This window comes from Chlamydotis macqueenii, chromosome 13, assembly GCF_036417535.1.
Source record: "Chlamydotis macqueenii isolate bChlMac1 chromosome 13, bChlMac1.mat, whole genome shotgun sequence".
NCBI lineage: Eukaryota > Metazoa > Chordata > Aves > Otidiformes > Otididae > Chlamydotis > Chlamydotis macqueenii.
Genome location: NC_141568.1, coordinates 2,667,868 through 2,947,331, shown reverse-complemented (window position 1 = coordinate 2,947,331; position 279,464 = coordinate 2,667,868). Strand labels below are relative to the sequence as shown.

Below are 279,464 nucleotides of genomic sequence, written 5' to 3'. Positions count from 1 at the left end.
GGAGAGAGCACGCCATGAAGGAGGAACGCAATGGAGGGACGCAAGGCTTCAGCAGCAGCCACCCTCGACTCCTAATTATTTGTTTTCTCCGTGTTACAGCAAGACCCCAGACGTGGACACAACCCCTGTCGTGGTGGGCGTTGCATCCCTTGTGTGTGGACCCCACGCCCACCCTGCAATTTTCTAATTAAGTGTCCTAACAGAGGGATTTCCACTCATTTTAAGGCAACACAAACCCGCTCTGCCCCCGCCATAGATTCCTTGCTCAGCTGAAGCCGGTGAATGGATCTTGCTGTGCAAGTTAACACCTCCTAACAATCCACTCCTCACCATTTAACATAAAATCAGTGTTTTTTTCAAAAGCACAGATACTTGAGCCCTTGAAGAAAAATGATAATTTTCCCCCTCCTGTTCTCATTCTGTTCCCTGCCAGTTGCTAGAGGGATGGTCAAAGTGTTTATTCAGGCTTAGCGCCTAAGATGCTGCTAGCAGGATGGAGTTAGGATCATATAAATTCCTCAGCCAGATAAATGTCCTGTGTAATCCCGTTTCTGTCCCTGACAGTAGCCAGTACCAGATGCTTCCCAGGATGTGACAAGAAAGCTTCGCCGCGTCTGCAGAGGGAATTACCTACCCACAAAGAAACCCCACTCCTGCTGCCTACCACTTAGCAGCTGGTTTGGTGGAATTAAAGAGGAAAAAAAAAAGTCCAGGAGGCAAAGGTTTTATTAATTTTATTAATTATTTTATCAATTCTGCCTTTCGGGGGTCAATTGGAGAGCAGCCTGCAGGCTGTAAGTCACCTGTGGCTGCAGATGAGGAGGTGCGTGGGTGTCACCGCGGTGACTCCCGAATCCAGAGGCTCTGCGGTCTTTCCACACGTGGGATTCACATTGCTTTCCCACGTGCTTAATGCGTCGCAGGAGTGGGAGGCAGGACCTTGGAAGTGCCCCGCTAACATGAGTTTGCAATGAACATTACTCATTTCTTGGTACGAAACTTAATTGGGGGATTTCAGGACCTGACGCAGAAAGACCAACAAGGAAAATTACTGTATCCAGCATTTTACATGGCTGCTTAGGATTGCAGAGCCTCACGCTTATTAATGCTCTGGCACTGATTAGACCAAGGTTTGATTAAACGATGTCGGGAAAACAAGGCATCCTAGATTAGAAGCAGAAGCAAGCCAACGCACTGCAAAGGAGCGCAGAACACAAACCACGAGCCCCGTCCAGCAAAAGGAGCCCAACATGTTTGTGCTTGCGATGCTCAGCGTCACCACTCAAGGGACGAGCCGTTTAGTTGTCCTTGAATTCAAAGAACTGCCGTAAAATGTATTTAATGCGAGCGTGCCAGGGTGAGCTCATTTTGGGATGGAGAAAATCCGGGTGCATTCCCTGGAGCAAAGAGCTCTTCTCCTTTCGCTGCCGGTTTCCCTCTGTAAAGCACCCTGACAACATCCCCAGCCAACACCAGTCACCGAGCCCCTTCCTCTAAGGAAAAGGAGCTTATTTCATAGCTGCTTGCGTGCATGGAGACACACACATTTCCTCTGTGTTCAGCTGGATCCTCACCAAGCTACATTCATGTCAAACCTATCAGCACCACCATTGACCCTCCAGTTGTGCTCCTTGGCACCATACAACTCTCGTCCATCTCCCGCCCTCTTCATTTTTGGCAGCACAAAGCTCCCTGTCATCTCCAGCTCTCTTCCTTCCACCAGCAAAGAGCACAGACCACTGTGCAGCAAGACCAAAGGGGATGGCAGTCCCACCATGCGCGGCTGTCTACCTCCGCTTTCTAGGGGCTGGGGAAACAGAAATATTTTGTGTGCTCCCACCAGCTTGCTGGAGCCTCAATCTCTCTTGTGCTCATCAAGATGATGTTAGGTGAGAAGCGCTTCCTACCCTAGAAAATCAGTCTATGTCCTCCTGTTTCTGGTCACAAACTCTGCTTTGCTTTTTTTTTTGAGCATCCAAAAGCCTATCTGGGAAGCAGCAGGAAAACATCCTCCCCATCGGCTCTTCATGGGAAGTCTTGGCAGGGCAGCAAAGTTGCCCAGTGGCATCCTGCAGGCTGGGACCTGGTGACCACCGAGGGCTGGGAAGGGCTGGAAGTCAGCTCCCGCCTTGAACACTACTGAGGGACCCTCCCACATCTTCTCCCGGGACTCATCCCATTCTCAGGTCCGTCGCTCACAGTAAAATGTTGCTTTTCCTGGAGCATCTTCCCTTTTCACATGCCATGGGAAAGTAGGAAGACCATCAGCTCAGAGCAGAGCCCTGGCTCCGAACGCCAAGGAGAGGCAAAGCCACCCCCAGCACTGGGAACAGTCAAAGGTGTCTGCAGGCATCATCATAACTCAAATAATGAAAAAAAAACAACATAACTGGGCTGGCTCTCTTTATGTCAAAAATTGAGGTTGTTGAAAAGCTGCTCCCTCCTCTCCTTCCATCCACTGGGAAGACCTCGAGGTGAGACCAGAGAGAGGGTCACCAGGGAGCTCATGTGAATGCCAGACGAGTGAAAACGGTGAAGGTATCACACTTTGTATTTCTCCTTTCACAACTTGTGGCCTGGCTTTGCAAATTAAACAGGAATTACTTAAATGATTGGGTAATCAACAGTAATTTTCTTCAGGTGTGAGCAGAGGTGTTCGTGGTGTTTAGTTTGCCATAACTCATACCTTCCTTTAGGCTTTTTTTTAAACATAGATTCAAATACCTTTGCCTTTACAGCAGTCACTGTTGCTCTGTTGTTTTTATTTTTCCTACAGTGTTTCCTCATCTTCTTATACAAATGCATTTACAAGCTCAAAAGGAGGAAAAGAGCAACTTTCTGAACACTTTTGCCTCCTCAGAGCACCACCCCTTTTCCCCTCTAGCTTCAGGGGCAGGTGATGCTATTTCTGCGATGCGCACATTTTGACTCACTCCTATCTCTCGTTCAGTAAATGTTCTCAAGAGAAGAAGTCATGCTCGTTATTTCTTTCTTTTTTTTTTTTTTTTCCCTGTCCAAAGATTCTCTGAGCCTGGTTGCTTTCCTAATGACCCCATTTTCAGACTTTCTGAGTTTGAAGAACCTCTTCATCTGGTGGTTTACTGGAAAAGCTGTTCACATCTATAAACAAACCTTACTCTTCCTGATTTTATCTTTCTCCATTTTATTGTTTCCGGTTGTTATTCATTTTGGCCGATACTTCCACGGGGACTTTCCAAAGAAGAGAATCCAAAGCGATATAAAAATGCATCTGAATAACATCAAGGAACAAAAGTGGGGACGGTTATAAATATGAAGCATGACTACCTTTTACTGGAAGAAGTGAAACACGCAGGAAGAAGTTCAGGCTGGATGTAATCAGCCTGGGAGAGCTCACCCGAAGGATGTTCAGCTACTGTGCCTGGGTGTTTTGACGTCAGAGCGAGAAAAGGGAGAAAAGCATCAAACCCAAAAATGCTTAAATGTCTCCTATAAAGAACTCCGAAGCCTGAAAGTTTACTTGCTTCTCCTGGCCGTGTCATTTGACCTAAGATGAGAGATATTCCTCCATCCACAGACATGGCCTCATCCAACCCTCGGCATGGCACTTTCTTCTCTTCCATGCTCCGTTATTACCATCACTTTAAAGCCCAGTTCAGCGGCACGCTGGGAGCCCAATCAACCCCAGTGCAGTCCTGTATGGGGGAAAGGAAACGCATTCAATCAGTTTGGAAACCTGTAAGAATCCCTCTGATTATGAATCCCTTGGCCAAACCCTGTGGATTCAGTTACAACTTCTCCATTTTTTGCTTCCCCATTCCCCCTTCCTGATTCCCCATTTAAGGAAAATTCATCTGATTTCTGTGGTCTGCAACCACCATCTTCTCTGCCTTTTAAAAACCCTTTCAAACGGAAGAGCTCATGTCATTCACTTATCAGATGGGACGGCACAGCAGGAATGAACCTCGCACCAACGAGAAGTGCTGTAATTTGATGAACGACCCAAAGCACCCAACACGATTCCTTGCTTTTTCTCTCTGCAATAGCTCCTGGCCGATCTCCGTCCAGCATGTAATGCCGCTAACCGGCAGCCCTTGTCCTGGAGCCCTTCCAGTCCCATCAGACCCAACCTGGGAAACATCTGAAGAGGCAGCAGCCATCGCGCAGCGGCGTGTGAGCAAACCTCATTGCCGTCTACTCTTCCGATGGAGCCGGGTTGCAGACTTGTTTTCCTTTCCTTTGATTTCTCCGCCGGAAAAGAGCTCACATCCACCAGGAGTGAAGTGCCATAAATCTGCCCAAAGCAAGAGCAATCAAGGCCAGTAAATAATTGCATGTCTATAAACTTGCAGGGGAGGAAAGGAGTATCCAGGGTTATAACATACACTCCAGCAAGGTTTCGGTGGTGTTAAGCGCAGTCCTCGTCTCACTCCCCAGGACAGCAGCGGATCAGCCCCTCACATCTCAACCATGTTTTGACATTTCTGCTCCTCATCTGGCCAGTTTGGCATCTTACGCTTCACCCCCGGCGCCGCTGACCCTGTACATCTACCCAAGGGCTTAAAAGTCATGGCTTGAAAATCTGGGTGGGTTTCACTGTGTTTAAAAATTGCTCATATTTATAGCAGAAGTTTATGGGCAAACAGGATGGTTCAGCTGTCCGTGTAAATTCTTACACACCTGATATATTTAGCCTTCACGGAGACACAGTTAAACTCCAGGATTATCAATAATCCAGTTACACTAAACAGTACAAGTTACAAAGGTGAGAAGGGGAAAACAGATCTGGAAGGGGGGCATCGGGTTAGGTATTGGGTTACACGAGGGCACTCCAGAACCTGTCCGGATGTCAGCGGCGATAAAATAAATCTCAATTTACGGCTTGTCCGCGGTTCATTAGGTCCCTGCTTGAAGGCTGTAGGTACCTTCACCCAGGCAGTCCCAGTTCCTGAGCAACACGAGAAGTGAAATATGGATAATTCAGTGAGCCGGTGGCACACAGGGAAACTGGGATGTTTCCCAGGTGGCCCTCCCCGTGCTTGAGCGCAGAGGTCTGCACCCCATCTGATGGATGCAAAACCCCACGTTCACCTGGGCAAGCCAGCTCTTCTGCAACTCATTACACGGCTGAGATCATGAGTGGTGCAGAGCTATTTTCCAAGCCTTCAGGTAAATAAAGCCTTCAAAAGCACCGAAAACCAGCCGCTCTTCCTTCCTCACGTCCCAGGGCTTTCTTTAATAAATCCCATACCAGGGAAGTGGAAAGCGGCGTTGTTTTCTGCTTTCGGAGCACTTCAGCTACACTCTTTTCACTGTTTTTTTCCCCAAAGACTACAAGGGCCAGAAGCCAGGTCTTCTCCTGGCTCTTCCGCAGAGAGGAAGGGATCCCTCGTGGGAGGGACATTAAAGATGTGACCCCTCCAAAGGGATGGCCACGTCAGGAGGACAGGACCGAGACAGGAAAGGGCAGTGGTCCTTTTGCTTGCAGGAAGCCACCGGTTCTGTTTTGGAGGGGGATTTCTGCAGAGCTCCCTGAGCCCTAACGTCACCCCTTCCCATGGCAGCAGTGCCAGTTCAAGACCCCCTCTGCCCTTGGTCTTGGCTCTCCCTCTGCGCGCGCCCGGTCCGTGGCAGACCCATTTGCTCGAGGGAAGGCGTTAGGATTTCTGTAAACAGGGATTAAATATACTTCTCGGTGACAAATGGGTTTTACTGCCCGTGCCAGGCGTCGGCTGCCAAGTGCCAAACTGGCAACCTCCCCCCCGGCAATGCACATGTATAAGGCATCTGCGCTCATGGAATTGCTGTACTTTTATGGTCATGGATACAGGAGGCTTTAAACACTCTGGATTTCTGTGCATTAAGACGTGTTGGCTCAGACATCCCTCGTCGGTGCTCCAGAGAGGGACGCGGTGGGGCTGGCACAAAGCAGAGGCTCCGCGACGTGCCTGTCCTTGGCTACGCCATCCATCATCAAGGAGCTCTGCTCTGCCCGCTGATGGCTCTTCTCACATGTCTGTGCTCGTTTGTCCAAAAATATAAATAAATACGGCCTCTAGTTTCAGGCTCGCATCCTTAGGTGATCATGGCAACGACGATGATGCCCTGGGCTTGTGTAGAAAATGGTAGGAAATGGGCTCTTACAGGACAAAGGAAGAAGTTCCTAGGAGGAAACTGTAAAAGTATGGAAAAACTCGCATGGCTTTGAACACAACCACCTTCCACCGCCGCCGTAAAACCAGACATTGAATCAAAAAAACCAAAAACCAAACTACTGCCAAAAACATTGCTCAGGACTACTGGAAAACAGGGCTGCGTTTGTTTTCTGTTCTCCAGAAATACGTATTTTTATGCAAGGAAAAGCTCTATTTTTTTTGAGCAAAATTTCAGCAAATAGAGCACTGTCTTGCACCACAAAGGGTCTGGATGGGATTTTGACAACCCTTAAAATACACAGACTACCAGAAAACCACCTTTGCGTGTCTTGTACTCGCTTCCCTAAGGAATATCGTGACTCCGTAGGTGTCTGTGCCTGCTTTCTTTGGAGGGAATGGCAAAACTTGCATTGACAGGACTAAAAGCAAAATTGAGCCCATTAACTGTAAGCGCTCACAGGAAAACCCATATGCACTTCTCTCTGCGCTTTCCTGGCCAAAATTCTTTCAGCACGCACCTGCTTTCTGTTTGTTTTGGTGAAAACATGGAAAAGTTCTAACTTTACTGAAAAACAGTTCTGATGTCTCTAAAAAAAAAAAAAAAAGTAAAGCATCGGTTGCTGATTTATTTCTCTCCTTTGGGTTTAGTGGAGTCCCTATAAAATCCTCCAGTTGAGCCAGCTCCATTTATTGCCAGTGTTGTGCTCGACTGAATGAAGGTTCTGCATGTTTTGTTTGTTATTCTGAGTCATATCACAAACATTTTAGCAAAAGTTCCAAAGACTTAGAGGGAACGTAGAGGAGCCAAAATCGCCAGATGGAGAAAAGCACATCTTAAGGGGATGACATTTGGCATGAGAAGCAGAAGAGAATTAGAGTTTGGTTTGATCTGCCCCGTATTATATCACCGCTTATACTTTGCAGGAAATTGTTGAGGTTGAACCAAAATAAAGATCGAGTTTTAGAGCATTTTCTCTTTACACATTCTTTCAGGACCCCACATCTTTCAGTATGCAACCTATTAATTACAAATACATACACACACTCACATCCAATTTTATTATTTGGGCTTCATCCGACCCTTCAGAGGGAACCAGATGAAAGTAATAATCAGTTAATTCAGCTACAAAGCAAAAAAAAAAAATCAAAGCTAGATAAACATATCGTGTTCTCATGGAAAACAACAACAAAAAGGGCTGAACTGGCATGCGAATTAACAGAGCTCTTCCGCACCTCTGTCAAGACGGGGTGCCGTCATCCGTTGACGAGGAACAACGTTGAGTGGGGACCATGCCATCTCTGCTGTCCCTTGGGGCACGCGGGAGGCAGAGCATCCCGGCTGGGCGCTGGCAAGGAACCAACGCGGGGATGCCCAAGGCGGTTTGGGTTGGTTTTTGCCTAACGGGAGCTGCCAGCCCTCAAAATTGGGTTGTCGATGTTGCACAAGGCTCCCGTGTCTTTTCCCAGAAGCACGCGAGCAGGAAGGGCAGAGATCTGTTTGCCGATAGTGGCTGGTGGTTTCCAAGATGCCTCTTTGGAGATGAAGACATCACACCTCGAGTGCCATGGAGCTTGCTGCTCATCCCTGCCCTGACCCAAACTGGGAGGAGAAACAGGCAAAGGGAAGAGGATGGGACTTGCTGGAAGAAGACTCCTGATTTCAGGGTTTTTTCTCTTCTCACAGCAAGCAGAGACAGAGATGCTTTCCTAAGGGCAACTCACAGTACTTACTCCAGACTATGGAGGGTTTCTGTCTGGTTTAGACAGGAAAATCAAATTATTGGTGTAAAATTATTCACTTAGCCCTAAAAATTTCAGCTTTTCTTTGCTACAGAGGGCTATGAATCACACTGTTGGTTATTTCATCATACCAAATATGATTATTAGTACAACCAGGCATGTAACACTGGTAAAGCCCTAGTGCCGGGGGAGAGATCGTGCTTCCCACTCAGTTCTGGGGCCACAAAGGTATCATGTCCCCTAAAAAAAATAAATGATTGCACTGGACTGGACTGCCTATCATCTAAAAAAAAAGTAATAACTGCAAGGGAACCGCTAAGAGCTGGGTAAATCCGGAGTTTTTTTAAAGATGAGGAATTACAGCAGCTGCAGATCTGGGCCAACATGCTTTGAAATGACATGCTTAAGTGCCTGCAGAGAGTTGCTGTTAAGCTGAAAACTGTTCTCACCATAAACTCCAGTAAATGCAGCAGAGCCTGCAAGGGAAGAGATGAGGACAGCACGTATCCCGTTACATTTTTAACAGCCCGGCTTCAATTTTGAACTCAAGATGAATCCCACAAAGAAAAGCCAGGGGAAATTAGCCTTGCCGAATCAAGAGAAATGTAAAAATGAAAAAAAAAAGTATCCACCTCCAGTGGAATCCCGAGTTAAGCAACAGCCTAATGCTCTGTGAAGTTATTTCGCCTTCAGTCATGTACGTTTGGCCCTCACGGCGCAGTTTCACTGTAGGCTCGGATCGGTGTGTGCTAACCTCCAAGGTTTGCAACCAGTGGAAGTGCAGTTGAGTTGCACACAACTGGGCATGGAAGCAGGGCTGGATTGCAGCTCATCTCATAAACTTTTGCTTTCGGTGGCTTTACTGTTCTGCAAGCAACAACCTTTTTAAGGACGAGCCTTGACGCTGTGCAGGAGCACATCTGCAGATGGATGTGGCTGACTCTCTCCGTTAGATGGGAGCCTGGTAGTAAAAATGAGACGTTGCGCATTGACACCAGACCCAACAGCTCTTCAGCCGGGGCCATGTCGCTTGGGGAAGGTTGATGTTTTTATGCGTTGCAAAAATCCCAGCACAAATCAGGATGCAAGCACACTACATGTTGTATGAATGTCTGGCAAGAGTCTTCCCTGCCAAGGTTTATGGCGCAAGACCCCAGCTGCAGAAATGTATGCATGTGCTAAATCAATGGATCTGTGCATAGTTGGAGGTACAAATAGAAGTTTTGGGGATATTTTGATCCTTGTGCTTGGGTAGAAGCACCTTCCTGGCTGAGATATCTTAAACCAAGAATGTGAAGTTTAAAAAAAATGCAATGACTTCGTACTTCACCCACTCTAGGCAAGTCCGTCAGGCCAGCAAGCCATGTTTGCTTTTGAAACCCCAGCTCTGCAGAAATTCCACACAAGGCAACCAACAGCATTTGCAAATCTGGCCCTTGGCTTACGGAGAGGGACTATAACCATTCCCATGGACCAGAACAGCCCTGGGCCTCGAAGGCTGCAATGGGTCATGAAGGGGTTCAAGGGGAGGAGCAGAAGGCATTTCTTTTGGTCAAGAAACCAGCAAGTCGATTGTTTCTGCCCCTCTTTGAGATTAACTTAAGATGAGATACACAAATAACAACAAAAAATATGTTTTCAGTCTGGACTGTCAAGTATGGAAGGATACTTGTGGTAACGGAGAAATTTGCCACCCACTGCTGTTGCTTTGGTGTACTATTTCTGCGGTTGCTCTTTATTCAGAATTGGTCACTGAAAAAAAAACTAACACAAAAACAAATTCCAAACTATAAAGTGGGATTTCCAGATAATGCATCATTTCTTAAGGGAGGAAAAAAAAAAAAAAAGACTTTTCTGGATCACTCTTTTTTTTTTTCCTGCTTCGTTGGCTTTTCATATTTTCCAGCACTTTTGCAGGATTCTCTATCATTTGCAGCTATTACCGGGAAGCCTCCGATCCTCTTAGCTGTCCTCACACACGTCCACATAGCAGGATCGGGTCATCGTTTAGTAGCGCTGCAGGCCTAAAGCAAAACAAAAACAAAAGCAAAGATTGTTGCTAGCGATACAGAAACCTCAATGGCTTGTCTCAAGATTTGGTTCAGCAACCAAAAATTTGGACTCTGGCTTGCGCAAACTAGCCAAAAGCCTCCTGAATTTGTGAAATTCAGCTGGAGTTTCTGGAACCCTTGGAAGGAAACAGGGATGGGGAGATTTTGCTTTTTTTTTCTGGAGTTTTCCGTGGTCCCAGGAGTAGACAAGGCTCTGATGGCAGAGCAGCAGGAAGGGATGGAGGAGCTGTATGGCCACAGTTTTGGGAGATAACGCAAGACCATGCATCGCAGGAGCTATAGGGGAGTTAAGGCTCTCTTTCCCCTGACCTGTCCCCCCTAATTTTACCCCTTCATTTAGTCCTAAAACAGAGCAGTGAATGCCAAGTTTGCTGTAGAGTTTGGGGGCTGAGATGTTATTTGATTTATGCTTCTGGTGCAGGATCCCCAAATATTCCAAAGTCATGGCGCCACCCTCCAAAGCCAGCGCGATGTCATGCGCCTCCAAACCCCATCCAAAAGCTCACACTGGGCTTTCCTCTCAGTCCTGTCTCAGCCTAAAATACCCCAAAAAATCCATGTAAGCGGCAGGAACCAAACCCTTTGAGGAGAGAGCTGTGAGTTACAAGGTCTACTTCTTTCCACCCATGCCACTGCAGATTCCTTGTGCCCCGCCACGCTTGAACATTTTGAAGACCCATTTGTTGCCCCTTTTCTCCCCCCAAAAGGAAGACACGAAACCCATGGCCTCATCCTCAGAGCACTCAAAATGGGCAATGCACTGGCTCAGAGGTCGAATTATTTCTTGGTGAGAACCGGGAGGCTTGTAAGAGAGCGTTCACATATGCTGCCAGCAGAATTTCCTTCCAGAGGGTTGCATGAGGTTTCTGACCACTGTATCTGTGTGACGTATCGTGTTACTAATTCCCCTAATTGCATGTCTGGGCTAAAAACAGACTGAATTTTCCTAAGAAGTTACATTCTTAATAACGTTACTTAAAACACTGTGGTAAATTCAAGTAAATTTTTGACTGATGCACGTACATTATAAATCAGGATATACATACAGATAATGTTTACCTTGAGGTTGTTTATCTGACTCTGCCGCTCATTTGTTCTGTGTTTTGCCAAAATGCAGTGATACAAGATAGAGAGGCTGGAAGAGATTCAAGCCTTCCTTCTTCAGGCTCCTACTGCGTGGAGAGTTTCCAGGAGCGCAATGCCCCAAAAATAACCACATACGACGCGCTTTTCCCTGAAAACCTCTAGTAGCCAAACAGACAGCTAGATGCAGCTTCTCCATCTTTTCAAGACCCCAAATATTGTGCCACCGTGAGGCAGATTTGCTCCCGACCGCGTGCACATTTGAGGAAGGTCCAGCAGCAAAGAGCCTCAGGGTAATCTGGGATGCAGGAGGGCTCCAACTGATGCACCAATCTGCATGGTGTGTCAGGGATATATGGCCCTGCCTAGATATATTTTGGTAATTTAGGGATTTTTTTTTTTTTTTTAGGTTAAAAATATGTTGTTGCACTAGAAACAGTTCCCTGGAGATCTCTAGTAAGATGCTGAGCACAGGAGGTGAGCACCAGGCCCAGGGGCTGTGAGACATCCCCAACCCGCCGTCGCGCCGGCTCCTGTCCCCTCCCACGGGGACCAGCAGGACGAGGTGGGGCTGAGTCATTTGAGGGGAGGACACAGCCTTGGCAGTGGAGAGCAAGATGCGCGGAGGCACTTGACATCGAAGTGAAGCAATCTGGAAGGTGGAGTCTTTGTGGGGGGTGGGTGTTGATTTTCCAGAATAGGTTTTTTTCAGCCGTGAATATCAATCCTGCGATTTCCACACAGCTCAGGAAATGACACACATGTGCATTGTTGTCACCTCCAGAAGGAGTGGGGAGGCTGCTTTGGCCATGGCCCAGCAGCAGTGATCACGCACTTTTGGGAAGAGCATTATCTCACAACTAAAAGGCCTCTTGCAGAGGGAAGAAACTCGCTTTTCTCTTTTTAATGCCACCATCTTCACTAGAGCACTGGGAAAACAGTGGTACACACTCTTCATGGAGAAACTCTCCTTTGGAAGCACAGAAAGGTGAGAGAAAATACTGCTCAAGAGGCAGCCAACCCAGGGGTGGTATTTTGGCGGAGGTGCCCTCTGCGTTTCAGAGAATCACCCCATTTTCTCTTTCCCCATCAGCACCACTTTGGGACGTCCTGAGGCACAGGTAGCAACATCCAAGGTGAATTCTGTGATGAATGCCATCCTCTTCTTCCAGTGATGGGTGAGTCAAAGAACGACCAGTCACCGGTAAATGTGACAAGTCCCCAAATGTTCACACGTCCTCCCAAGCACAAGGATTAGCCCTGCCTCCAGTGCCGGATATTCATTATTCACAGGGGACCGGTTGCAGTTTCCACCAGTTGCAGAGTTTATTTTGCTGGTGTGAGTCTCTGGCAGAAGTGCCAAGCTCTGTACAACGTCTGACACCAACTCTCCCACCAGCTCCCATCCAGAGACCCCCAGTGCCAAGGTAGTGTCAGCTGGGGTGGCATGGACAGGGTCAGTGGGTTTGCTTCCTTTCTCAGATCTCCATCCATCCTCTGCTGAACTCTACTAGTGGAGCCAACCTTCATTGCAAGCACTAGTGAAATACATTTTTATCCAAGTTTTTTTTTTTTTTTTTTTTCTCTTGAACAGCTTAGGAAGCAGCAGAGGAGGGAAGGAAAATCCTCAAGTTTTACATATTTGAAGTACATCAGGTGTGATGTCCCTGGAGTGGTCCCTGCTGCGCTGGAGTGATGAGCTTATTGCGACACATGGGAAGAAAGATGCTTGCATCACTCATGTAGCACAAGAGTTTTCCTTTCCTGGGTGCTGAACACTTTAAATCTGAAAAGAGTGCACTTTTACAACTTTTCAAGAGGTGAAGCTAAGAAACCTTGCATTTCCAGACACCAGTCCCAGACTCAATAGTGACACTTTCTACCATTTTCCTTCTCCTTCCATTTATCTCATCCTGTTAAGATTAGCCAGACCAACATTAGCTAAAATGTTTTCAAGAGCACAGTTTTGCCATCAAGATCATGTCAGGGCGAGGGAGTTATTAAGAATAAGTCTCAGACCAAAGGCAGTGATGCTCAGCAGGGAGAGGAGCCCTTTCCCGCCCCACAACCGGAGCAGCCGTGTGTGCACGTGTTCGCACCTCACTGTGACTTTGCCGTGAATAATGGATTTCCTGTTTGTTGGGACCGACGAGCTGGAGAAAATAATGACAATTTAAAAAAAAATATTGGATGGCTGGCGAGAAATCAAGCATACTGTGTTTTTTAAGGATAGCAAGCTTGAGTGGTAAATAAAATTGGAGCCCTGACTGGTTTTTTTTTGTCAGAGCCAAGTGAGTTCAGCTCTTGATAGTGTCCAGGGAACCTTTCTTGTTTAAGAGATAAACAAGAGGGAGACTTTGATGAGACTTTCCCTCGCGCAGGTAAGAAGGGAAAGGCTGGATGTAGGCAACCCCTTCCCACTCCCACTCACAGCAATTCAGCTTTGTGCTGAAGGCAGTATTTTGCGGGCTAGATCGGTGCATATTTGGAAGTTGACAGTTCATTTATAGGCCTCAGATGGTCAAAACCAAGGAATTTCTCCTGGCCTTGGTTTGCATTTTGTGGGCAGTCTCGCTGTTGGAGAGAGCTTCCCTCCACCGCAAGCCTGGTCCCACTTAACCAAGCTCCAGCAGGCAGCCTCGTAAAGTTGTGAAAAGCTCTTATCCCGTGTGCCCTTAATTAATCACACACATCTTTCATGAATTATGCACCCCTTTTTCCCCAGCTTTGCCTCTCCTCGCCCGCTCCGGGCTACAGCAGGCCCTTGGCTCGTTTTCCTGCAACAACACAGGGTGAAGTGGCCACTGTGGTCCCAGCAAAAAGGGGTGGTAGAGTAGGTGCTAAAATTTACCTGTGCATGCCCCCCGCCTTCCTCCACCACCGCTGGAAGCAGCTGGGTTGTGGCATCTCCCAAAGCAGCTCCTAAAGCAGGGAGGTGATGTTGATACCGGTTGGGTGACTGTGGGAGGTATTCTGCAGGCTGGAGACACTTCCTCAAGATGCATGGTGTCTTCCCCAGTAGCCTGCCTCTAGTTCTAAAGTAAGAGATGCTAAACCCTAATAGAAAGCCTCCTGGTCACTCTTTTTGGGTTGTTTCCCTTCCTGCTCTTCTGGCTCCTTCTCTGCTTCATTTTCTCGTAAATTCATCCCATTCTTCCAGCTCCCATGGTGGGAACTGAGCTCCCCCAAGCCTCCGGCCAGGTCTGAATTCTTCCCTCTGCCATTTGAAGGTGTCTTGCCCTTCTTCCCTGCCCCACTTCAGCAGATATTTTTCTTCCTGCTGAACCACCATTTGTAATATTTGAGATCTTCCTTCGTTGATCTTCCTTTGAGATCTTCCTGAAGAGCACATCATGTTAGTTTGCCAGCCCTGCTCATCTTGAGACCCTCAGCCATCCTAGAAATGCAGCGAAGAGTTCATTTCTAACTCTAGTTTTAATCGGTGTTGCACAATATTCAATAAAAGGGTGATTTTTCCTGGAAGTGATAGCACTGGAGTAGCAACAGCACTCTCCAGGATACAAGTTTTGCAGTGTGAGGTCAGATATTTTATCAAACTGAATCTGGTAGACGCTGAACAAAACCCAAATGGGGTCCTTTCAAACTCCTTTTTTTTTCCAGTCAAGGCAGAGAAAAAGAGCCGTTTGTTAGAAAAACAGTGTCAGGGAAGTTACATATGACATTTGCCAACGTTACATCATCAAAGCTAAATCTCTGACAGATCTGTAAACAATAACTTTTCATAGAAATGTCTACAGAGCCTAGAGTATGTGCCTTTCAGCATGGTGTTTCTACATTCACAGCAAGGAGAGAATGCATGTAACAGGATGAGATCTCCTCACACCGATGCTGGTTTTAATCCACCATGACTTTTCATAGAAAACCCTACATTTTACATCATAAAATCGAGGTTTTCCTTTAAAATCAGAATAAAATATTCCAGGCCAGGGCAGGTTTCCATGGCATGTTGAGAGCATGCATACTCTTTGTTTCCAAATCTTGGGCAGCAAGGCAGGATTTGGCTGTGAAAGGCAATCTCCCTTCCAAAATAGTGTCCTGGGAGTAACACTCGACATGTCAGGGAGCACTCAGGAGATGTTGGGTGGAATAGTCACACCTTTCCCCAAATCTCCAGTGGGTCTCAGGGGCAGAGGGTGCAACAGGGAGCTGCAGAGCAAACCTGGGGCATGCAGAAGTTCGTTAAAGCCGCCCATCACCTCTCCTAGGACTCTCCCACGGCTCTGCCAACCCTTAGTCACTACAGGACCCAAACCACGTCCCTGCTTAGCACACGTCGGTCCTGCCGGCAATGGCAGGACGTGGCTTGCTCTGCTATCCAAGGAGCAGGTACATCGTAATTCAAATAAATAACATCTGAAGATATTACAAAAGTCTTCCAGCAAGCTGAGCGCAAGCAACTTACCTTTATTTTCTGTTTCTGCTTTCCTACCAGTCTGCTTTTCCTACTCATCTTCAGTGTTCTTGGATCATTTAAATATTAGGTAAGAAAAATACTTCCAGTCCAAACTCTTACGTCAGAGCAAATATCTGCATGCATTGCATGTGAACCTGTGCTGTAATTAAATGGATGTTGCTGAAAACACCACTCTGTGTCATCTTCCAAATTTTTTGCTGCTATTTTTCCCTCTCTGCAGGATGCAGGTGAGATTTTTTTTTTTTTTTAAATCCAAAGGAGAGTGATTTTAAGCTCCCACCGACTTGCAGAGGCATCCAAAGGATGTCATGTCTTGCAGGGTTGGGCCCAGCATCCCCAGGATGATTTTCCGTGGGCTGGAGAGACCGTATGAGAAACCCTGCTGCTCTGCTGTCGAAGTGACAGGCCCTACACAACAGCAGATTTTCACTTCATCTATATTTATAGCGAGATGGAAACAAAATGTGCTTTAAAGTAAACAATAGTATTTCCAGAGTCCGGCTGATTTTCTTGCTTTGGTAAGCTCCCAAGACAAGCTTTTCACACTGCAGGCAATGATGGAAAGGTAAAGCAGCGAGAGTGAAATCCCAGCCTGACTGAAGCCAGTGGGAACGTTGCCACTGATTTTGACAGGGCCAAGTTTTACCCAAAAACCTCTATAAATCGAGGCAAGGATCATTTGGGAACCGCAAAAACAAGCCAAGCTGGTTGCTGAGATCTCCGCTCTTCCCTTTCCCTTCTGAGCCGGTGGCATCATCACTGGGGAGCCTGGGGATGAAAAACACACCAGCATCTATTAAAAACTGCAAAAACTTAAAATACTGGATTATAGAAGGAAACTTGATGTCAAGAGGAACCACATACTTGCACAGTTTGTAGTCTGGTGTTTGCTATTTGCACAACTTAAGAAGAGACAATTTGCCCTGGTGAGCACGAGCTGAAGGACATATTTACCGAGAACGAATTAAATCAACAAAGCCTGACTTCGCTGTAGGGGGTGGTTGGGTTTTTTCCCCTTGTCATATGAGGAAGGTGATGAAGCATTTGTGACCACAAACTGTGTCATCAGGATTATTTGGTTAGCGTGCGTTGTGGTTGCGGCAACGCAGAGAGCATCCCAAGGGCAAGCGAGAGGCCAGCGCCTGCGCCGTGGGACCAGCTCGCAGAATGGGCAGGGCCTGGAGAAGAGGTGAACGGAGAAGAAAGGACAAAAGAGAGATGTTAGGATGGAAATAGTCCCTCTGTCCACCAGCAGAACCACAGCAGGCTGAATGGGATGGGTGGTTGCGATGGAAGCTCTTTCCCCAGCTAAGAGAAAAACACGTCTGCTTTTACCAGGTTTGATTAATAGTATTGACAACACCATTGACTCCCATTGCAACTTCCATCAGAGGCTCTCAAGAGGCTTCACAAACCTTTATCCACCAGTGCTACTCAATCACATGGAAGGGTCCCAGAGGACATCTGTCCCACCTTTTAGAGAAGCAGGAACTGCTGTGAGCAGTTCAAGGCTATGAACAACAACCTAAGCAAGGTTTAGTTCCTGCAGGCTTTCATTTAAATCCTATGAACTGTCAGGATTTACCAAAACCACTTCAAAATTCGGTTGTCACCCTAGGATAAACGTGCAGTTGATGTGGCTGTGCCAGTAAGTAAGGTCACGGAGCATCCCCATGGCAAACAGGACTCATCTGCCCATGCTAAGCATGGTGTGGTGTATGACTTGGACACCTCAGCATACCGTTCTGGAAGAGCTTTTGGTGGCTTCTTGGCATCCAAAAAATTTGAAGGAAGAGATCCTTGCTAGGAAATCCTCAGTAGCAGGAGTGACCAGGACACCTATTTCATTTTGAATCTCGTGTGACCCTCATTCCTCAACCTGATCAGGAGGCAGAAATTTCCATGGGAAAAACCCTGTCTATATAGACATCAAGGAAACCAAGAAAAAAAAAAGTAATAATAAAGGAAACAAGCAAAGAAGCAAAGCTAAATCCACCCACTACATGGGTGCTGGCTGCTGGTGACCCGCAGCACCTGCAGAAGGAAGAGCGCTGGGGCTGACAGCCCAAACCAGGGACGGGCTCTGCCCTGTTCCTTCGTGATATCACTCATCCCTCTGACGTCTCAATGCATCCCGTGCCCTGGAATTTCCAGTGTGGCTTCAGATGGGACGTAGGCTGGGGTACGGGGACCCCAAATGTCATCTCCCCCGCACTGCCCCGCTGATGGCTTTCGGGGAAACGTGACTAAGGCCGCGCGCTTGTGACATGCGTGTTGGACGAGCGTGAGGACGAGCAGACGGGCGGTATCCTGCAGTTTTGTTGCTTGAGGTCATAACATGAGAAATCAGCCCAGCCGCTGGCCGGTTCTTGGTTTCGCACGCAGGGGAAGAGCCATCCCGACCGATCCGGGCCTCCCAGCCCTTCATCCCCACCGCACCCCAAACCCTGTGGCCCTCCCTCCCCGGCAGGGCCCTTGCTCGAGTGAGCGATCGGCCCGCGCTCACTTTTTGCCTTCCACTTTGGCCAGCCAAGCTTCAGGGCATGCTAAATTCAGATAGGCATTTATTATCTTAAAAAATGTGGGAAATAGGAAGGGTTGTGATTTCCCAAATTACTTTTCTTCCCGCTAACAGAAGCTGGCAGCAAATATATTTAAAATGTAAATATTTAAATACTTACTTGGAAGCACAATTACCTATTTTTTTGTTGTTGACTTGATTCATTCAGACGCTATAAATACCCACTCAGGAAGCAAATGTCTACGCTGGGTTTTGGGGAGCAATTTTTAAATCCTCGTCGGCCGGTCGGCTTAATAATTACAACAATTAGGTGTATGAAGACTGTGAAATGTAAGGGTTTTCCCCTGCGTATTTTAAACCAGATAACGCACATGGATACAAATATTTTGTGCAAAAATATTGCTGTGTCCAAAAAGGACAATACTTGTTTATAACACAGAGTTTAGCGCCACGAGGTTCATTTAGCCTTCAGCTTTCCCCCTGGCTTATTCAGACAGTGAAATAATTCCCCCGAATGCCTGGGAAATGAACATTTCTATTTATTTTGATGAGCAGAAAGCAAGGAAAAAAGTTCCTGCCTGCTATCGAGGCGGAGAAATTGCTGTCACTTCTTTTCCCCACGCTGGCCATAAAATGTACAGAAATGTAAAGCAATAAAAATTTTATTAGGGCTTGTTTTTATAATGTTTACCAACCTCATGCCTCTATGACGCTTTCCAGAAGATAGCATTTTAATAGGGCTTCTTTCAGTCGACCAAGATAACCGTAAGGGAAAATCCCAGTTTTAGTTTTTTTCTGAGGAAAAACGAGGAGCCTGGTGTTGCCATCTTTTTGCTTTGCGATGGGTTTTTTCCAACGATCCGCTCTCCAAATTTTGTCTTCTGTCCCTTTTGCTTCATTGTAGGCCTTTGGCCATGTGAATGTAAAATACAATGTAGAAGTAAAATATAATGTAGTTGTAAAATATAACGTAGATGTAAAACATAACCTTTGCACCTTATCGACAAAAAAGCTTCAGGGGGGAAATAAATGCCTGAAAAGTGTTTCTAAGAAAATAGCTAAATTGTTGATAATGTTGTTAGTTTTGCTCTTAATTTAAACAGAGCACAAAGCAAGAAGAGCTTGATTTTGAGAGTTCCTTTGAGCAGCAATTTTTTTTAAAAAATCACATTATTGGAAATGACCTCCTGTATTTTTCTAAACGCCACAAATTCATCTTTGGCTGCTTCGCCGTTAGGCTGCGGGAGCAGAGAATCTCTCCTTTTCATAAAAAGAACTGTTTATTAGTCTAAGGTTCATCCCCTGATTTATCGATTCGGATTTCCAAAGCCCGATGGGCTGGGTGCACAGCAACCCAGTGTGCCTGTCGTATGTTCCCAGCTGACGTGTTTACAATATTTTTGATTTACACCTTCCAGGTGTTCTTTTGGAAAATATCACTGCCTTTGGTTTACACATTTTTACAATATATTTGTGGTCATCAGCAAGCTTCCACATTTGTTACAGGGGATGTGCCAAGAAGAAGGGTTTTTTTTTTTCTTTAACTTGCTGTTGAGATACGGATTCGGGGCTTTTAGAAAAAAAAACAGATAATTGATGGACTGAATTAGTAAAATTCCCAAAGTACATATTTTAGATTAAATGAGGTTTTTTGCTCGGAGAACCGGCTGTCAGACTTGTGCTTCTGGTACGTCTCTCTCAATTGCGATGTAAAGGGGCCAAACTTCACCCAAAAATGAGGGATAAGCATCTCCTGCAGCTCTGCCTCCTCACCTTTTTTTGAAGAACACAAATTACCGTCACGCAGAAAATTCATGCTACATGTGCCGACTGAAAGTAATTTATGTATGTGACTGCATTTTGCAGTGCAAGGCTTTTCGTGTAACCACATCAAAATTAACCCGATAGAATGGATTCTGTGGCTGCCAAAATGGTGTAAATAAAGCAATTTTCTTTTTGAATTTATTTTTTTAATGCTGTGTATGTTTAGCATAGATTTTTGGAGGTGGATTACGGCTGCCTTTTAATTTCAGGTCAGAAGCCAGGCTTTGTTTCTAGAAGGCTTAGAAAGAAAAACTGTCATTAATTAGATGGTACAAAGTAACTTCAAAAGTTGTGGGTTTTTATTCAGAAGGAAAAATATTTTCTGGAGCTCAGTTTGCATTTGCTTATAAATTCTTTTCCAGCACAGCCAGTAAATGCTACACGTTTTCTCACTGCTTGTCTTTTACCTACATCAAGTAAGCCATTATTAAAAGTGAATACACACAGTTCAGTAATACTCTCAAAAAAGATAGGTTTTAATAGAAAATTAGTGTGATCCTTCAGCGTTTTTCCAGATAAATCTGTATCAGAGATTTACCTGCAACAGAAGGTAACTTACTCAGATACTACATCTGTTATTTTAATCATTTTTGTTAATGAAGCACTTCGCCCAATTAATTTTATTCTCATGCACTTAGAACATCGTGAGCTGGATTTGCGCTCCGGGTGACGCGCAAAAATCCAGTGCGCATTTGAGGTGAGAAACGGGAATAACAGGCACATCAGAAATGCGAACAGCGTGTGAAAGGCTGTCGGGAAAAAAAAACGCGTTGCGGCTGCTGCCGTGCCAAATCCAGGCTAGAAATCGCGGGCAATGCCGGCTCCACGTTGCTCAGTGTCTCTGATATCTTCTGCAGTGCCCCTCAGGGTATTCCTGCTCTAGAGAATATTGGTGGGATATTATTGGTCTTTTCTGCATGGGCTACAGTGAAGGAAATCAAAACGGCAATTATTTGCATGAAGTGTGTAGCGCTGACAGCGGAAAGGAAAGCAAAAATGCAGATTAATTCCTCTTTATCTACTTATTATCAGTCACTCGCAAGTGAAAAGTTGCTGTTTTCAATGTGCACGTTGCATCTCAGAGACGAGCACCGTCTGCAAACACCCCCCAAGCTGCAGCTCTTCAAACTGTTCTGCAAGCCACCCTCCTCGAAGAGTTCATCTCAAGAAGCGTCGCGGCTTGGGGTTCGCTCTACGGCAAACGCCGCATTGCTCCTTCCCAGGCAGCTTTGCTTGGCGGTAGCAAGCAAATCCAGAAAGCGAGCGATTGCGTGATAGGGGTTATTTTGCTGATTTAAAAAAAAAAAAAAAAGTTAAGCAAATACCTAATTCAGCTCAAAAGGCAGTAATGTAAAGAGAAAAGATTTGACAGTTGTCAATGCCTGTTAAATGGGCAGGCAGATTAGCAGCCTTGCTTTTTAACATATAAACATCTGAAACCCGTTTCCTGTTTAAAAAAAAAAAAAAGACTCTAGGTGGATGACCTCAGGCAGAATTTTTTTTTTTATTAACAAATGCGAATTGTACATCATCGTGGAAAAAAAAAAATGGGCCACTCTTGGTGGTCTTGATACATTCTGTGTATGGGAGAGTGAGCGAGAGAAAGGGAAGGAAAAAAATTGAGAAAATAAACTTTACCTTCTCACTTTCAGGGTGGGCAATGCCATTCCAGCGTCGGGGTCCTCGGCTCTGGGAAGTGTTAATGCTGTCACCGCAGCCCCGGTCCCACCGTCGGCGCTTCGACAGGGCTCCGAGGAAAAACATTCCCTGAATTCCTCCTCCTTCCTCCTATCTTTTCGCTTCGGATTCATGCGCTGCAGGTTCATGTCGCTACTGTCAAATTGCACGGGACATGGCTAATCTAAACCAGCGCCGACCCGTAGTCCGACCCAGCAGCAAGGAAAAACATTGACAAATTTGCTGCTTAAAATGCTTTCTACTCTTTCCAGTGTGTGTTGGCTGTTTTGTTTTGTTTTGTTTCATTTTTTTTTTCCTAACGCTATAAATACACAGCACCAGCTGCAACATGTTGCAGAAACAGGCTTTATAGATCTAGCCATATTCTGACATAACACATTTTACTGGCTTTGGGTTCAAATTTAATATTGGAAGTTAGGGTTCTGATTTTTCTGGCTTTACTGGTGACGATGGCTGGCTGCCGTGAGCTGTGCGTTGCTCTCCCCCGGTGAGGATGCTCTAAAAGCTCATAAAAGGCACCGTATAAAGCTAACACATGCTCAAGCATCCATTTAGTTATTAGATAATGAAAAAAAAAAAAGACAGCTGTCTTTGTAAAGCAGTGCCTATTTCATATTTATACACCAGTTTAATGCAAGGTCCTAGGCAAAGCACATAATCATTAAATTTGCCCTTTTCCCCCCCATCTCTGGAAGCGGGTTTATAAGATTTCGTTGAGCTGGGACATTTTCAGGTTTCCTACTGTAATTCCGTCACAAGGTTTGAGGGCTTTGCGTTGACGAAAAAACGCAGACCTTGACCTCAGAAAGAGGGAACGCAGGCTATTTATGATCTGGATAGTTAACGCTGGCAAAATTCGAGGATTTTTTGCTAGCTAAGCCTGTATCCACCAGAATTCCTGAAACTGCAGGTCTGAAAAGCGCACTGATATTAGTCCATAATTTAATATATCATTAAAATGTATATTTATAAATGTATAAAAGGTCCACGCTACAGACTGTGCGAGCCAACTCGTACCCACCCTGGGAGTCACAGGGCTGTGGATCTGACCCAGAATTTATAACAACAACGCATTTATAATTTAATGTTATTATAAATAATTTGCTCTTCGTTATAAATAAATTGCCCTTCTTCACCCAAAAAGCCGTTTCTAGGACACAACTTGGAGCGGGGCATTACGGGCATGCCCTGACACCCATTCCCCACAAATGCCAGCAGTTATTTTTTCTAATGAGCGATTACTCTAACATTAAGTAAATCAATTAATCTTCCGTGCGCTCTCGCAAATGAATCCCCGTATTATCTGTGTACGCCGTCAGTCGGGATAGTTTAGAAAATACCAGGTCCTATCTTATCTTGTCAGTTCATACGCTGATGGGGGGGGAAAATAATGGCTGAAAGAGCCACAGGCTACGATAATTAGTAAAATCGAGTGACTTGCTGTTTGTTTGCTTTGCAAAATGAACTTTTACCCCTCCACCGCCACTCCTCCCCCCCAATTTTCATCATCTTATCATACGGCGTTTGACATGACAGGTTAATGAGGAAACCCCCAAACTGGGCTTCTGCAGCTAATTGTGGCACCGGTGGCTTTTGGCTGGAACGGCTGGATGGTCCGGTTTCTCCCCCCGTGAAATCGGAGCTCTCGGGGGGATGCAAAGCCTGCGATTGCAAATGTATAGAAACACGTATAGACAATAAGTTTCTCTCATCCCTATCCTTTCAAATTCTAAGGGAATGAGGTCTGTAGATTTTGCAAGATCTTGTCGTGCACGGTATGCAACAGTTTTAACTTACTATTTTCCCATGCATTTGATAATTATTTTTTAATACGATCTGCTCTTACAGAGACTTAAGCACCCCCTGAGTCTGCTCCGCGGCGCGCTCCTTTGGAAACCACAATTTTCAGATGGCCGTGAATTGAATCATTTGGACGACAGAAGACAAACGGTTGCCGTCGGCGCGAGTGGAAAAAGAACCACATGGCGTGTTCCCACTATTAATAATCCACCATCGGCATGAAGATCTGTCCGTGCCGCATCGCACGCTGCTACCTCCCAGCTTCTCCCATCGCGCGGGCTCTCTGCTATTTATTGACTTTTCCAGGGAGGGTGTTTTGGGGGAGTTTATTGTTTTTGGAGACGAGTAGGGATAATGCAAAATTTGGGGCTTTTTGAGCAGGAAAGCCCTTTTGCTGGTCACATTCTGAAGTGAAACGCCGGGGACGGGTGAGCCACGGCCATGCTGCACCCGCCACACATCCTGCCCCGACCCCCCTCTGCAGGGCATCCCCCTCCTCGCAGCCCCATGGCAACTGATTTCTCCCCATCTGATTTATTTCTTCTCTTCTTCCTCCCTGCTTCCCTTGCCAGCATCTCTGTGTGCTGAGATTGCTTTTCCATCTCATGCCAGGAGGAGAATCAGTGTCTCTCTGTCCCACAGGGAAAAGCTGGAGCCCTCAATGATTTGGGGACATGGAGGTGAATGAAGAAAAATCCTTTTCTGCAGCTGCCTTTTCTCCATGAAAACCTCAATACCATTAAATGGCCACTCTTTGGTGACACCCCATTTCAAAAGCTACTGCCTAGTTTTTTTTTCCTCCAGAAATCGTTGCTTTTACACTGTGTGAGGCTACTCAACGGTGTTCACCGAAATCCCATGACCAATGCGTACGGTCCGACTCTCAGCAGCAAACCACTCAGCCCCCTTATGCATCAAATTTCATTTCCAGTCACCGGATTTATTGACATTATAATGGCCAGCCCACACAAACTGCAGCCATACAGCCAATTAACGGGACAGACAACAACAGACATTTGAGAAGTTGCTAAACTCGAGCTTGAAACTGATCTAGCTTTCTCCCTGTAAAAGGATCTTGTTCTGTCATCGCGTATTAAACTGGAAAGCTTCACATTGGAGAGCAGTACAAAATCATATCCTGATAACGAAGGCCTCATAATATTTCAACAGATCATATCTTTTGCGGCTTAATTTCATAACTGCAATGTGAACGCGAGGGTGATTTGCCAAGACAAAAGTTTCTGCACACGCTGTTGTAAATTTCTTGGTGCGTCGTATTCAAGAGAGCTTTCTGCCAGTAACCATGAGTCTCTGATCCAGCGCTGCACGAGAAGACCCCTCTCAATGAGGGCACAGAAGGAGACCTCCATCCTCTTTTCAACCACCACCCTGAGACAGCGTGTGTCTAAAAGCAATATTATGGTCATGTCCCAAACAAGATACACAAGTGTGTACGTATATCTGGAGGTCAACCACTCTATCACTAGTGTGAAGTCCACCCCAGCAAGCCCATGATCTGTTTTTTTCATAAACATAACAGCAAAACTACCCCAACCATGGTGTTTTTCCCCAAATTGTAATGCAGGCACTCAAACTGACCGCAAAGTTTTGGGAAAATTGTGTTGATTTTACTGAATTGTTCTTGCCATCAAAAGACTTTTGAAGGTCATCACCTTTCTTTTTGACATTAAATGAAGCATTGCAAATAATGCAATGTATTTCTTTATTTTCAGAAGTTCAAAGGTCCATTAAGGCCTTCCATGCCATACAAAAGGCTTAATTCACCGGAAACCATTTTTCTCTCCCGATTGTTTAGAGCGGCAAGTGAACCAAACAATCTGTTATTCACACAGGTCTACCCAGAAACGTGTTTCCCGTGCCCAAGCGGTCTATGCTTTGACTTAACAAAAATAACTTTTCACTGAGCTGCTTTAAAACATTAAAATTGTCCATAAACAAGAGTTTTGTGAGGTGATCTAGGTTGCATTTGTACGAACTTGTGGTAGGTGGGAACTAAATTGAGGTGATGGGGTGGAGAAGGAAATACAATGAATCTTTCGTGTCCAAAATTCAAGCCCATATTTTGTAGCTTAAGCTCGTATTTCCAAGACGATGCTATCAAAAGACACAGCAAAATAACAGAGTCAGTGTGGGCTGCCCATTTTCTGGTGCAGTTGTCCATTTTTAAGTGAAAACTCTACTTTCCCACCATTGCTTTGGGAAATAACATCTTTCGGCACTTTTGAAGAGACCTGCCTGAGCATAGCTCACTATTTCTACATCCAGGCTGTCCAAGTTGCCCTGTGTAATACCAATGTTATTTCCTTTATATTATAAATAGGATTTGGGCTGAATATGAATAAACTCATACCCATTGGTATGCTTTGTAACTCTAATCAGCGTTTTCCTGAAAAAAAAAAATAAAAAAAAGGAATGTTTATCTGAAAAATAAAGAGGTGCTAATTTTATCTTGTGAAAGTGGATATCTCCTTACGTCCCTCCAACTTCTAGGAAGATAACCAGAATGTATTATATCGTCTAAATCCAGCATCCTATGAGATCAAACAGAATAATGTATACATATGCCAAAGCTGATTGAAGTATTGCTGGTGCTCACTTCCGCTTCGCTAAGTATGTGTTTCATTGATATACGTAATTTGCCACCGCCATGAAAGAAAGTCCTCTGTTTGTGCCAGTTGATTTCTATGATATCTGGAGGCTTTTAAAATAGGGATCCAAAATAGATGTGCCCTTGTCACCCCTGTGTTTAAGCTCTCTCCAACAGGAAATGGCACGGGTTCAAATTTTTTTTTATACTGGAAGCCACATGTAGCTAGATAAGAATCATGTCTTGTCTATGACTAAGCATTGACATTTAAATGTTTAAAATATAGTCAAAATGATCCATGGCCAACCCACCTGAGACTATTTTTCTTTGTCTAACGTCCCACTTTCTAGCCCCTTGAAAGGGAAGGTGGAGCTCTCGGGGTTGTGACATGACAATGTTATGGTAAGGAAATGGAAGTTTGCTTTATTGTTGGTCTTCAAAGACAAGAGGAGGTTTTGCTACTGGGCACCCCATCGTCTCCACCAGGAGAGGGTTTTATCCCTACCTTCTCCATCCCCACCAACAAATTTAAAAGGCGGCATGGAGGAAAGACTTTCGCTTTTGCCAAATCACGGATGTCGGATTCAACACGCTTGGAAAAAAAAAAAAATTTAAAAAAATGAGTGGTATTTCCTTCGAACTGCTCTTTCTCCTAGAGGAAGGGGGCAGCTGGAGGGGTGAGGAGGGCTGGGATGTTTATGAAGTGTGCAAGGACTTTTGAAGGAAGCTCCCTGAAGGAGGACAGATGGTTGGGGAACTGGCAACGTGACACTGAGCCTTTCACTTTGAGGTCGCCCGGTTCAAACGCAGCCTAGGTCAAGGATGGCACTGAGCCATCTCCGGCAAACGGCTATTTTGGTGCTGCATGAAAAAATGGCTGGTGAGTCTCAGCTCCTCGCCGGACAGAGTATAGAGCTGGCTTTTTTCCTTCCTGGTTCATTAGTGGAGACGTATGGGAGAACATGCAGGGGTGTGCAGAGGAGATTTGTTTGGTGGCACGGACGGTGGCATTGTCCAAGCACACAGCACTACTTCTCCAAGCCGAGACAAGGGATCACCATGGCATGCAAGTGTTTCTGTGGCCAAGAGGCAGTGTCCCCCAGAAAGCAGGCTGTGGGTCCACCTGCCACCATCATCTCCCAGACTACATAAAGGGAAAATCTCCTTTCACATGGGTCTAATTTTTCACAATGTTCCTTTTTACACTAAGCAGACCCACAGACCAGCATCTTCTGTCTTTTCCTAGGAAACAAGGAGCAAATCATGTTTGGTCACTCAGACACAATCTCACTGAAATTGTGACCTCATAGAAATATTCTTTGCATGTTGGGAGATTACTCTGTGGTTTTGCCTCACTTTACCCTTATTTTTTTTAATTTCACTCTAAAATATCCAAGGTTTTGAGGAGTTTGGATTTTTATTTGCAAAATTATTTTCCTTATGACTCTTGGATTTTGGATTCTAGTAGGACAAGAAAATATTTATTAGCAATATTATTATAGGAAAGAGAAAATCAGGAGAGGAGAGAAAGAAGGAAAGGAAAGCGAAATAGGATTCCTTGGGAAAAAAAAGAGGAGGAAAAGGAGAATAAAGAGGAAAAAAATCCTGCACAGGTTTGTAAGCCACTGAACATTTTCTAGGAATATTCCCAGATCTTTAAAACAAAATAGTTTATTTTGGGACACCTCTTTTCTGCATAGATGCTGCTCACATGCATCAGTTAGGACCCTGCACCAGTTCAGGTTCAGAAAAGTTCATTGTACAGGTTAGGGTCAGGGTTATTGGAAGATCTGACATATTAAATCTCTTAAGACTTAAATATTGTTTTATGAATCCTGCAGCACAGTGGCATCCCACAGCAGCTCATCCCAAATTAAATGGTCACAGGGCAGCCACAGCCAGAGGTAATTACACACGGCTTGGTGACTTGTGAGGGAAGGGATGCCACTGGGCTTACCCAGCTAAGGAACTGGGGTTTGGCTGTTTAACATAGAAAATTACCAAGCTAACCACAATTTTATAGCATAGCTGACAACTGGATGGTATCTGATGGGAACTGGTCTTCTCTCAGACTTCGCTGGTGCCTAAGATGTTCAGGAATGTCTACATCCTTTAGGATAACTGGGCTGGTAAATACAGAAATCGGGCTGCCAGGAATTTGTACCTTTCCAAGTCTTGTCCAGGCTGAAGTCATTGACAAAATTATCTGGTAGGAGAAGGAGCGATCATCCAACAAAACACAGGCAGAGAGATAAAGTTGATTCTGAAATAACGGGCAAGAAACGCAAAGCATGACTTCTCACAGTTCTGGACTCTGTCCTTTCCACATGCGGCAGCAGGCTCAACACCAAAACCACTGAAGTTGAGGAAAGATCCCTGTAAGGTTCAGCCAGCTTTAAAGCGAGTCATGAAGCCTGAATATGTCTCATTGTGAGAACAAGCTCCGGGTGATGGACACAGGACAATCTTAGTGCTTAATATATGTATTTTTATTACGGTCACCCCTTTGTTGGGGAGAAGTACATGTAAAGAGAAGGTAATAAAAGAGAGAGATCTCTTGTCTGGCCTTGCAGGGTAATTTTTCCGTGCAAAGGGGTCATCCCACCAGCAGAAGGAGCTCCAGATAAAATCCTGGCGCTGCTCATTTGGTACTGATGAAAGACGTAATCCTCATGACAATATGAAGGGGAATGGTGAAACAGCCAAGTTCAGGAGGAGAGAAAGGTAGGATGAAGCTCCAGGAAAAAGCAGGACCAATGAGAGAGTGATGCATGTATGGCTGGAAGAGCACAGACAATCCAGTTGGCACGTTCTTGTCCTCAGGAACCACAGCCTTCTGGACTGCATTTTCCTTCTCCAAAGTAGAGGTTGAACTTGCTGGTAGGATTTCAGCAGGCTGCTGTCAGGTGTTATCCTGCACTCCAGCGAGGACAAAGACCCAAGCTCCTGGTTTCCATTGGCTTTGGGGATGCATTGCAAAGTGGCAGGAAGGCAGCATTTGTCTCTTTTCAGCAGGAGAAAGAGTTCTTTGGAACATCTCTTCTGGCTTTAACATTTTATATTAAACAATAGAGGAAAGATTAAAATAAAAAAAAAAAAAGTAAAAGAAGGATAAAGCTCAGGGTAAATGTTCCAGTTAGTAAGTTCACAATTATTATTACAGAGAAGTTCTCAGGTTTACAGAGATAAAACAAAGCCACAAGACTGCAAGCCAAAGCCCAAAATGCCTCCAGAAGGTCTTTGCAATTAGCCAATATTTATACTTGAACAAAACGAAGTAGTAGGATATGGGAAATACAAAATATTGCCAAACAAAGAAACAAGAATGCCTGCAGCACTGAATTCCATAAATAAAATACACTCCTTAGTTTAAAACTGATAAAGATGCTCTTCTGCCACAAGCGGTTTTACAGGCTGCATTTTCCTGCAGAAAGTTATCCACACAAAGAATTAGCTTTCTTATCCCTTGTTTACATGTCCTGATGATAGTGGGAAGGCTTTGATAAGAGATTGTTACTCCTGACTTACAGAGACGCTGCAAAAATCTGCCTCTAGAAGTAAAAGAAGTCCATGAGTTGCACCGTACTTGTTCTCCACATTCATGCTAATCTGCTACTGCAACGTTCACGCCTTCTTCAGCTACAAAACACCCTGAAATGTCTCTAAAGAGATTTTTTTGTTGTTGTTAGAACTATTTAATGTGATACTAAAATAAATTCAAAAGGCAGGAGGGATATTCTTCATTACGTTACCGATTTATAATACCAGAATGCTTTTCTCCCTTATCAAATCAATGCGCAGGGAAAATGAAAAATAAGATACACATGAAAAGAAGCAGCAACTTTTTGTAGTGTTTCACTGATTTAAATACTTTTATCTAAAAAAAAAGTCATATATGTAAATATTATATATAGGCACATATCAGGAAAAGCGAAAGTATCTGCTGGCTCTCTTCTTGTGCAGGAAAAAGAAGCAATTGGAAGAAGCAAGTCTTGCTGCTATTACCCTCTCTGCAACACTTCTGAGGTTAAAGGAATAAAAATCCATCAATTTGTACAGCCTGACCTTGCAGTGTTGGTTTTTAGCTGAATTCAGATGTGCAGGATTAACCCAGCGAAGTTTACATGACATTGATTTAAAAGCTGCGTTACAGGACCTTCCAGCAACTTACATTAATTGGAATCTTTAATCGGGCCTTGGGATGAAGAAAAAAGTTGCTTATCGGACGTGCGACATATGATAAACAGATGTCTCTGTGCATCAGATAAATACAGATGCAGCATGCATTGCGAATCACTGCAAGCCCACAGCTTGAGCAGCACCAAGGATGGGCCAGTGAGTAATTCCTGAGCCATGTTTTTTTTGCTACGATGAAGACAGGATGGAGACGTCTACGTTGGATATGTGATTTCTCGCCTCCCAGCACATGCTCAGGAGTCACCCAACAGCACCAGTTTGAGCAATAGGCTCTGGGTACCAACCCCATTGCCGTTCAGCAGCAGACTTGAGAAATGTCCACGTGCATGGTTGGATGCCTCAAAATAAGAGAGCAGCTGGGGTTGATCAGCAGAGATCTGGGAGGGTTTTACTGGAGAGAGGCACACACCAGGCAGGGAGTAGAGTCCTGTAGCCCAGCCGTTACGGCACTAGAGCAGGAGGGAGGTGTCCCTGCCTCAGGCATGGTGTTCGTCGATGCATTTTGCATTGATGGGTGGTCCAGCAAAACACTTTGGGACCTCAGAGCAGAAACTTCATCCCAACTCTGGATTTTTAATTTATTTAGGTTTGGGTTTTTTTTAATATTGGCTGCTCTCACCTGCTATCTCATCTCCTTTTTGGTTTGCAGCTGAGTTTTAAACACCATTTTTAAACCTGGTTTTTGCCTACGTATTTTTTCTCTCCTCTGTATCTTCTTCTAACGCAACTCCTCCTTTTTCTCACACCTTTCACACACCAGCCAGACCATCTCCTTTACCAGCGTACCTGAGGCCAAACAAGGACCAAGAGACACTGTCCTTGCTCTTGGATCTCATGCCCATGCCCTCGGTCATTTGGAAAGTCCCATCCGAGCTCCCGTGACCCCGGTTGGAGCACACCCAGCACAAACCAGTATCTCCAGGGAAGTTAGCTGTCAAGTCCTAGCAGATCTCCGATGCAAAACACAATTTTTCAACTGCTTATCGCCTTGTTCTTCTGGGGCAGCTCTCGGCAGGGACAGGAAAAGGGCAAACAGCCGCTAGGAAAGCCAGCGCTTGCCAAATTGCCGATCATTTCCACCGCGCAGCGGTGCCAGGATTTCACGCAGAAAAGCTAGCCATGGTTTTCAGAGGTGAGTTTGAAGACCCATTTCCTGAGTTATTAGGATTGAAATTCCCCAAAGAATAATAAGCATATTAAATCAGCCTGGGGTAAGAAACGTGTATATGGAAGGATGTAACCCAAGGGGGTAAAATTTCAACCAACTTCTGAATAACAAGATGAAAGGTCTTAGAGCAGGAGTTGTTATCAACTTAATAACAGCATCGCTGTCTCATTCACCTAGATTATGCTCAACACAACCGGTTTTAGTTTTAAGTCTCTGCGGATTTCTCTGTGGAAATCTCCATTGTCTGTCCACGAACCTCTCTCAGATTCACCCTGAGCAGTGCTCCAGGATCTGTATCGCAAGGGTTCACATGTGGGAGCCAACTTGCAGCTCTGAATTTGGCCCATTTCTTTGGAGGATATGCTGGGAGTAGCCTGTGATGTTGTTTGCTCTCTGGAGGCAGCCCAAATGAGAGCAGAACAAAGCTTTGATGCAAATGAAAACCTACCAGTGAATACAGCTAAATAAAGAAAAAAAAATGATTATTTGTTATGGAAACCAGTGGAGGAAATCTTGAATTAGTCAGTGCATCTTGACCTCTCTCTGCCCTCCTGAAAATGTGCGTCGTCTTAAAGCGTTTGGACTTTCAACTGCCAAAAAGGGGAAACTGTGATGTTTCCAGCCACCTGGTACAGACCCCAAACTTTATTTAGCAGGAAAAAAAAAAAAATTCCTGTTGTACAATATGTATTTTTTTAAAAATGAGTCAAAAGCATGATTACTGCAAAGCTAGATAATTTTCAGTGGCTAAGTCCAATCACCACACAGACAGGAAAAGCTTGAGTTGATATTGTGAATGAACCATGTGGTAATTGTTTCCGTACATCCTCATTAAGATGAAAAGCTACACAAATAAACAACAACAAATGCTGCTATGCGCCAATCAGAGCGTTATTCTGAAAAAAAAAAAAAAACCAAAGGGAAAAATCTGGCTCCAAATGCCTCTTCCCATGCTTCCTACCAGAAGGAGTATCTAATTGAATCAGAGTTATGCAAGGTGGCACTGTGTGTTTTGCCTTGCTCCCTGGATCACATTCAGGTAGTGACCGTCTGGCAGGACTCGACTCGGTATGAGTAAGCGGAAGGTGAGGAAGGACATGGAGAGAACCAGAAGTGACGGGGAAACACAACAATTAACACCAGAGAAACTGCCCTTCAGGGACTCAACGGTCATAATATGGAGAAACCTTCCCCGGAGAGGTGGATTAAGATGTTACCACCCACCGTGTTTTACCGACACGGTGACAGAACTCATCAGAAAGGTCTTTCTGAACATTTACAAGGGACAGAACAGGAGTGACCTCCACCTGACAGCAGGATGAGCACTGGGATACCTTACCGCAGCATCACAAGAGCTCCGAGACACGCTCCCCAATGCAACCTTGTCCCCGGGATGAGGATTGCTCTAATTCGGAGCCGGAGACGATCCCCAGCTGACATTTGCAGTACCCAGCCTGCTCCGCTGGCTGAGGGCTCCACAAAAGAGTTGTGTATTCCCCATAATTGTCCTCCTTATCAGTGTTGGTGAGTGCGCAGTAGTCTAAATCACACAGTCATGACACTACACATGGCTGAGCAGGAAGAGCCCACTTGGCTCGGGTTAGATTAGTCTAATCCCACCTCCCTTGTTCTGTCATAATACCCCTCCATCCCTTCACTCCCTATAAAATTATCCAGCTGTTGATTAAAATTAGTGAACCCTTGGCTTTAGAAGTAGGGTTGGCAGCTTATTCTGTGTGTTTCTTAGATATCTCTGGATGAATTCCCCATTTACTTGGCGGCCCGATCCTGTGAACTGCTAAGCGCTCACGGCCGGGCGGTATCAACGCTTCACTCTCTGAGGGCGCGTCTAAATCAGGGGTGAATGGGTTCCTCCTGTTTGGCCCCATCAACCTGCTCTCAGTGTTCAACATCTTCCCTCCGCGGGTGTCGAGCTGTCTTTAGAAAGAGAAAAACGAACGCTCGGCCGTCAGCTGGTTGCTCTCAATAGCCCCGCTCCTTTGAAAAGGTGACTAAAATAAGCTTCTGGCTTGTTGCCCCCCCGGCTCTGACAGGCTGTGGGATGCTGGAGCGAGCCACCGCGCTCGGCACGCTGCAGCGATTCAGCTCCTCGGAGCTGCAGAGCTCTCCTGTGCTGTCCTGATAAACGATCCCAAGCAGGCTGCAGAAGACCAGGATTTTGAGCAAGCTGCTGTAAAATGCTAAGTATTTCCATGGCTCAGCCTAGATTTATACTGCAGAGTCTTTGCTGCAGCAGTGGTATCTTGTAAAAAAAAAAAAAATTAGAAAAAAATAGGAGGGGAATAGCCTGTACAGAAAGAAAAGAGATAAAATCATGGGTGCAGTTGGAGGAATGTTTTGGAGATCAGCATTCATTTTTTTTTCGTTTTTCTTTCTGCAGATTCTATCTGGAGGGCTAGGAGAAATGCTGGGAATCCTCAGCTGGAGCACTCTGCTGCGTGGCTTTAGCACTGCTGGATCTCTGCACACCCAGGAGCCCAGGGAGGGTTGGCAGGAGCATCTGCCTGTTCCTGGCAGGACTGGGAGACTCGGACACCACCACCAGCTGCAGAGCTGAACCCCAAAGTAGACGCAACCATGCATTTACCAGCCATTTGCGCCTCAAATCCAGTGTGCAGTGGGCATATCGCCAATCTCCGCTGCTCCGTCCAGTTTTGAATGTGATCACTTGGGTCTGACAAAAGCAAAGCAAGCAAGCACTGCCCAACAGTTACCCTAAAGCAATGCATCTCAATTAAAAACCACCACACACTGTTAGGACCATCTTCCCTTCTCACTTCACCCAACCCAAGTAAAGAGTAATTGTCCCAAGAAAGTGTTCTTCGATTTTAACACAACTTTCGCATTCGTACTTCTTCCCATTAAAAGGAACCTTCCAGCTCTGGTTTGTCGGCAGCGATATTTGAAGCACAGTTTTGCCCATCAGGCACAGCTCATCTACAGAGTGAGTGCAAGGAGGACCAAGAAGCATTTCACAGGTCAGACTGGTGGTCAGTTTTCCTGTCATTTCACCATAAAGTATTTATTAAAATTTTAGTAAGGGTGCACAAATTCTGCCATGGTATTTGCAGAAATAAAATTAGTCTTCAAGATAAGTTTTTGATTATTTCTTTGGATGTCTTGGTCAGTGTAACATGTTAAAAGCATGGCCCAGAGAGGATTTTCATATGTGCATCAGTCTACTGGAGCACCATGGAAAAAGTGAGGGCAGGAGTAGTTTGCGAGGTGTTTCCTTGGAGGTGTTCTTCCCCAACTCTCTACTTTCTTCTTTTACCTTTGGGTGCCCGAGTTATGCAGAACAAAGGATGGGTCACTGATGGAGCTGGATTCAACTCACCTGGAGGTACTTGGTGTACTCCTTAGATTGTCTAAGCCTCTATTTCCCCAAGGGTACCTCTGACCTCGTGGGGTTATTGCCAGGACAAATCCATGGCAGAATAGCAACTGCTCAGTGTGGTGGAGAGGTGCAGGATACCAGAGATACTCATTTGCCAACAGAAAATAGGCATCATGCTTTGACTGTGCAGGACAGCACGTGTGAGGAAGATGGGAATGGGTTGGAAAAAGAAGGGAAGTTGCGTAAATTAGATGTCACCAAGAAGAAACAAAAAAAAAAAAAAAGAGACATGAGATGGTCAAACAGTCTTATGAGTGAACGCGAGGATGTGAGATCTCCCAGGATATCAACAGTGAAGGCATGAGCTGGGGAGAGTCCAGAGAAAAGGCCTAGTAGTGCAGATGAACAGGGAAGGGCACAGGTTGGAGAAATCACGCCAGGAGAACTGGAGCCTTTCAGACACGCTTGGGTGAAGAAGCCTGAAAAAGAGATTTCATCTGGATCCTGCTGGCCACATCCCCATCACACATGACTGCAGCAGCTCCCTCCTCGCGGAGGGGAGCACACAACGTCAAAGCGTTTCGCCTTTTGTCAGGATTCCAGTATCCTGCTCATTGGCTGCTTTTTATTTTAGTCCTCAAGCAATCTGGGTTTGGTATGTCATTAACTTATCAGCTAAGCCTCTATTTATCTGAATTCACCAAGATCTGAAGTTGCGATGTTTATTCCCACCACTCTGTGGGCGGAGGGAGATCTGCTGTGAAGATTTTCCAGCAATTTCCTTTTTGTTCCTTTTTAACAAAAGCATTCAATGCAGCTGCACAACTGTCATCTGGTCTCTGGGTAGGAGAGGAGGGACAGCTGATAGCCCGAATCCCAGGATAAATCACATTCAAGCATTAAACCAATCTGATGGGCACTGAAATAATCATCATTTCCAAAGGTCTCAAGGAATTTGGTGCCGACGCACGTTAGCCCCAAGTATGAGGTATGCATAGAAAATTAAACAAGCTTCTATCTCACACCCTTTCAAACCTGCTGGGAGCCCTGGAAAGTGGACATCATCTCAAATAATTGCTCTGATGCTATGCAGCATTTGAAGAAAAAGTCTTCCAAAAACAGAAAAGCACCACAAATGTGTGGTTTCCAACATTTAGGGTGGGTTTCTCAAAAGATGGAGGTGGAAAGACGAGTGTCAAATAGTTGTGCTACTCAACATGGACATGAGCAATAAAGATGGGGAGGGAATGAGAAGCGATGCCTTGGGGTAGGGCTGATTGACATGAAATGATGGGGATGAAAAGGAAACTCTATAGCCCATGGAAGAGGTTCTTTTCCTTTTGGTTTCCCACCCAACCCAGCACGAACAGTCCTCTCAGCCTTCCTGGATTTGATGAAATCAACTGAAATTTCTGCTTGCCTCCAGGAAACTCTGCAATATTCCTGGCAAACAACAGCAAGCCATGCTGGGCAAGAGGAACGCAGTGAGGATTTGAGGAGCACATGCACGTTACTGCCTCCAGACCCTATAGCCACTTTAGGTCCAACACAAAACCCACAGAATAAAAGCAGAATGTGCAAAAAAAAAAAAAAAACATTAAAAACTAAGGCTCATTTTAACGTAGATACTCATCTCTCTGCTCGGCTCCTTCTACTTTACAGCAGAAGCATGTTTGCAAACACAACCCGCTGAAGGAAGGGAGACTACGAATGGCATTTGCAGAGGGAAGGATCAGAGCTTTGCAGCGCGCTTCCGAGCTCAGGCTGGATTCGAAACGCCATCGCTGGCTCTCCACTTGCGATCTTCATGAGCAGGAATGCGCGAAGGAGCTGCAAGATTTCACTTCATGAACGCAAGGGTGTGCAATGCCCATGGCTTTTCATCGCTTCTGGAGTTTCTTTGTTCCTCCACTTTGGATGTGAAATGCTGAATGTAGCAACCATATTGCCACAAGCCACCGTGTTTGCCACAAACATAGGCTATTTTGAGACTTTTTTTGACCAAGATAATGTGGATGTTCAGCCTGGATTTGACAACCATGTGCAAGAGCACAAGTCTCGAGTAGATTTAGACAGAGGGGGACAATCTAAACAGCTTGTATTTTATTACCCTGATATGTTTAACTTTTTTCCACCCTTTTTTAAAGATGGGAACTGTAAGATTTGCCCTTTGCAGCTGTATGAACTGTATGTTAAGAGTAACAGAGCAGCCTAAAATCCCTTTGTATTCTGGGGACATTTTTCCAAGGCATTTTGTCTTCGTAACAATACCCAGAGCTCCCTAAATTTTGGGAAGGTCATTTGTTTCCTAGCAGATAGATTCCCTTATCCAGAGCTTACTAGAGCCCAAACAACAATTTATAAACTCTAAGCTCCTTTCTCCTTCAAGATGAAGTGCTTTAGTGTTGAAGCCAAACTAAATCTTTAAATGGTATAAGAGGCATTTGGATTTTTTTTTTCCTACCCAGCTGACAGTAGGTTTACAGTTTATAATCTGGCCTTTGTAAAGGCATTTGTCAGCCTGTATATTTCATTTTAAAACGCGACCACCCATGAGGACGAACAGACAGGAAGCGTTTGTTCACTTGCACCAACAGCCCATTTGAAGGTTGGCTGCAAATTAACAGAATTTAGTCACAAAGGCAAACTTTTTTTTTTTTTTGCATTATCTTGCTAGCATCTCATTTTAAAAAGCAGCCTTTGTTTATGGGAAGCTAGTCCTCCGCTCTAAATTTGGAAATTCTACGTATTCTCCTAATCCTCACGTCCGAGCAGGGATGCTCGCTATGCATCCTTGGCCTCACAAAAGACAGATCTGCTTTTATCTTCTCTCACAGGGTCCCCAGTTTAACTGCCCCACCAAAGGAAGAAGAGTCTTAGCACTCAAGGGGCAGAGGGGAAACGTTCAACATAACTTAACAATTTAGCAGGACGAGCCCAATCGGAAAAGCGCTGCATCATCTTGCCCGCCGTATTTTTTTCTGACGGGTTTCCATGTTCAGCGGAGATTTGGAAGGAGTGGTTGCGCTAAATGTTGGCCATTTTTGCAATTTGATGGAAACCTGTCTGGTTCAAAAGAGAAAGCCAAGAAATAGGGCCACAAGTGAAAAATGAGTGGTCTCCACCTCTGAAGTTGATGTGTGCGTGTGTGCGTCTCCATGCCCTGGGCTGAGGGGAGAAAGCAAGGCCAGATGATAGGGGCTTTTCCAGACAGTAACAGATAGAATATTGCATTCTTTCTCCCAGTATCACAAGTAACACTCAATTTTTATCTCTATTGCTCAAAGGTTTAGAGGGAGGAAATAGCACAGTTCCAGCAAGTGATAAAGCTTTCGGCTTTTTTTTTCCCCTCCATTGCAAAATATAACAATAAATAATGGTTCCCTAAAACACCCATGGCCTGGGATTTAGCACTGTGCCCCAACCACTTGGGCAGACCCCTTTAGTACATCGGAAGCAGAGATTTTATGAGTATTCTCAGCTTCAAGGTCCTAAAAAATATTGCAAAATATTCTTTTCTCCCTACTCTGCCCTTCCTACTGTCTCCATCATTTCTTTGCCACCCCAGAAAGTATTTTCAACCCCTTTGTGTTCCTTGGCTGCTGCTGCTCACTACGATGCTCGAGAAATCTGCTTACAGCAGAAACCGTGATGCAGTCAAGCAAGGGAAATGGGTTTCAGCATATTCTCTAATTTCTCCATCTAAGGCGTAATAAATTGGTAACCCACCTCCACGGGGCACTAGCCAGCCCTGGTATGGTGAGTTGCATGAGAACTTGCAGGGGAACAACATTATGCACACAAAAAAAAACCTGTGTAGGTCACTGCCTGAAAGCCCATTGAGCCACTCATGTGCTATGAGCATCTAGGGATTTGTAAAGGAACCATAAAACATGAGATTCGAGCCCTGGGATACGCTCAGTTTTGTTAAATGCAAAAGGTATCAGGGCGTTGAGAAGGAGTGTCAAGCAAGGACTAAGAATATAATAAAAAAAAAAAGAAGGTTCTGGGTCTAGCTCTTCTTTTTTTGGGCTCTTTCAGTGAGCGGAGGACACCACTTGTCTCCTAGACCCAAATCCCTGGGCTTTCCCATACATGAAGGACCATCAGCCATGTATTTATGGATTTTGTAAGAAAATTGCAAGAGTTAGTGATACTGCTAGCACATCTTTGTGAAAAGAGGATTTTGAGGGAACATGAAGGTTTGTAGGAGGAGGCTTGAAGAGAAGACTGGGAAAAATAATGGGACAATGTTAAAAAGGCAAAAGGAGAATGAATGCACCATGGGAGGGAAAAAAAAGTATCAGCCGGGGTATTTTAAGTTCTCTCTTCATGTCACAAGAGCAAATGTGACCATTGTTTTGCCACAGGACTGCAGGTTTGTGGTGTTGTGCTGCTAACAACCCCCCGCACATGCCAAGGGTGATGTGTCTGTCCATCCTCCCGCTGAAAGCCTGGCTTTATTCTGCACGGATCTGGCAGCCCAGCTCATTTTTTTGATGCATCCAGGCCTGGGTTTCTTGGCAGTACTCAGAGGGCAGGACTGCATAGCGTGCCCGCAGCGCTAATGGTGTTTCTGGCCGTACCTGCTCCCCATCCTCCCTCCAAACTTGGGCTGTGAGCATCTGCGGTCGCCAGGTTGACTCTCTCGCCGTGGGTAAGTCTTTCCAGGCATCCCAGCGAACAAATACACTGTCCAAAACAGGCATCAGATTTTTCGTGGTGCCTAATAGCTTAAGCCATGCTTTTAGCGGTGGGGCTGCTCAGTGTAACATCAGCTGACGGAGGATTGCCATATTCCCTTCTCGTTTGCACACGTTGTGCTGACCGGCACTGTGCAGCAAAGGCAAAAATCACCCCTTTTGCGTTTTCAAAGTAGGCGTCAAGGTCTGCAGAGAGTTTACCTGGGCTTTTGCACGGGAGGTAGGATTCGACCTTGCTACCGGCGATGCTCTCTCGCCCTGCAGTGCCCAGCCCAAACGCCGAAGCCAGAGGAAACATCTCTCCTAGATAGTACACATGCGTCTGAAAGTGAAATAAACTCTTGCTGAAGCACTGAGCCTAGCTCCAGGTCCAGGGAAGGACTCAGCTTGAGAAATATAGGTGGGATGTCCTGGACAACAGTCATCCCCACACCTACAAATATTTCCCCACAAAAAAAACAGAAAGGGCATAATTACACACAAATTTCCCTTCACAAGTTTCCAGACTCTTTGCATCCTCACTTTTTATTTTGTTTGTACACTCCACAATAACGCTGTGAATTTCCACAGCACCAGGACACAGCTGAATTTTGAGCTTAGTAAGATGAAAAGGTTAAAGATTAAAGTAAGCTGGGCACAGTTACGGAGGAGCTAAGCTGTTCCCTACCTTCCCAAGATCACAAAGGAAGTCCACAGCTAAAATAAAGCCGATGCCTTGCTCTGGCAGCTCACATTCTTATCCTTCAGCTGAAGGATAACCTTTCCCATGAGACATTTCGCTTCCACCGTGGACCTGCTACTCTCCTCGGGTGCCTGGCAAGCTTTGCCAGCCTGTCCTCCCCTCTTTGCTCACTCATTAGACCCACCAGCACTGTGTCCCACCACCCTCCTGGCCATCCTTGGGCTGCAGTTCTGCAGATGTGGAAGCCTGGATAGATGGAGAAATTATGTTTTCTTCTTCTTGTGTAATGAAAGCCCTGCAGAGAGGGTGTGATTTTGAGGCAGACAAGGCAGGAGAAAGGGGCTCTGTTAGATCAAACCAGTGGTCTATATGTGGCTGCAGCTGATGAGATCCCATGGATAACTCATCCCTGAGCCGGGAGGATGGGGCTCGGCGGTGGGTAAGGGACAGACAATGCCCCACTTGTCCTTTCGCAGAGCGGCTTTTCTCTCTGCATGCATCTCAACCTAAATTTCCAGCTTGGCGGAAAGAGCTTTTGTAAATAAAGAGGAGGATCACAGGACCAGCACGACACCCGCAAATGTTTAAATGGCTTGTTCCCTGTCCATGCCCCTCCTGGTCTTTGCACCCATTTGTCTTGCCTCTTCTAAGACAGGGACCGGCTTTAATTCTCCATTTTGGGGTTCCTGCGCTCTCCTATAATGGCATAAGCCTATAATAAATACTTCGAGTAGCCACAGATGGTGGGTTTGGGCTCTGCTAATGCACAAGAGGAGCCACCCCAGCTCCACGGGGAGCTGTGCGAAGTCACAGGGCACGTTGAATATAAACGCCAAGCTGTCCAAAGTAGAGCTGGGGATGTCATTCCTCTTTCCCATCCCACACACCTACCCCGCTCACCGCAACATTGCTCCCCGCGACGCCTCCTCCAGCATCTCCATCTGCTGCTGAGACCCGTGCTGAACCCCGAGGCAAGGGTCTGGGCCGCAGCCTCTGCTCCAGTCCTGGGAGCTTTTACAAAGCGTTAATCGTTCCTGCTAAACACAGGCAACACCTAGCACGCAATCTAGACAGCTTGTTCTGCACATCTGCCCCAGGTCTCCTCTGAGGGAAGAGCAGTGGAGATGTTCCAAAACCAGAAATAACACTTTTTTTGTGTGTGTAGTCAGACAGTTATTTAAACCAGGATTAACCTATGGCAAATGTTGAGGTTTCCCTTTTCTCCCAGAACAATGTCATTCTAGAAACAGAAAGCACTAATTCCTCCAGAGCCGCAGCATCTCTTATCGCTGTGTGCTGGACCCATGTGTTCAGTTACACATCTATTATCTTCTTTTCCCATATGGCTCCTTTAATATCTTTTCTGCATTTCTTATTAGCACATAGATTCCATTATCAATAATGTACACAAACGTTGGAGGTAGCTCAATATTTAAGTATTTCTTCCTTTTCTGAAGACTTACACAAAGACAATACATTGAATTCACTGAATTTGAATGTAAAGCCTCATTTTGCATTATTATGGAAGTATGGCAGCACAAGGCAAGGGGTAATTGTATTTTTCAGTGCCTGAAGCTGGTACAAAAAGTTCTGTTAGAGTCATGCTATTAATTGCGAGCACGTACTCAGGCTCAGCAGTGAGGATTTAAGGCCATGACCTGCTAAGCCTGGTAACACGTTGGGAAACCTGAGGAATATCTCTGCCTGCAAGAGATGCACTCACTGCTTTAGTCTGGTTTGGAACATATTTTAAGGTGATTCTGGAGATGTGAATTCAAACCCAGCAATACCAGGCCAGTCCATCACCTCTGGTTTCCACCGTTTGCTGCCTCTTGCAGGAATCTGAGTTTCCCTCAGCCTTGCTGGCAACGCGAGCGGCTCTGCTGAGCTGTCTGGACCTCGCCGCGACTCTTTGGGCTGTGTTGAGGTTTTCTAGGAAACCTGGAACAGCCCCACTGACCCACATCTTCGGCGCAGACAATAAAAATGGTTTTGTAACAACATCTAAACTGCTCTACAGTGGTTTAGTAAACAGTAAATTTATTTTGGGTTTTCGTCCCAGTCATAAGACTGCTTCATTTTCCTCAATAAAGACTATTACGTTATTAGTTTTAGCCTTATGAATTCTATTCCCAACACTCAACCTTTATTTATTATTTGTAAGGAGCATCTGTCATCCTGCCTTATAACTGTAAATATTCTACTTACCCAGAGCACAGCACATCCTCTTTGTTTAAAATCTAAGCTGTGATGTTTTACATAAATTTGTTTCCTTTCCAAGTTGAAAAGTCTGAAAGATAAACCCACGAGTATCCGAACGTTGTGAACCTTCGCCTGAGCCCAGCCTGCACCCCGGCCCACCCGAAGGCTCTGCTTCCAGCTTGGCCGGCTTCGGTGTCGACACCCGGAGACAAATAATAATCAGCGAAGAAAAAAAAATCGCCTTGAAAGCAGGCGGTAACTGAGCCTAACTGCAGCCCGGGAATGAAGAAAGGAGGGATTCCTGGAGCATGTTCCTGGGAAAAATTATTTCATTGATGTTCATGATGGTTCAGAAGGCAACAAAGAATTTTATTGTAGGGCTGTAATGCAAGGGTTAATATAGCATGGGTAAAATGATAGGAATACATCACCCATGGGCATATAAAATAGTTAATTCAAATAATTTGAAGGAGCAGCCTGGTAAAACGAAGGCAATGGAGCAGCTTTAAGTGGTACCTGCACCATTTCTGAGTGAAAACATTTTTAAAAAGACTCATTGGGCAGTTTTCCTACAGGCATGGCTTTGCAGTGTGAGAACCACCTGCTCCCTCCGTCGGCAAAGCCCCATCTGCAGGCACCGCAGCACATGGACCTCGTGCCAGTATTCCAGCTTTTGAAGATTAATTTGTTTTTATTTGCTTCATTTCCAGTAGAATGAAACGCAGGATTCTGCTGGCGGGCCCGGAGGGATCTGATTTATTTTTCATTAGTTCAAAATTAGCCCAGCGATGAGACGTCTTTTCAAAAGGAGAAGTTTGAAAGCGGCAACTTTCAGAGCAAAGTCAGAATGAAGCACTTTGTGGTTTGTTTGGTTTCTTAATGGTTTCTGTCCCCTCACTGCAGTCCTTCTGGCTGCTCAACACAAATTCATGATTAATATTAATCCAGTTGAAAGTGTGGGTGAACCATTAATTTATGTAAAATAGGAGATCAGAAAATGGTGAAAAAAACATTATTTTTACATGTCTGGGTTCTGACAGGGTTTCTGGCGAGGATGGACAACATGGGGATGTGAACATCTTCCCTCGAGCCCTACGCCAGCCCTGGAGCAATGGCCCAGCTCCCAAACCCACGGGAAAGGAGCCTGTTGCCCCAGTGAATATTTATGCTCCCAGTCGTCCCAATGCCAGTCCCCGCTGGGGTTGCTTTGAGCTGCCACGTCCTCACTTGCTCTGCAAAGAGCTTTGGTACCCCTGAGCCTTAACAGCCCATCCAGCACCGTCCGCAACCCCCAACCGGCAAAGGGGTTAACGTCGCTGCCCGACCCGGCAGGAAAGGCTTTGTCATGAGCAGATCCGTGGCAAAAGTGAGTCACTGGTGCTTGGAGGTCACGCCGGTGCAGTGGCCTGGCTGGTGTCCAAAGCCAGGGGAAGAGCAAGCGGGGCTGCGACGCCCCACGCAAGGTACCACCAAAATCCCACGGGGAGGAGGTGGCCCCAGCCAGGTCCCCTAAGGCACCACCAACCATGTGTTTTGTTTGGAGCCCAAAAATGGGTCTTTTTTTGTGTGTTTTCCCTACTTTTGCTTTCCTTTCAACGCGGAGGAGAGCGCTGCTCGGTCCGCACAGATGGAAAGGAGAAGGGGCGAGAGGGATGCTTCACCAGTGATATCACCAGCACTGAGTAAATTCTCTGACCAAAAGTTAAGACCAACAGAACAATTTGTGCTGCATCCTTTAAATGCCAGATCTCCATTTGCTAGCAGCATTACAGGAACAATCAGGGCACTTAATAGCCAGCTGCTAAGTCATCAGGTATAAATATTTACAGAGACCTATTGCAACATGGACATTCCTCCAGATGCAAGAGGATCCCAGTCATTTCACGGCATTTTCACCTTATACAAAAGATTCCCGTTTTAGACACGCTCTGCCTCATCAGCCATAAAATGACAGAAATAGCATTTTATGGAAAACACACAGACACGCACCCACTCCTTAGTAGCTCTTGCCTCTCCTCTCCTCTTATAGCAATTGTCAAATATCTCATATTTGTGTACCTGAGGGAGATATTGCAAAGCAAACGCAGAGCTGGCCATTCGATACGTAGGGAGGCAGCATCCCGTGGAGGGGAGGTAATTGCCGAGAGCAATGCCAAGGGATTAAATGAGGAGTAATGGGGTGGAATTAAGCAAAGGAAAATCCCTCTCTTACGGCAAAGCCCATCCAAGCTTGTCCCAGCCCCTCGAGAGAAGGGATTGAAACCTTATCACTGAAGATATTTAATACTCTACAAATCACAGCGTTGGCAGAAGGGGCAGAGGAGCTAATGAGTAATTTTTGCGCTTACCGATAGACCCAAGGACGTACAGCCCAAACACAGTGGAGACCTTCAGCAAGTGAAAAACAGACCTCCAGCACGTTTGGTCCACATGCTTCCTTTCCTCGCTGCTGTTATTGAAACCCTACCTCCATTTCTGTTCACCTTCATCTCCTTCTTCCTTATCCCACCAAGAGTGCAAATGCAAATAATCATACAATAACAGATCGTGGCTGAGAGCCCAGGAATTGCAGCGGGACAGTCTGGGTTTTCAAGGGCAATGCCTCTGTGTGTAACATACAACTGATGATAAAGTAACTTCACGGAGGAGCTTTTTCTTGGTAGGGAAACATGGTCTTGGGAACATGATGATGCTTCAACCTGGTGAGATTGACCATGGCAAACAAAGGCTCTGCAGCTTTCCCAGTGGTGTTATTTTTCTCCCTAGACACCTATTTTCACCCAATTTGTAGGACCTTGGGTTATCTCCGGGGCTTCTCTGTGTTTATCAGCCAGAAGAGGCTGCCAGGTTCAGAGGTGAAAGGCGTACACCCCGTGTCCCCAGGGAGCCAGGCTGGAGATGAGACAACTCAGGAGGCAACAAGCCACTGCTAAGCCACCTTCCTAGGACCTAACACGGAGCAAATCTCAGTTTAAAACCAGCCAGTTTTCAAATTTCTTAGGGCCACCCTGCTCTTCTTCCCCGCACACCAACTGCATTCCTCGGGCATCAGCTGTGGATGCTCCGGTTTGCGTTGGCAAGCCCGGCCGGCCGTTTCTGCTGGAGCGCTGATGTTTTCTCCTCTTATACGTTCAGAAGCTCCCCCTCGACTCCGGTGTGAAATGATTACAACACAGTTCAGGCTAAAGCCAAGATCCTGGATATATGACACGTTTTCAATGAAAATGGTATCGGCTGGTTTGCAAAAAAAAAAATAATAAAAGGTGCCGATTTTGTGCTGGAAAGGGAACAGAAGTTAGCTTGCAATGTGCCTGACTGCCTCCTTTTACTGATTCCAGACACCAGGCCAGGCAGGATCTGGCTATTTTCACTATCGTGTTATCACTCCGCAATATGTCAGCAAATTCTTGTACAAACATGATTTTTTTTAAAAGCCACGTTTTATCACTTCTTTTACATAATCATGAATGATAGTGAATCTAATCTGAATTGGGCTTAAAGGAGGCACAAGAACAATGAAGTGCCGTTAGCAGCGCAGGGGAGCACGTCACATCCTTTTATTTTTGAAGCCATGCATCACTTTATAACCAATTCTCCTTGATGCTGAAGCAACTGATAAGCTTGAGGGGAAAACACGCATCTCTTCAGGCACCCAAAATTTGCAATAGATCATCTCTGGCAATGCAGGGAATTCAACAAGCAGCATTATAATTTTTGCACAGGCATAAGCAGCCCATGGGAGCCTGCTCTGCTGCCTCCTCTGAGCAGAAATTATTGAGGTTCAATGCAAAGCACAGCACATCATGGATGGAAGTAACGTGGAAAACACAGGGCTGACCTGTGAAGCGGCTCCTGAGGCTCTCTGGAGGTCTCAGAGCTGATGCAGCCATCACCAGCAAAGCCCCTGCGCTGTAGCGTCCTGGTACGACGCTGCGACCGCTGTTTGCGGTTTTCTTTTTTATTGGTTTACTTTCTTAGGTCAAATAGGACAGCGGCGTAAAAATGGCAGGTTTGCTTTATTTCGGAGGGAGCTGGCGTTTGATAGATGGCAAAAGGCGAAAAGCTGTTGTGTGCATCACCCCAGCAGTTTACATTTTCTCTTGAAAACTAGATGTTAAAGAAAATGAAAGCTATTCTAGGCTTTATTCAACAAATATAGTGCAACAGCCCCGCTCTGTTGAACCCAAGGGCAGTCTCACTGATGACTCCAATGGACTTGAACCTTGCAAATTGCTCCCTAATTGCTATTTTTGAGCCCAGCCTTTGACAGCCAAGAAAGGTGACCTTTTTTTTTCCCTAAAATACCATCCACCTGTAACCACAGCTTCCCCAGTTAAGAGACATGACGCCTTCCCAGGACTGAAGCCTGGAGAAGCCCTTGGCAATCTGCTTTCTGCCGCATCCACCGTGTTGACATGGATGTGAATAAACCCCATGCAATCGCCTGGTGACCTTAGCAGGCGATTTCCTTCACCAGGGATTCATATTTTCCGACAATTTTCTGACAATTCATATTTTTCTGACAAGGAAAAGCAGGATTTTGGCAAACAAACGCCACTCCAGGCTGTCAAGCAAAATTAACCCCTCTCCTAATTTTTTTTCAGGCTCTCCCCCAGCCCTCCGAGCGGAGCAAGGCTCTTTGGAGGGGGAATGGGTTTTGAGGGGTAACCGAGACTTTCAAGTGGCTGATCTGACTTAATCTTTCAGAAACGTGTCCAAATTGCAGGAGCGAGGAAAACCCCCGTCCGTCCCTGCCCTCTCCCCGAATGGAGCCGTTAGCCGGGGAAATTCTTCAGAGCAACGCCTGCATACCAGAGGTAATAACCTCCAATAGCTTAAGTCAAAAAGCCAAGTAAAACTCAGTAGGTAATGCATTTGGGATTAAGTTTAAATAGGCTCCCGTCACTAATAATGCATCTGCCGGCGATGGGGAGATTTGGTGGGACTAACGCCGGCGTTGAGGGATGGAGGTCTTGCCCAGCTCGCCAAACAAATCCAGGAGGGGAGGCAGCATCAGGGGTGCGAGGGGAGCACCCCAATCCCAACCCGCTGCCCCCTTCTTGACTGGCTTCGCAGGAGGGCAGAAAGGGGGCGGGGGGGAAAGAAAGAAGCTGGACTCGGTCCATTTTTAACTCGCTGGATGTGTCTGGGATGTAGACAGATGCTGTTTAGACAGGCTGGTTTGGTGGGTGGCCGGGCGAGGAGACCATGGCTGTACAGTTTATAGAAGGCTCCCGGCATAAATGAACTGTTGAAGACCATTGGAAGCCTCAGTGAAATCACAACACGCAGAAACACGGGGGAGGGAGGGATAAAAAAAAAGGCTCTTTTTGAAAAGGCGGAGAGAGAAAGGGATGTTTTGATGGAGTTTGTGAAAATTACAATGAGGTGGGCTTCACTAAAGCCTGTATTCATTAGCCCCCTGAATCCCCCCAAATAAAGTAAACACTCCTATGTGGCGCTGAAAAAAAAAAAAAAAAAAAAAAGGCAGATTTAAATAGTTTCCCTGCATCAAGGATAAGAAACAGACGTGGCTTTTCCCTGCTCCTGTCTGGTCTTGCTAGGTGGAAAGCTAATATTTGAGTTCATGCTTCAGTGGGGAACATTTGTATATTAAAAAAAAAAAAAGCCATCCGCGCTGGTGTGCCCGTTCACCAACCTGTGTGGGACAAAAAAAAAAAAGGAGCTGATTTTGTGTTTCCTGGGTTTATTTAGAGATAAGCCTAAGGTGACCTTTCACTCCCACACACACACCATTTGCCGAAAAATTGAATCGTCTGATCCTCAAGTCCTGTGTCCACGGAACTCTGTCTTTTAGTAGGACAAATTGTGCCAGAATCTTTAAATTTTGTGGCTGACGGGTTCCGAGATGGAAATGAGAGTCACTGAGACTGAACTCCAGGCTGTACTCCCCACTTATGTAACAGCAATCGGCATAAGCCACTCGTTAAACCGCACAGACCACAAATCAAGTCATCGTTTTGCTCCTACGTGTCACTTCTCCATTTCAAGACGAAGGCCAAGGACTGGAAAAACGGCCCAGGATTTCCCAGCTCCTCTCCCCTTTCCCTCCCTTGCTCTTAAAAAAAAAGAGATATCCCAAAACCTTGAAATTCGGGAAAGATCAGATAATTTTCCACAGATGCAAAGCATCCATGTGATTATTTTTCCCTTCCCCACCGCAGGTCGGAGCTGGCCGTCAAACTGCTCGACATCCCATGGGAAAGGAGCCTCCTGGTTGTATTCCTGAGCCAAGCAGCGAAGGGCGCCGGGTGCGGGGCTCTGTGGATCATCTGCTCTCCTTGAGCAGCAGCGTCTGGAACCTCAGCTGAGCCTAACCCCTCAACCTCAGCCTGGCGTTACAGTCATAAAAGAGCTTTGCTTCTTCCCTGCATCCACCCTTTGCAGATGCCAAGAGCACAGACCAGCTAATAAATTCCTTTAGGAAGCCCTTTGATAGCCTGAAGATTTTTTTTCTTCAATTCCACTTTTTTCTTCACTTCTCCTACCTCCTCTGGTTGCTCATGACCAAATGTCCCCGGCTCGATGTGAGCGTCTGGGTGGGTGGCCAGGCTGCACCAGGGGTAACACTCAGCTTAGGGAAGAGAAAGAAATTCCTGGACCAGAGTGGAGGAGGGAAGGGTGAGGGGAAGGAAGCACGTGGAGATCAAGCCAAGAGCCCAGCAGCAGCTTTGGTGCCCGGACTCGATCTCGGTGGGCTGGGAGCTGAGGGCTTCTGGAGCTCTTTGTTTATGACTTTGTGGTGGGACAAAAACCCAAAAGATTAAACAAATTTGATGTACGATATGTTAAACAAAATACATAAATCACCCATTTTGGGGGATTTCTCTGGCTTTGGGACTTTTCCATCAGTGTGATAGGCGTAATGTTCAGAGACCGACACTCCCAGCATGGAGAGGAGAATTTGGCGGAGGCACAAAGAACTGCCCATAGATCTGGATCCTGAGTGAGCTCTGGTGTAAACCCAGAAGTTCATCTCTCCAAAATGGGCTGCCATGGCACTTCCTAGCATGCACAGCCTCTTGGTGGTGGCTCCTAGACAAAAAGACAACAAAAAAGAAAAAAAATCCGTAAAAAAAATCTCAATGTGATGAGAATCTGCAGCTAAACCACTGTTCATCCTGGAAGTGAAATGTTTCCAGGCCAGAAAAAGGAGCTAAAATTGATCTTAAAATAATTTGCTGTTCTGAACCAATTCATGACAAATTTATCTCTAGAGTTTGGAGGATTTCTCTCCCTTTATTACCATTTCAAGTGTTACGATGAAAAATATCGGCATAAAAAATAAACCTTGCTACTTTATGTTTAAACCCATATGCTTCTCCATATCCTGGACTTTCTGGACCTTCGAAAGAATCCATTTGCTTCCCAAAGTCACAAAATAAAACTGTCCAGCTATTAAAAAATGTGCAGCCTCATACTAATTAGTGACTGATAAAGCAATGGAAACCGTATTTCTCCCAGCTTCTGCCAAACAAAATTAAGATTAGAACATTTAACAATAAAAACTTCTTTTTATAGTTAAAAAATAGGAAGAAATCAGAGCATATTTCATCTGGTAAAGGTCATCTTACTTAAATGACGTGTGCCACTGAGTATCAGAAACTGGAATATTAAATGATATTAATGTTGAAGAGGTATCTTCATGGCCATACATTACACACAGAAGCAACAGCTCAAACATGATCTCATTTAATTGTTCCTATGTTTGAAATACCTCCAGCTCCCACCTTCCACGCCCCCCCCCCCAAAAAAACCCCTACTTCATCATCCCAGGACCAATCCTGCTCCCGTTCCTGCGAAGGGGAAAATGCCCGGCTGCTCTGATCTCCGTTGCCTCGTTTAAATTGCTCGCAAGAAAAAACGAGGCATATCATCAACGATTTTTCTTCTGTCTTGCCCGTGCTGCTGGTATGATAAGGAGAGTACTCTCCTTGCGGGCGACTCCACGTTTAATTAGCTCCAGATGCAGCCTAATTAGTCAGTCTGCAGGGCGAGCATTGTTCTGTTGTCACTTGAGCCTTCCCTCACGGCGAAGTAGAAGGGATGAGATTGAACATGAAAACCAGATGCCGTGTGTGCGCCTTGCTCTGGGCCGTCCGTCGGAGGGATCCCCCTAATCTGGGGGGGCGAAGGATAATAAATGTTGTGTTTAAGAGACACGGGCACGGACGGAGCTCCGCATGGTTCAAGTAAGACAGTAGCATGTGCCGAGCGAAGGGGTCATAGCTTAAAACAACTGATTCCCACTAATTCTTCTTCAGAGGAAGGACTGCGGAAGGACCTGTGCCGGGCTTTCAGTACAAATTGCTTTGACGTCTCGCACAATTTTGCACGGCGGGCTTTCGGACTCTACCTTTCTTCACTGGATTAAGCCCCTAATGCCTCTGCAATACCACGGTCTCTAGTCCAAACTATAATTTTAAAGCAGCGGTCTTCTGTCCCTTTTTTCTAATTCGAAAGGCAGAAGGTTTGCTCGCTGGATCGGCGTTTCACGTCTGGAGTTAAGGATACGGGGAAATCGGCAGCGTGCGTAAAAATCAGATAGGCAAAGGGGCTTACCATAATGCCATCTGACACACACGTAAGCTTTACATGATTTGTACAAATCAGCAGTATGAAACTCTACCAGCAGCTTTGTTTCTGCTCTCAAAGCAAAAGGACACAAGAGGGAGGGAATTTATGTCAGTGCGGTTGTAAGATTTGTGTTGTCTTTGTGTTTGGAGCATCGGCTGAGCAAAGCTGGAAAGAGTTACTCGAATCACTGCCGGGTCAACTTGCTGGTCTCTACCTGGTTTGATTTCTAATATATCAGATTAAAATTAAGAATAAAACTGTCTTGCTGGGCAACGAGTGTTTCAGCACCAACCTTGACTTAGTGTGGCCTTCTTCCAGTCCGAACGCTGCTGAAATGTGATGTCAGTGCCACAAGAAAAAGCTATTTCTGTGTATTCTGGGAACACTCGCGGTACATAATCACAGGAAGAAATGACAGCTCCCACTCATGAAACTTGGTGGCTTTGTTCTGCCTGGGCTCTTCAGGAGGTTCTCAGGGACAAGGACCCTTATTTATCAGCTTTGGGGAATCATTTTGCACCCTCTTGAATTGAAATCATTCAATCATTGGCCATATCCTTGAGTCTGGAGACATCTTCCCTGCTTCAAATCCGTCCACTCACAGCACAGGATGAGAAATGGAGAAAGGAAGGCTGGTTCTCCCCCAGCTGAGACCTGCATCCATACAATATGAGGTTTTCGCCATTTTAATACATTTCTGAATTTATTCTCATCAGATTCTGCAATGAATTTACCAGAGGAAACAACAAGAGTGCAAAATCACTTTGGTGAAGTCTGGAAAAAATAAGCCATCGAACCTCTATAGTACACCAGGTTAAGGAAGAGACATCTGGCTTTTATTATGTTTTATAAGGTTGATAGCAAATAAGGGTATTAGAGTTAATTTACTTATTTAGAGAGAAACGACTCAATCACAGAAGCCATGATTGTGTCTGCATGCTAAGAGAGCTCCAAAATTCTCTCAAACCTCCTCTGGGAGTGAAACAGCGCCAATGGCAAAGCAGCGTTTGTTTTCCACAGAGGTATTCCCAAAGGATGCAAAGATTAGAGTAAAAACACCAAGAGTAAGTCCTTCCCAGACAGCCTGGCTGCGTAGGAAGACATACCAAAGTATTATTTAGTGGCGTAGGTGTAACTGGAGGCTGAGAACAAGACTCGGTTGTGGTAGTGCCATGATTTATGGAAACAGAGATGTCCCGCCAAAGAGGTTGAGATGTTAACAGGTGAGAGAGAGGAAAAAGGGAAAAAAGAGAACTGATTTGAAGGAATTATAGACCCAGAGAGGTTGCCTGGAAGGGGCCCTGGGGCTCTCTATTCCAAAGCCAAACTATCATCTGCATGAGGTCACATCTACCTCTGAGGACAGGGTTTTCTTGATCTCTCAGGGATTTGTTCCAGGGCTGCATCATCCTTCAGGTGAAGAATTTGTTTCTGAAGTCCATCCTGAACAATAGTTGCTGTCCTTTGTGATGCTACTATTTCCAAGCAGAGCTTGGGTCCATCATCCTCATAACTCCTCTTCAAGCTGCTGTAGGCTAGCAGCAAGCCTACTCACCTCCTTTTCATGTATCTGAAGAAGTTCAGCATCCCACCTTCTCCTTGCAAATCATGCAAGACCCAGGTGCCTGGTCATGTTGGGAGACCTGTGCTGGGTCCTTTTCAGGTTATCAACATCCCTTTCAAAATGTGCAGGGGCCAATGCTGGACAAAACTTCAAGATGTTACAAAAGTCTGTGGTGGCTTCCTATGCCACTTGGCCTCCAGCTCCTCCCAGAAAGGAAAAGCAAGAATAAAAGAAAACCACACCGAGCATGCAAAGCAACTCCCAAGGCAGAGCACGGACAAAGTGAGTTCCCAGGGACCATGACATTACCTCTTGCCCAACACTGAAGGTCCTCACCAACCTGGCACTGACAAACCGTGATCATCAAAGGCTTGATGAACCAGCCATAATTGCTATCCATTCAGGAATGGTCCTTCTGGAGAACTTTGAAGCCTTAAGAGGAGTTAGATTTACATTATATCAGAGTATTAGAGGGGGTTTTTAGTTTTATTTTATTTTATTTTTTCTTTCGGGTCAGTAAAAAATGGGTGGTGGAAACGTGTAGTTCTCCCTCCTAAACCCCCAGACACAAAAGCTTCTAACAGGTGACTGCAGAGGCTGAGATGTCCTGCAAAGGGGATGCTGTCATAGAATAGGAGGGTTTAGAAGAAGGCACAAGCTTGTGAGAAACACCTAGAGTAAGGCGAGGGAAGGGGAAAAAGATGGTTTGAATATTCTGTCTAAACTGTTCGTTTCTTTCAGAGCTTGCCTACACAATTTAGAAAACAACTCAGAGGTGATGCACTGCTTTATCTGAAGGAGGACGATGGCTCCAAACCTTTCAGCGCCAGTCTGACGTTTGTGGGTTTTCCTTGCCCTAGTTAAATACCTGCTTGTTTTTGTTAACCCTCTCTGGTTCCACCACTTCTGGACTCCGCCACTCTCCTGGGCAGCGGTGGAGGATTTCCTCAGCCACCCCCCCATCTCAGCCATCCTGGGCCTCCTCCAGCAGCGAGGAGCATCAGCGGTTCCGCGAAGCCTTTGGAAACATGATGAGCACCCTCCAGCCATGGCAAAGAACAGAGACGGGATTTTTACACAGACACCGAGTACATCCAAGGGCACTGGCGTAAACAGAGATGATTTCAGAGGGGATAGCCAACCTTCTGCTTTGGGCTGAGGCCAAGATCCAGCGAACCCCCTCCACTTTCTCCTGCACTCTCCATCTTTACTGGGTCTCTCCTGGCACAGCTCTGCTCCCGCTCCAGGTTTTTGTGCATCGTTTTGGTCTTTTGGAGGTCTGACACCTCCAGGTAGGTTCCCGGGGCACACGCCTCCATCCACCGCAGCCGATAGCCCGGGAGGAGGCTGATCTCTGCTGCCGGCACATGAATCACTCCCCACGAGCGCGTCGAGCTGCACGGTTTGGTGAGAATTGTGAGGTGGGAACGATAGCATTTCCCTTACATAACTCATTGCTATTTGTTCAGGGCCAGCTGCACAATTCTCAAATAGAAAGGCGTCGTCTTCTCCAGGGAGGCTTTTCAGCCTAAAACGGGCTAACCCGCGGGCTGCAAAAGCGCAGCAATATTTTCTTTCAGTTTTATTAGTTAGCAAATCACTGTCACTGTCAACTGAAAAAAAATAAAAACAATGAGAAAACCCCAAAATCTTTAGGGATATCCACGTGGGAAGCAAAGCACGTGCCCGGAGGCCACGCTCAGTAGCCCCTGGGCTCTTGGCAGGGCCAGGTTTACCCCGGGTATGCTGGAGCGCATGTTCGGGCATCCTCATTGGGAAACGTCCCCTGCGGAGGGAGCACCTTGAGACACCATCAGCATGGACGCGCGTTTCTCTCCGTCTTAGTTATCCTAGAAAAAACAGGGCTTGTTCTACCCGCGGGAGGGTTTTTAGGGCATGACAAAGGAAGATGTGAGCTGCGATGGAAACCCAGTTCCCTTGGGAGTCATTGCATCCCTAATGGCACCTGATAGCTCCAAGGAAGCTTTCAAGTGCCCTTTCAGCACACCTCCTCTCCACCACGCATCCATCCCAGGGCACTGTCATCAGCTCTCTCTGCCGTTGGTTTAAACACAGCAAGGATTTCCCCCCGACCCCCTTTTAAGCAAGCAACAAATATTTTTTTATCTCATTTTTTGAGCAACACACCTGAGATTTCCACAACATTACTTGTAAATATAATTTCTAGGGATTTTTTTTTTTTTCCCCTTTTAGTTTTCTGTGGGTTTTACTTTTGATGGAAAAAAAAAAATGCTGCTGCCACCAGCTGGAGCTTTTTGGAAATAGCATCAAAAAGTTTTCTCGCATCCCACAGGGCACATTTACAGCCGCTCGTACTTTTATTCCTGCTCATTGCGGTTAGCTGAAAATAAATTTAAACCTAGCTTGCTTCTTGGAGACATGGAACAAAATTGTATGAGAGCTGATGAATTTTCCTTGAGCCGGATCCTTCAGGATCAGTAACTTAGCCAGAAGACAAACCCATAAAAACCATTCTCAGCCATTATTTCACCAGTTAGAACAAGAGCTATGAGCAAGGGGAGGTTTAGAAAGACAAAAGTGGTCTGACGAATTTGCTCCTATCCATAATATTTTTAAAAAGTTGTCAAATCTAGAGAAATAGGTTAAATAAAAGCAGGGTTGTCTCTTCCATGATTAACGTATTGATTGAAAGGGACGAGCTGTGAATTGGAGATCAATCAGTGATACATCGCTGGGCTGGGTAGGGGCTGAAATTGCTTTTCATGGAGCTGAGCAAGATGTTTCTGTGCTTTTAAAGCCTTGTTTCTAGCCGCAGCCAGATCCAGAGAAAAAAAAATATCAAATTTTCCCCTATGGCAGTGAATCTCACTCAGGTTCTCTGCAGTGGATTTACAACACCGATACCCGAGGAGCAGTGCTGGAAGAGGCGGGTCAGCCCCTCTCAAACCCAACCCAAGCTCCAGAAGAGGTGATTTACGCTCGGAGCGGCGGAGCTTTCCGATGAACGCCCTTGGCTAGTTTGCAGCAATGCCACTCCGAGATAATTTTTGATTTAATCCATGCCACATGAGGCAGCGGCGGTGCTGACCCTTGGCTTTTAACCCCGAGACCTTCGCTGTTCTGGCTAAAGGAACTACTGTCTGTCCTCCGATAACCCCCCTGACATCACTCAGCCGGGTTTGATATCTCCTGCTGGGTTTTATTGATAAAGACGTGGAATCAGCAGGTCACGTTAGCAAATGGAAAAGAGCACCCACTCAATACATCGCGTCTAAATCCCGGGCCAAATTTTCACCACCTTCTTGGCCTGGAAATCATTCGGTTCGGGGAGACCCACAAATCCCAGCCGTGCTCACCGCAGCGGATTTAGAGGTTGTTCCCTGGGGGAACACTACTCCTCTTCCTCCCGTACTATCGTATTACCTGAGGCTTTTAACACAGCACAAGCCTGTTTCCGAAAGTATTCCCACACCACAACCCCCTTTCCCAAACCACAACGTGCATATATCTTACTCAACTCAGCCCCAGTGCTGGCGTAGACTGGATTTTGCTGGACTGGGATTTAAGAAAACACCCTAATTTTTCAAACATGGTTCTTTTTCTACCAGCTCGAAGCAAATTTGACTTTTCCAAGCCAGAAGCATCACTGCCTTGTGCGTCGGGAGAGTTTGCTGTGCTGGATTCCCCCGTTATCCAAAGCTTCTTGAAATAATTCCTTCTTGTAAGTATTGCTAAAGAACACTACAGCCCCGGGAGTCTGATGTTTGCCCTGTCAAACCTTCATCTGTTTGAGATCCAGCTCGGTTACTAAACTGCAGCGTCGCAAGGAGCCTTGCCCAGCTTAGCAGGAGAGGGGAAAGAAGCATTGAAAGCACAATAGACATGTCGATATGTCAAGTAAGAAGGAGGAAAAAAAAAAAGAAATAAAGATGAAATGATGGTCAGAAAGACCAAGAATACCTCAACAAAGAAAAATACTGCCTGGAAGAGGAGGCACACAAACCAACGGGTGCGCACGCCCCGGTAAGTGCGTGGTGGAGAGGAATTCGGGTCTCACCTACCCTCACCTCGGTGGGATTTATGGCTCCCAACACAAAACCCCAGCGATGATGGATTCGGTGCGCTGCTGGGAAAGCAGGAACGCTCCCGCGGTAACTGGCAACGGCCGGAGCCTGCGAAGCGCCGGGAGTGTGTGGGGGCTGGATGCGTTTGCTGATAAAGGGCCGGGTTTTATCTCAAATAGAATTTTAGACTAATCTGGGCTTTTAAATAGAAACGTGTTTGGGAGAAGTCTGGCTAAGCATGCAGGTGGCTGCGGGGAGGGAGGTGTTCGGCGGAGGGATGCTCGGCATTTTTCGGGCAGGAGCTGGCGAAGGGGGGCTCGTTGTGTTGCCGTAGCCCGGTGGCAGGGTGGTCCTAGCAGGTCACTGGAAGGGCAGGCGTGGGGATCTGGCCAGCTCTGCCATACCTGCCCCGCAGATAACGCCAAACAGGAGACATCTGTGCTCAGAGCTTCCCCGCGCCGAGCAGGGATGCGAGCTCAGGAGAGGATTGGCAGGAGGGAGATAAGCTCCTGACACCCTTTTAGAAGAGAGCACATGCAAAGCTTTCAAAAAATCGAGTTTGCCCAAGCCCACAAAGAACCATCCTTCTGCAAGAGCTATGATGGTTTGAAGTCCGCTGTCTCCCCATCCCTCCCCGCCCCTCTCATTCCAGCTCAGCAACATCTGAAGGAGGAACAGAGAGGAATGAAAGCGATAAAAAATTGCTATAAAATGTTGAATATCTATAAATCAAGTCCACAGCTTCAGCACCACCATTTGCCTTTCCCTCGCAAGGATGACACTTAACAGTCGTGTAAGAAAATAACTTGCGAACTCAGCCATCCTGCTTGCAATCAATAAGATCGGCAATTAATTCTGGAAATGAACAGGCACAGCTACACTCGAAGCAGGCAGGCGAGAGGCTTTCCAGCATTCAACAACAAAATCAACCTCAACTCAGTCCCAGGAGGCAATGTGCTTATTTATCCCCCTCCCTCCACTGCAGGTATAAATAAAACCATCAGTAAAAATAGGTCAGATCTCTGGATCCTCAGTGGCAAGATGATAAGGAGATCTGGCACTGACAACAGGACCTGAGCTGTGGAAGCTTTCCAATATCCAAGAAGAGCCAGCCAGGCGGCTTACGTCTTCACGTATCGCCTGGCCGTTGTGGGAACTATTGTGCTGAGGTCTATAAACATCCCGGGCTTTATCTGGGGCTGCGGAGGGGAAGGCAGAGGAAGGGACGGAGGGAACCAGGCACAGCGGTCGCCCTTGGCAGGATGCTCGGTGCCCGGAGTCGGGGAGAGTGCTGGTTCCCTTTGGGCACAGGCTGCTCCTGCTCTCGCTGCTTTCCATGACTTTGCACAAGGTCCAAAGTCAAGACTTCGCCTTTTGACATAGATGCACTTCCCAGCTGGAGCTCTATGCAAGCAAAAAAATTGTCTAGGACCAAGCACATCCCTTGCTTCAGTGCTGTTCCTCCAGGAAGAAAGGCAAGGAGCTGCCTTTCTTCCAGCCCATCATCCCTATGTCTTCCCCTCCCTGGGATGGTTTCCCCCAAGGTCCTGTTCCAGCAGCTCTCAAGACTATTCCCAGTTAGCATCTTACATTGACAGGGAAGCCAGGATGCTGCAGTCACCTTTCATTTTCTCATCCCCCCACGGGGGACCTTCAGGCTTTGATTGCAGCTCTTCACTCCATCTTTTCCATCCGCAGTTATCCCAGATCCAGCTCAGTGGAGTCCAGGGTCTGGATCTGGGCTCTCGGATGCAACATCAAGATACACAAGTGCCGCGAGCTAACAACAGGAACTTGGGTGCAGCCGCTGTGCCCAGCACTCACCAAGTATTTATATATACATATTTAAAAAAAAAAAAGGCTTTTGTAAAGGTAAGCACAGAACAAAATTGTGAGGGAAACATTTGGTGAAACGTGGTGTCCAAGTTTTGCTGCTACACTGGAGGATGCCAAGGAAAATCAAAACAGTAGTGTGCGAGTGACAACGGCAGGGGTGGAAGGATAAGGCTGCAGTTCCCCATGCCACAGGAAGGCTTTGGTTTAGCTTGAGCTGGGATCTTTTGGAGATGAACCCATAACCCCGCTTCTGTGAAGGCCTCTGAAGCTCAAGCATCTCCCTTTGGCATTGATCCATGTCCCGTTGTGTGGTGGGTGACGTAGGAGACTTGACCCAAAGTCTCCCTCTACAGACCACTTCGCATCCCTGCCCACCATCGCGGAGTTTCATTTTTTTTTGTTGGTGGGTGGGATTTTTGTTTTGGTTTTGGATCTCTGACAACATGAAGCTTGCATGTTAGCTTGCCTGTACAAGTCCTTACTTGGGACACATCCGTCTTTTTCCTAGTTAAAACAGAGCTGGTTGTCGAGAGGAAGTCATTTATCTCTCACGAAAGAGTCACCCTCCCACCCCCGCCAACCACTCTGTCGCAGTGCAAGCGAATCCGTTAGCTTCCCTGGAAAACGCATCATCTGATGTTGGGACTAAACTTTAGACTACCAAACTCCTCGAGAGGACATGAAGGAGCCATCTCTGTCACCCTGCTCAGTGGTCAGGTCAAAGTCTGACCTCTCTTTCCATTAAATCTTCAGTGTCTATGTTTAAGGGAAAATGTTGCGTATTGGCAGCAACTCTATGATTGGCAACCAGAGTCAGCACCCTGATTCCCAACCTCCCAGTTGGGCTCCTGGCTCTTTTTGAAGCCCATCTCAGGAGCCACTGGCTCTCCTCCTTGCTCCTCTCTTCCCCTTACTAGTGAAACAGGGAGGAAACACCTCTTGGAGGTAAATGGCTGAAAGAACCCAGAAATAAACTCTCCAACCAGGAGGGAGCCCGTGCTAGGAAACAGCCACTCATGGCTGCAGGTGGACAACCCTGCATCATGCAGGAGCAGTGCTGAGGGCTGGGGTCTATAGAAAACACCCCAAATTCACATTTAAGTTCATTTTCCCCATGCTTAAGACAATTTTCTAATATTAACACTTCTCCCACGGTCAGACTGGAGTCATACGGTCCCTACTCCAGACTTGCAAGCCTGGGGGGAGCATGGGAAATGACAACTTTTCCCACCTCCATGCCCAAGCAGGAGCCAGGATGATGTTTGCTCAAATGGGCCCGGCCACATTTACAAACACCTCTAACATCTTCCATTCAAACAGCTGAGATGGGATCTCTCTGGGTCCTGTGGGTCCTGGGACTCTTCCCAGTCTTGGCTGGGAAGAGCAATGGTGGCAACAATGCCTTCTAGGAGGGTTCTTCCATCCCACAGCCTCTTCATTTCTGGATCACAGCCTTCCTCAGTTGCATAAAACAAATGGAAGGAGCTACCAACTGGTGCCCCTTCAAGTGGGAACTCTCAAGTGCAGATGAGAGAAACTATTTCCCAGGGTATTTAATCCACCAGACAACAACATTTTGGAATTTGCGTTTAGGAACTTTTCATCACAACAATTTGTTAGAGATGTCCCTGCTCCTTGCAAGGGGGTTGGACTACACGACCTTTAAAGGTCCCTTCCCACCCAAACTAGTCTATCATTCTACAAATTTTGTTCTTCATACCAGTGGAAGAAGAGAATATTGACTCCATTAACTCTCATTGAAGGATAATTTTTTGAGAGTTTTTCTAAAATTTAACAGCCAAAGACAGTTAAAATGGTTAATAATCCAAAAACCTAACAAAACCAACAAAATAGGTGTTTTGCTCACCAAACTATTCCCTTTTTTTTTTTTCCACTTTTTTTTTAGCTCAAGCAGCAAACCCCAAAAGGAATTATTCATACAGCTCTAAATTAAAGGAGGGGAAAGAGAAACTTTTCCCCTCCATCTGGTTAGGAAGTGAATGGCCTTTGCATTATAGGCATAGAAAAAAAATAAAAAATAGAAGAAAAATAAAGAAGTTAAATGAAAAATAAAGAAGATAAATATACGTCTAGCTAGTGTACCATGAAGCAATATAACGAGTTCCTAAATCCCGGGTGAAAAATTAAGCATCTTTCAAAGTTCAGTCTTGGACTTTCTGGGATAGAGCTGTGAAAGCAAATACAGCTGAACTCCAGTGAGGTGGAGAACATCGCTGCTTTGAGACAGAGGTCGTAATGGATTCAGATTTAAAGACAACAACTTTATTTTTCTATGGCCTTGAGGGGATTAAGATAGGAGAGGAGTCCTGCCTCGCCACTGCAGATATAAATCCAGGAGGGTCACTCCGTAACCATCCATCAAGTGAGAGGAAGGGAGGAGGCAGAGTCATTTTCAGTAGTAAATTTTGGGAAGAACAAGCACTAATGGCCTAAAATTAAGAAAGAAAAACATTGGGCTAAATAGTAGGAAACGCTTTATAATGGTGAGGTCAGGCAGACAATGGAGAAACCTGCCAGGGGAGGTCAGGGGCTCTCCAATAACGGAGATGCTCGCGGATGGACCGAGGAGCCACGAAACGGGGGCTCTGCTGACATGCTCATGCTCCGAGCCCCTTGGATGGGGCTACCTCCATGGGGATGTGTGTGATCCCCAAGGTGACAGAGCTTTTGAGGGGAACACAAGGTTTCTCGGAAGGCTTTTTACTCTCTCCCACCCAGGAGCAAGGTGCAGAGGAGGGCAAGGGGGCTCGGCCGCAGCCCACTCCCCCTGAAGCAGGAGAGATCTGCCCCAGCTGTTCCCCTTCCCGAAGGAAAACAGAGGCTGTGCTCAAAGAGGTGGGATCATCTGCACAGGGAAGGAAGAAAGAAGCCTTTCAGCAGAGCCCTCCCACCAGGAAATCGGGAGAACGATGCGGCAGGCGGAGAAGGAGCCCGGGCGCCCAGGGGTCCGCGCGGATGCCAGCGCAAGCTGCTTTCTTAAGGCTGTCAGGTTGATTTCCTCCCAGCTCCCCGCACGGACACCTGCGGTCTTTTAAGCGACACGTCATTATATTTTTGCAACTTATAGTGTCCATCATCACCCCCGGGCAATCACCGTGGAGCCATGATAAATGATACACAGGCAGTTTATTATACACACTAAATCCTCTTCTCTTGGTGGTCCAAGGGTTTCCCTAATACATTTTATTCCTCTTCTGCTTGGAGTTGGATCTCAGATCCGTTTGATACCTTACGGAAAATGCTGAATAGGTGCTACAAAACATGGCACCAAGCGTGATTATTTCCCATCATCTCCCATCCGGTGAGAATCCAGTCAGCACTCTTAATTTTTCTGCCTTTCTAGAAAACACAGCCGTGTTAGAAATATTAACTAGCAGAAGCGGGGAATGCCGCTCTGACAGCCCAAAGCTCTCAGTAGAAAGCTGCTGGAGATCTGACAGCATCTGGAGGGGAAGGAAGGAGAGGCTGCGATAGCCAGTGGAGGTCATAGGTGGCATTTAGGGAAAGCCCAGACAATTCGCTCCCGTTGGAATATGACCATTCAGGAGCCAATCCCATTTAAAAAAAAAAAATGAAATAGAGATAATTAACATCCCTAAGAAATTAAATTCCCAGCTATAGGTCTGGCCTGAAAGACAGCACAGGAACACCCATCCGCGTCCTTACATCTGCCCTCTCCTCTGAGAGCCTTTCCTGCTTTGACGTGTTGTCCAAAACACCTCCTGGAGCGGCCTGTTGAGGGCAAGGGAGCGTTTCTAATGTATAAGGTGTAATTAAGTGCTGGTAACACATAGCAGAGGGCAAAACTCAGAGAAACACAGGCTCCCTCCTCCAAGAATGCCCTCCAGCACCACTGGAGCAGGTTTCCATCAGCCCGCTGGAGACAGCACCCCACAGATACGTCCCTCCTCGCCAGGAAGGATTTTTCCGCAGCACTGCTGTCATTGAGGCATTTGGAGAGGCTGTTCCCAATTTTCCCCTCTCCAGTACCAGGTCCTTGCTGCCGGGGTGGTCCAGGACAAAGCCGGTGAGGAGACGCCTGGCCGTAGTTTCTTGGCTGGTGAAGGCAGGGGTGCTATGGAGGATGCTGAAGGAGGAGGACCAAGGAATGCAGAATTATTGCAGAAGGTCGTGGGAGGGGAATCTGAAGAGGATCAGATGAGATGTCAGGGAGGATTTTCGCAGCTGCTTTTGGACAATCCAAGGGTACAGAGGGGTGTCAGGGCACCAGCACCTTCAGCTCAGGTGTAGCTGGATGGCATTGCAGAGGGCAGGGTGTGAAAAAACAAGCAGGGAGTGCATTACGCAGGAGGTTGAGGAGAAAGGAAGAACTTCAGAGGAACGGCACAGTTTGCTGGGTTAAAGAGTGGCTCTTTCCTCTCCCAGAGCTTTGTTTCTGTCCGGCTCCTGGGGGAGGAGAGTTGGCCTACAGCTGCAGCAGTAACTTTGAGTAACTTCTCAGGAAACAGCTTATTTAGATAGCACTGCCTATTCTTCAGAGGAGAGGATAGAAGAACATATTGCTTGTTACTAATGAATGGCTTTTCCACGACTAATGATGTTTACAGGGATGGATGCTCCAAGGTCCCCACAGTATCTCCACTAATAGGATGGATTTTGGCGCCAAGAAAGCATGGCTTTTTCACACACCCCTCCCGATAGGAGAGAGTTAAATATCTTCTCTGGCTCTAATGGAAAATTAAGCAGGCATGACGCATCTGTTTAGAAGACGCTTTTCTTATCTTCAGGATCGAAAAGAATTCCAGAGCTCGAAGACCAGAAACCGAGTGCAGTTCATTCACTGCCAATGCATGCACACTGGAGAAGTTCAGGTTGAACACAAGCTAAGGGTTGGAGTCTTTACTCACTGCAATAAATAGATTATTTCCACTGGCTCCAAAACAGCTTTGGACCTTGGTTTCTCTACTCGAGTTTACAGTAAATAAAAGCATCAAACAGAACTCATTAAAGCTGTTTCAATTTCCAAGCTCCAGTCCTTTCAAAAGTTAACCCCTATGAAATTCAATCTACGCAAACGCTCTTTGGCTGGATGGGAGAAGGATTCAAGCCATCAGATGTTCATCGTAACCTCCTGGGTCAAGGATCTCCCACTAATGGGGTCTGTGAATTTGCCACCCAGTCTGGAAAAGGCGTAAGCAAAGCATTCCCAGAGACAATAAAGATTTTAAGGGGGAAAAAAAAGAAAAAAAACACAAAATTTTAAGAATTTTGCCAAATTGTGATGTCCAGATCCTGCTCAGCTTTTGCACAAGAGCGACATAAGGAACTGATGCTCAGCCCTGCACCCAGGTCCCCCTTGCAGCCTCGATCCACAAAGCCAAGCTGTTAGGAGCCAGTTTCACACGAGCAGTGTGTTTTCAGGTGTAAACTGAGTTCAAGCCACAAACCCTGATCTCTGAAGGACCTGAGGGCTCTGGGCTAGGCTTCCTCTCCCGGGTGCATGGCTGCAAAGCTGAATTTAACTAGCCAAATCTCAGCCATCCCTGCAAACATCCCTCCAGCAGAGTCCAGCCCCCGCTGCCGCTTTCACAGTCCGGCTCAGGAAGCATCTTTCTGCTCAGTATTTTTATGCACAGCAATACTCAACCAAGTCTATTTTTACAAAGCACAGTCACTCCGAAAGAAAGCAAACACAACTTAACAGCTACTACCTTGAAGCAGCCGACGCCGTGGTCCAAGGCAGGATCTGTCCACCGCTCAAAATTGTTGGCTCTGGGAAATCTTGATCACAGCTGGGTTTTTGCCGTTGAGCATCTGGTTGAGCAAGTTTTTACAACGTCATTTCTGATCAAGGTAGTTTTCAGTAATGACTTTCAACATATTACAGGTCAAGGTTAAGAGGGAAGGGGAAATTGCGGAGGGGAGGTGCTCCGGCTGCTCTTTGAGGTGGCAAGGGCTGCAAGAGAGAGGACTTGTTCAGAAATTAAAGGAGTTATTGTAAATTCAGGGGAACTGTTATGAGGAAAGGAAAAAGTAGCATTTGTGACACCGTTAGCAAATTACAACAATGTGCAGGTGCCGGGAAATGAGCTGAACGCCGGCTCTAAAACCATCCATGGCGAATTGATTTTCAAATCATCAGCTCTTTGGCCCAGTCGGTTACGGCGAAGGCGGGTTGTCTTGCAGAAACACACTGTGCTTTTGGAAAGCACTTTAACCAAGTCTGGAAAATATCTTGCAAACCAGGACCTGTCTCCCGGCAGAGTGAAAATTTAGACAAATTTTTTTGCAGGTTGAGAGCCGTCCCACTGCGTCAGAGAGTAACTCAAAACACACTCGCAGTTTGACTCTGCGGCATCGTCGTCTCCAGGTTGAGGAGACCCACTTGAAAAAGCTGAGCTTGCAGCTATTCATGATCGTGGGGGGACCAAGAGGGATGGTACAGGCTTTGCAAACCCAAAAGCTGCCTTGTCTCACCCATAACGACATGGAACAAATGGATCAGCCTTCCGAGCTAAATCTTCCAGCAAAACTAGCGTGAGGATGCGTTTAGCTGCATTTCTTGCCCTGTCATCCTGCAATGTTTCATGACCTCCAAAATGCTGAAGACCAGCTTACAAAACCCAACAGACAGCATCTCTCTGATCCATTCTCCCATTAGAAAACATAATTAGAAATTGCCTTTCAGACAGGCAGAGACAGGATCCCACGATTTCCCAGCCTTGCGTCTGTCGGGCCGGAAAGAGAGATTTTTAAAATCTGAAGAGTGAAAAGCACCCTCTGCTTCTAGGAGTTGTTTTACTGGGTTTCTTGTTCAAGAACACCTTGAACTTCATTTCTGAAGACGCCAAGGATGCCCAGCTCCAGTTAATTTTATGCCGAGTTGCGATTACTCATCGCTTTGGAGAAAGACGACACCCTGGGGAGGCATCCTTGGGAGTCTTGCCATCATCTTCGCTGTAACCAGGACTTTTGTCCTAAAACACAGCTCTTCAAAACCAGGAAATTTTAGCACTCAATACCAGCAGTGTTGCAGGGCAAAAAACCATTATAACATAAACCTCTGCTCAACCAGCTCGTCTTTCTCAGAGGTGTGGGATGGAATTACTAGATGAATTTGGAGCGGTAAAGTAAATCCAGCAATGGCATGTGTTGGCTGGTGGGTGTCCTCAAGGAGATTACTTTCCTTGCTCTGTGTTTGTGATTCCTTTTTTCCCATGTCTAGTCTTCCAGGTGTTTTGGGATACGCTCAATCCTAGGCAGTGAAAAGGATTTAATTAAAGTTTTATATTTGCTTACTTCTGTGTGTCTGAGTTCAACTGGAATCCCTAAAAAGCCTCAGAAACTGAGAAAAATCCAAAGGCAGAAATGCTGGGAGCTGAAGCATCCAAACCCCGGACTTAATGGTGACGCTTATCTTTAATCAACAACGAATTGATTAATCCCCTTTGCTTTTAGCGTGGAGAAGTCGTTCAAGTCAAACAGCAGCCACAGATGTTCCACCATCAGCTTCTCTCTAGACAGCAGTGAAAATCCTCCGCTGGCCACCGCACAGGTTGTGCCACGATTTTCCTCCCTCTTAATTTAATCACTTGGCTGGTGGGTTACTGGCATTGAGAGGGAATTACCAGTTAAACGTAAAGGGAGGGTGATTGAAACAGAAGGGTTATCTGGGGAATAAAGGAATGAGATTTAGCTGGCAGGGGAGAGCAGAACAACAGATACAGCCCACAGAGGCAAACCAGTAAGCTGTCAGAGTGGGTAATGTAATTTTATATAGGTATATCGTATTTAGAGATTATATTAGATATATTGATCCAGATACATAATATTATAGCTATATAATCTATATATAGATGGTAATCTATCTAATATATAATCTATGTATCTCTATATAAAGATATATAATCTATAATAATTTATAATATTTAAATATATTATATATTTATATTAACATAAAATTTAATATATATATTTAAATTCAAGCATTAGAGTGGAAGAGATTTCCCTCATTTCCAGACAGATCGCAGTGGGTTACAGGAGAGAAATTCCCAGTTCAGCACCCAGTACCTCCATTTCCAGCACGCTGGGTCGGCATCCAGTACGTGTGGCTCACACCTCACTGCACGCAGAGATGCTGAACGCCTGGTGTCACCTCGTTCCCGAACGGACTCTGAAAATCTTTTGGGCCCCAGTAACCAAGAAACCTTCCTTAACGGTCTGGTATTCGTGAACGGCCTTGCAGTTGTAATCTTTGGGTTTCTGGGATCACCTTACAACCACAACTGGATTTCAGAAGCACGCTGCAACAGCCTGACTCCCAGTATTATAGCGAGATGTTTTCTTAGCTGTATTTTCTGTTTAGTCTGAGTTCCACATAGTTTAGGGCTTGGAAAAAAAATGCAAAAATAAAATTAAAAAAACCCTCAGGTAGTTCAAATAACCTTTGTGGCAGTATCCTCTGAGCTGGGTCTGCCTCTCTCACAGTCCTGCCAAATTTGGAGGATTTCTCTAGTTTCTGCTAGCCAGCCAGCACGACAGATCGCTGTGCTCAGTGTGTGGCAGTGCCCTGAAACCCTCCCCTCCACTGTGTCCCCAGAGCCACCAGTATCCACCAGTAGCTCCCAGGAGCTCTTAGCCAGAGCATCTCTGCCCAAATCACCCCCAAGGCATCCTCAAGTGCCTCGGAGGATGCTCTGTCTGTACCAGAAGTGTACCAGCCAATGGCCAGAGCACTGACCAGGCCCTGAACGGCATCCCTTGGATGCCAGATGACCCATGGGCAACATCCCCCTCCTGCTCCGTGACCTGGCTTCCCCGGGTGTAAAAGGCAAAGCTGACATTTCCCCTTCTGTAAAGTCCTTGAAGTTCCGCTGCAGAAAAACACTGCCCGGCCGCTTCAACGCTGCATCGCAAACCGGGGGCACGGCTGCCCATCACCTCAGTGTCCCCATCACTTCGGTGTCCCCGTCGTCTCGGTCCCTCCCATGTTCTCATCCGTGCCCACGGATGCTGCCACCAGCCCAAAGCAAGACAGCATCAAGTGTTTCTTCATCACCAGCTGAAAAGTGTTACGGGCACTGGTGCACGCTGCAGAGTAAATGGGAGACACAGCACAAACGTCTTGCACAGGAGGACACTTCAGATACCGGCTGGTTTGAATTTCATGTCTGCTTGTGAACATCAATCTTTAATGCCTTCTGCTGCCTGCAGCGGCTCTGATTTTTAAAAGCAAAAGCAAGCCCAAAATTAAAACTCCTCTCCAACAGCCTGCAGGCACGCAGCGGATTTCCAGTCAACAGGCTGGAAATAGCATGCACAGAGCACAAAATGACCGTTTCTGTCACCGAGGCAGAAATCCCACAGCCAGACCCCCGTGGAAAGCCCTGACCCAGGCCAATCAATCCCTACCACAATCAGCCAAGGAAGACATTAACTCTTCAGGCTGCCAGGGAATTGCCGGAAGCCGGGAATGCCGGCACCAGCTAGGAAGACTAATTGACAACGACAGCAAAATTTCATTATATCCTTCCAAATTCTCCCTGTCAGCCCTGATGTGATTTAGGGATCTCCGGAGCACCGAGGACGAGCTCCCTCTGCTGAGGCTGTGGCCGATGGGATGCGGAGGGCAGGGTGGTCCTCAGCAAAGGGGACGCAGCTTCTTCCCCACCAACATCTCCGACTCCATCCTTACATGGGCGTCTCTCACATGGCAAGGCTGAGCTGGAACAGAAAAAATGGGTCGTAGGATTAATTTGTACGTACTGAGGCTATTGGACAGGTCAGAGGCTATCCTCACTTGGTTTTGGGGAAAAAAAAAGTCAAACTCTTTCGCATTTGGGTCCATCTTCCCCGAGATCATACCTCTGTAGCACGCAGAGGCAGATGTGGTTTTGGTAACTGGAGGGAATACAGACCCAGCTGCTGGAAAGCTTGCAATTCCAACCGCTCCGATGGAAAAAAATCCCTTGCAGACTCCCAGAAAGTCCACGAGCAGCCACAGATGGTTTGTACTCCTGGTGCCTGTGAGCCTCACAGGACCCTCCTGGGCTCCTGAAAGACCACATAAATGCTTTCTGCATCCACCCAACCATGTGCCACAGGCTCTGGGATCCCAGCAGGGAATGATGAGGAGACGCCATCAGCATCCCCAACACGCATCCCCATGCCTCCAAGCAGCATCCTGCAGGCCTGGGGATAAAGCTTTAAACAACCTCTGGGAGGTGGTTTGGAGGCTACTTTCTAACCAGGGCCCTGATTTCATGGCTCTCCACTTCCAGCAGCCACCTGGACCAAGTGGACCAAGCCTGTTGACAGAGATGGGATATTCACAGCATGAGCTGCATCTCCAGCTGCTTACACAGCCAGAGCACTTCACTGCTCCTCTGCGTCATCTCCCTCCTTGCTTGCCCATCCTCCCCAATGCCCCCTATTTTTCTCTCCCACAACCCTGAAAATGCCTTTTTTGTTTTTTAAGAGCCGCCTCATTGTTCCTGGCAGGATGGGCAGAGCGGCAGGCCGCACAATGCAAGTGCCCTTTTCTCAGGATGTACGTTGGTCATCCCAGGGCAGGAAAATGCTTACGGTGGGGCTTCCTCAGCACACTGCCTTCGGCTCCTCTCTTTCCCTCCCCCTTCCCAGCAGATTCTCACGCTGACCCTGGTTGTCTGATTACCAACCACCCTTGGTAGAAACTCACTGTAGGCAACCGAAACATTGTGCATCATGCATGGCTTCATGCGAGATCCCATGAACGTTCAAAACCCACCGAGCTCCCCAGGTCAATGCACCTCTCACCCAAGACCTGCATCCCACCCAGCACTGGAAGAGTAACCCCATCACATCAAGAGCGTCCATCTCATCCGATGACAGCAGCCTCCATCCTCGCCGACGTAGATGCGTGTAAACATCGGTGCAGTAAACGAGTGCAGGAGTCCTTTCATCGCTTGCCAGCCTTTGTCCTTGGGTACACATGAAACTCCTGGGCATCCTGAGCTTGGGGTCAGAATTGGTTTCCATTTGCTCAGCAGCCCCTGGAACAAAGGGCTCTCTGGGTGTGCAACCCCACGCCCACACTGAGCTCTGCAAATGACATTAAGAGGACATACATAATTAGTTATTAGTACCGCGTGGTTCAGAACAGCCTGTGGCGCCGCTGAGGGCAGCATCAGCCTCATGTCATGGACATCCTCCCTGGGGGCTTGTACAACGCAAGGCACTCACCCTCATCCTCCTCCCGGACATCACTGTTCCTCAGAAACCCAGATCTGAAGTGGCTTTTTGCATCTGTCAGGCTTGAGTTCACATCCTAAAATGGCTCATGGGAAATCAGGTACCTGCAGTAATGATCCCAAAGCCGACACTTCATGGTGGGCTTCTGCTGTCACAACCCCATGTCAATCCCAGACACTGAGTTTCTAGTAAGCAGAAACTTGCACCCTGAGCCGCTCGGGGTAAAATACAGGCCGTGTTTTCTTGGGTCAGTCGATTTTGATTCAGAGTTAAAGACCTGTTCAAGAGCTAGTCAATGCAAGTCATGTCAGCCTCTCCAAAGGCCAAAAGCATCTTGATGGCCAGGACGCAGCTCACTTGCAGTGGTGAGTAGTGCTGGTGTCTAGTAATGGGAATTGCAAGATCTCATGGAGCCTGGCTGCAAGCATTGAAATCTAATCTGTCATAGAGAGACCACAAAAAGGCAGCGACTGTCTCACCACAGACTTTATTCACGCCTTCACTGCTCTTCTCCACAGTCATCCAGGATGCATTCCCTGGGGAGGATTCACTTCCGCCTCAGGACTCATCCTTCTTTCCCCCAGCCACCAATCTCTTGTTCATGCCTGCCTTCATCTCAGCATCACCACTGCTGCTGATGGCCATGTGGATGTCCTGTGGGAATCCCATGAGATGAGCGAGGCTTGATCCTCATTTGGGGTAGGGAACGATTGACACCACACAGTTCCCAGAGGTTCTCACTCACTTTATACAATCAAGTAACTTCTGTGGGTCTTTGCAGCTGCTCATCATCCAAGACTTTCCTTCACTTTATATTGAGTTACAGACCAGAAACACCTACAAGGATGATGTCTCAGCAGAACACCACTGGAAAAGAATCAGTTAAAAATACCAAAGTGAACTGAATCATTTTTCCTCTGAAGCCTGAATGAGCCTTGGAGAGGAAAGTGCTTCTCAGCGGCCTGACATCTGAATGTGTTGTTAAGGAAGAGGTGTGTATCGCATACGCAATAATTCATTTGGCATTGAAAGCTCCAAGTGGCGTTTTGAATGACAATCTGCTCGCGGAATCCATAAATACCTGACATGATTTATCAGGCTTTGGTTAACATGGGAAACAAACCAAGAAAGGGATTTTGTAATTGTGGCCTTGCATTACGCATTTAATATATGTTCTGTCTAATTTGTAAGCCTGAGGAAGAGGAGGTGTTTGGGGAAGGGTGAGTGTTCATCCCAGCCGTGAAAAGTGAGATAACTTTTTGAGTGCATTTAGCAACTCAACTTGCCGTCTGCGGTTACTTTTATTTGATTGAGTGGGTGCAACTGCCTGGTGGAGTTCCCAGATTTTTGGGAGGAAGAGATGTTGGAGAGATTGGAGAAGGGAACAGGGAAAGCGATTCATTATCTCAAGCGTGTTCAAAGCCTAAAGTAACCCAGAAAAGTCCCATTTCACTGGGCAGCACAAGAGGCCAACACGCTCACAAGAAGGTGGACCTAACAGAGGGTGGAAGCTATTGGCTCAGTACTGTCCAAGATGCTCCTCAAGTTTCCTGCATAAAATTGCTTTGAAAGTAGAAAATATCCACTCAGAGGAAATAATTAACGACAAGAGTTGGTTGAAACCAATTAGCCAGATCCCCAAACCAGGGGATATCTTCCAGTGATGTCCATGGACCAGTTTGGACAGGCTGGAGAGACTTTGTCCCACCCAGAAGAGTGGGAGCTCATCAAATAACTCCTACTTTTCACCATGCCCTTGAACCTCAGCCTTTTACACCCCAGCTAAGCACAAACTTGCTTGCAAAGCTACCAAAAAAAAAAAAAAAGTAGTTTGTCCATTTAACCATTCAAAATCACTCCACTGCTTGATGATTTTGTGCACGTGGAGCAGAATGGTTGCAAGAGGACGTAGCAAAGAGGCTTGCTTGGAGGCTTCCCTGGGTTGCTCTGTCACTGATAAGAGATCAGACACATGGACGTCCTTTGTGATGTCTCAGATGTGCTGTAGCGGCTGGACCTTGACTAAGTCAAGGAAGACAACAGCTTTGCAGGGAGCACGTCCAAGGTTTTGTTTCTCAAAGCAAAACAAGAATATTTTCTGGAATCATCAAAGACTTCTGCAAGGAGAAATAAAAGTTTCCAACTTGTGTTTGGTCCGAGCCAAACCTGTGTCCTCGTCCAGTGGAGCTGGTGAGGGTCAAGGGTTAGAACGGAAACGCGCTTGGCTCTGGAGGAAAGAGAGCCTCAGGCAGAGGAGAAATCAAATGGCTACCCTCAGAAATAATTAAAAAAAAATCCAAAAGGAAGTTTCAGATCCCTCCTCATGACTCATGTCTGCAGCATTATTCACCAGAAATGATTCAAGACGACTCTTCTGGCCCGCGTCGCTCTTCCCCACCTCTGGAATTCCCGCGCATCCTGCCCGACGGAGCAGCGGCGGTGGCACAGACCCCCAGCACCCACCTTGCTTCTACCTCTACAGCATCAACCCCTCCAGAACGTTAATGACACAGCCAAAAAAAAAAAACCTCTCTACCAGCTCTATAAGGAGAAAAACAGGGTACCCTTGTTTTTAGTATCTATTCAGCTGCTTAAAAGAGCAGGAAATTTGGGCCATTTGCTTTAACCATTGTATCTTCTGTTATTCACCAATTTTGGAAAACAGCCTCTAAAATTGTTTCCGGCTCCCCTTTCCCATGTAAATCACTCCAAGGTTTGGTGTTTTTTTGTTTTAAACAAGAAAAAAAAAAAAGGCTAAACATTCTGTTGTTCACAGCAATATTTTTTCACTTCATTCTAATTTAGCAACTCCGTTGAGCTCTCCTTTCCCTACAAGCCTGCAAACAGAGGAAGCAGTTCCTGCCTGCGGCTGCACGCAAACAGCAAATGCCACAGCTGAATGTTTTTTTCCTGTCCCCTTTTAATGCTCCGTCAGCTCCCTCGGTCAGTCCAGGGAATAACTCCCCTCCTGGAGAGTTTTCCAAGTGCTGACTCTGCTCCGGACCCTTCAGAGGGCATCTGGGTGATGGACAAGAGTGACATTGCACCTTGGAAATCGCAAGTATTGCAATGTGAAAGTTCAAGTTTGGGGAGAAAATCTGGATTTTTAATTTATTTCTTTTTTTCAAGACTCAAAGAACTTCTCTAGGTTTTGGGGGGAGATGTGCAAAGCCAACCAAAATTGGGATATGACCATAACTACTCCTGACTCCTGATACACCCATGGGACCCCATCTCAGATGCTGGCTGAGGGGAAGAGCCAGGGTTGGCACAGATCAGCTTTAACAGAGCATCCCTTTGTATTCACGCCAGGGTCCTGCCCAGCCAAGCTCACACCAGGGTCTGCTCACAGCAGATATTTCTGTAGATATTACGCTTGCCATTTCCCTTGAAGCCCCAACTTCAAGACTCATCCACAAAAATATGTTGTTGGGTTTTTTAAGCTCCATCTAACTGCACACCTATTGAGTCTCCTCCATTTCCCTTGCTCAAGGTATGAGAAGACACCACAAGCATCCATGATGATCATGGACCTGCTCTAACCTTTCCCAGAAGGAGCAGAAGGAAGCTGGAATATCTCAGCTGGATGCTGCCAGGTTGTGCAGAACCAGGTCAGCCGGTTTTCAGAGAGTTCACACACACACAGAGGAAAAAAAAAAAAGAAAAAAAAGAACTATTCGTGTTGCAGCTTTTGCTTCTGGAAATCCCCAGCTTGGTCCTGAGTGAGTCAGCCACAACGGTGACCTTGGAAGTATGATGGGAATGTCGTCAGACGTAAAAGGAGCACGGAGCAGCCCAGCTGCAGCCCAGAGCCGCGTGATGAGCCAGGAGCTGATGAGCACAAAGGTCCGACCACGCCATCGGTGGCTTCAGGATGAGAGGACTGCTGTTTTCCAGCAGAAAGCTGCAGGCAAGGAAAATAATTCCTCAGTGATCGCAATCTCCATGAAAGCAGCCCATGAGACCCAGCATCCATAGAGATGGATGAGAAGCAGGTTGACTGAAGGTTTTGGGAGACTATTCCCATTTTAAACAGAATATTTCAAAGTTTTGAGGAAACTAACCCAACACCTCATGCTTTGAAGCAAATAGAGTAAGAAAATCCAGTCAATAATTTTTTTGGCCAGAACAAGTTTCTCAGAAAAACGTCCTGGCAAAGCAGAGCTCGTTTTTGGAACAACTCCACTCACAGCAGCAGGTGCGTAAGCAGGTTAGTGAATTTATATCGGAGTGGCTGCCAAAGGGAGAAGATACATAGGAAAGGAAGATGGACCTTCATCGCTATTAGGAGAGAAAGGTCGGAGCCTGCAAACACGCAGCATAAGCTGGCTATGCACAAAGCCCAGCGGTTTAATTATGGGCTGCCTAGGTCCACGTCCCATCCAGGTCTGCAGGCCTTCACCGCATACTGACCTGTTAATGGCAGGTTACTCTTCCTTCCTTTTAGTCTGAAAAATCCCCAGCTTTCTCGGAAGCAGGAGTAAGAACGGGGGGCCAGGAGCAAGGAAAAATCAGGAGGAAATGGCAATGGCTTTTTTTTTCCTTAAAAGAAACAGCGACGTTGGAATAGAATCGCTGAATGGTTTGGGCTGGAAGGGACCGTTAAAGCCCACCCAGTCCAACCCCCCTGCCAGGAGCAGGGACATCTCCAACCAGATCAGGTTGCTCAGAGCTCCGTCCAACCTGGCCTGGAATGTTTCCAGGGATGGGGCATCCACCACCTCTCTGGGCAACCTGTTCCCACGTTCCACCACCCTCAATAAGGCATCAAACACCTCCAGGGCTTGGCGTCAAGGGGAGAGGCTGGTCTCTAGCCGAGCATGCAGCCGAGCACTGTGCTGCAAGAGAATATTCGTAACAGCGCATTCACCCCAGTTTGTCAACACATATTTTTTTATTCCACTCCAGATTTCCCAGGAAAGCAGAGGCTGGGCTGCATACTTCAGATAGATAAGGGCAAAAGAGGTCCTTATAATCTCACGCTGACCTCAGCAATGGTGTCTCACTTATACCTTCTCCTTAAAGGATCTACGCGTGTTGCAACTGGGCGCCTGGCCTGCCCCATACCTCCTCCGCTCCAACTCTGTCTTCCTGAAGAGCAGAAGCAGGAGATAAGTGCTTAATGAATTAGCAGAGCACATAGTTTCCCTGCAAGAAGCATCTCTCTGGGGTCCTGCCAGATGCCGAGCCTCTCCCCCGCACAGACCGCCCTTGGAGCCAGCCCTGAGTTATCGGGGGATTTCAGAGACTTCCCACCGCGGCACCAGCCCTGCGGATGAGGAACATCTCCACCTCCCAAATGAAAGCGCAGCGTCTCACCCCTATCTGCAAGGAGAAAGGATGATGGTTTGGGGGGGAAAAAGCCCTGCTGTAGCCCTGGACCACGCAGAAAAAGGGCCCCACATTGAGTTTAGGGCTCTAACGAGAGGCCGGGTTCGTTAACGCTCTGAGCAGAGGAAGGCACTGACCTGTATTTCTTAGGTCACAGCGACAGCAGAGGAAGTCTGGCAGGGCCGTGATGTGGGATGGAGATTGCTCTCCAGGGTGACTCCAAAAGGCAATAAAAAAGACAATAAGGAGAAAGATAATAAAATCTTCCAGCTTTTTATTTTCTCCCTGCAACGTCAGGCTTTTCAGGAAGGCCTAATGTTTGCCTACAGATTTACTGTCCCCCAGGCGCAGGGTGCAAAGGGACGGCTGACGTTACTCAGCGGCTCCCGCGAAGGGCTGTGTCGCTGTGACCGACCCGCTCGCTGGCAGCGGGGACCAGCCAAGTCAGCTTTACCATGGAGCTGGTGAAAAACAGGCCACTCGACAGAAACAGGGTTAGAAGTGTCCTTTCCCTGAAGAGCCCTAACCCAAAATCAGCTCACACAGGACCTTAAATCAGAATTATTCCTGCTGGAGGTTGCTTTTTCTCCCTGCAACACCAGCTTTTTCTGTTGGGAATAGGAAAAAAAAAATATGTCACAACCTCAGTGTGTCACCAAGCATCCTCAGGATGATAAAAGCTGACACTGGCTTCTCCAGGGGCCAAGAGCATCTCCAGTTGTTCTCCTTGGCTTCAACCCTGTCAAAGCCTCCAGCCCCTGATGCACCCACCACCCAGACCTGAGCACATATAGAGGGTAAAAAGCCTAAATCCCAAGCCAGCACACATGAGGCAGGCTGATACGCCTTGCTTGATGACCACGACTCCTTGGAGGTTGTGGCTGGTCCCATCAGGATCCCATTAGCTGGGAGCCAGGATAGCAGGACCTGAATTTCGGGTCTGCTCCACAAGCTAAATCCACTTTCTGAGCAGTTTTGCATTTGCAAAGTAAACCTGAAGATAAGGAGGGACAACAACAAATCCCTCCCTAGGAAGTATCCTTAAATGCACCATGTCACCCCGGCCCCTGGCGCGGAGGTGACAGCCCCATCAAGGCACCGCGATAACAATAACTCCAGCGGTTCCTCTATCAGCACGTTGAATTAATATTGTTTGAACCGGCCTCGTCTGCTGCATCTCCTGGCAGAGCCCGTGACGGTCGGCATAATTTATTGTCTCTGCTGCACGTTCATTTGTATTCCCAAGCAGCCTTGGGGAGCAATTTCTCAACGCGTGGACAGCTGCCGGGAGAGAGGAGCAGAGCTGGGAGCCTGAGATCGGGCAGGGGACACAGGGATCTCTCTGGGAAGCCTGGGCAGAGCGGCTGCAGGGGGACCCATGGATATGGAGAAGCCACAGGAAGGAGCTCCAGAAGCATCATGAGACAAGGCACGACTGAGCGGGCAGATTTTCAGTGGTGGCATCCACTCAATTGCTTGAAGCTCTGCTTCTCTGCCACAGCCACCTGGCTTTTCTGGGGCAGCAGGGTCCAGCAAGTAGAAGAACCCTGAATCAGGGCAGAAGCCGGATGGATGAGACTGTATAGACCAACACTGTCTCCAACAACACAGAGAATGGGACAATCACTAATTGGACACCAATGCTGCATCAGAGCAACGAATTTCTCTCAGCTTTCCAAGCCCAGGCTGTCCAAACCTTGGTGCTGCACACCCCCAGGGATGTTCCTGGAGGAAGAACCAAGCTTGCGGGTCCAACTCCTTGATCACGATGATGCTCAGAACCCAGGAATGTGGAGGGATGGGCTGAGGTACGGGTTATGGAAAGAGCAAAAACATTTTCTGAGAGGAGTTTCTGAGTTTTGTTTTCACCCTGAGGCAGTCTGAACAGGCAGCACTTCACTTTCTTCTCTTTTTTTCCCCCTTGGAACACGAATGCCTAAATATATATATATGGAACCATTGGAATATTTTGTTCCAGGGCGATTGAAATATTATGCTAATATTAGAGGTACCGTGTGATATAGAATTACATGAACATCGGTATGAAATGAGAAGGCTCAAACGGGTCTCTCTTTCATATTCTCCTCTCGACATTTTTCAGCAAATCGAAGGCATTTCCTGCAAAGGATTCGGTTGCGGCAAAGCTATTTCCAATGGAAAGCAACTCTGCCTGGCCAGCTCCTGTGACAGGGAACGTGGAATTAGGGAGATAAGGGCCGATATCGTGACTGCCGGTGAAAACATGGACCATCCAAGCTGCCATTGCTGACTGCTCTGGAGGAAACTCCTCAAATAGCTAAAAAGCAAACATTTTTCCTCACTCAAGACAAAGAGAATAATTCCTGATTTTATTCTGTTCTGCTGTTTTGTTAGGGTTTTTTTTGGTTGGGTTCCTCTGTTGGTGCTCTCCAACCAGAAAGACAAAAATCCTTCGCCACCTTTCTTGCAAAGCATGGACACACAAGACACCTTGACCACGTTGGGTGGATGACCCTCAGTGAGATGCCTGCACCGTCCCAGAAGTGGCTTCACTAACACACTCCAGAAACGCTGCCAGCACTGCTTTATAGCAGTGATTATTACGAAATCAGTAAGAAATATCCAAGAAAAAATTAAAATCCATCCCTTTTAGCTATATGGTTCTGTCCAGAGTTGAAAAACACATTAATCTTGCAGAACATGGCCAGCAGACAGGAGCCAAAAGGTTGACACTGGGGTGTGGTGAAGGGGAGACATATTTACATGCTATTGCTCAGCAGGTCACAGAAACAGGATGCTGATAACATCCTGCAAACTTCCTCCCTCCACCGGCATGGAAAAAAAATAAAATAAAATAAAATGATGGCCCCGAGGAACAGAATGACCAGCCAACCATTCACAAATTCGCGTTCTGGGAACCTCGCATTTCAGAGCAGACTGGCAGACGCGTCGCTTTTCTCCGGTTTTATAAAGACGACGACTTGAAAGCAAGGAAAACAGGGCAGCGGCGAGCTCCACGGCCGGCGGGACAACAGGATGATGGCTCAGTGAGCGCGACGCTGGCACGGTCGCTCCTTTTATTGTTCCAGATGTATTTTAAATCGAGCGGCGCTAGAAGAGAGGCTTTTAATAGCCGGGTTTACACGCTTTCCTCGTTCTCCAGACAACAGAGTTCAAAGCGGTTCAGAGCGGCGTTACAGTCTCAACGACACCGATATAAATCCAGATGACGTCAACGCAACAGGGTCCACAGGAGAGGCACCGTGGATGTCCACAAAAGGCAGGGAGAGGAGCACATTCTCACCACCTCCATTATCTTTAAAATCCAGAAAATTAATTCAATTTAGACTTTGACAAGAGATGCATGGGATTTCTGCAAGGCGGTCAGACTCGGGGTGGAGGGTGGCAAGAGGAAAAATGTTTGTCAAGAGTACCAGGGTTTTTTTTTTTCTCCTTTTCCAAATGAAAACACAAAGATACGCTTAGAAAGATAAACAAAACCTGCCTGACGAATAAAAATCTTAATTGATCTTGGTTTGAGCAAAATCATTTCCTCCGACAAAGTCACTGAATTAGAATCCACTCCAATCACGGCACTTGCTTGCTTTCCAAACCAAGGGAGGATGTAAGAAGGATCTCTGGGAGATGCCAGGAGCATTTGCAGACCCCAGGGAAGGGGCTTTTGCCTCCAAGCACGATGGATTTCCCCCAAAGTGCATACAGCCTGTTTCCAACCGTTTCTTCAGTGTATTTACCTCTCCCCCAAAAAAAATCCTAAATATCTGTTACAAGAAATCTCCAGTTGCAAGAGCTCCTTTTCAAATAAGTAATCTGTCTCTGGGCGGGTAGAAAAGCCAGAGCCAGGACTCTACGTGTTTTGGTTATGCTCCCACTAATTTTGATCATCAAGGGTTGCTCTTCACCCTCAGGCGGAGCTCTGTTGAGCCGCTCTGGTTACACCCATGCCCCGGGCTCTGCTTGATGATACGATTACCGGGGTGGTGACGCTAAGCTGGTGGGACCCCTGCCACACATAAGATACACGGGGGGCTGCCCCCTGAGGTGAATCCTAGGAAAAAAAACCCAGGACGTTGCTCCCACCAGCTGGGACCCAAGGCACAGCGCCGTGTGAGCCCGCAGCCCTTTGGTCTCGGCTCCGACATCTTTGCTGAGTCGCAGCAAACCTCCGCTCCCCGAGGCGAAATAAAAGCTCGTGTGCAACTGTGCATTCTTGGAGTCTCGTTCTCAATTCTGCTCTGTTTTGCCAAATTCTGGAGAAGTGAAAAGTGACCACACCTCTTCGTTATGCACACAGACACCCATACACGTGCGTGGATTCGCTTTCAACAGCAAAGCTGCATTTTGGAGCAGATCCAGGATGCCGCCCCCCAGCCCCTACATTTTTGGGGGGGTGCCTGAAGCACTGCAGCATCTCACAAAGCCACCTCTCTCATTTTGACTTTCTCCTTCCCAAAAAGCAAGACCTGCCCCGGAGCAAGTCTACCTTCTCCTTGGCCACTGCAGAGAATTTTTTTTTCTGTGCAGGAAGCATGGCCGTTTATCTTGGCAGGCTCTCCATCGCCAGCCTGGCACACAAGCTCTGCAAAATGCTGCCTCGTTTGAGTCACCCACGCACACAGGCAGCGGGGCCGTTTCACCCGTGGAGGGTTTCCAGCTCCACCGACGCGCCCGCACTTATCACCGCCCGGCTCCTGGATGCTTCTGGTGGAGCAGCTGCAAAAAAAAAAACCAAAAAACCAAGTCAAGGTTTGCAAGCAAGGGGATTTGCCACCAAGTGGAGAAAAATTGAGGGGTGGTACTGGGCTTTTTCTTGCCTTTGTGGCATCTTTTGTGCCCCCACACATCAGTTTTGGGTTTTCACCAGCAGCTCGGCAGCGACAACTCCACAGCAAGAAGAAAACCCTCCCGCCAGCACGTCTCCCTCCTCCCACCCATCAGTCAGCACTGAGAACGTCTCCCCTTGAACTCATCACAGAAAATTAAGGACTAAACGAGGTCCCAGGACCAGCAGAGCGGATACCATGTTCTGGGTGGTCTCCTGACCATCATGTTTCTCTTTATTCGGCTAAAACCGGGATCACACCACGCCCAGCGAGTGCCGGCAAGGTTTCCATCCAAAGCCCCGAGCGACGCCATGATTTGCCCCGTTTCATTTTCAGGTTGTTGTTCCTGGAGCAAGAACAGGGAAGCAGCGCCGCAGGGCAGCCAGATGTGCTCACCCAGACCCAGCCAAGAGCCCTGGGATGAGCACGTGGCGACCAAAGCGTCTTCCCAAGCCCACGGCTCCTTCCTTCCATCCCAAGCTCACAGCGCGAATCTGCTCAACGAGGAATCGGTGCAAGCTGAATGCAAAGGGAAGCGAAAGCTTTCGCCACATCTAAACCAGGTTTTGCTGCATTTCTGGTCATCAGCTTCCAGCCACAGGTATTTTGGGAGGACTTGTTGCAGGTATCTGCTTTTTAAGGGCCAGGTCCTCCCGCGTGTTGGCTGCAGTGAGCCAGGAGCATCCAGCAGCAGGAGGGAGGAGGAGGATGGAGGGTGTTTCTTATTGTGGGAACAGGATTTAACAAAAACAAATGGCTTTGGCAGCTTGAACGTTCCTCACTTGCTGCTTTTGTGCCAAAGGAGGTGACATAAACAGGAATTTTATCTGCCTTCTTTACCCCCCCACACACCTGCCCAGAATAAATGCAGCCAGGGAAGAAAAAAAAAAAATCTCACTGCTGAGAAATGAGCTCAGATCAAAAAACGAGGTTTCCTTCTGATTTGACCAAGCGGGGAAAAAAATCCAGGAGAACAGGCGGGTCTCAGGCGTGGAAACTGGGATCTGCCTCCTGCCAGTTTTGCAGGGTCTACGCTGAGCAGTGAGTCGCAAGGTGAGCACCAGGGAGCTCAGCAGTGCCGTGCGGTCCCAGCACCCCGCAGAGGGGCAGATCCTGGGGACCCTGCCCCGAAATCCCCTATGGCTGTAGGGACAAAGCGCCCCCAGCCATGCCGAGGGGTTATGGCAGCACCGGGAGCTCCCAGCCCTGAGCTGGCCTCCTGCCTTGGTGCTTTAACCACGGAGAAGATGCTCCTGAGGTTCTCTGGCTGCATGCAGCTCCGGACAGGAGCAGAGCTTGGGAATTTCTGGTGCACTGGGAAAATAACTTCTAAGAAAGGGTTTTTTCAGATACTCATGGATACGGCTGTTCCAAAAGTAAAAATAAGGCACACCTATCCCTTGGGCACGTCTTTTTCAAGCGCGGATGGGGAGAAGGGGGAGCTGGAGCCTCAAAGGGGAGAAGTGCCAAAGAAACTGATCTGTGGACACAAAAATGAGAATTAAAGGAGAATGAAATAAAAGAGGAAGGTGGAATAAAAGGAGAAGGGGCTTCTTCATCACCATGCTTCTTCCTTCCCCACCAGCTCTGTATTGTCTTTCCCTGGATCCAAACTCCAGAGGCAGAACCAGGAGATGCTCGTAAGCGCTGGTGGGGTTGGCAGGAGCGGGGCAAGAGCCAAAGAGCAGAGACCCGGGGCCAGGACGCAGGGACGGGAAACCCCGCTTCACCCAGGCATTCCCAGCACATCAATGCAGCAAGAAGTACAGCTCTACGGGCTGGTTTCTGCTCTGGACGAAGCAGGGTGAGAGGTGAAAGCCCTAACGGAGTTCACTGGTCCTGCCCATCCGATGTGTCCATCCCCGGTGCCTCGCGCTGAGAAAGTCCCAGGGAAGAGCCGCTTCCGTCCACCTCTGCCTTTCCTCAGCTGGCTGGCAGCAGAGCAATGCCGCTGAGTTTGGGCAGGATTAAAACAAAACAAAAAAAGACAAAAACAACAACTTCTCGCACAGCAACACAGTGGCTCTGGCCCCCTCATGCACCGAAGGCGTTAGGTCTCCGCAGCTGAACTTCAAGCCCCAGGAATGCGATTGTCACCGAAAGGGGAAACGGCTGGGGACACTGTCCCGGTTGCTATCCGGCCACCCCAATTAACGCCTTTGAGCGGCGGCCAGCCGCTCGCTGAAGAGTGAACTTTCCTCTGAACTCCATTCCTCGCGCCAGAGGGAGCTTGTCAGCCCCTGCCTCGCATCCCTGCGCCCTTTATCTCCCCCCTGGAGCTTTCCTGTTTACATTTCCCATTAGATTACTGTAATTAATGCAATAGCAGCAGATAGCGTTTGGGAAGGCAGCCGGCTACCACTCGGCGGAGGAGGGCTCGGCTTTGCCCAGCCCCGTACCTGGAGATGCTCCCCGAGCTGCACTGGCGCATCTCCGATCGCAGAAAATTGCCCTGGCACCCCCCCCGTAAAGCTTCTCACAGACGCATCTGCAAATTTATTTCCAGCGGGAAGAGCACAAGCAACCCAAAATGCAACCAAGCAACCCAAAATGCAACCAAGCCCCTATCTACAGCACCCGGAGGGGTCTGGGTGTCCTCAGGGGAAGAGGTGCAAACGGCCCCTGTGCTGGGGGTGCATTTTTGGGTGCCTACCCCGAAAACCAGCTCCAGGGCTGAAGCTAGCCTTGGCACTGAGGGAGGACGCACTACAAAGCATCGCAGACAGAGGCTCCCTGCCTCCAGCCGCATTAATCCTTCAGGAGATGCGGTTAACACCCGGTGTGCAGAATTACACCGCAGATATTCGCACTTCTCTGCGGCGTAACGCCGGCTTTTCTCAGGAAATGGCCAATTTCTCTCTATTTATCCCCTACCCTAATTTTACCCTGTGTACAAAAACATGGGCACCGGGCACAGCTGCTGAGGTCTGTCTGGTCCAAGGGCAGAGCAGGGAGGACAGGAGTGCTGATGCTCAAATACATCCTCTACACGACATTTTCTTCCACTCCTGTTTCCCCAGCTGCCTCAATTCTAAACAAAACAAGTCACAGGGAATCTCCGCTCTTGCTCTAGGAGTGGGTCAGGCTCAATTATTTTCTTGGAGAGAAGAAGAAGAAAGAGAAACCTGCCCCAATTTCCCCGCACCCCTCATTTCCCCCTCCCCGTTACCCCGTACCGCTGCTGCAGGTCATGATAACGGCCGATGTCGTTCCTCTCTGATGCCGACCAGCAATTGTCTGGGGGAAACCGGAGTCATAAACCCCATCCCTCGCCCTTAATTGAAGGCGAGCCCTGTGCAGATCGCTATCGGAATCAAAGTCCCCCCAGCTGATGTATGGCCCGGGCTGGGTGTCAGGGACCCTTTGGTGGAAACAGCCCCCTCGCTGTTATATGGCGCTGTCGGCTTTCCAGACCTCTCCAGTCCCGGGGGATTTAGTAGGGGGGTCGGAGGGAACTGGGAGCTGCAGCACATCTATGCTCCCCCTCATCCACATGTAGGTAGCAGGCTAATAGGTGCTATATAAAAGCCCAAGAGCAGGGAGGGGGGAGATATGTATCTTCAAGGAGGGAGGAAACTTAGCAGGAAGGTGAAGTAAAGCAAGAAGAGGAAAAAAGAAAAAAAAAAAGGAAAAAAAAAAGAAAAAAGCGGGCTTTGAAATCAAAGCCCCATCCCAGCAGGACGGGGAGAGGTGGGCTGGGAGGGGAAACCCGCCCCTGGGATGGGAACGTGGTTGTTATTAATAAATAATCAAGGCAGGCTGGCTCTCGTGCCCCGGCAGAGACAGAAGAGCCAGCGCTGGTGGCTTCCAGGTCGGTCTGCTGGAGGAAAATCAACTCGGCCCCCGTGCCGGTGGGCTCCTCTGCTTTACTGGTAGCCCCAAGAGCATCACTGTCCAGCCTTAAACAACACAGGGCAGGGGCCAAACAGAAACAGGCTCAAATCTGGAAGGAGGGGGAGAGCATCTCACACTTCAAAATCCAGAAAAGAACAAAGCTGCCTTCTGGTCTTGGCCCACAACATTGATTTTCCCAGAAACCAGCCAAATTACACACTTATACCCTGCAGCGTTACCGCTTGGCACGTGCTTCTCTCCAGACTCCTTTTTTCTAGCACATTCAGCTCATTTATTTTTTTTCCTTCCACGCAATAAATCCTGCTCATTCCCTAAGTGTGATCAAAACAGACGCCGCTGCCGTTCCCCGCATGTCTCGCTCGGGGACCCTCTGCAGCTGCCAGCCGCTGCCAGGCTCATCCCGATGGAAAACAACCTTTCCCTTTTGGAATCCCATCGGCTGCCAAGGCAGAAGGGTTTGGAAATACCCCCCCATCGCTTGCATACGTTCCCCCAGCTGGAAGATTTGCGGTTTGCATGTCAGCGGCACCGACCCCGCTGCAGCTCCAGACGGAGCCCCCATCACCGGCGTGATCTGCGGCACGCTGGCTGCCCGAGGGTCGCCGGTTGTGTGGGAAGGGAATTAACCTGTTTGCGAGTATGAGCGAGGGAATTGCCCATCCCGGGGTTTTTTTCCCCCTTCTTTCTCCCTCTGGCACTGCGAGCAACACGCCTCCCCGAGAGCTCTGCAGCAGTGTTAACTCCTCCAGCTGGAAAAACCATGAACCATAATCCTTGCTGCCGGGGAAATTAATATTTCCCCCTTCACCCACCCGCACAGCAGGGTCAAGAGCCTGTGGGTCAGCCCAGACAAGCTGAGGATGCTCGTAGCTCGCTGCCCTCCCTGCCTCCGGCCCCACGGCTCCCAGCACTCTTGCGTCCCACGGCAAGAGATGCTGCCTGCTTCCCATCCAGGACGGTATCCAAATCCAACGGCTATGGCTGCGCCAGGAGCAGAGGCTCTGCTGGAAGAAAGGCCGGGAGCGCGACACGCTCCCGCGCTGCCCCGTCGCTCCGGGGAAGATGCTGCAGCGTGCAGAAGGTGGTGTAGCTCCATTTTGCCCGCGCTGGTTGCTAAGGGCAGCCCGGAGGAGGGAAGCTGCAGGCAAGCCCTTGAGGACACGGTGAACCGATACGGCTCCTTTGATGAGATCCTACAGAAAAATTTAGCAGCACAACAAATCCTGCCCCGGGGGCTCTAGGATTAGATGAAAAACACGGCGGTTGCTTGACGCAAAGCACCAGTTCGGTGTAAATCCAGGCTGCTGCCTCACAGCCGCCCGTTTATCTGTGTACCTGCAGATCTTGGGGTAGATCAGGAATTGTCCGCACCACCCCACCCTTCTGTCTCGGGCATCGCCGCGGCTCCCCGGGCAGCACCACGCAGCGCGAGGCTGCCGCACGCTCGGCTCGGGGGCTCTGGTTGATCCGGCACCTGCGACACGCACAGCTCAAGGCTTACGCGATGTCCAAGAGACGCACCCGAGACCACGCAGCACCCTTGATGTGTGCAGCACAGCACCTGAGACAGGTAGTGCAGCATCCTTAATGTGTGCAGTGCCGCATCTAAGACACAGATGCACAGCACCCAAGATGCATGCAGCACCATGAGATGTGCACAGCACCCTTGATGCACTCAGCACAGTACCTGAGACATGCACAGCACGCTCGACACACATAGCGCAGCGCCCTTAATGCATGCAGCACAGCACCCGAGACAGAGATGCACAGCACCCAAGACCTGCACAGCACCCTCCACGCATGCAGCACACTCGACAAGTGTAGCGGAGCACCCTTAACATGTGCAGCACGGCATCTGAGACACACACAACAACTTCTATGCATGCAGCGCAGCACCCGAGAAGCGTGCAGCACCCTCAATGCATGCAGCACCGCATGAGATACAGGTGTACAGCACCCGAGATGCACGCAACACCCTCAATGCATGCAGCACATCATGAGACACAGATGTACAGCGCCCAAGATGTACACAGCACCCTCAGCGTGTGCGGCGCAGAGCTTGAGACATGCACAGCACCCTCAATGTGTGCAGCACAGCATCTGAGATGCGCCCAGCACCCAAGATGCGTGCAGCATCCTTGACACATGCAGCGAAGCACCCTCAAGGCATGCAGCACAGCACCTGAGACACAGATGCACAGCACCCAAGATGCACGCAGCACCCTCAACGTGTGTAGTTCAGCACCATAACACCCACAGCACCCAAGATGCACGCACAGCACCCACGATGCGCGCAGCCCAGCGCCCGGGAGGAAGGCTGGGGCCCAGGCATGCGGGTCACTCTCGCTCTCACTAGAGGGAAGCAGTCTCCAAGAGAAGCCAGACTAGGATCTCTGCAGCCAGAGCTTTCCAGGCAGCCTGGAGAGGGGAATGAAGCAGCCCTGGGGGTCTGCACCACCATCCCCCAGCATCTCCCTTGGAGGTCCCTCACGTCAGCCCCCATCCCAATCTCCCCGGCGCTCACCGCAACAGGGTGAGGCTTCGCCGTGAGCCGCGTAGAGTCTAAAGGAGAGCTGGGCTTCGTCCGGCACTGTTTTGGTGCTCAGCTGCCCTTGCTTCCCCAAATCTCCCCGCCAGGTTGACCTCCCATCCCCAAAGGACAGCACCGGTCACCCAGGGACTGGGCGGTAAAACTGCAAGTCCCTCTGCTAATAGCAAGGCAGGGCAGGAGGAACAGCATCGATAAACGCATCTTCCCGCTGCACCAGGACCTTCTGTAGGAAAAGAGAACCGGAGCAGCGGGGAAACGTGCAACCGGCTGCTTACAGAGGGCAGCACGGGCAGAAAAGCGGAGAATTCAGGTTTTCACCTTCATTCCTTCTCCAAATCGATTGGATTTGGGATGGGTTTTAGCCGGGACACCAGTGTTTTAAAAGCTTCATCTATTTATGAAGAGTATTATTCGAAACTTCTGCATAGATTTGCAGATTTTATGTAAAGAGGCAAGCATATACAAAATACAGTACAGTTCTATCTAGAAACTAAATAAAATGCCACCATTCTTGTGTTTTTAAAATCATTCCTTCGATTTTGAAATGACAGTATAATGTCTATATTAAGTTATTTAGAAAAAAATACCTGCTGGGCAGGGCAACTTGTTATACAGTCATTTAAAGATTATACGACACGCCAGCCAGAGGGACAGAGTAGAAAGAGTTACAAAGACCGGATCCAAAAGCCCTTTTTAAAACATTCATTTTTGCATCTAAATATCGCGGTTTTCTGAAGCTTTGTAAAATAATCCGGAACAAAACCCGATACTTCAAGAATCAATATGGGTGGGTGGTTCCACTTCCCCTCTGGCCTTAGGGAAAGAGCGAGCCCAGTGAAGGAATAAGTTAAATATTTAAGGAAGCTTGATAAAAGGTTAGATTTTGAAACCCCAGAGTGCTTTCTCTAGGCTGATTTAGGGGAAAAAGCTGAGTTTCTGCTTTCTTGTTAGCGCCCAGGGTGACATTTTTGCTGCCCAGCTGCCAGGGCAGTGTCTGGGCAAAATCCTTCCTGGCTCCGCTACCCAGTATGGGCTGCTAATTCGGGTGGCCCTTTTGCGATGTCCATTGCCTTCGAAGAGCTCCTGACGCTCTCCACATGCTCGGGCGGCCACATAGCACTCAAAAACCAAGATGCTAAAATACGCTGGGTGCTCTCCCAAAATGAGCGCAGAAATAGCCGAATTAGCACAGCCCTGAGAGAGGTGTTGAGGAGGTGACCTTATTTCGTGATGGGTATTTATCTCAAGAGACAGGAGATGGCCCAAAGCTTCACGCCAGGCACAATCATCTGCAAACTTGGTGGTTGCCACAAGGTACAGCTTGGTGCGTGTTTAGCATCCTAAACATCGTGCTGCTAATTGGCAACAATAAGTGGGAAAACATTATTTAATCTCGACAAGGAACTCCCGTGGAAACTGTGTTTTCTGGCTCCCAAGGCGTTCTAATACAATATTCACCTCAATCACTGTGTGTAAGCATCCATCTGTTACCGGTACTGCTTCATATCAACGGCTCAGAAAAATCAAAGGGGGATTCAAATTCAAACTCTCCCAGCTGTGGAGGGATTTATCTCTCTGAACGAGGGTCCGGTTTAATTCGGGGTCCGAAAGAAAGAGATTTGTTCCAGGAGGAACTCAAGCAGGTCACTCAAATCAGAGCTTGCTCCCTGCCTGTGTACAGCCCCTTGCCTTCCCACCTAAAGACTACCCATCTCTAGGTACAGACCTAGAAGATGGTTTTCGGAGCAAAACTCAGCAAAAGAGGAAAGCTGGCTTCTTCAGAGGCAGTTTTCCTGGCACTGCAGTTGAGTTTGGGCTGCAACAGAGCCCTTCTGCAGCACATTCCCACTCTGAGCCACCCTGGGGAATTGATCCAGCCAAAAAAAACAGCCCTTGGTCTTTTCAGAAAAGGTTATTTTTGGCAGAATCAGCTCCTTGAACCAGTTGGCGTCCCGGCCGCTGGAGCACCAGAGTCCACAGGAGCCGTGTCTCCAGGGAGAAAGGATGGCCCAGGATTTCTGATGCGAACCCGCAGCTGCGCTCACTTCCTCCCCCTGCAGCTTTCCCGTGTGACCTCCGGGCTTTTCGGGAAGTTAGCTTCAGTCTCACGCAGCTATCTCCCTGCCGTGGCCAGAGACGAGCTCCCCAGCTCCAACTCTGTCCCAAACCCCACCTTGGAGAGCCCAGGCAGCTTTTGGGACTCTCCAACCTCAGCCCCTTCTTCTCCGCTTCTCGTATCTCAAGTCTTGCCCCATCAGGCTGAGGATGCCCACGCCGCATCAGCGGCCATCGTGCACGTTTCTAATCTAGTGAGCTTGCATGGAGCTCCAAGCAGAGCAGCAGGGATTGCTTCCCAGGCTCAGATGGCTCCTGGAGCAACCACAGGAGCTGGCATTAAGCATGTCCGGGTCCTAGCAGTCAATTGGGAGTGGGATGTTATCCCTGTGAATAGGCAAATATAGCAATGGGGCCTTACTCTCTCACATACAACGTGCAGGGCTGCCTTGCTGGTCACGGGCATCAGAGACAATGATCTGAGGTGCCTGGTCCACCCTGCTTTCAGCCAGCACAAAAATGATTTGGCAGCTTTTGTTGGAAAATATGTTCCAAGATACACACCCAACCTGAGTTTGGTACCTTCAAAACCTTCTCCCTCCACTTTTCTGCTTCTTTTCACCCAGCTTTGGCCACAACTCACTTTTTCTGCTCCCTCTGGAGCCACCAAAGAGCATTCGCTTCCCTGGGACCACCAAACCCACAAGAGATGCTCGTAGGAAGGTGTCTGACCCCACCAAGGAGAACCTGGGGTAGATCTTCCCCACAGCGTGGCCAGCACTGCCGAGCACCCACAAGCTCTTACCTTCCACGCCGATGCTCCGGCCCCGGCTAGGAGATAACCAAAAGGCCAATTTCACCCCCCACTCAACCCAACCCGAGGGAGATGCAGAGTCAGGGTCTGTCAAACCCCACGAGCCGCGCTTGGCTCCTGGCTCAGCAGCACGCCTTGCAGAAAGAGGAAATGGCTTGGAGGCTGCTGCTTTTTCTTTTTTCTTCCCTCCAGATGAGCCAAGTGTAAATTAAATGCTGACATGAAGGAGCAACAGGGAAGAAGTTTTGCATTGAGAGAAAGCTTAGCAGTGGCCGAGCAGTTCCCACTCGTGCTGTCCTGCACGAGGGGATCAGCTCTGCTGCAGGGGACAGGGCTTTGTGCACGAAATAATTCTGCAGGGGTGCCTTCGGGTGCCAAAGCAGCTCCAGAGCTGCTCTGCAATCAGCGCTGGAACAACCAGAGCTGGGATTTTTATCTTTGCGAAAGGACGGGGTGATTCCTGCAAGCAGGTGGCTGAGAAGATATTTTAGCCTAAGCCCCGTGCCTTGGGAGCACAAGTAGAAAAATAATTTTTTCTAAACCAAGGGGATTGCTCAGAGCCCCCCCACAGAACTGGTACCGCACAACTGGCACCAGGGTTTGGCCTGGGAGCTTAGAGCAGAACTCGGAGTTTCGGCTCTGGACACCCAGAGCACCCAGCTCCTCCCAGATTCCCGCTGAGACATGAACAGCCCTGCTCATCTTCCAAAGTTTGCATCGGTGAAGAAAGGTGTCACTGGGAAACAGTTCTCACAACCCGCGCGATGGAGCAGGCAACGCAACACCCAGCTCCAGCGTTATTTGTCAGTGAACATAGCATTTCTCCACTGGCATAGCAGCCTCACAGGATTTTTCTAAGCAGAAAAACCCCAGGGAAGGGAGCAAAGCACAGGAGAGAGGACACCCACGCCCCCCACGCTGGGGAGGAACCGACGCCGCCTCTCCAGCTGCAAAGGCAGAGCGGGAGCAGCCGATGCCCTTCAGCATCCCTGCCAGCCCTCCCCTCAGCGCACCAGAGGGGTTTCTGAAGAAATGGTTATTTCTCTCCCTGCAGCTTTAGGATGAGGCAATTTAAGCTCAGTAGCAAGCCTTGGATGAAAATCTGCTAGCAGCCATTAGCTCTGATACAGCTCTCTCTGGGCTCAGACAGCTACAGCTCCCCAGAGCACTTCCAAGGGATGCAGTGCACATCTAAAATGAAATCCGGGGAATATGCTGGCCTACCAGCTCTAGCTATAAGGAAAAAAAAAAAAAAGAAAAACAAAAAACAACTAAATGGCTCAGCAAGCCTACCTTCAGCAAACACACCCAACCCAAGCATACAGGTTGGGCAGCCTACCAAGTACATGACCTCCAACCACTGAAACACCAGAAAAAGAAAAAAAAAAATAGTAACACTACAACAGAAGCACTTCCTTTCCTCCTGCTCCTAATGAGCCTCATTAGCCATAATGGGGTGCACCCTGCTGAATTTAAAGGGACTGTGGTCAAAGGGGGGTGTTGGGGTGGTGTTGGTATAAAGGTGAGGCTTGTTTGCTGTGCAAGTTATGGGAAGAAGGTTGGGAAAGTTTGTTTTGGGGGTAGAGCTGGCTCTGCTGTAGGCAACAGGACTAATTCTCTTTATTGATTATGCTTTCTATAGGTAATGTTAATGTAAAAATATGAAATATGCCTGGGAAGATCACTAGGAGAGCTTGAGCAGAGGAATGTGACTGCTGTGGGGGTCTGGCTGTACAAAAAGTAAGTAAAAACAGAAAATGAGCCCTGGCTTGGGAAGGATTAGCTGGAAAGCCATGTAAGCCTAGGTCTGCAATGGCTGGGCTGGCTCCAACCACGTTCTCTGTGCTGGAAACTTGCAGCTGCCACAGGTTTAGAAATCACCTCCAGGTTTACTCTTTGCTATGAGCTGAGCAATAAGTTCAGGGTAAATTTTTTTTTTTTTTTTAAAAAAAAAGGCTGTGGGGGTGTGAGCATCTTCCTCCCAGGTCCCTGCTGTGAAGGGTTTGAGGATGGGGTCTGCCAGCCTGGGTTGGGATACGACTGAGGTGTTATCACAACGGTGTTTTCTCTGTTGTGCCAGAGCTGCAGGGTTTCCTTGAGTGCCAGGCTCAGCGAATCCAGCAGCTCAGCAGCAGCAGTGACTTGCACTGAAAAACAAATATATATATATATATATATATAAATTAAAAGCTGTTTTCTATCTCCCACACGCAGCCAAACCACCCCAGCTGGGAACAAGGAGCGCTCCGAGCGCGGGACGGCGCCGCAGGCTTCGCCATCCCTGATGAAGAGAAAAGCAACGTCTTCAGCTGCTGAAAGGTCTGCGCTCGCAGCAGCGATGTTTTATTTTTAGGGAGTTTGCGAGGCGGAAAGGCAGCACAGCCACTGGGTGGCAATCGCCATCCGGCTGCAGCACCGAGCCAGCGCCCTTGGGACCCGCTGAGCATCCCTTCCCCTCACCCCCCCATGCAAATGCAGCAACATCTGGTAGCAAGGGCTTACAAAGATAGCCCTCAGCTACACAAATACAGGAACAGGGTGTCAACCAAGCTGTCAATGTAGGTAAAGCATTTTAAAAAAAAAAAATTATTATTATTTTTTTCAATGCTCATTTGCCTGTTGTAGTCCACCCTGTTGCATCTTGCTGGGCTTTATGGTGCAGGGGCAGTGTCCCGATCCTGCTGAGGAAAAGTGGCCTGTTGATGAGGGATTCTGTCCTTTAAGGGTCTGAATTATCCTTAAAAACTTCCCTTTTGCTCTCCCTGGCTGCTTCGAGCAGGGCCGGGTGTCCTTTGCACAGGATCCAGGCTGCATCCCGTTTTCCCCCGCAATACCTGAGGGGTTTCTCTGAAACGCAGCCACGGTGTTTGAGTGATTCCCTCTCGCTCTGTGCAGGCTGGTGTGGGGTGAGGAGCGAAGGGCTGGAAAGGAAACCTGCGGTCTGGGAGCCTGGACCCCACTGAGGGTGGGAGCTGGAGGTGGGTTTGATGTGTTTCTGCTGCAGGCTGCCTTTGCAGCCTTGGGTAAATCCCTCAGCCTCCGTTCCCTGTCCGTGCAACGGGGACATCAGCACCACTCTGCCCCAGGGAGCTATGATGAGGACAAGGGTACACCTGAAATACCCAGAGTGCTTAAGCTGTGCTGGGAGGAAGTTTTTTTCACATATGCTGCAGAACAGCATAGTTTAGACCCAAAGACCTGATGATTCAAGTTTACCTACTAAAATGCAGCAAACCACCGCACAGACCTTTGGTTGGGTTGGCTCTACCCAAGTGCCCACTGCAGTTCTTGGAGTTGTTTCACCACCAGCATTACCTTGAACCACACTGATAACAAACCTTCAACCACTACCTTCATCCCTGTCCCACAAAATATGCTTTACCCAGAAGTTGGCTCTTGCAGCCCAGGCTGGTTTTGGAGAACCTCAAGATGTTGGGCTGATGGCTATGGAGGAGACGAACCCTCTGGAGCAGGCACACTGCCCTGAAATGAGCACAGCCACCTCTTCTCTGTGTCCCCAAACCACTGCCCACCGGGAAGGAGGCGATGGGGTAGCATCACTCTGGTGCCAATGAGTAAGATGCTGTGGTTCCCCTCTGGTTTTGTGGGGCCAAGCGCCATGGCTTGCGATGCTGCGATAGGTCCCGAGGCTCGCCGCTGCGGTCGCCGCTGAAGAAATAGCTGCAGTGGTCACAGGGAGAGGAATTACAGCGGGTGGTGGAGCGAGGAGAACCAAGGCACTGCGACCACGGGAGAGCAAAAGGTACCTGGGACTGGGGCAAGGGCAGAGGGAGAGGTTGGGTGATGGTGCAGAACAGTCTCCATCGTTGCTGGTGCTTATCCAAAACAAGTTGCACAGGGGAAAGGGGACAGACTGAGAGGGAAGGGTGGATGCAAGGAGGAATGGGGAGGAAAGCTGAAGAAAGGGATGAACAGAGTGGGCTGCAGTGTCTGTGCGGCCACCTGCAAGGTGCATCTCCCCTAGACTTGGATGGACTCTCCAAAGCAGCAGATGATCAACCTGATGCTGCCAGGAGCGAGCAGTGAGGAGGGATTCCAACACCCCAAATTCTGTTTAAGGAAGGAACCAAAGGCTGCCAGAGCCACTTCTTCTGGGAGGTGATTAATGCAAACATCCTCCAGCGCGGCGACCAGGCTGCTGTCTCATTCTGTTGGTGGTTGGGTTCATCCTCCAGAAGAGACGCTCCCTGTTGTAGGTGGCCCTGTTGCCACCTTGAGTACACAAGGCAAGGCAGAAGATTGCCATCGGCTTGGTGATGAGAGCCCGTCTCCGACTCCAGGAACAGCATTAACCGTAAAACCACCTTGTTCTCATTGGATGAAGGCAACAAGCGAAGAATTTACATGGGCGCAGCCTTCCCAGAAGGGGTGAAGCTGATACCTCAGCTCTCCATGCTCCTGAGCACAAATACCCTAATTCAGCTGTCAGATCTCTCAGGCTAATCATTAAACAGGAAAATGCCTTTACAGCTTACAAGAACTTCGCTTGCCGCCAACATCTGCTCCCAAAGCAAGGCTGCCAAAGTTTCCAGGAAACCCTCTCAGCCTTTTTTATAATATTTATTAAATGTTGTAACTCAGGGCTGGTGGCACATGTCTCGGGAGATTAAAGTCCTGGTTTTAACCATGAAAACGGTCTGAGGGTTGGGTGGAAGAGATGTTCAGGCATGAAGGGAATTTATTCTGCTGGTTTTCAGACGTGGATATGCAGAGACTCAACCACCAGAAGCTGGTGCTTGGGCTCTCCCAACCTAGAAGGCCACCAGGTTGGCAGGAGGTGGTTGCAGTTCTGGTTCCTGGCCAACCTGGCCACCAGATCCTTCCAGTTCACCTTCAGAAGATGTTACCCTAGATGGCATCAGCTGGTTGTGGCTGCTGAGATGTTTTATGGGAACCAGGAGCTCTGTGCGGCTCAGCCGCTGTGCCCACGCGGAAGTGAGGGCCCTGCTGCAGTTTCACGCAGGTGGAACCAAGAACAACGGGCAGCACCGACACCGAAAGTCCTGCCTTGGTTTCAATGGTGAACCACATGGTTTTGTTGCATTGTTTTTATTCTTGGCCCAAAAATTACTCTGACCTGGTTATTTCCCCTGAAACCATTGCGGATCAGTGCTCACCCAATCAGGGCAGGGCTCCTTACCCAATATTCCGTTCTTCCCTTTTATGGTCATAATCTGGCCCCTCCGAGGAGGGAAAAAAAAAAAAGGTGAGAATGGACCGCACCAAGATGCGGTCGGTTGGTTCCATGTGGCAAGTTGTCCCATGACCTGCTCTCGTCAACACACTGAAGGGCCAGAAAAGGGGGAAAACTCATCAGCCAGAAGATGCTGAGGCTTGTGGGCTCAAAAAATGATGGAGTCCCAGCAGGCATCTGAGATGATGAGACATGGAGAGCATCGGCAGATGTGCCATCAGACACCCTGTCTGCCTGTGCTAAACCAGCTAACTGGGATTGAAGAAAACAGCATTGGGCACCATCAGTGGTACCGGTTGTGGTTCTGGGAAGACTTCTGAGGCTTGGCCTTGAGCTGGAACCCTACTGCTCTTGTTGTTCAACTAACACTGGAGAAAAATGCTAACCATTGTCCAAAAGAGACCTCAGTCCAAGTGAGGAAAGGTCGTCTTCCTCCCACCCATAGTGATGGACACTGATTTCTGTTCGTGGGTAGCAGGTAGCATTTACAGACCTTGGCCTCAAAGTTGCTGGGACTGTAGCACCTCAAGCTCCTCCAAGTCCCTGATACAGCAGCTTGACAGTTTCCACCACTTGCAAATGTGATTGAACTCTGATCCAAGGGACAAGGTTTGCTTGAAAATTCACACTGCAGGTCATGGCTCACACACAGCAGAGGTCAAACCCCACCAGCATGCGCCAACCCAAACCTTCCTAGTACTGGAGATTTTTTAATCTTCAGACGTTTTTCCTGGGCAGCTCCTGGTTCCTAACCAAGCAGTCACACGTTAGTCTTTGCTCATCTTATCCCACACTCAAGAGGAGGTAGATAAGGCAGATAACTAACGAGCCATCAAGGAAACCACTTTCTCACTCTGACCTTCAGCATCCTTCCTGGGGGACCTTTAGGGAGGACTAGCTTTTGTGCTCAGCAGAGACAGGATTTGCAATTATTTGGTCTTTTCAAGCCAGAGGAGCGGTCATGAAGAATCAGGGACTCAAACCCTGATCTCTGATCAGTGCAACTCCACCAGATTCTGCCGTGGATCTGCGCACATCTCAATCCACCCACTGGTACTTACCATGCAGCTGTGTGCTCTTGTCCTTCCAAAAATGCAGGATATTTCACAAGCAAAATCTCTCATCGTAATTTGTAACTCTTTTAATTCCACTTTCAGGCAGAAAGAGAAAAAAATTACTGGAAAAGGGGGGGAGAAAATCTTGCTTGAAGCAAACTTAGAGTAACGTTTGGCTCCCGTCTCACCCAGTCCTCAGTCTGGAGCAAACCTGTGAGATAAATAAGCTCCCAGGGAATGTGTTTATAGCCAGCACCCCAGCGTATTTCCTCGTACTCTTCATATTCAAAATTCCTCTCCTGACAGGAGCGCATTCAAGTATTTGGTTAGAAGGCAGATTCCTCTGCCAAGCGAGAGAAAAAAAAAAAGAGGTGGCAGCACTTAAAGGGGATTTAATGAACGTCATGTTGGGCCCAGGTTGGGTCTTTGTCATGTAAAACCCCTGGAGCAGAGGTAGGAGCTTTGGTATTAATGAGCAGGGGAAGAGCCTCTGAGCTCCATCACCCCTTCTAAGGCAGCACAGCCTCCCCAAAGGGTGGGGGAGATCTCGTTTCTCTCATGCGCTGCTTCTGGCAGCCCCATCATGTAAAATTAGAACACGGGAAGTTTCAGGAACAAATTCTCAAATGTGCTTCAGTTGCAAGAAGAAGAAGAAATTAGTACCATGGGGAAAATTTCCTCCCAGGCTGAAACTCTTGTACTGACAAACGAAGAGAGAAATGCGCTGCCGAGTCAGAGGTACAGAGGGTGGGGAAGGATGGAGGAGACCAAGCGTTTCGTCTCCAAAAACCGTGACCCAGACTTTTGTGCCTCTTTAGACCAAGAGTCCGGGGCAAACCACTTGTGCAATTTCTACTTTCTAATTTCTATGTATCCGCTCATTAAAGGGATGCACTGACAGGAGAGGTAGGAATAGAAGCAGCATTTCTGGGCATCCGAATCAGCCCTGAGACTCCTCTGAAAAGCCGGTGTAATGTCGCTGTATAAATTCATGAGCCTCTTCCTCTGGGGACCCGTGCTTTAGTGCCAAAAGGTATTGCAGAATTACAGCAATCAGAAAACAATAAGGAGCTTGGGAAAACGCTGATGAGACAGACTGGAAAAATTAGGGTAGCTAGAAAGACAAATGAGAAGGAATAAAATACATAAATAATTGGTGGGCGCAGGAGGTGGAGGTTCACGTGAACGGCACGATACCATGTGCTATCCCATCAACAGCCATAAAAGCAGTGCTGGAAGGGCTTTCAGGATACAAGCCTTCTCCTTGCCTCTCTTTGCTTTTTTTTTTTTTTTTTTCCCTTTAAACATCTGGAGGGAAGCAGCCACTGGACCACAAGAGCGAAGCAAGAAGTCTGATGAAGTCGTGACGTTACCCACAAGAGCCCTCAACCACGCGAGGGACGGCTGATGCCCACGCGAGTCTTCCCCCCGTGCCTTGACCCACCGTACCCCTCAGATATTTGAGATAAACCTCACCGTTCATCCCTAAGGATGACCTTAGCTCGACAGATTTCTGGTAATCCCGTGTCGTGACAGCTCGTTAATGTTTAACTCCGGACTGGGGGTTTGCTGCTATCGGTGTGTGGGGGAGGCGACGTTCCCACTGAGCCCTGATAAGAGACACCGCATCCTACAATGGCAGTTAAATAATCAGGGGTTAAATAACAGCAGCACACTGTAGCTGATGGAGGTTTATGGCCTGACTTGCACATTCCTTGCCCTGGATGGATATAATCTTATAAAAGAAACCATATTCAAGACACAGAGTGATGACACCTTATTGCAGAGATGTTTTAACAAGACCAGGGGGAAGCACAGGTGGTTTTTCATCGCTTTGCGATGAGTTTTATAATACTTTTTATTTTTCCCCCATAAATCTCCAGCTCCCGGAGTCCTGTCATAACATCAGAATCATTCTTCCTTTTTTCAAAAAACAAGAACTGCAAAGACTCTCCAAACGGAGAGACAAAGATGCAAAAGGGTATTTTCACAAAGATTGTGCTTTTTAACACAAGTTTCCTGGGTTCTCTGGGGTCCATTTTGTGGCATTTTAGTGCATTTTGGTTTTTTGCTAAATAACTGACCCTGGCAAAAGCAAGATGACATGGTAGCCAGAAAGATAAAAAAACTGGGAGGATTAATCCTACATCTTTAATTCTGCCGAGCTTTTTAAACTGCTTGACCTCTGCAAGGCAAGAGCTCGAAAGTGAAAATAAAAGATAAGATAAAGGTCACTTATTCGATGCTGGGGGGGTGTGGAATGTGCTTGACTTTCAGAAATAGTCTCCCAGAAGTTTTATGAATGGTTTGTCAGACTTCTCAGCAACTCCCACGTCCCCAGAAGGCCTCCAGCAGCTGGGACTGGCCCAGATCCATCGCACGGGGATCCCAAACTGGGAAGGGCAGCTCAGGGGTGTCCCCGTCCCTGCATTGTGGATTGAAAATGAGATTTCCTTTTCATTTCGTTGCAACCCCTCCAGGTGCACAAGTGTTTCTAAAGGGAGAGGGAACCTTTCGCTTTCCTTTCCAGCCTTCGTACCTCTCCCGACGTCAGGAGGTGACATTTGAAGGAGAACAGCCCAAATGCTGAGGACCTTCACTCTCAAAGCTGCACCGCAGATGTTCTTCTCTAAACAGTAATTTTTAGTTCAGAAGCAGCGTCTCTGTCTGTTTCTTCCTCCTTTCCTACAGGTTAAAAAAAAAAAACCAACAAATTCCTGGAATCTCAGCTCCTGGTTCATTTAAGTGACTCGCTAGAAAAAGTGTTGAAACGCATAAGCCACAGCTGCCTTGCAAGTGGCCATGGGCTACAGTTTTAAATCTCATCGTGTTCTGAGTTTTCCTCCCCACTGGTCTCACAGTTTTAATAATAAAGATCAAGTTTCTAGCAGCCAGAAGTACCTAGAACTTAAGATCAAGTTTTCCCCTATAATTCCCCTCTCTCCAATCAGCAAAACGTTTTCCTCCAGGCAAGGAGAAAATGTTCACACAGTTTCTATCACAGCCTTGCAGGAGTGGTGGCCAAAAGATGCGATTGAGGTGAGGTTGTCTACATGGGATGATATTTTTTCCTTGGCTAATAACCCATGGAAAAAGCCCACAAGCATCTTTAGATGTCCCCATAGTCACAGCAACCTGCCTGTCTCCTGGAAGGTGCCACCAGGTCTGGCTTGGAGATAGGCTTGTGTGCAAGATACGCCTTTCTATCGGCTGGTCTGAAGCGGGGCCGCCCCACAAGTTTTGCCTTCATTTCCATGGGTCTTTTTCTGCCACTTGCAAGGTTTCAGACAGAGCTAGTGTTTCCTCAAGCCAAAAATAGGTTTTAAAATGCCCTTGTCTAAATGCCTTACTTCAGGGCGCGTGCGGAGACCTGCTGCGAAAGCCGTGGCGCATCAGGGACATGTCCTTCCCCCGTCTGGCTGGGGTCAGCAAGTGGAAATGCTAATAAATCCAGGGAAAAAGATGAAATTGATGGGCATCAGACCCCCAAAACTGACACACACCTTGGTGTAGCTGTGCTTAGTGAGTGACTATCCAGTAAGGTGCTGAAAATCTGTTTGACTTCTTTGAATTAATTGGCCCTGCTCCTGTTTTGAGCTGCACAAGCATCCTTTGATAAGAAGGGGAGATACTCCTTACAATTCCCTTCCCTGATGCTCTTTAACAGGATGTGGGGTGTTTTTTTGCAGGCTCCCTCACTCCTTCTGTGGGAGCATCCCCTCCAGTGAAGCCCCCGAGCAGGGCAGAGGCTGAGCGGAGCCGTTTGCTCGCTTGCGAAGGACCTTCACGCATCGGTTGGGTCGCGTTTCCCTTTCTGGGAGGGCAGGCGAGCGGCAGGGCCAGCCGATGCCAAGCGCACAGAAAGGGTGTTGCACAACGCCGGGACAACGCCGGCTCCCAACCGTCAGGGCTGCGAGGCGGCAGCGGCGGCGGGAGGAGAGGACGTGCAAGCTGATGCCTTTTGCAGCCCCCAGGCTCTTTTTATATTTTTAGAGAAGTTGGGCTCATCCTAAGTTCCTCTCCCACAGATTGTTCCTGTTGTTGTTGCTGCTCCGGCCCCGCAGATCATGTGGCTCGGTGTGACTGGGGCACAGCGAAGTTGGGCCCTGGGAGCTCCGAGTGCCCCCCCCAGGCTGGGGGACAGTGGGGACAGCGGGGACGGAGGTCCCTCTGGCTCCGGCAGCTGGGTGCTTTGCCTGTTTACCATCTGTCTCACCCTCAGTCCATCCTTTTAGGGAACTTGGTCCCTCTTTAACTTCCTAAATATGAAGTGCTCTCTGTTCCTCTACCAGTTACCTTGGCAGCTGTGCCAGGGAGCTACTCCGGGACCCCAAAAAGTTGTGCATGGGCAGAGAAAAGGGATGTCCTTCCAAAGGGGCACCCCTCGAACATGGTTGGCATGAAGGGCAGGGTCACTTAGAAGGCTGAAGCTTTCCCACCCAGCTCCTGGCTCTCCTTTAGCTTTCATCTGCCACATCATGGCCCAAATCCAAACTCTCTGTCGTTTGGGTGCAGTAAACCATCATTTATAGGTGCGACCGGGTTCGCTCGAGGGCTCAGCCAGGAAAGTGAGCTGTAGCCCTCCTCTAGCACATGCCTGGACCTGGTCATGGTGGCCTGGCCAAAGCTGTCCACTCTTGGCCCTGGGGACTGCATGGTGGCCTCGTCGCTGCTGCGGGGGATGCCAAGTTGGGGACAAAAGCAATGGCACCCACGTCCCCTCCTCCTTGCTCGCTGGAACATACCCAGAGCCAGGCCGGCACAGAGAGCTTTAAAACCCAGTGCTGGGACAATTCGAGTCATTAAACAGTTAATTAGGCAGCTCACTGGGATGAGTTCGCTGTTCGGAGCTGGGATGTGCGCTCAGGCGCTTTCTCCAAAGCTGCCGGCGTCGGTGGGCATCCACGGGTCCCATTCCTCTCTCCTCTCCCGCCAGTTCTCGGGAGCAAGGGATGTATTTTAGTACAAAGATTTTTTTTTTCTCAGGGAAAAACCCCAAGGAGGGGAAGCATCCATTTGGCAGTGCAATGAAAGCCCTCAACTTCCTCGGAGAATGGACCTACGGGCGTACATGCAAACCATCCCACTCCAGAGAATATTTTACATTATTCCTGCCAGTGACTGGTTTCTGAATGAACTGTGTTGGTTCACAGCACAGTTCCTGCTGCAAACCCTCCGTGGAGAGAGCAAGCAGTGAGTCAAAAGAGCAAACAGCTTGCTCGGTTGTATAAGAGACGGGACGGTGAATAATAGCGAGACTCTTACCGTGCCGTTGCGTTTACAGCTGAAGCGTGTGGGGAAGGGGATCAAGGGGTGTGGGGAGGAGGGAGAGAGCAGGGACAGAGCTAAACCAGTCTGAATCATGCTAAAAACCTGCAGCAAGAGGTGGTGGGGGCTTGTTTTCTCCCTGTCCCAGCCGCAAATTGAGCCACAGGAGCTGGTGATGGAGATGCTCTTGCCCACTGCGTGCTCCAGCTCTGCTCCTGCTGAGGGCTCGGAGTGAGGGGCAGGGAGATGGATCCTGAGAGATCAGCCCCTCCTTGCGCTGGGCCCTCCAAGCTCTCCATCCTTTGAGCAGGAGGATGGAGAAAGCCCGCTCCAAAAGCCGAACTGAGCCACATCCCGGGCTGGCATCAGCCCTCCTTCACCCCGGCTCTGCTTCCTCCACGTTCCCCCTCCGCCAAGTAACATAACGGCGCGCCCACCTAATTTTTGCAGGGTCTTCAGCCCTTCCAGTGGTGCAAGAGCAGAGACAATTTTGGGGAAGTGGTTTTTCAGAGCACTAAAACTTTCTCTGGACAGCGGAGCGCCCCAAGGAAGAGCTCCCGGCTGGATCTGGCCACGGGAGCTCTGCCTGCAGCGGGATGGAGGAGGAGGGCTTCTAAATTCCCTTTTTTTCCACGGGCTCCATGGGGAGCGCAGCTTCTCCGTCACATTCCTGTCTTCGTGCTTCCTGGGATGCACGTCCTTGGCAGGAGCACGAGGCCTCACTCGCTCCCACCCCGGAGAACATCCACCACCGCTCTCCAGGGCCATGAAACGGGGCTGGAGCTGGGGAACAGGCGGCATTAATCCGTTAATTGGGGCCAGTGCCTGATGCCGGGCTCCTCCATCCCTCAGGGCCATGGAAAATCCCACCTGCTCGTGTATATATATATATATTTTTTTTTTTTTTTCCTCAAACAACTTAGCATGCGGTTTTCACAGTGACTCAGTACTCTGAGCGGCCCCACGAGCAGAGCCAAGCTCACGTCGGACTCTGTTTTTAGTCAATCAGCCCTAATTAACACTGACTGTAATGGTTTTCAGTCGCTGTGGATTCTTCCTGTTCGTACGTAAGAATATTTCCACTGTTCACTTTCCAGGCTGCGGTTGTTATTTCCAGCGAGATATTTTCCCCCACGGTCCTCATGCACATTTTCCAGAAGGATTTGAAACTCCTAATTTCAGGGATTGCCTTCGCTTGCTTAAAAGTCATCTTCTCTTTTCGCGAGCCGCGCCGTTACATTCATTACAAACAGAAAAGCGTGATTTTCAATGGCAGCCACTAAGAATGAGCAGCTAAAAAGAAATTCATGAACTGAATGAGCCACTTTAGTAACATTGGGATGAAGGTATTTGAATTTTGATAAGATGTGAGACAATTTTGTAGCTGTAAAATAACTCCCAGGCTCCGTATAGGATGCTCGGTACACACATTGACACTTTCAATGATCCAGAGAGTTGTTTTGGGGGTGGAATTTAAAAATCTCCACAAAGAGAAATGTTTTCAGCCCCTGGAAGTGCAGAGGAAATACTGAACAAAAGTGGTTCGGCTCAGTAAGTGCACAGCACCAGGGAACAGGCGATTCATGGCAGACATAAAGAAATGAGCGGTGGATCGTCCGTGTGCCGTAACGATTCATATAAATAGATGAAACTCCACTGGATTTGTTACTGAGGAGCTTAATCTTCTTGCAAGGAGCGTCAGGTGCCTGTGGAAGGTTTATGTATATTGCCTGTTAGAGTGCAGGTGATTTAACAAGCTGATCGTAACCCGGGGAGGGGGTTATTAAATAAATGATACTGGATATACGGATCGGGTCAAGGCCAACAGACAGACCGCGACGGCGCAAAACGACCATCGCTGAGCGATGCTCAGTCTCTGATCTTTATGGGTCTGCCAGAGCCATTGGCAGAGATGATAAAACCCCAGGCTGGGTCTTCTGGCTGGACAGACGGACACCCTGGCAGGGACCCCACAGCATCCTTGGGATTCGCACCCCACCACAGCCCAGCGTTGGGGAGCGGCGCGGCTCCCGATGCTCCTCTGGCTGCACCTCCCCTTCGCCGTGCAGGTGCCGCAGGCAAGGCGAAAAAACCCAGCAAAGCAAAGCAAACCCCACGCCGTCACCACCGCCTGCCCCCGAACCAGCCCTCGCCTGTGTCCCGGCCAGGAAACAGGTCAGAAAATGAAAATTAAGTTGCTCTAACCAGCAAAAATACTGCGGCGAGGCCGATTATTTTAGGTGATCGCTCCAGCCAAGCAGAACTAGGACTGGGCTGGCCCCCGCCTTTGAGCAGCGCTCGCTGTTCTCTCACCCCTCTCTAGCGTGGTTCCTGCTGTCACCCGGCCCTGGCGATTTCTGGGATGGTTTTTGCGATTAACCCCCAGCTGGGTGGGATGAGAAAGGGGCCGACATCGTTCTCAAACCCCCCGCCAGCACCCACCGTCATGCCCCAGTTCCCCATCAGCACCCACCAGGAAGGATGCGGGGTGACCGGTACAAGACTTGGCGTAGCTAGAAAAGGGTTTTATTTTCTTAAAAGCTCCGTTATTTCAGTGCAAAGCTTTATTTTTCTCCCGCTGTGGCTTCTCGCACGCAAGAAGCCGCAGTGAAGCCCTTTCTTGGGAAAGCCGCCGCTCTGGGGAGATTTTGCGGGGCGGGCATCCGGCGCAGAGCTCTCTCCGCAGAGCAGGGGAATGGGGAAATGCTCCTGAGATGCTGCATTGAAAGGCTGAGCTATTTTTTTAATTTTTTTTTTTTTTTTTTGGTTTTGCACTACCTTGTGGCTTTATGGGAACTCGTGGGAGTCTTTCGGCACAGAGCGTTTTCATTAAGGAACAAGAATCCTGTTTTCTTACAGGTCTTCCTCATCACCCAAACCCAAAGGGAAGAAAGAAAATTATTACCCAGGAGATGGTGAAAGCAGATCTCTGCCTAAATCTGTGTTTCTCAGCTCACTGCCCCTTGCAAAGGCTGCAAACAGAAGGGACAAAGCCCCGCGCCCTTTGCAGAAAGAACGGGGCGAAGGCTGAGGTGCTCCAATTTGGGAGCCCGGCCAGGATCTGCTTACCCAGAGCAGCATCTTCAGCTCCATCCGAGCCAGAAAATGAGATTTAGTGGATGGGGAAAGGCCCACAATCTCTGTGAGCCATCTCTGCCACCCGCTTCTTCACATTTCCTAATTGCCTTTTTGCAGAGGTTGTTATTGAGTAATGCCTATTTTGTTGAAAAATTGCAGCATAAACAGCCAACGGGGAAGGAAATAAATAATTGCTAATAAATGTCAAAGCAGATTAGCAAACCAGAAAGGCTAAGAAAGAACAGCTTTTTTTTTTTTTTTTTTTTTTTTGGCTTGGAAAATAACTGTAGGGTGCTTGCAAAGATTGTATTTAATGAAACCTATTCCAGTACTTTGCAGGGGAGTTAATGCTTTGTCATTTCCTCAGCCTGGGTTAAAATGCTGCCTGACTTCTCCACGGTCTGTAGCGAGCCTGGAAAATAGCCTTGTATTCTGTAAGACAAGGACAAGAAGTGAAAAACTGATGGGTTTCTTCTGAGCACACCGGGAGCTCAGAGCACTGGATGCAAAGGGCTTTACCAGGCTCCAGTGTGGAAAAATTTGGGAAATTTGGGTGGTTTATGAGATTTCCCATCTGAAATTGCATAAGATAATGTGCATCTCACTGATATTTACCAAAAAAATACGCCTCCAGGTCCCTTCAAAGCAAAGAAAGCTGGGGAAAACAGAATTTAAAGCCTTAAATTGACTGTAGAATCGTATATAAATAAAGATCAAAGTAAGAAAAAAAATCAAATAATAAAGATGAAAATGCTGTTGCTTCACAAATGGTCAGTGTTTAGAAGTTTTCTGCATCTCTGACACCCCAGCCCAGCCCTTTCTGGAAAGAGACGCAAGGTTTGACTTGGCCAACGCAACCCTTCAGCTGCCCCTTTGATTTAAAGACTCATTAACGTCGGCGCAAAGCTGTGCTCTCCAGAATGGCTGCTGAGAGCCGTCAAAGTGACTTACAGAGAAGCAGAAGGGGGGAAAGAGAGGAGAAACCCCACTCAGTTCTGCCCATGGGCCTGCCAGCAGAACCCGACTCCCCTTCCCAGGGTGTTGCCCTTGTCGAGAAAGGACTCGTGCCTCCAGTTTCGGCAATGACCTTGGCTTTCAAAGTTCAGAAAACTGCCTGTTTTTTTGGTTGATAGCATGCAAAGGAACTGCCCAACATGAGCTATTTCAGCACAAATCCCAGGCAATATTTTTTCCTTTTCATTTTCTCCTCTTTACTCAGCAGAAACCCGTATTTCCTTGCTCTTGCACTGAAGAAATAAAAACCTCAAGAGCATAGAGGATGCAGAAATTAATAGCTTACCCTTCTCTTACTCCTCGTGGCTCCCCTAACTACTGCCAGCTCAACTTGTGGTTGAGATTGCAGCGATAAATCACAAGCTGCTCTTTGAAATAACAGCTCTGATTTCACCCAGCGCGAGGAAGGAGAAAGACCGGCGGGGTTGTGCAAGGCTACGGGGACGGGGCCGCGCTGGGTTCCCCTGGGCTGGGTGGTGGGTTGAGGGGACCCAGACAGGACACGCACCGCAGGCATGGCACTAGCTCGTGGTTCACCTCTAGAAACATCAGAAAAAGAGTTCCCCCTGCCCCAGCTGCCCTCCTTATAAAACGCTGGCGGACCTGAGCATCTTCTTGGGGCAGGATGGGACTCAGCCAATTTGCACGGATGCTATCAAACACATGTGGAATTACAGGAGGATGCTGGGCTGGATGAAAACCTGGACTCATTACACAAGGCAAGGGGGCCAAAATCCCAGATTTTCATCCCCAAAAGAAAATTTGGGGATACGGCATGGTTTTGGCACTCTGGTCCTCAAGAAGGTGGCCCCTTGTCCTGGTGGAGAGCCCCAAAGCGCAAACACAGGCAATGCAAAGAGATCATGGAGATGCCCCACTGAATCCACGCACAAGAGCTACCAGAATCCCACATTTCTCCTGCTGAGCCTCCTTGATCAGAAATAAGCCCTTTGACACGCTCAGCTGTTCCGTTAACCCGGACCAAGTTTCACCTTATATTTCAGGATCTTCTGAAACTTGCACCGCTCCCCTATTTTTAGCCCGTCCTCTCAGCCCCAGCTGCTCTGGCTGCGAGACCCTCGCAGGACGCCTGCGGCCAGGCGGTATTTTTAGGTATTTTTAGCCGTGTCCATCTGTGACGGGTCGGGCTGGGCAAAAGCGCGTGTGGTTTGAGCATCTGCAAGCGAGATTGGCCGGGCAGGAGGAGCAGAAACGGCTCCAGGGCTTTTTGGCCATGGCCGGCAGAAAATGTGGAAGTGGCTCCTCGATCCTGGGGTCGGGGAGGGTTAAATAAAGAAAAGTGCCTCTATGGTCGGTGTGTCTTTTTGGGTGCAGCTGAGATAGAGCTCACCAGCGGGATGTGGCTGTGAAGGAGGGGGAGCGACAGAGTAGCCCCATGCCCAAACCCATCCGTGCAAAGACCTAACGGGGCAGAGGGTGAAAATAAGGGGAGGTTTCTCCTCTTCTGTGTCACCTGTGTGGCTCATCCTGCACCTCCCGGCTCTGCCACAGAAACCTCAGCACCGCTGCTGCATTGCCCAAGCCCTGATGCAACCTGGGGTGCTGGGGCTCAACCCCTCATCTTCGCTCTCCAGAGGGGAACCCATGGGAGATGCACAGCCCCACAGAGCCGATGGCCCCAACGCTTCCCCTTTCTCAGAATAAAACTTGATGTTTCTCCAAACACAACAGCAACAAAAACAAAAAAAACCAAACTCGAAAAAGCAGTGCTGGAACTTTTACTTTTTGGGTGCCTTTTTAGGTGAGTTTTGCTACTTTTTGGGTGGGATTTGGGAAGTTGCCGCAGGTTCGGTAGCTTTCAACTTCGTGTTTTCACTTTTTAAAGTCTGCTGCGGTGACTAATATCTGCCTGTCCATATCACACTACCTTGCCCTGGAAATACCCACCGGTGCACGGAAAATTAAAAAAAAACATCTCCAAAGGAGTCTCTGATTTCCCTGAAGGTCTCACCAGAGTCCCTAGGGGCCAGGGGGGGCCAGGAGCCCATGGGGTGAGTGTGAGGCAGCCCTCACCCTGACTCTGATGTTGGTGGGCTTCTCCAGAGATGGTGGCCAAGGCCAGTGGTGAGGCCTTCAGACATGGACCTGAGCGGTGGCCAGTTGACCTCACCAATGCTGCTTCCCCATCACCCAAACCTCCATGGGGACATGAAGCCACCCAGGACTTCAGCCCTCAGCAGGTGCTATGGGTTGCAGTCCAGCATCACCTTCACCATCATTGACCCAAAGGATGTCCATGAGGTCTTTGGTCGAGTCTTCATCCCAAGAGCAGTCACCCAGAGCTGCCCAGCCCAAGCCCCAGCATTTGCACCGTCTCTACTGGCCATTACCCTGTGGACATCATCCCATGCCATATCACGTGGCGTCCGAGCCTCCCGTGACCCCGTCGCGCAAGCCGGAGCCGGGCTTTCATACAACCGCTCCATGCCAAGACGGCTGCTCTTCCCCTTGCCCTCTCCTGCGCACTTCCTAGCCCAACAAGACCGTGTGTTTGTCTTCAAAGCACAAGGCTCAGGATTTATAAATAAAAGAAATAAAAAAGGTCTTTTTCTGTTCAAAATTAGCCCCCGGCAGACAATGTGTACGCGCAGTGAAAGACTCGGTTTCCTGTCTGTTTGTTGAGGCTCCTAACAAGCTTCCTCTGCATAGCAAACCCGGCCGGAGGGCGGAAAGGGTAAGGACCGAACTGAAACGTGTACAGTGGGATTGCACAACGTCCCTGGTCACCGGCGGTCTCCGGAGTTCGCAATCCAGGGGGATTCGGGAGGCCAGGGGTGCAATGTCCCTTTGGCGCCCGCCTACCCGTGGTGGTTTAAGACCCCCAGCAAGACGTCGGCCGCAAGCATCAGCATGGGACTGCGCCGAGGCGGCACACGCTCTGTCCCAAAATAGTTCTTCGGATCCACAAATGAGTCATTTGATTTCTTGGCCAAAAATATCTTCCTTCTCAACGCACGGGCCTTAAAGGAAGAGCCGGACGCCGGCGGGTGCCGGCCAGCGATGCTGTGCTGGGAGCTACGGCCAGCGCCAGCGGATCCATAGCCCGGAGGATGTTTGGGAGGATAATCCCTGCTGGGAGTGTGGGAAGAGCGAAGCCAGCGCCGAGAATGATGACGCAGCGTTGTTCTTGCGGTATTTCTGGCCCAGCCAGAAGTGGGAAGTATCAGAAATCTCATGAGACACAGGCTGGCCCTTGTGAGATTTCCATCTGTTTTGCAAACCCCTCGAGGCCTGGATTTGTCTCTGACCTGATTTCTCCCTCTTTTTATTGTTTATCCCCGTAAAATGCCTGTTTTCCCTATGGGGGTGCCTAGCTCTGCCTCACCACAGTGCAGGTACAAGGACGGGGCAGGAGAGCAAGGGTTAATGTGCCATCCCACTCTGCAACCTCCTGCACCAAATAGATGGGTCCCACCGTCCCCAAGCTCACCTCCCGCATCCACACCCAGCAGATGGGGGTCGCAGGAACACGGGATGCAGCCACCTGCAGCATCCCAAGGGAATCCCTCCTCCCAGCAAGCAGCATCGCAGGCGGACTGCCAGCTCCCCTCCATCACAGCGCTTTTACTTCCCAAAGATTGTCATCTGGGCCAACTGCCTTTTTGAGTTTTGTTGGGGATGGACAGATCCTGAAAATGGCAGGATTGACGAGAAATCAGAGAACGTTATCTTCGCTTCTCATTCTGGATTTCAAATGGACAAAAATACCTGAACCCTTTGATCATCCTTCGAAAATTTTCCCTTTTTAATGTCTCCTCCGCCTCCCGCCTCACCCGTGCAAAGGGGGGTGCTCTGCACGCAGACGGACGGATGAGGCTGTAAACTCTCGATTTCCTCTCCAGCGATGTTTTTGCTGCTTCTTCTGAGCAATCCAGCCCTCGGTGGGGGAAAGACAACGACAAAAAAGCAGCCCTAAGCCCAGCAGCGTTAAGCAACCAGCCGGCTCATGGTCCAATTATTTTGCTAGAGTCCCCGCCTCATGCGACGGCGCGGAGCAAGCTGCAACGCTCCCTCAGAACCGGGGACGCGTGGAGCCCCTCGCTGAGGAGTTTTGCAGCGAGCCAACGCGTTCCCATCCCAATGCCCAGGCTGCCCATGGCTCAGAGCTTCTCGATCTCCCCTGGGAGGAGAGGGACCCGCAGCCGGGCACCGCCACGGGTGCAGCTTGGCATGGACGATGCATCGCACCAACCCAACCGAGCAGGGACAACTTATCCGACCGGTCCCCAGAGCCCCCGGGGATGCCCATGTCACTTGGCTGTAGCCATCACAAATTTAATCACTGTTCAATTATTTTTTGAGGTTACCAGCCGTGCGCTGATGCTGGCGGCACCCCAAAACCAGGCAGCCGCACAGATCTCTAGGCAGGACGCGGGGCTGAGCAAGCAAGGTGGGTGGGGGTCCCTTTGGGGTCCCATGCCCGAGCTCCGGGGTGCGGACAGCACGTATGGGAGCGCAGTGCACACCGGGGCCGCGGGACGCTGCCGGCTTCCTGAGCTGAGGGCTCGCAGGTGCTTCCTCGCCATCGCGCCGCCCGTGGCACCGGCAGCGCCTCAAAGCCGGCGGCGGCTCGGTGGCCAGAAATAAGAGCGGGACAGGTAGGAGGTGTGAGCATCGGGGTTTGCACAGCGAGGCCTGGGGGCTCGCAGCTCCGTTTCCTACAGCAGGAGATACCCGCGATGGCATCTTCCTTCATGCCTCCGCTCTACCTCATTTCAGCAGCCTCAAAAATGCTCAATTCCTGTAAACCTCCTGGAAATTGCAAATATAACCATAGAGGTGATGAAGAGGAGGCTGAATCACGTGCACAACCCCATTACTAGACACCAGAGAATCCACCCACCAAGAAAAGAGGCTTGACGGCTCGCAGGGCTTTTTGCCCTCCGAGGTCTGGCCGCCAGCCCTGAGATAGACCGGGTTTCGGGTCGAGCCGGACGCTGACAGGAAAGCGGCTCACGCCTGACTTCTCGCTCGGTGAGATGTAAATGAGCCCGAGGCCACCAGCCTGGGACCGTCAGTCGCTGGCTCTCATCGAGTCACTTTTTCTGCCACAATTTCTGGGAGGAAATTCTGATTTTTAAAGCAGGGGCACCCCCGGGCTCAGCGTCCCGTGGCACGAAACCAAAAAGCTGAAATCTCCGTACGAGCAGCGCGATGCAGATTAATTAATTCCCATCGGAGGCCGGAGCCCAGACTCAGACCCAAGGCTGGGTTTGTTGTCCGAGGGAATGGGTCTCATCCCAGGGATGTGGCTCATCCCAGCAGGAAAAGTCCTCCCTGCTTCTTTAGAGAGCAGGACAAGTAGAACAAATATTTATTTAGTGAATCTTGCTTTTCTACACACACGAGTTTTCTACGCCGGAGCTCATTTTTCAATTTTTATCTATTTGCTTTTCAAAATTGAGTCTTAAGCCAGACTCCCTCTTTAAGCCTGGATACAGGAGGAGGCTGTAACAAAAACACAATAAATACCTGCAAAAAGGGCGAAAAAGGGCAAGGGTTAGAGCACGCGAGGCGTTTTCGCTGCTCGTTTCAGTGAAACTCCAGGTTTTGCCAGCGTATAAAACTGAGAGCAGCTCTCAGCGTCAGGGGGAAGGAGCTGGGGATTTTTTTTTCTATTTTTTTTTTTTTAGCAATTGTCCCAAATCCACCTCAAGAAAAGCCAGTTGAACACACAGGGTAGCAAGGCTGGCTGAAAGTGACCCCATCAGCCTCCTCTTCTGGCCAAAAAAAAAATAATATAAAATGGCAAAAATTGCAGAAAATAAAGGAGTAGGAGAGATAGGATTGACTCATAGATATTTCTCCAGGCTCATTTCCAGCCTTACCTCTGCCGATCATCCTCCGGCTTGCAGCGCATCACCTCCTGCTAAATTACTCGTGGCTCTTTGGAGATGAATGAAATCACGGGGTGCGAGGCGATAACTGACGCGAGCGGCCCCGGGTGATTCAGCCTTCGGCAAATAAACCTTCCCGGGCAGGCAAGGCTTCATGGGTCCCGCGCTTCAGGTTGATGCTGCTGCGCAAAAACGCTCCCTTGGCTGCAGCCGTCACTTCTAGCATGTCTATAATTTCTGTCATTTCACATTTTACTGTAAACGACAGCAGTTTCACCCAAAATTAGGGTCCTTCACACCGAGGGCTACAAACCTACAAGTGTTAGACCCCTCCACTGCAAGGCAGTTTTGGACTCACGGCAAGGATGCCTGCCTGCCCGCTACTCAAAACCCTCCTGCGAAAACACCCTGGAGGTGTTCAAAGAACACGTAGACGTTGCACTTCATGATATGGTTTGGTGTTGGGTTGATGGTTGGACTTGATGATCTTGGAGGTTTTTTCCAACCTTAATGATTCTGTGGTTCTATGATCTCTTGGCTTTGTGGCTCATCCTCGGGGTGAGAAGCAGCTTCACCCAGAGAAGCTGAAAGGGGGAAAATGGAGAAGATGGGCTCCTCCATTCGTAACCACCCTGAAGGACATCTTCCAGTGCTTTTTCTAAACACACCAAACCATCGCCCTCCTTGAAAACCAGTTTCCCCTGAGCCATCACCACTACGTATTTCATGAGAGGACACGGCCCCCAGGCTGCACAGCCAGAGAAGGGGGTTTCCAGGGGATGCTAAGAGCTGTCCCGAGGAGCTCGCACCGATCCTGCCCCGCTCCATGCCACGGCTTAGCTGGGACTCGACGTTTCTCCTGGGGGAGTTGCATACCGTGACTTTGACTGCCCAGCACGGCAACCTGTAAAGCCCCTTGGTTTCTCACAACCCACAGCGAGGCTATAATTGTACCAGAATTTCCAGTCTCTTGTAAAGACCGAGAATTTCCCACATCCACCCCGAGGGCAGAGCCATACAGACTGGGTACAACAGATTCGTTTTCCCCCCGTGCCTCGTCTCATCATCTCACCCCCATGAAAGGAGACTCAGCACCGTCACTTGCTGCAGCCAGGAAAGAGGAACCGAGGCAGTGCCGTGCACTGGAGATGCTCTCGGCCTCATCAAGAGGAACCCAGGAGATTCCACCTTTTTCAGGAGCGACTGGTGCCGTATTCTGCTTGACGAGGATAACCCCCTCTCTCCTCTCTTTTCCCCTCTCCATACAGTCCACCTCTTGGCCATCACTTTGTAAGGGCTGGCCAACACAGCCACAAGCAAGTTGAGGGCATTAAAGACATCCATGGAGAAGAGACGAGCTATGCTGGGGGCTATGATCTACCACGTTGCAGGCACAACCTATGGTCCAGACTGTCCCTCAGCCACTGATTTTTGGGTTCAGCATAGCAAGATTCATCTGCCAGGCTTGCACCTTCCTCTCCCAGAGATCTGCTGACTGCTGTTGGGTGCAGAACCTGGACTAGGTAGATATTTCAAAGGCCTTGGTATGGAAGATGTTCACCCTTCTCTGTTGACTTCCTTCCACCAGCTCCTCCTTCCCTACATCAGTAATGAATCTTTCCTTCCATCCATCCTCACCCCTCGCTTTCCTCCACATTTTTGATCTCCTGCTCAGTGGTGAACACCACAGCCCACCTTCCCCACCTTCCCCACCTTCCCAACCACGAGACTCCTTCCTCCGGGCTCTCCTTGCCCTTGCTGGTGACACCACAAGGAAACATTTCCCACTGTTTTTCCCTTCGTTGCTTTGAGTGCAATCAAGTGGTCCCTTCCCTTCTCCACCTGAAAGCTCACTGCTGGCGAGGCTTTGTCCATCTCTTTGTGGAGCAGGTCTCCTCCAGACCTCAGCAGCACCCCGAGAAAGGATGGGAGGTCGCAGTGGTGGTGAGCATTTAGGAGCAAACAGAGAAAACCCCAGAGCAGGAACTTGGGTAGAAGCAGCAAAGCAAACCAGCAAATTCTAAATATTCAGGATTTTTTACAAAAGAAGTGTCCAGACCCTCCTCCAGAATATTTTTTCTGGGGCAGAGGTGTAAAAACATTCCCCAGACTGATCCCTTTCTCTGTTTTCTAGCCGTGCTTGCTGGGAAGAACCAACCTGCAGACGTGCCGCCTTTTGCACCCTGCGGACGTGTCCATGAGCCAGATTTATCTCGGGGAGAAGTGGTTAATTTTTAAGAGAAATACAGAACAGAAAGATCCAGGCGAGGGAATCACTTGTTTCGAACCACCGTGCTGCTTCCACATACCTCGGTCCCTCCACCCCACGCCTTCCCTGGGAGCTGCAGCGCCCGACTGATGGGGACCCGCTCTGCCATCACCATGCAAAAAATGGGGAAACGCTGATTTTGGTAGGAACTTCGCTGGGACCCTCAAGAAGTTTCGGATCCCATGGTGGAAGGCTAGGCAGGGAATGGGGCTCTTGGGTGCGGGAGGAAACCAGGGTTGAACGAGGAGAAGGGCATCCTTGGATTAACCGGTGGAGGTGACTTTGCCAGCATGGAGAGACCAAGGTGACATTTGGTGGCCCGCTGCAGTGTGGGGCAAGGATGGAGACCTGGCTCCGGAGCACCAAGGCATCTGACGTCAAGGAAATGCATGTTTTCTTTATGGCCTCGGTGAGCACACAGCTCATCACTGAATTGTACCTCCAGTTTCTAGGCTGGAGCGGTTAGCTTGGTGGTAATCCTCGATGCAATCCCCAGTCACAGCCAGGTCCAAGCCCCATATTCAGATCAGATGGAGGTTTCCCAGCCACTGCTGTCTAAGGGACATCATTGACCTCACCCTCCAGCTGGGTGACAGAAATTGCTCCACACACCTCTCCCTTTCCACATCCATGCACTGTCCTCCAGCACCTCTTCTTGGCTCATTGCAGTGGAGATGCAGGAGATGAACTGGGGCAAAACACCCTTTGAAGTCCATCAGAAGAAGAACCAGGAACTGTAGCACGTTGGTGATCGATATTATTGAAATCCACAGCCTACGTGGTCCAGAATTCAAAATCATGTTATCATCCGCAGTTCCCTACAAAACATCCAGCTTTACATAAGCCACATGAATTATACTGTCAGCAAGAACTGGAGCAACTCTTCTGAACACTCAGCTCTCACACATTGCGGGGAAAAAAAAGAAGGAAAAGGAGTGTTTCTTCAACTTGGAGCATTTTTTTAATTGCCACATTTCAAAGATCTCTGTGCAACAGCCTGAAATGTCCTTTTGCTCCTTCCCATGTTCATGAGCGTTGGCTGTATTTTACGGTTCCAGCCACTTTGATGCATGAGGATGTTTGCGTTACTGCAAGCAAATCGCGTGCACCAAAAATAGGCTCAGAGCAGGACACGACAACTAGATGCATGCAAACTCGGGGGGAAGGGAGGGGATTTCAGCCTGGACCTTGGTTTCACAGACTTGGTCTTGTAATAAACCCAAAGGTCTGACAAAACAACCCCGGTATCATTGTATTTCTTCTCGTCCCTGTGTATTTTTTGCAGCTGTGGCTTGGGTGGAGCCTGTTTCCATGACCTTGTATCTGGTGTTACAGCAAAGACTCGCAAGAGGAAGAGGTCATCTATCAAAGACGGATTCAGAAAAATAAGTGGCTGTCATGCTTGCTGGAGTTCGGGATCTCCTTTCCTTTACATGAGACCTTTCTGCGGCCAAAGATAGCTTGAAGGAAGTGGCAGGCTGGCTGCCTCCTCAGGCTCAGATCCTGTGACTTCAGCCTCCTCATCCTCAGCTCTTCCCACCACCTCCTCTCCCCTCTTCTCAGCCAGCCCCGATGGAGATGAGATGCCCAGAGCTGATGAGATGCCTTCAGGCATTCCCTGCACAGGTCAGACTCTATGAGAACTGTGGTTTGATGTGTGAACCAAGTCCCACCAGCCAAGTAGGGTGACCATCCAAAGCAAGCGTAAGTTGGAAGCACCACACAACATCAGCTTAAGCACTGAGCCATCACACCACAAACAACGGTGTAAGACCTTTGAGCTCCACCAAAGACGGCTCTGGTTGGGTTGTTCTGCCAGGTTTCCTTCGCAAGGCATCACCAAGGTGTCCTCGGTGTTAAAAGTGGCCAAGGGGGCACAAACCCCTTGGAGATGGAGGTACAAACCCCCATGAAGCTCTCCCATCCTCCCGAGGGTGGGGAGGAGATGTCCTGCCACTGGTGACCGTGTGATGGAGGGTGCTTCCCATATTACAACACGCTCGCAGGAAGAGCCCAGAGATGCTCGCCGTGGACAGGCTGCTGTGCTGAAATTGGGTGTTGAGCAATCAAACCAGTTGGAAACCCGGGTGTCTAGAAATAAAAAGTGACTGTTTGTTTTCTAACGCCTATAGGGGCCAGTGGGGGCCCAAGCCAAGCAGCAGCAAGGTTGGAGGAAGCAGCTGTAGCTGGTTTGTGTTGTATTCCTGAGCAGTTCAACTGTGAGCTGGGACCTGCGATTGAGTTGTGGTCGTCTCTCTGAGCACTTGGCCTCCAGAGCTGGATGGCAATGGCTGCGGAGCTTTTCCTCTTTCTCCAGGATGAGATGGGCTAAATCTCAGGAGCTCTAGCTGGACTAAATCTCATCTTCCTTCTCCCCAGTCCAGCAAGTCTGTTCTCCATGCAGATTTGTCACCACTAACTCCTCACATTGTATTCCGGGACTGTAGTGGGGATGGTAGAGTCTGGTTGGCCTCACAGACACTGAATTCTGCTCCCGAAGCCACGTGCACTGGTTCTGTTTCCATTTGTCGAAGGCCATGTCATGGGAAACTACGGAAACACACTAAGGAATAAGACAGATAAAGCGGCAGGATATAACCATACTCACTTTCCTCCAAGGAAAATGCTTCCCAGCGGCACAGCTGCCTTCCAGCCGTGACAAATCTCAGGAGTAAGACCGGCTTTGAACCCAAATAACACCCCAAGCCAGTGAGCAAAACATCAAGCGGGGAGGCTGCAGTGTTTATTAAGTCTTTTGCAGCACCCAGAAGTCAAAGTACTTCAGCGTACACCATGGAGTAGAAGTCTTTATGTTGGAAGACCTTAGAGAAGAGGTCAATACAAAATTCCCCTACGTTATCTGCCCTGGTCAATATGAGGATTAGGTAAACTCATTGCTCCTTCCCAAACACTCTTGAGGAGAACCATGTATCTCCTGCAAGGAAAGGTCAGCCTTGCTCCATGGAAACCAAGCTCCTCTCTCCTTCCCATGTGAAACCTTCACTCTGCCTTGGACCGTCAGCTGAAGACACGGGCCACCATTTGGACTTGCCATCAGATGAGCCATTGACGAAGAAGAGCCAACACCAGGCGCCAAGGTTTCACTTCAGTGAGGCCGTAGAGAAGAACCCAAGTGAACAGAAACCAATGAAAGTATTTGAGTCCCCAGTCGCCCAAAACCACTAAGATTCGGCGCAGCTGCACCGAGCAGCTCACCGGAGCTGCCGGGGGGGCAGGGGGGTGCAGGGATGGGTAGTCCGGGTCAAGGTGCTCCCGGACACCATGAGCACCATCTGCCCAGCCAGGGTGATGGGGATGGCAGGACTTTGCCTACCTGGCCATGAGGTTTGGGGGAAAAGTGTACGTACAGACATTCCTCCTGGCTTTTACAAAGGCCATCCAAAGTCTGGGTCAGAGCGTCCCTTCATGCCATCTGGCATGGTTACCTTGAAACCCGCTCTTGTCTGCTGGTCCTTCATCTGTGAGTGAGCACCAGCCTCGGAGGCGTCTCTCATGTTGGATTTTGGGATGGGGAAGTCCAGTTTGGGACAAGCATGAAGCAGGAACCCAACACTACTGCAAATCTGACCCGTGACATGAGCAAAAGGGGGACCCATGCACAGAGTCATGCACCCCACCATATTATCCTTCTTGCATCCCACCTCTGCCTCACGATGTTGTCCCATAGTTTCCACACCCATCAGCTGTCTCCTCTTGGACGCCGTTTGGAAGCCGATTGGGATAGGAGCCATGCTTCTAGTGTTACGGAGCGAGGCGCAGCATGGTTCCAAACCGAGCTCTGGGCTGAGACGCGATGGCAATGCTAAAAATAAACAGCGCAGCCGGGTCCAACAAAAGGTACCTCTGCTCCCCACCACTCTTCCGCGGTCTTGGGGTGGAAATTGAAAGAGCTCTGAATACGTAGCAGGTGGCTCCAGGCGAGCACAAGATGGTAGTTTCTGAGGAAGGACTCACACCAGGACATCTGGGGAAACCGCAAGTGGTGTTTATGGTGTCCCAGCCTGCAGCCCATCATGTGTTTCACAAGTGGACACGTGTTGTTCCAGCGCAGACTGCAGCGGGTGCTCTGCTCCCACCTCCCCTCACGCCAGGCACCTCACCCATGGGGAGGTGAGTCTTCCTCACGCTCTGAGGGAGCACCGAGGACAGGATCAAACCCCTCATGGGACACGGCCATGGCCCTCAGTAGGAGGAGGGAAAGGCTGGGGGTGAACACTGATGGTGCACCTGCGAGGTGCAATCCCCACCACTGTGACCAAGCATCCTGTAAGAACGTACAGGAGTTGGGGACTCGATTGCACCCAGCATCCTGGTGCATCCTCAAAAGTCTTGGTCCACAGCCACCTCTGCTCACAAGCGCCAAAGCCACGGGCTGCAACGGCTGCGAGGGACGTAGAGTGGTGCAGGCAGGACTACGAGCGTTCCATCACCACAGTTGGAGCACGGAGAACAACTTAACCATAAAGTGGGGCACTCATAGCATAAACAGCTTGGCATGCAGGGTCTCCCTTAATCCTCATGGATAACCACAGGGTTCCAGCCGAGCCTCCCAGCTTAGAGCATTTTTTGGGTGCTGTGAGTTATACCTTGTCTGCTGTGCACCTACTGCTCTTGGGGACAGAGACTGCAACTGCTTACCCCAAAGAGATGCAGAGGTCAGCTTCAAGTCCCATAAGAGCTGAGTGCTTATTTTAGGGAGGCCTTGTTAGGAAGGCTGAGCTGCTCACCTGAAAGCAGCTGGCAAGCCTGCACTCAGGACAACCTCCTAGAGCAGAGGAGAGCTGTGGTCAGCTCACCCCAGGCCAGCACCCTCACATCTCAGCTGCACCCTGGCCACACACCACCTGCTCCATCGTTAACAGAAAGAGACAGAACAGCAAAAAAGGGGCTGATCTGCTTTGATACCCAAGGAGGGAGGGAGAGCTTTGCCTCCACCTCCTCAGCATCTCCCAAGGAGACTCCAGCCTCTGGTTGCCTGCATCTCCAGACATCCCCTTCACAAACACCTACAGCCCCCAGTACCACAGGTATTGGTGTCAGCCCATGAAGGCTGGTGCTTCCCTGCCCACATCAGAATCTCCTGTGTGGAAGGAGCTAATGTCCATGCTTTTTCTTCGCAGGGGGCAAAGGGAACAGATCAAACATGGTCCTCCCAGCCTTCCAGAGCCTCTCAGGGTGTTGTCCCCACAGAGAGGCTTGAGCTGAAAGCAGGTGAGGGTGCAGATGCTCAACCTCCCCTGCTGCAACTGATTGTGTTGTTTGACCAAAAGCATGCTTTTCACCTTTGGTTGTTCCCCAACACCCCCCACCTCCAGCAGACCCAGCCCCATGAGAAAGGTGGAAGGAGAAGACAGGGGGGAAAGGCTCCACTGGGAAGGAACTTTAAGCACAAATAAACACCTCCCCACGCTGTGACCATGGAGCATCACGGTCCAGGTCAACGCTGCAGCAGATGAGCAGGGACCCATCTTCGTGCCCCCTCAAACCAAGGCCCAACAAGTGACACGCTTTTCCTCTCTCCACCGCTCTACTGCATTTTGACTCGTTTCTCTCCTGCCCCAGAGATGAAGTCAGGCAGTTAGAGCAGAAGGTGACAATACAGCTTAACACAGAGCCCACCGCAGGGAAAACCAGGGCAGGAGCAAGTCAGAAACAACCACCTCTCCCCCCCCCCAGAGATTTAACACCCCCCTCACTGCCACCAAAAACCACAGTGCAAGACAAATACAAAATATAGCACTTTAATGGCAGAAAGATTTTTAAAAATTACCAAAAAAAAATTAATACACTTCAGGTACAAAATAAATAGGCAGCTTCGTAAGCACACACACATGTGCAGTCCTGGTTTGTCAGCTGCGAGGCACAAGCCCCACGGCCAAGCAGCTCCGCGGCGCTGGGTGCCCGCACAAAGCACGTAAACGAGGATTTACACACGGATGCCGCTGCCTGGTCAGGCTCGGGGGAGACCAACACGTGCGCTTGGGAGGGTGAAGCCAGCCTATTCACACTATGCTGCAATCTTTAAAATTAAAGATTTTTATATAAACTGTCTCTAGTTAGGAAAAATTAAGATTCCTAAGTCATATATTCAACATTTACATCTATAATCTCTGCATTGGTTTCCAAGTTTCAAAATACTTTGGACATATAAACCTTATAGCAAAAATAAAGAGGAATTTGAGAAGGTTCTCCTTGGAAGGCACACTATCCTCCATCAGCAGGATTCTAGGAAGGAAAAAAAAAACCCAACTTCTGGAAAGAATTTCCTACATTCCAGCATTTTAAGTCTTTTCCAAGAGCCACCTCCTACCCAATCGCTATTGTGAGTACAGTTGGAGTTGCAGACCGCTGGTGCAGGTCGTCACGGCCATGGATCTTGCGTTCTGCTTGACCAGCCATTAACAAAAGCAACGCAAAGCACCACCAGCCCCGACCTTCGTGCACAGCTCACACTCCCTCCTCCCCCTGCCACGAGCTACAGACAACCATACATGGGCTACCCTGCCTCGTACAAGAGATTTTTTTTTTTTTAAATCAGTAAAGTATCTGTGGGACAGACACTACGCATCCAACCTACTTTCTCACAGCAATTTTTACCGCTGTATTTCTACAGATTCTGGACTGGAAACAGCAAAGAACAAAAACCAACTTTCCAAAAAGGGAATTTAGGCACTAACGGGACCAAACTCAGTCGAGATCAACCCGCACTAACACGCTATGTCTGCGGAGGAGGCGGCTCAGACAGCAATCTGTTGGTTTTCTCTGAAGAGCGGCCGCTGGTGCGTCGTGCAGATGTCCTGGAAGATCCTGTACACCTGGTCGTGCTGTGTCTCATCAGCGATGGGGAGCATGGGGCTGCTGCTGCAGGTCTTCCCAGCCTCCTCCACCACCTGCCTGACACACAGCTGCTCCACCTACACAAAAAAAGTCATGAAGACACTGAATGACAAAAAAAAAAACCACTTTGAGCATCTCCCACCACTGCCATCCACCCCCACCAGCCCAGGCAGCAGGGTGTGGGGTGGGTGACCACGAAGTAGAGCAGGGTGGTCAACAGGTCCAACTCTACAAGCCACCTTGGCACAAGCATCTCTAGCAGAAAAGGAGCAGTCACAAGAGCTCCTCTCCCAGAGAGGTGAGGACAGGCAGGGGGACATCCCAGCACATGCAGAGTGACCCTCTGGTGAAGGCACCCAAGGCAAGGAGAGGTGACCAGGTCAGAAAGTTGCACAGGGAGGCACAGGAACTTGTAAAATCCTCTCCAGGTCTTCAGTGACTTAGTGGGTCTCTGCTTGCTCAAGGGTAGCAGCAACAGCCTCCCTCTGCCCTCCACACCACATCCCTGCTGTCACAGCCTTGTTGGCCCAAGGTGGTCCCCACATTGGGTGCGGGCTCTAGAAACACCCTGTGCATTGCCCCAAAGTTTTGGGCTCCCAGACTTTCTTCAGCTTCCCCAGGGAGATGTTTCTGGCCAGAGCAATGGGGATTGCTCCTCTCATCCCATCCCCTTCCCAGCCCCACTGCTGTCCACCACAGTGAACAACTGCATCTCTTGGCTGCTTGGCTTGGGCCACAAAACCATTCCAAGGACTTATTCCCTTCTTTCCTCCAGGAGAGGACAGAGGTCCCAGTGCCAAAAGGCAGGAACAGGAGGAAGAGAACCAATCTCCCAGCAGTTCAGAAAAGCTTTTGCCATCTGGGAGCTTTGTTGGCAAACATGATCCACCCAGATAAAGGAGCCTCTGAAGCAGCAACAGCCCAAGCACCTCAGGAGGCTGTGGATAAGCCAGTACTCATGCCACACCTGCCACCCCACCAGTTCAGGCACCCAAACAACTTGGGGCTCCAGGGCTTGGAACCAGAGCCCTGCCTGTGGGGGAGAAGTGGACAATATGGTCCAGACAAGGGGGGAAATTCAGCAGCAGAGCCCAAGAGGGCAGCCCTCCATACCTGGACAAGGATGAGCTTACACCGCAGTGGCACCGCATCCGGGAACTCCTCTCCAAAGCACAGCATGACTCTGCTGTCTGGGAAGCGGCCCTGGTTGTTGTAATACTGCTGCAGCTCTGCAAGGAGAAGGGAACAGTTGGAAGCTGCCTGCTGCAAGCTGCCAGCCTTTGCTAGGCAGCTTTGGGACCAAGCATCCTGCTGCAGAAGAAAGCTGTGGGCTCAAGAGAAGCCAGCTTTGTAGCGCAAAGCCTCCAGATGGGAGGAATTTAAGTGACACAAAACACCAGGTTGTCTCTTCCTAGATCTGGTAGCATCAGCTACTCACCCAGAGCACTTAGGTAAGCCATCAGTGATGGTTCCAAAGTGCTCCAAGGCCAAGGGCTCCACCCTTTCAAACCCACCAAGTGGATGAAGAGAGAGGGAAATTGCTCCTACAAACCTCTGAAGAACAAGTTGGTGTCAAATATCTTCACCACCTCATCCCGGTCCAGTTTGTTTGGCCTGTCCTTGTAGACCATGGTGTTCCCACTCCAGAAGACCCTGCCCTGGCACAGCCTCTTGATGAAGATGCCCTGCTTGTTGCTGTGCAGCAGGACACCCCTCTCCAGGTGCCCAAAGAGCTTCCTGGTGATCTGCTTCTGGCGGTCGTTCTGGATGGTGTCAGCTGAGGGGAACCGCACATGCTCCAGGGCATCTGGGGCATACATCTTCTCGCCGTGGCTGGAGGGATGGCTGAGCGAGATCCGGCAGCCCTCGCTGCACGAGGTGGTGATGTGGCCCACCAGCCTCCCGCCGTAGTAGAAGCTGATGACCATCTGGGAGTAGCCTGGAAGGTGACAGGCACATATACCACCCATCAGGAGAAGACAAGCCCTGCCTGTTCTCACTGCTCTCCCAGAGTTTAGACATTGCAGTGAAAGTTTCCTGGGAGCAAGTTTCACTTGATGGAGGAGACATCCTACTTGCTAGAGGACATCTCCAGCTCTCAGCCTGGTAGCAGCGCTGATCAGCAAGCGAAAGCTCCCAACACTGAACCCCTTCCTCTTGCCTTTGCTCCACACTTCCCTTCCTGCGGGCAGATCTCCCCACGCTAAAGGCACAGCTGATCCCAGCACCCAAGGACAGCCCCCTGTGCCAGGGCTGGGGCCACAGGACAACAGGCAGGATGCGTCCCTGCTCAGTGTGCAAACCCTGTGGATACTCAGGAGGGCACAGGACAACCAAAACCCAAACAAAGCCTCCCCCAAGACAAGGAGCAGAGTCAGAGCCACCTTCTGCCACCACACACACAAGGCCAAACCCCAGAGGGGCTTTTGATGGCTGCAGCCCACAACGAAGCAGGGGAGCTGCCTTACCTGAATGATGCGGCTCGTAGCCAGAGTATCCATTCATCAGGGGCAACGCTGCAGGCAGAGAAAAAGCTGAGTTGTGCCTGTGTGCCCAGCTCCCAAACCCCGATTCCCCCTTCTCTTCCCTCCACCAGCCCCCTGGTTTTCTCTCCCAGGCACATCAGGCTTCCCAGCTCCCACAGCAAACACTCCCAGGTGGATTTAACCTCATGCAATGCACACGCTTGGGTGCCTGCTACCAACCACTGTGTTCGTAATTTGTACTTTAAGCATTCTTGAGAATGAAGATAAAATACAACCGTTGCCCATTATCCATTGCTGTACGTAAGTTTTTTCTGCCCCGGATAAAAAGCTCGGTCCCGTTAAACACTGCACACACTGTCAGCTACTTACCAGGGCTGGGCTGCTGCACCCACCAGTCAGGTATTGGGGGGTTTCTGCAGGTCTCCTGGGGGGGTGAGGGGCTTCTCTTGATGATCCCCAGATACTCATCTACACAGGGGGGCTGTGTGAGAGCAGACACCAAGATCAGAGCAGGTTTGATGCCTTGGGCAGCCGCTGCCCTGCGCGGAGACACTTGCAGTGCTCAGAGAGGGTCTGAATGGCAACGCCGACAGGATGCCAGTGAACTTTTTTTGGTTAGAAAGAGCAAGTCTGGCATTCCCCCAGGCCATACACTCAAACAACACCCTCAAAAACCTACTGAGCAGAAGCAGCTCAAGGTGATGCAGTCAGGAAGGGGAACAGAGCTGCAAAACAGCCTCCATCCCCCAGCTCAGGTACAAACCAAAAGCGCAAACCATCCATCAGCAACCATGTCCCAGCACTGGCTCACACAAAGAAGCTGTAAAAACCTGGAATCACTCGCCAGGCTGATTCCAAAAGCTTTGCAGATTGAATTTTAGGAAGGCAATGCTTCGAGACGGTTGCCTGCCATCCATCCACAGCGACCTGCAGCCCCAGTGAGAGCTTACCTCTTTAATGAGGTCATCGATGGCAGAGGAACTGCAGTCCATCTCCGTGACATCGTTCAGGCTGCTCCCGTTGGCAACGCCTGCTTTACCTGGAAGGAGAGGCAGTGAGCACACCCAGCCCCCTGCTGCAGCTCATCTCGCCGCTGGGGTTTAGAAACCCTTCACTCCGTGAAAGTTATGAAACCGAGAATCGCAGCACAGCAGAGCCGTGTACCAGCACTTTGCGGGGGCTCGCAGCCCCTCCAGCTCCACTCAGAGCTGCTTTTCAGGTCCAAAAAACCAGTTTGCAACCCCTTGTCCCAATGCACAGCGACCAGCAACAAGGCAAATCAAAAATCCAGCTGGTAGCAGAAAGCTACAGCAGAGGGTTGTTTTTTTTTTTCTCAGCACCCCCAGAGACCTGGGCTGCTGCTTCTCCTTTTTCTGCCAGCCACCCCGAGCGCAGTCACGCTGCCGGTGGGAACCTGCAGTGCCATTTGCATAGCAGCAGCTCACCCCCCATGTAAACGTGGCTGGAGGAGACCGAGATGCTAAAGGCAGATTTCCTGGCAGCAAGATTTCTTTTTTAATGTAAAAAAAAAAACTTGTGAAAAAAAGAAAAAGCACACACACTCCTAACCACAAATAGAGTTATACTTAGTGCAACCTGTGCTGCACCAGACATCACAGCAGCAACTGCAAGACTACTGCGACTCTAATCACTGCTGGCAGGAGAGAAGGGATTTACTGCAGCTCCCTGCCATCCCCCCAGGATGGTAGTGGGAGGACAAGGGGTTGGAGCTCAAGTACCTCTCCAGGAGGGGAAAGATTTTGGATTAGCCCCTACAACATCCTTACGGGATGGAAGGTCACACTGCAGTTATCCCGTTTCCTAAGCAGCTGGTTGGGGGGTAGAAAAAAGCCTGTCCTTCCTCCTCCCCTCCCTGCCACTGCAGTGACACAGGGGACACCAGCAAAGCAGGACAAGCAAAGCATCACGGCACAAGAGCAGCGTTCGGCCAGGAAGCTCCGCTCAGATGTAGGTCAGCAGCACAAGCTTGTGGTTGCTTGCAGGACTGACCTACACCGGAGGTCAGTCTCTCATCGAGGCACTCACATTTCTGTTCCTCCTCCGGCACGATCCTGTAGACCTTGTAGGGCTCGGAGATATCCAGCTGGGATCTGTCCGTCACCTCCTCAAAATCAGGGCTCTTGTTCAAAGCACAGCGCAGTCGCGTCTTCCACGTGGCCGGCTCTGCTTTGTCGCCTTCTTTGAACTTGCCTTTGAAAACAGCCCAGGCCTAAAACAAAGCAACAAAAACCAAAAAACCAACCTCCTTGTGAGCTCTGCAAATCCCCTCAACCCTTGCAGCAAAGGAGCTGGGGTTGCAGAGAGCATTTTTCTCTCCCCGCCTCTCCGCCTCTTGCGCCTTCTCAGCCACCCCATGCATATCTGCTGTTTCACTCCTGGACTGCGGACACGTGCACAGCTGCCGCACGTGGGGAAGGGTATGGGGCGCAGAGCGGCAGCACCTGCCCCACAGATGCACCTGCAGCACCCCGGTATTAAAAAGCAGAGGGCAAGATCATAATGCGTGGCTTCATCTCTGCACCAACAGGTCAGGAGCTGGTGGGGACACGAGGAATCACCACTGAACCAGTGGTGTTCCTAATCACCTGGTAATTAAAAAAATCAAAATAAGCCTAGTTTTCCAGCTCCTAACTAAGAAGGGAAAGCTGATTTCTTTTTAAGATCAGAAAGTCATTTGTGCTTTTGGTGGGAGAACACATTCTACCACCAAACAGAGATTGCAAAAAAAGTATTACTTTTTAAATATACATATTTATTGATTTTATAGAGTTATGTATTCTCAGATGGCTGAATTCAATGCCATCCTCATAACTCAGTGCTCCCACACCAGCCACTAACCAGCTGTCACCGCCCTGAAAGTGAACTCGCTCACCAGTACAGATGGTGGGAAGTGGGGGCAGAGGGAAGGGAATTCCTGGGGAAGAGCCTGACCTTTTTGGTTTGGGATGGAATTTTCCAGGTTTTCCCCAAAACTGGAAATCCCCCCCTTCAGTGAAATCCAGAAACTTCCTTCCCTCCTGCAAAGTCTTTTTTTTTTTTTGGTAAGTCCTTTTATCAAGAATAGCCTGACAAAAAGTTTAGAGCAGGTCAAGCTCCTTCTCATGTCAGACTAGAGTTTGAACACGCTGAAAACAAACATAAACCTGACACTAACTTTTGGCAAAAAGGAACAAATACACCCAAAAGAGTCTGGGAGACTGATCACGGGGTGAAGCATCTCCTGAAAGGGTTAGAAATGCAAAACCCACAGACAGCATGGACATCTCCCACCAGTGGGACTGCCGCAGGGAAAAAAAACCAGCATCAAGCCCAGAAACCATGGAGAAGCAGCATTAGCCATCTGTCCCTACCTTGAAGATAGAGGCATCCACCTCCTGGTTGTAGTCCTGCTTCCCAGCATGTTTCCACGGGATGCGGAACATCGTTTTCTCCTCATTCTCCCAGATGAGCCCAGGATACAGCTCGCTGTCAATCTGCTCGATCAGCCACTGCCGGAGCCGCCGGCCACCATTGCGGTCACACATCCTGGATGGAGCGAGAGGTCCAAGCCCCCTTAGCTTCCCCCAGCACCGTCCCACCACAACCGGGGTACAGGGGATCACGCCACGCTCTGGTTTGCCACGTGCAGTGTCTGCAGTGACAGGCAGCTTTCAGCAACTCTGCACATCCCACGTGCCAGCATCTATGCATTAAAATGCCCCCTCTGTTTCTTTTATAATGAAGAAAAATCAAGGCAATTTCCTCTGAATTAGTACAAATCCTTCCTCCAGCTCTCCTCGCAGAAACAGGCTGACTTGGTGCTCTGCTTACTCCTTTTTTGTAAGGAGTAAGGAAGCAGCTGGACAGCAATTAAAGCCCCCAGTTGTGCTGTCACCCACCAAGTGACACTGGGACAGACATCCTTTAGCATCTGTGGGAGCTAAATGCTGTGCCCGGCTGGCCTTGGCACAGGAGTCAGACAGCAGCCCTTCTCGCCGGACACTGCCTATTTGGGGAGCGGGCACCCATCCAGGCAGCACCAGGAGCTGCGTCAGGGATGGGAGCCACGCAATCAATCCTCTCAAACAAGAGGATCAGCGCTGGGACGGAGCGGGGTGAAGTCAAGCCACCCTTGCTAGGAACCTCAGGTCATTTCTAGCCAAAACCACTGGGTGACTCCATGGAAGATCCAGGAGAAAGCTTCTCCTGCCCAGCTGGAAGCAGAGCGCCAGGCTGAGGTTGAGGATCCCCCATCACCTCCATGGCAAGGCCAGCAGTGACTTCAGGAGTTGGTGGCCCAGCAGAAGTGACCAGCAGCCTCAGGATCAGCCCTCCAGCCCTTTTAGGCTCACAGCCCTCCTCCAAATTTTACCAACTACCTCTCTTTTTTTTTTTAATTTCCTTGCTCATAGGAAGCTTTTAGGGAGAAAACGAGGATGCTCCCAGCACAGCCTGTGACCTGGTGGTCCCTGCTTTGCCACAGGCTCACACCAGCTCAGTGCCACCAGCCTCTGTCCCTCCTCCATTGCACGGCAGGACACAGACATCCAGAGCAGAGCTTTTAGGGATGGTCACAGCTAACATCACCAGCCGAAACAGCACTGGGGGCACAGCTCCAGATGCCCCAAAGCACCTGCCAGAGCATCACCCGGGATGCGCGAGGGTTACGCACAAGCTCCCGCACCAGTTACACCGATGTGAACCGCCCCAGAAACGCTCACTGAAACCGGGCTCTCCTCCAATCCAGCCCGTTTTCCGGAAAGCTTGTTCCCGTCAGGCAGAGCTCCTTTCGCACCCCACAAAAGGCTGAGCCAGCGCTCCAGGCTGCCGCTGGTGACACAGCCCAGCGCACCCGGGGCACGGCCGCGTCCTCCCCGCGCAGCGAGCACCCACCCCGCACCCGGAGGGGGCGAGCAGCCAGAAAACGGGGCTGGCAGAGGCAGCAGCAGCGCACTGTCACCGTGGGGTCCATCACCCTCCTCATCCCAGCTCCAAGCCACCACCGAGCTCTTCCCAAATCACCCACCCCGGGCTCACGCTTAGAGTCAGCGGGGCAGCGCAAACACCGCCCCAGCGCTGCTCGGCACAGCCCTCGCACCCCTGGCACGCACAGGGCCCCGCGCACCTCCAAGCGCCCCTCGGCCACGTCCCGCACCCAAACCCGCGCAAGAGGCGCGGGGGGCGAAGCCGCTGCCACCGGTACCTCCGCTCCGCGCTGCCTTCACGCCGCCGCCCGCGCCGTCTCGCAGCGCCCGCCTATTTATAGCAGCCCGGGAAGGCGGGCCCGCCAGCGCCCACGCCCCCGCGCCGTTCAGCCAATAGTCAGCCGCCTCTCCGTGCTCGCTCTAGCCAATAGACAGCCGTTCCTGTCGCCGGCCGCCCAATGGGGAGCCGCCCAGTGGGGAGCGCGCGGCCGGAGCCGCTTTCTCTGAAGCGCGCGCTTTTCCGAGAAATCAGCCGGGGGGCGGGGGGCGGGGCCTCCCGGGCCGTGCCCCGCCCCCTGCCCGCAGCCCCCGCCGGGCCGCCCCGGGCTGGGATCTGCCTCCCGGGATCGGTCCCTCTCCAGTCCCGCATCAGAGTCCCCAGTGCCAGACCAGTCTCCCCACTCCCAGACTGGTCCATCCCCAGTCTCAGATCAGTCTCCCCACTCTCAGACCTGTTCACGCTCAGATCCAAACCAGTCTCCCCAGTCCCAGACCAGTCTCCCCAGTATGAGACCAGTCTCCCCAGTCTCAGATCAGTCTCTCCAGTCACAGACTGGTCCGTGCACAGTCCTGTAGTGATCCATCCCCAGCTCCTGACCAGTCTCCCCAGTTACAGTTCGATCCATTTCCAGTCTCAGACCAGTGTCCCAGTTCCAGACCAGTCCATCCCCAGTCCAGTCCCTCCCCAGTCCCAAACTGGTCCCTCCCCATTCCCAGATTCATTCATCGCCAGACCCAAACCAGTCTCCCCAGTCCCAGTTCAGTCCCTCTTCAGTCTCAGACTGGTCTCCCCAGTCCCAGACTGGTCCATGCACAGTCCCAGATTGCTTCCTCCCCAGCTCCTGACCAGTCTCCCCAGTCCCAGTTCCATCTATTTCCAGTCCCAGACCAGCCTCCCTAGTCCCAGACCAGTCCATCCCTAGTCCCAGACCAGTCCACGCCCAGTCTCAGACCAGTCCATCCCCAGTCCAGTCCATCCCCAGTCCCAAACTGGTCCCTCCCCAGTTCCAGATCTGCCCATGTCCAGTTTCAGACCAGTCTCCCCAGTCCCAGATCAGTCCCTCTCCAGTCTCAGACTGGTCTCCCCAGTCCTAAATTCATCCATGCACAGTCCCAGATTGATCCGTCCCCAGTTCCTGACCAGTGTCCCCAGTTCCAGTTCGATCCATTTCCAATCCCAGACTGTTCTCCCTCGTCCCAGATCTGTCCACCCTCAGTCTGAGACCAGTCCATCCCCAGTCTCAGACCAGTCCATCCCCAGTCCAGTCCATCCCCAGTTCCAAACTGGTCCCTCCCCAGTCCCAGACCAGTCTCCTCAGTTCCTGACCAGTCTCCTCAGTCCCAGACCAGTACAGCCCTAGTCCCAGACCAGTCACCTCGGTTCCTGACCAGTCTCCTCAGTCCCAGACCAGTACAGCCCTAGTCCCAGACCAGTCACCTCGGTTCCTGACCGGTCTCCTCATCCCCACATCAGTCCATCCCCAGCCCCAGATCCGTTCGTCCCCAGTCCCAAACTGGACCCTCCCCAGTCCCAGATCAGTCCATCCCAGCCCCAGATCCATCCATCCCCAGCCCCAAACCAGTCTCCCCAGCCCCAGCCCAGCCGGGACGTACCCAGCCGGGGCCGCCGGCCGTGGAGGCCCATCTGCAGCCTGACTTCGGCGGGGGTTTTTTTTTGGAATTACCAGATTACACACGCGCTTCTTGGAAGAAACCCGTAACGACTCCCGTGTGGGCAATACGGAGAAATGGGAAATGCGTGGAGCGGCACAGATGGCGTTGTAAAAATCGCGATCCAAGGTGCACAACCTTTGCTGTCGTTTCTAATAAATAACGCCCGTAATCGCCCTCGGTTTTCAGCACGCGGCTGATCCTCGTCAGATCCCCTCTGTGAGAACTGGGGAGAGCCAAAAAACATCTTTTGCAATCAGATACGGTTAGAGGGTTATTTCTTTTTTTTTTTTTTTTTTTTTTTTTAACTGAGAAACAAGTCAAGCTTTGCAGGGAGGATTTGCATCGCCGACCTCCATGGCACCGGTCCTGCCTCCCCGCACCGGCCAGAGATCCCCCTCACTAAAAAAATTGTTTATTTTGTAAAAGTTCTGGAAAATTTGCGATATGTTAAGGGGATTTTGTATAACCAAGCCTCTCCATTCCGTCGGTGACTCCATCACCTCTGGCTTCGTTTTGGCTCCACAACTTCATGGGCAGCCCGGCAAGGCAAAAATCTTAATTCCCTGGGGAAAGGGGGATCCCAGCAGGAAGATAATTTTTTTTTTAAAATCCTTAAAATGGATTTTTCAGCCACTGATGGTGCTGGCGGCAGTGGGCTGGAAGGGAGCGAGATGCCCCACAGCCCTGCCAGCGGCTGGCAAGGGAAAAAAGCAAAATTCACCCCACGGCAGGCAGCACAGCCGGGGATTTCTCACAAACTCTTTCCCTGGGCGCGAGCAGCTCGCCAGGAAGCTTGTTTGCCCTTCAGCAGAGCCGTTTTCCCCGCGCCGGAGGCCGATGCCACGCGGGAGAGCCGAGCGGCGAAGCGTGCGGAGCTCTTTGCGATGCAGAAAGAAGTGGAAATCGGCCCGGTTTTCCCTCCTTCAGGGCTCGCCTCCCAGCGCCCAAAGCCCTAAAGCTACCCGAGGTCCTGCTGATGCAGGCCAGAGTTGAAAAATACACATATTTGCCTCAATTTGGGGGGAAATTGGGGTTAGGAGATGCTGTGCTGTTGCGGCGATGCCAGGCGTGGGTGATGCTGCAGCTTACTTGGAGCATCCTTTGCGATTCCCAAAATCCGGGAGGGTTGTTCCAAGAGGAACGGCTGCTTTGGTGCCACATTTCCTTTGGGAATGTGTTAGTCCCAGTCAAGGGGCATGGGCATCCAGGGCTGGCGCAGGGGACGGGAGGGCAGCGCTCTGCGGAGGTTATCGCACCTACGGCAAATCTAATCTCTGCTTATCACATCTCTCCGATGACTTCCTATTGACACCAGAAACCAACTTTCTTCTCTTTTTTTTTTTTTTTTTTCTTTTTCCTCTGCGCAACTTCCATCTTTCTGCTTCCTAAAATGATAAGGGAGGCACGAAATCCAACACCGACCCAGTTTGCCCAGCTTCCCTTCAGCTCCCAGTCAGGAGCACTCGTGTCGGTCCATCCCTCCGTTCCCACCAGGAACACCACAAATGAAGACCAGCCGTCCTCATGGTTTTAATCTCTCCTCTTTATTAGGAGTTGGGAGAGTCACCCCCGGCGCTGTCACGCTTGGAGTACCCAGAAATTTTTATTAAGGGAATTCCTAGAAATATTTTTTAATGCCTTTTTTTTTCTTTTTTTTTCTTTTTTTCTCAGAATGGATTGCAGAACAGATAATTTTGAGAAGCCGAGCAAGGTATTTATAGCAAAAGGCCAGGCTGGAGTGGAAGATTTGAAGGTTTAAATGTAGAAGGGCTGCGTCAACGGCTTGGGACCCCTCTTGCAGGATGGATGAGGGGAGTCGCGGCAAATAAGGCAGCAAGGCCACATTTGGGGAACACGGTGTATGAGTTTGGGATGAAAAAAGGGACACGGGCATGGCCTTTCAATATTAAAAAGGCTGCTGGAGAGGGACGGTGTTAAACTGGTCTGCAGGTTGACTGAGTCCAGCCGAGCAGCTGGCTTCTTTTGCAAGCGGGGACATTCAGATCGAGCGGCAGGGGAAACCCAAAACCGCTCCGGCTCCGGGGATGGAGGCGGTGGGGACGGGCGGCCTCCGGCACCGCTGGATTTCTCCCCTCCCTGGGTGGGTGGGTTAGGAAAAATGCCAGACAGACATCTGCAGAGGACAGGCTGGACCAGGAACATCTGAACACAGCGAGGGGCATCTGCAGTCCCAGGAGCAGCTCAGGCTCCAGCCCCTCTCCCCATCCCACGGGATGACAGCCGGGCTCGGCAGCACCCGCATCCCGCCACCCATCCCTCCCTTCTCGGGGCAGCCTCGCAGGCTGCATTGGCCTCCAGCTTCACGCAAAGCAGAAGGCAAGGTGGCCTCTCCCCATCTCATCCCAGCCTGGCTTTCCGAGCTCCGAATCGGCATCCCCACGGGGGACCACGCCGCTGGAGACGGGGACGGGGCTTGCCGCTGCCCGCGCGATGGAAAAGTGGCCGCCATCCGCTGCGTCATGAAGGAACGGGACAGAGCAAGACACCGTCATCAATTCTCCGGGACGCACGGAGCCAGCAGCCAAGGGGAGGGTCTGCCAGGCCTGACCCCCTCGCTCCGATGCTCGAGCCCACAGCCAAGGCCGGCGCTAGACGCAAACCCCCGCGGGCACTTGGCGAAGGGAATACAGCGTTTTCCAAGCCCCAGGGCCAACGTCTGCCTGCCAGCAGCCGGCTGCTTTATCTGTTCATCCTTCTGCTTCCTCCAGTGCCACCTGCGCGGGACGGGAGCGGGCAGGTGGGAGCCGGAGAGCCGAGCCAGGAGCAATCCGTGCTCCCCGGCTGCCGCTCCTTCTGCGACAGCAAACGCTCCAGCTCCTCCTGGTCCTTGAAGGGGTTCCTGCCATAGTCACGGCGGATCCAGGCGCGGTACTGCCGGGACAAAGCCAAAAAGAAGTTGTCAGGGTCACAGGAGGCTGAGGCACCCCCAGTTTGAGAGCCAGGACTTGCATTGCCCGCTGCGTGCCAGCCGCAGCCACTGCCAGCGAGCAGAAACCTCCCAGTTCTGCAGGAGCTCGCACGCCACGCGTCACAGGAAAGACGCGATGGGATGGTTTCCCCGGAGCGAGCGCTTGCCACATCCTCAGCCTGGCACAGAGACGCACCCAGGGAGCTGGCAGCATCCTCGGCATCTGTGCCAGCTGCAGCCGGGACAGCAGCTGCATTTACTTTTCATCGCCAAGGAGCTGCCGTTGGTCCTTGTCTGCCCAAATTCCCCCCGAGAAAACCTTCCCCACGCTTTCTTCCCGGCATGGCAGAGAGGGGATGGGCTGGACCGGCTGCCACGAGCCGCGTAGCCGCGGCCAGGCAATTGCAGGGTGTCTCTTGTCCCCTTTGCGTCGCTGCTGGGTGGCTGGGAAGCGAGAGACGGTCCGTGGAAACGCATCCCGCTACTGCCGGGATGAGGAAAAAGCCAGACAGGCCCGGACCACAGCGCCCGAGAGAGCGGGCAGGAATGGGCAGCTTTGCTGGGAAACGCCGTGCCAGCCGGGAGCGGGCAGGGCGTCGCTGTCTTCCCAGGGAGCTGGGAACGGGCTGCTCCAGCAAGCAGGACTTACTGGGATGAGTGGTAGGAGCACACCCAGCAACGCCAAACACATTACAGAAAGGACGGAGGGCGCGGAGTTGGGAATGTAGACCATCCAGAGAGGGATGCTCTGGGTAGCAGGGTAGCGCTGGGACAGGCACGGGATGCAGCTGGGGGAACCAGAGAGAAGGGGCAGGCAGCCCCCAGCAGCTGCCCAGCCTCAGCACCCCCAGGGCGGAATGCCCCAGCTTCCCAGGGTGCAGGGCAGCACCCCACGGCCAGGAGCCACCGATCCCATGGCAAAGGTGTGGGACACGGGACAGCGGGACGGGCAGCTCAGCCCTGTCTCAGCAGCGGGCGCGGGGACTGCGAGCTGCAAGAGGAGAAAGTCTGAGGCTGACCCTGGTGGCATCCCCACCTCCTGCAGCCGGGGAAAGTCAGCCTGGGTGCAGGGGATTTCCACTGGGAATGCCTGGATTTCCCAAATCCACTCCCTCAGACAGCCAGACTCACCACGGCTGCCACATACTTGCCTCCTGCAAGTAGGAAGACCCTTTGTGGTGGACCCCCAGAGCCGGACTTGAAAAACAACCTCTGGGAAGCGAGTCCCAAAGGATTTGGGGCCAGCATCCATGCCAGCTGCTCGTGGAGGGGAACATCCCTCCCATGCGAACCGTCCCATGGAGGGATGAGGCTCCACGGGGAGCCCCAGCCTGGCCAGCAAGGCTCAGCGCCCACCGCCCAGCGCCGGAGCCAGCTCCCAGCATCCAGCGAAGGAGGGAAGGAGCCGGTGGGAGGCCGGGGGAAGCACCCCGCTGCTGCTGCTGCTGCCAGGCGTTTCCTTTTCAAGCCAGAGCAAGAAGTGGTTACAGCTCGTTTCCTCCAGCGCTGACCACTAACCCGCTGCCCTCCTCCTCTTTCCCGGGGCCAGGAGCGCCCGTCCCATCTGGGACGGCATCGGGGCGGCGGGGGGGGAAAGGCAGCCTGGCCATGGGGTGCCAGTGCCACGGGGGGACCGGTCCCTCACCTCAATGCCCATCTGTGCCCTCTCTCGCATCCATCTCTGCGCTCACTCACTTCCTTTTCTAACCCCACCCATCATCCCGCTGCTCCTCTCGGTCCCTTCCTTCCTTCTTTATCCATCTACCCCAGTAAGCACCATTTGCCAGCTGGAAACCACAGCCGCACGCTCGATGCGTGCTTCCTGCGGTGAGGGGCCGGCTGGCCGGTCCCAGGGAGCATCTTCCCCATTTCTACTTCCCAAGGTCTCATCTGAGGTCCCCGCTCCGGATCGGGGAAAACTAAGGCAGCGAGGAATGCTCGTCCGCAGCCCTGGGGAGGAGGTCCCCAGGAGGACCAACCCGTTCCTCACAGGTTTTATCCAACAAGAAATGAGGCTTTTCCTCCCAACATCATGCCCGCGTCTGCTCCAAAGCACTGTGTTTCCAAATTGCTGCTTGCTGGGGTGACAGCTGGGCTGAATGGGGAAATTTCACCTTTTTTCCACCCTCAGCAAGAGCTGAAGCTCAGGTGATGATACTCCAGCTCCTACATCCCACCTACGCAACAGAAAACCATCTCAAATCCCTTCCTCTTGCAAAAGCAGAGGGCACAAGCCGGGAGCAGGGCATCGCCGGTCGGGTTGGAACATCCACGGGTGTTTCAAGGACAAAGGCGGCTTTTCGCTAAACGCTGCGGCTCGGAAAAACACATCCAAGCGCCTCCACCCTTGGCTCTGCCTTTGGTGTTTTCAGGGAAATGCTTGCAAAACCTCCCCGGCAAAACTTGGAGGCGATGAAAAAGCAGCATCTGAGGGGAAAGGGAAGAAATTCCAGCGTCCGCTGAGCCCAGCCTGGATTTTGGGGGGAATACCTCGGAGGGAGGAGGGGGGTACAGCCAACCCCACATCCCGGTCTGGGCTGAGAGCCGTCGGAGCGAGGGAAGCCCCGCAGGGAATCTCCAGCACGGCGGGTGTTTTGTAATCACTCGGGTCGCTTTCTGCCCTCCTCCGCGGGTGTTTTTGCAAGCCGGTGATAACGGCGTGGGGCCGTGTCCCTCACGTGACAGCGCCTGTCCGCTCCCCCCAGCACCCGGGGAAGGGAACTCGGCGGGGGGCAGGGGCTGACATTTGGGCCGATGTCACATGCCGTCCCTGCCTCTCTCCTGGGAGGAGAGAAATCCCCCTGACCCGCCCGGCGCGGCCGGAGGGACCGCCGGTTCTCCGCTGGTTCTCCACAGGATGCTCATGGCCGCAGCGGATGGGGAGGCTTCTCCTGGGGGGTCTTGCTTCCAGGGACGGTGCCAAGCTGAGGGGCGATGTGGGTGCACATCGAGTTGTGGGTTGCTCCCTCCTTGCAGAGGTCCGTCTGCAGCCTGTGTGCCCTCCCCGGGGCAGTTTTGGAGCCCGGGCCTTTGCTGGAGCAGGGTCTGGCTTGGAAAGCTGGAGGGCAGCTGGGGAGCTGTGCTTTTAAAGGCCTTTCCCTTTGCTTTTGAAGGCTTTTCGGGCCAAAAGCACAGCTCTGATCTCCGCAACCTGCGCTCTCCCGAGTGAACGTGCCCCAGCTCCAACAGCATCCCTCCCTTGCACGGGACAGGAGGGGAACCCACCCGGCCGGGGCTTCTGCTCTCCTAAAACCCGCTGCTCCACGTCATTTTGAGGAGGGGAGAGGAGAATTTCTCCATCAACACTCGATCTCTCCCTCGCACAGCTCTAAAAGCAGAGGACGTGCTGTCAGAGGGAGCCCTGCCAGACCCAAGCCCGCCCAGACCTTCCGCAGCCGCTCGCAAGAGCCTTCCTCCCTGTCCTCTCCTCCTTTCCGCCTCCGGCTTCTGCTGCATTCCCGGGAAACGGCCCAGCGCCCTTCCCGGGAGACTTGATGCTCGCTGTCCCTCCCGCTGTGTCCTAACTGAACTCTCAAGAAAAGCACTGGGGTTTTAAAAAGCTTTTTTAAGCACTCTTGCATAATATCTAGGCACTTTTTTTTTTTTTTTTGGCATGCAAAACCCAAAATCCCCAGGTAATAAATAGCATGCACGGAGGCCAGCTTGGGCAGCCAGCTGTCCCCTGCAGCCAGCTGCATGCAAAAGAGCCGTGCGTGTCGCAGACACGTATATAAGGGGACGTCGGCGCGGGACGTACCTCCGGCAGCAAGGTCTCCTCGTACTCCCGCAGCTGCTGCTGGAAGCCGACGTTGGGGCTGACGTAGGACCGCGCGGCCTTGGTGGCGGCCAGGCAGCCCTCCCAGCCCAGCTGGGTCACCGTCATCAGGTAAGCCACCAGGACGGTGGTGCTGCGGGAGACGCCAGCCAGGCTGGCGCGGCGCAAGCGTCAGCGAGCGGTATTCCCGCCGCGGTCCCGCAGCGAGGGATGCTCACGGGATGCGCCTTCCCAAGGCCACCCGCTCCCGCTGGGGTGCTAACGGGGCTCCCCAGCTGCATGGGTGGGGGGACACTGTTGGTGGCTTCCCTCTGTCCCCTCCTCTCGCCCATCGCATCTTTTCGGATGCTCAGGTTTTCAGTGCTTGGACCACCCATCCCCACGGATCTCAGCAGCGGAGACCTTCCCCTGTCACCCTCCCGCTGCTCCTCATCTTCTTCCTCCCTACCACAAGCAACGTTGGATGTCGAGGATGCTTTTTGGGGAGCCCATCCCCACCTCCCCGAGGACCAGTGTGAACTGGGGACACGAGGCGGTGGCAGCAGCTCTCACCAGTGGACCAGGCAGCCTCCCCCAGCGAGCCGGCACTCGTGGATGAACTTGATGCACTCCTTAAAATGCCGCAGCCTGCAAGGAGAGAGGCAGGGGGTGAGGATGGGAGAACTGCCCACCCTCGACTTCCCGCCGTCCTGGGGACACCGGCGTGGGGTGGGAGCAGAGACCTTTCCTCTGCCAGGTGAGGGCAGGGGGGGGCGATCTGCATCTGCCAGGAGGGAAATGACCTAGGAGACTTTCTGGGAGATTCCTGCTTCCCAAGGCGTCAGGATGGGATGCCGTCAGCCAAACCAGCTCAGGGAGGACCCAGGGGTGAGACAGCCTCCAGGGCAAGGTGTCACCTCCTTGTGCCCAAAGGACAGGGGCATCCCTGCGTCAGAGGTTGTCCCGAGCCATCAGCTCACCCGTAATTCCCAAATGATGCCAAAACCACCCAGCCCTCTCCAAGGGAAAGATGCTGGTGGGGAAGAAGGCAGGAAGAAGGTGGCTCCTGATGTGTTTTGCCTGCAGGTCCCAAAATGGTGCAACTCCCTTCCCCTCCTCACCCCTTCCCACCTCAGGAAGGGCACGGAGAGGTGCCTGTGCCAGGGAGGCCGGGCAACAACACGAGCCCACGCTGAGCCAGGTATCCAGCTCCTCAGCACGTGTTTGCAATAAAGACTGCTCATCCCTGCTCGCCCTCGTGGTCCCGCCAAGCCCTGGGGGAGTTTTGAGGCAGAAAACCCAGTTCTGGGTAACTGGGGCTGCTGGCGGGCTCCCCGAGCTGACTGCCTGGAACACAGCCCCAGCTTTTTTGGGAGAAGAAGAAGGATCCTGTGGTGCAGCCGAGCCAGAGCCGTTCGGCAGCGTCTCTGCCGCGGTGCCTGACTTCCCCTGCCCCCGCGTGATGGGGTGGGCGTGCGCCGGCACGGCCTTCCTGATTTCTCAGAAGCCGAGGCACGAGCTGCCACAGAGTTATTCCCCTCCACGCCCCTCGCCGAGGGCTCGCTCCCACTGCGTCCTCTCCCGAGAGCCCTCAGGGGCTCAGAGCCGGCGTCCCTGCGGGGACAAGGTAGAACCCTCCAAAACCTCCACCGTCCTGCTTAGCCCATCGCAGGGGATGCTCTTCTGTTCAGCCTGGAGAAGAGGAGGCTCCGGGGAGACCTGATAGCGGTCTTCCAGTACCTCAAGGGGGCCTATAAAAAGATGGGGAGAGGCTGTTCAGCAGGGCCTGTTGTGACAGGACAAGGGGTAATGGTTTCAAAATAGAGGGAGGTAGATTTAGATTAGATGTTAGGAAAAAATTTTTTACGATGAGAGTTGTAGAACACTGGCCCAGGTTGCCCAGAGAGGAGGTGGATGCCCCATCCCTGGAAACGTTCAAGGCCAGGTGGGACAGGGCTCTGAGCAACCTGACCCAGTTGGAGATGTCCCTGCTCCTTGCAGGGGGTTGGACTAGATGAGCTTTGAAGGTCCCTTCCAACCCAAACCATTCTGTGATTCTGTGATTCACCCTGCCCTGGAAGGGGATGCTGCTCTTCACCCTTCCCTGGAAGGGCAGGGCTCAGGCACCTTCTAAGAAACCGGCCAAGGACATATTCAGAAATAGCAGAGGGTTGTGCTGCCTGAGAAGAGATGGAGAAGTCCTTGAAGCTGTGGTCATCCTAAAAACATTGAGCCTTTAAGCCCTGGAAGGAGATGTTCAACCATCACTCCTCGTGGGCTACAAACCTGCTTCCTCCTTGACCACCGTAGCAAACCGGGGGGCCTTTCCCTGCCTAAAAGCTTGTCCCAGGGGATTTCTCCTCATCCTCCTCATCTTCACAGAACAGACAGCGTCCCCCAGGGCCTGCACGCGTTGCCTACGCAGGTCCGAGCTCTCCAGACCCCCCTGGCCTGGGACCAGCACCTTGCAAGGACACGACGCTCGCTCCTCCAGCTCCCTCGGCACACGACCGCCAGCCTCCAGCCCGCTCCACGCACGCAGCGTCGCTCCCCCGTCCCATCCCGGCAGGAGCCAGGCGAGCGTTTCGGCTGCCCCGTCCATCCTCACCCACTGCATGGGGTTTGGTTTTGGTTTTTTTTCCCCCCAAGGAAAGCTCTCCCCGTGCTTTTCCAGCCTCAGAGCGTGGGAGCGGGGTGTGGAGCCTGGTACCGCTGAGAGCCGCTGAGGTCCTTAGTCACAAGCATCTCCTCTGCGAGACACAAAGTTCACCAGGATTGTGAAATCCAAGGACAAACTGACAAGCAGAAAATAGTTCCTTGAATAAGTCTTCCTTCCGGCAACCAGCCTTATCTTCTATTTTTTTTCCTTTTTTTTTTTTTTTTTTTTTCCCTTTCGGTAGATATGCCACAAATGCAAAGAAATGAGAGAAGAGAAAAAAAAATAACAACCAAAAAAAAAAAAACCCAGTTCTTGCTGAGGCAGGGTTTTCTTGTAAACCTTCTCTTTCCGCTCAGCGGGAGCGTGAGCAAGCAGAATCACACCCCCGGGGCACGGCTGCTCCCGAGGACGCTGGAAAACCAGCGCCTCCACAAACGAGCCGCGCTCCGGTCTCCGTGTGCGAGTTTCCATCCTTTTCAGGGTTTAATTGGTAAGAAAAATCCCTCGGAGTCGCCCGTTTTCTGGTTGCGACGGATGCCAGTCACCCAAAAGGTGCTGTGACCCCCGCCCGGTGCCAGCACCTCCCGTGCCCATCGCACCCCATCCCACGAAAGCCTGGGGCTTCCCTGCAGCACCTCGCACCAGCTTTATCTCAAGAACGTCGTTAAAGGACTTACCAGCGTCTATGATTTGTGTGGGGAGAAAAAAAAAAATATTCATTTAAATAAATATTTCCTTTTCTCTTTCCAGGGAGAACGTCTGGAAGACCGACACTAATCATTGCCTGTCTAAACCAATTTAAAAACACTCCCATTTTCAACCCCACCCAGCAGAATAATTCGGAAATTCGACGGAAAATTAAATCTACTGGTGGCAAACACACACCAAAACAGATTTTAAGCCCTACAAGTGCCGTTTGCTGCCTGAAAAGGAACCGCAGCTTCTGTCCAGCTCAGCAACCAGACCAAGCATTTTGCAGCACGCATGAACTGAACCTTCATCCTGCAAAACAGGAGCGTGCGTTGACTGGTAACTACCGAAACGCGACCCTGGGAGGAAAAAGGGTGGCAAACCACTTACAGGTTTTGACTGGATGAATCCGAGGCCGAGATACAGAGATAGGTCATGTCCTGCAACACAAAGGTGGTTTTGGCAGTAAGATACCTCAGAGAAACACAAAATCCCCGGTTTCTCTCTTTTCCCTCTCTCCAGGTGAGGGGAGAACCGCGATCGGCTTTTGGGGACCATCACCCCCGCTCCCTGCGGGTAGGGAGAACCGTGATGGGTCACATCCATCCCACCCCAGGCAATTCCCTCCCATTTCATCCCAGAGGAGAAGCCAGGCCGTGGGGAGCCGTCACGATGCTCAGGAGCCCCCCAAACCTGAGGCACCCCTTTCCCGGGCCCCGACCGGCGAGCCCCGTCAGGAAGACGGGCGCGAACGCGCACTGATGAAGTCACTCTCATCAATGAGTTATTTCCTCCCGGTCCTTTTTAATACACAACAAACCATCCTGCCGCGTGTTGGCGTAGGTCAGATAACTTTCCTTTCTTTAAAACATCGCTTCCTCGATCCTCCCTGTTCTGAGCTAAAATTAGATCCTTTTCATCTGAGGGTTGGGGTTTTGTTTTTTTTTTTTTTCTTTTTTTTTTTTTTTTTCTTTCTTAGCGAAATGGGTGGAAATCCCGCCAGTCAGAGCTGAAAGAGCCGAGCAGCAGGGATTGCCCCGTCTCCATCAGCTCCCCGCGGCACCGCTGCTGAAATAAAGCGTTGTTGATACAGACCAACCCCACCGGCCACCCTCGCTTCTCTCCAGCCAAGGAGGCTGGAAAAAGCCGATTATTTAAGGACGGATAGGGCAGAGCGGGATGTGCACAGGGATATTCCAGCGCTGGAAAGACCCACGCTGCGAGGATGAGGGCGGGTGGGCTTTCCCATGCATCACCTCTCCATCCCATCCATCCTCCCCAGCCCCATCCCGCGCTCATCCTCACCATCCCGCAGCCTCTCGTGGGATGGGGAGAAGACGCCGCGGTGATGTGCCGCTTGTCAGCTCACCGTGGTGTGCCAGCCGGCTGCTCCCCGCCCGGAGAAGCTGCTGGAGAGGCCGGGAGGGAAACGGAGCCAGCGGGTTCCTCACCCACATCCCCAGCCAAACCGCGGCTCCCTGGCAGGGGATGGCGAGTGCCGGCAGGAGCTCGGTGAGGGGAAGGGGGCGCAGGGACCAGCAAGCCAAAGCCGGCAGGTTTTGCAGGATGAGCCACGATGGGCTTCAGCTTCCCAAAACCTGGCTGCACTGTGCCATGCCCGGCATCAGCCCAGTCTCCCCGTGGCGAGGAGAGCCACCGTGCCGGCAAAGCCGCCACGTCAACCGGCGGAGCAGCTGAAGCGACCCCCACTTCTCCCCAAACCCCGACCCCAGATTAACTGCCAAGCTCCCCAACGGGGCCGGGTGCCCCCATCCCGCTTCGGAAAGCTGGGCCGTGCATGGGAACGGCGCTGGGGTTTGCGGTTCCCGACCCCAGGGGCTGTGATTGACACATTGCTCAACCCACCATGCCTTTCCGGTTCCCCTTTCCGCCAGCTCGGCGGCTTGCTCCGTGTTGTAAGCTCGTGGTGCGGTTTGCTACCCGTCTGGCCGTGCCCCCAGCCCCAGCTGCTGCCCCTTCTCCAGCCACCAGCCGTTTCTCCGCGCCGATTTTACACAGCCTCCTTCCTTTTCTCTCTCCCCCTCCTCCACGTTACTCAACGCCTTCGCGGGGAAAAGGTTCGAGTTCGCGTTTTGCTGGCGCTCCCCATCCATGGTGACCCCAAAGGATGAGGGGTCCTGATAGTGCCCCTTCGGCTTCTGCAGCATCCCGGGATTCGGGAGCCGGCAGCGGGTCTGATATCAGGATGAAGGTCCAAGTTGCACGTGGCCATCGGCTGTGAGATGAGCAGCGTGGCCCGAGCATCCCGCACGACCGTCCGTCGAGTGTTCCAACGCACATTCCGACGAGCTGGCACGGCACTGCTCCTCCTGCTGCAGGCTCCCCCCGGCCCCTGGGTCTGTGCAGGCAGGATTTGTGCCCCAAAAGACGCGGCTGGCATCTCCAGCACCAACCCGCCGGTTGACGGCACCCGCTGGCATCAATCCTGCCTCAGTTTCCCCACAGCCTGAGGAGTCTTGGGTGGGGGACACACACCGGGCAGGCAAGGCCTGGGTGGCCCTGAGACCCCTGTCCTGGAGATGCGGGGACGCTGCGGGTCCCGCTGTGCCCCCACTCCCGGCCGGGGCCGGATGCGGTCCCGGCGCTGCCGTTCGCGGGCCGCCGCCGCCACCTCGCGGTTCCCCCCGTGCCAGCACCGGACACCCCGCCGGCTCCCTGCCCAAAAACCATCCCGGGGCTGGCCCTGCCCCGCTAAAACACCCCGCTCCCCATCCTCCGAAAGGCAGTGCTGAGCCCCTTGGGATGCCATTCGACATCTGGAGGTGCAAACTGGTGCAAACTGGTGCAAACTCAGCACCGCTTCTCCCCGCTCTGCCAGGCATCAGGAGAAGAGCGCGTGTCCCATCGGCACCTCCCCAGCCCCTGCTCCCCCAGGGGGGTCCCGCAAGCCCCCCACCCGAGGAACTCACCTCCAGCAGCGGTTTGGCACCGTTGTGGACGGAGACGATGTGCGTCACCCCGTTCCTCCGCAGGTTTTCCCGGTCCTCAGAGTCTGGAAGCAGGAGCAGCGCGTGAGTCGCCTGCCCTCCTGGGAGATCTGCCGGACCGAGCACCCGCCAGCATCCCGCATCCATCGCCCTCGACCCCCGCGCCAGCCCCTTCACGCTGCTTCTCGCCCCGCGTGACGCAGGAAAGGAGACCGGGCATGGCCACGCAGCTCCTTCGAAGCGCAATCCCCCCTCGAGTATTCGGCACGCTCCTAAGAACACCCCAAAATTATACGGCTAATTTGGAAAAGGCCGTCGCGTTCTTTGCTGATGGGTGTAAAACCAAGCTTTGCCCGGCTCGCCGTGGGGCCAGGGCTGAGAAAGCCAAGCCTTGGGCCGCCCTAAATATTATCTCTGCAAACACAGGGGAGGTTTCCAGCCGTGGCAGAGTTTTCCCGCTGCTCCGTCACGGCTGGTGACCGCAGATCCCCACGGATATCCCTTTCCTGGGCTAGAGATGCACAGAGCCACTTGCAACTGGGATGGGGCTTTTTGGGGTGGGCTTGGAGGAGAGGGTCTCCTCCAGCCCCGCCGGCTGCCCGGGGATCCCAGCCCACGGCGGAGGAGCAGGGAAAGGCACTCACCACGGATGTTCCCGAGGTAGAGGCCTTCGACAACCTGCGAGGTGACAAAAAAGAAAAAAAAAAAAAAAAAAGAAAAAAAGATATTTCAGATGGCACTGGGTACAACATGCATCCGACATGGCAGGAACAACACGCTGCACGCGTGGCACCAGCAGGACCTGGCACCAAACTCCCCAGGCAACGATGAACCAGGCACCTACTTAATGAACCACCTTCATTAACGAACATCGGTGGCTGAGCCCACTCGAACCCCTCCAGGAGCGCAGAGCTCAGGAAAACTCAACGCATAAATGAAAGGGGGCTTGCATTTGGTCCTGTTGCCACCGGAAAAGCGGAGCCGGGGGCTTTGGATTCCCCAAACAGCGCAGCCCACCCCCGGCCTCCTCCTCCGGGGTCGGGTTCCGGGGGGAACCCCCCCCCCATTTCCCCGGCTCCCGGACGCAGACCAGCCGGTTTTGTTTTGCAATTCTCTAGCAACCACCTCTCGCAAACAGTTTCAGAGGTTGTCTCTGCCAGCTGGGGACAGACAGGCAGGGGCACGGGCTATTTATAACACTTTTCTGGCCAGGATGTTGCAGTAAGCGCCGTCAAGTACGCGAATTTGGTCTCCGAGCCGCTGCCGCAGGGTTACGGAGGAGAAAAAGGGGCAGCTCGGAGTATTTACGGGGGTGTCTGCACCCACCCAGCAACGGCAGCCCGGGCTCCCCAAAAAGGTTTGGTGGCACCGGGGAAGATGTAAAAGCCGCTTCGCACATCGGGCTGCATCGCAAAGGGTGAAATCCCGGCGTTAAATCACGCCAGGGCCGCGCAGAGAGAGTTAGCCCTGATCTGCTCTCTCCGTTGCTGTCCCAGAGGCTAATTTTAACCCGGAGAAGGCACGTACCGAGCGGTTATTTAAGGATACCAACAGAAATCAATCCCCTCTGCCAGCCCTGCAGCTCAGCTGAGCGGCGAGCAGCAGTAAAACCCCCGCTCCCCGCTTCGCCAGGCGCAGGGGCATCCCGGGGGGTGACAAGAGGAGGAAATTTCCCCGCAGGGACCCCCGTCGGGCCTGAGGATTTCAGTGCCGCGGCCTCGCCGCTCAAGGGACAAGCGTCTAAAGCCAGCTGTCAGTTTTCTGACACCCGCAGAGAGCTCGTCACCTCGGAGATAAACCTGGGGATGGCTGTTTGCTTTCTTAATTCCCCTTCTTCAGTTCTTGACGTTTCAAAGGGGAACGAGAAAGCGAGGATGCAACCGGTTGTATTTGGGGCATCTGGGAATGAGCATCACCCTGGGCTGCAGGAGAGAGGCCCTGCCCCAGCAGGACGTGCTGGCCACCATCCCACCGTCCCGCCAGTACCTTGCTCATTCCACCCCCCATGGTTTTTTCTCTCCCCAGGGTCAGGAATCAGGCGGCTTCTCAGTATCCAAGGCTATCTGCAAATAAACATCCAAAAATCCCACACAGGACGGTGAGATCTGCCCCCTCTCCAACAGCGCATCCCTCTGCCAAGAGCAGGACAAAGCGGGGGACAGGTGCCAGGAGGGGAGCATGCAGAGACCTGGCAAACTCAGCTCGCTTACCGGCAGCAGGCTGCTCCAGCAGGCGAAGGGGACGGAGGAGAGTGGTTGGTGCTGGGCAGGGGAGGGTGAAATAAAGATCCAGGGCTGCGGGGAGGCTCAGGTTTCTCTCCCGGGCTCCCTGGTGCTTTCACAACCTTTTGGGGAGGGCGAAGAGGAGGACGCCCGGGAGGAACGGCTCCTCCGTCCCAGCGACGCTCGCCAGGCTTCATTCCGGGGTGCCACAGGCTGGAACGAGCCCTGCATCAGCAGGATTTCTCTCCCGTTCCCAGTCACAGGAACGAGAGCAGAATCCAGAATAAGCCACTTACCTCGAGATCCAGAGCGCGGCACGAGCGACGCACAGCTAACGGAGCATGGAGGAGGATGAGCCCATCTCCCCCTCCCTCCGATAAGAGGAGCGCTAAAGCAGTGCTGCGATTTCCAGCACACGCTTCAAAACACCCATTTTAAAGCAGTTAACACCTTAGCAGCTCAGCAGCCCCCTCCCACATCAGCGCTATCAGCCTGCCAGGGAGCGGAGCAAAGCAAACCGCGAGCGCAGCGAAAACCCCGCAGCCGTGGCCAGGCTGCAGTTCTGTCATCCTCGCAAAAAATCCTGCAGCAGCCTGGAGACAAACGTTTCGCCTCAGGGATCTTTGAGCTGCGGGAAGGGCAGGCCATCGCTTAACTCCCACCGAATCCTCTCACCTTTAAAACCTTCCCCCAATTTCTCTTGACTGGAAGGGAAAGGCCAGCCAGCCCCCAGCACAGCGCGCTGTCACGAGCGGCTGAGACTCCCCCAGCTTTCCACCGCAGCTGCTAAACACGCGAGTGGATCCAAAACCCTGGCAGTCTCGTAATTTGGAAAAAAAAAAAAAAAAAAGCAAACCGAAGTCGAAGCTCGTTTTAGCCTTCAGAGGGGCGTTTTTAAATTTAAGGCAGAAGTTTGCCTGCTGAAAGCCATGGGGACACACACCGGATTATCCAGAGGGAGAAACCCAGCAGCTCCAGGAAACGCCAAGCAAAAGCACCAGCTTGCTCAGCTCAGGCCCTGGAAACGTTCGGTCACGCAGCAGAACGCGCTCACACCACCGTGTGTGATGCAAGCTCTGAGATGCTCCCACTAAACGCAGCATTTTTCCTCCCTCACGCAAGAGCTAAGGCATGAAACGCGCTTCAGGCTTTCATCTGAACCTCCTCTGGCCCGAAACAGGTCCGGCAATTCTCTCCCTCGCTGCGCTATCCGCGCAGGACAGCGGAGCGAGGCCCGCAGCCCGCCTGCGCCGAGAACGCCTTCCCTTCCCCGGGAGGACAGGCAGACGGAGCAGCGCCGACCCCCAGCGCGCAGCCTGCTTGGTTTACTCGCGCCGCTGGCTTTTGGAGCGCCAAGATGCTATTTTTGGAGCGGTTACGGGACGCTGAGCCCCCCTGGGAGCTGCTTACCTTACACGTAGCCCAAACCTCTGCGCGGCGGGACTGCCGGAAACGTTCCCTTTAACCGATTACACACCAACGACAAGACTCTCCGAGAAAGCTCTGCCCCTCCACCCTCACAACAAACACCCCTGAAGACCAATAAAAGGAAATTTCAAGTTAACCAGACATTTATTAGCATCTCTGTAGGTGGAGAGGTTGTTCCAGTACACGAGCAACGAGGTCACACGCAGGCGATGGAATCATTTCACATTCAAGCAGAGCACGTTCCACTCAATTGCTTCATTTCTTCCATTCGTTCTTCTCGAAATCCCACTGGGAAGAGATGCCCTCCACGGGATTAATCCGCATGTCCAACATCCTCTTCGTCTGCATCGACAGCCACTCCTCAGAGAAGGTGTGCGGGATAGGGCCGTACACTGCAATTCAAGAGCAGGCAGAACTCTCTCGCGACAGAAAACCAGCAGGTTGGGAAGCGAGGTACGAATTTCGCTAACAAAAAGCTTTTTCTTCCCCAAAGCCATCAGTGCCGACCACGCGCACACCATCGTCTGCTCAATCCCCTGTTCCCTAAACCCAGGTTTTGAAAGATTAAGCTCAGACCAGATTCCTGCATCCATTCCCTTCACCAGCAAAGGCTGGTACCAGGACAACAGCCTTCTCCTCGACTTGCGCCGCGAGGAGACGAAGCCTGGAGACGGAGAGCAGCTCACTTAACGGTGCGCGGCAGCCGGAGGGCTCCCTCGAGGCAGAGCCGCTAGCTGGGAAGGAAGCCAAACGTGGCAGAAACCCAAATGTTTACCAGCAAGGCGGCCGTAAGATTTTGCAACAGCAGGTTTCACAGAGAGGGGAAGCTCTGGGATCAGCGGAGCATCACCACTCTTCGCCCTCCCTTTCCTCTCCTCCCCCCAGAGCTCTCTCACCACCTTCCTCTCTCTCTACGAGGCAGCTCCCCGAACATTTACGCCATCTCCATCACGTCACAACTCCAGAACTGAGTTTCCAGGGACCAACAAGCCAGGAGGTCAGCGGAACAGCTGTTCCGCGAACCATTCTGATCCCTCAGAGAGAATTCTCTGACTTCCCATCAGGTATCAACGCTGCGCGGCGTTACTCACTGTAATGTTTCTGCCAAATGAGGATGAGACCGGTTACGCCAAGGAAGAACAGTACCCCGCCGAGGACGGTCTTCCACTCGTTTGATCCTCTGTTCATTTCTGCGTAGCTCTCGTTAAATTTGATGCGATACACTGCAAAAAAAAAAAAAAAAAAAAAAAAAAATTTAAAAACACCGAATAATTCCGTTCATTTTTCCGGGGTCTTGCAGGCAACACGGAAAAACGGCGCTCTCCTCCCTCCCCGCCAGCTCCGTTATCGACCACGAAGCTTCCTAGCACAAATCATTTGCGCAGGAATCCAAAAGGTTTTAGGCGCCCTCGCCGCGACACCGGTGGGCACGGCGCCGCTAAGGGCAGTGCTCATTAACATGCAAATGCACAGGGCTCATTTTAATCAATTACATGCTGTTATAATTAAGATTTTTTTTTTTTTTCTGCCTTGACGACAGCAGACGGCAGTCAAGAAACAAATATAATAATTATTCTGTGTTCTGGAAGAGGAAGAAATTGCTGAGCTTGACCTCAGGCACCTAAGAGCCACCACGGCAGGCGCTTCCAGCTTTCTGCGGCGGCACCAAGGATCCCGGGAACACAAACCGCCGACCGATCTCCGCTGGTGCACGCGCAGGCGCCGCGTGTGCCCTCAGGGCACCGTCCGCGGCGGTGTTTCCCGCAAGAGCGGTCAGTGACGACCGTGCGGCAGATCAGATCGCGTCGCTGCCAGCTGCGAGGTGACTTAGAGCCCCCCACTACCTACGTTCAACTTTCTCATCAACGGACAGAGCGGTCCAAGACGCCTTTTCCTTCTCTTTCAGCGCCTTCTGCTGAGCAGAGAGATCCCTTACGAAGGCCACTTCAGGCAGGGGAACGTCCCGCCGGTCGACATAGGCTGGGAGGCTGAAATCCTCGGCTTTGACAACACCAGCTGCAGCTGGGAACAGAAGAGACACCCACTCAAGCTTCCAACTCCTGCGCAAACATCTCTTATTTGTTATGATTAAAAAAAAAAAAACCAGCTCAGCCAAAAAGGTGATGGCAGTGAGGGGATACAGGAGGGAAAAAGGATTCATCAGCGAGGAAGAGAGAGAGAGTACTTGAAGTGGGTGCTATTTTAAGAGTGTAAGAATAACACAGAAGGGGGAGCTACATAGAAGGTAACATCCCAAATTGCTTGATCAGTGCCTCAGCCACCTCTGTTTCCAGCTGTCCCACCCATCACCTCCCCTTCCACGCACCCAGAAGCCCTCTACGCCTCTTCCGCCCTCATTTCCGCCCGGCCCGTGGCTCCCGCCACCCCCCCAGCCCCGCCCGCGCCCCCGCAACGCCGCCCACTGCCACAGGCCGCTCGGATCTCCTGCCACCAGGCAAGGCAGCAGCCTTGCCAACTCCTCCTCCGCCCCAACTCCCCACCCAAACCCCGGCAGGCAGCTTGCTGCGTTCTCCCTCCTAAGCGCTTTGTTTTTATCATCCTTACGAAAAGCGACGAGGCAGTTGCCGCCTACCGTGCCCGTGCGCTCTCACGCAGATGGAGGTGGAAATGGCCCTCTTCCCAACGAGGCTGAACGCCCTTGAAGCCAACATCCTGTCGGGGTGAAAAAACCAGCAGGTAAGTCAGCGCCAGGCGAAGACGTCGAATGAACTCAAAGGCCTCCTGGGATGCTTTCACTCAGCAACACAGCGGGTGCAAGCCAGGAGCGCTCAGCAAGCCAAACCTAAACCCATCTCACGCCCCCTGAAGAGACGCTCCGGCAGCAGACGACGCTGACACATCCGACAGCCGGCTGCAGCTCAAGGCTTCTCCCACACAGCCCACAAAAAGGCTCGCCGGGAGCGGTGCCTGCGCTCCGGGACACGGGTTTCTCCCCCTGATCTCGGCTAAAAAAAAAAACCCCCACGAACCCCAACGGTGAGGTGAGCGGCCCACGCCTGACCTTGCCGTGGGGCGCAGGGAGCCCCCTCCCTCCCACCCACCCACCCACCCACAGCCGTGACGCCTCACGCCCGCCCCACACGACCTAACACCCCCGCACCGACACCGGGCAGCGCCGAAACCCCTTCAAGGCGATGAGGAGGCCGCGGCGCTTCCCCCTCATTGCGCCGCCCCCCCCCCCATCCCGGGCTGCACCCCCGGGCGGGTGGATGGGGGCGGGGAGGGCCCGCCCTGCCTGCGGCGGGGTGCGGGAGGCCCCCGTACCCCTGTCCCGGTCCCCGTGCCCCCGCTCCCGGCCCCGCCGCCCGCCGCGGCCCGACGACCTGGCGACCGTCCTCTACGCCGGGCTGCGACCGGAAGGAGCCGCCGACCGGAAGCGCGGTGCACGCCGGGAGACGCGGGACAGAGAGAAACCGCCAAGGAGCGGCCCCCGCCCGCAGGGGCTGATGGGATACGGGCGGACTGTGTCTCCCCTCCCGCCCCTCGGTTTTTACGACAGCGCCGGCGGCGCTTGGCGGCGTTTGGCGACACTTGGCGGCGCGTTGGCCTGAGGGGAGGCGGCTGGGCCGGGAGCGGGACCGGGAGCGGTGTGCGGGGGTTGCGGGGCCGTTTGCCGTGGCAGGATGAAGCTGACCACGCAGGCCTACTGCAAGATGGTGCTGCACGGCGCCAAGTACCCGCACTGCGCCGTGAACGGGCTGCTGGTGGCTGAGAGGCCGTCGGGTGCCCCTCGCCGCGACCAGGCCGGGCCCCCCTCGCTCTTCGTCGACTGCATCCCGCTCTTCCACGGCACCCTGGCCCTAGCGCCCATGCTGGAGGTGGCCCTCACCCTGGTAAGGCCCTAGGCCCGGGAGCGAGGGGCTGGTCTCCGTGTGCTGGCTGAGCTCAGGGGATGCGGCCGAGGCGAGAGGGGCTGGCGCTGAGGGGGTGCGGGGTGCTGGAGTAGCAGCAGCCAGGTCTGTGGGATGAGCGGAGCCGTTCTAGAGTGGAAACCCCCCCCGAGGCCCATCCGCTGTACAGCTTTCCGCTGAGGAAGCAGCAGAAAGCTACAGAGCCTCGTAGTTTCGCCTAATTTATTTTTCAGTGCAGAGAAACTGCTGTTTGTGTTGGTGTCATTATCCTCAAATAACTCCCAGAGGGAACGTCCTTATCCTACAGCAGAAAGAGCTTTTCTCAGCTTACCTTTAAGGCACTTCAGAGCAGCATCAGCTAATTGGAAAAGGGCGTGCTTGTCTCTGAGTAAGAGCGTTTAGATGTGTATAAGTACGTCTTTCTTAATTTGTTCTCGTGTGCTTTCCCCATTTATGGAAGCCATTAGGCTAAATAGGGGAAAAAAAATAAAATTGAAATCTCTTCACAGCGCGGGTCTGGCTTGGGTTTGTGATCTGACGCGGCGTACTGCGAGCTGGCCGGCGGTTCGTTCGCCGCGGGATAGCTGGGGGCAGCCGCGCGCTCCCCGTCACGATATCCCCTGCCTCGCCCGCCGCTGTGGAAGAGCCGTGCCGTAAGCCCTCGCGGGGATAATCCGTTTCCCCCGCTGCCGTCGCGCGGGCAGGGTGAGAACCGTGTCAGGATCGCGGCGCCGGCGCTTCCCCGTGGTCGCGAAGCCCGGGAGCCATCCTGCGTGGGGCCGCGGCTCCGTTCTGCGTGGAGTCCCTCTCTCAAATCCAGGAGGCGGAGCGAGCGAAGCGCGCCTGGATTTTATTGTAACGGGGAGCTGGACCGGGCTTCTGCCGATCTGGAGGTGCTTTGGCACCTTCGCCCTCGACGTAGCCGCCACCGTAAGCGGGATCTGGGTGTGACTGGAGCTCCGGACTTTTGTGTCCAGTCAAAGATTTGTCATCGTTAACGGGAGAAAATCCATCCCTTTCGGGTGTCTGTAAAAATAACTGGTTCTTCTAGACTTCTTGGCCTGAATGCTTCCCTCAGTCTAATAGCTTGCTTCGTCAGAAAATATTTATTGGTAAATAAATTCCAGTTTTTTCCAGTTGAGGCGGTGCCGTGGGGATGCTGAGATCTTGCTGAAGCCCGAATGCGCTGAGACGCAGCCGGAGGCGTAGGAATGGGGGCTGAGCCGGAGCCCTGGCCGGTTAGATTCACCTTGATGCTGCGGAGCACGCAAAATCTGTCAGCCTTAAATGCGTTCACCCCGGCGCAACGGCGCCGGAGTGACACAGAGACGCGTGCTGCTGGCGTAAGCGGTTTCCCTCGCGTTGCTGCTTGGGAAAAGGAAATAAATACTGTTTGTAATTGCCTTTAAATCAGGAGTAGATGTCTTTCGGCAGGGTCGTGGCGGGGAATTTTTGTGAACTTCAGGTTCTCAGTGTAGATCGTGCTCCAGGGTCGGATTATTAGGAAACAAATCCTGTCTCTGGCGACATCTGAAGCATCTTGCCGCGTCCGCGGTAAGGAAATCATTGTGGAACCGGAGAAACGGCGTTGTCTTACTTATTTACTCTTTAGTTTTTGATACAGAAAGTTAAAAACCCCAAACTCCTGGCATTTCCCGCGTTAATTCAGACTTGCAGCGTCGTGTTGTGGTTTGCAGCCACATTTGATGACCCCTGTGATGCTTGGCAGCTTTAAAACCCAGCGTTTTACGGGAGCCCGAGGCCTTTTGCTCTCTTTTTTTTGGTTTTTTTTTTTTTTTTTGTTTAAACAAAGGCAAAGGTGTCAATAAATACTGGCACGGCGACTATAAACATTGCATTTTATTGTTGTCGTGTTCAAAAGGAGGGCGCTCTCGCCTCTTCCGTACAATGTTACGCGCGGTTACTGAAGAAATCAGCAAGACCAGCGTGGTTGAAACTCGATGTTTGTAGCGAAGCGCATCTGTTTCTGGAGGATTTTGAAGCTTCGGCGGGTTTTTACGGGATCTGTTTCTCTTCCAGTTCAACCGCTGCTGATTCTTGGTGAAAGAATCACACGCGTGAGGCTTTTCTGGAAGCAGCCCCAGCAGTTTCACCTCCTCTCCTCTGACCTGAGTTATCCCAGGACATCAGACGGGAGCCACGGTCTCCAGATTTAATCGGAAAATAGAGGGTGCGCTTTCAGACGGGCCTGCCCGCGTGGTAACTTCTAAACAAACAACAAAACTAACATTTTATTAAACACGCAGCAGCGCTTGGAGGTGTGTAGCTCTGGGGGAGAGAGCAGAAGCGCGCGCGTTTAATCCGCGCTTCGGCTTGTCGGTTTGAAATTCCTTTCAGAACCGGAGTCGCTGCAGAAGAAGTGAATTAAGTTTCACAAGGGGTTTTTTGTGCCTTTGAATCTCTCGGCTAATTGATGTGGTTTTGCAACCGCATCTTCTCAAAAAACAAAAAAAAAAAAACAAAACCCAAAAAACAAAACCAAGCGGCGCTTCCTTCTCCGTTCGCACGGCTGGCTCCTCACCGCCTGGGACACCGGGCAGCGGGTTCTGGCCTTTCTCCTCCCAGGGCTCTTCCGAACCTTCGGTGGCCGCGGCTCCTCGCGCGGAGGCAGCTCGGAGGGCGGGCCGCTTCGGATTTTTCAGCGTGGCGCACGCCGCGTGGAAGCAGGACGCAATTTATCCCTCGTCGGCTTGCCCTCGTCGGGGCTGGACGTGACTGAGAATACCAGGGGCTATTAATTAACGCTGGAAGCAGCTTTGATTCCAAAATGAGTTGGGTTTTTTCGCTTTTTTTTTTTTTAATGGCAGCAGTTTTTAATTACCACTTAGGGAACTGCGAATTTAAAAATCACACTCTCTTTTTATTTTTTTTTTCAGTGTGCAACAAAAATTTATTTAGAACTAAGGATTTTAATTTTTAAATGGATGGACTTTTTATTATTATTATTATTATTAATTTTACTGTCCGGGCTTCAGGCTTTAATGCCAAGCTTTCAAGCCACTGACAATTAAAAGCCCAGTCCTAAGCCCTCAAAATGGGTTTGTAACTGAAACAGCGGCTGGCCCTCAGCTATAACAGGGCGACGCGGCTTTTTTTTTTTTTTTTATCGCGTAAATCCCTGTCGTCCCTTGCAGAGGAGGGATTATTCGCATGGCTTTCTGTTTGTTTGTTTATGCAGATACCATAATTATTGCTAAAAAGGAGATTGATTTGACTCACGGGATGCGACAGGTCAGCATCAGGTGTATTTTTGGACTCCATTTTAACGGAGCTGTTGAGGGGTTTTTTTGATGCGTGCTCTCTAGGGACTGCAAGAGAAAATTCTAGCTGCTTTCTCCACTTCTGTCTTTCAGGGCTCTGTATTATGCTGACTTAATATCCTGAATTAGAAGGAGAAATGTCATATATATGTGTATTTTCAAAGCAAGACAGACTCAGCAGGAAGAATTCAGATCCAGCATAAAGCAGAAAGAGCGACAGTGTCCGCAGGCTGAAACAGCACTTAAAAAAAAAAAAAAAAAGCCTCTACAAAACTGCATAAACTTTTGTATTCACATAAATCAAAAGTCGTTAAATAAGGAGGAGCTGCCTGGTCTGATCATGTTTGTAACGGAGATGAGGGAATTCGTGCCAGTAGTTCTTTGCTCAATCCCTTCTCTTGTGGCTGAGCTGGAGAATGTTTTTAGAAAAGTGCTCGGTTTTGATAGAAAGGTTGTAGAGAGTGGCGGATGCCTCCGCGTTGTTTGGTACGTCGCTGCGGTGGTTAGGTAGCCTTGCAGGTGAACTCTCCGAGAAAAACAATTCTGTCACAAAAGCCTTTTTGGCACGGGGCGGGTTGAAAAAGCGCTAAATGGGACAAGCTTCTGCCTCACGTTGACCTTTCGCCTGAAGGTTTATTTGCTTACCTTAATAAGGTAAAAAGTGCTTTCCCTTTAGCCTAGAAATGTTACAATAGAAGTAAAATCAACTAACTGTTTTTCAAAGGACGGTATAGTCCCCACCCGCGCGCTGAACGTTTTCTAAGGGCTCTCTGTCAAAGGCTCACTAACAGAAAATAGCCACGACGGCGGTAGGTGCGACCGAGACTCCTCTCCCCGCGTTGCGGGAGCTCTCTGCTGGTCCTGCCGTTCGAATTTAGGCCAGGCTTTGACCGAGAGGACTTCTTGCTCTTCTGCTCCGTTTGGTTGGTGTTTGCCGTCATTCGCAAACAATTTGGTTTCTCTGTTCTGGTTAAATTAGCCAAACTGTGTGTGTGAGCGCACACGTAAATGTATGTATTTAAAGAAGCAGTTGGCAAAGATCTTGTAACGTTTCAATTACCCTTTGATTTGCAGGGCAGACGCGAGATTTCTTTAATTCTATGGGGTGTTTTGTTTTTTTTCTCTTTCTTTTCCTGGGCTTAATTGTTCCAATTGCTTTTTCAGATTGACTCTTGGTGCAAAGAGAATAGCTACGTGATAGCTGGATATTACCAGGCAAACGAACGCGTGAAAGATGCCAGGTGTGTTGGTGCAATATTTCCTTCTGTTTGCTCTTTTCTCTTGTACTTTGTACTCTGCCAACAAAAATCATCGACGTAAGCCGCGCGCGTTGATTGACTTCGACAACTGTCGTCTGCTTTCGCATTGTCTTCGCGGCGCTGGTGGCTCTGGCCTTTGCTCAGGTGCGGAAACCCCGGTCTTTCCAGAATCGCTCCTCTTGGGTGGATGCTATAAAAGGCCAGGCTTTGAACGACTGCCAGCCGGTTTAATTGCGGTTGTCAGGGAAATAGCCAAAATTTACAAGCGCGTTTGCTTGTGCGGTGCGTATCTTGCAAACTCAAATGACTCCAAGTATCTTTCGGGAAGTCTTTCAGAAGTGACCTAATTCTTACTGGACTGCTTAATTGTCTCTGAGTTCTGTTGAAACATTTTTTTACGTGATAAAGGGACGCTCTTGAAATGGAAGCTGATGTCAGTCAAGCAGAGAACTCTTTTTCACTTATTTTCCCCAGGATTAGTCATTTTTTTTTTCCCCTGCTAGCTAAGCTGAATTACTCAGTAAGCAATAAAGGAGCCTTCCCGTGGAGCCCCAATGTAGTTTTCGATACACATATCAAATGTTTTCCCCTGTACCTACTAGACAAATCCAGTCTCAGGACTAATGAGAGTACATCATACTGGCATTTAAAATACAAATGAATAAATTGTTTAAAGTATTACGCCGTGTCCCAGTTATTTTGTTAATGTATATCCTTCAGTCGCATCTATGTTTTTTAAGTAATACTTGCGACTGCTAAGGTATCTAACAGGGATAAAAGCATTGTTTGTCCTTTTCTTAGAAAGGAAATAAATCTGCCGGAGACGTTTTTAAGTTTCTCTGTTCTGTATGAGGTTTCAAAGAGTATCACAGGCTTGGTTTGTTGTTGGTTTTTTGTTTTTTTTTAAACTGATTTCTGAAGATAACCAGCACCGTGTAGAGGTTGTCGTCTTTGAAACCCGGTAAAGGTTTTCCTTTGAAAGATTTATCTGATTTTTGTAGAGAAGCTGGGCAGGGAGTGGGTTCAAATGCAGACTGGGGAGCAAACGCTCTTTTTTAAGTGCCTGGCAGGGCCAAGGCGGCTGCGGTCTTTGCTCCGGTGGAAGAAGGCAGGGGGGCGCAAAACATTGATTCCACAGAAAGTCTGCAGTGAGCGCTTTGCCGTTCAAAAACCCGTTGCCTAAGCGTAGCTGAGATCCAGATCGTGCGCTGAAGAGAGGAGCTGGGGTTTTCTTGGCCTTCTGACTTCAATCAAGCGTAACATCAGCTCGATCTCTTGTTCCTGTTTGTAAGCACGCGGTGTAATTTTCACATCTCTTTAAGCGTATTTCCTGCTGGTTTCAGCTGAAATGTCATGGTTCACGTAACACAGTTACCTTTACCTTCTGCTGCAGTCCCAACCAGGTTGCGGAAAAGGTGGCCTCCAGAATTGCAGAGGGCTTTAACGATACAGCGCTCATAATGGTAAAGTACTTCACTTTTTCACCCCCCCTCTTTCTGTATTGTTCATGTTATGAGCGTGGTGTTGGACTAGCCATTTAAATGCTCTTCTCTGGATCCGTTAGTAGTGAAGTAACTCGTTTTCTCTTTCCCTGCAAATGCTCTGGGGAAGAGATGCGATGACCTGTAGCCAGTGAGGTTCTCAGTACGTCTACAGAGAGACTGTGGCCAGCTCTCCGCCGTCTCAAAGGAAGTGGAGGCCTTCTCTGCTTGCGAGGCTTGAGTGAAGGCAGCGAATTCATGACTCCAGACCCCTTTCTGGGGCTTAAACTAGTCTTAAATGACACAAGCGATGCTTTGCCTCCTTGCCACAGTGACAAAAGATGTTGGCAGTTTAAATTTGACTCATTTAAAAGTAGATCAGTGGATGAGTTAGTGTAAGGTGCCCCTGTTTGTGCAAACTGACTTTTTGGTTTTTTATTTCATTTCTTCTTGAAGAGGAGCCTGAGGTGGTTTGGTTTTTTTTTTTTTCTGTTGCACACCAGGTCGATAACACCAAGTTTACCATGGAGTGCATAGAGCCTGCCATTCACGTGTACGAGCTTCATGAGAACAAGTGGAGGTGCAAGGACCCGCACGTGTGAGTAAAATGCAGAGTTGATTTGTGTTTGGGCAGTGAGGAAAAATGGGTTGCCTGGTAAAGGGCAAAACTTTGATTGTGCTGAGTGACACTGTAAGGGCGGTGGGTGTAGCTGACAGTGATTTTTAAAGCTTTTTTTTTTGCTGTAGTGAGAGAGAGCAGCCAGCTTCTGCAGCCAGGCAGTGGTACGACGACGCTGCAGAGAGTGTGCCTTAATTTCCAGAGCGGAGGAGGTGGTGGAGATGTTCTTTGTGCTTACTTTTAATTCCTGGTTATTTCACGCCCTAGTGATTTTTGCGAAGATTGGACCGAAGCCCAGAGAATCGCTGCATCTCTCTTGGACAGCAAGTCCTACGAGACGCTTGTGGATTTTGATAATCACCTGGACGATATCCGGAACGACTGGACAAACCCAGAGATCAACAAAGCTGTCCTCCACCTGTGTTAGCGGGCTTTCTCCTGACTACTTTACGGGCATTCCCACTATGTACCGAAGAGAGAAAAATGCTATTTTTGAGTGTAAATAGAATAATATTCAGTACCTTGTGCGGAAACTTGACTGATTAAAAAGGAGTGGCATGTCACATTGCAGAGGGTGATGTGTCCGTAAGCCGTTGAATCTTTTTTGTGAAATTCCTTGGAAGAACCACAAACTGTCCGTTACAGTTGTCCTCGTGGACGCCTTCCCAGTTGTAGTGAATGTTGCTGTTCCTTCAAAACCAGAACTACTTCTGCTTGTCCCTACTGTTCGTATTACAGAGTTTTGACTGAGCTTTTCTAATCTTTAGAGAGATTACTTTTTAACAATTTATGGAAATAACTTTGAAAGGAAAAATCGTTCTTGCTCTCAGATGAGAAATTTTAAGGTCAAATGCGTAAAATGCAAGGGTAACGGTTTCTTTGGGGCTGATTTTGAAATTTCATTCTGTTGGCACAGTAAAACGCGAACTGCTGAGGACGATGTGCCGTGCTCATGTCACCTCTTTTGCAGTGGTTTAGCATGACGCAGCTGCAGAGAATGTGTTAAAATAGTATTCCCAGTGCTGCAGCGGTTCCTGCCATCTGCGGGCAGCCAGCCACAGTTATGGCTTGAAAATGTTAAACCCAAGGTGAAAACAAATATTTGTGTGGTGATTTGTAAAAGGGACTGGAAGTGCACTAGCGAGTTTGCGTGGCGGTTCCGAAGCAGTTTGAGTCTACAAAAGAAGAGGGGAGTGAAGTACCTTTTTAGTTTTGTGTGGTCTCTTGGGGTTCTATAAACAGATCTCATTTTCAGCTGGTTCACACGGTGCCTGGTTAAGTAGGTCTAAAATGGATCCCTGCAAGCTGAAGGCGAGCGATGAATCAAGGAGCCTAGATGTAGTGTAGCTCGGCTTCTGTCTGTCTTTCTAATTAACGTTTGTTTTAAAGAATAAGCTTACTGGACAATGAAGCTTTATATCAGACTGGGACAGTTCTCTCTGAGTCTTGTTGCCTTACTCCTCGTGGTTGTCTGTCAAACTGCAGTGAAACATAGCCTCAACCTGCAACGGTTTCCCTAGATTTCCTTCTCTTCCCACACAAAAATGTTTTTAGAAGGAGGATCCAAATGTCCGCCAAACGATGGGCCTCTCTCCAAGTTCCTGCTTTTTCCTTCGTGTTCTCATTTTAAACCATGAGGGGTGGGATTGTCAAAACCTCTTCGTCTACTTGTGCTTCTATGTAAATGAGAAGTTTTCCTCTTGCTCTTAGCGAGAGATGGGATAAGGGATAAAACTCCTCTTGCTCTTAGCGATAAGACGGGATAAAAGCCCCTTCTGAAGCAGTGAGTACAACCAGGGTGCCTCCAGTCGGGTCCTGCTGTGAATTTTCTGCAGTTCAGATTCCAGAACGCCGGGAGGCGAGGTCTGAGGTTCGGCTCCCCTGAGGTTTGAACCGAAAGGGTTGGGTTGGTCTCCCCGCTGTGCGGTAGTAAGGTGTGATGGGCATTGCAGAAGGGGCTGGCACTTAGTCGATCGCCTTTCCGAAGCACGAGTCAGATGGGCTTGCAGGAAAGGAAAACATTCTCACTTGTTGAACGAAAACATCTAGCTCCCAAGCAGCGAGATAAACACACTCCAGTGGCCGTTTGACTACACGTCCACACTGTGTGAAAAAATATCCTGGAAATGGCAATGCTCTGGCAACGCACGTTCGCGGAGACTCTGCAAATCTCGCTGGAAGAGGACTGTGGCCTTACTTTGCACAAACACCTCACCGAATTGAACCCATTGTTCCAGGGGCAGATGTTATCTTCACAAGACATGCTACGTTTGTTAGACGAGATTGTCAGCCCGTATAAGCCGGTGTGTCTCCCGAGCCACAGGAAATGTGTTTCTTACTCTTTGTGACTAGATGTCATAATCTTCTCTTCTGGTGCCTGCTACCCCCTCAGCCCAGTAAGAAAGCAGAATTGTATCACCAGGCTGAAACCTGATGGAGATGCTCCCTGTGACTAACCCTGGAGGTGGTGTTGCTGGAAGGGGAGCAGCTTTTAATGCTTTGTCTTTCCCCTTTTTTATCTTCTGTTTACTGTGAAACGAGGTCCTTTGAGTGTTTTGCCACCCCTGGAGGCCCAGGCTGGCTTTCAGCAAAAAGGAGGTGTGCTCGGATCTTATCTCACCTGTCCTGTTTACATTGAAGGCCGGACAAAAGGCAGCAATTTCATAAAGCGAGGCAACCCTGCAGCCACAGCGGCTCTTGTGAAAGAATGAGGAAGCTGCTGGGCTCAGCCGAGGCTGTGTTCCCCTTTCCTGCTGATGTACCAAGCCTACCTGCAGGAGCAGATGCTGGTTTCCTGGCCGGCTGAGCAGTTGGATTCAGCAGAGGAATTCAAGGTAACTCCTTTTAAAACTGCTAGGGGAAGAAATCTTGGGAAAGGCATCTTGGTCTGCATTGCTGGAGCCCTCATGAGAGCTGGGATGATGGCACTGGGAATGGATGTCTTACCCTTTTTAGTTTGTTTGTTAGCATTTAATGACGTGCAGGGTCATTTTTTTTTTTTTTTTCTTTCGCCCTATTCACCAAGATTTGGAGATTTGCCGTTTGCCTGCCCAGACATTTAACTACCAGCTCTTTACCTCATCCGTAGAAACTCTAGCACTTGGAAATGCAAAATTATTCCCATGTGGGACTCTTCTTTCCACTCTCAACTCTAATATTTCAAAACAGTAATAAACAGACCCTGCAGGTATCTGAAAATACTGGTGCAAAGTGCTTGAGTTTCTGAGCGTGAGGATGTGTGCTACTCCTTGCTGGATCCGTGTGAGTGCTCACCTTGAATCCTTTAGTCACCAGGGGGAGAACGAAGAGCCTTCAGCATGCGTTGCTTGGAGCGCCCGTTCGGTTTGAAATCAGGGATCAGAGTGACCCAAGGTTTGTCCCCAGGGGTGCCACCCGCCGATGGCCTAGGGCACTTCCAGCTGCGGCCAAAAACTCTGTGTACGGCTCCAGCTTGAGAAACCCAGAAGGGAGCAGAGAGTTTGGGGGCCTGGGGGTATTATTTTCACCGAGAAATGTGACCGCCTTAAATTGCTCTGAGAATCAGTGGCTAGTTGGGGCTAGATGTACGTTGGGAATGGCCTCTGCTCCTCCTGGCTCGTGTGGTGGGAAGAGCAGGCGAGTGGCAAGAGCCAAGGGGCGTCTTTGATCAGTGGCTCACGCGCACAAGTGAGATACCTGCTCCTGGGGAACACACTGGTGCCGTATTCTCCCTGAGCTCGTTGCTCTGTGTTTGTGTGAGGGCTTGGAGTTTGGTTTTTTTTTTTTTTTTATTCCTTCATTCAGCAAGTGAAGCAGCCTGCTGCTGGAGCTTTTCCCCCTTCCTCCCTCCTTCCCATCTGCCAGCTGAGCTGTTCAGGGGATGTTCCCTTGCCCAAGTCAGCGTGAAAACGAGCAAAGACCTACCGCGTAACCTGTTTCAGCTCATTAGAGCTGACGTGGGTGCGGGAGGCAGACGAGCGGTTCAGCTGGCAGGATGGAGGAGCCGCAACCTCTTCGCCTGGCACAGCTGGAGCCGGGGGCGGACAGATGTGCGGAGCCCAGCCCCGCTCTGCATGGCGCTGCGGAGATGCACCGCGAGAGGCGGCCCCCTGCCCCCGAGAATTTCTTATCTAAGCGGCAGAGACGCGCGCCGAGGAGAGGTGACAGTGACAGATGCAGGAAGCAAACCCGGGTCTCTTTGCTCCCTGGCTGGAGGCCTAATCGCTGCACTCTGCTGCTGCTGCTATTTGTAAAACGTCTCGAGATGCTGGGGTGGAGGGCATTACCGATACGGAAAGAGCAGGCGAATGCTAATGGAGGAGGCTGTTAGCGGGGTGGACTTGCGGTTGACTGCAGCTTGGAAAATGGCCTCAAGGGGAAATGCGCTCAGCGTGCATTTGTGAGCTGCGCTGCTAGTTTGTGTTTTAATTCCGCTCCCGGAGCGGAGCTGGGTTGCCCACCCTGGCTGGTGGGAGCTGTAATGAGATGGTCGGGATCAGGCAGTCTGGGCTGGGCAAGCTGCTTCCTCCCCGTCCTGCCCGGGCTGTGTTCCTCCCAACTGGAGTTAAACATCTCAATGCCTCCTACTCCTGCGCCACAAACCCCTCTTTTGCTTTACCCATCGCCCTGCCACCAGCCCTCCCGCAGCAGGCAGCCGAAGTATCCGCTGAGGACTTGATCGATTTTTTTCTATTTTTTTTTTTTTACTGTTGCTTTTAGACCACATTTTCACCCAGCCTTCTCCTCCAAAAGTACACCCTAGCTGCATGTTTTCTTTTAGTTTTCAGCCGTCGCCCTGTGAAAGGCGGCAGACGCGGATTCGGAGAGGACGGAGGCAGGTTGCTGGCCGGGCTTTCCGATAACGGAACCACACGAAAGGTGAAAGCGGTCCGTGCTCCTGCCTGGCTGTGCGGCGAGCTTGGCGTTTTGCGACCTGCCGGAGCTGTGATGAGGCAGACAGGGAACACTGCACTTAAAAATACCTGGTAGGTGGGCTGGGGGTAACGGGTAATTCCTTGAGTGCTTCCAGGCAGCGCCGCTCCGGCTGCGGCGTGGCGGCACTTTAGCTGGATGCGGGCAGGACCGGTGCCAGGCATGTCCCGGTCTGCGTAGCATCAGCCCACAAGGGCCAAGAGAAACAACGCAGCCCTTCCTAGAAATGCGCTCCGGAGCTTAAAAGATGGACCTAATTGAAAAAATGTACCGAGGTTGTACCAGGGGATAAAAGGGGAAAGCTGGGCTGAGATTAACCTGGAGCTCAGCGAGCCGAGAAGCGCGGCAGCCGCGGCCAGGTCCCTAAGCCAATTCCCAGCCGTGGCCTCCCAGCCGCCCGCCGAATCCATGCCCGGCAGAGAGGCGGTTTGCTCTGGACGCAGGTCTGGCAGGACAGCCCGGCACGCCCTGGTTTTGTGCTTCAGGTACGTTGCTCGCTTTCCGCTTTGCTTCCTACCCCGCCGCCACAGCGGCTCCTGGCTTCCTCCTCAGGGCTGCTGCCGCAACCCGGTGGATTTTCTTTGGGGCTGTTTTCTGCCTGCGTGGTTCCTGCCGGTTGTTCGGTCTGCCGGTCCTGCCGAGAGCCTGTGCTTGGGGAATGCTGGAGCTGCTCCAGTTTCCCTGGAGCCTGCATCTTCAGCTGCTTCCTCGTGACATCCTCCTCCCTTCCCACGCCTGGCATCCCCTCCGGGTACCGCTCGCCTGCCCTGGATGGCTGCGAGCCTCCCTCAGCGTACGGCTCCGGGAGGGGATTTCTTTTTCCCTCCCAGCACCTCCGTCTTCAGCAAGTCCCTTCTAGGGCCGTTTGTGAGCCAGGCTCGCACCAGCCCTTTCCCCTGCTTGGGCCAGAAGGGACATGGGACGGAAGGAGGGAGCAAGCAGCCTCGTCGCTCCGTTAGCACGGAGCCAGGGTGACGTGTGTCGTCTGCGTTAGCAGACCCTGGGACTCCGTGACCCAGAAAGCTGTTTCTCATCCCTCCTTTCTAAAACAAGCCCAGCTGGTGTTTGCAGGAGCAGCTCGGCGGTCGGGGCTCTGCTCCCCCAGGCTCTCCAGCTGAAGCTTTTCTGGTGGCCGGTGTCTGCAGAACGCATCCCTCTCGGGCATCCGGGAAGCCGTGAGATCACCCTGCCCTTTCCCTTCCAGTGAAGTTATGAGGCTGCCCTCCATCCTCGCCCCCTCGTCGGTCCTTCAGCCCCCTCCATCCTCTCCTGCACCAGGGCAGGATGGGGCCGGTGGACTGGGGAGCGCCGAGCCCAGGGAGAGGAGCGGCCCGGCTGCCGAAGGGCCACGGCCAGAACTGGAAACCAGTCACCGGCCACGTCAGAGGACCACCCAGGGTGGATGCCTGGGCTGGAGAGACAAGTCTTCCCCCGGAGAGGCCAGCCAGCTCCGTCCTGACCCTCCAAGGAAGCTTTATGAGCCCGTCTTCTCCTTCCCCCTGGTCTGATGGCTCTTGGTGGGGTTGGGCCAGCTGCCCCCGTGTGACACTCCGCATGTCGCAGCCTTGGCACTGCCGTGACCTCCTGGGAGGGACCTGGACTCGGATCTGCCTGACGCCAGTCACCCGGGGGGCTTTCTCCAGTAGCCAGCAGGGCTCTGGGCCATACCCAGCCACCGCGGGGTGGTGGTCCCCACCCCACGAACTCGCCCAAGGGCGTCTCCCCTTCCCAGCCCGCGGCGAGGAGAGGAAGGAGCGTGCGACGCTGTGTTTGTGCCTTGCAGGTGGAGCGGTGCTGCAGCCCGCAGAGCTAACCACAGTGATTTTAGCAGGCTGATGTTTATGTTTACCTCCCTGCCGCAGCAAGCCTTCGCTTTCGCTCGCTCACGGTTTTAGCAACAAACTGCTGCTCCGGACCAGGCTAATTGCAGCCCGCTTGGGGTTGGGGCTGTTTGTTCTCACCCAACAGCGGCAAACAGGTAGTTTTGGAGAAAAACATCAAAATAGCTGACGGGGAGAGGGTTTCTGCTGCTCAGGCTGGATTTGTGCTGCAGCGTCAGGGATGCCGGTGAGGGGTCCCTGGCCCCGGGGGATGCTGTATGTGCTGAGCTTGGGATGGGATCCAGAAAAACCGGGCTTGCCAAGCTCTGGCTCAGACCTTCTCCTCCAGTTCTTGAAGTCTGCAGCTGAACAGGCAAAAACAAAACCCACATGAACCAGTTAATTTGTCTGTTTTTCTGGGAGGAAACTGGAGCCAGGGGTTGGAAACGCCTCTGCCCTGGCCTCTGTGTCTGGGATTTGTGCCGGCAGCCGGGGCAGCAGCCTTTCCCCGGCTCCTGCTCTCAGGCTGGAAGCTTTGCAGTTACTCCATTATTTGAGAAATCAGCAGAGCCAAACCGGGGAGGAAATCAGCCCTTTCTGGATTTGTGGTTTTCACCAAACACGGCAGGACCAGACCGGCAGAAACTAGAGCAAAACCACCCCTTTCCCCTCCCCGCTCCCCTTTCTGCTCGTCCCGGCAGGGCTTGGTCTCGGCGGAGACCTCCCAAGCTCCCGGGATGAGCTCGCCTCCATCTCCAGGCGAAATTTAAAGCTTTCCCTTCATCCCTGCCTTGCAGCCGCGGGGTGTTCAGTGCACGGCCGGCATTCCCTGCGTGCCGGTGCCCTGGATGTGAACCGCTGCTTTTTCAGCTCTGTCTGAAAAGGAGCCGTCTCGGGGGCCTCGCCTCTTAATTGCGGAGGAGGTGAACGTAAAAAAAAAAAGCCTCCGGCGAGGAAAGGCGGCCGCTCCGGAGGCAGAGCCTTCGCCCGAGCGTCCTCGCGGTGGGGTGGTACCCGACCTGGAGATCTCATCCCGGGGGGGTGGGAAACCCTCGGCCTGGTGCTGTTCCCACTGCCGGGCTGGGTTTTGAGCTGGCAGGTCGGATGGGAACGGGAAAAAAAACCTTTTCTGGAAGCTGTGAAGTGAAGATGGTCCCAGAGGCTGGGAGCATCGCTGCTTTCCGGATGTTAGGACCTCAGGGACGCCGATGGGTCGCGCTGGCTGGGTACCAAACCAGTGCTTGCCTTTCTAGGCACTTGGTAGCCCCTCTGACTGCTGTGTAGGGATGCTCGGTGGTCCAGGGGCTTCGGCTGCAGGCGAGGGGTCCCCCTGCTCCGCTCTCTCTCGGCACCGGCCTGGCCTGGATTGTGCAGCGGGGTGAGAGTAAAGCAGCGTTTCCTCATCACCCAAGGGCTTTGCTGGGCTTGGATGGGGCTGGAGCGGGGGGCGGATGGGAGGAGCCGGGACTCCGCTAACCTGATTAACCAGGTTAGAAACCAACCTTGCAAAAACCCGCGCCATCTTGCTGCAACCGCCTCCCACCCTCCCAGGGCGCTGCTGGTCCTGGGTGGGAACCCCCCGACCCAGCCTCGCGTCCCGGCTCCCCCTCCGCCTCCGAGAGCAGCCGGGGAGCTGGGATGCGATGGCAGGCGCCGTGCCTCCGGCTCCCGGGACCGGGTGAGCGTCACCCCCTCGGAGCACCGCAGCCGACTTTGGCCCCACTCCCCTTCCCCATCGCACCCCGAGCCCCGCACGCCGGCTCAGCGTCCTCCTCTGCCCCAGCGACGCTTGCGATGAGCGTCTGGGGGTTTTTGGAGCGTGAACCGGTCGGGAACGCAAACACTTCTCGGCCTGGTGCCGGCACAGGAGCCAAGTTAAAGCCCAAGCAGCAACCATCCGAAATCCGCCGCGATGGCGTGTGCTGGAACGCTGATGGTGGGGGGTTTCTCTGCCCGAGCATCTCTCCCGGTGCTGCGAGCCAGGGATGCTGGGCGAAGAGCCGGCGGCGCTGGGGCTGCCGTGTCCTGCAAGGGCTTGGCCACCGGAGTCCAGTCCCAGAGGGGGCTCCCCGACCCCGCGCCGTGGGGCTGGGTCTCCCTGGCACAACCCTCCTCCAGCCCCGAGCGGTTGGCGTGGCTGCTGGAGCCAGTCCCAAAAACCAGAGGACTCGCCTCAAAACTGGTTTCTTGATATTTGGGCGGCTGCTGTGGTAGCTGCGAAGTGGGGATCCCGGGGAGGGGCTCCGCTCCCGCCCCCAGCACGGCTCCCCGGCTGCTGGGTCACGGCTCAGGGTGCCTGTGGGGAGCCGATAAAAAAAAAAAAAAAAAAAAGCAGAATTAAAACCGGCGATGGCAAGTTCCCGCTTCCCCTCGCCGACTGCGGCCGGCCCACCTCAGGGCTTCTTGGAAAGGCGAAGTAAAAGCCGTGGCGGAGGTTGGGCTGGGTTCGCTTGGCTCTCTGCGGGCCGCGAAGCTCGGGAGAGCCAAAATGAGTCACTGACCCGCATCCCAGTAAGCTCTTCCCAGCAGCTGTGGGCGGGAGGGATGCAGATTTCCCAGTAAAGGGACTTTTGCCCAGAATAATTTTCAGCTGATTAAAAAAAAAAAAAAAAAAAAAAGAGCGATGTCCCACAATGGGAATCATCCACCCAAAAGCTCTCGGGGCGTCGGGGGATGCCCAAACGGAGCAGGGCCACGCGCTCCCCGGCGGCGCATCCCCCGGCTCAGCCCCGGGCGCGATGCCGTGGCCGAGCATCCCTCGGTTTCCTGCGCGTGGGCTCGGGGCTTTGCTCTGAAAGCCTTCCTAAAAAAAACAACCTGATTCCTCCTCGTCGCGGCCTTCTCTCCTGCAACGTTTGCGGCGTCGATGCCGGGAGTGGAGAAGCCGGGATGGGACCCCTCACCCGGCGACAGGCTCCTTCTCCTCCCTCCCAAAATAAAAAAAAAAAAAAAAAAAAGAAAAAAAGTTCCTCCTGAAACTCGGCGGCCGAAATCGAGTCGCTAAAACGCCGTGACATCACCAGCGGTTTTGGTACCGAGCAGCCGTGCTTCCTGTTGTGCCGAAGCGCCCGGGCGCCTATAGATATACGTACGCGCGCGCGCTTTTAGCCAGCGATCGGCTTCGCCCTCCTTCCTCCCGGCGTCGCTCCCCGCGAAACCCTCGCCTCTCTTCCGCAGCGCCCGCGGCGAGGACCGGCGGCGAGGCTGGAGGGCTGGGTCCCGCTGAGAGGATGAAAACATGGGGCTCAAGTTATCCTGCCTGAAAGGTGGGTTTTGGGGGGGCGGGAGGGGGGGTTTTGGCGGAGATTTTTGGTATTTCTGGGCGTGGGACCGGTGTGTTTTGGCATCCCGGCGGGATTTAAGCGGCTCGCGCGTCAACCCGGAGCCGATTTCTCCATCCCCCGTGAAAATATAAAGGTCCTGTCCTGCGTTTGCTCCTTGCATCTTTGGGTTGATGGGCATCCCTCAAGAATTTGGGATGCTCGGGGTCGGCCCGGAGGCCGGGAGCCGGGGTACCCCGGCTCCCGGCCTCCGGGCCGACCCCGAGCATCCTCCGTTTCTCTCCTTTCCCCAACAATATTCCAACCCAGGAGCTTTTTATCCTATTTTTTTCCCCAAAAAACTTTAATTTTCGTAATGAACTTCGGCTGGGGATGGCGGGAGCGACGGCTTTGAACGCTCCCGGCCTCGCCGCGTCGGTTGAGTGTCTCCCACTCGCTCCGCGTCCCAGCGCTGACCCCCGGAGCAGCTCAAGGATTAATCGTCCCTGGGGGTCGTTAGGGATGGGAGTTAACGAGCATCCCGCTCTGAAGACGCAGAGACCAAGATGCTCTGAGATGCAGTCACCCGAAAAATGACCATCCCCGTGTCGGTGCAGGGGATTTGGGGGTCCCACAGACCCCCCCCCCAAGCCCAGTGTGGGGTGACTGAACAGGCGAAACGGAGGCAGCCATCCTAAATCCCCAAATCCAGGGATATCCCGAGATGTTTGTACACGTTTTTATAAATTTAGCCCCAAAATATCCCCGCGCCCCTCCAGACGAGTTCGGATTCTGCCATGAAAGACGAGACCCCCCTCCCCTTTTTCCCGCTCCGTGACGTAAGGCAGGGCTTTAGCCTTAATTAAAAAGAGATTAAAAATATCAGTGGCTGTCCCCTCCGGGCGTTTTCCTGCTCGGGGAAGAGCTGAAACCCCCCCTCGCGCCGGGCTTTGCTCCTGATTAAAAGAGCGGATTAAAGCGATCTGCGCCCCCGGGGGGGGGGGGGACAGGCAGGCGGTGGAGGGGGGGCTGCGGGTCTCCGTCTCCGTCAGACACCCCGAAATCCAGGGTGGGGAGAAAGCGCGAGGGCCGCTAGAGGCGGCTGCGGATTCTCTAGCGGCTCGTAAGGGGTTGAGTGGGACACAGGGGAGGGCGGGGAGGTGCTGCGGCCCCTGATCTTCTCCCTTTTGTTGGGGGGGCTGTGTGTGTGTCCCCCCCCTCCGAATTTCTGCAGGCTTGAAGACGTGCGTGAGCAGCGGGAACGGCAACGACAGGACCCCGGCAGCGTCCCCGGGCGAGAAGCACCTGCACGTGCCCTCCATCATCGTCACGCCGCCCACGCCCACGGGGACCTCGCTGTCCCGCGAGGCTCGGCGCGTGGGGGGAACGCCGCCGCCGCGCGCCCAGTGCTGACCGCGGACCCGTCCCCGCTCCGCTGGGATGGAGCCGCAGCTGCCGGGATGCGAATTGGTCGGATCCAGCACCCCGGGAGCTCCCCGGGGGCCACGGGGGCACCCACCGCGCGGGTGGGTTTGGACACCACTGACTGGTTTTTCTCTCTTTTCCTAAAAACACCGGGGAGGGGGTGGCACCGCGCGGCTCCCGCCCGGTGAATAAAACCCCCGCGGCTCCGCACCCCCCGGTTTGGCACCCGCCGCCTCCCTCGGGCTGCGTCGGAGCAGCGGTCCCCCCGAAAACACCCCAAAGCTGAGGCGGCGCCGGATGGGAGGCCGAAAGCGGGGTGCATCCCACCGGCCCCACCATCCCGTTCCCGCCTGGGAGAAACCGGTTGCAAACGGCGCTGGAAAAACGAACTCGGGGTCGCCCGCGTCCCGCCCTCGCGGCCTCGCCGGATGGGCCGCGTCCCGGCGAGGGAGCCGGGGGCGACGCTTCCCGGAGAGCGGCGGCACCAGGAGAGGCGGGAGTGTGAAAACAGATGGAAATTTAATTTTTTAATGACAGCAGCAGATGGCAAAAGACACGCGAGCGGAGCGGCGGCGCGGCGGAGCCGTTTATAGAGCAACCGGCGAAGCCGCGGGGGCTGCCGGGTTTGGGGACGGAGGGGGGCGGTGGGAGCCTCCTCCTGCGGCCCCCGGTGTGGGGCGGATGGGGGGGTCCCAGGGGTTGGCCCCCGGTGGGGGGGTCGCTCCCATGGGTGCCGCGGGGCTGGGCCGGGTGGGGATTGGGGAGAGTTTGGGGGGCTTTCTGTTGCCGTGGTGACCTGCAAGGTGGGGTGCAGCCCCCCCCCCCGTCCACCTCCGAATCGTCCAGAGTGGGGGTACCGGGATGGAGGGAGGGAAAGAGGGATGGAGGGAAGGAAGGATGGAGGGAGGAAGGGATGGAGGGAGGGACAGAAGGAGGAAAAGAGGGAGGGAAGGATGGAAGGGGGGAGGGAATGGTGGAGGGCTGGACGGAAAGAGGCAAGGATAGAAGGATGGAGGGAGGGATGAATGGAAAGAGGGATGGATGGAGCAACAGAGGGATGGGAGGAGGGAAGGACGGAGTGACAGAGTGATGGATGGAGGGATGGAGAGGGGGACGGGGGGATAGAAGCAGGGAGGGAGGGGTGGAGGGGTGGAGGCAGGAAGGAATGGAAGGAGGGAAGGATGGAGGGATGGCAGAATGGATGGAGGGATGGCAGGATGGATGGAGGGATGGCAGGAGGGAGGGATGGCGGGATGGCAGGAGGGATGGAGGAAGGATGCGGGGACAGAGGGACGATGCACAGACAGGTGCACGAGGAGGGCTGGCTGCAGCCACGGGTGAGCGGGTGGAGGACGGATGGAGGCCTGGGTAGACAGTGGCGGGGTGAAGGCGCGGATGAACAGATGAGAGCACGGACGGAGCGGTGGGGAGGGGGGGTGGGACGCCCCGGGACGCCCACCCACGGGCACGGGGAGCCCACAGAGGGCCCCGCGGGGCGCTGCTCCTCCCGCCCGCCAGGGGGCGCCAGCGGGGAGGGCGGGGGCGCTGCGGCCCCCGCGGCACCCCGGCAACAAGTGCTGAGCGCTGATTGGCCGAGCGCCTCCCGAGGGGCAGCAGGATTGGTCCCTCTGCCACCGACCCGGACCGCCCCCCGCTGGGCCCGGCCGCGCGGGCTAGTAGGGCGGCCAATCAGAAAGGAGTGCGCCACGGTGACCAATAGCCAGCCAGCGTCGCCCGTGAAAAACCAATCGGCGTGCTCCGAGCTACTCCAGATCCCGCCCCTACGCGGAGACCGCGAAAACGCTCCCGGCGGCGGGAAGCGGGACGCTGTGGGCGGGGCCTCACCGCCGCGCAGCCAATGAGGAGGGCGGACACGCGGCGGGCCTGATCCCGGTTCCGGTTCCGGTTCCGGTTCTGGTGCCGGTTCGGTGCCGGCCCGGGCTGCCGCCTCCTCCTCCTCCTCCTCCTCCTCCTCGCCGCCATGGAGCCGGCCGAGGCGGAGTTCCTGGCCGAGAAGGAGCTGGTGACGATCGTGCCCAACTTCAGCCTCGACCGGATCCATCTCATCGGGGTCGGCGGGGCGGGGGACAGGCCCGGCGCGGGGGGGGGTGCGGGGGCTGGGGACAGGGGCCTGGGGGGCTCGGGGACAGGGTTTGGGGGTCAGGAGCGGGGGGGGGCAGAGCCTGGGGAGGGGGAGGACAGGGGCTGGGAAGGGTACGGGCAGCGCTGAGGGGCAGGGAGGGGGGATTGGGATTGGGATTGAGGGGCAGGAGCTGGGGGGGGTGTTGCGGGAGGGGGGCTGAGGGGTTTGGGACCAGGGGGAGGTGCTGGGGGGCAGGGGAAGGAGCTGGAGGGAATGGGGGGGGCTGGTGTGGTGGGGGAGCCAAGCGCTTGGGGGGCAGGGGCTGAGGTGGGGAGGAGAGAGCGGAGCGGGGCAGGGCGGCCCGCTGAGGAGGTTTGGGAGGGGGCGGTGCTGTCCCCCACCTCTCTGACACCTTCGCCCTGGCACCCAAGGGCCGGGGGGAAGGTGACCGGGTGCTGAGCCCCCAGCGGGTGCCAGGACCTCCCGTGCCGCTGGTGCCGCGTGCCCCCCAAAGCGCCTCAGCCTGGGCCCAGGGGGCTGCGTTCGCGGAATGGCCATAATTTCGGGCTGTAACTTCTGTGGAGCGCTTTGAAATGGAAAATGCACTGGCGGTGTTAGTTATTGCTTCTCGAGGGAGGGGAGGAGAATTCTGAGAGGAAGAATTATGGGAAGGCAGAGGAGGAAATTCAGAAGCTGTTTCGCTCAGGCTTTTCAAATCCCCTGGAAATTCCTGCTCCCTAGAGATGGCTGAGGCCAAATGAGCAGGCGAGCGCCGCCGTCTCCTAGCCCTCTCTGCTGCCTTACTCTCGCCTTCGATTCCTCGCCCAGGGAGATCTAGGTCCTTTCAACCCCGGCTTGCCGGTGGAAGTGCCTGTCTGGTTGGCCGTTAACCTGAAGCAGAGGCAGAAGTGTCGGCTGATTCCTCCGGAATGGATGGATGTTGGTAAGGATGGCGGCTTCGGCTCTGGGCTTCAGCAGGGGGAAAAAAAAAAAAAAAAACAACAAAACCCCTCTGTTTTTCACCATTAGCGGGAAGTTTAATTCAACAAACTCTGAGAGAAGGATCTTCTGTTCCACCACTGGAATTCTTTATATTGACCAGAGATGTAATCTTCCCAGTTAGGTCAGGTGTTTCACTTCTGCTCCTCTGGTGAGGAGGGAAGCCACGGTTTGGATTGAATCCCCGGGGATCCGCACCAAGCGTTTCTGCTTTATTCACTGGAGGGCACAACCGCTCACAACACGAGTGGGTGAAGGCACTGACAGACAGCTGGCTTGGGGATCAGACTGGGGTAGATCCAGCGTCCCGGCACGGCCTGTTACGCGCAGCTTTCATGTCCCTCGTGTGCTCCCTTACAGAAACCTTTTCCTGGGGGGTAAAAATGTGCCTGGAGCGTTGCGGATCTGGCAAAGCCTGACCCTTCCCGGTTGTATTTTAGAAAAACTGGAGGAAATCCGGGACCAGGAGCGTAAAGAGGACACCTTCACTCCGATGCCCAGCCCCTACTACATGGAACTCACAAAGCTGCTGCTGAACTAGTAAGTAGGAGATGTATTGTAACAGTTCCTGCCCAAGAACCTGCTTGCACAGACGATTTTTCGAGCTTTCGTTGGCAGCAGCCCCAGGGGGCGGTGGGAAAGCGCGAGTTGACGGAGGTTTGTTTCGCAGCCTGCCAAGATCTCGCTGCAGCCCTTTTCTCGTGGTGACTTGGGGATTGCTTGTTCTGCAGCCTGATAACTGGGGCTGTGCCGCTTTACTGAGCAGCAGCTGAGCGGAGAGGCCTCGAGGATCGGCGGCGCGTTCCACGGCTGCAATCTGTTCAGCAGCCTAAAGCCTCCAGGCTCCTTCCTTGGCTCTCCTTCAGGAGGAAAGCTCCTCTCTCCTCGACCTGAGAAGCAGGGGACCGGGGATATTCCGAGTCTGAACGCCTGCCTGCTGAGGCATTTCACTTGTGAAATGTGCTGGCTGGTATTTTTCTCGCCGCGCGGACTCTTCTGACTTTAAGCCCTCGATGCCGGCAGGGTGGCCGTTGAAGCGCTGCCTTTTCCTCCTTCCCTCGCGCTGGAATAACCCCCACAGCTCTGGCCCTGTGAATCGATCCGATCTCTCGAGGCGCTTACGGCAGCGCTGAATTGCCTTAGTGGGAGGATGCGGCACGACTCGCGCGGTCCTCTCGACTCAGCGCTCTCCGGTAGGGCCACGGGAGCGCAGAGCGGGGCTCTAACGGCAGCCGAGTCCCCTCAGCTCCCCGGCCGCCGGAGATTTTGGGGGGGTTACTGGCCCTCCGTGTGCGTCCTACCAGCTGGGCAGTTAAACAGCAGAAGGATTCAAGTGAGAACCAGTCAGAGCTGAGCATTCCTGGGTAAATAAACCATCCCAAAAATCCCCGCAGCGCAGATACCAGGCTGGATTTTAACGTTGAGTCGTAGATTATTTTTTTTTTTTTTCCTCTGTGGCAAAGTGCTGACGCCTCAGAGGGCTGGAGAGCTGCCAGCGTTGCTTACGCCCGCGACGCAACGCACGAGTCCCTCGCGGCCTCTTCTGATCCGCTCTCTCCCTCTCCTCCTCTAGCGCCTCGGACAACGTCCCCAAAGCCGACGAGATCCGAACGCTGGTGAAGGAGACCTGGGACACGCGGCTGGCCAAGCTGCGGCTGTCTGCGGACAGCTTCGTCCGGCAGCAGGAGGCTCACGCCAAGGTGCGGCGCGGGGCCGATGTTTGCCGCCGGGAGGGTTCCAGCTGCCGTGCGATCGCGCGGGCTGCTGGCTGACGAGAGCCGCTTGGCGAAAGCGCTGGTTGGGGCACGTTTTTCCTGGGCTGCGGGTACGTCAGCTGGGAGCCGAAGCCCTCCGCTGAAAGCGGGCTGCAGGGGCCGGCGGCGGCTCCCCGTGCGGTACGGAAATAGCGAGCTCTCGGGGCTCGTCTGCTTCTCCTGACCGGGGCTGGCAGCTGGGCCGGTCCCTTGGGGTGTCGCCGAAGGAGGAGCGCGGGCCGCGGAGCTGCTGTCTGAGTTCCTCTGCTGCGACAGGGCTCTCTCCCCAAATTCTGCTGTTTTCTCTTTCAGCTGGATAACTTAACCCTGATGGAGATCAACACGACCGGGACTTTCCTCACCCAAGCCTTAGATCACATGTACAAGCTCCGGACTAACCTTCAGCCCGGCGAGAGCGCCCGCTCCCAGGATTTCTGAGGAATTAGCCAGGACAAGCCCTCCAACCGCCCGGGAGAGCGCGGTGGAAGGCAGCGGGCTCAGCTCCTCGCCCCCGGGCCTTCGTCTGGATGGATCCAAGGCCCCTCTGTCCTGAGGGCAGGCAGGCGGCCTCCTGAGCCGGACGGGAATCGCTGCGGATGGCGCGGAGGTCGGCCTCTCCCCGGGGTTGGGAGATGCGCCTGGTGCAGGCGGCGGCTTGCCGGCGCCGCGTTGCCGTCCGACGATGTCGGCCGCCCTGGAGAGCGCGGCTGTACTTCATGGAGGGAACTTCTGAGGGCAGCACAGGCCGCACGCTGGCTCGAAAGCGAGAAATTTCGAGGCGGTGCTTCGCGGTGAATTTTCTCAGAGCCTCGCGAAGGGGGAAGATGTGCCGGCAGCGAGAGGTGCCTGCTGCTCAGCTGGGGAGCTCAGCTGGGAAGCAGATCCATCTGCTCTGTGGAGAAGGACAAAAGAAAATGGCTTTCCCTCTCCAAAGCCAGGCTGTCGTGTAAAAGCCGATGTCTTGCCTTTTTTTATTTTTTACCTCTGAAACTGTGTGTATAAAAAAATAAAATTTCGAGGGAAAAAAAAAAAAATAGCAGCTGAGTGACTGGCATTAAATTAATCCCTGTGTTTTATCGCACGCTGTGCGTCAAGCACCCGCGGGTTAAACAAGGCTCGGAAAAACCCGCAGCCTTCCTCCTTCGGCTGCGGCCCCGCTCCCCTGCGGCACGGCGAGGAGGAGGAGGAGGAGGAGGAGGAGGAGGAGGAGGGCAGCATCCTCGCCCGGCCTTGACGGCAGACGGGATTATTACGGCCGAGGGGGAAACGCCGGCCGGCACCCAGGGGCGGCGAGCGGCCAGCGGCGCCCTTCCCCGCGTGGCTCCCGCTCGCCGGCCGCGGGCTCGGAGGAGGTGCGAGCGCTGGGAGCTGGGGAGAAAGAATCCTTTGCCGTGGGTGTGGAAGAGTTTATTATTATTGTTATTATTATTTTTTATGTTTTCAGAAATTACAGCAATATATTCATAAATACCTAATTACTACATTCAACAAATAATATATTACATTACAATTAATTCAAACAAGCACACTTAGAACATGTGTAGGGATTTTTTTTTTTTTCTCCTTTTTTTTTTTTTGATTTTTTTTTTCCTGTTTGTTTGTTTTCTTTCACAGCATCCGAACTGCCCCCAGCGGGCTCTGCCTCGCCGGCCCCTCCTCGTAGGCTCTGGGCGCAGCTGCTCCAGCGATTCGGCGCGGGGGGGAACGTGCAACCACCACCGCTCGCCGCGGCCCCGGGGGGGGGGAAGAATTCTGAGGAACTGCTCCAAAAATCGTGATTACAGGCTGGTGAGGGGGGAAACCAGTACAGGAGCTGCTACAAAGCCAGGCTACGTCCCTGCCAGGCTCCTGCCCACGGCCTCGCCGTGGCGGCGAGGGATAAATTACCGAGGATTTTCCACCCCCGGCTTCTTCGCGCCCCCAGCACCGCGCACGGGAAGGGGAAGAAAAAAAAAAAACGCGGCAAGCGTATTGTGCCGTGTTAAAATTCATCGCGAAGCCCGGAGCTGGCAGCGGCTAGGCCAGAGGCTGGCGATGCAATCGGGGATTTAAAAAAGATTAAACTAATTTCTGTCACAAGGGCGTTTTGCTTTTTAATCTCGCACAGCTTTTTTTTTTTAATTTTTTTTTTTTGTGAAGCCAATGGGAGACCTGGGGGGGGAGGGGGGGGTTTAATGCTTTCTTTGCGAGTGCAACGAGGGAATTTAAAGCAGAAAGCAGAGGTCACCTTTTCCTGCAGGCGTGAGCTTGTCTCGTGGCAAATTTAAAATAAAAAAAAAATAATAAATAATTTAATTTTCTTTTTTTAAAAAGCAGCTTCCTCAGGGCGCTGGAGCGCAGGACGATTAGAAAGCGGCCACGACTGGCACCGCACGGCGCCAAGGCCCAAGCTGCCGCCCCGCCATCGCGCTTCCCCGCGGCGCTGCCGGCAGCGGGCCCGGACGAGCTCGCCCGCGTCGTGCCACGCTGCAGACCCCTCGCCCGAGCTGCCTCAGCGCCGCTCTGATTGCCTGGGTGTTTTTGGGAGGGGACGAGGACACCCCGCTGCCACCCGTGTCATCCCTCCCCCCCCCAATTGCCCGCTCGGCGCAATTGCTCGCTGGTTTTAATTCGGCAGACGGAGCCCACGCGAGGCTGAGAAACCACCTGGCGCCGCAACACCCACAGCTGCCCGGTTGGACCAGAAAAAGACCCAGAAACCAAAGAAAAAGGGTAAAAAAAAAAAAACAAACCAAAAACCAACAAAAACAAAAACAAACCAGGAGGGAAAGGGCGGTGGAGGGGCTCAGGTCCGGGGTCCCGAGGGACTGGCGGTGGGACAGCGCCTGCCTCACTGGAAAAGCGGAGTTAGTTATTTTTTCCTGGTTTTTTTTTAAAAAAAAAAAGTCTTTTCAAACACTTCAATATCTTTTCTGTCCTGACCAGCAGCAGTACAACTACTAAAAGCAAGTTAAAACTTTTGCCAGATAAAGAAAGAACATTTAAAGGGTGAGGGAGAAGGGAAGGAGAAGGGAGAAAAAAGAAAAAAAAAAAAAAAAAGCAGAAACATATTAAAAAAAAAGGCAAGCTTTTTATAACAATAATTAAAGAAATAAAAACATACAAAACTTTTTTCTTTAATATATACACAGTACAAGGCTGAAGCACCTTTTTTTTTTTTTTTTTTTTTACTTAAATTGCAAAACCACGGCACCGGGCTGTGACAAGGCAACCCCGCCGGGGCCCACTGCCGGCGCGCGCCCGCGCCCCTTCCCCGCCAAACAGGAACAAAAAAAGGTACCGGCAACCAGTTTATGGACTTTATTGTTTTATAGCGAAGTGCATTTCCAGTGGAAAGCCCCGGGGCTGGGGTGGAGGGGGTGGAGGGGGGGCTCCCAGTGCCGGGGAACTGGGGAGGGGGGGCTCGGCGGGCGCTGCTGGCCGGCTGTCCCGCACCCGGCCCCGGGGGCTCCTCCGGCCTTAGTGTTGTCGCGGAGTCTTCAATTGTAATTTTTTTTTTTTTTAAAAAAAAAAAAACAAAACCAACAAAAACTGAGCGCTATAAAGTGTGGGCGGGTGGAGGGGGGGGCCCGCGGCGCCCCGTCCCCCGGGAGGAGAGCCCGAGCCGGGCTGGCGGTTGCTCGCAGAGGGCCGGCGGCGCGGGAGGGGACGGGACGGGGGCCGCTGGCCGGCGGGTGGGCTCCCGGCTCCGCGTGCTCCTTTGCTTCATGCATGGCACATTCTCCGTTTGGTTTTCTTCTCTTTTTTTTTTTTTTTTTTTTTTAAAATTTTATTTTTTTTTTTTTTTAGCTTCAAACCTCCCAGTGAAAAATATTAAATATTCAAGGTAATAAAATAGATTATTATTTCTAGACTATGTGTTCGGCCTAGCCCAAGGAGCGTCACCTGGGATACCCCTTGAAATAACCCCTAGACCACTGCATCGCAGGCAAGGCAAGGCACTTCCGCAGGTGATCCAGCTCGGCTTGCAGGCGCTCGCGCTCCGACACCATCTTCTGCTTCTGCGTCCTCAGCTCCTGCCAGGGGAGAACAGGGAATCAGGGCAGGAAACCTCCGGGACGGCGCCGCCGGCCTCGTCCGGGTGTCCCGCGGGAGATGTGGGGCGTTGCGGGGGCAGAGCTTGGATGGGGAACGGCAGGGAACTGGGGGCTGCAGGATGGGACAGGGCTGGGATGGGGAACGGCAGGGAACTGGGGGCTGCAGGATGGGACAGGGCTGGGATGGGGAATGGCAGGGAACTGGGGGCTGCAGGATGGGGCAGGGCTGGGATGGGGAACGGCAGGGAACTGGGGGCTGCAGGATGGGACAGGGCTGGGATGGGGAACGGCAGGGAACTGGGGGCTGCAGGATGGGACAGGGCTGGGATGGGGAACGGCAGGGAACTGGGGGCTGCAGGATGGGACAGGGCTGGGATGGGAACGGCAGGGAACTGGGGGCGGCAGGATGGGACAGGGCTGGGATGGGGAACGGCAGGGAACTGGGGGCTGCAGGATGGGACAGGGCTGGGATGGGAACGGCAGGGAACTGGGGGCTGCAGGATGGGACAGGGCTGGGATGGGGAACGGCAGGGAACTGGGGGCTGCAGGATGGGACAGGGCTGGGATGGGGAACGGCAGGGAACTGGGGGCTGCAGGATGGGACAGGGCTGGGATGGGGAACGGCAGGGAACTGGGGGCTGCAGGATGGGACAGGGCTGGGATGGGAACGGCAGGGAACTGGGGGCGGCAGGATGGGACAGGGCTGGGATGGGGAACGGCAGGGAACTGGGGGCTGCAGGATGGGACAGGGCTGGGATGGGAACGGCAGGGAACTGGGGGGCTGCAGGATGGGACAGGGCTGGGATGGGGTACGGCAGGGAACTGGGGGCTGCAGGAGGATGGGGCAGCACTGGGATGGGGAACGGCAGGGAACTGGGGGCTGCAGGATGGGACAGGGCTGGGATGGGGTACGGCAGGGAACTGGGGGCTGCAGGATGGGACAGGGCTGGGATGGGGAACGGCAGGGAACTGGGGGCTGCAGGATGGGACAGGGCTGGGATGGGGAACGGCAGGGAACTGGGGGCTGCAGGATGGGACAGGGCTGGGATGGGGAATGGCAGGGAACTGGGGGCTGCAGGATGGGGCAGGGCTGGGATGGGGAATGGCAGGGAACTGGGGGCTGCAGGATGGGACAGGGCTGGGATGGGGAACGGCAGGGAACTGGGGGCTGCAGGATGGGGCAGTGCTGGGATGGGGAACGGCAGGGAACTGGGGGCTGCAGGAGGATGGGGCAGCACTGGGATGGGGAATGGCAGGGAACTGGGGGCTGCAGGATGGGGCAGGGCTGGGATGGGGAACGGCAGGGAACTGGGGGCTGCAGGATGGGACAGGGCTGGGATGGGGAACGGCAGGGAACTGGGGGCTGCAGGATGGGGCAGGGCTGGGATGGGGAATGGCAGGGAACTGGGGGCTGCAGGATGGGGCAGTGCTGGGATGGGGAACGGCAGGGAACTGGGGGCTGCAGGATGGGACAGGGCTGGGATGGGGAACGGCAGGGAACTGGGGGCTGCAGGATGGGGCAGCACTGGGATGGGGAACGGCAGGGAACTGGGGGCTGCAGGATGGGACAGGGCTGGGATGGGAACGGCAGGGAACTGGGGGCTGCAGGATGGGACAGGGCTGGGATGGGGAATGGCAGGGAACTGGGGGCTGCAGGATGGGACAGGGCTGGGATGGGGAACGGCAGGGAACTGGGGGGCTGCAGGAGGATGGGGCAGTGCTGGGATGGGGAACAGCAGGGGATGGGTGCTCCGCAGGTGGACGGGTGCGCGACGGGAGGACGGGGTGCCCCGCAGCGGCCGCCCCGGTGCCGCTCACCGCCATGCTGTGCGAAAGCTGCTCCGCCGTCAGGCTCAGGCTGTAGTGCTGGGCCTCCAGCCGCCGGCACTGGCTCTGCAGCACTTGGCGCTCCAGGTTTTGTTCTGCAAGGCCCAAAGGGGACGGAGGGGTGAGCGTCAGCTCCTCCGGCTCCCTGCACGGCGTCGCGTGGAGGACGCCAACCCCGCGCGAGGCCCTGCCCAGCCGGCAGTGACGCCTCCGGCATCCCAGAGCATCCCCAGCCCCTGCGCTGCCGGCCAGGAACCTCCAGGTCCCCCTGGGCAGCCGTGAATGTAGGAATTCTTCACGTGTACATCCATTTTTACCAGCTTTCGTGCTGCTCCTGGCAGTGCCAGGGAGCCACCAGTGCTTCCCCAGCCCATCCCAGAACCAGAGGTGCTTGGTCAGGGCACGGAGTGGTTTCACCCAGGGGAAACTGAGGCACAAAGCCAGGGTTTTGCCCCCACCCACATCGCTTACCTTCTATATGTTCCTGGTAAGCTTCAAAAATCGCCTCGATCCCTTGCCACTTGGGCCTGGGGTACTCCTCCTCCTCTTCTTCCTCCTCCTCCTCCTCTTCCTCCTCTTCTTCGGAGGCCGAGTCTCTGGGCAGCGGGGGCAGCGGCCGGTGGGGCAGCGGCCCCTCGGCTGTGCCGTTGTGGGAGGGGGGGGCCAGGCGGCTGGACGCCTGCAGCTCGGGGATGTTGTAGTGGATGGAGGCGTCGAGCTTGTGGTTCTGCTCCGCCGTCAGCGCCGCCGTCCCCGCTGCGGGCACCCAGCGTCATCCCCCTGCCCGCTCCCCGCGTCCCCCCGCCCGCTCCCCGCCCCACCGCTGCCCTCCCCAAGGCTACATCCAGAAAAATGCCCCCCTCGTGGTATTGATTTCCTCCCACCCAGGCCCTTTTTGGTGGGTTGCAGCATTTTCGGTGGGTTTTCATCGCCCTCCCCACCCCGCGTGCTGTTTAACTTTATTTTCCCCACTCATTAATAAGTTTGGGGGGCATGGAGCCGAATTATCCCAGTGCCTTGTGCTTATCTTCCCTGATGACCTCCTGGGACGCTCCAGCAGCGAGGCTGCCGGTGGATTTTGTGCCCTCGGCGGTGCCAAGGGGGGTCTCCCACCCCTCAGAGGTGCCACCCCGGTGGTACCCAGCCAGCGCGCCGCATCCCTGCCGTTACCTTTGTGCTTCTGCAACGCCTTCTGGGTGGACTGGAGCACCGACTCATGGAACTGGTGGGCAAACTCCTCAGCGATGAAGGGCTCCCAGGGCTTGCTCTTGCCGTTCATGCTGTGGGACAGCGGCACCGGGATGTCCTTGGGGAGGGGACCCCTGACGTAGCTGAGGATGCTCAGGGCCTTCTTCCCGGGATGCCCGTCGCTCAGCCGAGGCTTCTCCGCCGGCGCAGCGGCCGAATCCTTGGCCCTCGGTAGCTCCTGGGGTCTCAGCTGGTCTAACCGGCCGGGTTCCGCCAGCTTCTGCACCTCCGGCACGGAGACGGCGATGCCCACGGGTTTATCGGGATCCAGCAGGAGCGGCGGCACCGGCAGCGGCTCTTTGGGCAGAGGAGGAGCAGGGTCAGCCACTGGCGGGGCTCCGCGGCCCCGGCAAGGCGAAGCTCATCCCGCCAGGCAGGGGATGATCCCGGCCAGCCGAGAGCCAGGGAAGGAGCGGGGGTGTTTACCGGCGCTGGGGCCGCTGGGGCTGTCCCGCGGGGAGCTCTTCACCACCACGGCGGCCGGCGTGGTCTTCTGCTTCATGGCCTGGAGCATCTCCACCAGCTTCTCCTTGTCTGCGGCATGGGAAGCTGAGGTTTAGTGTAGCCTCTGCTCAGCAGAGCAAGCTCACGGCCCCAGGCGGGACCCCTCCACGGCACCCCCCGAACCAGGGCCGGGGGCGGGGACCGGCCCCGATCATGCGCGGGGCATAGCTGTTACCTTTCCTCTTCTCGGCGCTGATGTGCGTGAGGTTGAAGATGGTGAGGAAGCGCTTCTTCTCCTCGAAGTTGGGGCTGTTGTTCATCTCGTCAGGGCTGTAGCGGGTGGAGAGCGGGAGGCGCGGGGAGGGCGTGCGGCGCTTGTTCTGCACCGTCGGCGGCGAGGGGCTCCTCTCCCGCAGCATCCGCCGGCGTTTGCGTCGTTTCTGGCTCAGCAATTCCTCCTTCTGCTGCTGCGTGGTGAGGCCGAAGAGCTGCAGGAACTCCAGCTTCTGGGACGCCAAGGGGGAGAGCAGAGCAGGGTCACCCCCGGACCGGTCCCCATCCCTATCCCCATCCCCATCCTCATCTCCATCATCGTGCTCGTCCCTGTCTCCATCCCCATCCTCGTCCCCATCTCGATCCCCATCCTCATCTCCATCATTGTCCCCATCCCCACCCTCATCTCCATCCTCATCCCCATCTCCATCCCCATCCTCAGCTCCATCTCCATCCTCATCCTCATCCCTGGCTCCATCCCCGCCCTCATGCTGCTCCCCCCAGGGACAGGGGACACAGGCGACACGGGACACGGCGTGCCAGCTGTACCTCGGAGGATGTGTCCAGCTTCAGCGGGGGCTGCTCGGCCACGCAGCGGAGATGGGCCCGCACCTCCTCCTCGTCGCTGTCGTCGCAGGAGTCGTCCAGGTCGTAGTAGTAACCTGGGGACGGGGAGGGGCTGGGTGAGACTGGGGAGACCGTGGGGACCCTGCAGGGACCTGCTGGGACCCTGGGGAATCTGCTGGGACCCTGGGGACCCCGGGGACCCTCTGGGGACAGGAGTGCAGCGAGGCGGGATGCTGAGGGGGAGCGGTGGGGGTCCAGTTTGGATCCCAACGGGGCAGGGGGAGCCCTGTCCCCCCGCTCCACCAGCTGTGGGACCCTGGAGGGCACCGCCCACGCCTGCGTCCCCGCTCAGCAGCGCCTTGGGACAGGTTAAGGGGGCACAGCCCGGGGGGAGGCTGCGGCTGAGTCCCCCACCTCAAGCACTCCATCTCATCCTCGCCGCTGCTCTTATCCCCGCTCGCACGGTCCCATTAATATTTAAAGCCTGCTTATTAGCCTCCGTTCATCATTTATTAATTGGGTGCGTCCAGAGAAAGGAGGATTTACCGAGCCGCTCGGCTTGTGGCAGCGTTCGCATCGGGGGCTGCCGGCATCCCAGGGGAGACCCGCCAGCCGATCCGATCCCACCACCACCCGGTCCTTGTCCCAGTCCCGGTGATGGTGATGGGGGTCCTGGCGCGGGGCAAGCCCAGCACCTCACCTTTCTCGCGGGCCTCTCGCCGCCGGCGCTCCTCCAGGTCGAGTTTGCTGATCAGCCGCCGGTGCTGCTGCACGAACTCATCGTAGATGTACATGGGGTCCTGGGCGCGGGGCGGGGGGGGCCGGTAGGGTGAACTGGGCTTGGCTGCTTCGGCGAAGGGGGCGGCCGGGGGTCTTTGCTGGCTCAGGATGCTCTGGGTGGATTTCTCCAGCTCGGCTAGGAAGGGGGCGTGGGTGAAGCCTCCATGATCTGGGGCGCCAGGCTCCCGTCCCGGGGGATATTTCTCCAGAGCATCCCTTTTCCTCGCCCCCTCCTCCAGCTTTTCGGGGCAGAAGACCCTCTCCACCTTCACCAGCGGGATGCCTTGACGGGCGGGCTCGAAGGGGGCCGCGTGGCTGTGGAGGGCGTGGGGTTCGGGGAGGCGCCGGGCGGGCTCGGGGGGACTCTCCATCAGCGAGACGGGGTTCCAGAGGGACGTGGTGACGGGGTGGTGCTGGGGTTTGGGGGAGATGAGCGGTGGGGGCCCGCCAAAGTGCTGCCCCGGCTCCCGGCTGCTCGGCTCGTGGCGGCTCGATCCCGACCTGCGGGGAGAGGAGAGGACCGGAGAGGTGAGAGGCCGGAAAGCCAGCTGCACCTCGGCACCGGGATGCCTTTTGGGGGAGAACCGCGCCGGTTAGGGCCGCCTGGACGGGTTTGCGCACGTGAGGCTGCCACGCTCGTCCCCTCCTGTGCCACCGCCCTGAGTTAGGGTTGCTCCCGAGGGCGTTGGGCACATGGCAGCATCCCTGGGACCCTCGCCCCCTCCGGCTGCCCCCCATGGGGATACAGGAGCCAACCACCGGTCCTGGCACAGCCCTGCTCTCCTGGGTGCAACCCTTCTCCGGCAGCCGGGGACGGAGCCAGCCCGTTAGCAGGATAAATATTTAATGCGCCCAAGCTGCGCGTTTAACGCTTTTCCGCTCCGGCGCCCCGGACCTCCGTGCACAGAGCAGCGAGTTCAAGCTCAGCGCCGTCATCCTCCGCCCCGGCGCCGTGGCACCGCCGGCGGCACGCATCGCCCGCCCCGCCGGGGATCGGTCCCTCTCCCTCCCCGCTGGATGGGGGCAGCCCCGGGATGAGGATGAGGACGGAATATTCCCCGGCTGCAGGTGTTTTCAGGGTGACCTCGCTCTCTCCTGTCTGGTTCGGGGCGGGAGGAGCGGTCGGGGAAGGGAGGCTGCGGCGGGCACTCGCCTTTGTGCCGCCTGGCGATCCGCGTTCCTTATTATCCTCGCTGAGCCGGTCTAATCCCTCGGATCCCCAAAAATAACAAAGGGAGCTGGCGGCAGAGCGGGCTGGATGAACCCGCGCTGCTTAAGCACTCAGCAATGGGAGAGAGCAAGGCCCTGTCAATCACGCTCCTCTGCATCCCCAAACCACCCGGATTCGGGGCTGGTGCCCCCCCCAAAAACAGGGCATCCCACCGCCTGGCTCCGCCGCACGGCGGGGAGCTGCCATGAGCTGCGCCGGGTGCCTGGGCAGCACCTGGCCGCCGGCCGCTGGCCCACGGCCACCTCCCGGGCTCGTCGCCTGCCGCCGCGCAGATGTCGGGCAGCGGCGAGGCCCGGCGCTGCCAACGCAGCCGGCCTGGCTGGCACCGCACGACGGGGACCTGCTGGCGCCGGCCGAGCGCGGCGGCTTCTGCTCGCGGGGACGGTCACGGCTACAGGATGCCGGCTGCCTAACGGGGGGCGCAGAGCTGCGGGGCGACGGGGGAAAATCCTATCGATACGACAGCAGGGATGGCAGCGAGGTGGGAAACCGCGATGAGGTTTTGGGGGAAGCTCCATCCCTGGAGAGGGGCTGGCGGCATCCCTACCTGGGGTGCTCGGGCCGGTGCTCCGGCTCCGGCTGGCTCGGGACGCGCCCCATGTCCAGGTGCTGCTCCAGCACTTGTTGCCGAAACTCCGAGACTTGGGATTGCCGATCTTCCTTCTCCTGGCGCAGCCGGCGCTGCCGGGCCAGCCACTTCTCCTCCTCGTTGGTGCGATGGATGAGCAGCGCCGTGGCCGCGCTGCTCCCCGGCAGCGGGAACACGTTGTGGTTGGGGATGAGGCTGGGCACGGGGTGGTGGGAGGCCGGCGGCTGGTGCAGCGGGTGCTGGATGGGCTTCGGCGTCGGCAGCACCGAGTCCTTCAGTTTCTCTGGGGTGGCAAGGAGGTCAGGGCACAGAAAGAGGGGGGCTACCCGCGACCACCGTTGGCTACTGGCGTATTTTGTGGGGTGCAGCGGCCCCCACCCCGAGCATCCCTGCGGGCGGCAGGCACCCAGAGCCCGGCGCTTCCCCCCGCCCGCTCGCTGCAGGCCCAGCTGCCAGGCATGCGGTGGCACTGGGCGCGCTGCCGCCCTGGACCGAGTCAGATGGCACGGGCGCCGCGTCGCCTGTCCGGGAGCCGCGGCAGCTGGGCTTTTGGCAAAGCCCGTCCCCAGCCACCTCCCGGGGCCACCGACGCCCTCGGCTTTGCCATCTGGAAGGGGAAAGGGGACAGCGGCGAGCTGCGCCCCCCCAGTGTCACCCGCGGGGACGTTACCTGGCCTGCTGGGCGCCAGCGGCTCCGTCAGCTTGCCCCGCTCCTCGAGCGGGTGCCCCCGCAGCCCGTGCAGCTCGGCCACGGGGAGGAAGGGTCCCTCCATGGCTTTCACCATGCTCAGCTCCTTCTCGCGGGCGCGCTCCCGCTGCCTCTCCAGCTCCCGTTCCCGTTCCTTTTCCCGCTCTCGTTCCAGCTCCTTCTCACGTTCCCGCTCCCGTTCGCGCTCTTTCTCCCGCTCCCGGTCGGCTTCTCGTTCCCGCTCCTTCTCCCGCTCCCGCTCGCGCTCCCGCTCCCTCTGCCGCAGCTCCTCGTCCATTTGCAGCCTGCAAAGAGAGCCCAAAATAAAAACCCCAAACCACCCCCAGATGCCCGTTCGCATCCCCTGGGGTGCCTTCTCCGTCCCCCACCGCCACCGCGGTCCACCCACCATCGTACCTCTCGGCAGCGAGGCTGGAGATGCGCTCGGTCTGCAGGGCGGAGAGGGAGGAGTGCGAGAGCTCGGGGGGGTACCGGACCCCCGAGAGGTGCAGGTGCATGGCCGAGGGGTGCAGGGGCGGCAGCGAGCCCGGCGCCGGCAGCGGGTAGAAGGGGGACCGCAGCGCCGACAGGCAGTACGACTCGTCCATCCTGGGGAGACGGGGATGTGCCGGTTAGGGGAGGGGCGAAAAAAACCCAAAACCCACCCCAATTCCACCCCTGGGAGCAATCCCAGGCTGGATTGGGGCTGCTTTCTGCTGGGAGAGGGGCTTGGAGAGCCCCAAAATGCCCTCCCCGGATCAGGCTCCCATCCCCCCCCAGAGCCCGAGGCTCGTCCTCCGGCCACCGGCATCCCCCCGGGGACGCGGGCTGGGCGATGCCCACCTGAAAGCGGGGTGCGGGAAGGGGTGATGCGTCAGGTAGCTGGGGTGGTAGTAAGCAGCGGCGGCGGCCGGGTCCAGGCCGAGGGGCGGCAGGGAGGACATGCGGAGCTCCTCGGCGGTGTGGTAGGGACGGAAGCTGCGCAGGTAATCCTCGGTGACGGCGCTGGGAGGCACCACGTGGTGGACCGGCCGCTGCAGGCTTGGAGGGGGGAGCAGGGAGATGGTCACCATCCTGCTCTGTCCCCCTGGGGAGATGTCACCCCCTCTGGGGAGACGTCACCCCCCCCAGGATGCTCGGTGGGACGCCTGCATCCTGCAACCCGTTCCCCTCCCCGCGTCCATCGCTGCCGGACTCACTTGAGAGGCGGGAAGCGGGAGTCCTGGACCACAGAGCTGGGGGGCAGCCCGAAGGAGTAGGGTGTCCCCAGGAGGTGGGAGGGCACCGTGGGACCCCCCGCTTTCTCCTGCGCGAGGGGGGGCTCTGAGATGAGGCGCTCGCGGCCGCCGCCGCTGCTGCTGCCTCGCGACCCTGCTTCTTGCTGGAAGGCAAAGAAACGCCGAGCCGGGCGTTAGGGGACCACAGGGACCCCGCAAAGCACCCGGAGGGGGTCCCTGCCGTTCTTCCCACCCCAAGACCCTCAGCGGGTCCCCAGCGCGCCTGCGGGGTCCCGGGGGAGGATGGTACCCGGGGGAGGACGGTACCCGGGGGAGGACGCAGCCACCCGAGCATCCTCCTTCACCCGGGCTGGAGGGGTGCAAGGGGGCTACACCGGGGGGGGGGCACCGGCGGGAGAGGGGGGTGCCACGGCGGGACACACGTTACCTGCCTGGAGATTTACGGGCCGCTTTGTTCTCCAGGGCTATTTACCACCCAGGGAGGACACAGACACGGCCGGGGGAAACCCAGCAGGCCCTTTGATAGCAGCCATAAACCGGGGGTCAGCCCCACATTCCCCCCCCCATCCCTGGCGCCGGGAGGAAGATCACTCCCTCCTCACGCCCACACCGGCTTGGAGGGACCCCCCCCCGGCAAGAGGGGACCCCCTGGGGTGACAGGGGACCCCGCGGAGCCTGGCAGCAAGGCAAAGTTGGGTTTAAAACTGATTTTTTTTTCATTGCACCTTCTCCGTTTAGCTGCTAGACGAGGAGGATGGCGGCAGCCCCCCCCGGCAACGCTGTGCACCCTCTCCCCATCCCGTCCCAGTCCCCAGACCCTCCAGGGCAGGACGCAGGTCCCCAGCCGTCGGGGACGGTCCCAAGGTCACCGTGGCCGGCACAAAGGGCGTCCCCCCCGCCTTCCCACCGCCTCCGCCGCCTGCATTACGGCTTATTGTGCGTGCCAGGCTCTGCTCTAATTACCTCCCCGTCTCGGGGCGTCACGCTGCGCGCGCGGCTCTGCCAGACAATAACCCACGCTCGGTTAAACCCCCGTGCCGTGGGGAGGAGGCGGCGGCGGGGTGGGGAGCACCCGGACACCCCACGCGCCCCTCCGAGCAGCCGGGGGATCGCCGTTCAATTTATTTTTCTCGCCGCCCCCCCCCCCACCGACCCTCAGCGTTTCTCATCCCCTCCCATCGCCTCTCCGCTTTGTGGTTTAATTAGTCTTTCCAAGTGGCATAATCCCCCGGGGAATCTGCTTGTAGCGTGTGGAGGAGAGGAGAACCACTAACGATGCTTCTTAATTAGCTGCTCCCCTCCCCTTCCCACTTCTTCCTCGCGCTCCCCTCCGGATGATGGCAGCCCGGGGACGATGGCAGCCGGGCGACGGAGGGGAGGAGAGGGGACAAAACGAGGGGCAGCCCCATGGGGACACCGGGGAACGCGGTCGGCACGATCGGCATCCCACGCCATCCATCCTCTGTGGGGGTCGGAGCAACCCCCCGCCCCAAAAACACAGCCGTACCTGTCTGCCCTCGCTCCTCCAGACCCCGTTGACGGTCTTCGTGGGGGCGATGGTGACGACGGGCGGCGTGCTGGGCACGCTGTGCCCCCCCGGGGGCACGATGATGGGGCCCATGGGGCCGCGCTTGGGCGTGCTGGCGGGGGAGCTGTGGTTGGTGGCCGGCGAGGAGACCGGGGACGACTCGCTGCTTATCGAAGACCCTGAAATGAAATTAAAAAACACAAATAAGTGAGGGAAAAAAAGGCTGAATCCGCCCTCCGAACGAGCTGGAGCCATCCCCGGTGGGGTGCCCCGCCGCAGGGACCAGCGATGGGGCGCGGGGATGAACGCGGGGCGGTCGGCACCCCCCCCAGCTCCCCAGGCTGGACCCCCACATTGCCATCCCAGGGGGTCCCGGGGAGCCCCATCCTTCAGGTCTGAAAGGCTCTGCCCCACACGGTGGGGCCTGTGCCCTGGCGCGAGACACAGCGTGGCGGTGCCAAACCCCGGGCGGCCGCAGCGTCTCCAGCCGAACCCCGCAGACTCCTTGAGCTGACCCCAAAAGTCACCGCGTGCGAGCCGGGGCGCTGGGAGACGCCGGGATGAAGGAGTTGCTCCCCGTAACCCCTGGACAAGGCTTTGGCTTGGTTTGCATCATACATCTGTATTTTAAATCATTCCCGCTCCGGGGATGCCGGCGATATTTCCAAGGGAAAAATAAAAATGGAATTAAAAGCGGCGAGTGCGATGGGGGTAGAGGAACAGAGCCGGAGCAGAAATACAAATTTAACGTTAAGGAGGGGGCACGGTGCCTGACGTCTGCACATCGCCCGCTCCTCAAACCCAGCTGGGCAGCTTGGGGGGCTCCAGCCCCCCACCAAAACCCTGCTCCCACCAGCCCGGAGCCTGGGCCAACGGAAGGTTTCTGAAAAGCCAGCAGGGACCGTGCGCCCGTGGTCACCGCAGGACGCCAGCCGAGAGGGGCCGATGCTCCCAGCCCGGGACCGAGAGCAGCCTCGCCTCCCTCCTTGCCCTTTCCCATAGGGAAGCAGGAGCATCCCCCCGTCAGCGCGAAGGACGCTCGCCGGAGCAGAGAGGCCAAGCGTCGCTCCGAATCGCTTTCATGTCGAGAGCGGCCAGGCCCGGGGAAGGAGAAAGGCTGCCCGCCACAAAGGAGGCGGCCACGGCGGATCTGACACCCACTGAAGTCTATCTTGTCAGCGCGAGGCCAACAACAATTAGCAGCCTAATCCCCTCTGAGCTGGGAAGCCATTACTCACCACGCGATAGCGTTAGCAATCAATACCATCACAATGAGCCCGGCAATTAATGAAGCTAAAGTCTTACTTCAGAACCTTAATTCTCGCTGTGTGGCTTTAAACGGGAGGGTTTGTGATCGTTATAATTAACTGGTGGTATTCAGCCAGGAGTTAGTCAATGAAACTAATCTGGATTGGAGATGACAAGAGGCACAGTGTGATGGTGTCACCTTTGTTTTCTGACCTCCCCGCTTCCCGCTCGGCGATAGCAGATTAGCAGCCCAGGCTGACAGGCAAATGTAATTAACAGCTGAGACCCTGAAGGAGGAGGCAGGGAGGGGGGACAAAAAAAAAAAGAAAAGAAGGGCAGGGGGGGAATCAAACCCACCCTGCAGACAGCCGGGGGCAGGACGGGACGCAGGAGGCCCCGGCCACGCCAATAGCTTTGGCGGCTTCTCGGGGTTTTGCTGGGATGGAGGCGGTCGGGATGAGCGCCCATGGACAGGGATGCTGGCGGGGAGCGGGATATCCCCACGGAGCCCCCGGCTGTGGTACAGCCACCGCGGCAGCGAGGCCGTCACCGGTCCGTAAAGGCGGCAAAAAGCCACCGGCTGTACGTGCCACAGCGGAGCAGCTCCTGTCATGGGAAGTGGGGTGAGGATTTGAGGGCAAAGAGCTTCATTTCCCCGGCGTGGAGAGAAACCCCCTTCCCAGCACGATCCAAACCCACTCCTATTAAAATCCTCTGGGATGAGCCACTTCTGGCACCCGATGGGCAAGGAGAGGGGTTTTTTTTTGTGAACAAACTGAGCAGTAATTAGGGGAAATCCGAAGGGAACGCAGCTCCTTCTCTCCAGTGCCACAAAATCAATGCCAAACTCGCTGACAACCCTTCGGATGGGCCGAGTGGGGCGGCGGGGGGGGAAGGAGAAAAGTGAAATAATCCCCCAAATCCAACCAACCGCCCCGAAGGAAGCGGACGGGCTCTGGAGGAGGCAGCTGGGGAGAGCCAGGAGCTCCCAGCGAGGCCGAAGCATCACCGAGACCTGGTCCCCTCGGCGCCACGGCGACCCGGCGTCCCCACGTGCTTCCTCGGGTCACGGCCGCGCCGGGGCATTTTGTGACCGGTGAGGAGGGGTCTTGAAGATGGTCCTTGCAAAAAGGATCTTCCAAAAAGAGCCTGGCACAAGGGGTCTTCCAAAAAGGGTCTTGCAAAAAAACCATCTTGCAAAGGGTCAGGGGTCCTCCTCAGACACCAAAGTGCCCGGGTGGTGGGCAACCACCCAACGGGGAGCACCCACCGGTTGAAAAACCAGAGATAAACATTATTTCATGGCAAAGCCATGATGCCAGCAGACTCCTGGTGAAACACTTCGCAGTCTGGGGACAGGCTGTGTCCCCCTGCGCACACGGGACTGCCCCCGCGGTGGCTGGGACCTCGGGATGTTCCGGCACGGCAGCACCAGCTCACACCCCAAATCACGAGCTGCACCCTCGCAAAGAGGAAGGGTGTGATGGAGGATGTGGTGGCCAGGCCACTGCAGGGTGACGAGGGACGGGGACACCCCAGGGCTGCCCAAATTTCCCGTTTAGCTGGGCAATTCAGCTGGGAAAGGAACAGATTTGAGGAGCCCGCCGGAAAAAATGGCATTTCAGTGAAGCACGGCGGGAGGAGCCGGGCTGCGGGGACAGGGAGGGAGGCACAGGTCCCCCTGCGCTGCGCTCTCCCAGGCTTTCTCCCAGGGTACAGCGAGCAACGCGGCATTCGGATTACTCCGGCTGAACTGAATTTCCAAACCGCCCCCTGGAGACACGCTGCCGGGGAAAGACGGCAGCTGAGGAAACGGGTGGCAGCGGCGGGGAAAGGCCCCGATGCTCAGCATCCCCCCCCAGCAGGCCCGGCTCGGTCCCCGTCCCCATCGCTGTCCCCTACCTCTGGGCTCCTCGGCTTGTTTGGCGAGCTTGCGGAGAGCGGCGGCGAAGCTGGAGGAAGGTGCTGCCTGGACGGACAAAGTGCTGCTGGCTGCCGGGCTGCCATTGGGGACGATGGAGCCGTTGAGGGGCGAGGGGGTGAGGGGTGAGACGGTGGCGGTGGTGCGGGTGGCGGTGGAGAGCATTCCTAGGGACGGCGACTTCGGCTCATGGCTCATGCCTGCGGAGAAAAACGGCCCGCGTTAGACGGAGAGACAAGGGCAGGAGCGGGGAGAGCCGATCCCCAAATCCCCGCCCCGGGAGCGGGAACGACCTTCCCTCTGGTTCCCCAAAACGCGCCCCAGGCCCGCGCAATGGGCGCACAAACCCCGGACGCTTACGGGACGGCAGCCAAAGTGAGCGCACCCGCAGAAAACAAGGGGACGTGGGGGCCGGCGGCTGCCCCCAGCATCCCACGGTCCCAGCAATCCCGCAGGGTGGGCTGCTCCCAGCTAACAGCCTGGGGGGCCTGCGGGGAGGGAGAAGGCGTTTCGGGGGAACACGGGGACTCCAGTGTCTTGATGGAGGTGACGGGGAGGGGGGCAGCCACCCCTTTGGGTTTTGCCAAAACCCAAAGCATCACCGCTACACCCCTAATTGCCGCCATTGCACCCCAAAATCTCCCCCTGCACCCCCAATTCCCCACCATCGCACCACCAAATCCTCACCAGGGCACCCCCAAGTCCCTGTCGCTGCACCCAGAGGTGCCGGAGTGGCCCCGAAGGGTGGGGGTCCCAGTGCTGCTGAGCTGGAGGGTGCAGCCCACCCCGTGTCCCCCCTCCGGCTCTCACGGCCGGCCGCTCCAGGGCTCTCCACCTCCCAAAACAGCAACTGCTGATGTCAGGGCCCTTAAAATAGACTTCCAAACGAGCAGCTTCATTAACACCGGCCTAAAATTAGCCCCGCTCCCGGGTGGGCAGGTGGGCGGGGGGGCCGAGGCGCAGCTCCCCCATCCCAGTTCCCAGCGGGGCTGGAGGCAGCCGGAAGCGTCGGCGATGCCGGAGACCCCGGAGCACCCCACGGCAGAGGGTGGCCGGGCAGAACGGCGGGTGCCGCGGGAGCCAGGGCGAGGGGGGCCGCCGGTGCCACTCAGCGTTGATTAATCTTTGCCCCCCCGGCCCCAGGAGAGGCGGCCGGCGCAGCGGCGCGCGCTCCCCTCTGCCCTCATTATACAAGCATTTATTAACTCCGCTGCTCTCAGCCATTGACTGCCGCCTTGTCGACACGCTCGGCTCATGTAAATTCATTACCGGAACAGCTGGGAAGCCAAGCCGCTGCGCCAGCCTGGCCCAGGCACCCCCGGGCTTTGCCTCGGCCCACGGACCCCCGGATGAGCGGGCGGACCCCCGGATGAGCGGATGCACCCTTGGAGAGCGGGACGCCTGGCGCTGCCTGCAATGCCGTGCATCCGTGTGTTGTCCCAGGGTGGGATGTGGCCCCCCAGCACTGCCTGGCATCCCCTGCGTGCTGCCCCGCGTCCCATGGGCACTGCCACACATCCCATGGGCACAGCCCCACATCCCCTGGGCACTGCCCCACATCCCCTGGGCACAATCCTGCATCCCCCTGGGCACTGCCCCGTGTCCCCTGGGCAGAAGCCTGCATCCCCTGGGCACAGCCCCACACCCTCTGGGCACAATCCTGCATCCTCTGGGCACAGCCCCACATCCTTGGGGCACTGTCCCACATCCCTTGGGCACTGCCCCACATCCCCTGGGCACAGCCCCACATCCCCTGGGCACAGCCCCACATCCCCTGGGCACAATCCTGCATCCTCTGGGCACAGCCCCACATCCCCTGGGCACAATCCTGCATCCTCTGGGCACAGCCCCACATCCTTGGGGCACTGTCCCACATCCCTTGGGCACAGCCCCACATCCCCTGGGCACAATCCTGCATCCCCTGAGCACTGCCCCACATCCCCTGGGCACAATCCTGCATCCCCTGAGCACTGCCCCACATCCCCTGGGCACAATCCTGCATCCCCTGGGCACTGCCCCACATCCCCTGGGCACAGCCCCACATCCCCTGGGCACAATCCTGCATTCTCTGGGCACAGCCCCACATCCTTGGGGCACTGTCCCGCATCCCCGTGGCACTGCCTGGTATCCCCATGGCGCAGCCCCACACTCCCCTGTGCCCCATAGCTTCTCCCCAGCCATTAAACCCGGCACAAACCCCCCACCCCAGCCCCAGTCCCGGGCCGGCGGGGATTGGCGCGCTCACGCACAGGGGCTGGCGGCAGAGCGTCGCCCGTGTGACCCTCAGCTGATCTCCGCCGCCCCGAACGCCTCCCAACAAACTCATGATCCCAGCGAGATTTGCCGGGCGAGCGCAGGGCGGCTCCGAGCCAGCAGCTTGCCGGGAAGCGCGCGGGGCGCCCGCGTTATTCCCCGGAGGCTGGCTCCCTAACGCGAGCTGTGCCGTTGCCCCAGTTGGGCTCCAAACCAGTTTTGCCGGTGATAAAAATCGACGCCTCCGCCCCGGCTGGGGCCTGAGCAGCGCCGCTCACCCGCCTTGCGGCAACCGAGGTGGCGTCCGTCTGTCCGGGCGTCCCTGGGCCGCTCCGTGGGAGAACTGCCAGCTGGGGAAACTGAGGCACGGGCACGAGCATCCGCGTGGGGATGGGGATGCGGGGACTGGGATGCGGGGACTGGGATGCGGGGTCTGGGATGTGGGTCTGCGCTGCATCCCACTGGCATCCCGTCACCGACGTGGAGCGGGTGCTGTTCACCTCCGTCGCCCCACGGCAAGGAGGGGGGGCGTCCCCCCAGCTCTCGCCCTCCTCCCGCCCCTCCCCGGTTGCTTTTCCCAGCTGGCAGATCCGTGCGGAAATACAGGCCAAGTTCGGAGCCCGGCAGCAGCCTGGGGGTCACGCCAGCAGTTGCACCCCAAACCCCGAAACGGGGCAGGGTGCCCCTCCACTGCCCCCCACCTCAAAAAGCCGGGGTGGGGGGGTGCAGGACGCCCGGGTAAGTTGGGCAGCGGGTGCCCAACATCCCCATGGCCACGTCCCCCTCACCCTTCCCCGTGCCACCCCACATCCCGGCGTGGGGTCGGCATCGCAGGACCCCAAACCCCCGGCTCCTGGTCGTGGCGGGGTGGGGAACATCCCTGCCCCACGGTTCCCTCCGCATCCCTGCTGCAGGGCCGGGAGCCGGGAGCTGGGAGCGTGCCACCTTCTCTCCATCTGCTCCCGATGACGCTGGCGGGATTTTTGGCAGCGGGATCCTCCTCCCTCCGGCAGCCGAGAGCAGAACCAGTCTGGCTGCCTGGTGGGTTCGGGAGACAAATAAAAGGCGCCGGCAGCCGCTGCCGGCTGCGCTGGAGCTCCCAGCACCCCCAAAAAATCCCGGGATCCTTCCCGGAGGTGCGAGGCCAGGGCGGTTTGGGTAGCGCTGCTGGGAAATGCGGCGCGGGCGGGTTAAGCACCTTGGTTTCAGCCCCCCCACCCTCCTCCTCCTCGCCCCCCCGGCACCTTGAAAGGCCCCTGACGAGCATGGAGTGCCCTTCAGAGCAGATTGCCATTGAACTCAACCTGCACCAGCCGCCCGCTTTAAAAGCAGCTATTTTCAGCTCCCGAGCGCTGGAACTAATAATTTATTACCAAATACGATCAGGCAGCAGTTCCAGCCCTTGGCAAATGGAGCGGAAAAAAACCCAGCGCGGCTGGAGGCCGAGGGAGCGGGGAAGAGAGGGAGCATCCCGCATCCTCCCCCGGGACGGACGCGCGCGGGGAGCCGGGCTGGGACGGACCCCGCTCGGCCAAACCTCTCCTCCGCGCTCGTTGCGGGACCCCGAGGAATTTGGGGTGACGCTGCAGGGTCTGCCAGCCTTTCCCCCTCCTTCCAGCTCCGGAACCGCATCCAGCTGCACGCTCCGAGCGGGAACAGCTGCTTCGCATGGATTTTCAATGCTAATGGCCTCGCATTATCAAGTCCCCCCCACCCCGCCTCGCTCTGCGCTGCCTGAATGCAGCAGGCAGGGCTGCGGGCAGGAGGGGGGGTGGGCATTGCGTCCCCCCCACCCGTCGTCCCCTTGCCACGCGCCCCATCACCCCCCCAAAAGCTGGCAGGCAGGGGATAGGCAGTGGGACCACCTCCCCTCCCAGCGACGTCCCACCAAGCAGCCGCGCGTTTTCCGCTCCCGGTGTTCCGGCAGCTCTGCCACCGCACCGACAACACGCACCGTTCATTAATTAATTGATCGATTGCAGCCCTCCCCTCCCCACCGCCCCACACGCAGCCGAAACGAAGGGCTCGGTGTCCCCAAGCGTCCCCAGGGTTTTGGGGGGGTCCTCGGGGCAGAGCCCAGGTGCATCCCCCACCTTGGCTGGCTCCCCAGCACCCTTGGAGGGGTCTGGATGGGTCCTCCCCCAGGCCAAGAGCACCTCGTCACCCAGGGATGGGATTCGGGGCTCCCCGGCGTGGCACCGAGCGCCGGAGCGCGCAACGCTGCTCGCCGGCTGGGTCTCCATCGATCACTCCTCCACGGACCATTGATCTGGCAAACGACAACAAGCCAGCTAATAAGAGCTCGTTTGGAGGGCGCAGCGCCGGGGAGGGGCCGGGGCCGGTGCGATGCGGGATTATTCGGATTATTTGGATTATTTTTCTCCTTTCTTTCCCTCTCCGTGCCCAGCCCAACTGGCCTGGGCACTTTTTAGGCCTGTAGGAAATCAGGCTGGTGGAAAAAAATCACTTAAAAGGAACTTTCTTCCCCGCTTCTGCCTCGGCAGAGCGAGCTAGGGGCTTAAAAAATAAAACACCAGTGCCCAAAGGGTCCAGATGCCCTGGATCTGGGTGTCAGCCGTCTCTCGAGGTCCCCTCCTGCTTTGAGAGAAGCGGGGTCCAGCCCCCACCCCTGAATAGCTATGGATTTGGGGGGGCGAGTGGGTGCCAGGCGTCACGCAGCATCGCCGGGCATCGCACGGGGGCTACCGGGCATCGCACGGCAGAGAGCCACCCACGGGGCATCGCGCGGGTCAGCGTCGGCCATCACACGACGCCGTCGGGCACCGCGCGGGTCGGGGGGTGGGCGATGCCAGGTCGGTCGCCCACCCACCCCACCCGCGCCCCCCTCCCCGTCCCCACGGCCAGCAGCTCGGTGCAGCCCCGCGGCGGCGGGCAGCGCGGGCTTCGCCGTCAGCGCCGCATTGTTCTCGGCGCGAGAAGCCCTTGCCCAGCAGATGGCAGGTATAACAAAGCAGCTTGCTGCGGCCAAGCCAATTATTTATCTAATTATGATTTACCACTTAACCACATGATCTTTCTGCAGAGTTGTGGGCAATTAAAACCGGGGTGATTATGTGGATTATGCAAATGGGCTGGAGGCGAGCGAATAAAATGGAAGATTAGAGTTTCGCGCAGGCTGGATCTTGCACCGGGCAGGTCCTGGCGGGGCAGGGGGCTGCGGGCAGGGGCGGGGGGCCGCGACCCAGCCGAGCTGGGGGCCACGGGGCAGAGTTTTGGGATGCCGCCCCGCCGCCTCGGAGGCTCTCCCGTCCCCCTCCAGCAGAGCCAAAAGCCGCCCCCATCGAGGGAACGGGGATCCCCCGCGACGGCGACTCAACCGGCACCAGGGATTTCCCAGCACCCACCCCCAAAAAGGCGATGGGGGGTGGTGGGGGCGTTACGCGGCGCACCCCCTATCCCTCACCCCATCCGCGAGCAGCTAACAAATGGCTCCGGGGGCGACGGGTATTAATAAGAGGTATTAATATCAGGTATTAATAACGGGTATTAATAACGCCGCCTGGCAGATTACGGTGCCCGCCCGGCTCGATATGAGATTTATGCGCGGCGCGAACTCCGGAAATACAGCAGTATTAATGGTAATACCTCGTGTCCCAGCAAAGGTCACGGGCAATCTTCATCAATCCCCCCGCGCCGCCAGCAAAGCCGGGGGGCCGGGCGGGATGAGGGGTCCCCCCGTACGCACGCAGCGCAGCGCCGATGGCCCGGCACGGGCAGAGGGACGGTTTTACCTTGGGATAAGAAATGAACGCTGGCAAACGGCGAATTTACCGCATGTATTTTCATTTTCCTAATACCGGCACCATCTGCTAGCGATCGGCGCCCCACGTCACCGGCTTTTTAGTCTTGGCGAGACCTTGGCGTGCTCCTCACCCGGGTCCCCTTGCAACATCCCGGAGGGTCCCCATGGGCCAGCCCAGAGTCCCCCCACCACCTTGAGGGGTCTCACGTCAAGGTTTTGAGGCAGCAGCGACGCTGGTGGAGCCGGACCGTGCCAGGGACGGGCACAACGCGCTGCCAGCACCGGCGGGACAGATCTGGCGCATCCACCACGGCGGAAGACGGACCAAAACTCAGGGCCAAGGCGATGGTGCGCGGCACCGCTCGGCAGCGAGGGGAGCGGACCCCCCCGTCCCACGCCGGGATTTAGGGCGATCAGCGCCGGCGATCCTGCAAAGGTTGGCTGGTGCCCCCAACGCGCGCGTGGCGTCTTCCCTTTTCGCCTACAGTAATCCTCAGCCTTTCGAGCAAATTATTAAAATTCACTTATATTTAATCTGCCTGCTGGAATTAATTGAATTTTTACGCTTGGCAAATGTCAGTGGGTGCAGGCTGCCTCCCAACGGGGACCCGGCTGCAGGTGCAGCGGGCGCAGCCCCGGGCTTTTACCCCTCTCTGGGGACAAAACCCACCCTGAGGGGTGGGACAAGCTGCCCACGGCAATGGGTGGTGGGACGCAAGGGCGCCAGCACCCTCCCCACCTCTGCTCGGTGGCACGGGGCACGCGTTGCCCAAATGCGCCTCCCTCCACGTCAAACGCTCCCCAAATCCCACGAGATTCCCCGCGGAACGTCCCAGCGACGCCTCGACGGCTTTGGAGGGGACACGGGGAGCCCCTCGCGTCCCACCCCACGTCCTTGCTGGAGAGTACCAGCAACGTGCCCTGGCGCCAGGGTCCTGGCTGGGCGACGAGAGCCTTCCTCCCCTCCTCATCATCCTCCTCGAAAAATTGCCAAAGCGTCTAATTTCCCCGCTGGGAAGGCCGAGGGAAAAAGCCTCCGTTTTACCGGTAAGAAGCCCTCCAGACAAAGGCGGCGGTGGGAAGGGGGAAGGGGGAAGGGTCCAGCCCCACGCCGGAGTGGTGGCGGGTGCTTGCGGGAAGGGAAAAATTCCCTCCTGCTCGGGAGAGCCGGCACCGGGACACGGCACAGCATCCCGGGACGACCCAAACGCACGGGGCGTTGAGCTGCTGGACGGGCGGTGGGATGGGCAACATCACCGGCCACGCTCCCGCTCCGCAAACTGGGATCGATACCCAGCATCCAGGCGGTCTCGCTCCTGTTCCCACCGGGATAACCCCGGTCCCTGCTCGGGAACGCTCTCCCCATCCGCACCGGGATGACGGAGAAACTTCCCGGGGGACGCCAGGCCCCGGCAGGCAACTTCCAAACTTGCCTGGCGCTTGCCCCCCTCCACCGCCCGCCCGGGATTATCATAAATTAAGACGTAATTACTCCATGGAAATTTACAGCACAAAGCTGCGGCGCTAACAAGTGTGTTTGGCGGCACCGGGGGGGAGATACAAAGCGCTGTTGTCTGGCGGGCGCCAAAAAAATCTGCTCTGCCCCCAAAATGTCGCATGGCGGGGACGGAGATGGCGATGGAGCGACTCGAGCGTGCCCCACGCGAAGTGGGGATGGAGAGGCGCCCGAAGGTGGGATGGGCGACAGCTCCCCGACACGATGGGTGCCAACCCGTCCCGCGCCGAGCTGTGCCGACGCCGCCAACAAAGACGCCTCCTTTATCCCCTCCAGTAACTCTGCACCCGCTCAGCGCCCACCCACGGGTGCTCCCACCCACCAAACCCTCCTCTCTGGGACCCCTTTTTTCCAGCACGCACGGGGTTAAAAATAAATCCTCTGGGGACCTGGAGGGAACACACAGACACACACGGCGGGGGGGGGGGGGGGGGGACACACACCAGTGCCAGCATGTCTGTCCCCCCCCCGCCCCACACGCCTTCCCTCCGGCACCGCCGCGCTCCCCCAGCTGCCACGCGCATTAAAAAATCATAATCAACGTGGAAAAAAAAAAAACAAAAAACAAAAAAAAAAACAAAACAAAACCAACAACACAGCGCGAAAAAATTCAGGCGGCTAAAACAAATCCAGCAATAAAGGAGCCGGGGATCCTCGCAAAGCTGGCTGTGCAATTAAGCAGTTTTCTGCTGTACGCCGATAATCACCTAATTATACTATTAATGACAGTTCAACCTGCTCGGAAATAAAAGGACATTCTTCCATAACAGGATGCCAGCTGTTTGTTACAGATGTCAAACATCTTTAAAGCATTATTAAAAGAAGGGGCGGGGGGAGGAGAAAGCTCGATGGTGCAGAAACGCAGCATCCTTCCCCCCCCAGCACCTTGCGGGGAGGGGGGGGGCGGGTTGGGGTGTCAGCCCCCCCACTTTTAAGGCCGGGGAAACAATCCGGCGGCGGCGGAGCATCCTTCCCGTCGACGTTCGGCGTCGTAAATACCCCACGGCGACTCGCAGCGAGAGGCGGCGGCGTTTAATTAAGCGCGGCGTTGGGGAAATAAAAGTTAAAAAATTAATAGTAAAATGGCGGGGTGGGGGTTGCGGGGGGGCGGGGGGGGATACGTGTGCTGGTACCAGGCTCAGGGCAGGGTTGGCCCCGCTCCTCCCGCAACCCCGGTGCCCGGAGCGCGGCGCCCGCACACGTGCCGCGGTGCGGTGCCAAGGAGAGGCGTCCCTGGCAGGTGCCGCCAGCCGGTGCCAAGGAAAGGGAAAATGGTGGCGGGGGGGGGGACACACACATACACCATAAAGAAAGGAAGCACCTGCTCCCCCTCAGAACCCCGGCGCGGGTTTGGGGGTGAGCGATGCCGGCGTTACGCCCTGTCCTATATAGCGCCGGGCAAATCTGCCCTTAAACCCGTCGGGAAGCAGGCTTAGCCCGGGAATAAAGCGATTAGGGGGGGGGGCACGGAAAGAGAAAAGGAAGGAAAAGGGGGTGTCTGGGAATAACTCACCCCCCCTCCAAGCCATGTGGCTGCTGACACCCCAGGTACCAGTGAGGCCCTGGCACCAGCGGGACGGCTGCGGGCTGGCGCTGGATTTTGGGGGGGCTCACCCATGTGCTCAGGGCTGCGGTTGGGTTGGGGGAGGCTGTGATCGAGCCCCCTTGCTGGGGAAGGATCCCCCAGTGCTGACCCCTTGGCAGGCACTGGGCTGGCATCAGCCCCTGCTCGCCAGACGGGACCCAGCGGGGGGAGGTGGGGGGACCATCTGGGAAGTGTCACCCCCATCCGGAGCGATGGCCCCGGTCTTCCTCCCTGCGTGCAGCCCTCGCCCACCGCCCCCCTTCCCCTGGCTCCCCTCTTCCCTCCCATCCCGCCCCTCCTCAAACCATCACGGGGAAGCTGGAAAGTGGTTGACATGGTTGCCATGGCAACCGAATTTAGGACTGGCGAGAGGAGGAGGAGGAGGAGGATGGCGGGGTGGGCAAGGGAGGAAGGCAGGATGGCTTCCCGGCACCCCAACGCAGCCCAGACCCCCCAGCATCACCCACTTCCCCCCCGCCACCCCAGCACCCCATGGGCATCGCCCTCCCGCACCCCTCGACCCAGCGAGGATGAGGAAGGGCGACCCTCAACCCCAGCACCCAGCCAGGAGCTGCCAAGATGAGAGCTCAGCCCCCAGCACCCCAAACCCAGCCCGGGGGCGGCCGTCCCCACCCCGAAAGCCGCCGGTGACTCACGCCTCGCGCCAGCGGCACCCGTCGAGCGGGTGTTTACACGGCATCACCCAGTTCCCTCCATCCGCTTTGATCCACGGGCTAAATATTCCCGGCCCCGGCGTAAAAATAGGAACCATTTGGGAAGGTCCTGAGTCAGCAGCATCCGCCGCCAGCACCCGCCGCCATCCGCCCCGGCATGCCGAGGCACCCAGGGTCCCTCCAGCACCCCAGGGGGTGATTTGGGGATACCCATCATGGTAAGGGGACCCTAAAATGCACCCCAAGGTGCATTTGGGTGGCACCCTCGCGCCCGCTGGAGCAGCCAGCCAGGCCCTCTGCGGATGCTCCGTGTCCCCAAGGGGTGCCGCTGTCCCCTGAGGGATGTTGTCACCCGCCACAGGGTGACAACTGCACCCACGTATCTCAAGGCAAGGCAGTCTGGCTCCCATATGTAGCGGCAGAGAATGGGCTCCCCTCACTGGACCCCCCCACTTCTCAGCCGTGCTGTGTCCCCACCATGTCCCCTTGCAGCCGGCCAAGCCCCGTTGTGCACCTCCAGCCCCATGACCAGAGGGGATGGGAGCACTGGTGACCAGAGGGATGCAGGGGACACGAGCGTCGGTGACCAGGGCGACAGAGGGGACAGGAGCATCGGCGACCAGAGGGACACAGGGGACAGGAGCATCGGCGACCAGAAGGACACAGAGGACACGAGCATCAGTGACCAAAGGGATGCAGGGGACAGGAACATCGGTGACCAGGGGGACACAGAGGAGCCACCCGGACCCCCGTGCCACCCACCAAGCCACCGAGGAGCGTGTGGCACGGGCCACGGCCAGCCAGTCCCCAAGGCGGTGACAGTCCCCAGCAAGACTCACGCCGCTGAGTCACGGCGCTCCGAGACCCCCGCAAGCCCAGGGTGGGGGGAGGTCCATGGCTCCATCTGCTCCCACCCGACCCGGCCCACCAGCATCTCCCAGCGCCCCGGCAGCTGCCACCGGCGTCCCCTCCGCTCGCCAGCGCCCGGAGCGTAACATCCCCTAATTGCTTTACATCTCGCAGCCCAGCACTTCCATGCTCCTCTCTGTCTCGCCGCTCTCCAATTTTTCAATTTTTTTTTTAATTTCCCCTCCCGGGCGGCCGGCCGGAGCAGGGTTTTCCGGGGCGCGGGAATTAGCGCATTAGCCAACAAGCCAGAAGTTTCACGCAACAGGAGACGCCGTCGGGAACCCCCTCGCTCGACCGGAGCGTGCTAAAAATGGAATTTAAGGGGGGGAAAAAAAAAAAAACAACCAGGAAAAAAAAAAAATACAAAAAACCAACCGCCTCCAACCCGTCTCCCTGCACCTGCAGCCTTTGGAGGAGTCCCCGCCGCAGGGGGGGGAGCGGGGATCGCCTGCCGGCGCTGCGGGCGGCTGGGGACCAGCGAGGGGACGGTGCCGTGGTGGGGGGACAGGAGCGGGACCCCCGCAGCGAGGAGGGCACGGGGTGGGAGCGTGCGGGGCGACACGGGCCAGCAGGTCACCCGCATCCCCGCCACGGCACGGCGCTGGGTTGGGTGGGGGGTGTCACACCGTGACCCTTCCCGAAGTGGGGTGTCCCCCCCCCAAATTCCCCCCCAGCACCCCTCCGCCGCCCCTTCCCGGCTCTCGCCCTCGCGCGCTGCGGCGCAGGCGCGCTGGGGCAGAGCCTCTCGTTCCTGTAACAACTGCCACATGCAAAAGCCATTTCCTGAAACAAACAACCTTCCGCGGGGAAACCGCCGCGCAGGGGTCCGGCCCCCCCACGAGAGGGGCCCCCCTCGCACCCCGGGGCTCGCAGCCGGAGGGCGCAGCCCAAACGCGAACCCCCGGAACGCCTGGAGCTGACGCCCCGAGCTCGCGCGCCCCAAACGGGTACCCTGAGCCCCCCACCCCCGGAGCACCCACCCCAAACACGCACCCCAGCCCCCAAACGCCACTCACGCTCTCCGAACGCCCTGAACCCCCCCACCCCGGAGCGGGGGTCCCCCTCCCTCGGCGGCCGGGGCGGCACAGCAAACTTTGGTGCCCCGAGTCCTCACGGCAGCGGGGCCGCCAGCGGGGACCCCCCACCCCAAAACCCAGCGCACCCAGCGCTTCTCCCCGTCCCTCCTCAGCCAGAACACCCCCCCAGCTCCTCGGGGAGGGGAGAAACCCCCAGGGTGAGGGAGCGGCAGGAGAAAGGGGGGGGGACCCAAGCACCCCAAAACCTCACAGTGCCGCACGGGGCTGCCTGCCCCCCGCCCCCCCCCAAAAAGCTTGCCAGACCCCCAAAACCCTTATTCAGTGCCGGAAGAAAGTAAGTTCACCCCAAATCTCCCTCAGCTGCCGCTGGCCGGGACGGACAAAGGGGTGTCCCCGAGGAGGGGGGGGGACCCCGGGGGTGGGAGAGGGGCTGGGGGGGCCGGCGGCAGCATCGCTCGGTGCCTTACCTGGTAAGTAATAGAGAGGTGGTTTCAACCCAAACATGATTTATGTTACAGTTCCATTGCGGCCAGGGAAAAAAAAAAATAATAAAAAAAAAAAATAAAAGACCCAAGGTGAAGAGGATGTGTCGGGAAGCAAGAGGGGAAAAAAAAAAAAAAAAAAAAAAATTAGAACCAAGCCACACGGAGGGGGTTGGAAAAATAAACCAGAGGCGAAAAAATACGGTGGAGCGGGGAGGAGGAGGAGGAGGAGGAGGAGGTGGAGGAGGAGGAGGAGCGGGGGGAATCAAGTGCGTGGGGGGAGGAGGAAAAATAAAAATTGAAATAGCAGCAAGCCCAGGGCGCCGGCGGAGGGGTGGTGGTGGCGGCTGTCACCAGGGCAGGAGCCCGGCTGCCATGGTGTGACGCCTTCCCGGGGCTCTCCCGCCGCCCCAGCCCCGAGCCGCCAGCCGCAGGCACACAAAAAGCCAGCGGGGAGGAAGAGGAGGAGGAGGAGGAGGCGGCGGTGGGACCCTTGGCATGGGGTGGCGGGGGGGGGACGCACCCCCTGAGCTGGCTGCTTCCCCACCCCGCAGAAGGGCGCCGGCAGCGTGGGGTGGGTGACCCACGGCGGGGTGGGTGACCCACGGGGGGTGAGTGACCCACGCGGGGTGCCCGTCCGTCTCAGGGCGAGCCGAAAACCCAGACTCCCCCGGGCTGCGTCAAGCCGGGGCGAGCGAGAGGCGGCGGACTCGCCCCCCCCTTCCCACCTCGATCAATTTTCATGCAAGAATCATTATCGGTAAATTGGAAATCTGGCTACTTGACAGCAGATTTGTCTCCCCTAATGAAGGGGAGCGGGCAGGCAGCTGCTCTCGCCCCGCCGCCCTCCTCCGCGCCGCACGCCGCCCCGCTTCCCCATCCCCGGCCATTTCGGGGAGCCAGCACCCCGCCAGCCGGCGACGGGAGGGCAGGCGAAGCCTCCTTCCTCCTGGAGCCCCGCTCCTCCTCCTCGCCTACAGACAGCATCGGTTTTATTTTTCTTTTTTTTTTTTTCTCGGGTCTTTTCCGGGATGCTGTTTTCAAACAGCTGCCGACGAGGGCGGCGGGGTTGGGGGGGGGGGGGGGGTGCGCGGTGGCGGAACAAAATAAAAATAGAAAATCCAGCCCCCCCCCCCCACCAGTCGCTTAAGGAGCAAAATTAAGAAATAAAACAATAAATAACCCAACTTTCCCGCTTCACAAAAAGCAGGCTGCCCGCCCCAGCCCCTGTACACCCCCAAATCCCCCCTTGTGCCCCCAAATCTGCCCCGCCCGGCCACGCTCGCCCGTTGGGGGGCTGCGCTGGGGGTCTCCCCCCGTTCCCCTCTCCGCCGACGCATTAGCAGATCCGGGAAGACATGCTTGCAGGCAAATAGGGCTAATAAATGCTATTACGGGGCGCGCGAGGGAGGCTGGAGATCCTGGCTGCACCATAGTAACGAGGGCCCGGCTTAATTTGCTTTAAGCAAACGATCAGCCAAGGCGGGGTGGAAAACGAGGGGGGGGGGAAAGCGTGGACGCGCAGGCGTGGACGCGCTCGCACGGGAGCGCGCGTGCACGGGCACGCTCGCACGGGTACACGCGTGCACGGACGCGCGTTGCACGGACACGGGTGCACGTTAAGCGTGCGTGTGCGCTGCCCCCCCCTCTCCCACCCGCACCCCCACACCCCCCCGCCCCCCCGTCAACCCTGGCCTTCTCTTCCCAAACCGCCGGCTGCTTTTAACACCAAAGTTCACGAAAGGCGACGTGCGATATCTCGCCCCTGCAAGAGAAGCCACATCCTGTGTGATAATGGCCAGCCCTCCCAACAGCTCGGAGACACGGCCCGTTCCCAGCAACCCCCCCGCCTGCCCCTGGCCCGGGGGGTCCCGGGGGTCCCGCTATCACCCCCACGGCCCACCCAGCCCCACGGCGGGGTGTGGGGGGGGGGGGGGGGAATCGGGCCCCGGCGCTCGCCGGAAGGCCTCTGCGAAAAGTCTTCTGGCGGCAAACGCGGGCACCCGCACGCGTGCGTACACGCACCCGCACGCGTGCACACGCACACGTCCGCTGCCAGGCCAGCTCGCCGGGAACCCCATTTGGCAAAGAACCGGTGAAAAACTGCACCCTCCTCGTCCTCCCCCCGCCTTAAATATCGCTTCTCTGACTCCCGGCCGCGGGATTATTATGATGTCTTCTCTTCCTTCCTAACCTACATCTGTCACCACGGGCGCTGGCGGTATTTCGGGCCCGTCCCCGGAGTCAGCGCCAGCGTCCCGCTCCCCTGCACCGCCGTCCCCCCAGCTGCGCGGTGCTGGGGTGCCGCTGCCCCATGGCCACTTCCCCCCCCCCCCAAGCTTTGCTGGAAATGTCACTTACGGGGCGACACGGCGCTGGGCACCCCAAACCTCCCCATAGCGTGGGGTGCAAGGTGGACCCCCTCCCCAAAAATTAGCCTGTGGGGTCACTATGTCACCCAATTCCCCCGGGACGCCCCATCGCTACCCGGCTCGTAGGCCCCCACCGTATCCCAGGGGTTGAATTTGCTGGGCTCACACGAGCACCGCGAGACCCCCCCCCCCACCTCCACCGCTCTCCCTCCCCCCCTGCCATGGCATGAGCCGTAAAAATTAATTTGCAAACATGTCATTACACAATAGCTGTACAGGCAATAAACCTGTAATTACAGGCGGCCGGGGGAGCGGGCGGGCAGGGAGGGCAGCCCTGCCCGCCAGCTCCGGCTTTGGGGTTTCGCCTCCCCCCCGCACCCCCCCCACCCCGCCCCGCTCCCTTTGTTCATTATGCAAACGAGAAATTATTTCTTCGCTCTTGGAAGTCGGGCTACGCTTCAAAGGGGCTCCTCGCCCGCGCTTCCCCCACCTCTGCCCAAAAAAAAAGATCCCCACCGGGAGCCCCCCCCGTGTTGCTTCGCTGGGATGGGGAAACCGAGGCACAGCGGCCGGGGAGCCCCGTTGGGAAACCAGCCCAGGCCTTTGCGACATCGGCCCAACCGAATTATCCGCCACCCTCCTCCTCGCTTGTCCCGCCCGTCATATTCCCCCCCCCCCCCCCCACCCCGGCTCTGCGGGGCGATCGCACGCACCCACGGGTGCCCGGCATCGCCCCTGCCTCGCTTTACCCACTTACCACCCCACGGGAGACGGGACGCGGGGGGGCAAAAACGCAACCACCCGCCCGGCCACCCGGCTTCGCCGCCTCGCCTTGCCTCGCCTCGCCCTTCGTTAGCGGGAGAGCTTGACGAGCCTGACCCACTTCCCCCAGCGCCGGCAGGATTAATTGGTTCCTCGCTCGCGCGAAGCCGCCGGGAGCTGGGGCAGGTGCCAGGCGGGATTAGCCAAGCGTGAGAGCGCAGTTCGCGGTGGGCCGGCCCTGCCCGTGCCGCCCCGCGCCAGCCGGACGGGCGCGGGGTACCCTCGCCGCGGGGACGCCGCGTGCCGGGGATGCCCGACCTCCCCGCGGGGGATCCCCGCGGAAGGGGACGCCGCGGCGGGACGCTCGCCCCCCAAAACAGCCCGTGTCCCAGGGAAACTGAGGCACGGGCTGGACCGCGCCGCCCCGAAAGCGCCGACCGGCGGAGACGCGGGAGCGAGGAGGGGAGCGAGCGGCCGCCTCTCGCCGTAAATAAGCGGCTCAGCGATGATTTCCTGCTCTTGTTGACCTTTGACTATGCAGAATAAAGACATAAATCCATATTTTAAACCCATCTGAGCGCCAGCCAGGCCCACAAAGCCATTTACAGCCTGCGATTTGGACGGGGCAGTGAGCAGGAAAGCGATGGTTTCTCGAGGTGACATTCCCCAGGAGGGAAATGAAGTGTTTTATTTGCAGATATATAGGGCACGGTCGTTCCTCCGCTTCCCCTTCCCTCCGCCCTCGGCTCATAAATAAAACATACGGCCGCGTAACCGGCTAATTACGGGAGGATGGCAAAAAAAACCCCGCCGGTCGCTGGGAAAAGAAATCAGCTTTTTTAATCAGCCCGCTCTCCTCTCCATCCCACTTAAGGAGAAACAGGCATTTCGGGTGCCAGGATGGAGCCGAGACTCTCTGGCGGCTCGTAGGCTCCCGCTGGGGTTGTGCGCCCCAATCCCTCGAGGCGGGTTTGGGTTGAGTTGGGGGGTTCAAGCTGCTTTTTCCTTCCTTTTTTCTTTTTTTCCTCTCCCCTGGCTGGGAAAAGGATGTCTTTGAAAAGTCTAATTGTTCCTTACACATTAGATACATTAATGAGGTCTCTGATCAAGCGGGCCGGCTCTCCGGCAAGGAGGCTTCAAGTAGCAATTTTCCATTTGTGTTTCAAATTTTAATGAATGTCCCCGTCTCCGGCTGCGATGCGCGGTGATAATCCGCGCGGCTCGGGTCAGCGCCGGAGCAGGGGCTGCCGCACGGGAGGGCTTGTACAAGGGTTTGATTTCTTTGGGGAATAGTTCCTACAAAATATGGTAATGGCAGAAGACAGCCCGCCTTCCCCCTCGGCTGCCGGAGCCCGAGAGCCACAAATCAGAGGGTTATTATTTCTTTCCGATGTCCCTCAAGTATCCTATATCTTTAGCAGGAGAGTAAAGTTCAGCCCCGATAAGATTGCGGCGCTGGGCGAGACGTGCTTTTTTCCTTTCCTCCTGCCTTTTATTTTTAATTTTTTTTTTTTTTTTTTTTTCCCATCCCCAGGGCGGCCGGCGGGACGTCCCCAAAGCCACCGGCCCCCTCGCCCACACCAAAGCCCACCCCAAGGCCACACCGGTGGGCAGGGCCGAGCCCCCCGCCGTCCCCTCCCAAAATCCGAAGGCCGGATCCGGAACCCATCCCGCCAGGACGAGATTTTTATAACCTTGTTTTGGCATGCCTGCCATTAACTTAATTTAACATCCATATTGCCGCTACTTAATTAAATAGATGAACTCATTTTACATTTGCAAGTCTTAATTCATCCTGAACAAAATTGGCCGCGTTTCGTTCTTTCGACGCTACCAGCTCCCCGGAACAAATGACTGCCTTTTGTAGTTAACTGCTAGTACAGGTTAAAAGCTAATTAGCAGCCCGGGTTGGGTGTTAACTTCCTTATTTATCACCCGGCGCCACTCGATTAGCGAGGGGGCGCGGGTTGGCGCTTCCTGGTCCGTGCCCGGCCCCCGTTTCTGCAGGGCCGCTGGGCCGCGGGCCTCGGGCAACGGCGCCGGACGCGTGCAGCGTGCGCGGCGCTTGGCACGTCGCGCGAGGTGCGTGGTGCGCGGTGCTCGGGGCGTGGTGCTCGGCGCGTCCCGCTCTCGCAGCGGCCGGCAGCACGGCGGGGCAAGTTTGGCAGCACCCAACCATCGCCCAAACACCACCCAACTATCGCCCAAGCACCCAACCATTATCCAAGCACCCAACCACTGCCTAAGCACTCCTCAACCATCATCCAAGCACCCCCCAACCATCGCCCAAGCATCTAACAACCATCGTCCAAGCACCCAACTATCACTCAAGCACCCCCCAACCATCGCCCAAGCACCCAACAACCATCGCCCAAGCACCCAACTATCACTCAAGCACCTCCCAACCATCGCCCAAGCACCCCCCAAGCACCCCCCAAACATCGCCCGAGCACTTAAACATTGCCCAAGAGCTCCCCAACCATCATCCAAGCACCCAACCATCGCCCAAGTACCTCCCGACCACTGCCCAAGCATCCAACCATCACCCAAGCACCTCCCAACCATCACGCAAGCACCCTCCAACCATGGCCCAAGCACCCAACCATCATCCAAGCACCCAACCATTGCCCCAGCACCCCCCAATTATTGCTCAAACACCCCAGGAGAGCACCCTCCCAACCCCGCCATCTTGTCAAACCATCACAGGCTCTGCTGTGCCCAGCACAACGTCCCTGTAGATATTCGGGGAGAGGTCCCGAAAGCACGCGCCGCCGCGGTTGTTCAAGCACAGCCGCTGTGCTCCCACCCGGTCGGCTCACGTCAACCAGCAACGCCCGGAAGCTGCTGGTGGGGAACCGCGTTGCGGCTCCCCACATCTCACCCGTGCAGGCTCCAGCACGGCGCTGTGCCGGCTGCGATGGGGATCACAGCGGAGCCGGGGGACGCGGGAGGACCCACCGGCGGGGCGGCCGGGCGATGGTGAGCCTGGCAGGAAGCCGTTCCAGGAAGGCTCATCTGGTTTGACTAACAAATCGCTAACTGCTTCCCCCGAGGCAGGTGGAAGGAAACAAGCTCCGCCGCTGTAAACAACCCCCTCGGCACCCCGCTTCCCGCCCACGGCCCCCCACGGCCCCCCCCAAGCACCGGCCAGGGGCAGGTTGAGACAGGAAAACGCTTGTGAAACACCCACCCCGCGCTCTGACGCAAGCGCCGGCGAGCGGGACGGGGGGCCCCCCACCAACCCCTGCCCGGCCCACGGGGACGCCGGCACCCCGGGCAAGGCGTGGGGTGACGCAAAGCTTGCGCCAAGCCCCGGCCGGCGCCTGCCACGCCGCCCGGGCCGCCAGCGTGACTCAAGGGGACGAGGCGGCACGGTGCCCGCCGGCGGGACGGGGCGGCCGAGGGCAAAGCCCACCATGGTGGGTGACGCCAGGTCCCTCTGCCAGCACCAGCCGGTGGCAGGGACAGGTCCACCCCAAAGGGCAGCATGCCCGGGCGAGGAGACCCGGGCGCCGGTGGCAATCGCCGTCACCGGCGACGTCCAGCCCCGGCAGCGGTGGCGCGGCGGTGGCACGAAGGTGGCACGGGGGGACAGTGCAGCAAGAGGGGGCCGATAGGCATCTGCTTGGCCCCGTAAACCGATCTGCCCTCGCCTGCTGAAATAACAGCGAGGGGAGGCAGCTCCGGTTACCGGCAGTGCCAGAGGCCGGCTGGGTGCCAGCGCCCTTGGCCCAGGGCCAGGGCGCCGAGCGGGGACCCCCGTCGTCCTCCCCGCTTGCCACAGGCAGGGCGTGAAGCCGCGCGTCCCGCTCCTCGGCGTCACCGCCTCACCCAGCTCCCCACCCGGTATTTCAGGTCCGGCACCCACGCCGGCACCTTCGGGAGCCAGCGGTCCTGCAGGGACGTCACCCTCGCCGTGGGGGCCAGCACCGGCTGGAATGGGAATAATTCCCATCCCGAGCAGTTTTGGCCACGTCCTTCCCGACACAGAGCAGGTCAGAGCCCGGCAGCGTCGCGCCGAGAAGCCGCCGCGGCCAAAAGCGAAGCCCGAAGGCCGGATCCGGCCCCTTTGGGAGGCAGGGATAAACGCCAGTGGGTCCCCCCCAGACCCCACCAGGATCCCATCCCAAATCCTCGCCAGCAGCAGACGGAAAGGAGCGGGGGCCGTACGGAGCGAGGGTGATAGATAACAGCCCTCTGCGCCGGCGAGATAAATAACGCCAGCAGCGCCAAGCCGTGCTGGGCCAGGAGCTAATGGGGGCTGTCAGGGCGGTTTAGAGGAGCGGAGCATCGTTTCGGGGGCCCGGCTGGGAGGACGCCGAGGGGAAGCGACAAGGAGGCAGAGCAGAAAAGCGACAGGCGGTACACAAAGAGCATGTCCTCTGTAAGTGGCGATAAACCTTGGGAGAGGAAAAAAAAAAAAAAAGGAAAAAAAAAAAAAAAAAAGAAAAGCTAAATCAGTTGTTTAGCCGATGTACCACATGCTGACAGGGCAAATGTGAAGGCTTTTATGGCCACATGGGTTTTCATTTGCAGTTATTCATAGCGGAGCCGGGCGCTTTATCTCACTTTACATTATGTGCAACCACAATGCAGACACTTGCACCGCAACGCATTGCCTCCCCTGGAAAATATTAATATGTAAATGTCAGGCTCGGGAGGGCAGCAGGGGAACGGCGGGGATGCGGGAGCCGCGGCGGGGAGATAAACCTGCCCCGGGATTGAGGGGGGGGAGAATGGGACCCCCACCCCGCACCCATGGGTGTGCAGGGGTTGGCGGGAGGCAGGGGCACACGCCTGCACGCACGCGTGGTCGTGGCAGGGCGGGACGCGCGCGTGTGCACGCACACGTGCACAAACACACGTGGTCTCTGCGTGCGTGCATCACCGGGGACCCCCCGGCACGCCCCATCGCAGCCCCCCACCCTCGCTCGGGGGCCGTGCCCGCGCTGGAGGGGAACGCGTGGCGAAGCCGTGGGCCACGGTTTGGGAGGAGGCCCTGGCCGGGCGAAGCGCGTCGACGCGAGCGTGCCAGCGCCTGCAAAGCCCCGTCGGGCAACGCTCCAGCCGTGCCTGCTGTTCCCGGGCTCCGTTCCTCTCCCAGAGCCTCCAGCCCCGGGGGTAGTGCCAGACTGGCAGCCTGGAGGCTATTTATTCGCAGGCAGAGGCAGCGGGAGCTGCTGGCGGACGCAAAAGCCTTTGTCCTACAGGGAAATTCGCCCCTCGCCTCCCAGGCTGCCCCTCGTCTCCCCCTCCGACCCCTCTTTTCCGCCTCCGCACCCCATCCGAAGGCAGCGAGCCCCGACGCCCACCGCGTCGCGGCGGGACTTGGCGCGAAGCCGCGGCACACGGGGACGCCGGACGGTTGCCACACTCCCCCCCCACCTCAACCCCTCCAGACACCCCCCTCAGCATCACCCCTCGCAGGGCTGAGGGTTTGGAGGTGGCACCCCAAAGGCGGCTGCGGGAAAGGAGGAGGGTGGGCACCCAACCCCGGAGCTTCGCGACCCAGTACCGTGCCAGTCAGGGTGGGGGGCACGTCCGAAACACGGCCCCCCTTGGCCGTTACCAGGAGAAGCGCTGGCAGCCGGCGCTGGCACGGGGACAAGGCCGGGAGGGAGGCTGCCCCCCAGCACCTCGGGGAAGGGAACAATCCCCGGGCATTTCTTTTTTGGCAGGCCCCGGGTGCTCCCCCCGGCTCCGCTTCGCGCTCCCCCTCCCCGTCCTCCTCCCGCGCTCGGGCACGGGGATACAATTAAATCAGTGTTCTGCTAACAATCTGCTGGCTAATAAGACATTTTCCTCCCTCTCCCTCCTCCCCCCCACTCCACCCCAATCCGTGTGTGATGGGAGCGCTTTGATATGAGAGTGGACTCTAATGGGTTCGGTGTAAGGGAGCCTTAATTTATTACGTGCCTGTAATTGATGTTTGTATAAAGTAGCTCTTACAGCTCCTCAGAGCGGGAGATGAAAAGCAATCAGTCAGCCATTTGCCTCCAAAGGAAGGAGAAAGGGGAAGACAGACAGCGAGAGAGAACCAGACGTACTCATCAAACCCAGAGAAAAACCCAGAAAGCCAGGGAACAAAACAAAATCCACCCCCCCTTCCACTGCCGCGCAGCCTCACCAGCAGCGCCGGCACCGCTGGGTACCGCTGCCAGCATCTCCCAGTACCCCCACCAGCATCCCTGGGCACCGCCACCTGCATCCCTGGGTACCACTGCCACATCTCCCAGTACCCCCACCAGCATCCCTGGGCACCACCACCTGCATCCCTGGGTATCACTACCAGCATCCTCTGGTACCCCCACCAGCATCCTCCAGTACCCCCCCCAGCATCCCTGAGTACCCTCCCAGCATCCCTGAGTACCACTGCCAGCATCCTCCAGTACCCCAACCAGCATCCCTGGGTATCCCCCCAGCATCCCCGGGTACCACCACCAGAATCCTCCAGTACTCCCCACAGCATCCCTGGGTACCACTGCCAGCATCCCTGGGTACCAGCCCTGGGTACCAGCACCGCCCCAGTGCCCCCGGGGCCAGATCCTGCTGGGGATGCTGGGAGCGGGCAGCCTTGCGGAGCCGCGCCAGGGCAGGATGAGGCCCCCTCCCGTGCCAGCAGCACGCGTGGGGCTGATTAGGCGAGGCGGGCTGCGGCAGCCGGTGCTGAGCTGCTCTAATGACGGCGGGCGCTGGGGAGTCACGTGCCGCCCAGCGCCGGCTGGGGAGCCGTACGTCACCAGCCCTGGCCAAAAAAAAAAAAAAAAAAAAAATCGGTGCTAAATTGAATCAATCCATCTTGGAAATGGCTCTTGTCAGCCGGTGTCAGGGAGAGCGTCTGCAGGAGAGGGATCAGGCGGGGGCAGGCCGGCGAGGGCCAGGCGGTCAGCACCGCTGCGGCGGCACAGCCGGGGTCTCTCCTGGCCCCCCACAGTTCTCCCTGGCCCCGTACATATGGGGTGTGGGGGTCCTCCCGCTGCCACGGGACACAGAGCGGGATGGCATCACCACGGGATGCAGAGCGGGATGGCATCCCCATCACACCGGTAGGGAAAGCGGAGCCCAGAGCTGCCCACATTGCGCCGTGCCTCAGTTTCCCCACACAGGGCATCCCGTACGGCAGCTCCACGGCAGGAAAAAGCCCCAGGAGGGATGGAGACCCCTCCACCTCCGGTGCCCACCTGCGCTCCAACACCCAGGGCAGAGAGCGCCAGGCCGGGAAGGCCGCCGCCGCGCCAGGGAGACAAAGACGCCGCCGCTCGACGCAAATAGAGATGGATCCCCCGTGTACGAACCCCGCAGCCCGGCAAATTAAAACGTAGCACGAAAAGAGGGGAGGACGGAAACAGCCCCCGTGATTGATTTTCCATCCAGCCGACCGAATATGTCACCCAGACAAGCCCCCGGAAAGCGGCGGTGAGCCCAGATTTATCCTCCGCTTGGACCGGAGACCGTCAATCCCTATCCATCCCCGCTAAACAGCTTCACATCCTCGGCTTCCCGCCGCCCGAAGCCGGGGCGCGGGAGCCGTCACCGCTCCGGGAAAGGGGATATAGGGAAGGGGATACATACCTGGGCTCCTAACGAAGGCAATTAGAGGGAAACGCATCCCTCGCGCCGCTTCTCCTAATTAAGAACCAACCGGATTTCCCAACCCGCCTGTTCCCCGGCTCCGGTACAGCCTGTTATTTACCTGCAGCTAATAGGTTGGGCGCAGTTAATGATAGTCTTGTATCAAATGGCTGGATCTTGGCTTCTGACAGCTTTAAAGACCCGTCTCGGGGACACGAGGGTTTCTAATTACGGGGTTCGTCACGGGAAGGCTGGGTTCAATGCCAGTCACTCTCCCCGGGTGACATTTCTGCCCGGATTGGAAATCTAAACACAAGCCCAGCCGGTTAAGGTTAAAAATACGGCGCTCGGCAAGACAAGGGATCATAATTTGGGTCACCGCCGGGTTTAATTAATTTGGAATGGAGCAATCAAAGCGCCGCGTGCAGTAATTACAGCACGGGTGGGAGCGGGGCTCCGGGGAGGCGGCGGTGTCCGGGCGAAGGGATGCTGGGGGAGACGCTTCCCAACGCCGGGATGGGCAAGGAGGCATCGAGCCGGCGGGATAGGGAGGGAGATGCCAAGGAAGCCAACTGGGAGCTGGCAAGCACGCTGTCCCCAACGCCTCGCACGCGAACTTGGGATCCGTCTCCAGTGTCCCCAACCCCACGCGGATGCAGCCCGGGCTCCCAGCCTCCGCTCTGCCCGGGGACCGCGACGAGTGATTTATTTTCCCCAATTACCGGGACACTTTTCCCTTCGCCTGGATCGCGTTTAATTGATTGGAACCTATTGAAAACAAATTAACCGGCACCGGGGCGCAGGGACCTGTTTACGGCTCCTCTGCGGGGAGGCGGGGAGGACGCGTGAGCGGCTGCAAGCACGCGGGTGACGCCGGCGAGGACCGGCACGGCCTCGCGGGAGCAGGAGGAAGAGGAAGGTGGAAAAGGCCAAATACCCCTGCGTGCCGCTCACTGGAACGGTTCCAGCTGTGGCAAGGGGAAACCGAGGCACGGAGCAGCACGGAGCCCAAATCCTGCTGCTTCCTCGCCGGAAAACCCCCCCACGGCACGGGCAGAAGCAAAACGCTCTTCCTCCCAACCGCCGACCCCGAGGAGGGACGCCGGCGGGGGAGCTAACGACGGTGACCCCATTAAGCGAACTTAGCTGGCATTAATTTGACCCCATCCGCCGCGCGCTAATCAGCTGTAACCGTGGCACCCAGCTCAATCCAAATTGATTTACCGAGGCTGGAAATGGATACAAATGTGATTAAAGGCTTTTTATTTTCCATAGGTCCTCTCTAAAATGATTTAAATCAATCGCTACGTGCAGGGTCCTCTCCCTCCCCGGTCGACCCCGCGGCGCCGCGGAGGGGCTTTGCCCCTCCGCGGCGCCGCGGGGTCGACCAGGGAGGGAACAGCACCCAAATTTCCACCACCCACCCCACAGCACCCACCCGTGCCCCGATTCCCACCGCCGACCCACCCACGCGCCCCTCGCCGGACCCCGAGCATCCTCCACCGGCGGGATGGCGGCGCGCCGGGCGGCCCTGGCGAGCGATCAAAGCCCATTAGGCTGAGCGCCGATGCGCGCCCGTTGTTCATCAATTATTCAAACAATAATTGCACCCTTATTTAAAGTCTAGTCTTGCGTGCGCGGCACTGCAGGCTGCCAAGGCCCAACGTTAGATTTACACCCCCGGCGCGTTCCCGCCGCCAATTAATTAAGCAAACACATTCCGAGGCACGCTCTCAGGTGTGCAACCTGCCCCGGCCGCCGTTCATCCCAGCGCGGACGCCGGCGTCGAATCCTCACCCGGCTGAGGGTTCCCAGTCCCTTGGTGGGGGCTACTGGGCCGTCACTGGGGGTCCGCATTTTTAGGGGCGAAGCTCTCCCCAGGGATGGGGATGGCTGCTCTGCCCTGTTCTCCAAAGCCAATTAAAGATTAATCACCCCCCCTTTCCTACAAATTTCCCCTTTGGAAAAAAAAAAAATGAGGAAAAAAGGAGGCGGGGAGGAGGGGGCTGACCCCAGCATCCATTATCAGGGGCCCCGCTCGTTCCCACCGGCACCTAACGAGGGGGGAGGCAGGGAGTGACAGTCACCAAGAGGTCAATCCATTCATCCGGCCGTGTTATTACAAGTCCAAATTTATTGTCACCGGGCCGCGGTAGCGCTGGCAGCGAGGACGCGGGGTTGCACCCCTACTGAATAAGCAGATAAATGAAAGACATCTGGAGAGCAGAACGAAGGGGCAGATTATTAATGCCGAAATTTAGAAGCCAAGGTCTAAGCCACGAATCCATCAGCGCAACCAGTTACGTCCAATAAATTAGGGGAGATAAGGATTGAAGGATGGGGTATTAAAGGCTACATTCATTTCTGAACTGGCACAGGGCTCGCAGGCATCCTCCCCGCCCCGGCGTTAACCCTCGCCGGCCGAGGACGCACCGGAGCTGGGGCGGCAGCGGTCGGGGGGACGCCGCCCGCCGCCGGCTGCCCAATTCAGGGTTGTGGGCACGGGTGGGTGTGACGGAGCAGCGTGCGTGACGATGGAGCGCGTGTCACAACGGAGCACTTGCGATGGAGCGCGCATGAAGACAGTGTGCACAAGGATGGAGCGTTCACGGTGACGGAGCGTGCAAGATGCTGGAGCGTGCGAGATGCAGCATACGTGAAGACAAGCGTGCGCAACGATGGAGCTTACACAACGGAGTGGGCACAGCGATGGAGTGCGCGCAACGACCACGCGCGCAGAAGGATGGAGCACGCAGGAAGGTGGAGCATGCAAGATGATGGAGCATGCAAGATGATGGAGCACGCACAAAGACGGAGCTCGCACAAAGACGGAGCTCGCACGAAGACGGAGCTCGCACGAAGACGGAGCTCGCACGACAGATTGTGCACGACGATGAAGCGTGTATACGGGTGGGAGAGGCTGACACAGAAGAGCAGGGCACCCCACAGCCGCCGGCCAGCTGCAGCACCGGCCTCTCCCCGCCGTGTCCCTGAGCTGGGGTTCAGCTGGCCCAGCCGCTCATTTTGGGGGCTGGTTACCAAGGGGGATGGCTAAGGACTGAGGGGACAGAGCCTGACCCGGCACTGCAGCCCTGGGCTGGGCGGATGTCACCAGGAATCATCCCCTCCGTCACCCTCCTGCCCACCACCACACTGGCACCCCCCGCTTGCGCCTGCCTCAGTTTCCCTCACGTCGTCATGATGGGAACAGCAGGGTCTGGCTCCTCGCGGACAGCGTGGGTGAAAATGGAGAGATGATGGCGAAACGGAGGGCTCCCCGACGCCCGTGCCTCCTGGCCCAGCAGCAAATGGGCGTAGGGCAGGAAGGCACGCAGGCACCCCCTTCAAATGCTGACCTGGCCCCCCATAACACCCACCAAACGAGCACCAACCCCTCCCAGCACCCACGCATCGCCAGCCTCCCCAGCGCTTCCAGTTCAGCAGCCCCCCTACGTCCCGCCGGGATGGCGGCGCAGGCTTTCGGCATCTCTTCCCCCTCCCTGCGGCGGCTCCCGAGCAAATTTCAAACAGCCTCATCCGGCATCCGAGGGATTTGGGATTTGTTTAAGCTCTTTTCACCCGCCGGATTTTAATCGGCGCATTTGCCCCGACCCCTCCACCCCGGTGAAACCAGGTCCGTGCCAGCGGTGACGCCGGAGGGTCCTGGCCCGGGGCGATTCCCAGCGCCCAAGCCCAGGGTTGCCCCCGGCCCCGGGCCAGGATTAGCTATCAAATAACTTTGCATTTAAACCCTTTTTAACAGGGCCGGAGGTCAGGAGGGAAAGGGCAGAGGTTAAGCCTGGCCACGGCCGGGCGTTGACCCCGAGGAGGGGGATGCCGGCGAGGGGACGGGGCGGCACGCGGGGCGGGGGGGGGGGTGCAGGACCCTCAGCCCGGCCATGCCACCCACTCGCTTCACCCTTGATTAGCGGGACCGGGGAGGGGGGCGGCTGGTGGGGACCCCACGGCGTGGGGTGGAGGGTGTCCCCAGCCTTGCAGCCCCCCATCACTTACTGAGGCTCTGCAGCAAAGACGACCAGCTCTTCATCTCCAGCATCCCGGGGGTCCCGCCGCCCCCCCCCTTTTTTTCCCCGTCCCACGGCTCAGGCGGCCGGCGGGGCCCAGGATCGGCCGCACGCTCCCGGGGCGGGACGCACGACACGGGCGACGCGCCGCCGGTGGGAGATAGCGACCATTTTATTCCCTTTTAATTCCGCCTGCCCGTCTCCCGGCGCGCTCGTCCTCCCCCCTCCTCGCCGCCCCGGGGCTGGTCCTGAGTTCGGGGGGCTTTGCTTTTCCCTCCTCCTCCCTCCTTGCACTTGATAGCAGCCTTGTCAAGGCTGCTGAGTTGCTGCTGACCCCTGCCCCGTCGCTGCTAATTAAGGCTGCGCAGTGACAGTTCAAGTGCCTCGCCGCCAGTTTGCGGCACCGCCGCTTCTAATTGGAGACGCTTTTTATTTTTCCACAGTCGCCGCGTCAGGGTTGAGGAGGGGGGATTCGGGGTCCGGAGAAGGGGGTTCGCATCCAGCCCCGGGTGGCGTTGGTTGGCACAGGGGGATGAAGCACCCTGCTCGCACCCGTCGGGAGATCCAGCCCCTGGGCGCAGGGGGAAATTACGGAATTATTGCAAAGGTGATGCAGAATGGGATAAAAAAAAGTCAGGAGGGAAGCAGGGAGGAGGAGGAAGGAGGTGAGCGATTCCCCCGGGAGCAGCCCCAAGCTGGGAAGGGTGGGGGGCGCCGCGCGCCGCTGCCTCCCGATGTATTTTGGGACGGTGAGGAGAGTGCGCACGGCAGGGAGCCAAGAGGCACGGCCGTATCTCCCTGCAGCAAAGCGGGTGCTGGCTCGGGGACGGGGTATCGGTCAGGACACGCGGGTGCTGTCCCCGTCCCTGCCCGCCGCCCCTGGCGACGCGCCTGCTGAGACCCGGCAAAGATCGTGACGCTTGTGCGCGCGCCCCAGCGAGCTGGCAGCACGGCCGTAGCGGGGTCACAGGGGCACCCCAGCACCCGCTGGCCCCGGGGTCGTGTGTGTGTCCCCCCCCCGGCCCCGGCCGTGCCAGCAGCCGGACGGATCTATTGTGTCGTGACAGCCGAGCTGTTTTATCGCGGCGAGGGAGCCAGCGCCAGCCGTCGCCCTGACCCCGCCGGCGGGCTGAGGAGAAACAGAAGAGGGTTTGTATCATCCCGGCGGGTCAGAGGGCAGGGGAAGGCAGCCGGCCTCCCCCCGTGCTGCCGAATTCCTGGGATGCACGCCCGGGGAAGGCAGCTGCACGCGGCCCCTGCCCCGCAGGTTGGGGGTTGGCAGGGTGTGGGGACAGACCCCCCCCTCAGCAGCACCCCGAGTCCCCCCATTGCCCACCCAGCCACGGGGATTGCTCCTTGAAATGGTGTCCCCAATCTGCCCCGTCCCGCAGCACCCCTAAATCGGTGTCCCCAACCTACCCCTGTCCCGCAGCACCTCGGAACGAGCTGCCACCATGGGGGGACGCAGATGGGGACAGGGATGCTCACACCCACCCCAACGTCTCCCCACCCACACCAGCGCGCGGCGGGGGTCACCCAAAAGCCGGCGTCAACTCCGCAATGTCCCCGAAACGCACGTCCCTCCGGCTGAGGTGACGTCCCTGCCACCGCGCACGGCCGAGCCGGGGGGGTCAGAGCCCGCCCTGGCACCGGGGGTCTGCCCCACGGAGCCTCGCCGATCCCCCCCATCCCTTCTCCCCTCCCAGCAGCCTTTGTGCCGCCGGCACCTCCGGCTCGGACGCGGTAAGGCGACACAAAGCGGAGCCGAGCGGCGTTTCGCCTGTAATTTTCTCCGCTCCATTATTGACAAACAAGCTGCTCCGCGCAGGTGACGGCGAGGCCGGCGCGGCAGCTGGGGCACCGCCGCACGCGCGCCCCGGCCTCGCGCCGCGCCAGCTGGCCCCTCCAGCCCCGCCGTGGGCTCGCCGCACCCCAAATCGCTTCGGCTTTGAGCACGGTCGCACGGATCCAGAGACCTCACCCCTAAAAAAAAAAAAACCACGAGAGGGAAAGACGCGGCTCCGGGATGCCCGGCCGGGCGCTGGCTTCGCCGCCGGGCAGCCCCTCTCCCCCAGCCAGGGCGGTTGGGCGCAGCGTGCGGCGAGTCTGTCGTTAGCGTCGTGCCAAACCCAAAGTGGCTGCTTCGAAACGGCAATCCAATAAAAGTGCTACTTGTCTATTTATCATCCTCGGGGCTTTTTATCACAGTGCAGATGGCTGTTACCTTCGCAAGGCACAGCAGTGTGCTGGCACGCGCCCGCCGCACAGAAGCTCGAGCGCCGTGGAGTCTGTGCTTACACCTGCGAGGAGACGTCGGGCCGCCTGCTCCGGCCTCGCCGGCCGGTGAGCCGAGCCGGGCCGCGTCGCCTGCCAGGGCCACGACGCCCCTTTGCGAGCCGAGTCCCAGCCCGGACGGTGTTTGCACCGTGCGTGTTCACCGGGCATTTGCACAGGGTATCGACACCCAGCATTCACACGGGGCATTTGCACCACGTATGTTCACCAGGTATTTGCACGGGTGTTTGCACCACGTATGTTCACCAGGCATTGGCACGGGGCATTTGCACCATGCATGTTCACAAGGGATTTGCACGGGGCATTTGCACCATGTAGGTTCACCACGCACTGGCACGGGGCATTTGCACCATGCATGTTCACCGGCAATTTGCACGGGACTTTTGCACCAGGTATTTGCGCTGGGTATGTTCACCAAGCATTTGCACGGAGCATTTGCACCTTGCACGTTCACCAGGCATTGGCACGGGGCATTTGAAGCACGCGTGTTCACTAGGCGTGTTCACCAGGCATTTGCACCATGCGTGTTCACCGGGCATTTGCACCATGCATCGGCACAGCCCGTTCGCACGGGGTACTCGCCGCAAGCATTCGCACCGTGCACGTTCACCGGGTATTTGCACAAGGCGCTCGCACGGAGCGCCCGCAGCCTCTCGTTACCCCCGGCCGCGGCGGCAGCGGCGCGGGCGCTAATTGAGAGACGGCAAGGTCACCCGCCAGCAGCGTGGGCGCCGCTGCCCGCGGCCGCGGGCAGCGGCGCCCACGCTGCTGGCGGGTGACCCAAACATGGGGGACCTCGGCGAGCCCCCAAGACGGGGCGGTCGCGTCCCCGTGCAACCCCCTACGCCGTCGGCACGCTCCGGTAAAGCCCAGCGTCGGAATCGGGTGCGACACCAGCGCGCCGCGCCCTGGCCGCGGGCGTCGGGGAGGCACCGTTGCATGGGCGTCGAACGAGGTCCGCTGAGCGGCGAGAGGCGATGCCGGGACGCGGAGGGCAAGGCGCCGCTTGGAAAAGGCGTCTGCGGGGCGGCGGAGGTGGCCGGCCCCACCTTTTGCACCAAAGCCAAAGCCGCCAACCCACGCCGCCGCTCCCCGAGCGAGTCCGGCGGGTCGGGAGCGCCCCGGGGAGAGCCGTCGGAGCACCGCGTCGCCCTGCCTGTGCCCTTCGCCCGGCGTCCGCAGCACCGCTGCGGGGACCCCACGCCCGCGCCTCCCACCCCGGTCCGGCCGCCCCAGCCGGTTGGGAAGCGGCCGGGCTCGCCCGGGAACGCCGCTTGCATCAGCCACGGCCCAGCTGGCACCGCTCGCAGGCAGGTACGTGCCGTGCCGGCAGGCAGGTAAGGAGGCCACGTGCCGCGGTCGGACGCTGGGAGACGAGACCATCCCTGCGGACGGCGGCACGGGGGGACGCTCCAGGAGCAGGGGGTCCACGGGGACTCATCCCAGCTCCCCATCGCTTCAACCAGCACCAGCATCCGCCGCCTCGTCCCCAGCGCGGTGACAACCCCCAGCTCCCCGCCACAAAGTGCGGCACGCAGCGAGGGGACGCAGGAGGACGTTGCCTCCCTCTCCTCTCCTTTTTTTTTTTCTTTTTTTTTTTTTTTTTTTAAAATCAAAGCTCTCCAGAACAAAGTACACACTCTACCTCTTCAAACCCACCACCATCTGTCTGTCCGTCTGAGCGTCGTCGCCAGAGCCGCAGCCCTGCCGCTCGCAGCGGCCGCCTCCGAGCAGATGGTGCCAGGGGAAGGAGGACGGGCCCGCTGCCGCGCAGGGGTCTCGCCGGCGGTGGGTCGCGGCGGCTCCGTTGGCCCTGACCCCTTCCATCCTCCCCGGCACGGTAATTACCCCCGCGCGCCCAGCAAACAGCCCGCGCCGGGTCATTGTGGCGGACACCAACAAAGGGCGGCCGACGGCGGGACCTCCCGACCCCTGCCAGCCCCTGCTGACCCCTGCCCTCCGCCGGCCCCTCTGCCAAAAGAGCAATAAATCAATGGGACGGGACGGGATGGGGACGGGGACTCCGACAGCACGTGGGTGCACCCCGGCGAGGAACCCCGGCCGCTCGGCAGCCTCCCCCCGGATTAGCGAGGCCGCACCGAGGGCGCGTTTTCCCCCCGCACCCTCCGGTCGCAGCCCCGTTAATGGGGAATTTCATGGGTGCGGGACCGCGGAGCCCGGGCGGCGAGCGTGTCGGAGCCATCTGCTCGCAGGAGCCAGGGCCGTCGAGCCGCCCTGACCTCGGCGCGGCAAAGGGTTCGCGGGAGCAGATGTCGCACCCTCCCTCCCCTCCCCGAGGCCACGGCGGTGTCATGCCCCGCGCCCCGGGCTCGGCACCGCCACGGGACCCCAGCACCTCCGGGTGGCCCCTCGCACCGAGCCGCAGGCAAAACCAGGCCGAGAGCAAAGACCTGGGAAACTCACTGCAGGAGTGGCAACTCCCAAGATGGGGCTCTGCAGGCACTGCCTCTCCGGAAGCAGATCCCGGCTGGATGCAGCCCGGATTCCCGCAGGTCTCCGGGAGCGGCCGGCACCGGTGTCTTTCGGACTGATTAAAATTCATTCTGCATGATTTAGGACCTAATCTCGGTGAAACTCCACGGCGCTTTATTAAGAGCGCATTAGCGGATAATTCATGCATTCGGATGAAAAATCAGCCCGTGTTATGCTCTGGGAGTGGGGGGGGGACACGGCGGTGGGGGGGGGGGACACAGGCGCGGGGAGAGGGGGGCACCCCGCTCACCCAGCCTCCCGCGCCTCCCCGTCGCATCCCGGCGAGGCAGCAGCCCTTCTGACAACTGCCACCACTCATTAATCTTGACGAGTTTTCTGCTGAATATTCTTCCACGGGCTTTCAAACCGTTCACTAATTGCAATTAATCACTTACCGAAACAGATGTCAGGAACAATGGAATTGGGAAGTCTGGAGGCTTGATAAAGCTGTCAGAGGAGCGCGCTCGTGCGGCAGCGGGTGCCAAAAGGCGCCGGTGACACCTTCCCCCCGCCATGTGCTGGGGACACCCGGTGACCCCCCCATCGCCCGCCTGGCATCTGTCCGCCCCGGTGACGGAAAAGGCGCGGTGACGGTGCACAGCGGGGGTTGGGGGGGTGTCCGCATCCCCGGGACCCACCGGCGGATGGGATGGGGACGTGGGTACTGGTTTTTGGGTGACGGGAGGTGACGGGAGTGGCTTTGCCATGCCAGCACCCACGACTCCCACGGGATATGGTGGACCCCGGCCGGCGCAGCGTCACCCTGCTCCCAGCGCCGGGGTGGCTCTGTCTCCTCCTCTCCGTGGGGAAAAAAGCCGTGAGGAGCCCCGGCGGGGCGACACGTCCGCCGTGCCTCGCGCAGACGACGGCACGTTCTCCGTCCCTGCCAGACGCCGCGTTAGCACCAGCAGGGATCCAACAGCCTTTCCCGGCGGGCGCGCCGCGCTGTTTACCCATCACACGCCAAAGGTGCCGAGCTGACAGCTCCGGAAAGCTCCCGGAGAGGCGGATTGGGGCCGAGGCTCCCGGGCGCCTTATCCCACCCTCGGAGACCCCAAAGGCCACCCCATCGGTGACCCCAGCAAGGGGCAGCCCCTGGGCTTCCGTTCGCCAAGGAAGGAGCCTGCGGCCTCACCAGCCCCCACGTCTCATCCATCCCCCCCCCAGCTTGGGGACACCCTTTGGGAAGAAGGTTTGGGACAAGGAGGGCTTTCCCGGTCCCCTGTGAGGTAGAGGATGCCACACAGCCCGAGGCCACCCAGCGCAATTAGCCCCGTGCCCCCCAGCCACGTTGGGGGACGCGGCCGCGGTGACACCGCCACGGGGACGCACGCGCCTTGCGGGGCTGGCGGGGCGCGAGCCAAGCCCGGGGCTTGTGACCGGCGCGGCCCCCGACACATGTTACAATAAATATTCCGCACAGACACCGTTCCATATGTATGATCCGGCGGGGTGATGATTTTTCTACTGATCACTGGAAGTGACAGCTGCGCGGAGAGCAGGAGAAACAAAGGCACCGACTGCTCTCCCCGTTACACTCCGCTAGCGACATGATGGTGTGACACGGAGCGGCAGCATCTGGTGGCGCGGGGACCGGCGAGCGGGACGGGACGCCTGTTAGCGCCGGGCACAAAGGGGCGGCGACGGGGACAGGGTGGCGACGGGGACGGGGTGGCGGTGAGGCGGCCATGGGGACGGGGTGGAAATAAGGATGAGGTGGAAATAAGGATGGGGCGGTGGTGACGTGGCCACGGAAATGGGGGGGAAATAACGATGGGGTGGCCATGGGGACAAGGTGGAAATGGGCGTGGGGTGGAAATAAGGACAGGGTGGCTGTGGGAATGGGGTGGTGATGAAGTGGACACGGGGATGGACTGGACATGGGCGGAAATGGGGTGGAAATAACGATGGAGTGGCCATGGGGACAGAGTTGCCATGGGGATGGGGTGGCACTGAGGTGGCAATGAGGATGGGGTGGAAATAAGGATGGGGTGGCCATGGGGACAGGGTGGAAATGGGGACAAGGTGGAAATAAAGATGGGGTGGCCACGGGGACAAGGTGGAAATGGAGTGGCCATGGGGATGGGGTGGCAGTGAGGTGGCCATGGGGATCGGGTGGAAATAAGCATGGGGTGGCCATGTGGATGGAGCGGCAATGGGGTGGCCACGGGGACAGGGCGGCCATGGGGTGGAAAGGAGGATGGGGTGGTCACAGGGACAGGGTGGCCACGAGGACAGACACCTCCCATCACCCCTCCCCTACCGCACACAAGCACCCAGCCCCTCCACCCCGCCCCCCGCAGCAGCCACGGGACGGGGGTTCCGGGGAGCACCCGGCCATCGCCGCGCGCCCGGCCCAGCCACGGTCAATATTTGCGTTTGATTTGCGAGCGTTTCCTCCCCCCAGATAACGGCGGGGCCGCGGCACGTACCGGAGGCAGAAGCGCTTGGGTCCGCTTAATTATTAGCGAACATGCAAAACCTCCCTACACGAGGTAACAATAAACACCGCGATTTCAGCGAGATAAACAGGGCTTTAAATTTCCAGCAGCCTTTACTGGTGTAAAAATAAGCGTCCCTTATTTATTTAGCTCCTTTGAGGAGCCGCATCGGTCCCCAAACACAGTCTTTCACTGTCAAGCTACAGTCGAAGCCTTTATAGGTGGCGAGGATCCTGACAGCTACCCCAGCACAACCATCTTTTATTCATGCTCATAACATAAACCCGATTGCCTCGGAAACAAAAGGATTTAACTCGCTGCTGGCCAAGCGGCAGCGGCCAAGGGGAGGTCTCCGGTGAGGGCACGGGGCTGGGATGGCTTTGCCCCGGACGGGGACATCCCCGCAGGGTCACCGCCTGGGCTGCGGGACAGTCGCATCGCGTCGGCGCATCCGGGGCTAAAATAAAGCCGAAAATACCGATCCGGCCCACCGACCCAACCTCGAGCCGTCGGCGGCTCCGCGGCCCGCCCCTGCCCGCGCGGGAGCGAGCGGAGCGGCGCTTAGGAGCGCGGTTCGTATTTAATAACGCAATTTATATTCCGCTCTCAGCATAAACTATTGTAAAGGCGCGCTAATGTAAAAATACATCTGGCTTGTCAATAGTTTATCTTCTGGATCTGCATCTAAATCCCTGGGCATTCTTGACTTATGGCTGCGCCAGCGTCTAATGAATAAAAAGGTGCAAATTATAGGCCCTGCTTTAATGCTCATCATAAAATTAGATGATAGTTGCAAAAGCTGCATTCTCCTGCCCACAGCGCAGCGATGCTGAGCTATAAATAAAGTGTATTTAATGTATCCCAGCGCTGCGCGGAGCCAGGAAACAGTATGTTACTGCGCAGCCTTCAATGGATCCGCCACAAGTTCAATGAAGTGATAACTGATCCATCATGTGAATTTATGTTAACTGTCTGCTCGCAAAGTCACGGCCCCGGCACTGTAAATAGCCGACAATCCTTCCAGCCCGGCCTGCCTGCCAATAAACCTGTCACCGGCGGGCTGGGAGCCGCCACCTTGGGACACCGCAGACGAACCATTACGCTCTTGGGTTTCCTCTCGGTTTTTTCCATCCGGTTGTCCGTACGGAGCATCGTCGCTGCGCCTCGGTTTACCCGCAGCCGAGCTCATTTCCCCGGGGCTTTCCGACCCCGCGCGATGCTTTTCCGCCTCTCCGGAGCTGTCGCATCGGGGACGCGGGAAGCCCAGATGGGATTTGGGAGGAGGCGAGGGGGGCACGCGGGTGGGAAAACACTGGTGCCGGGGGACAGGCTGGAAGCAGAGCCAGGAGGGGACGGGCATGATGGGGTCACTTCTCTGGGGACGGGGTAGAAAGGCTAACTGCATCGTGCCTGGAGAGCATCCTCCTCCGAAGGAGACATGCCCCAGGGCTGGCATCCGGGAAAAAGACATCCCCGGAAAGTAGGCGTCCCCGGGAAGATGTGATCCTCAGAAAGAAGTCCCCAGGAAGATGTTCCCAGGAAGGAGATGTCCCCAGGAAGATGTCATCCCGGGGAAGGAGGCATCCCTGGGAAGATGTGGTCACCAGGAAGGAGATGTGTCCAAGATGGAGATGTCCCTGGGAAGATGTGGTCCTCGGGAAGGAGATGTCCCTAGGAATGAGATGTCCCCAGGAAGATGTCATCCCTGGGAAGGAGACATCCCCGGGAAGATGTGGTCGCCAGGAAGGAGATGTGCCTGAGGAGAAAATGCCCCTGGGAAGATGCAGTCCTGGGGAAGGAGATGTCCCTAGGAAGTAGATGTCCCCAGGAAGGAGATGTCATCTCCAGGAAGGAGATGTTCCCAGGAAGACGTCATCCTTGGGAAGGAGATATTCCCAGGAAGGAGGTATCATCCCTGGGAAGATGTCATCCCTGGGAAGGAGATGTCCCCAGGAAGGAGACATCCCTGGGACAATGTCATCTGCAGAAAGGAGATGTCTCTGGGAAAACGTCATCCCCAGGGCAGAAGTGTCCCTGGGAAGATGATGTCCCCAGGAAGGGTCCTCCCTTCAAGCCAGGAAGACCCTCATCCCTCTCCATGTCCAGCTCGCAGCCAAGGACACGCGCACGGCACCACGCAGCCCGGCCGTGCGGGACAGGCCCCAGCCGAGGGAGCCGGCAGCGGTGCCAGCCGCAGGGACGCAGCCGTCCTTGGGGCGCACGGCGGCAGCGGGGGACACCGGGCCCACGGGCAGCGGCGTTGGCCGTCGCCCCGCTCTCGCTAACCCGGTGCCGAGCAGCCCCCAGTAACAGCCACGGTAAATTCTCCTAACCAATTCGGGTCCATTTCTATAAATAATGTAGAATCTTTTTATTTACTGACAGGTTGTAAAAGTATCACCGAGAATAATGTGAAATCAGGCGCTGCTGAATAATTCATGGCAGCAGCTCCGCTCTCCCCGTCCCCGCGCTCCCCCGGCCCCGGCGTTTACACGACAGCACCTTGCGCCCGGGTTTATCTCATAAAAACCGGGACTAACGACCTGGCACTAATTCTTTATCAACTGGGACTTTGATGGTGAGGGGAGGAGGAGAGGAAATAGAAAGAAATAAAAATAACCCTGGGTGCACCCTGTACGAAACGCACAGGCCCGCGTGATCGCCGGCGTCTCCCGCTGGCAATTCCCACCGGCCCCCAGCGCCTCTCCGAAAACTAGGATTAATTAGCAGCGCCCGCAGCTCCGCGCTGGCATCCCCAGGCAGCGAGCACGGGAAGGGCGGAACGACCCTGCTGGGACACGGGGACGGCAGCGGGACCCTTGGGGACCACGGCGGGACCCTTGGGGACGATGCCGGGACCCTTGGGGACCACGGCGGGATGCTCGCGGTCTCCATGCCAACCCCAGGGATGCCAGCTCGGGGTAGCAGACCCCCACAGTGGGCAAACAGGTTAAATTTGGGCAGAAAATCCAGATCCCGGGGGGCTGCTAATCCCTGTAACAACCCGATCCGGTGTCTCTCATCCCTCCCGCCAGCGCCGAGGGCCATGGGGACAGCAGGGACCCCCCCCTGCAGCCCCCCCCCACCATCCCCTCCGCAGAACAATACCTATCCGCCGCTGTTTTGATGTGCGGCACAAAGCCGGGAGAGCTTTCCATGTAACATGATAAAAGCAAGTCCCCAGCCAGCACAATTATTTGATAATTCTCCCTTAACACCCATCAAATTAAAGCAATGTCCAAGGGCTGCCTGAAGTGGCACTGATAGGTATTAAACTTTAATGAGATTTAATGGCACTGCCCTACTTTTTAAGCGCTCGGGTCTACGTTTATGAACATTTAATTTCCCGGGCCCTGACCTCTTTTTTTTTTTTTTTTTTCTTTTTTTTTTTTTATCCCCCCCCAAGCCCGCCCGCCCTCGCAGCTGGTTTCTGTTAGCGCTGGCTGCCGGCCCCGACCCGGGATGCTCGGCCGACCCCGAGCCGATAGAAATCTCCAGGCGCTGCGGGGTGAGATGTTGACTCTAGCAGGGAGCCGAGACGGAGCGGGGAGCCCGGGGAGGGAAGGAAGGAGGAGGTGGGGGGGGGGTAGATGTGATTCACCGGCAGCGAACGCGGCCAAATTTATGGAATGACTTAATTAATTTGCTCCCGGGATGACACGACGCCGCGGGTCGGACTGGTTCGAGGGCCCCGGTCTCGCTGCTCGGTTGCAATCTGGTCGGCGAACGGGTTTGTTCGAGCGTCCCTTACAAACAAGGCAGCTGCAAACCCACAAATCTGGGGGGCAAATTTGGGGCAGAGGAGGGGGAAATTTGCACCCGGGGACAGATCTGCAGCCGGCTGATCCGGTTTGTTGCTGCCCTCTAGTGCGTAGAGGACAGGCCAGAGCCCGTCACTGTCACTTGTCCCCCTCCCCATGCATCCCCGAGGCCACTTTGGCCACACAGGATGCTGCATCTCAAGTGGGGACGGTCACCAAAACAGCTGGGGTACCGGGGAGCATCGTTCCGGAGCGTCCCGGTGCGATACGGGATGCTGCGTCTCCCTCCACACCGGGATGCGGGAGGGGTTGGGGTGCCCGTCATCATCCTCCAACAAGAGGGGCTGGCTGGCACCGGTGTCACCGTCACCCTCCCGCGCAGGGGTCTGCCCGCCCCACGGCGACGAGCCTGGGGTCAGGGAAACTGAGGCACGCACCAGCGCGGGCAGCTTCTGCGCCGGGAACGGCCCTCTCCCACCTCCCCAAACCCTCCCCAGCGCCCACGCCAGCCGCAGGGAGCCGGGCCGCAGGAATGCAAAGGCAGGGCAATAAAAGGGAGCGTTATCAAGCCCCAGCAGAGCCAGGAGGGAGGGAAAGGAGGAGAAAGAAGAAAAAAAAAAAAAAAAAAAAAGGAAAAAAAAGAAAAAAAACCACCCCACCCTTAACCCCGAGATCACTTATCATTCAGGCTGCATCACGCATCTTGAAAGTGCAGACACAAAAATGTAATGTCATAACATTCGCAGTTCAATAACCTTTGCTTCACGAGACGGCTTGAACTGTCAGAGGAGCTGGAAGGTAAATATTTCAGCGCACGGGCGCTGAATGCAAAGGCGTGGGGAGGCGAGGGGGGGGTCGGCCTCGGCTTCCCCCAGCTCGCCTCGACACGTCCAAATATCCCCCGCCGTAAATCCCGGCCGGCGCTGGGGGAAAAGGCCGCGGCGTGGATAAAATACGAGCAGATATAAAACCCGACGCCTTTATTGGTTCGGCAAAGTCTTCCAACAAGTTATGAACCCGCAGCTTGACCCTCACCCATCATCTTGTTATACGGCGGAAAAAAAAACGGTGCCGGGAGCCGGGGCCGGACCGGGATGCAGGAGGCGCTGAGCCCCGACATCATCGCTACACCCGGGGCTGGGGGGGACGGGGCGACGCAGGGGGCACGGCCGCGGCGAGGAACAGCTCCCCGGCCCCCCCAGCCCGCACAAGGCATGCGGCGGCAGGCACCCGTCGACGCCTTCCCCGAAAAAACACCTGCTAACGCGGCGCTGGCACGGGGCGAGCAGCCCGGGGCAGGCGGGAGGAGCGGCGGCGGCGTGGAGCGCGCCAGGGCCCGCAGCAAGAAGCGGCATGTCTGCCGCTTGGCAGCACAACAGAGAGCAGGTGACAAGCGCGCCGGCGGTCGCTTTATTACAGGAAGCGAGCACGCAAGCATCTGACGCTGCTCTGCCCGAAGAAAGAAAAAAAAAAAAAAAAACAACAAACCAAACTCAAACCCTTGCCACCCCGCCACGGGGCCCCACGGACGCTGTGGGGTGCCCCGTTGCAAACCCCACTGTGAAACGGGGTGGGAGGTGGGGGGTCAGGTCCCAGGGCCGCCAAGCGAATCCCGAGGGAGTAAAAAAAATCCACACGCACAAACGTTTCTCCTCGGCAAACGCTCCCCGAGACGACAAAACCAGCCGCTGCCACCGCCGCTGCGCCCGCTCCCGCGCCGACCCGCTCCTCTGACACAGCAATTAGAGGCGGGCATTAATATTTAAAATATCGCCAGCTCTGGAAGAAGGGAAATCAAATAAAAACGCCGGCATGCTGGCAGCGCGTCGAGCTGACGCTCCATCAGCCCCAAACCCCGCGGGGTGCGTGGCGGCGGCGGGGGGTGCGGAGTCCCGCACCGTGCGGGACGTCGAGGCGGCGATGTCGTGAGGGGAAAGCCCTTCCCGGACTAAACTGGTGCAAAGATGGAGGTGGCGAGCAAATGGCGAGCAAGCGGCGCTGGGCCCGGGGTCAAGGCCGGGGGGGACACGCGGCCTGGTCCCACTTCGGCTGCCATGGGTGCGAAGCGGCGGCACAGCGAAGAGGATTTCCCGCTCAGCGCCAAGGGCTTTTGGAGGCCGCAGCTTTCCCTCCCCTCGATTTAAAACGGGATTTTTAAACTTCAAAAGGGATCGGAGGGGGCAGGCCTCCGAAAGGGCCGACCCCGCGGGCGCTGCGCCGGGGGTCGAGGCGGGGGGCTGCGAACCCAGCCGGGGCCAACGGCCGAGGCAGATAAGGGTTGGGGGGCAGAGGGGGGGGATGACGGCCGCGCCGCCCGCCCTCGCAGAAGGCCCCGCGATAAAGGCGACCGCGGTTTATCGGCACGGGGAGCGCCGGGGCGCGCTTCCTCCCGCGTCGCGGTGCAACCGCCGGCAGGCAACGGGGTGGCGGTGGGGGACGGGGACACGGGGCGGCCCCGCGCGCGGCCGAGGCACGAGGCACGGCAAGGGCCGTTTCAAGGGCAATCCCCCTGGCCCGCTGCCCGGGCGGCCGCGGCGTGCCAAGCTCGGTCCCGGCTGTCCCTTCCCAGGCAGGAGCTGGGATTCGGCGGTGCTGCCCTGCAGCCCCCTTCCCCAGCACCCAGACCCCCCACACCACAAAGAGACGCCCACCACCTCGCAGCTGGGCGATGCGCCCCAGCAATGCCGGCACATGGCGGGGGTCCGGGTTGGTTCTCCCCAACAGGACATGAAGACAGAGGCAGGCAAAGGCCATTATTTTTCAGCGCGCGCGCGCGCTGTGACTCCAAACTTTCCACCCGCCGCTGGCGTCGCTGCCAGGGCGCAGGGACAGAGGTGTGACCCCTGGCACCGCACCCCCTGCCCCGATACGGGGTTGCAGCACCACCACTTTGCACCCAGCCGGCACAGGAACACCCCCTCCCCACCCCAGGACCCCCCCCCCTACCAAGACCCCAATCTCCCCTGGGGCCCCCCACGCTCCCCTCCTCATGCTGCCCCAAAACTCACAGTCCCATCCCGGGCGCTGGCACGTCAGGAAGCGATAAATTGTCCTGCGCCCCACGTCCCCCCCCCATCGCCTCCCCGTGCCCCCCGGCAGCCTGGCCCCCCGCCAAAGCCACTGTCTCCGCTGTAATGCTCCCGGCCCTGCAGCCAGCACACACACACTCAACCCCCTCCACCAGCCAAAAAAGGCCCCGGGCGTGCACACTCGCACGTGCACGAGGGCAGGCACACAGGGGCGTGCACGGACGCGCTTGTGCACACACACGCGTGCACACCCCGGGTGTGCACCCAACAAAGCGGTGCGAGGGGGGTTACACATGCACCACGCGTGCCCCTTGCACCGACAGCTGCCAGCGCACCCTCGGGTCGTGCAATGCGTGCACACGCGTGTGTGCAAACACACACACCCCACCCCCCCAAGCCGCAGGCCTTGGCCAGCCAGCCCCGCCATCGCCGCCGTCACACCCAACACCGGGTTCAAGCGCACAGGCAGCCCGGTGCACGCTCGCCTCGCACGCTCGCGGCGGCACACCCACAAACCACACCGGCTCACCCCCGTGCTCGCACCGGCCGGCGCGCACGCGCGGGCTCGCAGGAAGAGGCGCTCGGCTTCCCGCTGCCTTTTCCCTCCATTAACTCCCTCCGGGGCTCCCGCTCGTTGCCCGACGGGCACCCCCACGGCACCCCGGCACCCACCCCAGCTCCGTGTACCCCGCCAGCCTCGGGACGCCCTGCGCCAAGAGGGCTGGAGGAGGAGGAAGAGGAGGAAGAAGAGAGCTGGGCACTCACCCTGCTGCTCCAAGGGCCGGCAGCGGGCACTTGCCCGCGGTTTGGGGATGCGAGCCGCACGCCGGCACCGGCTTCACCGGGCGAAGCAGTCGCTGGGACGCGGCACAGCACAGGGCGCAGGGGGCAAAGGGCAAGGCAGGCGGCGCAGGCAGCGGTGGAAAAGCGAAGAGGGAGCAGAGCAATAAACACGGCGGCAGACGACGAGCTGAGCGAGACGCCGGGGCCACGGCATCACCCCGATGTGGTGCCCACGTGCACGGTTTGTCTGGCGACGCGCTCCCTCCCCAGCCCTGGCCGCCCAGAAGCACGGATGAGACAAGAGCTGCCCATTCAGGGGGAGCGGTGCGTGGGGAAACTGAGGCACGGCCCCGCAGCAGCTTCCCCGGGCAGGCAGCTCTGGAAATGGGCAAGGAGACGTGCCAAGGTCAGTGGCGCCGGGCCGAGCCCCCACCATGGCCCCGCGCACCCCGGGCTCTCCTCGTGCGAACCGACCCGAAGGGTCTCTGCGGCCATGCCGGACATGGGGACCGAGTGCCTCGGCCCACACCGGACCCCGAGCCTGCAGCAGCCGGCGGGTCCCATCTCTCCCCAGCATCCCCCAGGAGATGCAGCAGCTGGACCCTCAACCCCTGGGTGACCCCGACTCCACGCCACGGGGTCCCGCAACTCCAGGGTGACCTCCGTTCTCCAAACAACAGCGTCCCCCAAGCCCAGAGCAACCTCCACCCCCGATATCACAGGGTCACCGAACTCCAGGGTCACCTCCATCCCCCAAATGATGGCGTCCCCCAACTCCAGGGTGACCCCCACTCCACACCACGGGGTCTTCCAACCCCAGAGCGACCTCTACTCCCCACACAACGGCGTCCCCCAACTCCAGCGTGACCTCCACCCCCCAACAACAGTGCCCCCAAACCCCAGGGTGACCCCCACTCCATGCCACGGGGTCCCCCAACTCCAGGGTGACCTCTGCTCCCCAAAAACAGTGTCCCCCAACTCCAGGGTGACCTCTGTCCCCCAAACTACGGTGTCCCCCAAGCCTAGGGCGACCTCCATCCCCCACACAACGGCATCCCCCAACCCCAGGGCGACCACTGCCCCCCACACCGCGGGGGTCTCTTAACCCCCCCATACCGGAGCCCCCCCCCCACCCAGCAGCAGAGGCGAAGGGGCTGAGGAGGCGGAAGTGGGGGGGAGCTTTGCGGGTGGTGGGAGCACAGCTGGTCACCCCATCCCGGGGTGGGGGGCCAGCCCTGGTGTGTGTGTGTCCCCCCGCCTCCCTCCCTGGTGCTGGGGGGGGGGGGCGCAGCACTCACCCGCCGGCCGCGCCGTCCAGCGAGGGCTGCGCTCCTCCATGGGCAGAGCGGTGGAGGGAGCCGAGCCGTGCCGAGCCGAGCCGAGCCGAGCCTTTCCCTCCGCCGCTTCCTGCTTCCCTCGGCGCCCGCCCGCCGCCCCGGGAGCCGCACGGCTGGAGCGTGACTCACCGGGGGCCGGGCCGGGCAGGGCAGGGCCCCGACGGGGCGGGCGGCTGGCACCTTCCCCCCCGGGGGAGGGAGGCACCGAGCGAGGGGGGGCGGGGGCAAGGGGAGTCCTCTTAAAGGGATGGGGAACCCCATCATGGGGGTCACGGTGCACCGGGGATGGGGGACCCCCCCCCCCGTGGGGGTCACGGTGCACCGGGGATGGGGGAATCCCCCCCATGGGGGTCACGGTGCAGCATCGGGGAAGGTACCCGCAAGAATAAGGGTGATGGGGGGGCGACAACCTTGACCCCAACACAGAGGTGTCGTGTCTCCCCCCCCAGCACCCAGGGTCCCTCTGTCACCCCCTAAATGCAGTGCTGGGGAGGGGGGACACACCTGTGCCAAGCACCAATAGGGGCAAGAGGTTGGGGTGGCCCCCAGCCCTTTGACCCCCACCCTAAAGCTGTCTGGACCTCCAAACAGGCTCTGGGACACCCCTGAGGTGTCCCCCCACCCCCCCAGCCATCACCCCACCCATCACAGTGAGCACCCAGCGTGGTCCTGAGCCCAGACCCTGCGGACATCGGGGTGCTCCCACGATGGCCCCCTCCATGCACCCCGATGCCCCGTGCACCCCGGCGGCGGGTGCAGTAATGGGGACACCACCACCCCCTCTGGGTAGGGACCGTGGTGGTCACCCCTGGGCCATCCCACCATCGCCCCGCGGGTTCTGCCCGTTTGGAGACACCAGTGAAACGAGCGGGGTGGGGCTCAGCCCACCCGCCAGCGGAGGAAGTCGCCCAGGGTTTACCAGCCACGCCGGGCGGGCTTCACGTGCCAGACAGGCTCGGCAGGCTCCGACAGGCAGGACCCGGGCCTTCCCTGGGCAGAAGGGAGGCTTCGGTGAGGAATTTGGTCCGGCAGTGAACTCATATCTTTGCGGGACGAGCCGCAGGCCACGGCGGGGGCGGCTTCACAGCAGGCCCGAATCACCGATGCGACCGAGCGGGGACGGCTCCAAATGCCCCTCAGCCATCTCCGAGCAAGCTGCCGTACCCACTCACCCACCCAAACCCCTTCCCAGCTCACCCTCGCCTCCGCTTCCCCTCCATCCTCCTCCTCTTCCTCCAACGGCCCCACTGCCCGCCGCGCGCCGGTGCCGCCCGCAATGCCGGCGCTGCCTGCCGCCTCCCCCAGCCTTCCTCGCCCGCAGTGCCAGCGCGTTCTCCCCCCTCCCCGTCTCCTTTTTCCCACTCGATTTTAAATTTTTATTGCATTCTTTTTAAAGAATACAGAGGAACAAATGCTCTTATCAGCAATTCTCACAAGGTATAAAGAGCCGCTTTTATCTCCCTGTCTTTACTAATCTAGAGCGAGCCAATGCCTGTTAATTTTTTAATTTTCCTAGTGAATGCATTTGTGGCTTTGTCAGCATCCATCCGCGCGCGCTCCCCTCCGCGTCCCAGCCCGGCGACCCCGGCCTGGGATTGCCGCCGCAGCGGCCAGCCCAGCTCATGGTTTTGCAACCACAAAGGAGTTTCGTGTGCCGGGAAGTCCCGCGTGTCACACGAGGCTCATCGGGACACCCTGGGACGTGCCACCAGCCGGGACGCCCCGAGACACGGCGGTACCCCTGCTGACGCCGCGGGGACGCTGCCGGTGCGGGTCCCCATCCTCGGCACGGGGACAGATTCCTGCGCCAAACCGGCCGGCTGTCACCGTCACCCGCTCCAGTCGAGGTCCCGGCGGGGGCAACAGGGCGGGTTTTGCCCCCGTTCCCCACCCCGGGGAAGGGAGGGCAGGCGTAGGCCGCCTGCACGCCGGAGCTGGGAGCGCCGGCAGCCGGCCGCGGTGCGCAGATGAGATGTGGCAGGCGTGTAACAAGCCATTAGTCACTGTCACCTTTGCCCGGCAGCCACTGGCAGGGTAATAAATCCCGAGCTGACTCCGGCAGGCCCGTTCCAGGCCGCGGCTCCCAGCTTGCCTCCGACCCGCTGCCGGCTGGGCTGTGAGCAGCTTGCAAATGGCTCCCGGCCCCGCCACGGGGGACACGGCGCCTTGCGGGGTCCCAAACCGGGGCCCGCTCCTTGCGGGGGTAACGGATGGCCAATGTGGCCCACGGCATTCCCAGGAAGTGCCCTTCCTCGTGGATTTGGCCGCCTCGCAGCCCCCTTGCCAAGCCGGCCGCCCTGGCTCCCTGCCCGCTGCACCTTGCGGTTCCCAGTTTTCCCCAGCCCAGCGCCAGGAACCAGCATCGGCGGTTGTTGCTAGATCAAAGCAGCCTGGCGTGGCACGGCACGGCACGGCACAGCACGGCACGGCGCGCCCGCTGGGAAGGGCTGGCAAACAGGCCAGTCCGGGGAGGCGGCAGGAGGGAAGCACGCGTGATACCTCTCCCAAAAATGCTGCCGCTCCTGACGGACGGGGTGGCCGAGTCCCGGGAGCCGTGGCCCAGCCCAGCCCCGGGGGCACCCCCCAGCTCCCCAGTACGGCCAGCCCAATGCCGCGGCTCTGCCCGGCACCCACGGCCTGACTCACGGCCCCAGGGACGGCGGGCAGGGACCGAGGTGCCGTCGGGGTCACCTCCCCGGCGGGGCTGCGGGTTTTGGCGCCTCAACACCAAACCGTTGGGCGCAAGCCCTCGCCAGGAGACCCAAACCGTGGCGGCACGCCGGGCTGGCGTCGCGCCCCACCGCAGGGCAGGGGACAGCCCTCGGGGACGGTGTCCCCGCACGCCCCGGCGTCACCTACTTGTGGCTCCAACGTCCGCGCCCTCCGCATCCAAACCCGTCCGCTGGCCGATGTCCGGGACGGCACCGCCGCCTGGGCTCTCCCCGCTGCTGGCCACCCGGTGCCGTGACTCACCGGCGGCAGGCTTGGTGACGGCTGTCTCGAGGGACGACGAGGGCGCCTGCAAGAGAAAGCAAGACGAGACTCAGCGCCTTTCCCTTCCCCGGCCCGAGCGTGGCAAGGCCGGAGCACCGCCAGCATGGGTTGGGGGGCACAGGGGGGAGCGGGGCGCACAGACAGAGGATGCTTTATGTTTTCCTGCCGGCCGGTGCACATGGCCGGCGCGGGGAGCCGCACGCCAGCCCGCGCCGCGGGGCTACAGCTGGATCCGGCCGATGGCTCCAGGCGCAGCCAGAGAAGAAAGGCTGGAGAGGAGGGGGGCGAGGACATGAATCAAAGCGGCGTCCCCTCGCTCGCCGGTGGCAGCTGGCCGGTTCGGCAGCTCCCGATTACTCAACCGGGCAGTGTTTACTCGAGACCAACACCCCCCCCCTCCCCGTCGCCCTCCCTGCCCGGCAGGCGAAGCGAACGTGCCGCAGCGACGGGGACGCCGTTGCCGCTGCTTATCGCCGAGTTTGGGGACGATCCCCCTTCCCAACCCTCGGCGTCCCCCGGGGCGCTGCCGTGGCCCCGTGTTTGCTGTAGCCGTCACCCTCCCGCGTCAGGCGCGCCCAGGCGCACGGCTCGGGCTGTCGCCGCTTCTGTTTATCTTTAACAAAGCCACAGCCAGCGCCGCCGCGCGCATCCCGGTACGGCCAAACCGCTCTGGGACAGATGCACGGACAAGCCCCGGCCCCGGGTTCGAGCGGGTCCCCTGGGATGCCGCGCCCATCCCCGGGCATGGCGGGATGCGGGCGATCTCCCCTCCTGCCGTGTCCCCCTCCATAGGGGACACCATGCTCCTGATTTCGGGACATTAGGGCCAGGGCTGCAGCACAGTACGGATTTTACGTCGATCCCGTTTTTCCTCAGGATTAGTCCTACAAACGTGGCGAGGCGAAGCGAGATGGATGGTCGGTGAATTTTTTTGCTGGGAAGCCCTTACACGCAATGAGCCAGGCAGGCGAGCGGACATATAAATTTACCGTTCGCTTCCCGGAAAGGTTTAATTTATGGAATCCATATGGCAGCGCCGCACAACCGCCAGCGCTCAGCACATCCCGCGAGTCCTCGAGTGCCGCTGCGCACCGGCTCCAGCTGGCGGGGTGCCACCGGCTGCCCCGGCGATGGCGGGATGCTCCTCTCCTTCCTGGTGACAAACAGAAGGCGGTTCACGCAGCGGGCAGGGGACAAGGCCCGGGGATCGGTCTCCGTTCCCGAAAGCTTGGCATGGGATCCCCGGAGACGGCACGGACATCTCCCCGGGGTCCTGGGGGAGATGCCGCGTTGCCGCTTCTCCTCCTGGGGCGATGCCGCCGGCGGCCATCCCCTACCTGTGGGCACGGGAAAGGGCTGGGGCGTGCTTCGATACCTGGAGCAACTAATCGTTAATTAACATTAATCATCCCCTGTCACGCGTCACAGCAGCATTAGGCAAGACACAGTCGGGGAGCGGTGGGCTGGGCCGGGGTCGCAGATTTCGGCAGCGGTTGCTGGGCCAAGGCTGGCACCCTCCAGCTCCCCGGGGGACCCCGGCGGCACCCCAGCCCCCAACCCACCCACCAGCCCCGTGCCGGTGGCAGCCCCCAGCCCTTCTGTTTGCCTGCCGGGGGGGATGGCGGGATGCAAAAGCACCAGAGATGGGTCCCACCCGCCCATGGGGCAGCCGGGACCCAGCCCCCCCTCGCCGCCTGTGCCCCCTGGGACCCCCCAGGCGGCAGCCGGGGCACCGGCCGCCTCCTCGCTTTAACTTCACCCCGCGCTATCTGTCAGCAAATCATCCCCGGTTACACAGATAAGGAATAATTGATGCAAAGGAGCCATCTGTTTGCGAACACGGAATATCTGCTCAATTAGGAGGGGATCTGTCCACCCAGATAAAGCATCGCCGCAGCCCCTCCGAGGAGGAGGGGGGGGCCTCCCTCCCTGACCACATCCTCAAAGACTCACTCCCAATTAGAGGCGAGCGGGTTGATCTGGGTGCTAATTTGGTAAGCAGCACCCCGAGGTGCTCGGGTACAGGCCAAGAGGGAAGGGCGCTCTGCCACCAAGCGCCGAAATTCGAGGGGAGGGCCGGCAGCCCCCCCCGTCCCCATCCCACCGTGGCGACGCTCAACCTGTCCCGGCGTGGGGCTCAGGGAGATGAGCACCATTCAGTCAACAGCGCCTGCCAAATGGTGCTGAGCTGAGGCCGGCCCACTCGTTGCACGAGTGGCTCTCTGCAGAAACTAACACGGGACACTGGGACAAATACCTGCCGAGGCACCTGGCTCGTCCCCCGGCCCTGGCTTCACCCCGGGATGGCGGTGACGGAGCGTGAAAGCAAACAACCACCGCAGCTCTCCGGCGAGGGTTCCGGCACGCAGGCAGCCGCGTCGGCGCGTTTCCTGTGCCTTCGGGACACCAGAAAACACGGCTTCCCCGTTCCACCTCCCCTGCACCTCGCCTGCTGCCGGGGCGGGCTGCAGCATGCGCAGCGGCGATGCCGCCCACGGGGATGCCGCCCACGGGGCACCCCGGCAAAGCGCTCCGGGCCTCGGCGGCACCACGCCTGTGCACCCCACTAAACCTCCACCCTCCTGAGTAGCAGCACCCCAGAAAAACCCAGCGCTCCCAGCAGCCAGGGCACCGGGGGGCGGATGCGGTCGTGGCGCTCGGCCTCTCGGCTGGCATCACCGCGGCGGGCACGGAGCCCGGCGAGCCCTGGCGCAGCCGCACCGGCGATGGGTTTTTTGGCACAGCTCGCACTCAAGCTTCCATGAGCACGCGGGGAGCAGCGAGCGCACCCCAGCACCCAACTGCAAATCTGGGGGGGCACTGAGAATAAAAGTGGTTTCGGAGCGTTTAGGGCTGCGGCAAGCGCCGGCTGCCTTTGTCGGCGAGCCCCCCCGAGCCCCCCGGCCCATGCTGGGGCTTTATCACCGCCGCAGCCCCAGCCGCGTGTTCGCCCAGGCGCTTTCAGCTGCTCTTCCCTCCAGGAAGCCTTCACCCCCCTCCTCCTCCTCCTCCTCGTCCTCCCAGAGGCCTGAAATCCCAGGGTTTTCTCCCAAAAGCAGGCTGCGCCCAGACACCCAGCGCCGGAGGGGGTCCCCGTGGGTCCCCGTCACACCGGTGGGTGCCTGCAGGAGGGGTGGTGGCCGGATTCGCGCGTCCCCCGTCGCCGCCGTTGTTTAAAGTTTCTCAGCCGCGTTTGCTGGCGGAAAGTTGGAACCTGCAATTACAGCTGTGCTAACCCTTCATTAAAAAGGGGAAGGGGAGGGAAGAGAAAAAAAAAAAAAGGGAAAGAAACAAAAGGCTCCAGAGAGAGACGGTGCCGTTAACCCTTCCCAAGCCGGGGATGTGCCCAACCTGGGTGGCCCCCCCACCCAGGAAATTAATACGGCCGCGGGGGACACGTCACAGCGGCGGCGGGGGGGTCAGCCCGTCCCCACAGTCACGGGCATCACTGCCCACCCGGATCCTGGCACACGGGGGTGCCGCGGCGTGGCCCGGTTCGCCGGCGGCACCCGCGTGGGCACGGCTGCGCCGGAGCCGTTTGTGGCGGGCGAGGCTGCGGTTCCCGCTCGCTCTCCGGCAGCGACACCGCGACGCCTGCCACAGGAGCCCACACAATATGTTCGCACTCATCTCGCAGCTGCCCCCAGACAGCCCGAGGTGCCGCGCGCTCCTCCCCGACGCGGGGGCCGCCGCACGCCGGCGCAGCCGCGACGCGCCGGCGAGCCCAGGCGGGAACCGGTAACGGGGCAGGCAGGGATGGAGGGAGCTGGACGGGCGGCGTCGGAGACTGCGGTCAAGCTGGACGCCACATGGGGAGGCGATGCCGGAAAATGCCGCCGGCATCGGGGAGGGATGCGCCGGCAGCCCCCCCCCCGCCCCGTGCCTGAGCACCCTGACCCTGGGGATCACGGGGTGGGGGTGAAAGGCCTGACCCTGACCCCCGGTGTCACCGCCATCCCCCCTGCACCGCGCCGGTGAAGCTGGTTCGCAGCCACCCGCCGCCGGCATGGCGCAGGAAGCGCCCGGCGGAAGCGGGTGCAGCACCGCCCCGCTCGCTGCTGCTTTTGGGGTGGAGCGCGGTGGCCCCCAGGAGCCCAACCCCAGCAAGGGCCCAATCCTGCACCCACCCCAGCGCGGTTGCATCCCTCCCTCTTGCACCCCCAGCCCCGGGGAGCAGCGGTTCCCTGCGTCCCACTCCCGCCTCCCCCGGCGACACCATCTCACCCGCCGCGGCCGCAGCGGCTCTGACAGCACGCTAACGAGCTGCAGGCAGCAATTTGGGTTATATATAGCCCCAAAGTGACTGCATCTAATTGCTCCGGCCCGCACCGGCCCCGCCGCGGGGTCCGGGTGCCGGGCGCAGAGGGACGGGGCCAGCGGCACGTGCACTCTGTGTGTGTCCCCCACCCCAAACCGTCACCTCGCCTGACCCCTCTGGGCCCCCCGAGGCTGGCGGGGCGCGAGCGTCACCCCGTCCCGCGTCGGCCCCCGGGGAAGCCAGGCTGTTCTCGCCGGCTTTGTGCCGGGCCGTAAGCGGCTTTGGCTAAAGCTGCCGTCCCAGCCCGTCCCAGCCAGGGGCCCTAAGGAGCTTTTGTCCCCCTCTCATTAAGGGGTTTCGGCCCCGGGAGCCGCGGGGCGCAGCACCCGGCACCCCCTTGTCGCAGCTCAGGGGGGGGCTCTCAGGCCAGCTGCTCCGGGCCCGGAGCGACGGAGGGAGGGCGGTGGTCCCGCCACCGGCCCCCCGGCCCTTTGTGGCAGCCCCCCGTCCCCTCGCAGCAGCTGCCAAGCGAGGCGGCGGGCGCGCAGATGCGGCCAGGGTGGCGGTGGCAGGGGCGGGGGGGTGACGACGGTGGTGGGTGTCCCCCGCGGCGGCTCCCCACGCCGACGGGGACAAGAGGCGGCCGGCGGCGGGGAGGGGGAGCCGGAGCCGAAATTGTTTGCCAGCTTCCTCGAGACGGCACAATGGAGGGCGCGCAGGCGGATCCGGGGTCAGGGGTGAGAGCAGCAATAAGTGGTTTATGCCTTTTGTGAAGAGGCTGAACTGACAGCTCGCTGGATTAACAAAGACGTCCTCTGTTCCCGGGCAGGTCATGTGGAAAGCGCTGCGCCGACCCCTGTCACTTCTTTTTTTTGCAAGAACAGACATTTGTTCGCCGGCGAACGGGGAGGTGATGGAGGGGGAGGTGGGAGGAAGGCGGGGTGGGGGGGGGACGGACGCGCAGCCGCTCGCTCATGGTTTTTTTTTCTCCAGCTCCTCCCGGGGCGCTGGGCGTGGGGATCGGCGGCTGCGTCGGCACACGCATCGCCACCCTGCCCGGGCCTCAGTTTCCCCAGGCTGTGGGATGAGCCGTGGCCGGTGGCGACGCACACGGCCCCTGGGGACATCGGCACCATCACCCTGCTTCCACACCGCGGCACCACCCCGTGCTCAGCACCCCGTCACCCCAGGGACAGGATGGCTCAGCAGGATAGGACCCCCACCCTGCTCCGTGCCGGAGCAGCCCCCGTCCCACCGTGGGGACACGCGGCCCTTCCTTACATCTGCCGGTCCCTGCCAGGCTGGGAAATGATCCCTCCACTCAACTTTCAAGGAAGGGAAACTGAGGCAGGGAAGGATGCGAGCATCCCGTCCACGCACGGACAGCAGGACTGGCGGCAGCAGCTCCGCTCCTGGCGCTGAAAGGGGAGCTGGCTGCGTGGGAGACAACCGGCCCCTCTCAAATCCACAAGGATTTCCCCAAGGCCGTGCAGCACAGCGCCCACATCGTCATCATTAGACTCCAGAGTAAACAGCTGAAATAGTGCCTTTCCATACCGAGACAAACAACCCCGGCCGGACCAGTGACCCCCTCCTTGTCCCTGCAGATCCCAACTCTGCCGCCATGCCACATCCCCGGCTCCAGGCCACCGCTGCCTGTGTCCCCCCCCACAGGACAACGGGACCCCGGGATGCAGCTGGCTGCCGCTCAGCCCCAGGGCCCTGCTCCATCACCCATGCTCCCGCTTCCCATCTCGGGGATGCTGTGACCCTACAAACCGACACAGCACACAGCTCACCCACCTCCAGCTCTGGAACTGCCGGCCAGTCTGCGGCTGCTGTCCCCTCCCCGCCACCCTAAATACCTGCGTCCCCTCCCAGCCACCCTAAATACCTGCTGCAGGGAAAGGGGCTTTTTACTCTGGAAAATCCCACCCGCTGCACGGCAGCTCGTGTTTTCGGGGCATTCCCAGACACGCAAAGCCCGGCGGCGAGCTCGGGGGTAAACTGAGGCAGGGAGGAGCAGCCGGGCGGGCGCAAGGCTCTGCCAGGTGACGGGACCCGGCTGGGGGACCCCATCCAACTCGGGGTGGGCACGGCCCGGCGATCACCCTGCACGGCAAAAGCCGCATGCCGGCTGGGCAATCGGCTTGCGACGCGGCGGCGCGAAAGCCTCAATCCCCCCTCCACGTCCCCCTTCTTCACCCAGCCGGGCGAGCTTAGCGCGTCGGTTCTCAGCTCCCGCCTGCCATCTAAAGACGGTCTTACCGCCCCGGCCCGGCACTTCGTTAAGCCGCGGATTAAAACGCGCGCCATCTGCAAAAGGGAAACTCTTAACGCAGGGCGCAGCAGCACACGCTCCGGCGTGTCACCGCGTGCCCCGGGCAGGTGGGCGCCGAGCCCCTCGGTGGCACAATGCCCCTTGGCGCTGCCACGCGCCCTCAGCAGGGGTTTTGAGGGCTCTGCATGGTACCGGAGCTGGATGTCCCCATCTTCCCCGCCGTCCCCTCCCAGCACAGCCCTGTGAGGATCCAGGTCTGACTGGGGTGGGCGCTGCACCCCCATCAGGTGCCCTCCGCCCCCACCAACCTCGGTGAAGCCCTCAGGGATGCCCAGGCCAGCAGCATCACCCCGGGGCACAGTAGGGATGCTGGGTCACCCAGGATGTCCCTATTAATGTGGGGGGGACAGAGCTGGGCTGCGGGGACGCTGCTCGGCAGCGGGGGACAGCGAACCCCAAAGGCTGGTGGGGGAGGATGGGGCGGCCGCCTGCCAACTCAGCGCCCCGATGAGTTACAGCGGATTACGGGGTCCCCGCTCAGGTCAGCGGGGAACGGAGCCAAGGAGGCTTTCCGCCTGCCGGCCCCGCTCCCGCCGGAGAATTTACAGCCAGGACTCCCCAACCCGGCGGAGTTCTTAGTGCCGGGAGGGAAACGGCTGAATCAGCACCCAGCCATCGACACCTGAAGGGATGGAGCTGGAGGAGGAGGGGATGGCACCTCCGAGCGGGTCCCTCGAGGTGTCACTTTGGGAAGGTCACGGGATGCCGGTACCTATGGCATGCAGAAGCGCCGCATCCCTCACGCCTGAACACGAGCGTCGTTCCCTTCGCGGCCTGGACAGAGACGCTGCATCCCCAGGATGCTTGAGTGATGTCCAAGCATCCAGCCAGCCGCGCCCGGGAAGACCTTGGGCCTCAGCGGCCGCCGTTTACCGGGGATTTACCGGGGTTGGGAATGGCAGAGCTGGCTCCCCGGCAAAGCCAGCCCCTGCTCCGCGTCCGATCACAGCCATTTCCCTGCCCGTTCCCCCTCCCCGCTGTCTGCCTCCTGCCTCCGTCTGCTGCCTGGTTTTACGAGGGCCATTTCCAAGAGGTCGCTGGAAATAGATTTTTATCACCTCGTGATAAATATCATTTACGGTGACATTACTGCTCCGAGCAGCCGCGCGGAGGAAGGAGGGAGGAGAGGCGGGCAGGCGGACGCCCGCTCGCGGCCCCCCGGCTGCACGGGGCACCGGTTGGGCCCTTTCTCGTCCCCGTCCCCGCAGTTTCGGGCAGCGCCAAGCCCCGACACCATCCATCTATCCGGGCGGCACGAACAGAGGGAGCCGCGTCATTAGCCCCGCGCGCCATTAAGCACTTAAAAAGCCATAGGAATATGCCGCGCCATTAGCTGACAAGCGAGCTGGGAGAGGAAGGATGTGCGGCGGTGGTGGGGGGAACCGAGCGTGGACCGGGGGTTCTCACCACCCCACATGCCGCCCACAAACCCCACGGGTCCCCCACTGTGCCCAGAAAGGGGGGGCAGAACAGCCTCCTCCAGCAAACAGCTCTGGGATGGAAAACCAGGGGCTTTCAGAGCTGACACATCACTTCAGCAGGGGTGAAGCCACTGGGCACCTCTCCAGAGGGACTTTTTGGCAGGGCAGGAAAAGCCAGCCCCCGGCTCGTCCCCTCCAAACCCGCCCCAGCCCAGGCTTTGCTAGCGCGGAGAAAAAGCCACCGCTGGGCTGAGAACTGCAAACTCGTGACGGCTGTGGCATGAGCCCCGGGTGTTGCCACCCGGCGCAGAGGCGATTCGGCGGCCCGGGGGAGCTCAGGTCCTGCCCCGTCCCAGCCCGCAGGCAGGACGGCTGCCAAGCCGTGCCCACAGGCAGCTGCCTCTGGAAAAGGGCACGGCGGCGGGCCGGGGGCCAAGGCCAACCCGCTGCCCACGCCAGCCCCGCCACACACAGCGCTGAGGCCCGGCCAACCCCGCGACGGGGAGGAAACAATCGCCCCCTTTCACCAGCGCCGAGGGAGGGGTGTCATCTGCGGGGACAGGGTCCCCTGGGTGCCCCTCCGCGCGGGGCAGCCCGGCAAAAAGCGGGGGCGAAGAGCAGCGGCGAGCCCCGCCGCGGCACTGGCAGGGAGAGCCGGCCTGCAACAGCCGGTGAAGAGCAACCCTCGCCCGCGGGCGGAGAGCACGGCAACGCCAGCCCGTGCCAAGAATCCTGTTTTCTCTCCCCAGCCCTGGCACCTCAGGCAAGCCTCCTCCTGCCCCCGCTGCCTCAGTTTCCCCAGCACCCAGGGACGCCGGGGGGCAGAGGAAGGGGGGGTGGGCAGCCATGCCCCGGGTTTCGGCCCCTTCTTGCGGCACGAAGCAGCCCTGGCATCACGCTTAGCAAGCGGCCCCGTGGCGATGGAGCCGGGAGGGAGGGCGGGAGCGGGGCTTCGTATGGGGACAGCAGCGGGCTACCTGCCGCGGGCCACCATGGCCACGCAGCCCGTCCTTCGCTCCCCACACCCAACGGGCAGAAAATAACCCCAAAAAGGGACAGCCTGGCCACCACGGTGGCATGGGGGGACTGCATGACCCCGCAGCAGGGATGTCACCCCGCAACCTGGACGCATGCGTGGGTCAGCCATGGCCCCGGTCGAGGCCAGGCCAGTAGCCAGCGCTGTCCCCAGGTGCCACATCCCTCATCCAGCCCGGAGACCCCCACGGCACGCAGAGTGCCCGGGATGCCCGATGGCGGGCCGCGTGCCAAGCCAGCCGCCGTCAGCGAGCGTGAAAAGCGGGGTTTGTTCGCCCGGCGAGCGGCTCGGTGGTCCCGGGGCTCGGCTCCCCGCCATCGCATCGTGGCTCCCAGCACGCAGGGGCCAAGGCCGGAGCCAGCATGCCCTTGGCGCAGCCACCTTCCCGGCGGTCGCGGCGACCCGACGCAGGGCGAGGCTGCGAGCCGTCGGCCCCAGCGTTTGGCCCGGGCACGCGGATCCCGTGGCCAAGGCAGGCCCGTGGCTTGGCACTCACCCTGCAGCCGCCCTCCACTCCCCCGGGGGGGGCTGGCAGGGAGCTGGGGGTGCAGACAGACAGACCACAGCCCCCCACGTACGCTCCGGCCATCCCGCGCCCATGCCGGGGCCCGCAAACCCTCGCCCATCGCGCAGGGATGCCCACTCCCAGGGCCACCCAGCCACACCGAGCTCCGCACGTCCCACCGAGCACGCAAGGGTTTTGAGGGTCTGGGGGGGGGAAGCTTTGCCCCCCATCATCCACACACGGAGCCTCGTGCTGCCAGGGAGGCAGCGGCCACGCAGACCCAACGCCTTCACCCCCACCTCGCCCCAAGCACCGCTGCCCCCCCAAAAAGCCAGACCCGAACCCTCAGAAGGGGAGTGCGTGTGCTGCAGCCCCTCGGTTGGGGGGTGCCCCCCATGCCCCCCCCACGAGAGCTGCGTACAGGCCTGCTGAGGCACAGAAAGACCGTTTTGCCACTTTTTAAGAAATAAAAAAAATATAAATTTTAAAAACATCCCTCAACGGAGGGAGCCCGACGGCGCTGCACAAAGTTTGCCGCAAGTTCCGCAGAGCACCCCCCCCACGGGTGCCTACAGCAGGTCAGGGTGCCACGGGGGTGCCACCACAGCCCCCCACCCTCCCCCCCCCAGCAGGGACACCCCGCCCGAACCCCCTCAGCTGAGAGGGGGGCAACGCAACAAGTCGGGGGGGGGTGCATCCTCCCACACCACCCCGCTTCCCCTCCCCAAGGTGCGGTACCCCCCCTCCCCCGGCAGAGTTTTTTGGGGGGTGCCCCCCTCCCCAGCAGAGTTTAGGAGGGGAAGGGGTCACACCCTCCCCCCCAGCAGGATTTTGGGGGGTTGCGGGGGGGGGGGCGGACACACACAGGCCCTGCACCTACCTTTGCGGCAGCGGCGGGTGCGGGGCCGGGGTGCGGTGACCCCCACGCAGCAGCGAGCGGGAGGAGGCAGCGCCGCGCACACGCGCGATCGAATCCCGAGCCGGCGGCGAGCGGGCTGGAGGGGAGGGGTGGGGGGGGGGGGGACACACGGGGAAGGGGGCGGCGGGGGGGGGGGTCAGGGTAATTAATAACGGCCAAAAAAAGGCACTTACCCCCTCCCCGGGGCTCGCCACCGTGCCGCGGGGGTGGCTGGAGGGTGGCGCTGGGAAGGGGGGGGGGGATCAAAGGCTGGCGGGAAGGTGGGGGGGGGTCTCGCCAGCCCCCGCTGCCTGCCACAACAAAGAGCCAGACACAACAAAAGCAGCATATGGCCAGAGCCGCGCGGGGCTGTAAATTAAACATAAAGGGAAGATTAGATAATTAATGAGCGCTCCCCGGGCCGCCCTCGGGGGGGAGGGAGGGGGGGGCTGGGAGCCCTTCGCCCCCTGCCCAGCCTCGACGGGGAGGGAGGGGGGGTGCCCGGGGAGGGGGGGCACCTGTTGGGAGGGGAGGATGGGGAGCGGCCGGATCCAGCCTCGCCAGCTGCTCCGAACCAGCGCCTAAGAGGATTAAACTGGGGTGCCCCCCCCCCCACCTCGGGAAAGAGGCCTGGGCTTGGGGGGTTCCCTGTCCCCCCACCCTCGGGCAGGGGGCACCCAGCATCCAGTGGGGGGTAGGTGGGTGGGCATCCCTGCTTCCCATTGCTTGGAGGATGGGGGCCCACGGCCACACGGGGATGTGGGGCACGGCTCAGCATGGCCCGCCCCCCCCCCACAATGGCAGAGCGGCTCCTGCACCAGGAACCCTTTGCAACGCCCCAAACCCACCCCGCTTGGCAGGAGGGGGAAACTGAGGCAGGAGGGGGGGGCGTGAATCGATACCGGCGGCTCAGATCTGCGCAGGGACAGATTGGGGCTGCCCCCAGCCAGCCTTGCCACCCCGGGACATCACCTCCGGCGTCTCTCGGCGGGGTGGGAGAAGGGGGTACCCTGGGAATGGGGTGCAGGAAACACCGTCAGGCTCGGCCCCGACCCGGGGAAAGAGTTAAATTAATCCCATTATTGGCAGGCTCACAGATGGCGGCTGCACCCATTCCCGGGCTTAGCAGATTTAACAGATAAGGGGGGAGGGAGGAAAGGAGGCGGGGGGGATCCTCCCCCCCCCCCCCAAAACACACACACAGCAGGGGCATGGGGAGCAATAAACCCCCCCTCTAAGCCCGCGAGCACCCAGGATGCTCCCCATGGGCACAGCCCTGATGCCGGAGGGTGCCGAGCGTGCGGGATGCGGCCAAACCTTTTGCAAACACGAAGTCTGTCTCTCCTGCCCTGGAGAAGGGGTGACAGACACGCAGGGGACGTGGGGACACCCGTGGGGACACCCCCATGCCAAAGCCACCGCCCCGGCAGAGCCCCCGCCGTCGTGTGCCCACCCACTCTGGTTTCTGCGGGAGGTCAGGGGCCAGGTCCCGATTTCCCAGCTCCCGATTTCCCAGCTCGGGGAACGTTTCAGCAGCTGTTCCCAGAGTTGTTTGGGAGGTGGCATCAGCAGCCAGGGCTGGAGCCTGGGATTAGGGAGTGTGGGAAAAAGGCTGGCGGGAGGCCAGGGCATCCCAGATCCAGGAGCGGAGAGGACGACCGAAAAAAGGGCTGGATGGAGGGATGGATGGACGGATGGACAGGAGCCAACTGCTGCACCATGGGTGTGCGCCCACGCGACTCCACCCAAGTGCCTCCACTCCTGCCACGAGCTCGCTGGGACTCAGCGACCTTCACCTGGCAGCCGTTTCCCACCCTGGAGCCTCTGGATAACCCGAACCGCAGCTGCCAGGCCCAGGTCCCAGCGGCGCCCAGCCTGGCCTCAGCGGGCAGGATGAGGCCAGCAGCCTCCAAAGCAAACCTGCCCGCTCCACTTTTAAGCTGTTGCAAAAACAACTGCGCCTTTGACTCTGCGGGCGGCGGGGGCGGCTGAGGGCAAACAGCGATGCCCAGCCTGGCACCCTGCAAACCAACCCCCCCCGACCACCCGCAGCCGGGGGGGACGACCCCCAGGGATGGGGAGGGCGAGACATCCCTTTGCAGAAGGCGCCCAGTTACCACCGCAATGGGAAAGTGCGGAATCTGGGTGGAAAAGGTTGAGGGGGGGTTGCGATCCCACAGCACGGTGCTGTGGCCCCCCACTTCGGAGCCAGGAGCAGGATGGGGCCCGGGGCGAGACCCCAGCAGGGTCAGGGATGCCGGGACAGAGGGCAGGCTGCTCCCCAGCCCCGCTGTGCCTCAGTTTCCCCTGTCATTAAGGCCTCACCAGCCGCAGGCAGGAACATTACAGGCAGTTTTACCGGCAGCCGCCCAGCCCCACGGCTCACCCGGCCAGCCGGGAGCAAGACGCCAACATTGCCTTCAAACTCGCCCATCCGGGAGCTCCGGCACAGCTCCCGGCAAACCCACCCCACCCAGAGGGTGCTGCCGGCACCCCTCTCCAGCTCCTGCTCTTTGCTTCAGGAGCCGGCCGGCCAGCTCGGGACCCTGTTTGTGCCTCAGAGCCCGGCCAAATCCCCACCCCGGGCACCCCGCAGCATCCCGCACCGGCGCAGCGTTCCCCGCGTCGCAGCATCCTCCCTCTTGGAAGCAGCTCAGCCAAACGCTGCTCCCACCAAACCGGCTGGGTACCGAGCCGCGGGGATGCTCGGCCACCCCTACGCTCTCGGGGTTGGCACGGGGACCACGTGGTGCGGGGACACCCCTCCACCCCAGCACCCTCCCCGCTGCCGCGCAGCCGTTTCCATCTATTAGGAATCTGCAAATCCATCAGCTGGGAGCAGACAGGTTGAGGCTGGGAGCTGCTTTCCCCCGTGCCAGCCCAGGCAGCGCTCCCAGGGGACTAATACCGGCATGTAAATATTAGATACTTTTGTCTCCTCCGAGACCAATTACACAAATCGTGGCAGCTCCCGCAGGACTCTCCGCTCCTACTTACTGTATCATCATTAACAGCTTATTAGGGAACAGCTGCTCAAAGAGAGGGAGGGGGGAAAAAAAAAAATTAAACACGGGAGGAGAGACGGCAAGGAGATGCGCACGTAGGCCAGGTTGGGAAGGGTGACCTTCACCCCGCCCCGGCACCCCGGGGACACCCACACCCATCCCAGTGGTGCCGTCGGAGTGCCCAGCCCCTTTTGCCACCCCAGTGATGGGACCAGTTGGAAAACTCCACTGGGATCCGTTGTGGGCTTCCCGGGAGGTGCAGAGGGGGGTCCCTGGAGAGGGAGGACACCCATGGGGTGGCTGCAGGACCTCCAGGACCCAGAGCAACACTGTCCGGTGGACGCTCTGCCATCCTCCCCCCCCCGACTCCGGGATGGGGGGGATGCGAGTTTTGGGGATGAAACCCCCAGCACTGCCCAGCCCCCCTGAGGGGGATGCACTCCCCTAAGCCAACTGCAGCATCATTAGAAGGTGCGGCTAATTTGGAGCAGGACGTTCCTTGCCCTCTTCCCAGTCCCCTGCGGGTGATGCCGGCTGGGCCAGGAGGTCAGGGGTGTTTTTTGGGGATGTCACATCCCTCCACCTCTCCTGGCTCCCCTAGGCGCAATTAGAGCAGCATCAATCACAGCCCTGCCATCGGCTAACGACGGCCCCTGCGGTCACCGAGGGCGGCCGGGGTCCCCAGCGGGGTGGCAGCGGGGGCCACCCCGGGGTGCAGGTGGCCTGGCTGGGTGCCGCGTCCCCGGCAGGATGCCGCCGCATGCTTCTGGTGCGCTCTAGCGTCAGCCAGCATTAATGCATTACCGGCACCGCGGCCGGACACGCGCGCGGCCGGACACGCACACGTGTGGGGACACCTGGCACAGTCACCGGACCCCCTTGCGGGGGGGGGACACGGCCACCAGCTGCACCTTGTCCCTGCACGGGTGGCTGATGCCACCCATACTGGGGGGGTGGGGGACAGATGTCCCATCCTTGCGGGGTAAAAGCGATGCAGTGGCCCTGCATGGGGGCAGATGCTCTGCCAAGCAGGGTCTGTGAGGCAGGGGGGGAGCGGGGCTCCCCAGGGCTTTTGGGGGACGGCACACGAGCGGCGAGGTAGCAGCTTCCCCGTCTGATTGCTAATTATCCTCGTTATTCCGTGTCAGACACTTTATGAAGCACCAGAGTGATTTGCTCTTTCCCTGTAATTAGGCACGTCGCAATTACCATCTAATTCAAGTTCAAGCTCTGCGTCCTCACGACCTTCCCGGCCTCCACACCACGTCCCTGCCTGTCTCTCTGTGCCCCCCCCCCCCCCCAAAAAGCCCAAAAAACAGCTAAATGGGATGCCAAAAGCCCCAAGTCAGGGACAGTCCCCAGCGTGATGCTCCCTGAGCATCCTTGAGCCCTTTTGCAAAAAAAAAAAAAAAAAAAAAAAAAAAAAAAGGAAAAAAATAAAAAAAAGAGGGAAGGAGTCCAGGGGAGCAGCATCCCAGCGCTCATCTCCTCTCGGAGCATCCTCCCAGCAGCCTCCGGCAAAAGCCTCACGGGTGCCGCAGCACCCGGCACCGCGTCGTGCCAGGCTCCGCCGCCGCACCCAGCGGCACCCGAGTCACGGCAGCAGGATGCTCTCCCCCCTCCCAGCAGCTAATTAATCCTTCTGCTCAGGCAAAGCTCATTAGCGCTGGTGCAGCATGGGGCTGCCCGGCACGGCCTCCCTTCCCGGCCAAGGTCAGCATCGCCGCCGCGCCCGCCCCGGCCTCTGCCTCCTGTCCCCTTCGACGGCCTTTCCTGCGGGCTGCCGGTGGTTTATATAAGCTTATACTATAGGAAAAAAAAAATTTTAAAAAATTTAAAAAAAAAAAGAGGAGAGGGTGGAGTAAAGGCCCCCCCCCGAGCCTGAAGGCAAGGGAGAAGCGGCCAAGGAAAGCAGAGGAGTCAGCCAAGTGCCTCGCTCCGTGGCAGGCAGGGCGCGAGTGGGCCGCCCTGTAAATGTTTTGAATTTCCAAAACAGGAGGGAGAAGCCAAGAGCTGCCGAGTTCCCCCCCGCACGCCAAGAAGGACAAAGGGCATCCCCTGCGCGGCGGGGGCGTGGGCAGGCACCCAGCACCCCCTTCCCCCCCCCATCCCCATCCCGCCTCGCCCTGGGTCCCCTGGGATGCGCGATGCGGCGCTGGGCTCGCTGCTAATTATAACCGGGGAGAGGAAACGCGGGGGTGCCGGGCGAGGGCTGGCGGTGGCCTCGCCAGCAGGTCCCACCAAGGGACTATGTGCACGGCTGTGGGTGCGACGCCGACCCACCGGGAGAGCCCGGAGCAATCCGACGCGTGGCAAAGCCCCCCGGCTCCCCGTCCTGGCAGAGTGGGAGCCTCCCCTTGGGAACCCGCTCCCTTCGAGGGCCAAATCCGTTGGAAAAACCCCCGAAGCCAGCGCTCCAGAGGCTCTCCTCGCTGCGGGATGCTCCCACACTGATCACTGCTGAACGCCGGAGGGAAATCCCGGTGCCCACCCCGGCTGCTGGCAGGGATGCGGGGATGCTGCATGGGTGGTCCAGCCCCTGGGAGGAATCCCCCTGTCCCAAGGGGCGATGCTGTGCCCCAAAAAGCAGAGCTGGGAAAGAAGAAAGGGCTGTGGGAGAGGGGGCAGCATCCATGGGAATGCCAGCAGCACAGCTCTGACACTGGGGGGGGCCCTCCTAGTCCCCCCACCCCCCCCTGCAGATTATAACCTTGCACAGATTATAATCTTAAATCATAATCTTAAATTATAATCTTCAACAGATCCCAAACCCCATCTGCTTAATCCTACCCCAGCACAAACCCCCCCCCCCAGGTTTATACCCTGGATGGTGGGGGGAGCAGGGCCGCCCCGCTGCCAGCCCTGCTACCGGGGGGTGGGAGAAGCCGTGGGGCGAGCCCCCCCAGCAAGGTACCGCCGGGTTAGGAGCAGGCAGGGAGACAATATAGGGACTATGCGGCCCCCGCGCCGCCAGATGTGTGTTAATAAGGCAGCTGCCCCCTCAGCTAATAAGGTCACTTACTGGCTCCAGCAAGACGAGAAAACAAGCAGGGGCTTGGCTGCGGTACAGCCTGACTTGGCACTCGCCGCGCGCCGGCTTCCTGAATTCTTACCGCTTCCAGAGCGGCGCAACGGGGTGGAAAAAAGCAGATACAGCCACCCCCCGCGAAAAAAAAAAAAAAAAAAAAAAATTAAAAAATTAAAAAGCCCTGCAACCCACCCGCCGACCAGCATCCCCAGCGCTGCCCTTCATCCCGGGGGGAGCCGGGGTGGGGGGCGCCTCCTGCACCCCGCTGCAAGGTGGGCTGCGTGGCTTGGGAACCGGCACCCGGCACGACCCTCGCGGTGCTGCCAGGACACCCCCAGTGAGCTGTTTTATTCCCTAGGGAAAAACCTCCCAGGGAAGGGCTTGGACAGGGGGGTCCTGCAGATTTTCCCAGCAGCGGGCCCCCCCTCGCTCCCTCCCTCCCTCCCTCGCCTGCCCCCGATGATGGCGCCTCCGACTCCCTTTGTTTTAATATTATAAAGCGAGCCAGATGCCGGCTTTAATCCCCTCAGCTGGTGAGGATTTGCAAACACATTAGGAGGCAGAGCCGCTGCGCGCCGGCCCCTCCGCTGCTGCTCCCCAGCCCCACGGGCGCATCGCCGCGCCCCATCTGCCGCCTCCGAAAGGGGATCCCGGCCCCTTATCACCTTCCCGTGTCCGGATCAGGAGCCGATGAGGGGGATGCGGGCATCCCCCCCCCCCGCTGCTTGCGGTTGCTAAGGTTTCCCTTAGCAAGGCTCCCACCGGAGAGTTTGGGGGATTTCCCTCCGGGTGACACGACGACAGGGTGATGGGCGCAGCGGGGGCAAACCAAATGGCGCGGGGTACAAGCAGAGGTTGGCCAAGCGGCCCTCCCGGTGCAAGGACGACGGGTAAGCGCATCTGTCCCTGGTGTAACGTCGCAGCTGCCGGACCGGAGCACGGCCGCCTCTCCCGCATCCCCAGCGGACATGGGATGCTTCGAGCAAAGCTTTGCGAGTCCTAAAGGGGAATGGATTTTCCTCCCAACCGTTCTGCGAGGCCTGATGGCTGCCGTCGCGTCTGCTCCCCGGGGTTTCGGCACCCAAGGCTGAGATTAAGCAGGTACCAGCGAGATGAGTCGCTCCGAAGTGTCGTATCCCACAGGAGCAGCTCCGGAGCCAGACCAGAGCCAGGTGTGCATTCGCCTGTGCGGCTAACGGCTCCCCCGGCACGCACGGACCCTCGCCGCAGCCGGGAGCGGGGAAACGACCTGGAAAAACGGGGAGAGGCGGCTGCGGAGCTGCGGGAGCTGGAGGATGAGGGGGATGTGATGCTGGAGCGACATCCCGACCCTGCAGCATCCCAATGGGGGATACTGCCGCCACCCAAGGCACCCCATAAAGCCCCTCCTTGCCCGAGGGCCGTGACCCTTACACCTTCCCAAAGGCTGAGGGGTTTCCCTCCAGGCACCTCAATCCAGGCCGGATCCATGAGGGGGGGACCAAACAGCCCCCAGTCCCGCAGGGACCAAGTACCCCCCAGATGCTGCTCCCAGGGGACCCTCACATCCTCCCCTGCGGCTCCCAGCCAGCCGGGTGCTGCTGGGTGCTCCCCTGGGAAGCACCACATTCCGTCCAGGATGGATGTCCCACACCAGAGCCCCTGTCAGCACTGCAAAGGCAGCGGGGCTTTTTTGAGGGTGTGTTTTTTGGGTTTTTTTGGTTGTTCTTTTTTTTTTTTTTTTAAAACCAGGATCTCCTACATACCACTTAGCAGCCAGGAGTTCAGAGGGAGCAGAGCTCAGTGCTTTAAAACGACGCCTCGTTTGCCAAGAAATAATCCCAAAGAACAAAAAAAAAAAAAAAAAAACCCAAAACCCCGACCGAAAAAACCCAGACTCAGAAGATAATTAACTCTACAAAGCAGCAACCCTGAGCAGCTCCAATCCTCGCTGTAACCACCAAGCCTCTTCTCCAAGGGCTTATTTCTTGCTGTCTGCAACACAACAGCACCAGCACTCAGAGGCCTGGGGATTTTATTAGCACCCCCCCAAACCCCACTGGCAGATTTCCCCCCCCACTATTCGGTCCACTCCCCGGGCCAGGCACGACGGGGGGCCCAGCCCTGCGTCAGACCCCGTGTCTCCGAGCAGGGTGGCAGGGCGGCGGCGTGGGGGGTCACTCTCTGTCCCTACGGGGGCTGCAGTGGGGATGTCAAGGATGCGGGGCTCCATCCCCGCCTGCCGCAGGTCGTCCCCTAGAGGCAAATGGCAAAAGAAGGGGGGCACTTCAACCCTGGGGGGGCATTTCAGCCCCCTCCCCATTCCCTCTCCCACCTTCGCGGCTCGGCAGAAGGGATGCTCCACCTGGAGCTGGCACCAGCGACCCACCATCACCCCCCAGCAGCATCACCCCCTGCCCATTCCTGCCGCTCGACTGGGAGGGGAATAAAAGCGAGAAGAGCCGAGAAAAAGCAACGCGGAGCCAGCCTCCCGGCATCCCCCTTCCCCTCCCGACCGCGAAAAGCCAACGTCTCCCCGCGCCCCTCCAGCCAGGGGATGGGAATGTGGAAGCAATTGCACTTGGCAAGGCAGCAACAGTGAGTCAAAAACAGTTGTTTGGCTTGTCAGCCACCCAGGCCCTGCAGCACTCTTGTTTTCCTTCCCTTGCCTTAACCCCTTCCAGCCCCGGCCCCGCTCCCCAGCGGGACCCGCAGCCCCCAGCCCCGGCCCGGAGAGGGGTTGGGTGCCAGGGGGAAAGCCTCATCCCGCCGCCCTGCTCCTAAAAATGAGATGAGGGGCAATTCCCCAAAAACCACAGCGAGAGGGTGCACCAGCCCTGCTGCCGTGCCGGGAGGTGCACGGGGCTGGCGCAGGGCAAAGGGACATCCCAAGGCCACCAAGGAGCAGGATGCCAGTGCTCCTGGAGCGTCCCGCTTGCTCATGCCAGGAGATGCAGAGAGGTCCTTGCCCCTGCTACAGAGAGCATCCGAGATGCCCCTTGGCGGGGCGAGGGGACATGGCCACGCGTGCTGGCGACCCCACACCGCACTGGGGTGGCCGGACTCCCCTTGCAGAGTTAGCCCACTGGCACGGAGCTATTCAAAGCCTCCCTCGCCCATTTGTGACAGTTCAGGACATCCCAGGCGGCTTCCCACCGGCTCCTCCAGCCCCTTCCCCGCCGGTGGTACAGCAGCAAGGCCAGAAACGCGTCCAGAGCCACCCCGTGCTGCTTCGGGGTCTCTTCTCCATCCCCAGGTCACCCCTCGCACCCCAAAACAGGCCACCCAGGCCAAGCGCTCAACGCCACCCCATCTGCCAGCATCACACGCTGCTGGGACCCCCATCTCCATGCCGGCCACCACCCATTTGGGGCAGGGTCGGGGGGGGGGGACACCAGGACGCATCCACCCCACTCCTCACCACGGAGAGACTGCCACAGGGCATCCCCTGGGGGCACCCAGTCAGGACTCCCACCCCTCCGTTCCTCCCAGCTCCGCACCCCAAGTTGGACCCGGAGAAGAAGAGGGAGCCCAGGGAAGGGGCTGCTCCCCCTCCCCGTTGCGGGGTACAAGAGGAGCGGGACAAGGGGGTGGATGGGGAAGAGTTAAACCCTCCCAAAAAGCAGAGGGCAAGCCCGGCTCGGGAGAGACAAAGCGAGACGCTAGAGCCAAGAGATGAAGGCAAGGATGCGATAAGAGGGGGAGGCCAGGGTGCACACGCCGGAGCGAGGGGAGGAGGAGAAGGAGAGGTGGGTGATGACCAAAGTCATTGAACATTTTTTGGCACGCCTACCCCCCGAGTATCCTGGCCGTTGGCCCAGCTCGGAGCTGAACTTAAACAAACTCCTGTTGCAGCCATCTGCTTGATTTTAAAATAAATCAAACAATCTGTTGAGCCGTGGGTGATCAAATTTCCATCTGTGCGGACGCCTGCTCGCCTCCTCGGAGCCTCCGCTTGCCTCTACCAGCCAAACACTCCTGGCAGCATGTGGCCTCCCTAATTCCTCCAGGAAGGGGAGAAACCGGACCTCCCCCACCCCCTCGCCCCGCACCCCGGCCCCCTCCCAGCCCTTCCCCGCCACCCTCCTAACTCAAACCAAGTGCTATTTTTACAGCCGCCCACCAAACGGAGACGTACGCCGGGTCGAAACGGGAGGAAAACGGGGCTGGAGCTGGGGGAGATCCCAAGAGATCTCAAACTTCTCCACTGCTGCGTCTTTGGGGGGGGATTCCTCATCCTGTCCCCTCCCCGTCCATCCCATGAGTGCGAGAGGATGAAAAGGAAAAGGGCAGCAGCTGCCGGCAGCGGGACCCCCCCGCCTGCCCCGGCACCGGTGACCGCGGCGCAGAGGCCACGGACAGGCCAGAAATAGCAGCCGCGAAGCCAGCGCCGCGCGGGCGTCCCCAGGACAGGGACATTGGGCGCACGTCACCTCCCAGCCATCCAGGCAGCGTGCTCAGCCTTGAGCCCACCCAAAATCACCCCACTCTGAGGGGTTACCCCACCCTCCAGGCACAGGAAACCCAAGGGGACCCACAGGGGAGACGGCACCCGCGGCCGCGGCCCCAAACGCCCTCTGAGCAGTTGGGTCTTTTCCCAGAGCTGGGCTCAAACCTCCGCCAGCATCACCCAGGCTTCGCCCTCCATCCGAGCAGAGGGTGCCAAGCCAGAAATGGGGTGACAACGGGGTGGGGGGAACACAGCAACGGGAGAAAAAGGGAGGAAAAAGTCATGAGTGATGGAGAAAGAGGGTACGACAACGGACGGAGCACGGTCAGGGCTCGCCGGACCCCAGCGGAGGAAGGATGCAGGACGCAGCGGGATTCGCTCCTCCTCGATGGCCGCCAACGCCACGGTGACACGACGCCGTAGGTCCCCGCGGCACGGCACTGCGGAGGCAGCAGCGAGGAAGAGGAGGTGCTCAGGGCACCCAGCACCCAAGCGCGGCCCCGCCAGGAGCCCGAGCTGGGGCTGGAGAAGAAACCTCACCCACGCGGGACGCTGCCAAGCCAAGAGCTGTCCCGGCCAGCCCGCGGCTGGGCTCGCCAAGCCGCTGCTGGAAATAACCCGCTCCGGGGCACAGGATCGGGCCCGAGAGCACGAGGATGGGGGATCAGCAAAGAAAACAAAAAAAAAAAAACAGCTGGAAAAAATAAACAATGCAAGGGCTCGTGTGACCCCAGCGCATCCCCGTGCCAGCAGGCACCCACCCTGGGGATGGCTCTGCGGGAAAAGCTGCTCCCAGGGGAGTCTGTGTCCCCCCATCAGCCGCACGGAACGGGGAGCTGAGGCGGGGGACCCCCAAAAACCAGCCTTGCTCTGCAGCAGCTGCTTGGAATAAAATCTGGGCACAGCCCCGATAGGATACACGGCAGGGAGCAGGTTACACGGCACAAGCAGGGGAGGGAAAAGGGGAAACACACACACAAAAAAAAATTTAAAAAGAAAAAAAAAAAAAGCAGCAAGCCCCTTTTTGGAAGAGGAAAGGGCTGACAGGACCTGGCCGAGAAGCAGGAGAAAGCCCAGATTTCCCAGTTACTGTGCAGATGTTCTGGACTGAAAACAGAAGACGGCAGGAGCGAATTCGTCTCCCTCTCCAGAGACGCCGCAGCCAGGGCATCTGGACTCTGTCTGCAGGCGAGGGACGGCTTCCCCCCCGCCAGCCCCCCGCGCCGGGGACAGCCGGGGCACGCCAAGCCCCCCGGGGGTGCCACCCGCACCCCAGAGCCGGGGCGGCGGCAGCCAGGGCCCCGTCCTCGCGCCGGGTTGACCTTGGCACGGTTACCTCCCGGGAAAACTGAAGGGCCTTGTCTTCGCCGTGTTTTCACTTCGGGATAACTCATGCTGCCTGCGCTGACGAAGAGGAGGGGGGGGGAGATGGAGAGAAGAAAATGCAGCTGTTTTAGCAGTGAAGACAAGGAGGGAGGGCAGGAGACACACACACACACACATATATATATTTATTCCTGGCCAGGGTAATAACTGAAATCACTCGCACTTGATCATCACTCGATGAAAAGCTTCACGGCCGACTGAAGTCAGCCCCGCTTCCAGAAACACGCTGCGAGCAGATGGGAGGTGACGGTGGCGATGCGCTGCTCGCCCCGCACGCAGCCCCCAAGACGCTTCACATAGCTGCCTGTCTGTGCGTCCATCCCTGGGTCCGTCCATCCCACCACAGCTGCCAGGCGAGAGCCCAATGCCTTGGCTGTCACCAAAACGTCCCCAGCTCCGAGGTCCCCATCAGCGACCGCAGCGTCTTCGTGTCCGGCTTCCCTAGGGACGGAGGTGGCCATCGGTGGCCCCGCCGGAGCCATCAGCTGACGTTCTCCCCTCATCTGAGGGGGACAAAGCCGGGTAGGGGGACACAATTAAAGCCATTTGGGATGGTCAACAGGGGAAACCAGCGGGCACGAGGCCGCAGCGCAGCCCGGGCTGTGCAGTGGGACGCAGTGGGTCCCGCAGGGACGAGTGCCCACGGCTGGAGCTCGGAGGGGCGAGACGCCCCAACAATGGAAGTTCCCAGCCCCAAAAGCAGCCAGTGCCGGGGACACACCGGGTGCCAGCACGCCGGGACGCAGCCTCAATGGCGGTCAGCCCTGAGGACAGCGCTGACCATGCTAAGCCGGGCCCGGTGTCCTCTCCTGCTGGAAACCATCCCCGCGCTCCCGGCGGAAATCCACAGGCACCGAAATTCAGCATCTCGGCGGCTCCTACACCTGCAGCACGACAGCGCGGACGCCTCCGGCCCCCTTCCGCGTGCGACACGAGGCAGCCCCGGCGCTCGTCCCGCTCCAGCGCGGGTCGCGGGGCGCTGGGCACAGGCACCTCGCCGCAGGCTGGCGGGTTAGAGGAGGAAAGCCGGGGCAGCCACTGCGCCGAGCGCGCCAGCTCCGCGCGTAAACAGATGACTTCAGTCTCCTGAGAGCTACTAAAGCCCGGCAGCACTTGTGTTAACATGGAAGCGGGGAGGAAAATAAGGAAAATCAAGAGGGAGAAGCAGCGTTATAGTCAATGTCAGGCTGCAAAGTGCACCCAAACAGTATCCTTCTCCTCCAAGCCCAGCCAAAACTCACTCCCAGAGCCATCCTCTTCCTCCTCGCTCTGCTACTGAAGATGCACGGAGGGGAAAAAAATAAAAAGAAAAGTCACACCAAGGCCAGGCCAGCTGCACCAGGCTGTTTATCCAGCCATGCCGCAGCAAGGCTGGCGTGTGCCGGGGTGGCTGGCAAGGAGGGAGAGGCCAAAGCAGCTGCTCGCCCGGCAGCGGGAGCAAACCGCGACCAGCCCGGGCTGGCACCGGGGCTCCGGCATCCTCTCCACGGCACCAGGAAGGGAAGCGGGCTCCGAGGGCCGGGAGCGATGCCTTTTGGAAAGGGGTGCAAGCAAGGAGTGGTGTCACATCCCCGACAGCCGGGCTGGCAGCTGCCGAGGCGCGGCACCGGAAGGAGCCAAGGCACGCTCGAGGCGCCGCCGCCGCCCGCGGGACCCGGAGCTGTCGGAGCCCTGGGCCGGGGCCCGGGAGGATTGCGGTGCTGGAAGGTCTCCCATCGCCAGCTGCTCACGGCGGAGGAAAACCCAGCGCGGTTGGGAGCCTGCCACCACCGACCGAGCTCCGACAGCTCCTCCGCGAGCTCCCTCCAGGATGCTCCTGCCCCACCACGCAGGGTTTGCCCCTGTACAGCCCCCACCAAGCCCCAAAACCTGACAGACCCCAAGGAGCGCAGCATCGCACCTCCAAACACACCGGTGGGACATTTCTGTGCCACCCCTTCAAGCCCAGGACCTCAGCGTGTGGCACAGGGTTTCTCACTGCAGGGATGAAGGGCAACATCTGGCCAGATGCTGCCCAGCAGCAGCGGGAGCCCTTTGCCCGACAGCCCTTCCCAGGGAGCCCCAGCGAGCACCCCGCTCCGAGCGGCAGGGAGCCAACGGAGCATCCCACCCTCCCAAAAAACCAGCGCAGGCACAGACCCAGGTCACAGCAGGTGTCACCGCTGGTCGGCCCAGGGCCGCGGTGGATATTTTGGGGTTGAGGTGGGGGGGGGGGTGCACGCAGGGTTTCCTGGGCAGCGCGCTTTTTGGGCCAGTGCTTTTGGCAGGCGCTCGCAGCGGAGAGGCAGCGCTCGGGCTGCCAGTCCACCGTCACTGCTGCTTTAGGGAAAAGGCAGAGAGGAGGCAAGGGGCGGGAGGGGGTGGTAAAAAAAAAAAAAATTAAATAAAATATATATCACAGCCAGCTGGTGAGCTGTGGAGTCAGCACAAGGTCTGGAGGACACGGCGGCTGGCAGCGGCGCGGGAGCCCTGGTATTTTGGACAGCTGGTACAGCAAGGTCAGCCCGGCCAAAGCGAAAAGGCCCCCCCTTTGCTGTTCCCCCTCCCAAACCCCACGCAGATGAAGGACGCGTGCCCCTCGCTGGAGACCCCGACGGGGCGAGCCGCTGACGCACGGGGTGACTTTGAAGCAACCCAAGCATCAGCTGAGGATGAAGAGGATTTCACCCCCGGCTGGGTACGTACCAAACCCACCCTGACCTCATCGGCAGGAAAAAGCAAGCGGCGCGTTTCCCTCGCAGCGTTTCTTTGTTTGCCATCTGGGAACACGATCCCGCGGGAGGCCGTGCCCCGAGACGTGAAGTCATAGCACCGTTATATTGCCCACCTCCGCGCCGGGGATTGAGAGCTCATCCGAAAATACCGCATCCCGGGCAGCGTCAGCCGCAGCAGGCGCTGCGGAGGAAGCCGCTTCGCTGAAAGGCGGCGCGAGCCTGGCCGAAAACATCTTTATATCAACATACGCTGCAAACAAACCAGGTTTATCCCGACAAAGTTGGCTTAAAATACCTTCGCCTGGTTTTTGCACTGCGTCTGCTCGAATCAATGACGGCAAAAACTGGCACAAGCACGGATGCACCCACCAAAGCTGGAAGCCAAAAAAAAAAGGCAAAATAATAAAAATGTAGGTGAATGAGATGGGTTCTGCTCCTCCTTTACGTTTAAGGGACAAGCAGGAGCCCCACGCAGCCCACATGTGAAGCCCAGGCTGGGGACGCACGGAGGAGCCACCGGCTTGGCAGAAGGAAGCGCAACCACCCAAAACACCGCCATTCCCTGGAAAGTTTTCAGGTTGCTTCAAAAAAAAAAAAAAAATCAACAAAAGATGCAAACAAGCCAGAGGTCCTGCCTGCCCGGCCACGACCTGGGACCCTCCCTGCACCCGAACATCCATATCCTTACGGACATTTGGCTGGGTGCGACACAGGAGGAGGGTCAGGCATCACCCTCCACCTCCTGGGCTCACGTTCCCGGCATCCAGGAGTTTCGGCTGCTGCTCAGCATCGGCGGGACGCGCTTCAGTCAAGAACACAAGAACTCTTCGATGTTTGCCCAAAACCTTTTTCAAAAGGCAAGGAGAAAATGCCCACCAACAGCTGTAAGCTCGACACAGCGTTTTGGGAACGCAGCGTGACCTTTGGAGCTCGCAGCCTGAAAAAAAAAAAAAAAAAAAGAGGCTAAACCTCCGGCTGAGCCAACACCACTGCTGCCGGGCAATAAACGCAGCGGACTCGGCCGCACAAGCACCCAACGCAAACTCAGAACAGCTTTGCTCGAGATACGGTGGGATTTGAGAGCTTTCCAGAAACCTGGATGTATTTGCAGAAAGTTGCATGGAAAAAAATAAAAAAAAAAAAATTTTACAAATGGAGCTCACTTTTGCAGGTATGTAATTGCAGGAGGAGCGGTGGCAGGCGAAGATGGGAAAAGCTGGAAAGTCAAGAAAAAACTTTTCACAGCGCTGGCAGGGAGACCGGATCAGAGCAAGCATAGAAAACCCCGGTTTGGTCAAGCAGGAGCATCCCTTGAACTGGGAGCATCGACAAGGCAGTGCTTTGCCCCTTTAGCGAGGGCCGGAGGGGCGGCTTCGCTTCCAAGGCTCCCTCAGCAGGCAGGGCCGGCCGGGGCCGCGGGTCAGCATCACCTCCGGATGCCGGCCAAGCCCGGGCGTTTGGCCTCAGCACCTGCTCCCCTCGCAGCGGCTGCCCAGCCCACAGTTGCACAAGCGGTTTCTCCAGATCAGAAGGATGAGACATCATACCCGGTTGCAGCAGGCACCCCAAATTCGAGAGCCCTGCACCCATGGGTGCACAGATCTGCGCAGGTCCCCCTTGCAAGGGGCACAGCTGGAGAGAAGATGCAACCGCACAGCGCACATCTGCCTCAGAGGGGACCAAGAGTGACACCTGTGCCCGGGTACCCTTACCAAAGCTCAGCGTTGCCATTTTTCTTCCTGGTGGGAGAAGCCAAACCCACCCCACACAAGCCAACAACAGCAGGGTTTCTGCAGAAGCCCCTCTGCCGAGCAGAGCTTACCTCCAGCAGCAGGACCACACCTCTAAGGAGCATCACCTGCCTCACTGCTCTCCCAACACCCAGACAGCAGCAGGGCCACCACCCCACCCAAAATACCACAGCCTCCACCCCTCCTGATGAGCCTCAGGTATGGGGTTCCCTCGTTAGCACCTCCAAGTCGTTATAGAGAGCACCTGAGTCCCATCCTGCTCTCACTGCCCTGCTAAGGGAGCAGGATGCAGGGATCTCTGGTGGCATTCGGGGGCATTTACCTGGTGCCCCAAACTTGGAGCCATCTGGGTCAACCAATTTTAAGCAGGACAGTAGCAAACCACCAGCTCGACATGGCGGGGTGGGTGTCCATCCTGGGCGTGTGAAAAAAAAAACAGGTGCTTTCCAAAAAAATTAATTTTCAGAGCCACAAGGAACAGGGAGGTGGTTTTAACCCCTGGGGCTTGCTCTCTCCTGCCTGGACCCGTGTCAACCTGGGTGTCACATGAGAGCAAAAGGTGACTTCCAGCAGCAAGCGTGGCCGAACGTACGGGGAAATTAGCCGAGCGCCCTACCCAAGCATTAACCCGCCTTCTAAATAACCTTGAGGCGTGCGAGGTCTCAGCCTGACGGGAAGCACGCGGAGCCGGGGAGGGAAAAGGCGAGAGGACCACCTGGCCAGCCAGAGTCACCATCGGGACACGGCAGAGCCCGGCGATGCGAAACGGCCTGGCCGAGCAGCTCTGCCTTGCTCCCGCCACCCTGCCCGTTAATTTGCTCATTAGCAAACCCAGGAACAAGAGGGAGGAACTGAATAGCATCCCTTCTCCGGGACACCCTCCTCCTCCTCCCCCTCTGCCTTTCATAGCCCCACACAAAAGCTTTTCAGAGCCGCTCCGGGTGGGAGAGGGGGCTGCAGGCAGGAGCCCAAGTGGGAATTTGGGGCCGGGGCCAGCCAAAATGACCCGCAACGACGTCGGGACTGTCCGGCTGGGGCCGATGGAGCCTGGAGGAAACCGGCCGAAAGCAAAGGCTTCCGGAGGATTCCCATCGTCGACGCCAACTCAACCTCCCATGCCATCCTGGCGCTCTCCGCACCGGCGCCGCGCGCCCACCCTCCCGCCCGGCGGCTTTCCAAGCAGCGCCGTCCCCCCCCACTTCCCTCCCAGTTCAAGAACCGGCACGACTGAACGGAAAATCATATTTGTAACCAGCCGAGGGAGAGCGACCGGAGAGAAAAGGAGCGCTTGTCCTGGAAGGGCTGGTTTACATTTCTAACGAAAATGCCAGCGCTTCAGAGAGCCGCAGGGTTCTGGCCACGAGCGGAGCCCAAAGGCTTTGAAAACGAACTCCGGGATTTAGGATGCTGGCATTTTACCGAGCCCAGCCCGGGGGCCTGGTTTGCAGATACATGGCAGCGGCTCTCCAGCACGCTCCTACAAGCTGGAAATTTGGGGGTAAAAGCGGCTATTTCCCCAACCCACGAGCAAGACAAGCTTGCCACTAGCGAACCTGTGCTCTGCCGTGCTTCTTTCTAGGTGACGCCCCCAAAACACCCTGCGTAACGCGCAGAAAACGGCAGATACAGGACAGGTCTTGGCTCTCCCCACCTCTTGGAAGGATTTTTACCTGTTCCTTCACAGCTTGACAGCTCCAAAAAGTTCATTGCTAACGGCACCCCGTCCATCAGCATTCGCCCCCGGGGACCAGACCCAAAATAAGAGCATCCATCTACGTCACCACCTCACCTCCTCCTCGACGCCGGAGCCGGGAAACGAGGGATGGGGTGCGGGCCGAGTGCCTTACCTTTGGGAGGAGAGCCGGGGGTGCCGCCGCCAGCAGCTCCGGCGGAGTCACGCTCTTGCCGGCCAGGACCACGGCGCCGCACTCGGCACAAGCGCCGATGGTCAGCTGCTTCCCGTCGTCCACCAGCAAGCTGTTGGCCACGCGGAGGGTGTAGAGGAAGACGGGAAGCCTGGCCACTTGAACGGCTTTTAATCCAAGGCATCGCTTCTTCTCCTGCCGGCAGAAGAAGCAGACGAAGGTCTCCACTTTGTACTGCCGGGACCAGGCGCTGCTGGGGTGGTGGGAGTTCCTGCCCTCGTGCTGCAGCCACTGCCCCAACAAGTCGTGGTAGCAGAGGACACAGGTGGCCACCAACCCGGTTGAATCGGCCGGTCTGGCTCGCGGAGCGGGCGGGTAGACGGTCAGGAAAGGGAAAAAGGGTTCCTTCTCCCCGAATCGTCCCGGCGGGTTGACATTGAGCTGGAACTCTTTGCCGGCACCCAGCTCGGCCCCGCAGATGTAGCAGATGGAGGTGGGACCGGGCTTGACAATGGGGTGGCCGGCCGGATCGCTGGCGGAGAAGACCTGGTGGTACCTCCCCAAGAAGCTCTGCACCGAGGTGATGAGCTCCTCGTTGTGGCAGGCCCTGTACATGGCCCACAGGTCCTGCAAGACCCCAAAACACTTGCGGCAGCTGCTCACCTCCCAGTGCTTGTTCAACCCCTTGGCGCTGGGCGGGCAAGGCAGGAGGCTGAGGAAGGGGAAATGCATGGTGCATTTCGCGTTGCCGTTCGTGATCTTGGCCGCCACCGGCCTCGCCTCCTTGCCGCACTCCTCCCCGCAGAGGTAGCAAGCCTCGGGCACCGGCGGGACCCCCATCCCGTCCTCCTTCATCCCTCGCCGACCCTTGGCGGGCACGGCGCCAGCGTTGAGGGGCACCACGTAGAGCCGCTGCAGCACGGGCACGTTGGCCAACTCGAAGCTTTGCCACTGCTGCATGAGGGAGGCGAAGCAGCAGGGACAGACCAGGGTGCTGCCGGCGGGCGAGAGGGGCTGGGCGCCGGGCGGTGGGCTGTGCAGCCAGAGGAAGGGGAAGAAGGGCGCCGGCGAGGTCTTCTCCTGCTTCTGCACGTGGACGCGGCGTTGGGTGGTGGGCGACAAGGGGCTACCGCAGATGTAGCAGGCGGTGCCCGACGCCCAAGCGGGCCGCTCGCTGCCTTCCTCCTCCACCTCCTCCTCCTCCTCCTCCTCGCTGGTGATGTTGATCTCGCTGTCCTCCGAAGAGCAGCGGGGCGGCCCCCGTTTGCCCCCCCCCGCTACCGGGGGGGTCCCCGCCGCCCCTCCCGCCCCGTCGGAAAGCTCGGAGAGGTCGGAGCCGGCTGCTGGCCCTTCCTCCTCCTCCTCCTCCTCCACCTCTTCCTCCTCCTCCTGGCCGGCGGGGCGGCGCGGCAACCCGGCTGAGTCCCAACCCGTCGCCCCCCTCCTCAACCCGGTCCCCCCCCCCGCCGCCCCCTCGCACTGGTGGGGCCGTTTGAGCCAGTACATGCGCTTCTCCACCGGCGTCCGGCTGCGCTCGAAGGAATCCCACTGCTCGCCCAGGAAACAGCGGCAGACGGCGCAGACCAAGGCGCAGCCCTCCGCCGAGACGGCGCGGGCACCGGGGGCCGGTTCCTGGTGCTGGAGGAAAGGGAAAAAGGGTCGGTGGTCGCGGGGGGGTCGTACTTGAAGCTTGAGTTCTTTGCCGCGGCTGATGCCGCCGCCGCAGATGAAGCAGCAAAGCGGAGGCGCCGGGGGTTGTGGAGCCCCGGGGCCGCCTCCCCCTCCCGTCGTCGTTGTCGCCGTCGCCACCGCCGGTTCGCCGGTCGCCAGCGCGGCCATCAACCGCTGCTTGCGGGAGAGCGGCCCCGCCGCCGCCGCCCCCGGCCCCGCCGCGCTCATCGCCGCCCCCGGCTCATCCCGCGGCTCCGCCGGACACGCAGGCTCGGGGGGCGGGTTTGCCAAACGCTCCCCCCCCCGCCCCGCCACCCCTCCAACCAACCTCCCGCCTCCCGCCCGCCCGCCTCCTCCCGCCGCGGGGAAGGCGACGAGAAACAAAAAAAAAAAAAAAAACAAACCACCGCCACCAACAACAACGACCAAAAAAAAAAAGAAAAAAAAAAAAAAAAACCAAAAACGGAATAAAAGTTCGGTGCGAAAAGTTTGGGTCCCGCCGGCGGCGCGGAGGAAGGGCGGCTACCGGTCGCCTCCCGGCCCCGGCGCCCCCGGCCCGGCTCCTCCCCGGTCCCCCCGCCCCCGCCGCGACCTGCCCGAGGGGAGGGAACGAGGGGCTGCGCGCCCCCCCCCCCCCCCCCCGCCGCCTTGCGGAGACCCCGCGGGGGTGGGAGGGGGGTACGTAGAAACCCACCCCACCGAGGGGGTTTATGACCAGCCCCACGCGGGGATTGGCGCACCAGCCCCCCCCCCCACCCCACGCGAGGCGGCCCCACGCGTTGTCCCTCCCCCTCTCCATCCCTGGTGTTTCACCCACCGCCCCCTCCCCATGCCACGACCCCCTCCTTTTGTGCATCTCCCCCCAACCCCGCACCAAAGCAGCGTGGAAAGCACCGTGTCCGGATCCACGCCGGCGGGACGGATCCCACGGCCCTTTGCCCAAAAGCACCGGCCACCTCCCTGCCCTTTCCAGCGCTGCCCACCGTGTCCCATGAACTCCCGTGCCCCGACCAACCATCAGCCCCGGTAATTTATTTCACATTTTAAAAATCCTGCTGCTGTTCCAGTTCAATACCAGATTCTATTTCCCGCACCGTCCTAAAATGCTGCGTCGCTTTGCCTCTCGCTGGTAAATAGCTGATGTGTTCCCAGCCGGAGCTGGCGGCGTTTCAGCGACGCAGGCAATAATCCCGGTATATCCTTACCTGCCTTGCAGCCTGCGATAAGATTTAATGCTGGTAAAGCACTTTGCTGTCCTTGGACAATAGGCACCGCGGAAGTGCATACTGTACCCAGGCCCAGTCACAATTAAACCTGACTTATTAACCGCCCAAGCATCCAGTCAGCCTGCCCACCGGCTCGGCACAGCGCTCTCGATTAAAAAAAAATTATATATATATATTAGCAGCCATAGGGATATTTTTCAAGCGGTCGTTTGAGGAGGAAGCCTGCTGCCGGCAGTGCTGCTGAGTTTGAGTTCATGGCAAGTCACTGCGACGTCCCCAGTTCTGTCCTTGCAAAGCCCTGGCTCTGCTTTGGCAAAGTCGGTGATGGGAAGGGGGCGCAGGGACGGGAGGGACCGCGGGCCGGACGTCAGGACGCCCGGCTGATGCGGAGAAGCCCCGTCGTCCCCGCTCCTCATCACCCCTGGGTGCCCGCAAGGTCCTGACCCTTGGGTCGCCCCGGCTGCGTCCCCCTCGGGTTGCCCGGCCCTTGATGTCGTCTCCCACCCGGATGGCGGGTGACAGCGTCCGGGCGCACCCCTGCAACTGGCCGGGAGATCAAACAGATTGGGTGACATCAGCTGGAGCGCGGGCAGGGGCCAGGAGGGCTCTTCGGGGACCCGGATCCAGTTTCCATGCAGATGGCTCCAGCAATAAAACAGCAAAGAAGTGGGGGGGGGGGGCGGGTGGGAGGCGATGCACAAAGCGGGGAACACGATACCTTGGGAGAAGTGGCTCTACGGGGCTTTTTTCAGGGGTTTCCAGAAGACAGCAGGGCCTCGTTATATTTTATTTATTTATAGGCCTGATGCGGCGGCAGCTCTATGCACCGAGGGCGTTGGGAGGGCCGCGCGCGTCGGGGTGGACATGACTCAGATGTTCTTTAAAGGCGCACGTGGCCTCTCGGTGTCACCCCTTTTCCCGGACGGGACCGGGCCATCGGGGCGGGATGGGGTGCCTGACCTCGGGGCGGAAGCGCCGGATTGGGGAATGCTTCACCCCAGCCACGCATCCACCGCCGCTGGGTTTTCCCCGGGGACTGGGGGGGTCTCAGGCTGCCCAGGGGAGACGCGGCCGTCGGCTCAGCCCACCCTTCGAGCGCAGCCGACAGATGCTCTCCCGCCTGCTCCGCAGATGGGCGAGGAAACAAGGCGCTGTATTCAAGGACCTGAGCTCAGCAGAGGCCAGACACCCCCCCCACCCCAAAACACCAACCCTCTGCATGGCTCTCCGGCCTCTCCGGAGACGCTGCGAGCCCCCGGCTCCCCCCTGTATCCCGTTGGGATGTGGCCTGCCTGGGAGCAGCTTCCCAGGCCTTGGCCGCGTACGGACAGAGCAGCTCATTTATCATCCCTGTGCCGCCCCGGCCCTGCGGTTGCCGTTTGCAACAGAGAAGCTGGGAGGGAGAGAAAATTTCTCAAGTCGGGCCTCGGCAAGAACTGAAAACATATGCCCTGGCAGCAAACGCGTCCCCCGGGGCGCGCGGGGATCCAGGCGAGCCTAGCACAGGATTTTCCACCGCGGCTCCCGCCGGCACACAGCCCTCCCGCCGGAGCCGGCGTTTTAAAGCGACCAGAGAGCTGGGGATGGTGACAGCCAGGTCTGCTCCTCTGAGCCCAGCGCCGCGGGGATGGTGGGATGCGATGCAGATGGAGCGGGAGGCGGTGCGGGATCTGGATCAGGAGGCGAGCGTCCTCACTTGCAACCTCCTTGCTGGCTGGCGATGCGGAATCGTCCCCTTGCGCAAGGGCAAGCCCCAGGGACAGATGTCCCTTCCGAGGCAGGGGACAGAGAGGCGCTGTGCATGACCCCTATTGCACCAGGGCTCCTCGGCGCCAGTTGTGCAAGGTGCTGCACGAACAGCCCCCAGCAGCTTCACCGTGCCACGCTCCCCCAGCTTGCGTCAGGCAAGGGGCCGGGATGGATACACCGGCAGCCGGTTTGGTGGTCAGGCCACCCCCACCTCCATCCCTATCCCTATCCCCATCCCCATCCCCATCCCCATCCCTATCCCTATCCCTATCCCCATCCCCATCCCCGTCCCTATCCCTATCCCCATCCCCATCCCTATCCCCATCCCCATCCCCATCCCCGTCCCTATCCCCATCCTCATTCCCATCCCCATCCCCATCCCTATCCCCATCCCCATCGCCGCAGCCCCTCGCACACGGCAGGATGGCACCCAGCAGCACCCACTCGGCAGCACGCCGGCGAGGTGCCGCTGCACCCTCAGGATCGGGCACGTGCTGCCGATTCCTCCCCGTCCCCGGGACCCGGAGGTTAATGTGGAAATTACCAACTGCTTATTCCTTCCAGCTGTTGCTGTGAGTCATCAAGTGCCTTAAAGAGCATTTCAAACAACACAGTGCCTTCGAGACAGCGTGACTGCTCCCCCAGCCACCCCCTCCGGATAATCCTCCGCGGGGTCTGGTGTTTGAAAAGAGGGAATATTTCTCCAAGGAGGCAATTCCCAGCCGCGTGTGGCCGGGGAGGCGGAACAGCCGCTGCCTCGCCGCGGCGCCTGACCAGGCTCCCACCGTGCCCCATCGCGGTCCCCGTTCAAAAATCCAGCGGGGACATACGAACGCCACCGCACGCAGGCGGGGGGGGACGATCCTCGCTACGCCACCCGGGGAAACTGAGGCGCGGGGCGGCCGGCCTGAGCACTACGGTGTCACCTGCCCAGGGCAAAGCTGGCAGGACACCGCCGCGGGACACCGGGGCACTGGCCTGGCGTTTGACGACCTTGAACTCTGCGCTCAACAGCTGTAATTTTCTCTGCGAGATTTTGTTTTTTTTTTTTTTTAAAAGCTGATCTCTGCACTCGATTGTGCTGCTTTTTCAGATGGAAAAGACAGAGCTGGTTTAGGACGTATCCTTTATCTGCTGCTTCAACCTTTCTTTGGATTTTTTTTTACTTTCTTAATTATTTTTTTCCTTCTATTCCTCTTGCTGGAAAAGCCCAGCCAGGTTTTCTCCTGCTTGTAAACTATTTCCCCTGGTCCTCTGTGTGGCCGTGCAGGTGAGTCGAGGATGCTCTCAGCCAAGATCGCGGCTGGTGCGAGCAGGAACATCTGCCTCTGCAGAGATAAAAAAAAAAAATAAAAAAAGAGATGACCCAAGAAAAGCTGCGGAGCTGCGGGGCGAGTGGAGAGGAGGCAACCGTCCCATGCCGAAACCGCAGCCATGAAGCGGAGTGCGGGGTCTGCGGTGAGGGAGGCTGCGGAGTGGTCCGTGCCTGGGAGGGAGGGATGCTGCTGGGATGGTCTCCATGGCAGGATGGGGAGAGGCGGCTCCTTGGGAGGAGAGGGCCACCGCCAGCCACCGCAGCCCCGCGGGGACTCGCTGCAGCTGAGCCGGAGCCGTGCTGCTCCGCCAAGCGCTTTGGGAAACGCTGCGGCACGGAAATCGCGGCTCCTGCCGTACCCAGGGGACAAAGCCACCGCGGGGCCGCGTTCGACGCCCGGCCTGCCTGGCCCAGCAGGAGCCCCGGGGGCACATGAGCGTGCACACGCGTGTGCGCGTGCGTGCACATGGATGCAAGCGGAGCGAAGACCCAGCACCCTCGGGCCCTGCGCGGGCACCCATCGGCGTTAACCTCGGGCGCTGATTCACCCCGTGGCACCGCGCCCTGCGAGGCAGGAGGGAGCCACGTCCCCTGCAAGGCCCAGGGGCCGAGTTGCCTTTTTTTTTTTTTTAAAGAGGTTTTTTTTTTTTTTTCTTTTCCTTTCCAGAACGAGCTGCTCTGCAAATGCCAAGTGCTGATGCCAAAGGGTCGTGTCAACAAAGAAGAATGAGTGTGGCTGTTAGAGGCTGCTATTAAAAAAGGGTGGAGAGGAGAGGAGAGGGAGAGCGAGGGAGGGGGGAAAAAAAAGGAATAAAAGATTTGTCAGTGCAAATAGTAACAGTTTGCACAGCAGTAAAAATTCCGGAGCAGCAGCCAGGCCCCCGCAGTGTCCCCGGGGGCTTGCGCCAAGCGGGGACTCTGCACCCCGTGTCCTCCCCGGGGTCATGGGGCGCAAACCTACCCCAGCGACTCGGCATCCCCGCCGCTGCCAGCACGAAGCGTTTTCCAAGCTCCCAGTGTTTCCGAGCCCGCTCAGACACCGAGCCGCGGCGGGGCCGTGCGCGGCGTCGGCTCCCCGGCACGCGGCAGGGCAGGTCGAGGTCCCGCCGCGTGAGCGCCGCGAGCTATTTCTAGGCAAAACCCTGGGATGGGAGGGAAGGAGCCTCTCACATGACGCTGAAGATGCAACGGGAAGACGCGGTCTCTGGTTTCAGCTTTCTATTCGCAGCCCGTTATTCACCAGTTGAAGATGCCATCTGCCCCGCCGGGGAGCCGGGGCCGGATCGGCGGCTGCTGGAGCTCCAAAAGAGCCCAAGGGACTTAGGTGCCCTCATCCTTCTGGGAAGCAGGTGGAGGTTACCGCTCCTGCCCAGCCAAAAAAACCCCCGTTGGCGTTGTCTCTCCCCCTCACCGGTATCTGGTACCCGGGATACCGAACCCAAGCGGATGCGGCAGTGCCTGGGATGCTCAAGCGGCGCTGCGTGGGAAAAGGCAACACGAACTGTTTAAATACAGCGGGAGAGATAAACAAAGGCTGAATCTTTCTCCAAAATCCGTATTGAAAGCCTTTCTGAGGTTAATAGGCCAGTTTACTCCATTTTGACTCTTTAGAAAATATTCCAGCTTCCCGTTTTCAAAGCGCACCTCGGGCCCGGATTTCACCCCCCAACACGCCCCACAACCCACCCTTCTGCGCTCGCCTCAAAAGCGATGTCAGGAGGAGGTCAAACCTCCTAGAAAGGCCTGGTTTTTAAGCGTTCTCCTGAAAAAAAAAAAAAGAAAAATTTGGTCAAAATTGAGATGTTCCCACAGAAATTGGTATTTCCCGATGGAAAAACATTCCATCAGCAAAACGCTGACCCGCTCCGGTTACAGCATGGTCATGGCGATGAGGCAACGCAGCTGGGAAAGGAATTAAAAGGGAGCTGGAGAGCTGCAGGGCTTCACCGCATCCCGCGGCCCCGGCTGCGAGCCGGCAGCAAGGACCTCACTCCTCCTCGGCGCTTCCCGGTCGCGGGATGCGGATCGGGCGGGAAGAGCCGAGCTGTCAGCCGGGATCCCAGCCCCATCGTCATCCCAACTGGGTGATGTCTCACCGGGGTGCGAACACCCACCGTCCCCGCTCCCCCAAACTCCACTGCCGCTTATCCGACGCTCAAGCGAGCCAAGGGTACCAGCTGTCCCCAAGGATGAAGCTCGCTCGCTACTGGGAACATCCCGCGGGATTCAGCGAGCTGCAGGAGGAGATCGGCAGGCCAAGGGCTGGGATCTCAGCAGGTTCGCCACCGGGACTGGAGATCAAGGCGTGCCACTGGTGTCTTCGCTCTAAGAATTGGTGGAAGTGCCTGTTTGGGAGGCTGTCCCGCGCCTTCGGGCGGCCGAGCGATGGACGGGGTTTGTTTTCTTTCTTTTTTTGAAGGCAGGTTGGTAAACACGGGCTGGAGCGGGTCAGGAAGCAATCGTCCCTCCTGCAGTCAAAGGGCGAGAAGAAAAACTGCCGGGAAGATTTTTGTCAGGGATAACGGGGCAGAAGCCCGTGGTGCAAGCGCAGCCCATGCAGGGTCTGGCCCCACTGCGGCAAGCACCAACGCACGGGGAAGACGCCGGCGCTCATCCCTGCCGCTGCACGGCACTGGATCCCATCAGCCACGACGGACACGTCCCCTCGGACCAAGGATGTGGCCGTTGTGCCTGGGGAAACTGAGGCAAAGGGGCTAACCTGGAGGAACCTGACCCTGGACCTCCCAAATTCCCATAACCAGCAGCTCATTTCTTCCCAGTGCCAAGCCCTTCTTCCCCCCATGCCTGTCAAGAGGCACGGGCAGCCCCCAGAGCCCCCTCCCCAGTTTGGCAGGTATCCCCACGGCCGCAGAGCCCTGCATCCTCCCGCAGCTCCCACGTGGGCCAGCCACCTCCTGTCCGGTCAAACAGCGTCCCTGCGTCCTTTCAACCGCTTTCCCAACCAAATGTGGGTTTCCAGCATGGATTCGCCCTCTCCAGCCGTGCGGATGCTCTCAGCATCCCTGGGGACCTTCCCACGCCTCCGGCCGCGGGATGTTTAACGGGTCAGACTCAGGAGCACCGATTACAACTGGGACACTGAACCTCTTGACCAAGCGACATCTCCTTCCCAGGAGGAATTGCATCCATCCCGAGGGATGCGCTTCCCCTGCCAGTGCAGATGAAGCCCAATCCCACCGGGCAGGCACACCGTCATCCGAGGGGGCTCCACGCACGCCCACCCCCCGCGCAGGGTGCACCAGGGATGGGGTCTCCATCCCCACCTCTCCTCGCTCCTCCCCTCTCCCAGCGCTGCAGCACGTCAGCACCAGCAACATGAGCGAAAAAGCAAGTTTATCTTTAAAATATATATATAAATACAGCTTCATCGGAAAGGCACTTTTTTTTTCCTTTTTTTTTTTTTTTTAGGGAAAGGTTTATGCCTCCCTGGAGACCTCTTCAATAAAACGCGTTCTGGCTCTCCGAGCGTCTGACTGCAAATCAGGTTCCAGCCGTTCCCTTCCTGTGCCGACCTGCTGGAGTCGGCTGTTATTCTTGGCAGGGCGCCCCGAAGGAAGAAAAAAAAAAAAAAATTAAAAAAAAAAACCAACTCCCCCCCCCCAGCTCCAGCTCCCAGCGGCTGGGAAATGCTGATGACATGACACCTTCCAGCATTCTTCAAGGTCAAGAGGGGAGGGAGGGAAATGAAAGGGGAGAGGGTTTTTTTTTTGCGCTGCTGTTAGCGTGGGTTATTGCTTTGCTCAGGCATTTCCCTTTGATGCTCGCTCCTTGTTACACAAGATGTTGCAGGCTCGCTCGGCGAAGCGCCGGGGGTACGAGCTCGGCCCCTGCCAGTGAGGGGCTGCGCTCCCAAGGGGGTTTTAGCACCAGCACTGCCTGGGCTTGGCTCAAACCCGAGCTGGTTTTAACCTCCTGTGCGTCCCAAGGAGCATCCCGTTCACCCCGCAGAGCTCCATCCTCCACTGCGGGTACCCCGAGCCGTGCCAGCCAGGAGCCTGCAGAACCTATTAAAAATGGTGCAAAGCCAAAGGCTGCCTCCATGGCATCTCCCCCCAGCCCCGGCACGCGGGCTCAGCCGTGCAGAACGCCCTGGTCCCCCTCGGCAGGACCCCCCGCGCCGATGGGGACACGCAGCATCCTTCGGGGTCCCCTGCCGCAGGACGTCGGCAGATAAAACTTGGCACCTCTCTCCTTGAGATCCAACAAATCTCTGCTAATCCCCCAGCTCCCGGCTGCCAAATCCTCCCCCCCCCGCCAGCCGAGGTGCCGAGCTCTTCAAGGCAAGTTGCACGCAACCATTAATCCTCGCGACGGGGAACGGCCCCGCTCGGCGCAGCTGGTGCGGACGGAGCAGGCGCAGAGGACGAGCCGCAGCCCCAAAGTCGCGCAGGGCAGCAGGGGAGGATGCTGCACCCCTCAGATTTGGGGTAATGCCCTGACTCTGGGCTGGTTGGAGCGGACAGCCCTGGCCGCTGCATCCCTGCAGATGGATGCTTTTGCTCCCCTGCTTTCCCAGGCCAAGTTGGAAGGAAGATCGGAACCGATCCAGGCGCGGCAGCAGCCAGGGAGAAGGAAGGGAGCCGGGATGGCGATGGGACGCAGGTTTGGGAGGGGGTGGCGGTCCCCTGCGAGCCCCGGTGCATCACGCACATCCTCACAAGCTGCGTCACCGCGCCTGTGGTGCGGGATCTGCCCTGGAGGGACCGCAGTCCTGCTCCGGCTGAGCTCTCCCAGGCACGCTGGTCCATGGGGCTGCAAGGATGCTCAAGGATCGTCTTCAGGAACAGACAGGAGACAGGAGCCAAACCGCCGGCGCTGAGGACCCCACCACCCCCTTTACACAACATTTCTGAGCCTGTTGGCTCTGCTGGATCAGGCCCTGGCTGATGGGGCTCCTACCTCTTCGTCGGTTCTCAGCCACCGCTCCCGCCATCGGAACTGGCCCCTGCTTTGCAGAGATCCCTTGGGATCACTAGAACTGGGGCTTGCCATGGGGCTGGCTTGGAAAGGAGCGGTCCCCGGGCCACCCCAGCATCCCCACGGGCTGCAGGTTCCCCTGGAAGCTGGTGTCCGGCCGCATCCTGCTCCGAGGGCTGCCAGAGGAAATCCTGGAAGGCCGTCTTACAATGCAGCCCTTCCTGTCCCCGAAGGACCGCCGAGCATGGAAAAGGCACCGCGGGCTGACGGCACCGGCCGGCCCCGGGGGGACGCGGTCCTGCCCCACAGCACCTCGCTGCCCAGCCCACCTGGGGCCCGCTTCCCCCCGGGCTGCCGGCCAGCAGCGCCGCTTCGTCTCAAAAACACCAAAACACAATAGGAGCAGCGGGTTGACGGCCCAGGACCCCGCCAGAGGCAGAGACATGAGTGCAGCCAGTGCAGGATAGGGGGAGATGCTATTTTAGGGGATGCCCCTCTGCACGCCCTGGACTCCCCCACACCAGTGCCTCTGTTCCCCTTCCCAGTGACATCCCACCCACACAGCATTCCGGGTGCCAGCGGGTCACGTCCCATCGCCTCCCGTGTCACGGTGACAGCCTGGGCACGGGGCTCCCGTGTTATTGTTCCCGGTTGTTTTCCAGCGGGGAGGCCGCGGGGCCAGCTGGCTGCCGCCGGGCTGGAACAGCGTGGCCTATTTTAAACCGCTTGCACAAGGAGTCAGCAGCTCCAGCTCGGATTTTTTCCGAACTTTATTTGTCCAAACGCTCCGCGGGGAGAGAGGGAGGGAGGGCAGGAGGGGGGAGCAGCTCCCGGCTTGGGCTGCTGCCAGCGGCTCACCTGTGCCAGCGGTGGTCCGGGATGCCGGCCGCGAGGATGCCAAGCCCTCGGGCCCCCCAGATCCCATGGGATCAGCGCACATGGAGAAGCTGCGGGAGAAAGAGAGAGCGTCAAAGCCTGGATCCTGGCTTTAAAGGGCAGCAAATACCTGTCTGGGGGCCAAGCTACGGCTCCCGCAAGCATCCCGAGGGCGGGCGGCCACACAAATGGAAAGACTGGGGAGCCGGGATAAAATCCCAGCTGCATCCCGCTGCAAACACCAGCGAGGCTCGGAGACTCCCAGAAAAAGGGGGCTGGAAAATCCTCCCGCTCCCACGGCGGTTCCAGCCTCATCACGTCCCCTGTGCCTCCTGCTGAGGCTGCTGCGACCTGCGGATGAGAACACCACGTTCGCAGCGATTCCACATTGATCAGTTTAAGCTGAAATCCCCAATTTGCGCTTTTTCACATTGGACCACATCTGCTGCAAAATTTTCGGAAGGGCCACCCTAGGTAGAAGACTCTATATTCCACAACACGACCAGGGCTTCCATCGTCCAGGAATTTTTTTCCATGCCATTTTCTTTGGACGGAGCTGCTCACTAAACCTCTTCACGAAACAACTCCTCCTGCCTCCAGCCGAGGTGAGCTCAGAAGACCCCTTTCCAGCTCCTTTGTCTGAAATCCAGCGTATCTCACAAGGGTCGGCAGCCAAAGCGACGTAAAACATGATTTCCTAACCCCGCTGGTGGGAAAGCACTGTGAAGGACAGAGGGGGATGACTATGGTTTGAAAAAATGTAATTGTGCTCGAGGATTTTTTTTTTTTTTTTTTACCCCAAAGAAGCGGGAGTTGTCATGTCCAGTAGAAATAAATTGCCTTTTTCCAGAGATACCAGACCCTTCGCTTGCTGAGGAGGACCTGGCTCCTGATGGGGGTCCTGGAACCACCTGAACACCACCGCACGTGTTTCGTAACCACTAAACCACCCAGCTCACAAAACCTGCATCTTGGGTTTTCAGCTGTTGGCTGGAGGCCCTTTTGAGCTTTTTCATTAGAAGAACAGCTCAACTCTTGGAAGAAAAGGGGGGGAAAAGAGGAAAAAAAAAATAGTTATCAGCTGTTGAGTGCTAGCTGGATGCGAAAGAGCCGTTGAGCTGCACGCCGGCCGGGTGGACGGCCGGGGAGCTCCACGGATGTCATATTGGCTGAAGGCAATATGTTTATGGCCCTGGCTGGAAGCCCTTCTGAGAAACCCATCGCGGTGATTTACGGCGCTTCCGATGTATACGAAGCCGTTCCTCTTCCACTGACCGGCCCGAAAAAGAAAACATCTGCGATACGTCAAAGTCAGCGCGAGGGACGGAGGCGTAAACAGGCGTGTGTGCCGGAGGGCAGGGCGACACGAGCCCCGGCACGTCCCCGCGCCCGGCGCCGGAGCCGCTGGCAGCAGGACAGCCGGTCCCACTCGAGGATGCCCGGATCCTGCCCTCCCTGGAGCTTTCCCCTCCGGAGCAGAGAGGTACTAACACGTGTTAAATAAACAGGCTGCCTTTCCTGGCAGAGCCAGTTAGGGGCAAATGCACCAGCGTCCCCATCGCCAGCAGCGTGTGAAAAAACCTTGCTCAAGGCACGGCTGTAACCCGGGTGTGTGCCTAGCCAGGCCCCATCGCCTCAGGGGCGGAGCTGAGGAGAAGCTTGGCCCTGGGAAGTCTCCTGCACGGACCCCAGGGTCAGCTCCCATCACACCCACTCCATCCCAGGACCACGAGCTTCATCCCTCCTACTCATCCTCAACAAAACGGCTCCCAAGCAGCAGCCTGCTGGGCTACGAGCATCACTGCAGGACCACTCCTGGTTGGTGACAAGATGTCTTCACCTTCTAGAGCGGCATCAACACATCGTCCCGCTTAGGGGATCCTTGGCAGAGCCAGAATTTCTTGTCTTGGCGCCCAGAGGGAAAGGTGACCCCGTGGTGTCCAATACGAGAGCCAGAGCTCACCCAGTGCGGGTGAGCACGGGGCTGTTCAGACTGCAAAAGCTAAAAAAGACAAAGGAAAGATGGGGAGCAAAGCCCATCTCTGCCACCTTAAGAGATGCTGGAAGATGGGTGTGCATCCAGAGCAAAAATCCCCACGGCAGAGATTTTTTTGGGTATATTCCCCCGCTCCAGCATCCCCCTCTGTCCTCATCGCGGGCAGGACAGTGGCGATGGGAGCAGGCTCGGGGTACGGAGGGTCTCAGCAGCAGCCCCCGGCGCTGGGCCACAGCTGTGGGTGAAATCTTATGGATTTCACTTCAAATCTTTGGTGGGGGCGGCGGGGGGGGGAGGGGTGGGTGTCAAGATTTAAGTCTATTTCTAGGCATCAGAAGTGAAACAGCAGCGTAGAAAAGGGATCGCAATCCCTCCCGTGCGCCGAGCCAGTCTCCCAGCCTCGAAAGGAGAAGCGGCGGCGATGCTGCCGTCCATGGGGATCCCCAAAAACCAGGCTCACACCTGCCCCAGGATCAGCCAAGCCTTTAATGCCAGGGGGTGATTGCAGCCCCCAGCCCCTTCCTCTTCTTCACCCCCTCATCCAGCCGCTGCCAGCTCGGCCGGGTTGCAAATCCTGCGCGGCGGAGGATGGGAAACGTGACTGAGGAGACTGCCCAGCCAAACAGTTCCTTCTCCAAGCCCTTTGGAAAAAAAAAAAAGAAAAAAAAAAGAAAAAAAAAAGAAATACCACACATGGAAAAAGCTGGATCCCATAGGAATCGCAGGCAAATCGCATCCCTGTGCGGAGCAGGAGCGGGCAGTCGACGCCTGCCTGAGCTCCTGCCGGAATCCGCCTGGTTTGCCTGGTCCGGTGCTCCAGAGCTCGGAGATGCCGCGAGACGCTTGGCAGGGGACAGCAGCGTCGCCCTCCCCAGCGAGCCCAGCACCGTCCCGCACAGCGCCAGCCGCGGCTGGCCCGCACGTGGGCGCATACAGCCCGCGTGGCTTCACCTTCGGGCGGGGCGAATTTGGACGCGGGCGAGCGGCGGACGCTCCCGGCTCCGTCACCCCTTTCTAGACGCAGCCACCCAACCTCTGTCTCCCCGCCCCCCATCCCAACTGTGGCAAC

The 279,464-nt window shown here is 56.0% G+C and overlaps 6 protein-coding genes and 4 long non-coding RNA genes across 14 annotated transcripts; 4 read left to right on the top strand and 6 right to left on the bottom strand.

Annotated features, from left to right (window-relative positions):
- Positions 1 to 1,974: 1,974 nt before the first annotated feature.
- LOC147599079 (uncharacterized) lies at positions 1,975 to 3,632 on the bottom strand. The gene is made up of 2 exons (XR_015260031.1): positions 3,377 to 3,632; positions 1,975 to 3,250 (listed from the first exon to the last, which is right to left on the bottom strand). It is a non-coding gene; the product is annotated as an uncharacterized LOC147599079 (long non-coding RNA).
- A 114,783-nt stretch (positions 3,633 to 118,415) lies between these two features.
- On the bottom strand, positions 118,416 to 125,647 carry IRF8 (interferon regulatory factor 8). The gene is made up of 8 exons (XM_010115293.2): positions 125,385 to 125,647; positions 124,060 to 124,243; positions 122,964 to 123,052; positions 122,383 to 122,494; positions 121,996 to 122,043; positions 121,080 to 121,466; positions 120,641 to 120,756; positions 118,416 to 119,604 (listed from the first exon to the last, which is right to left on the bottom strand). Exons 1-8 carry the CDS (start codon positions 125,556 to 125,558, stop codon positions 119,428 to 119,430), a joined length of 1,287 nt encoding a protein of 428 aa, XP_010113595.1. The 5' UTR covers positions 125,559 to 125,647; the 3' UTR covers positions 118,416 to 119,427.
- Positions 125,648 to 129,162: 3,515 nt separating this feature from the next.
- On the bottom strand, positions 129,163 to 144,290 carry LOC147599078 (dual specificity protein phosphatase 22-A-like). 4 transcript variants are annotated; one of them, XR_015260004.1, is made up of 9 exons: positions 144,082 to 144,290; positions 143,858 to 143,934; positions 142,516 to 142,549; positions 141,854 to 141,936; positions 139,314 to 139,363; positions 136,148 to 136,222; positions 135,578 to 135,749; positions 131,541 to 131,783; positions 129,163 to 130,988 (listed from the first exon to the last, which is right to left on the bottom strand). XR_015260004.1 is itself a non-coding variant. In XM_086758036.1 (8 exons), exons 2-8 carry the CDS (start codon positions 143,876 to 143,878, stop codon positions 131,592 to 131,594), a joined length of 627 nt encoding a protein of 208 aa, XP_086614162.1. In that variant the 5' UTR covers positions 143,879 to 143,934; positions 144,082 to 144,290; the 3' UTR covers positions 129,163 to 131,591. The 4 variants fall into 4 exon arrangements, 3 of the variants coding, with proteins under 3 accessions (XP_086614162.1, XP_086614164.1, XP_086614163.1); XM_086758036.1 differs by having other exon boundaries at positions 129,163 to 131,783; XM_086758038.1 differs by having other exon boundaries at positions 129,163 to 131,783; positions 135,578 to 135,728.
- A 1,356-nt stretch (positions 144,291 to 145,646) lies between these two features.
- COX4I1 (cytochrome c oxidase subunit 4I1) lies at positions 145,647 to 148,958 on the bottom strand. The gene is made up of 5 exons (XM_086758009.1): positions 148,866 to 148,958; positions 148,115 to 148,194; positions 147,370 to 147,537; positions 146,613 to 146,744; positions 145,647 to 145,913 (listed from the first exon to the last, which is right to left on the bottom strand). Exons 2-5 carry the CDS (start codon positions 148,191 to 148,193, stop codon positions 145,777 to 145,779), a joined length of 516 nt encoding a protein of 171 aa, XP_086614135.1. The 5' UTR covers position 148,194; positions 148,866 to 148,958; the 3' UTR covers positions 145,647 to 145,776.
- A 127-nt stretch (positions 148,959 to 149,085) lies between these two features.
- Positions 149,086 to 157,463, top strand: EMC8 (ER membrane protein complex subunit 8). Its single transcript, XM_086758229.1, has 5 exons — positions 149,086 to 149,375; positions 153,839 to 153,915; positions 155,327 to 155,396; positions 155,918 to 156,012; positions 156,301 to 157,463. The coding sequence occupies exons 1-5, from the start codon at positions 149,166 to 149,168 to the stop codon at positions 156,458 to 156,460; spliced, it is 612 nt and encodes a 203-aa protein (XP_086614355.1). The 5' UTR covers positions 149,086 to 149,165; the 3' UTR covers positions 156,461 to 157,463.
- Positions 157,464 to 164,845: 7,382 nt separating this feature from the next.
- LOC147599077 (uncharacterized) lies at positions 164,846 to 167,659 on the top strand. The gene is made up of 2 exons (XR_015260023.1): positions 164,846 to 166,030; positions 167,259 to 167,659. It is a non-coding gene; the product is annotated as an uncharacterized LOC147599077 (long non-coding RNA).
- Positions 167,660 to 169,386: 1,727 nt separating this feature from the next.
- On the top strand, positions 169,387 to 173,319 carry GINS2 (GINS complex subunit 2). Its single transcript, XM_086758134.1, has 5 exons — positions 169,387 to 169,520; positions 170,361 to 170,475; positions 170,972 to 171,071; positions 172,105 to 172,231; positions 172,598 to 173,319. Exons 1-5 carry the CDS (start codon positions 169,431 to 169,433, stop codon positions 172,721 to 172,723), a joined length of 558 nt encoding a protein of 185 aa, XP_086614260.1. The 5' UTR covers positions 169,387 to 169,430; the 3' UTR covers positions 172,724 to 173,319.
- A 2,251-nt stretch (positions 173,320 to 175,570) lies between these two features.
- GSE1 (Gse1 coiled-coil protein) lies at positions 175,571 to 266,869 on the bottom strand. 2 transcript variants are annotated; one of them, XM_086758059.1, is made up of 17 exons: positions 264,607 to 266,869; positions 235,853 to 236,012; positions 189,886 to 190,104; positions 186,715 to 186,914; positions 185,169 to 185,350; positions 184,813 to 185,010; positions 184,387 to 184,578; positions 183,952 to 184,274; positions 183,240 to 183,564; positions 181,382 to 181,962; positions 180,664 to 180,776; positions 180,077 to 180,347; positions 179,824 to 179,946; positions 179,320 to 179,694; positions 178,621 to 178,905; positions 178,141 to 178,244; positions 175,571 to 176,301 (listed from the first exon to the last, which is right to left on the bottom strand). In XM_086758059.1, the coding sequence occupies exons 1-17, from the start codon at positions 266,521 to 266,523 to the stop codon at positions 176,167 to 176,169; spliced, it is 5,703 nt and encodes a 1,900-aa protein (XP_086614185.1). In that variant the 5' UTR covers positions 266,524 to 266,869; the 3' UTR covers positions 175,571 to 176,166. The 2 variants fall into 2 exon arrangements, with proteins under 2 accessions (XP_086614185.1, XP_086614186.1); XM_086758060.1 differs by having other exon boundaries at positions 179,824 to 179,931; positions 264,607 to 265,701.
- Positions 217,774 to 219,033, top strand: LOC147599076 (uncharacterized). The gene is made up of 2 exons (XR_015260040.1): positions 217,774 to 218,003; positions 218,561 to 219,033. It is a non-coding gene; the product is annotated as an uncharacterized LOC147599076 (long non-coding RNA).
- Positions 266,870 to 270,379: 3,510 nt separating the features above from the next.
- LOC147599074 (uncharacterized) lies at positions 270,380 to 271,720 on the bottom strand. Its single transcript, XR_015260029.1, has 2 exons — positions 271,547 to 271,720; positions 270,380 to 270,598 (listed from the first exon to the last, which is right to left on the bottom strand). It is a non-coding gene; the product is annotated as an uncharacterized LOC147599074 (long non-coding RNA).
- Positions 271,721 to 279,464: the final 7,744 nt, after the last annotated feature.

Coding starts and splice junctions, on each gene's coding strand:
- LOC147599078 (XM_086758036.1), bottom strand. CDS start 143,878: ATGGGGGGTGGAATGAGCAAG. Junction 142,550..143,857: donor TGGGGGGTGGAATGAGCAAG/GTACTGGCGGGA, acceptor GTCACCTCGCAG/GTTGTCGAAGGCCTCTACCT. Junction 139,364..141,853: donor GTGCCAAACCGCTGCTGGAG/GTGAGTTCCTCG, acceptor TTTGTGTTGCAG/GACATGACCTATCTCTGTAT.
- EMC8 (XM_086758229.1), top strand. CDS start 149,166: ATGAAGCTGACCACGCAGGCCTACTGCAAGATGGTGCTGCACGGCGCC. Junction 155,397..155,917: donor ACGATACAGCGCTCATAATG/GTAAAGTACTTC, acceptor GTTGCACACCAG/GTCGATAACACCAAGTTTAC. Junction 156,013..156,300: donor AGGTGCAAGGACCCGCACGT/GTGAGTAAAATG, acceptor TTCACGCCCTAG/TGATTTTTGCGAAGATTGGA.
- GINS2 (XM_086758134.1), top strand. CDS start 169,431: ATGGAGCCGGCCGAGGCGGAGTTCCTGGCCGAGAAGGAGCTGGTGACG. Junction 170,476..170,971: donor TCCGGAATGGATGGATGTTG/GTAAGGATGGCG, acceptor GTTGTATTTTAG/AAAAACTGGAGGAAATCCGG. Junction 172,232..172,597: donor AGCAGGAGGCTCACGCCAAG/GTGCGGCGCGGG, acceptor TTTCTCTTTCAG/CTGGATAACTTAACCCTGAT.
- GSE1 (XM_086758059.1), bottom strand. CDS start 266,523: ATGAGCGCGGCGGGGCCGGGGGCGGCGGCGGCGGGGCCGCTCTCCCGC. Junction 184,275..184,386: donor TCCAGCCTCGCTGCCGAGAG/GTACGATGGTGG, acceptor CTCTCTTTGCAG/GCTGCAAATGGACGAGGAGC. Junction 178,245..178,620: donor TTACCAGGAACATATAGAAG/GTAAGCGATGTG, acceptor TGGGCCTTGCAG/AACAAAACCTGGAGCGCCAA.
- COX4I1 (XM_086758009.1), bottom strand. CDS start 148,193: ATGTTGGCTTCAAGGGCGTTCAGCCTCGTTGGGAAGAGGGCCATTTCC. Junction 146,745..147,369: donor CGTTGATGAGAAAGTTGAAC/GTAGGTAGTGGG, acceptor TTTTTTTTGCAG/TGTATCGCATCAAATTTAAC. Junction 145,914..146,612: donor CATTTGGCAGAAACATTACA/GTGAGTAACGCC, acceptor CTTGAATTGCAG/TGTACGGCCCTATCCCGCAC.
- IRF8 (XM_010115293.2), bottom strand. CDS start 125,558: ATGTGTGACCGCAATGGTGGCCGGCGGCTCCGGCAGTGGCTGATCGAG. Junction 124,244..125,384: donor TGGATGCCTCTATCTTCAAG/GTAGGGACAGAT, acceptor GCTTTGTTTTAG/GCCTGGGCTGTTTTCAAAGG. Junction 119,605..120,640: donor GTAAGCTCATCCTTGTCCAG/GTATGGAGGGCT, acceptor TTTTTTGTGTAG/GTGGAGCAGCTGTGTGTCAG.